At 42.2% G+C, this 238,478-nt stretch overlaps 3 protein-coding genes across 18 annotated transcripts; 1 reads left to right on the forward strand and 2 right to left on the reverse strand.

Moving 5' to 3' along the window:
- Positions 1–56,087: 56,087 nt before the first annotated feature.
- Positions 56,088–65,284, reverse strand: arl6ip6 (ADP ribosylation factor like GTPase 6 interacting protein 6). 2 transcript variants are annotated; one of them, XM_002936653.4, is made up of 5 exons: positions 65,103–65,284; positions 63,537–63,920; positions 60,883–60,936; positions 60,026–60,158; positions 56,088–56,750 (listed from the first exon to the last, which is right to left on the reverse strand). In XM_002936653.4, exons 2-5 carry the CDS (start codon positions 63,910–63,912, stop codon positions 56,657–56,659), a joined length of 657 nt encoding a protein of 218 aa, XP_002936699.1. In that variant the 5' UTR covers positions 63,913–63,920; positions 65,103–65,284; the 3' UTR covers positions 56,088–56,656. The 2 variants fall into 2 exon arrangements, with proteins under 2 accessions (XP_002936699.1, XP_002936700.1); XM_002936654.4 differs by having other exon boundaries at positions 64,931–65,273.
- A 103-nt stretch (positions 65,285–65,387) lies between these two features.
- prpf40a (pre-mRNA processing factor 40 homolog A) lies at positions 65,388–89,522 on the forward strand. 6 transcript variants are annotated; one of them, NM_001256940.1, is made up of 28 exons: positions 65,388–65,525; positions 70,085–70,162; positions 70,744–70,866; positions 70,962–71,057; positions 71,578–71,608; positions 72,418–72,437; positions 72,718–72,792; positions 72,880–72,990; positions 74,204–74,324; positions 75,014–75,038; positions 75,497–75,754; positions 77,036–77,144; positions 77,290–77,354; positions 77,509–77,673; positions 77,801–77,909; positions 78,223–78,373; positions 78,869–79,002; positions 79,444–79,558; positions 81,301–81,333; positions 83,200–83,291; positions 84,182–84,298; positions 84,648–84,785; positions 86,053–86,148; positions 86,461–86,547; positions 86,646–86,745; positions 86,826–86,887; positions 87,376–87,537; positions 88,613–89,522. In NM_001256940.1, the coding sequence occupies exons 1-28, from the start codon at positions 65,523–65,525 to the stop codon at positions 88,703–88,705; spliced, it is 2,769 nt and encodes a 922-aa protein (NP_001243869.1). In that variant the 5' UTR covers positions 65,388–65,522; the 3' UTR covers positions 88,706–89,522. The 6 variants fall into 6 exon arrangements, with proteins under 6 accessions (NP_001243869.1, NP_001243870.1, XP_017952537.1 ...); NM_001256941.1 differs by having other exon boundaries at positions 70,977–71,057; XM_018097048.1 differs by having other exon boundaries at positions 65,393–65,525; positions 75,500–75,754.
- Positions 89,523–95,594: 6,072 nt separating this feature from the next.
- fmnl2 (formin like 2) lies at positions 95,595–225,914 on the reverse strand. Of its 10 annotated transcripts, none has more exons than XR_001171863.3 (29): positions 225,383–225,913; positions 155,255–155,338; positions 145,260–145,340; positions 141,554–141,630; positions 138,316–138,399; positions 136,932–137,084; positions 133,553–133,661; positions 132,553–132,629; positions 131,255–131,348; positions 126,009–126,083; positions 124,496–124,606; positions 123,302–123,451; positions 122,035–122,136; positions 120,888–121,236; positions 120,519–120,713; positions 120,299–120,319; positions 119,423–119,547; positions 118,123–118,325; positions 113,518–113,752; positions 113,320–113,388; positions 113,055–113,135; positions 111,452–111,581; positions 108,971–109,134; positions 108,742–108,843; positions 107,757–107,855; positions 106,901–107,024; positions 102,509–102,638; positions 99,795–99,888; positions 95,595–97,445 (listed from the first exon to the last, which is right to left on the reverse strand). XR_001171863.3 is itself a non-coding variant. In XM_012970870.3 (28 exons), exons 1-27 carry the CDS (start codon positions 225,497–225,499, stop codon positions 102,547–102,549), a joined length of 3,303 nt encoding a protein of 1,100 aa, XP_012826324.1. In that variant the 5' UTR covers positions 225,500–225,913; the 3' UTR covers positions 95,595–97,445; positions 102,509–102,546. The 10 variants fall into 10 exon arrangements, 7 of the variants coding, with proteins under 7 accessions (XP_012826324.1, XP_012826322.1, XP_004917741.1 ...); XR_001171864.3 differs by having other exon boundaries at positions 97,403–97,445; positions 99,842–99,888; XR_208999.4 differs by lacking the exon at positions 120,299–120,319.
- Positions 225,915–238,478: the final 12,564 nt, after the last annotated feature.

Below are 238,478 nucleotides of genomic sequence, written 5' to 3' on the forward strand. Positions count from 1 at the left end.
TAGCTGTAAGGAACCAGGCTGGGCTGAGGGCCTAATGGTGTGTGCCGGGCCCTGCCATAGAATTTTGGTGGGGTGGAGGGGGAAAGGGCACTTGAGGTATTCCACAGGTATATTATTGGATTATTTGTATACAATTCCATACCTTCAACATCTGTTGTGACTGTTATGTTAATATAGTCCATTATGCACTGGGTATCTATTTATCTTCCTCGCAAGGGCCAAACATGAAGGAGCTTCAATTTCCCTGGTTTCCCTGTTTAGCTCAAAAAAGAAAAACACTATGGGGGAAATTTATCAACACTGGAGTTTGACTTTTTTACACAATTTGAGTTTTTCTTACACTAAAAAACTCCAGTTTTGGTTCAAAAACTGAAATGTCTGGTATTTGTGCAAAAAACTTGAAAACTCAAATGTAAAAACTCACCATCTAAGAGCTTGCGAGTATGTATAGAAATAAATGGGAGCTGTCCTAGGCAAAGTCAAGCCCTATCTTTAAATGAAATAACCGAGCATTCGATATGCGAGTTTATTCGATTTAGAAAAACAAACTCAAATTCAAAATATAATCCCATATCTGTAACTAAAACAACAGGCAGAAGGTATGTTCAGCACAAGCCCTATTCATTGCACTCACGTTGAAAAGAGTATGTTGCCCCTTTAAGATTCTCACTAGTTTCAGCCAGATCATTCCATGTATATAATAAGTGCAATTGTTCCTTTCTTTAGCTTTGGAAAACTGTACTTTTATCTTTTCTGCCTTTATTCAAACAAAGCAGCATCTTTCCGAATGAGTTACAGTGTGTGTCTCTGTGTCACTGTGTGAAACGCGTTTCATGCCGAGAAGCCACATTCCCTCCGAGTTCTATTTCATTGCCTGACAACTCGGAGCAGGTAGGGCGCAAAGAACTGGGAACACTCGGTGCAATAAATCCTCCTTGTTAGCCCAGTGTGTAATTAAGTGCGGGCTGGGTGCTGTGCAGCTATACAATTTATTGGCCAACGCTCTGCGGGTTTACATTACCTGCATTTGTTTTTAGACAAATATTAAATGTGTAAAGCTACAGCAGCCTCAAACAATACATTTACCTGTCTATAAATCCATCAAATCCCCCACCGGCACCGTTTTTTTCTTTTCTCTTTAATAAAATAGCGCACAATTTTGCCGTACTTTTCTATAATTGCCGAGAATGAAGGCACATTAATCAACTTAACTCCCCCAAGGTACAACTTCTTAACATGTTCCCTATTGAGTCTGATTATTTAAAGCAGGGATTTCAAGCCCAAAGCTCTCCCGCTGCTGAGAACTTCAATTCCCAGTATCCTTGGCCTGTAATGGTTATACGAATGGTTTCCGCTGGGATAGTCCGCCCCCACCATTCCCACTTTTAACATAACATGAATGAAATTTTTAAAAATGAACTGTTGCAATGGCATATTTAGAATGACTTTATTTTGTCAGCCATAACTCCATATGTAATAAAAGGCACTAAGTTTGCCTAGGCACAGTTGCCCATAGCAACCAATAAGATGCTTGCTTTTAAACAGGCGACTAGTAAATGCTACTGTACTGTAGCCATACACGGTAAGATATGCTTGCTTGGCAAGGTCACCAAGCGAGTGTATCTTTACCCAATATCCCCACCTATGGGTGGGCAATATCGGGCTAATTCGGTTGTTTGGCCCCAGGGGAATTAGAGCAGCGGGTATAGGCACCGTTAGTTCGGGGACCGCATCAACAAGCCGATGCAGTCCCCAATTACGACGGAAAAATCAAACCTGCCCAATTGAGATCTGGCCAATTCTGATTTTTTTGAGAAATTTTCACTTCTATCCAGAAGGAGGATTCTGAATTCCATATGTAGCCTACCTCTTCTTGTACTGTAAATACATTTCTACTTGGATTTTTACATGCCTGCAGGGATGAGCCAGATTTCATAGCGAAAAAACCACCATAGACTTCAATGGCCACAAATAAAAAGTTGGTATATGCTATAAAGTGCCACAAAAAATGCCCAATGTGTTTCTCAAAGTTTTGCTGTTTGGCAAATTTTTCAGCAAAGCAAAACAGGACAGAGTCACTGTTTGGAGGACTGCTCATAGGGGAAGGTTCAGGGTGGTGCACCTAAGCTGACCCTCTGGACCACTATTTTCCATTTGATGATAATTACATGTTACTAAACAAGAAATATTTTCTCATTTGGCCACCCAAGTCTTGGGCCCAAATCATACTGTTAGTCAACCCATCGGTTAATGATTGGATAACACTGGGGATGGAGCAGAGCCTTGTGCATGGACCATATATTTGCTTCTTTGATGGAATGTTCTCCAAATCTTTTGGTCACTGTGTTCTGTACTGTGTCCAGACAGTAAAGGACTGGGGGAGGTGGGGCCCACCACTCTAGCCCCACCCCCAGCAAAGGGCCCACCGCTCCCCCAGAGTACCGGTGCCAGCACAGATAACTATCGCACAATGAATTCCAGACTCCCAGGGCTCCATCACTGCACAATGTAGCCTGCCGGTGTGCTCGAGCCAGTGGGGCCCAACAGGACCGGTGCCCACAAGGTTTTTTCCCAGTACACCGACACCCTGAGTGTGGGACTTCTCCTGTTGCATTCTGGGATGACAGGTGCCTACTCCTATTCTGCCACAGCCTATTCTGGAGGGATTCCTATCATCTTGACACACTACATAGCAGAAAGCACATTCTGCATGGTGAAATCTCAGATCTGTGGGCTAAAAATATTAAATAAAAACACAAACAAACAGCACAACACTGCACCAATCCCAGACACCCAACTACCTCATCTAGTTTGCTTTTGTCAGCTTTACTCATACAAAGGATGGGTTGATTATATTTCTGCCCCTGACACGTTGGGATGAACCTGAAAGGCAGAGAAAAGCTCTGGTAATGGATTCTGAGTGCAATTTGTTTATTTACAAAAGAGGTGTGACTTGTATTTGCATAGGACTGGCTAAGAACCATGCTCAGCTGGCAGAAAATGAAATGATTCCATTATGAGCTGCAAGGAACAATTTCAGCAGAGATCAATTGTGCTGTGTTTTGTATACACATAATTATATCAAGGATTCACATTGATGGATCGAGATAACGGGGACGGAATATCTTGTGGCACAAACTAACTAGGAGTGATTGTGCAGCTTGTTCTGATGTTGTTTTTATCTGACACATTGATAGGAACATGAGAGAAATAAGGGCAATAATGTTATGCTATTTTTTTAATAATCGAGCAAAACAAACGGAAAAAGAAAAACTTAAAGGGGAACTCTGGCTTCTGAACCAAAACTTGTTAAAGAGCCCCACACAACACAGAAACCCCTAATATACCTATCACTGTAATCTGTTCCTTCCAAAAGTATAAATAAATACCATTTTTATATGCTGAAATCCAGCTGCAAAACAGTTCTTCTCTTTCTGCATCATTTGAAATCCTGGCAGGGGAGGAGGGACTAAAACACTGATGTTACAAATTGTAACAACTTTTCCACAGCTTACAGACAGCCTGCAGGAACTACATAACCCACAATGCATTGCACTGGGATGTTCCTGTCCCTGTCCTGTCTCACGTGACATCACGTGAGCAGGGAATTGTGGGATTGGGAGTATGCAGGCTGAAGGCAGGCTGACTACTGTTACATTTTTCAACTCTGATAATCCAACTGTTAGGAGCGACTAATGGTGCTCCTCTCTCCTCCAGTGCCGCATCCAAAATGTCAGCGCCCACAGGAGCCATTAGGGACACGGCACTGGCGCAGTGACGTTGGTGCACAGGCATGTGACATCATCACGCCGCACCCTGCCTGGCATAAAAATTAAAATACATAGACACTATAGACCCAGGTTCAATGCCTGAGTATATAATATTCTTTGTGAATTGCACCTAAATTGCTGTTCTGATTTGATCTTCTGGTTTCCTGACTTCCTGCTTTGATTTTGAATATGATTAATTTCTGCATACCCTGATTTTTGCCTGAATATGACCTTTAGATTTCTTAACCCATTTGGATACCGCGTGTCAGGGTCTTTGAACTCAGCTTCCTCCTTGGTCCAGCCTAAGCTGGTAAGGGCTGTTGGGACAGCAACATCTTGCCCTACTGCCTTTATCTTGGCCTACTGTTGTTATCTTGTCCAACTTTCTCTATCCCTATCTACTGTTGTCATCTTGTCCAACTTTCTCCATCTTGGCCTACTGTTGTCATCTTGCCCAGCTTTCTCCATCTTGGTCTACTGTTGTCATCTTGCCCAGCTTTCTCCATCTTGGTCTGCTGTTGTCATCTTGCCCAGCTTTCTTCATCTTGGTCTGCTGTTGTCATCTTGCCCAGCTTTCTCCATCTTGGTCTACTGTTGTCGTCTTGCTCAGCTTTCTCCATCTTGGCCTACCGTTGTCATCTTGTCCTACTTTCTCCATCTTGGTCTACTGTTGTCATCTTGCGCAGCTTTCTCCATCTTGGTCTACTGTTGTCATCTTCCCCAGCTTTCTCCATCTTGGTCTACTGTTGTCATCTTGTCCAGCTTTCTCCATCTTGCCCTACTGTTGTGATCTTGTCCACTTGTCTTCACCTTGTACTACTGATATGACCTTGTCCTACTGTCTACTATGTTCCACTTTTTCTATTTAGTCTGCAGGTCCCCACTACAAATTGGGCAGTTCTGATAAGAAGTTACTGACAACATCTTGTCCTACTGCCTCCATCTTCTCCTACTATCTCCATCTTGGCCTAGTGTTGCCATTTTGTCCTTTTGTCTACCTCCTTCACTACTGTTGTCATCTTGGTCTCCATCTTGCTCCATTATGTTCCACTTACCCCAGCTACTATTTTATTTGGTCTCCAGGGCCCTACTATGTTCAGGTCTTTTGAAAGTCTCCCTACTGTATTTGCCCCCCCCCCCCCCTTCGACTCTGAAGATTAGCAGGGAATTAAATACAAATCCCATGGCTTTGAATAAGTAAATGACTAAACCAGAAGCAAACAATGAAAATAAATCCTTATTTGTGAACTATTCACTAGAGAATGTCATTTGTCTGAAGACAGAGCTGTGCTGCCTGCAGAACAATGACATTATACATATTTTCATGTTTCCTTTTGTGTCCCAGAGCTTTTCCTTAGCACTGACATTCAGCCTCATATCTTGAGCCTCCAGCCTGTGTGCTCCGCATACTAATCTAGCGGCACGGAGAGTGAGCCCTTGGGCCGGATCCTGGGTGATGTTTCAGAGCACAAACAGGGAAATGGAAACGTAAGGGCAAGTTTTCAGGGCTGGATTTAAAGGGGACCTATCACCCTAAGAAATAATTCAACATGTTTTTCTCACGTTAGTTGAGCAAGATAAACTTTACTTACACTATATAATATATATATATTTTTTTTCCCTTCTGTCTTATAAATCTGAGCTGTCTAACATATATTGCCTGCCCCGCCTCTATGCCACAGGCGCCATTTTTTGGTGCATGTCAATTTCGGGTGAATGGCGAAACACGGAAATTCGCAGCTAATCCATGCCTGCCAAATTATTTTCCCTTTCCCTATAGGATGAATTCCTTCTGTGATTCCACTGGCTACAGTATATCTTTGGCTATATCATTATGTGATGCAGGAATGGTCACTTAGTGACGTGCTGAGAGTAGTGATGAGCGAATCTGCCCTATTTCACTTTGGCAGAAAATTCACGAAAGGGCAAAAAATCTGCAAAACGCATTTGTCACGCAACTTTTTTTGTCACCCTGTCTTATTTTTGTTGAATTTTTTGTCACCCAATTTAACGCGGCCACAACTTTTTTTGACGTGCAACGAATTTTTCATTGCCGAATTTTCACGGAAGTTTTGTGAAACAATTCACCAGTTGCGAAATGTGGAAATTCGCTGCGAATCCATGCCTGGCGAAAAAATTAGCTCATCACTAGGTGAGAGTACTAGGGGCTGCTGGTTTTTTAAGATCCATATATACATATACAGGTATGGGACCCGTTATCCAGAATGCTTGGGACATGGGGTTTTCCAGATAAGGGGTCCTTCCGTAATTCGGATCTCCTACCTTAAGTCTGCTAATAAAAGTATTTAAACAGTAATTAAACCCAATAGGACTGTTCTGCCCCCAATAAGGGGTAATTATATCTTAGTTGGGATCAAGTACAGGTACTGTTTTATTATTACAGAGAAAAGGGAATCATTTAACCATGAAATAAACCCAATAGCTGCCTCAATAAGGGGTAATTATATCTTAGTTGGGATCAAGTACAGGTACTGTTTTATTATTACAGAGAAAAGGGAATCATTTAACCATTAAATAAACCCAATAGGACTGTTCTGCCCCCAATAAGGGGTAATTATATCTTAGTTGGGATCAAGTACAGGTACTGTTTTATTATTACAGAGAAAAAGGGAATCATTTAACCATTAAATAAACCCAATAGGGCTGTTCTGCCCCCAATAAGGGGTAATTATATCTTAGTTGGGATCAAGTACAAGGTACTGTTTTATTATTACAGAGAAAAAGGGAATCATTTAACCATTAAATAAACCCAATAGGGCTGTTCTGCCCCCAATAAGGGGTAATTATATCTTAGTTGGGATCAAGTACAGGTACTGTTTTATTATTACAGAGAAAAGGGAATCATTTAACCATTAAATAAACCCAATAGGGCTGTTCTGCCCCCAATAAGGGGTAATTATATCTTAGTTGGGATCAAGTACAGGTACTGTTTTATTATTACAGAGAAAATTGAATCATTTAACCATTAAATAAACCCAATAGGGCTGTTCTGCCCCAATAAGGGGTAATTATATCTTAGTTGGGATCAAGTACAGGTACTGTTTTATTATTACAGAGAAAAAGGGAATCATTTAACCATTAAATAAACCCAATAGGGCTGTTCTGCCCCCAATAAGGGGTAATTATATCTTAGTTGGGATCAAGTACAGGTACTGTTTTATTATCACAAAGAAAAGGAAACCATTTTTAAAAATGTGAATTATTTTATTAAAATAAAGTCTATGGGAGATGGCCTTTCCATAATTCGGAACTTTCTGGATAATGGGTTTCTGGATAATGGGTCCCATACCTGTATATCCACCCTTTACTGCAGCCACATCTACTCACGCAATTCAAGTGCATGGACTTGCCAGCAGCGGCACAGCAATCAATTACACAATAAAGTAGAAAGCAATAAGATGTTGGCATCCCCGCAATGCCCAAGACAGTCCTGCATTACAATCTAGCAGCTGTAAAAGATCCTTCAGCACCGGAAAAAAATGCTTTAGTAACGTGTATTGGGTGATTTGCCGCATTTATTTATCTATCAGTTTGCTGCCTCGTGTCCCTCTGGGGCTGTTTGCTTCGTGCTCCTCTAAAAAAAAATTCAGAACAAGCAAGAAAACAGCTGCCAAATGTCTGCAAAGAAGCAGATTGAATCGCAACTTAAAGGGCAACAGTGACGCTTCAGTAAATGCCCTCGCTGTGTGATCTGTCCAGCCAGAAAGGTACAGGTAGCGTTTAAAGGGGTTGTTCACCTAAAACTTTTATTATGATGTGGAACTTTATATTCTAAGGCAATTTTCAACTGCTCTTGGCTTTTTATTTTCTGTGGCTTTTGAATGATTAAGCTTTTTGTTCAATAGCTTTCCAGTTTGGTATTTCAGCAGCTATATGGTTGCTAAGGTATTATTTACGCTAACAACCAGGCAGTGGTCTAAATGAGAAACTGGAATATGAAGAGGAGAGGGCCTGAATAGAAAGATAAGTAATAAAATGTAGCAGTAATCAGGGTTGGACTGGGCAACCGGGATAAAACCCGCTGAGCCACGCCCTGGTGGGCCCAGCGGCCCAGACCCGATCCCTCTTACCACACCCCCGGCCGACGCGTTTCACTTAAGCGCATTTAAGGGAGGATGTCGGGGGCCCCTGTGGGGGGTTAGGGGGCGGGGGCCCCTGCAGGATGTGCGGCCGATGGAGGCAACTTGGGGGGTGCTGCGCCCTGCACCCCCCAGTCCAACCCTGGCAGTAATAATAAAATTGTAGTCTCACAGAACAATAGTTTTTTGGCTGCCCGGCCCCCTGTTCCCATGCTAATCTGGCTTAGACTCGTATAAAATATAACAGTAGTCGCCTGCCCTCAGCCTGCCTTCAGCCTGCATCCTCCCAATCCCACAATCCCCTGCACACGTGATGTCAATAAGGAAAGGAACATCACAGTGCAATGCATTGTGGGTTATGTAGTTCCTGCATGCTGTCTATAGGCTGTGGAGAAGTTGTTACAATCTGTAGCATCAGGCTGTGGAGAAGTTGTTACAATCCCTGCCAGGATTTCAAATTATACAGAAAGGGAAGAACAGGTTTGCAGTTGGATTTCAGCATAAATAATGGTTTCTGTGTTGTGTGGGACTCTTTGACAAATTTTTGGGTTCGGGAGCTGGAGTTAAGTGAACTGCTGATTATGAAGAGCTGGGGAACATTTTTTGTGGATGAGTTTTGCTTTAAGAGCCCATCACTGAATAGTTAATGAAATGTTTGCTGGCAGCTGAAGTTCTGATATGTGTGAGTATCCTATGACTGAGGAACATTATAATATGTATTATTACTTACAGTTATGGACACTTTATGCCCTATGTAAGCCTGAAAACCTCACTATTTCAAACTGCAGTGATCTGTGGGGAAACTGATTCGTTTCAAAACAATTTAAGAGCATTGTGTCCAAAGGAGGCAACGTGTCGAGCAGAGGGCTTTAGATATTAATGAAGCTATAAAAATATTAGATCACAGGCTATAAAATGATTATTACTGTTTGGACAAAGGCCCTCACACTATAAAAACTGTCGGGTTTCAGCTGCTCTGTGAACTAAATCCTCCAATAAAGCTTTCCATTCTGCAACATCTTTGCTTTTATGGGCAGAGCTGTATCTAGAAGGCTGGCAATAAGGCAATTTTCCTGGGGGGTCCCACAAAGCAGCAGCTGTAGGAAGAAAGAATGGGAGGTAGTATCTGTTTGGGTTCAGTTGGGTAAACCCGAGCCTGCACTGGACCTGCTAATCCAAAACCTCTGACCTGCTAACTCGCTAGGCTCCTTCCAAGGCCCTGCTGCCCACCCTTACCTGCAAGCTGTAACCCGACCCAGGACCTGCCAAACCGGAAGTGAAGTCACTATCAGCAGGAAGTAACGTCACTCCAGCAGCCATTTTCTGGAAAAAAATACCAGCCTTCCTATATTTTTAGCTATTTTCCCTATTAATGACATCAGCATTAAGCATCAGTTTTACTGGCCAGGCTGGTAAAATACCGACCAGGTGGCAACCCTAGCAGCAGATCAACCAGGTTAGTGGGAGAAGACAATCTTTTAACAGGGGAAGGTGGTGGGATGAGAGCCTGCATTAGAGCCGGGTTAGGGTACCCACAGAGACATTGTCAGGGAACCAGTGCCTTTCCTCCCGAAACCCAACAAATTTGCGGATATTCTGCAGGTACCCACAGGTACTAGAGCCAATGCACTATAGGGGTTAGTGAGTAAAGCAAAGCAAGATGGCAACTGTAGGAAAGATGCAATGGAAGATGACAATAGGAAGGCAAAATGGTGACAGTAGAAAGGAGATGGTAGAAGAATGGCAAGATGAAAGAAAAAGGGCAAGATGGTGACAGTAGATAAAGATGGCACTTGGGCAAAATGGTGGCAGTAGAAATGAGATGGTAGAAGAAGGGCAAGATGAAAGAGAGAGGACAAGATGGTGACAGTAGATAAAGATGGTGGCACTTGGACAACATCATGACATTAGAAAGGAGATGGTAGAAGAAGGGCAAGATGGTGACAGTAGATAAAGATGGTGGCGCTTGGGCAAAATGGTGGCAGTAGAAAGGAGATGGTAGGAGAAGGGCAAGATGAAAGAAAGAGGGCAAGATGGTGACAGTAGATAAAGATGTTGGCACTTGGGCAAAATGGTGACAGTAGAAAGGAGATGGTAGAAGAAGGGCAAGATGAAAGAAAGAGGGCAAGATGGTGACAGTAGATAAAGATGGTGGTACTTGGGCAAAATGGTGGCAGTAGAAAGGAGATGGTAGAAGAAGGGCAAGATGAAAGATAGAGGGCAAGATGGTGACAGTAGATAAAGATGGTGGCACTTGGGCAAAATGGTGACAGTAGAAAGGAGATGGTAGAAGAAGGGCAAGATGAAAGATAGAGGGCAAGATGGTGACAGTAGATAAAGATGGTGGCACTTGGGCAAAATGGTGACAGTAGAAAGGAGATGGTAGAAGAAGGGCAAGATGAAAGAAAGAGGGCAAGATGGTGACAGTAGAGAAAGATAGCAGCATGTAGGACAAGGCCCTATAAGTGTATTTTTCCACCGGCCCCACCACAATGATAAATGGCCCCTTTTTACCACAAAAAAAGTCACAACAAACCCCCAACAGCATGTGTTTAATAGCCTTCCTGGGGAAATTAGGAAATGAATCAAACCTGCTGTAAATTATGCATTTCTACATGACACAAATATGCCTGACTGAGAGCCTGCAAATTAAATCATCAACCGGGTGCTAATTGCAATGTGGTAAACTAGGAAAGGTCTAAATAAATCTTGTGAAAAATGGAAAAAACCTGTGGTGATAATAGGGGCCTCATATAGTTTTGTTTTATGTTTTAGAAATATTATTTAGAGCACAAGGACGAGGAGCTAAGATTAGATATTCTCAGTTTGCCTGGTTAAACTGTCAGGACATAAATGTTGCCCAAAATTCTCCTATTTGCATTCCAAGTCCATTCCTGATGTCACTGGAATACAGTTCCCAGCTTTCTTTATAGGGAACATACAGTAAGTGCCGCTGCTCCTGGCTACCAGTCCTATGTCGGTCATTTTGCAGTTGCCAATTAAGGAGGTTACGTGCAGTGTTAGCCCTGTGTCTTCCCTTGTGGTGGCAACCGTATTGCAGACCCTGCGGCCAAGTGGGGGTGGAAGGAGAACAGGAGAGTAGGGTTGGCGCCTTTAGTGTACAGCCAATCCAGGCAGGGTGGAGAGTGTGATGTCATAGGAGTGGGGTGGTGACATCAGTGGGTGCAGTGGTGTTGTCAGGGGCAGAACTTGTGACATTGGGGGGCAGGCCTGCTGACAGGGGCAGGGATATGGTCAATCACAACGTCAATCAAGGAGAGTCCTGTTGGGATTCCTTATTTGGAAAACAGGGCAGTCAGTTTTGACCCAGAAAATTTTTCTGTCCAGGTCAAAACCAGACAGGTGGCAACCTTACAGGGGAGCATAAACCACGGGGTCTGCAATAACAATTATAATAATAAGATGAATGGTCACCAAACAATGCCCTTCCTAGTGTGGGGCTGAAATTGTTCTGATGGGGAGATGACACCAAACTGCAGGTCTACGGAGATCTATTGTGCATGGACTGCATTATAGCCCAATGTGGTCCTCATCTGACAAGATTTTTAAACATGCCTAATAGATACGTGGATTCTATTTGATCAGCTATCGATCAGACACATACAGGTGCAAATAAGCTGCCAACTTGGTCTGCAAGGGGCACCTTAACATCCACTTTTAACTTATATCAGCTCAGGGAATGATAACAATTATCAGCATGGACCCCCCGTAATGGAACCAGCCCCCCATATATCTTACCCAATGGGGTTTCCAGAGTGACAGTGACAGTGAAAAGGCCCCAAAAAGAATGAAACCATCTTCCGGTTCTTTGACCCATCTATACCTGAACTGTTTCCTATCGGAATTGTCTGTCTCTTTCCCTTTAGTTCCCCTTTAACTACCCTGACAAATTCCCTTGTCTTGTTTAATTGGGCCCTTGAATCTGTCAGACTGGCAGTCACCCTTGAGACACTGGGCGGAACTGCACAAACAGAGCCAGTAGCCAGATAGTAACACGTTGCATTGGGCCTCTCTCCGCACATCAGTCCTTTTCTCCTTGTATCCAAGCAGCGTCACCGGAGGTGGCATTAATATTCATTCCAAATAGACGTGTAAGCAAGCAGGCAGGACTCGCTGTACAATGTTCCCTTACAGCAGCCTGAAATAGACACTCGCTTGGGTTCTGTACTGGAATTAAACATTGTGTTCATGCTCTGTGTGGGGGAGACAATAGCTGGTAACACATTTGGACATTATGTTGCCCAAACAAATGTTGCTGGACTAAAATCCCCAAATATAGGCTAATATTATTTCAGGCTTGGGATGTTGGGATTTATAGTTGAGCAACATCAGAGATTAAAGTTAATGGATGTGCTATTGCATCTGCCCTGCCACTTCTGTTGAATGGTGTGCAAGTGCCCCATTGAAGCTGGGGACCCTGGAGCTACCACCTTCCTTAACATAGTGGTAATTCCAGGGTATTACCAGGCAGAAGAGGCACATACATAGGGTACAACATGGGGGGTGCTAGACTAGGCACATACCACTTCTATCACCTACCCCTAGTCCAGACTCTTGTTCCCCTCACAGCTTCCCTCCTACCATCAATGTGTGTGGGAAGGGTGCAGTTAAAAGCTGAGGGTGGCCAGATTGCCAAGGGTGTCTGTAGGGTTGCCACCTCTGCCAGCTTTTTTCGCCGGGCAGGGGGCGGGCGGTGACATCACAGGGGCAGGGAAGAGGCGGAACAGTGACACCACTGGACGGGGCTATGATGCAGCGATTGCCCGATCACTGCATCAATCTCAGTGAGTCCTGCCCGGTTTTCCTACTTGTTCCACTTGGCTCATTACTATTTGTACCACTTTGTACCACTTGGCTCAATAGTATTTGTACCACTTTGTACCACTTGGCTCATTAGTAATTGTACCACTTTGTACCACTTGGCTCATTTCTATTTGTACCACTTGGCTCATTACTATTTGTACCACTTGGCTCATTACTATTTGTTCCACTTGGCTCATTACTATTTGTACCACTTTGTACCACTTGGCTCAATAGTATTTGTACCACTTTGTACCACTTGGCTCAATAGTATTTGTACCACTTTGTACCACTTGGCTCATTTCTATTTGTACCACTTGGCTCATTACTATTTGTACCACTTGGCTCATTACTATTTGTACCACTTGGCTCATTACTATTTGTACCACTTGGCTCATTACTATTTGTACCACTTGGCTCATTACTATTTGTACCACTTGGCTCATTACTATTTGTACCACTTGGCTCATTACTATTTGTACCACTTGGCTCATTACTATTTGTACCACTTCGGTTTAGCTGCAAATGCACCTCTCTGGCTTTTTTCCTGGTTTTACAGCTGAGACACTTCTAGTTTATCTCACTTTCACTTTTTTTTTTAAACATCTCTTATTTTTAACTTCAGTTCCCCCCAACCCCCCCACCCCCGGGTGTGGGCCGAAATCTCAGTTCTGCGAATAGGGAGGGAATAGAACGCAAACATCCACTGGAAAGCCTTTCAGTAAAATCTGCCGCAGCTTGAAATCCATCTCAACATATGGCGCCTATTCCCCTGACTTTCTTGGAAGCCAAAGTATTTTAACACCCAGCGTAATTTGATTTTTTGATAACGATTCCATTAGGTTGCTGTGGATTCAATTCAACTTTTTTTTGTTCATCTTTGAGTTAACTTTTAGTTTGATGTAGAGAGTGATAGTCTGAGACAATTTGTAATTAGTCTTCATTTTTTTTTATTTGCATTTTTTTAGTTATTTCACTTTTTGTTCAGCAGCTTTTCAGTTTGGAGTTTCAGCAGCTATCTTGTTGCTAGGGTCCAAACTACCTTAGAAACCAGGGAGTGGTTTCCCTGGTTTGACCCGACCAATATGTAGGTGATAGTGATTTTTTGGCAGGTTTCGCCATGAAAAACGCTTGTAGACTCTAATGGCTGAAATGGTTATGGTTATGGAACTCTGCAGTAACGAATATGCTTATATTTTACAACAGGGGGTACTTTATTCACTATATAAGTGCTGCTTAGTGATCAATAGTTATAAGAGGTGCTTAATGATGCAATTTCTGTCATATAACTCACTGGAACTTGTGTATATCATGAGATTAGAAATCACCTCAGAAGTCACCTCAGAGTTCCACCTTCAGCCTTGTGCCTTTATATGGTCATGGAACTCCTCAGTGACTTCTAATATCCTTATCATTTACAGTAGGGGGTACATTATCCCTTATAATACATGGGTGATACTCAGAGTTCCCTGTATAACTCAGCCTGCAGCCTTGTGCCTTTATATGGTCACAGAACCCCTCAGTGACTGCTAATATCCTTATCATTTACAGTAGGGGGTACATTATCCCTTATAATACATGAGTGATACTCAGAGTTCCCTGTATAACTCAGCCTGTAGCCTTGTGCCTTTATATGGTCAAGGAATTCCTCAGTGACTTCTAATATCCTTATCATTTACAGTAGGGGGTACATTATCCCTTATAATACATGAGTGATACTCAGAGTTCCCTGTATAACTCAGCCTGCAGCCTTGTGCCTTTATATGGGCACAGAACCCCTCAGTGACTGCTAATATCCTTATCATTTACAGTAGGGGGTACATTATCCCTTATAATACATGAGTGATACTCAGAGTTCCCTGTATAACTCAGCCTTGTGCCTTGTGCCTTTATATTGGCACAGAACCCCTCAGTGACTGCTAATATCATTATCATTTACAATAGGGGGTACATTATTCACCATACTGTATATAGTTTCAAACGTTTATGCACAAGAACATCTCCTGTTTTACACTGGGGCCAGCAAAGGTTTTACAATTCGAGGACTTCTTGAAGGATAAACAGATACTGACAGCTCCTTCTATCCCCTCCATGGCAGTTGTTTGAGCCGAGCTACAATGAAATTTAGGTGCACTCGGGGGAGGGGGGTCAAATGGATGGGGGGGGAGTTGAAAGGTTGGGGCGGGGGCTGTTGGGAGGTGCAGGGGCCCCCGAGGCAGAAGCCCCGGTGGACCCTGCACCCCCAAGTCTGACCCTGGGTATCCTGCCTGGGTACTCGGCTCTAATGCAGGCTCTTATCCCCCACCTACCCCAGTTATATTTATTGGCCGGATGCAGCAAAGGTTAAAACAATCACCCATGAGTACCTAATAATGAAAAAATTAAAGTATCCACCAACAACAGCCTTAGCAACATTTATTTTTTGTCATTATAACGTAACCAGTACAAAATATGTGGCCAAGCAAAACCCTGCAGCCGTGCCCTAGCAACGCTATTGACGGCCCCTTAATAGTTTCCCTAAATAATGGCAGCCTGCTTTCGACTAATTAGATAATAATGGCTTGTAATTACCAGCGCATTTTCTTTTGTACGGGGTTTTGTTACTGATTAGTAAAGGAAGGAAAATTTAAAGCTGAGTTTTAAAGGGGAACTGGCCCACGTAATTAAATTGGCAGTAAAGGGGCCCCGGAATAGAACGAGGCAGGAGTTAGGGCACGGGGCCATGATAAGGTTAGGAATAGGCCCGGGAGTAAGAGTTTGAGGTTTGATGCATTATGGGAAATGTAGTCCGGAAGGAGTGGGGGAAGACGAAGAGCAAACAGAGGAAAAGGGGAGGAGCGCAGAAGGGAGAATCCATTTTGATAATAGCAGCTCCCACCCTCCCTCCCTTAGTAATGTAACGCTTTTCTGACCCAATTTATCAAACCCAGGCTAGTAGTGATAATGTGAGCATGGGTTACATTGCGACACTTAATACAAAGGGGTGAGCCTCCGCTATATGGGAGAATTAGATGGAGCTGAGGGTGTAGTTGAACTACAACTAGCTGAGGTGTGTAGTGCAAATAGAGAATAATGGACGCCAGAGGATTCTTGCTTAATAACTATAGTACAATTTATTGGACAAAGGCACAACTTTATAGTGCAGCAGGGTATACTCACAGACACAGCAGTGTATGATGTCACAGATAGTACAGCAGATGTGACACTTTAGGCACAGAATAACCCACTTGGAGGATGCACAGAGGATTAGTTGACACCTGAGATATAGACCTTTCAGAAGGGAGTGTTCCGGCCGACTGTGGTCCAGGGGAGAGCTCCTGACACTGGTACCTGGCGTCTAATAAAACCGGTCCCTAAAGAACGACTACAGAGCCGGGGTGGACTAAACCCTTTGTTACAACTCCTGGTTGGGGCTATAGACTGCCCTTGCTAAATAAGCTAACTACTCTCACCACTTCTAGAGGGTGCTATAAGTAATACTGTCTGTGCTGGCTAGTTCTCATTCACGGGGCCCTGTCCCCGACTTATAAACTGGCAGTTCTCTTTACTGAGACCGTGTGTCTCAGGCCCGATGACATGCAGCCTGAGAGAACAGCAGCCAAAGAGGAAGACACTTCCTGGTGCAAGACACTATATAGTCTGCACAAGGGGAGTGGTCAACCTGGGCTAAACCTATAGAGGGCAGCCTAATAACAGTAATCTGAGTGTAGAGGGCTCTGCCCTATTACAACACAGATAACATAAAGATAAGGGATATCACCATAGGGAGCTTAACCCTATGGGTCCCTACATTCACCCGGGGGAAAATTCCATTCCGACCCGGCAATGGCAAATAACATTAAGTACACATTTCAAGCAAAAACAGTAGTGCATTGATTTAGTGCAAAAATACAGTACCCATACATCCGTTTCTGATACCCTCTCCTGAGGAGTATCTGGTACACTGGATAGCTGTAAAGAAAAGATTAGGCACATACAGCAACTTGTATTGAATCATATACACTTTGAGCGTCCTGTAGGATCACTCCAGTGCACACATGGGAATTCTCCTGAAATACAGGTTCCCAGGCACCATCTTAGCTGTAACAGAATTTTGATTTAAACAAAATATTAACTGTTTCGTTGCTAGTTACGTTACTGTAAACCATATACAATCATGAGTGTCATAATAGATCACTCAGGCACTTTACTTATAGATCCATGACATACCATCTGACTCTGCAACAGAGGTATGACAGGCACAATACTTAGAATTCTTGAGTCACCTTCCTGCCCCTAAACAGTGGTGCTCAGGTACACACTTAGGTATCCTTGATATACCACCTGTAACCTGCAACAGGGATATAATAGATACACTTACACATGAGGACGATCCTGCCTTCACTCAGGGGTCCCCAGGCACAATGCTTGGCTGTAAAGAAATTGTTATTGGGCACAATTTAAACTGTAATACATCCCCACCCATCAACTTTATTAAGTCCAGGCCTTCCACCCAACCCCAGTGTTCATGGATGTCTCGACATGCACTTCGTGGTGTGGAGCAGGCAATGAAGTAGAAGTTGTAGTGGGATGGGGCGCAGCAGTCTTTTGATTGTTCACCCAACTATTAACAATTTTACAGTCTCTCCTTGAGAGCTTCAACTTAAGAACACAAATCCACCACTGTGGATAACTGAAAGAAGGGGTCACACCCTATGGCGGCAAAACACGGCAGTCTCTTTAGAGGTGTGCCCAAAATGGTGGGTGGTTTTCCCTTAACCTTAAGGAAGTATAAACCCACCTCCCACCCGGGGGAAAATCCCATCTGGGATGAAGATCCAGACCGGCATGGGATTCTCAGTGGAGATTGCGGTCATACTTATCCTTGGTCACCTTGAAAGCGACATAGTAGGCCGGATGAGGCTTGTCGATCTTGGCCCCTGATGGTAGGTTAGACAGCAAGGCAAAAGTGCGGTCCTTTTGGAATTTACCGCATGACCGGACTCCATGTTTCAGAATGGTTCGCCCGAACCACCATTCTCTTGCCAGGTTTGCCAGGTACTCGGCGTCCTGGTTCCTCTTTGTGGCATTTTGATGCAGGAGGCCTCCAGGTGTCAGGCCCTCCCGGCGGATGAGAACTCCGTAGAGCCACTCGTCTAGGAGCCGCTCCACTTCATCGAATACCCACTCAGGGGCATAGGGCATATAGAAACCCCACATCTGGTAGACTCTCTCATTTATAAGTCTTTGGACCCGCGAAACAGATCGAAACTTACTCGGGTCTGCTCTCCCTTGTGCTACCCAGCAGGAGGTGTCCTTGCTGAACACATGTGGGGGAGGTGGAATGGTGGGCCAACCTGGTGGATCTCTAGACGGTTTCTCGTTTGGTCGAGGTGGCTCAAATGGGCGTTGCTCCTCATCAGAAACGCTCTTTGGAAGGGGCCCAAAGTCCATGGCCATCCAGTTTGGGACTTGGCGTTGTCTGGCCAATGAACTGCTAATAAAAATATCACTCCCGGTGGATGGGGTGGATACAGCACTGGCTCCTTCTGGGGTAGGTGAGCGTGACCTGCCCCTACCCAGGTTTAGCTTCAGCAGTGCCATGTGGGGTTCCACGTCAGGCACATCTGTGGGTGTGTTAGGAGATAGCTGGGCATCTGTATAACGGTCACTGGGCCACACACTTTCGGAAGCTACTACCGAGATGGCATCAGCAACCTCCTCAGGACTCACCGATCTGGAGGATAACCCTCCCCCTCTCACTTTCAGCGTTGGAGAGGGATGTAAGGGGTATAAGGCCGTTAGCGACGGGGTTTCCGGCCTGGAAGTACCCGGGCAGTCTGGAGTAGATGCAGGTCCCTTCCTGGACTCCATAGGCCTCACCCAGCAGCGGGTTTTGCAAAAAGGACAACGGTCCTCTAGTTCCTTCCAGGCCTGCACAATCGGCTTTTGGCAGCGGGCACAATAGGGCTCGACCACTATGGAGCCATCTTCAGTCTCCCTCTCCCCAAATGTGCCTAGCCATACTAAACGGTCATTAAGGGGTATCTCCTTCCCCTCACTTTCGGGGTTAAGCTGGCGTGGCTCACTAGCATCGGCCATCACTGGTGGTAAAAATGTAGCCCTGCACCCGCAGCAGTATACTTCAGATCCTTGGTATAACTTGGCTAACACCGATAGGGCAGCCGTTAATCGTTCGTATGGATCAATAATTACTGACTGGGCAGTACGTCTCTAACTACCACCCGGTCGCAGCCGCGATTTCCGGACAGGTAGATATCAGTTAAATGCAGCGGTGTGGTTATGTAATCGGTCGCAGCCGCGATCCGATCAGCGATGCCGCTTATGGAGGTAGCCCACAGCCGTGGGGTACTCACTGTGTGGTAAGCGCTTCTTGCGTCGTCACCCGGGCCGCAGCCGCTGGTCCCTGAGTGATGCACCCAACAGTCCTTCTCGGCAGCCGCGGAGTAAGGTGGGCACTTGTGCGCTGGTAGCGTATGTGATGAGGCACAGAATAAGTGATGGCAGCCGCACAACACTGTTAGCTTCAGCAGGAGCTCAATCACACGCGTCTCTCTCCTATGCAAGTGAGAGGCATAAGATGGCCGCCGTGACGTCAGGGTCACGGAAAATGGCCGCCAAGTCTCACAAACAACCCGCCTCTCGCGGGATTTCGTAGCAAAAGAGCGCCAAAAATCTATATGGGCGGTGATAGACAGTTCCGCCGGCCAATGGGATTTCAAGGGGGGAATCCTCAAGCCCGAACCCACGGCCAATTAGTTATCAGGGATTACGATCAGGACTGCAGGCGCCTTTTGCCTAACGCGTCCGGCAGTGCCTGTCAGTAAAAATTTAAAGCAACAACACACTTTTACTCAGCCCCTCAGGTAATGGCTCCGATAATTTCAAAATAAATTTAACCCTTCGGGCCCCACGTTGGGCGCCATAAATGTAACGCTTTTCTGACCCAATTTATCAAACCCAGGCTAGTAGTGATAATGTGAGCATGGGTTACATTGCGACACTTAATACAAAGGGGTGAGCCTCCGCTATATGGGAGAATTAGATGGAGCTGAGGGTGTAGTTGAACTACAACTAGCTGAGGTGTGTAGTGCAAATAGAGAATAATGGACGCCAGAGGATTCTTGCTTAATAACTATAGTACAATTTATTGGACAAAGGCACAACTTTATAGTGCAGCAGGGTATACTCACAGACACAGCAGTGTATGATGTCACAGATAGTACAGCAGATGTAACACTTTAGGCACAGAATAACCCACTTGGAGGATGCACAGAGGATTAGTTGACACCTGAGATATAGACCTTTCAGAAGGGAGTGTTCCGGCCGACTGTGGTCCAGGGGAGAGCTCCTGACACTGGTACCTGGCGTCTAATAAAACCGGTCCCTAAAGAACGACTACAGAGCCGGGGTGGACTAAACCCTTTGTTACAACTCCTGGTTGGGGCTATAGACTGCCCTTGCTAAATAAGCTAACTACTCTCACCACTTCTAGAGGGTGCTATAAGTAAAACTGTCTGTGCTGGCTAGTTCTCATTCACGGGGCCCTGTCCCCGACTTATAAACTGGCAGTTCTCTTTACTGAGACCGTGTGTCTCAGGCCCGATGACATGCAGCCTGAGAGAACAGCAGCCAAAGAGGAAGACACTTCCTGGTGCAAGACACTATATAGTCTGCACAAGGGGAGTGGTCAACCTGGGCTAAACCTATAGAGGGCAGCCTAATAACAGTAATCTGAGTGTAGAGGGCTCTGCCCTATTACAACACAGATAACATAAAGATAAGGGATAACACCATAGGGAGCTTAACCCTATGGGTCCCTACAGTAACATAGTAGCAGCGGGTGTGCACAAAAATAAAGGTGATCCGGGCAGAAGGTTAGGCCTGAGGATAGGGATTACAGCCATAGGGAGGTGGTAAATGGGGCTGTGTTGGCTAGAGAAAGGGGGTCTCTAACCTCAGGGAACGGTTTACGGTGGGGGCAGATACAGCTCCCGCAAAGCAGCCTTCAGCGGCTTATTGTTAAGTTATTTGCTAAGTTATGTTATTTAATGACATTAATATGTTATTGTTAAATTAATTTGATACTGTTTTAAATAAACGGGCTGCGGCCTTTTCTATCCAAAAAGTTGTCGGGTGAGTGTTATTGGGAGGAGCGAAAGGAGGTAAGCAGAAGGGTGAGGGGTTGGAATGAGGGCACAGAATTGACGCTGCCCTTATCATGGCAGCAGACAGCATGAACCAATCTAGTTATATGGGACCCAGGGTGCTACTACCTTCATTACAGAAAAAATACTGTAATACCTGCAAGCCAAAATTCTACCGTGATCTCCCTATGTTAGATAACAGCAAGATGATTTAGTCCTGGTAGGTAGAAGCACGTTTTCCCAATTCATATTATATAATGGCAATGGTTTAAACCCAACCATAATGCTGTACCACTGCGCACCTGTTGACAAATAACGTAATTACAGATGCACGAGAATTAACCAATGAGATTTCTACAGACCAAAAATTTCATTATAGATGCAAGGGAATTCACCAATGAGAATACTGATTCCCAGCACTATGCCAGCCATCTTGCTCTTACCTTACATACAGAGATTATTGTTTCATTTTGACTTCATTATGTTACATAAAGGGACAGACTTGTTCAGTGCTGGGAAACTGTGCTTATTGCTCCCAACTATTGATGAGCGAATCTGTCCCACAAATTCACAAAACAACAGCTAAATTCACGAAACGGCAAAAAATTTGCAAAACGGGTTTGCCGCACAATTTTTTTGTGGCCCGCGTTTTTTTTGTGGCTCGTGGCCATTTGACGCAACCGCGCCTTTTGTTATGTCACATCAGCCAATGAATGGACAGAGTTCTGCCTTTTGCTCCAACACTACTTCCTGTTACAGTCATAGCTGCATTATTTCCTGTCAGCTGATCTCTGAGGGAGCACACAGCCCATCACTAAATGGCGGCTCAAGGGAAAGGATGTAAAAGGCCAATAGTTACTGATTTATATATTCCAGTTTGGGGAGATTCTTTAATAGGTCGCTTAATATGATAAACTATCTGTTGGTTAAGTATTAATTCTGGGGGTATAGTTTTCCTTTAAATTTTGTAAAAATCAAAAGTGTTCCATTTTTCCACTTTATTGGATTTATTTCAATTTGTTTGAAAGTCAAAGATGGGTGAATTAAAAAGGGCTTGTTTGTACTGTTTTACTAAGAAAAAATGGATTTGAAAATGGATTTCTTTATAACTGGAGCTGTTTATATGGAGGCAAAAGAGAAAACAGAGTGTGTGAGGCTGCAGCTGTCAGAGGCAGTTCTTTGATAAAGTGCAACTGTCACCTTGTCTCCCCTGCGCTCGGCATTGTGGGATGTCGGAGACAGATCCGCGCTTCCCTTCTGACAGCTTTTGATGAAAGTGATCTCAGACCCAATACAGAGTGATGAAAGTTCTATAAATAACCTCCCCCCCGATGCCTTCGGTAACGGAAATAAAGCCGAACACTTTGGTGCGTTAATCAGTTGATTGTTCACAATTGTGATAAAACTGCTTCTTTTTTCTCTTTGCCGCGCAATGTTCTTAGTATCAAGTCCCAGAGGTTGAACTGTTCATAGAAATAGGCCCAGTATAAATGTGGGATTAGTGGAGTTACGTGAATCTGTGGGCAAAGATATTTGCCCTCCCCCCATCATTTACCCATAATGACCTTGGCCCATCCCTATTGGCCAGTAGGTAGGGTGCAGGAAGAAGGGAAGGTGAGGAGCACAAGGGTAAAGACAAGATAAAGGGTATTGGGGTGAGGAACATGTATACTTACTGGCTCTGAGCCTGCCCTGCATCTATCATGGAGTCTGCTTGACCAAACAGGAATATATTTGGTCTTATTTATTAGACACACATTTGTGCAAAATTGCGTACAATAGAATCAGGGAGTGACTGGGGTGTGCAGGGCCCTCCAGAACTGCCATCTCAGGGGCCCCCACATACCCCCAGGGGTTCCCACTGCCAGCCCTACCCGCCCACCAAAGTGCGGAGGAGGGGGTGGTAGCTCTAGAGTTCCCCTGCATCAATAGGCGCAGCAGCACACGTTTCAAAACAAAAGGCAGGAACGGCTGGAAGGCACCCACCGCACCTATAGAGAAGCGCAAAGAGCAAGGATAGAACAGGTATGGGATCTGTTATATGGAAACCCGTTATCTAGAGAGTTCCGAATTATGGGAAGGCCATCTCCCATAGACTCCATTATAAGCAAATAATTCTAATTATTAAAAGTGATTCCCTTTTTCTCTGTAATAATAAAACAGTACCTGTACTTGATCCCAACTAAGATATAATTACCCCTTGTTGGGGCAGAACAGCCCTATTGGGTTTATTTAATGGTTAAATGATTCCCTTTTCTCTGTAATAATAAAACAGTACCTGTACTTGATCCCAACTAAGATATAATTACCCCTTATTGGGGGCAGAACAGCCCTATTGGGTTTATTTAATGGTTAAATGATTCCCTTTTCTCTGTAATAATAAAACAGTACCTGTACTTGATCCCAACTAAGATACAATTAATTCTTATTGGAAGCAAGACACTTCTATTGGGTTTATTTAATGTTTAAATAATTGTTTAGTAGACTTAAGATGTGGAGATACAAATTACGGAAAGAACCCTTATCCAGAAAACCCCAGATCCTGAGCATTCTGGTTAATGGGTCCCATACCTGTACCTTTAATGAAAGTGGTTTTATGTGCAACTGACTAAGCCATTGAGGCCCCAGATAACTACCACTTTGATCCAAATCTGATTAAAGGGGTGGTTCACCTACAAGTTAACTATAATCTAGAATGGATTATTCCTATCAATTTTGCTACTGGTCTTCATTATTTCTTGTTTGTAGTTTTTAACTTATCTGCCTTGTTCTTCTACCACCTCTTTCCAGCTTTCAAATGGGGGTCACTCACCCCAAAAAAACAAAGAATTACTGTTCTGTGAGGCTACAATTTTTTGTTATGTTTTATTACTTATCTATCTATTCAGTCCCACTACAATGCATATCCCAGTCTCTTATTCAAACCACTGCCTGGCTGCTAGGGAAAATAAGACCCAAACGATCACATACTCGCTGAAATACCATACTGAGAGCTGCTGAAAAAAGCTAAATAACTAAAGAACCATTAAAAAATGAAGGCCAATTGCAAATAGTCTCAGAATATCACTGTCTACATCATACTAAAAGTTAATTTAAAGGTAAACAACCCCTTTAAAGCTGCCACCTTTGGGTGCCTTTCTATAAACACAGCTCTGCCTAAACCTTGCAGCTCATACACCCTTCTCCTTTAGATTGCAAGCTCTGAAGATGTCAGTGTTTGTATTTCACGGTGATGCTTTTCAAAGGCTTTGATTTTACAGCCACTTAGTACAGACTTTAGTGAATATCAGAGGTTATTTGAAAGTCAAATGCCCTGTACAAACGACAGGAATAGGGAGGCTGCATTACGCTACTTTATAGATCCCATTTGTAGCCATAAACACATTTACAATTTATTTATAACACTAAAATCTCATCAGGACGGAGGCATCCTTACAATATTCCTCTGGATGTGCATTAGCAGTATTGATTGTGGCTGGTACTTATATACAGGGACAGTGCTTTCCAGCTGATAGTATCACCGAGCGCTTACTGCCACACTGCTCCTGCAGTTCTTTAGATTAGAATCATTTGTTCTTACCTCATTTACAAGGGCAACGAGAAGAAGTCAGAGATACTGAGGCAAAGAGCTCCTAAAGGCATATTCACCCATTAATTGGCTAAACCAGGCCTGAACTGGGATTCAAAATAGGCCCTGGCATTTCAAGTACACAGAGGCCCAAACAGTCCCCCCACTAGTTATTTTATAGCAGCCCCCTTGGCATTTGTCTGAATCCACAGACTGCCAGTTCAGGCTTGGACTAAACCATTGTTATAATGAAAGGGGAACTTTTTTAATCAAACCATTCTATAGGGCAGTGATCCCCAACCAGTGGCTCAGGGGCAACATGTTGCTCACCAAACCCTTCGATGTTGCTCTCAACAAACCCCCAGGTAGTTATTTTTGAATTCCTGACTTGGTGGCAAGTTTTGGCTGAATAAAAACAAGATTTACTCCCAAATAAATAAGCTGATAGTGTGCACAGAGGATCCCTTTTAGCCAATCTTAGCCCTTATTTGGCTCCTCCATGAACGTTTATGGTCCTTGTGTTGCTCTCCAAGTCTTTTTACATTTGAGCGTGGCTCACGAGTAAAAAGGGTTGGGGAGCCCTGCTATAGGGTAACAATGCAATGGAAGAAGGTTGCAGCTGCTAAAAGAAATAGGTTGAACTGCTCACAAATAAATCAAAACACCTGTTTTTTGTTCAAGCCAAGGCATGGTGAGGCTCTCCCAAGCATCTATTTGACAAATCTCACCCTAACTGGCCTACAGATGACACCCCCCTCCATTATATTGTATAACAACAGTAAGACCTGCCCCAAAATATGGCATCTGCTGACCTATGCCTGTGAAGGCATAAGCCTGCCATACACTGAAAGCTCTACTCATTTGGCAAGGTTGTCAAACAAAGGCTTCTTACCCAGATATACCCAATATCAGACTGATCACAATGACAGGGGTACAAGCCGTGGGAGAAAGGACCCCATCAATGAACCAATGGAGTTATTGCTCCAAAGAGATTTCTAAACCTGTCCAATCGATATCTGGGTGATTTTCAGGCAAATATTGGTGAGGCGGCCCTGCCAAAATGTGTCCCATACACAGGCAGATAAACTGCCAACAGGGACTGAAGAAGCTGAATCGGCAGCTAAGATCTGCCCATGTATGGCCACCTTAACATTCAGTTGGACAATGAAGACATGAGGGTTATTTATAGGCACCCTGGATGCAACCACAAAAGCACTAGCATCTAGGGTCTGGCTCTAGATCGGGCACAGGACCACTGCTGTCCTTACCATAGTAACAACAGGGGCACACACTGACACTGACGCAGGCACCACAGCCATAAGTTTAGCTTTTCAACTGTAGTCCAGACCACACTCAGCATGTGCAGTGCCACTGACACTCCAAAAAGGGCCTAACTAGACCCAAGATGGGGAGCTCCTGTGGACAACTTTAAAGGCCTGGATCATTACTGGGCTGCTGAACCTCAATGCTGGGACTGTAAGCTCAGAGTATTGAATACAACATTCGTAGACATTTTTGTTTTTAGACTTTATTTTTCCTTTAAAATAACAGCTCCTAAAACTCAGCAGTCAGACGCTCTGGCCTTGATTTTGCTCCTGGATTCTAGTAACACAGACCTAAAGATTTATGTTCTCAGCAATTTAAAAGTGACAGTTTTTATCTGAGACATTCATGTGCATTTTATGTGATTTGTGGCCTAAAGCAGCTACTGGAAACAATACTCATATCTTCCCCAGTTCCAGGAAAAAATGTACTTTGGTAGGAAAAAATGAACGTAGGAGAAGACATCTGAGTTGATATTTAGCAGCTGCCTCCCTTCTAAAAGTAACCTTTGTTATAAATTGAGGAGGATAATTGCCTTTTATAACAGCCTCCGAATATTCTTTTTTTTCATGAAAATTCATTTTCAATTCCGTGCTAATTAATTTACAGTGTTTCACTGAGAAGGAATAAATTGAGATTTATCGTGGTCTCAGATATGTTTTTGGTTTCTCAGCAGGCTTATTATCAGAATTAATCAGGAGGGGCCCCTATCAAGGCTTTATCCTCAGGCAGAAATGTTGAATGGAGAGTTCAGTTCAGATTAATCAAGTTCAATACCAAATCTATATGACCTTCTAATTATAGAGATTAAAAGAAGAATTTACCTGGACAGGACTGGTGTCATGGATCCACGCAAGCAGCATATAGTACAGGTATGGGATCCCTTATCCGGAAACCCATTATCCAGAAAGCTCCGAATTACGGAATGCCCGTCTCCCATAGACTCCATTATAAGCAAATAATTCAGAATTTTAAAACTGATTTCCCTTTTCTCTGTAATAATAAAACAGTATCTTGTAATTGATCCCAACTAAGATATAAATAATCCTTATTGGATTCAAAACAATCCTATTGGGTTTAATTAATGTTTTATTGATTTTTTAGTAGACTTAAGGTATGGAGATCCAAATTACGGAAAGACCCCTTTTCCGGAATACCCTTTGTCCCGATCATTCTGGATAATGGGTCCTATACCTGTATATCAATGTGGGTATATATCAGTATATACAGTGCAGTATGTGGTATTTGGGCTGTTATCTTTAGCTCAATTGCCAGTAAGGGCAGAAGATGGCATTATGAAATAGCATTCAGGTGTTATGTAAAAGTGTAAAGGTTTTTCCAACTTTTAATTCTTTTAGTCCCCAGGAGGGTTTTTGGCCAGCTAGGTTTGGCCTATATTAAAGTTGGGAGTGGGTTGATGTTTCCCTATCCAGGTTAAAGTATTTTCCTGGCAGTTTAGTAACTAGCCTGAGGGTGTCAGGGTTCCCTACTTATCAAATGTGCTTGGCCTCATTTAGTCCCCATTTGCTGGAGGAAGTGGTGCTGAAAGGCCTGGGACGGAGGTTAGTTCCAGTAGGGGCAGTAAGTGCTGGGATAGTTTTATAATAGCTCACTCTAGGAGTGAAAGGCAGGATCAGGGTAGTTAGTAGAGCATCCAAAGGCTCCAATGAGGAGCTGCCAGTGGTACTTGCCGATAATTTGTGATACCCTATAAATCCTCCCCCTTTCCTCATCTCTATGCTGATCAGCCTTTATATTAATAGGTCCAGCTCTACCCTGCCCATTTCTCTGCCCACTCTGCCCATTTCCCCACCCATTTACCAGTCACATTCACCCTTTTCCGTCTGGTCTACCCATTTTTCGCCCCTTACATCATAGTCCCCCCAATGACATCACAATCCGCCCCCGAACTAAAAGCCATTATCCTAGAAAAAAAAGGTGGCAACCCCAGCTGCCAGCTTAGAAACTCAAGCAGTAAGGCTTAGGAATAGGATATTCTTGGATGGAACCACTCTGATCTTCGCCCAGCACTGGGGATTGTTTCACCATTACCATCAAAATTGTCTCCACTAAGAGATTGTGTAAAGATTCCATCAATAAAGAGTTCATTTGTTTTTAAGAGCCACTGGTGACAATGTTATTTGTGAGATAAAGTTCTGTGGGTGAATGCAGCATGGGTAACCCTTCCTCTAACAGGAAAGTGAGGGCCAACCTGGGCACAACTGTCTGTAGCACATACTGGGATCCCAAAGTCCCAAAGCAGCAGGACAAGATGGCAAATGTTAAGTACAGGTATGGGATCCCTTATCCGGAAACCCATTATCCAGAAAGCTCTGAATTACGGAAAGCCTGTCTCCCATAGACTCCATTTTAATCAAATAATACAAAATTTTAAAACTAATTTACCTTTTCTCTGTAGTAATAAAACAGTACCTGTACTTGATCCCAACTAAGATATAATTACCCCTTATTGGGGGCAGAACAGCCCTATTGGGTTTATTTAATGGTTAAATGATTCCCTTTTCTCTGTAATAATAAAACAGTACCTGTACTTGATCCCAACTAAGATATAATTACCCCTTATTGGGGGCAGAACAGCCCTATTGGGTTTATTTAATGGTTAAATGATTCCCTTTTCTCTGTAATAATAAAACAGTACCTGTACTTGATCCCAACTAAGATATAATTACCCCTTATTGGAGGCAAAACAATCCTATTGGGTTTAATTAATGTTTTATTGATTTTACAGAAAGACCCCTTATCCGGAATACCCTTGGTCCCGAGCATTCTGGATTCCCAGCACCAACCAATAGCACCAAGCCACTGCCATGAAATGCTTCTAAAAAATAGCTGGGATTAGCTTTCGTACCCTTAAAATTACATCTTGTTTGATTTTCTTCTAGGCTTTTCTGTATTTCTCATATTTTACAAAGGTCACGAAGAAACAGTTTTTACAGCGCCGAAAACCAAATCACGCTGGCAATACACGTTTCTCTGCTTCTTTAGAAAGGAGCCACTGTGGGACAGAAGTGTTTCTCAAAGCGTTTAGTTCTTACCAGAGAGCTGTGAAACATTGTTGTGATGTGGATATAAGTGTGTCCTCAAGGGGCCACAGCACTGTGCCCAGCCAGCATGTAATGTTCCTTTATTCCTGAATCAGAAAATCATCGATCTACACCCCCACACACCAGACAAAACCAAACAAAAACAGATAATATATATCATAATAAATTACCTACCAGCAAATATTGCCCCATTGTATCTTTTCTCTTGAACCACCATTTTGTAATGTTCTGTGTATGACTCACTGATCACCTGACAGGATATAATGCAGCTCAACTGAACCAGGAAGTAGTGTGGGAGAAAAAAGCACCCAACTCTGTCCCCTCATTGGCTGATGTGTGTGTCCTTGGTACGCCACAGTGACAGATATTAGTATCAAAAATTACAATTTCAATATGGGATTGGTCAATGATACAATACTGTATGAAAAATATTATTGTTGAATATTGCATTTATTTGAAACCGCATTTTGAATATGAGCCATCTTGTGAGTTGTTTTTATATATAGAAAGCTGCACTATAATTTTCCCTTTAATTACAGGTTTCACTCCACAGGGAAGACATGTTGTTCACTGAAAGCAGACATCATGGTCAAATGTCCCAGGAAGCCATACGCTAGTGCTGGCCCTACATGCAGAGACTCTTTGTATAAGTGTTTTCTGTGTCCATCAGAGTTTCGGCTCTTCTGGTGCAGAGAGTGCAATTGCCCCTGATTGCAGGCAAATGGAGAGCAGTGAAGGGGAGAAAGCAGTAGGGTTATATAGTGGCCTCAACAAATTGGTTTGATTAATGCATACCTGTACCTCCCAACAGTCCCATTTTTTGAAGGGCAGTCTTGCCTTGTGGAACCAGAATGTCTAAATATAATTCAGTTCAGAGTTATTCAGCCGTGGATGGGGATTTGGGGGACCCTAAGTTCAGACTCAGTCTCCTTGTAAGCACATACAATCAGCCAGTATGTTCACGTTGTTTTGTTAATGGGTTAAGTGGCATAAATAAAGGTGGGCGTACACGAGGTCGCCAAGCGAGCTGATCTTCTCCCAATATCCCGATGCGGTCCCCGATCCGACTAAATTTTTTAACCTGTCCGATCGATATCGATCCACCTATGGAGTCTGAATAGACCTTACAGTGCCACTGCCACTGCTTATTGGCATATCTGGGGTTAAAGGAGTACAATAACCTCACTGTTATGAAATGCAGTGGCCACAGTGTGTCATGAAGTGCTTAGGGCCACAAAATGTCATGAAATGATGGTGGGCGGCTTTTTCTTATTATATTTCTCTTTCTGTTTTTTAAGAGTTGGGAGGCATGACTTAGGGGAGGGTATTATGAGTAATGTATCAGTGTTTGCAGATGACACAAAACTCTGCAGACCAGTCAATTCTATCCAGGATGTGACATCCCTGCAGCAGGATCTTGACCAACTGGCAATCTGGGCAGCTAAGTGGCAGATGAGATTTAATGTGGATAAATGTAAGGTCATGCACCTGGGATGTAAAAATATGCAAGCCCCGTATACCCTTAATGGGACTGCACTAGGCAAATCCATAATGGAGAAGGACCTTGGAGTCCTTGTAGATAATAAACTTGGCTGTAGCAAGCAATGCCAGGCAGCAGCTGCAAGGGCAAACAAGGTTTTGAGTTGTATTAAAAGGGGTATAGATTCACGGGAGGAGGGGGGCGTGGCTTGCTGTCTGCCTGCATGGTCGCACACTAGCAGAGCTCCGTGGCCAGATTCACCCTGACAACACAGTACACCCTGTTAACAAAATGAAAAAGCAAGGTAAGACACCTGCACAAACGGCTAAACTAAAACAAAGTAAAATCGCTAAAGATTTAGAAGAACCTACCGAGTATTTTGATAATAATACTGAGCTGCGTGTAAAATCCAAGATGGCGCCCGCTCGAAAACGCATGCTAGATAAAGACACAGAAAGTCAGCAAGAACTTTCAGAGTCAGAAAGCGATTGTGAGGAAGACATAAGATCTTACCTAAAATGCTTACCATCTAAAGCAGAAATTAAAAATATGTTGCAGGAACTTACCACAGCCATAAGAGATGAAATGAGAGATCTCAAAAAAGATGTAATAAGCCTAAGTGCTAGAACTGACACTATGGAAAAAAACCATGAAAAACTGATCAAACACAATACCTATTTACACAAAACTGTACATAATCAAGCTGAAAAAATAGATGAGCTTGAAAGACAAATGGAGGATTTTGAAAATAGAAGCAGAAGGATAAACATAAGAATAAGAGGAATCCCAGAAACAGTTACACAGGGAGAACTCAAAGGGTCACTACAGCAAATCTTTAATAACATCCTTAGTAAAGATCTAAACAACGAAATAAAAATGGACAGATACCACAGAGTGGCAAAAACAAAAAATGCCCCTCCAGATTCTCCAAGAGACGTTTTATGTGCATTACATGACTATACTACTAAGGAAACCATTCTGATGAAAGCAAGAGAAATGAAAAACATTACATTTGAAGATAGCAGAATTATACTTTTCCAGGATCTATCATGGAGAACACTAAACAAGAGAAGACAACTAAAACCACTCACGGATCTACTAAAAGAAAAAGGAATACAATTCAAATGGGGATTTCCATTCAGCCTTTCAGTAAGAAATAATGGCCAGCTTTTTATCCTAAGAAATCCAAAAGACACTGATGACTTCTGTAAAAGATTGGACATTGAGAGAATCGCACTACCTGGATGGGACATTATACCATCATCAGACGCTAATATTCCTAAAGCAACAGAATTTTGGAGCACACCTTTGAAACATCCAAGAAGATCTCCTCATACACCAAGATTAAAAGACAGAGAAATATCCTTTTTATCTGACAAAAGCGAAACTTGATAACAGCAGATAACTAAACTGGTAAAAAATAATGCTTTTTCTGCTCCTCAGAGTGTAGAAAGTTTAAACTAAACTCATGATAATTTGTTTAACTGATTTAATATCAGCTATATCTCATACTAATGGTCTGAAAAAAAAAAAAAAAAAAAAATGTTTTCACTATATGCCTTATTAATATAGTGTACTTAAATATGTGTTTGAAGTTACATTGTACAATTTAACTCTCATTTCATATTTTAGTTTAATACAGGGAATACTATCTGTATTATAAAGTTGATGTTATACTATCTATTAACAGGGTAGAATTTGATGTGCCACAACAAATGGTGTTTCTTTTCAAGGTACAGGTATACCTTCCACTTCCCCCCTCTACTATAAAGATAGTTTACAAAAAATCTATCTTATAGATAATTTGCTGCTATGAAACAATCTACAGTTAACCAGAAAAGTATGGGGATTAATGCAGCACTGACAGTTCTATGTCATAATTTGTATATAGTTCATTTTTCTCTTTCTTCATTGCAATTATCTCTGATACCAAGATCATTAGAAAATGCAATATCCCTTCAGAGACATATTATACAGTTTGTATGCATAAACCCAATATTTCAATATGGGGAAACTTAAGATTACATCTGTAAATGTAAATGGTTTAAATGAACCCATAAAAAGAGCACAGATGTTTAACCATTGTAATAACATGGGTGCTAAAATACTATTCTTTCAAGAAACCCACTTTAAGGAAAAAAATATGCCTAAAATTCATCATAGAAACTATGATAAGATATACCTGGGAAATAATGTTGATAAAAAAACAAATGGAGTACTAATAGCAATTCATAAAAATACTCCCTTTTCTGTTCTTGATATTTATACAAGAAAAGATGGTAGATGTATCATGGTTAAAGGTATGTTATATGACCAAAAAATTACATTATGTAATGTTTATTTACCAAATAAAGACCAATTAAAAACTATGAAAGGAATTCTCAATAAATTAAAAGGTTTTAAAGAAGGTATAGTAATTATGGGAGGAGATTTTAATACTCCATTAAATCCTTTTCTAGATACATCATCCAGAAAATCATACTTACCTTTCTCAATGATTAGAGGTTTAAACCAAACATTACAACTAAATCTCTTTGTAGATATATGGAGAACCTTTCACCCTCAAGATAGGGACTTCACCCATTATTCTTGTGTTCATAAAAACTATGCCAGAATTGATTATATATTTATAGAACATAAATGCCTAGATAGTGTCCAAAAAACAGAAATTGATAACTCTTTTCAGTCTGATCACTGCCCAGTGTCAGTGATAATTAGATTACCTACTGAGTTAAAACCAAATTATAATTGGAGATTGAATGAAAGTCTTATATATAATGAAACACACAGAGAGAAAATTTCAGATAAAATAAAACAATTTTTTATTGATAATTCTGAACATGAGACATCACAACATATCAGATGGGAAGCACATAAATGTACAATAAGAGGTAATTTAATTTCCTTGGGTTCACGCTGTAAAAAAGAAAGAAAAGAAAAAATAGACAAATTATTAAAAGAAATTGGTAAATTAGAAACACAACACAAAGCTACTCAATTAGAAAATACATACCAAGAGCTAACTCAAAAAAGAAAAAATTTAAAAATTTTGTTGGATACTGAATCAAACAAGGCTTTCTTAAGAGTAAAACGCAACATATACGAATTCAGTAATAAATGTGGAAAACACTTGGCAAATATGCTTAAGACACAATTTGCTAAGTCATATATATTAAAAATGAAAAATCATAAACAACAAATGGTCAATAAAACATCAGACATAGCCAACTGCTTCCATGGGTATTACTCTAGTCTCTATAACCTAAAGAAACAAAAAACCAACCTTAGAACCCAGGAAATAACAAAAGAAAAAATAAAAAATTTTTTGTCATCTCTGAATATCTCTAAACTAGATAGGACATCCTCCAAAAACCTAGACAGACCTTTTACCATTGAAGAACTTTCAAAAGTTATAAAAGAACTGCCAATAGGGAAAAGCCCAGGCCCGGATGGATTTACGGCATGCTATTATAAAACATTTTCTAATATCCTAAATCCTATATTATTATCCATGTTTAACTCACAAAATAGATTATCTAACATTCCTGAACAATCACAAGAAGCCCACATAACGTTAATTCATAAACAAGGTAAAGACCCACATGAATGCTCAAGTTACAGACCAATATCCCTTATTAATCTAGACCAAAAAATATTTGCTAAATTAATAGCAAATAGAATAAAAATATACTTACCATCATTGATCCAAGCTGATCAGTCAGGTTTCATACCTGGAAGAGAAGGAAAAAATAACACAATTAGAACATTAAACATAATAAAAGTCATGAAAAATAGAAAGAAAGAAGTGATAATTATTTCAATGGACGCTGAAAAAGCGTTCGATAGAATAGACTGGCTTTTTATGGAAAATACACTACATGCAATGGGTTTTGGAAATATCCTAATTGATAGAATAATGTCTTTATACAAAAATCCTAGCGCAAAAATCAGAGTAAATGGAACACTATCTGAAAGATTGATGATCAACAATGGAACAAGACAAGGGTGCCCATTATCACCACTTCTCTTTGTTCTAACTATCGAAACACTTTTAATTTCTATTAGACAAAACTCCAACATCAAAGGAATAACAATCTCTAACATGGAACACAAGGTATCGGCATTTGCTGATGACTTGTTATTCTATATAACACAACCTCATATCACATTGCCAAATTTGATGAAACAAATTAATACCTTTAGTCATCTTTCTAACTTTAAAATAAACTACAATAAATCTGAAATTCTTAATATTACGTTACCACACCAAAAAATACATAATTTAAAACAAAACTTTTCATTTAAATGGGCAAAAGAAGAAATAAAATACTTAGGAGTATATCTTACTCAAAACGAAAAACTCTTATACCAGAAAAATTATATACCAATTTTCAATATGATAGACAAAGATATACAGAAATGTTTTGATATTTGTATATCATGGGTAGGACGTATTAACATTGTTAAAATGTTAATCCTCCCCAAGATATTGTATATATTCCAAAACATGCCGATAGATATACCCAGAATTTTTTTCCATAAAATCAAAACAAAAATCTCTCAATTTATTTGGAAAAATAAAAAAACCAAGAATAGCATATGAAACATTGACAAGAACTAAAGATATAGGGGGGCTAGGATTACCTTGTATAGAAACATACTATAAAGCAATACAGCTAGCTAGAATAATATCCTGGAACAATGAAAATTATCTCTCTCCAACCAACAATGCAGAGAGAGGAGACAACATTAAGACACTATCTTCCTTAATCTGGACAAAAAAAATACAAACTACAAAAATTACACAAAAAGACATAACAGTCCATACAACTTTAAAGTGGTGGTATAAAGTAAATAAAGAATATGATCTCTCACCTTATCCGTCTTTATTAACTCCTATATGGAATAACCCAGAATTCCCACCAGGTATGGAAATCAAAGAAATTGAGCCAGAGAAAAAGAACAGAACCAAAATTATTAGAATAAAAGATTTTATAGAAAAAGATGCAATCTTATCTCTGGAAAAAATAAACCATAAATTAGGAGCAAATATCATTTCTAAAGAAATATACGACCAAATAATAAAATATATCAATACGCTACAAATATTGAAAATACAAAGAGAACCTACCTGGTTAGAAGATATAATCGTGAGAGGATCTCGAATTACTAGAGCATTATCCTTTACATACAAAAAGTTAATAAAACAAAATAGAGACAAAACACCTTTCGCAAACAAATGGGAAAACGAATTAAATATAAATCCTACGCCAGAATTATGGGAGAAAATATGCCAAAATAACAGTAAAATTTTTACTTCAACAAAATTCCAGGAATTTAACTATAAAATATTGGCCAGGTGGTATTACACTCCTATAAAACTTAATAACATGTATAATGTATCTGACTTGTGCTGGAGGTGCAATATGGAGAAAGGATCTTACGAACACATCTGGTTCAAATGCAAAAAACTTGAAAATTATTGGGAAAATATCCAAAAGATAATTGATTATGTATTCCCAAATGAAATAAAACTCACATCTCCAATAGTAATGTTACTATTTGACAATACCAAAAAAAAGACAGTAAAAATTCCATTGATTAAATATATGATAACAGCAGCCAAAGCAATAATTCCTAGAAAATGGAAAACTACAGAAATACCTACAATACAAGAATGGATACAATTACTAAATGAAACTAAAACAATGGAAGAAGCAATTGCCTACAAAATAGACAACGCATTCAATCATTTCAAAAATTGGAGAGCATGGTCTGATTATCTAAACCAAAAAAAATCCAATATGCAGTGAGATATCTCCAAATTGCACCTCTAAAAATGAAACTATAATATACAATAGTTAATATTGATCGACAACTAATTAAACATGTCTCTGAAATGTTTACCGTAATCTAATTTTCTCTTCTGTGAAACAAATATATACATATCTAGTTAACAACTGGTATCAGATAAAATGTAACAGTACAATGTATAAGTGACAATTTATGTTTTGCTTTGTAAATACTTACCTTTTTACCCCTACCCCTTTCCTTTCTGTATCCCTTTATTTTTTGAAAAACAAATAAAAAGATATTTGAAAAAAAAAAAGATTCACGGGAGGAGGGGGTTATTCTTCCCCTTTACAGAGCGCTGGTAAGGCCCCATCTAGAATATGCTGTTCAGTTTTGGTCTCCAGTGCTCAAACAGGACATTATTGAGTTAGAGAGGGTCCAAAGAAGGGCAACTAAGCTGGTAAAGGGTATGGAAAGTCTCAGTTATGAAGAAAGACTGGCCAAGTTGGGTCTGTTTACACTGGAGAAGAGGCGCTTAAGAGGTGACATGATAACTATGTATAAATATATAAAGGGATCATATAATAACCTTTCTAATGTTTTATTTACCAGTAGGTCCTTCCAACGGACACGAGGGCACCCACTCCTTTTAGAAGAAGGGAGGTTCCATTTAAATATTCGGAAAGGATTTTTTACAGTGAGAGCTGTGAAGTTGTGGAATTCCCTCCCCGAATCAGTCGTGCTGGCTGATACATTATATAGCTTTAAGAAGGGGCTGGATGGATTCTTAGCAAGTGAGGGAATACAGGGGTATGGGAGATAGCTCTCAGTACTAGTGAGGGAATACAGGGGTATGGGAGATAGCTCTCAGTACAAGTGAGGGAATACAGGGGTAGGGGAGATAGCTCTCAGTACAAGTGAGGGAATACAGGGGTAGGGGGGATAGCTCTCAGTACAAGTGAGGGAATACAGGGGTAGGGGAGATAGCTCTCAGTACAAGTGAGGGAATACAGGGGTATGGGAGATAGCTCTCAGTACAAGTGAGGGAATACAGGGGTAGGGGGGATAGCTCTCAGTACAAGTGAGGGAATACAGGGGTAGGGGGGATAGCTCTCAGTACAAGTGAGGGAATACAGGGGTAGGGGGGATAGCTCTCAGTACAAGTGAGGGAATACAGGGGTAGGGGGGATAGCTCTCAGTACAAGTGAGGGAATACAGGGGTATGGGAGATAGCTCTCAGTACAAGTGAGGGAATACAGGGGTAGGGGAGATAGATCTCAGTACAAGTGAGGGAATACAGGGGTAGGGGGGATAGCTCTCAGTACAAGTGAGGGAATACAGGGGTATGGGAGATAGCTCTCAGTACAAGTGAGGGAATACAGGGGTAGGGGAGATAGCTCTCAGTACAAGTGAGGGAATACAGGGGTAGGGGGGATAGCTCTCAGTACAAGTGAGGGAATACAGGGGTAGGGGAGATAGCTCTCAGTACAAGTGAGGGAATACAGGGGTATGGGAGATAGCTCTCAGTACAAGTGAGGGAATACAGGGGTAGGGGAGATAGCTCTCAGTACAAGTGAGGGAATACAGGGGTAGGGGAGATAGCTCTCAGTACAAGTGAGGGAATACAGGGGTATGGGAGATAGCTCTCAGTACAAGTGAGGGAATACAGGGGTAGGGGAGATAGCTCTCAGTACAAGTGAGGGAATACAGGGGTATGGGAGATAGCTCTCAGTACAAGTGAGGGAATACAGGGGTAGGGGAGATAGATCTCAGTACAAGTGAGGGAATACAGGGGTAGGGGGGATAGCTCTCAGTACAAGTGAGGGAATACAGGGGTAGGGGAGATAGCTCTCAGTACAAGTGAGGGAATACAGGGGTATGGGAGATAGCTCTCAGTACAAGTGAGGGAATACAGGGGTATGGGAGATAGCTCTCAGTACAAGTGAGGGAATACAGGGGTATGGGAGATAGCTCTCAGTACAAGTGAGGGAATACAGGGGTATGGGGGATAGCTCTCAGTACAAGTGAGGGAATACAGGGGTATGGGAGATAGCTCTCAGTACAAGTGAGGGAATACAGGGGTATGGGAGATAGCTCTCAGTACAAGTGAGGGAATACAGGGGTATGGGAGATAGCTCTCAGTACAAGTGAGGGAATACAGGGGTATGGGAGATAGCTCTCAGTACAAGTGAGGGAATACAGGGGTAGGGGAGATAGCTCTCAGTACAAGTGAGGGAATACAGGGTTATGGGAGATAGCTCTTAGTACAAGTTGATCCAGGGACTGGTCCGATTGCCATCTTGGAGTCAGGAAGGAATTTTTTCCCCTCTGCGGCAAATTAGAGAGGCTTCAGATGGGGTTTTTGCCTTCCTCTGGATCAACTAGCAGTTAGGCAGGTTATATATAGGCATTATGGTTGAACTTGATGGACATATGTCTTTTTTCAACCCAACTTACTATGTTACTATGTCACCCAGGATGTGCTTCATTAGACCCCCATGTTTGTCTGCAGGGGGGCCCCTAGGCTCTAGTTGTGCCATGTTGGCTGAGCTGTAGCCACTACAAGGATCCATTTGTACAGTAAGCAAGATGGCACTGCAACCCCTCTACTATTAGGACCAGCAGTGTTTATAAAGAAGGGGGTGGTTCTCTGGGGTTTACTTGTCCTTTTTGTTAATAACCAACCATTTTTTCCTGGTTATACAGCTCCAGCTGGGGGATATTTTGCTGTGATTTACTATTACAGTGCTTAGGCCAATGTCATTAGGACCATGGGGGATGAGGTTACAATAAATGATGCCATGGGAACCAAGCATAAGATGAAGGAAAAAACTCCATAAACCAGAACTTTCTGTACCCAAAATTTAAAATCTAGATACCTACAGATTTCCATATAGAAGAAACGTTCACATGAATAGCAACATCCCATTAAGCCAATGCAGCAGAATTGTCTCTCCATGGGAACATCACTTATCCCCACGCTGAACTCCAAGAGCAGCTCCAATCTTTTTATCTCTTCTACCAATATTTACATTTCCAAAAAAAAAAAAAATGCATTAGAATTCCATTTTAACGGCGCGCCACATAAAATACCCGCCAGAAAGCAAACTCATTTATTATGAATATAATAAAAAGACACGCTGCAAAGAGCCGATTTCCAGATTACTCATCGTAAACTGCATACTAATGGCGCATCATTAACGGCGGATGAAGATATATGTAGTGAGCCGTCGCTGGTTTGCACATGAAAGCGGATAATGTAACACGTCCTTATTAGCGGGAATAGAATGCACAAATGCAGATCCCTAAGTCCTACTGCTGTAAATTCACTTATTGTGGGACAATAACATTCATAGATAAAGAAACAGAAGAATAAACACTGTTTAATGCGTAAGTGACTGTTACTGCTCTGAGAATATTTTAGTGTCAGGAACTGATAAGTAATTTGCAAGAACTTACAGTGCTGATGAGTAAGCTTTTATCATTTTATTCATTTATTTAGTAATATTTATCTGCAAAGCTCAGATTGAAATCTAAGCCTAGAAATGCCAGAGCCAGGGAAGCCAAATCATAAAGCTGGCATAGGGAGCAATGAAAGGGTAAGGCTCTCATTTATATAGTGCTTTTCTCCCATGGGACTCAAAGTGCTTTATGGCAAGCAAGGCAGCCATTATAGGCATACTAAGGGCTGTGGCACACGGGGAGATTAGTTGTCTGCGTCAAATCTCCCTTGTCGTGGGCAACTAATCACCACGAAATGCCATCCCACGGGCAAGAATGTACATCGCCATTGGAATGGCATATGCGGTGCAGCCTTTTCCCCCGAAATCACGGAAGTTGCCTTGAGAGGAAACTTCCGTGATTTCTGGGAAATCGCGGCACCGCGTATGCCTAACTATGCTGGGACAACAGGAGATAAAGTGACTTGTCCAGAGTCACAAGGAGTTGCCACAGGAATCAAACCAGGGTCTCTAGTATGATATCCAACATCAACGGTTGGCCACTTAACCTCTAGGCCAGGGGTTCCATGAGCCACATTTTAATGTAAAAAGAGTTGGGGAGTGACACAAGCATTCAAAAAGTTCCTGGTGGTGCCAAATAAGGGCTGTTTGGTAGCCCCTATGTTGACTGACAATCTATAGAAGGCTCTGGGTGGCAGTACACCTGGTTTTATGCCACCAAAACTTGCCTCCAAGCCAGGAATAGAAATATAAGTACCTGAAGGCCACTGGGAGCAACATCCAAGGTTGGTGAGCAACATGTTGCTTACCACTGGTTGGGGATCACTGTTCTATGCCAACCCATAGTGGCTTGCAACCGTTGCTACAAGTGAAACACATGCCAATTTAGATATATACAGTATATATTAGTGCATCACTTACAACTTGCAGTTGATCATTAGTTGTCTTGTTGACCTTTATTAGGCAACAAATCCAGAAAAAATTGCCCTCCAGCCTTTAAAACTGTGGGGATTGGGAGGATCATGGAACAGTGGGGGGTAGGCTCACCCCAGAGTTGGACTGGGGTACCCAGGTCCCACCACTCAACCACTGCTGCTCCCTCCTCTGGCTCCACCCCAAGCCAGTGCCCTTTCACTCTGCTGCGCTACTGCCTTCTCTGTTAAAAATTAAAGATGAACATGCCTTCATCTGTGGAAATCATGGCCATCTTTCATTTTCAACAGCGAAGTAAGTAGCGCAGCAAGCAGAGAGTAGTAGTGGCAGCTGGCTTGCAGGCAGATGGCAGGGCTCAACAGTCAGGGCCCACCAGGATTTTTTCTGGTCTCCTAGTGAACCACTCTGACCCAGGCTCACCCTGAAGGTGATTTATGGTAATATTTGGGGATAATGCCTGTTTACTTTCCCAGATACACCAACTTGAAGTCAGTTAGAGTTACATTTGGGGTGAAAATGTGTTATTCTTGTGGCTAAATGACTGATGCACCAATGTTTACCTTTCATCTATAACCTTGTTATGAACTAAGTGGGACCTTGACCAAAGTTGAACCTCCAAGCGGGGGCTTGAACTTAAAAATCCAAACAAACTTTGCTCTAATATACAGTCTGCTTAATTGATGTGAGGAGATTAACTGACTTATTTAAGATGCCAAAGAGCATGAAACAAAGCAGGGCTCCCTGCCGGAGAGCTTGGTGTATCAGGTTAAAATTTAGGGTGAAGACATAATTTCTATCTTAGATATTTTTGGAATTGTGTCTGAATGATTGATGCACCAATGGTTTCCTTTATCTATAACCTTTTTATGAACTACATGGGACCTTGACCAAAATTGGACCTCCAAGGGGGGGGCTTGAACTTGAAAATCCAGACAACTCTGCTTTAATATACAGTCTGTTTAATTGATGTGAGGAGATTAACTGACTTATTTTAGATGCCAAAGAGCATAAAACAAAGCAGGGCTCCCTGCCGGAGAGCTTGGTGTATCAGGTCCCTGAAACCAGTAATTCATGTTTCAAAGAAACATCAGTTCATTTTTGTAAGAGTGCAAACTTGAAACTATAATAACCACAAACAAATAGAGTTATTTTCCAGCAGTTAATGGCAACGGCTGATCCGGCGCTCCGCTGTTCCTGGGGAGAACGATTACTGACACCGTCACTCATTTTCTACTGGAACATTTTACTTTTTTTCATTTATATTTCCATTTTCCGTTTCTCTGTAATAGAAAAAAAAAACACAGAGGCTTCAAGGGCTGTTTCTTTTAATAGAAAAAAAAGTTTTAGGATTTATTAAAAATAAAAATACACCGAGTCTGAGGAATTGCTCACCACCTCTTGGATTGCTTGGCTCAGCACTGAATGATCCGGAGATATTTCACCATGGAACGCTGACTATTGTGTTTCGGGTAAAAAATAACAGAGTTCAGCTTTTGTAAAGAACAAGATGGAGTGATAAACGTTGTGCCACGCTAACAATCAGACTCCAGCAACGGTTAGTAAGGGGTAAAAAATAGATGCTATTTGAGTTGTTAGTGGAAATATAGGATATATATAAGTCTGGACTTGTATCCAGCTCTTTCAGAAGATGATGAAAGTTGCACAGGTATCGGAAAGCCCATCTCCCATAGACTCCATTTTAATCAAATAATGCAGAATTTTAAAACTGATTCCCTTTTTCTCTGTAATAATAAAACAGTACCTTGTACTTGATCCCAACTAAGATATAAATACCCCTTATTGGGGGCAGAACAGCCCTATTGGGTTTATTTAATGGTTAAATGATTCCCTTTTCTCTGTAATAATAAAACAGTACCTGTACTTGATCCCAACTAAGATATAATTACCCCTTATTGGGGGCAGAACAGCCCTATTGGGTTTATTTAATGGTTAAATGATTCCCTTTTCTCTGTAATAATAAAACAGTACCTGTACTTGATCCCAACTAAGATATAATTACCCCTTATTGGGGGCAGAACAGCCCTATTGGGTTTATTTCATGGTTAAATGATTCCCTTTTCTCTGTAATAATAAAACAGTACCTGTACTTGATCCCAACTAAGATATAATTACCCCTTATTGGGGCAGAACAGCCCTATTTGGTTTATTTAATGGTTAAATGATTCCCTTTTCTCTGTAATAATAAAACAGTACCTGTACTTGATCCCAACTAAGATATAATTACCCCTTATTGGGGGCAGAACAGCCCTATTGGGTTTATTTAATGGTTAAATGATTCCCTTTTCTCTGTAGTAATAAAACAGTACCTGTACTTGATCCCAACTAAGATATAAATATTCCTTACTGGATGCAAAACAATCCTAATGGGTTTAATTAATGTTTTATTGATTTTTTAGTAGACTTACGGTATAGAGATCCAAATTATACCCTTGGTCCCGAACATTCTGGATAACGGGTCCTATACCTGTATTTGAAAGTAGAGGATCCTCTCTAAGGGTGGCCACTCAACTTTTTAATTTAAGCACACTTGTATTGAAGAACTGTCCTAATTGGACAACCATCACATGGCCAGTTTGGCTGACAGGTATGCGGAGCTGCTGCCTGACTTGGTGCTGACTTGGACCACTTGGGGTTTGGCTGTTAAATGAAGTTTATTAAAGAGGACATATTGAATTTTTATTTTTTTTATTTTTTTTTATTGGATATATCCACATATTTTTGTTCCAAATGAGAGATGGGGATGTCCTAATGGGCCTCTCCCAAGAGACACAGTAAGATGTGGGTAACCAATCACACATCTGTTTTCACTCAGGTAAGGATTAACTGCAGCTCCCCTTCAGGTCTGTCTAGCTACCAGTCAATGTATAGTGGTAACAGCTTTCCTGCTGAACCTGGAATCACAACCAGTAGGAAATGGAATGGCTGGCTGTTATTAGTAAGACTTTTGGGAAATTCCTAGTAAAGCAGCACAAAATAATTGTAGAGGCACATAATGGAAAGGCACTACAAAGAGACATAACATTTGTAGCCCATTGCAAAAAATCGCATATGTATTTATGTATATCTTTATTTATAAAGTGCTACTTATGTACGCAGCGCTGTACAGTAGAATAGATTAATACAAACAGGGGGTTATTAAGATAATAATAGATAAATACAAACTATAACAATAAATACAGATAGATACAAGGTACAGTTGCAATAAGTTAAGAGCCAAAGATACAAGAGGATGGAGGTCCCTGCCCCATAGAGCTTACAATCATATTTACTTTATATCTCCATTTTGCAGTAGTAAAGGATAAGTCCTTGAGCAGCTAGCTTTACCCAGAAAGAAAAAATTAAATGGAGATATATGTCTTAGTTTATTTATTCCTGAAGCCATACAATAAATTGTAGCCCTAAACAAAGGAGGATAATGGAAATCGTGTGCTTGCATGACATAGCTGACCACTAAGACTACTAACCAATGGCTGTTACCACTTAGTAGTTAAAGAGACTCTGATGTTATATTTATGGTGTAATTCTTATTACTTAATTACACTGTGTACGTTGCAAATAATTCACTCTACCATTTAAAATGTTGTTCTTAAACCAATAAATGTATTTTTATCTGTGATATTGGTGTGTAGGCACCATCTCAGGCTACTATGACTGATCCTGAGCTTTCAGAAGGAGCCAGCGCTACACAATGGAACTGCTTTCAGGTAACCTATTGTTTCTTCTAATAAATCTGGAGGAGTCATGGTCGGACCTGGGTGTTTTACAATTGTGAGTTATTCTCAGATCTACCATTAGGTGGGGTATGGGAGCATTTTTAGCAATACAGGAGTTAGGAAACAGCTATCAGCTTGCAGCACAGCAGTAAATAGAGACTGAAGTTTATCTGATCACAAGTCACATGGCTGAGGGCACCTGGGAAACTAAGAAGGGTCTAGTTCCATGTTAAATTTCAGAATTAAATGTAAAAAAAATTGGTTTGCTCTTTTTAAAAATGGATTTCAGTGCAGGATTCAGTTGGAGGAGCAGAATCATTTTTTCCCTAGACCATAATAATATAAGCATTCTGAGTCTGGGAGATTGTTTATTATTTAATTCAGGGATCTTCGTGTCCTTACCTTTAATCACCTTTATTTCCAGATAAAGCTCTGCGTAATGGATCTAAATTCATTTACTGGCACAAACAGTACATGTTTTCCCTGAAATACTAAAGTAAATGTCAGACCTTTCAGACCACATTATTTATACATTTCTAACCTGCCTTCAGTGCCTCCCAGGGTACTTATTAATATTTCCTCTTCCTCCATGCGTAGCACCTCTCACAATGGAACAGAACACTTTCAGTCTGCAAACGGCAAGAAAGTACATATGATATCAGGCAGGAATTGGGCTGGACATCAATTTTAATAAATTCCTTGGGTCCAATAACCAAGTGCATGAATCCCATGTAGAGGTGGGCTGTGAGGTTAAGTGTTTAAAAAAGTGGAAGTGCGCCCCCTAGAGAGAAACATACTTCTTTGGCTCTGCTGCGTGCTTGGAGTTTATCTTGATTCCAGAATAGTGATGAGTGAATCTGTCCCATTTCGTGTCGCCATTAAATTCGTGAAACAGCAAGAAAATTCGCGAAACGGCGAAAAATATGCGAAACACAATGGACGCACAATTTTTTTGTCACCCGCGTCTGTTTTTTTTGTGAAACAATTCGCCAATGACGAAATGCGGAAATTCCCTGCGAATCCATGCCTGGCGCAAAAATCACTCATCACTATTCGAAAAACCTGATATAAACGTAAAAAGGAACCAGTGGGAACCTGACAGATGCGTAGGGCTGACCTGTAGTAGGCAGAGTTAGTAAGTATGTGGACAATAGGTGTATAAGCCTAGGTAGGACTAATACTCTGGCTCTGTTTTCCTTGTAAAGGGGGTGGGAGGATGTGTGTATTGCCTGGGGTGCAATATGGCCCAGTAGATGGACAAGCCAAAATGGGTACTGAACAAGGTTAAGTAAGAGCAAAGGCTGTAAAGCAAAGGAGTGGCTAAATGAGCTGGGAATTATAGTGCAGTTAATTAGTTTGTGCTGCAATCAACTACTAGTAGGAGATACCTGAGAGTTAGGTGAGGGATGCAGAGAAAAGTCCCCTAACTGGTCCAGCTATCTTGAGGTCAATGTATGTTGGAAACTTGATGCATAAAAATGGGTCAGGTTGCACAGCACCTCGCACAGTGTCCTTCATGACCTACCCCTGCCTCGAGCCTTAGAGTGCTCCCATTATAGGAGCTTCAGGGGCCTTTTTTGTATAAGGCGGCACTTAACCAGTGTGGAACTATCCTTTGCACCTTGCCACCTGGGTTCCAGTGACACCAGTTACTGGCGAGTTAGATACTAGAAAGTATGGTGACCGTAGGTGTATATGCCTAGGTAGGGCTAAAACTCTGGCTCTGTTTTCCTTGTAAAGGGGTGGGAGGATGTGTGTATCATAAAAGCCTGGGGTGCAATATGGCCCAGTAGATGGACAAGCCAAAATGGGTACTGAACAAGGTTAAGTAAGAGCAAAGGCTGTAGAGCAAAGGAGTGGCTAAATGAGCTGGGAATTACAGTGCAGTTAATTAGTTTGTGCTGCAAACAACCACTAGTAGGAGATACCTGAGAGTTAGGTGAGGGCTGTAGGGAAAAGTCCCCTAACTGGTCCAGCTGGTATCTTGAGGTCAACTCAATAACTTGTTGGGTCTCTAGAGAATTTATGTTGGAAACTTGAAGCATTTAATAAAAATGGGTCAGGTTGCACAGCACCTTGTAGTGTCCTTCATGACCTACCCCTGCCTCGAGCCTTAGGGTGTAAGTGAACACTTAAAATGTGTTGCATCTAGCTTGTATATTCTTTCCCATTATAGGAGCTTCAGGGGCCTTTTTTGTACTTAACCAGTGTGGAACTATCCTTTGCACCTTGCCACCTGGGTTCCAGTGACACTAACACATAAAGTCGCCTTTGCTATAAAAAGCTGAATACGGATGCAGTCAGGTTTTGTATATTCGCTTACATTGTTTATATGTAAGTTGGTACCAGAGCCATAGCCCTGCTCACCAGTGCCCAAACTAAAAGGTTTCTAGTGTTTTTTGTAACCCAATGTCTGCATGACCAGTTTGCACTTTGATCATTGCACGTTCATTCCAGGTTATTTCATTGATTTGCTGGAGAACCGGCTGATCCTCGTTTCATATTCACCTTTCCCCCTCAGTAATTATAAGCAGGACAAATGTCTCCTGACAGGCATTTAGGCGTTTACATTATTTATGAATGAAAGGGCTTAGGGTACTCAGTCCATACAGAAGTAGTAATTTATAGCAGAATGTTTGTGAGGTAATGAGAAATGAAGGTTGTAAGTGAGGAAAAGGCACTGGTGGGACAAGACATTTGAGGGCTTCAATGCAACTCTTGCACAAGGATTATAGGTGAGGTTGCCATTCATTTACTTCCTAATACATGTCTTGTGATCTTGAATGTGCATCAGCCCTCTCAGTCAAATCTATCTCATCTCCCCAGCATCTGCCACTTCTTCACTTCCAGCCCCCTTAGGGATATTCGTTGTATGTCCTGTGTTGTGATGAAGGCATGGCTAAGGAAGGATGCAGAAAGGTGAAAAACTTACCTTATATAGCAGATCTGGTCAACTGGAGGTCTACAGGACAGATGTACAAGGTATCTTATTAGGCCTCAGCTTACCCCTGGCCTTCATAAACATCATTATATATCACTGAGGGGTCCAAAACAATAAGTCTGACCATAATGAAGGACAGCTGAGGAACAGATTTGGGGAGAATGCTTATTAGTACTTCTGGAAGTATAGCATATAGGTCAGTTAGCAGTGCGACTTTTATAGTTTGTAAAATGACTCTGACTAACCATTAGTCCATGAAGAGGTGGGTAAAGCCTATAATGTTGGAATAGAACTGTTAAAATAATGAAGTCTGGTCCAAAAGCATGTTGTATATCAGATGTCCAAAAACATAATTTTTTTGTTATCATATGGCTACTGCACATGTATGCAGTAACAGAACCAGTGACTTGGGAGAAACATGTTGCTCACCAACCCTTTGGATGTTGCTCCCAGTGACCTTTAAGAAGGTGCTTATTTTTAAATTTTTGGGTTGGAGGCAAGTTTTGGTTGAATAAAAAGCAGGTGTACTACCAACCACTACCTCCTGTAGGCTGCCGGTCCACATAGGGGCTTCCAAATAGCCAATAACAGCCCTTATTAGGTACACCCAGGTACTTGTGTTGTGTTGCTCCCTAATTCTTTCTACATTTGAATGTGGCTCAAGGGTAGAAAGTTGGGGACCCCTTCTGTAGGCCACAGCCAACTCTGCATTATTTTTCTTCTTTTCCCCACTCAGCTTCCCGATTGTCCTAGTGTCTTCTCCATCATACTTCTGTACACCAACATCTAGCCTTCTCTGTAATACTCCTCTTTGTTCACATACAGAAAAGAGGGATGACCAAGCAATAGGCATACAAATCTCTCACACCTAGGCCCACCTGGACTAGGGTTGCCATCTTCGGACTTAAGGAAACCTGGACAAGCGTTGACATCATGGGGGCATGGCTGGTGATGCCAGGGGTGTAGCTGATGACATTGGGGGCGTGGTTATGATGCAGGGACTGGTCCGATTGCCATCTTGGAGTCAGGAAGGAATTTTTTCCCCTCTGCGGCAAATTAGAGAGGCTTCAGATGGTTTTTTGCCTTCCTCTGGATCAACTAGTAGTTAGGCAGGTTATATATAGGCACTATTATTGAACGTGATGGACGTATGTCTTTTTTCAACCCAACTTACTATGTTACTATGAATGGCACTGTCATTCTAAGAGAGTCCTACCCAGTTTCCATAATTTGGAAAACTGGGCAAGGAGCTTTGACCTGGACAGCCCTCCCAAAAACAGGGCTGTCCAGGTCAAAACCGGACAGGTGGCAACCCCAACTGGGACTATTCCTGGTGGGCCAATCTGACACTGAGCTTTGTATATTGTAATGGACAATTTAGTCTAAGAGGTATGTAAATCTATGCATATATATACAGTATATCCATGCATTAGTTGCATATAGAAGTTTACGAATGGGAATTTCCAAGTTTATTGCCTTTTTATTCATTCCCACATACCCACAATCGGTATCTCAGCAACATCCAGAGGTGTGCAAGTGGAGCATCCCTTCCTTAGGGCCAGACACACAGAGACAGGGATCATAGTTGAGGTCTGTTGAGGTTACGGCGGGAGGGGGGGGGAGGAATATAGTTCTGTGTCTCTTTATTCCAGAAAGTGTTTTGACAGACAAGAAGATGACATTTAACATGTACACGGTGACTGTGCAGCACTTGGAATTGTCTCAGAAATCTGCTTCAGAGAACGATTAATCCTCTGTCCCCAGCGCTCGCTGCAGACCACTTTATCCTCTATAAAAAAAACTCTTATTAAAATGTTGGTTTTTTTTCATAATGATTTTCTCCTATAACAACACAAACCTTCATTCTTCTGAGCCCTCTTTCCAATCTGGTTTCCTTGACAACATCGTTGGAATCATAATTTATAACAGAGAAATTACAGACTCAACAAGGAACCAGAGTTGGGCTCAATACGAACGCTTGGCTGAAGGGCGAGGATGAATTCAAATGACTTACAGATCCGAGTTGGAAGCGGCTGGAGCAGGGAAAGGCTTTAATCACTGGTATTTAGATATGGACAACTGGCCATCTATTAGAGTTATTTTTCCCCTTAGAGGTAATGCCATGTATTGATATTTATGAATTACACGCATTAAACTATATTTGAGGAAAGTTTTATTTTTATTGGGATGGAGACACACATCTAAATCAATGGAACAGACATCAGCACAGGCGGCTCAGCTAGCAGTAGGGATATATTAGTTGGGATCAAAAATGTGGGTAGTACCACCACCCCTAATTAGTCCAACTGACCCTCAAAGGCCGGTCTCCCGTGCCCCCTGTAGTACATTGCCCATGTTGTACAATGTCCAGCCATCTAATTGTATATACAGGTATGGGATACGTTATCCAGAATGCTTCCCTGGGGTTTTCTGGATACATCATTTTTATCACCATACCTTAAATCTACTAATAAAAACCACCCTGCCCCAGGGGAAATCTTCAGGTACTATGGTTTTGCACAGATACTTTGGTCAGACCACCAGGTCCCCTAATGTCAGGCTTCCCATTACACCATAAAAGTTGCCCATGAAAAATATGGCCGACCTCTCTATTCTTATAGGAAACACACATTAAAGTACCTAAAGGACTTTCAATTGTTATATACAGTACATGTTGGTACGGTAGCCTCTATTATTTTATTTTTCTTGCTTCTAAGATAATCTGCACATTCCACACCCTTCGTGTTCTTGCACTATAATACAATGCCCCCAAGTACCCCTATAGTGCAGTACATAGTCTCCCAAGTGCCCCATGGTAAATTGCAAGGTTCTCATTGAGTTTGGTCTCATATCTATTCAGCGGCATAACAATAGAGGAAGCTGACCCCCTGGGAGGACTGGACCACAGGGTCTACTTCCTGTATTGCATGTAAATGGCCACTCCCATCCGGCTCTCAGGTATGAGGGTGGGCGGAGAATGGGGATTTATACGCAAGCAGAAGGCAGGTTTGCCACCAGTTTTTACGGCTTTTCGGGTCTTTAAGCCTTATGAAACCCAAATTATAACCTGCCAAATAAATGAAAAACTTTTTAATATTAAACTGTGATTTTTTTTCTATCAACATATGGGTTGGTTAGCATGAAGTACTGTTAATTACTTTTCGTTACAAAGAGAAAAAAGGGAATGAGCATAGCAGCATTTCAGGCCTTTTAGGATGACTGGTTTCTATATAATAGACCCCAAAGCTTTAACTGAAGGACCGGACTTACTCATCAGGCAGAATATAGATGGAGCTAAAACCCACCTGGTTTTGAACATGACATCCCAGTCTTTAAAAGTGCTGTCTGGTTCAAAACTTTCTATTGGGTTGAAAACATTAAGTAAACTGGACAGAAATCCAGCCAATTGTGTCCAAGTGATGCAATAACCCCACCCCAGCATCATAACTCCACCTGACATTATCATTCCTGCCCCTGCACCACTGCCCCACCCCCCCAATGCCATCAGCTGGGTAGAGTTTGCTACTCTGGCCACTCCAAAGATTTTTTTTGTGGGGGTCCCGGTGTAAAATAGTTACACCATTGTATCCATGGCAGCCTCCCTCTCTATAGGAAGGTCCATCATTGGAAAATGTGTAGATAATTTAGGGGGTCAGTATTGATCCCTGAGCCGCAATATCTGTTCCAGAAAACTATTTAATAGACAAATGTTAGGAGCCTATAAACAGAACATTTTATGTTCCAGTCCCAACTTTTGGACCAGAATAGATCAAAGGGCAAATTGTCCCATAACGTCATCTGAATTTTAGAGGCTCATCCCTGGGTGTAGAAAGGGGAATTCGCTCCCATAATTCCACACGGTTTTCCTTTAAGTCTTTGCTAGTTTTTTAGTCTATTCATTACCCAAGGGCTCCAATCCGAGAATAGACTTTGAAATTAAAAACTCAACGTTCCTGTGGTGGTCAACAACACATCTCCCCGCGCTTACATCAAGCCTGGCTTTTTCTCATTACGTCGCACCATTTGCTGTTATTAAGTGGATGCCCCCTACCTTGTGCAAATTACATCGAGCCCAAGCAGAGGCTTCACGGCAGCACGTCCATGATTGCTAGGGTTCGGCACCACTGATTCCCTTTCCGTCTTGTTCTCAAATGGCTCAGCCTGGACCTTCATTAGCTCTGGTTTTGAATTAAGCAGCTGGAGATGTTTTATGCAACTACGGGTTTTTTTTGATGTTGGGAGAGATTTCATCGCACAAAGTCTTGGCCAGGAGTAACCTTTTCCGTAGGCAAACAGTGGCGGTATTTGCATAGTCTTGTTCCGACACTTACAAAGACCAAGGGAAAGTACATTATTTACTAAAGAATTGCTTGATCAGATAAAGGACTTCAAGGCCTGAACATGTACAGAGAAAAGAGAGAGACATGAAAGGAATCCGCAGATCAAGTGAATGGCATATAGCTCTTTTCACTAAGGCCGATTCTAGCTGCCGATAAGTCCCTTAAGCTGGTCATACACGCACAGACAATATCGTATGAAACCTCGTTTCGTACGATATTCAGTGCGTGTATGGCAAGTCGGTGAGTCGCAGGATGCTGCTGATATCGGTCGACTCGCCGATCGGCCCGGTTTAAAGATTTTGATCGGGCGCCATAGAAGGCGCCTGAGCAAAATCTGTCTTCGGGGCTGAATTGGCAGAAGGAGGTAGAAATCCTATTGTTTCTACCTCCTTATCTGCTGTTTCAGCCCTGAACGTTAGTGCCAGATTGTACGACCGATGATCGCACGAAAGATCTAAAATCGCCACGTGTGACCACCTTTAGACCGATTCGGCAGCTAATCGGGCCGTGTATGGGGACTACCGACGGGCCTGCCCGACCGATATCTGGCCTGAAATCGCCCAGATATCAATTGGGCAGGTTAAAAAATCTAGTCGGATTGAGGACCGCATCAGCTCATTGATGTGGTCTCCGAACTGACTTTGCCTATACCAGTCGTTATAATTCGATTGTTTGGCCTGGATTCTCCCAATATATAATAGAAGATCCGCTTGCTTGGCGATGTCGCCCCAGGGCCAAACGATCGAATTAGCCTGGATTCTCCCAATATCGCCCTCCTGTAGGTGGGGGATATCGGGAGAAGATCCGCTCCCTTGGTGACATCACCAAGCGAGTGGATCTGAAGGTGTATGGGCACCTTAAGGGAGAATGATTAGATCTAGATTTCTGGGTGCACATTACACGTGTTGCAACTCATTAACGAACACAAGTGTATTGTGCAAACAGCCAAAACGGAAACAGATCATGGGTATTAGTGATTTTCCCAGAATTGCAGTGTATTGAGACCACATTGATAAATTATGCAAATGATGCATCTGGCTTGGCAAATCACAGTTGCATTTTCTTTAGGTTGAATGGTATCACTTCCTGCTCAGTGCCAACTAGTGTGATTTACTAGAAGCAAGTAAGGGGTTAATTTCAGAGCTCCATTGCATCTGGGTGCTCTGTACTTTGCACTTAATTGCAGTTTGCATGTAATTCCTCGGGGGCAGATGTAGTACATACACAAGCAACAAGCTGGTTCGGGTAGAAAGTGTAAGAGTAATGTTTTGAGACAATTGACCTGTATTTTTTATTATTTGTAGTTTTTTTAGTTATTTCACTTTTTGTTCAGCAACTCTCCAGTTTGGAATTTCAGCAGCAATCTGGTTGCTAGTGTCCAAATTAATCTAGCAACCAGGTTTAAATGAGAGACTGTTATATGAATAGGAAAGGAACCAAATAGAAAAATAAATCATAAAATGTAACAATAACAATAAAACTGTGGCCTCACAGAGCAAAACCGACCCACATTGGAAAGCTGCCAAGAGTCAAAAGAAGGCAAATAATTAAAATAAGACCAATTGAAAAGTTGCCTAGAAATGATCCTTCTATAAAATACTAAAAGTAAGGCTGATGCCACATGCGGCGTAGGGCTGATTTTTTCGGCAAGCGGAAAAACGCTTGCCGAAAATTCAGCCCTACGCCTGCTACTTGTGCCTGCACCCGAATGAATGGGATACGCTCGGGTGCAGGCACATATAGCCGATATACGCACGAAAACGCGAGAGAATGCAAAGTCTCGCGTTTTCATGCGTATATCGGCTACATGTGCCTGCACCCGAGCGTATCCCATTCATTCGGGTGCAGGCACAAGTAGCAGGCGTAGGGCTGAATTTTCGGCAAGCGTTTTTCCGCTTGCCGAAAAAATCAGCCCTACTCCGCATGTGGCATTAGCCTTAAATGGGTGGCTCATTTTCAAGTTAACAAAGTCCCTGGGGACATAACCAGCAGCAAGGCTGACTGGAATGTAATATCCCCTATAACAGAAGAGAAAGCCCCTTACCCTATGATATATTAGCAGGATTAATTCAGCTCGTTACAGCTGCATCAAGAACCCGAATGGAAATGATGGGCTTCAGTTGCACAGAATCATTGGGCCTGCCCCGACTTGTACTGAGAACAACTCCATAACAATAAATAGATTACAAACTAATGTGCCCATAAACCTTTATACATAATGCTAATGGTATTACAATGCCCTGCTATTATTATGCTTAGAATATTACAAAGGTGACATTATATAGGTTATATATTAATTGTGACGTCACTTATGTAGCATTAAGAATAATGTAGTAACAACTAATTGTCTTTAACCCCAGCAGCCTTGGTTGGATGTTTAACAGCTTGGACCCAAACCTCTAGGGGTGTGTTTAGTCCCATTCACCACATTTGTGTTAAGTGTCAACTAAGCCAAATGATTGTGTTTCTGCAAGTCGGGTTCAAGCTACACAGAGTGGGAACAACGTCACGGCCAGCGCTGGCATTAAGAACCACTGTTACCCATTATAAATGCTCTTATTTAAAGCACTTTTACATGTATAATGTACACATGAATAAAAGCCCTGCTCCAATAAGATTACACACAGGACACCAATTACAAAATAGAAGCCACTGTATTTTCATAGGAAGCTGAACATTATGACATTGCTGCATACAGGCAGAATACACAAGTGGTTGCTAGTACATTGGCTTGGTAAATAAGAGAGAGTTCTAGTTCAGCAAAATGGGCTTGGTGCAGGGGAGAGTGGGGCTAAGTTTGGGGGTGGGGGGGCGCGGATAGGCATTTACCCCCATATGAAATAAAAGGCTCTAAGTTTGCCCAGGAACATTAACCCCTAGCAACAAATAAGATGTTTGCTTTTAAACAGGTGACAATTAAATTTTACCTGCTGATTGGTTGCTATGGGTTACTGTTACTGGGCAAATTTATTGCCTTTAATTACATAACCCCATAAGTCTCCTAGATACTCCCCATGCACAAATGTGTTGCTGTCTCTATACTCATTTCAACAACTATGAGGGGCCCTGGTTGGACCATCAAAAATATGATGATAAACATTCAATAATCTAGGAAGAGACACCGGGGGTATCTGCAAGACCAAACTTTTCTACTGGCCAGAATCTCTGAAGACCATATATATATATCTCAAAAAAAGCTGCAGGGAGCTGTACCATTATACACTAACAATGTTGCACTGGTTATGGCGTTCTGTGGAGGCAAAATTTGGGCAATTAAGACATAAAAAATAGCAGCAGCTGGAATGTGTGGGGAAGTATTGTACTTGGGTCTCAGCACCTTTAGGGCTGTGATAGACAGGGCAACTTCTGTGACTTGTGCAAATCGTGACGCCGCGTATGCCATCCCACCGGTGATTTACATTCTAGCCGGTGGGATGGCATTTTGGGGAAATTAGTCGCCCGCGACAAGGGAGATTTGTTGCGCGGTGACTAATCTCCCCGTCTGTCCCAGCCCTTACTGATAGAGGTATGGAACTGGGGCCAGTCTCACCATTTAAAAGGTGAAGACACACAGAGCTACTAGTAGCAGCTACTTGTCATGGCTACTAAATAGACAATGCTACGTGCGTTTTAGCAGAGGCAATTCTCAGTATTGTCTACGGAAGGGAATTTTCTGGAGTTTAGTAGCCGTGACAAGTAGCTGCTACTAGTAGCTCAGCGTGTCTTCACCCTTAAGAGACATTCCCATAGACAGTAACAGTAATTTAGTCACGTTGGGAAGAAACAATTGCAACTTTACAGGAGCCATGATTCCTATCAACCTGACGGCCTGATTCTTATCATGTGTGCCTGCTATGGACTATAGAACATAAGTGGCTCAAATCACTGGTTTATACTAACATACTGCCTGCTTGCCACTGCAGTTCATTGGAAGCCCTGCATTTTGCTCCGTGCCAGATCTTAGAACCCCCAGGCACCCAGTCCATTATACTGCAGCCATAGAGGAACCCTGCCTGGCACACTATAAGCACAATTGGCTGGATTTGGCACAGGCATCTATGTTAAGACAATACCAATGCCCCATTACATTTACATCTTCTTAATACCTTAGTGGTTCACCTTTACGTTAACTTTTAGTATGCTATAGAATGTCCTATTCCTAGCAACTTTGCAACTGGTCTTCATTATTTATTTTAAATAGTTTTCAAATAATTTGTCTTCAACTTCTACATCTTTCCAGTTTTCAAATTGGGGGTCACTGACCCCGGCAGCCAAAAAACTACTGCTCTGTGTTACTCTTTATTACTTATCTTTCTATTCGGTCCCTTTCCTATTCATATTCCAGTCTTTAATTGAAACCACTACCTAGTTGCTAAGGTAAACAAGACCCTAGCAACCAGATAACAGCTGCAATTCCAAACAGAAGCTAAACAACCGAAAAGCCACACAAAATAAAAAATGAAAACCAATTGCAAATTGTCTTGGAATATCGGTGTCTACATCATACTAGAGGTTAATTTAAAGGTGAACAACCCCATTAAGACAATACGAATGCCCCGTTACATTTACATATTTTAGTGCTTCTGTGAAAAAAAGTACTGATTTGTGGAGTAATTAAAAACTCAATTATTTTAAAATATTTGCCTGCAAAAAATTACGTTTCATATACAAACATTTATAAAATATTTCTTAATATTGATCCCTCACCTAAATTCTTCTATAAAACAAATGGTACTTCCAAAAACCAATACAGATGATGTAGTATAACCTGTATATGTGGCATTATTATTATTACAAACAGGCTCGGCCAAGGGATCTGCTGCTTGGGAAAGCAGGAAGCAGAGAAAGTGCAGGTTCCTGATGATGGCCCAATGGGGAATCCCACAACCAGGCTGTGCTTAGGTGCTAAAATTACCTTTGAAGTGTTAAAATGTGTATTTCTCACCATACAAAATGGATATGCACAAAAAAAGGTAAGAGTAAAAATTTCTTAAAAATTCCTCCTTGAAAAAATAAAACAGACTAAATTTTTTTTACAATTGTCCATGTAACAAAAGAGCTTGTTTTCACTTGGCTAAAAATATTCCTCTCTATATTTACGCATATAGATCCTTGCTGTTATACAATATTCCGGGTCCCGTTATAAAAAATGGCAATGCTTGGAACGAAACGCTATACCATTATAGCAAACACCAGAGAACGGTCAGAGCTGCCACGATGCCATTGAGTATTGCCATAGTATAGCCTATGTGGAAGGAATGGCCAGTCATTTTCCTAGGGAAAAAAAAGAAAAAAAATTCTGTTATTACATATCAGATAGATATACAGGTATGGGACCTCTTACCCATAATGCTCGGGACCTGGGGTTTTCCAGATAAGGGATCCGTAATTTGGATCTCCATAACTTAAGTCTGATAAAATCATTTAAATATTGAATAAACCCAATAGGATTGTTCTGCCCCCAATAAGGGGTAATTATATGTTAGTTGGGATCAAGTACAGGTACTGTTTTATTATTACAGAGAAAAGGGAATCATTTAACCATTAAATAAACCCAATAGGGCTGTTCTGCCCCAATAAGGGGTAATTATATCTTAGTTGGGATCAAGTACAGGTACTGTTTTATTATTACAGAGAAAAGGGAATCATTTAACCATGAAATAAACCCAATAGGGCTGTTCTGTCCCCAATAAGGGGTAATTATATCTTAGTTGGGATCAAGTACAGGTACTGTTTTATTATTACAGAGAAAAGGGAATCATTTAACCATTAAATAAACCCAATAGGGCTGTTCTGCCCCAATAAGGGGTAATTATATCTTAGTTGGGATCAAGTACAGGTACTGTTTTATTATTACAGAGAAAAGGGAATCATTTAACCATGAAATAAACCCAATAGGGCTGTTCTGCCCCCAATAAGGGGTAATTATATCTTAGTTGGGATCAAGTACAGGTACTGTTTTATTATTACAGAGAAAAGGGAATCATTTAACCATGAAATAAACCCAATAGGGCTGTTCTGCCCCCAATAAGGGGTAATTATATCTTAGTTGGGATCAAGTACAGGTACTATTTTATTATTATAGAAAAGGGAATCATTTCACCATTAAATAAACCCAATAGGGCTGTTCTGCCCCCAATAAGGGGTAATTATATCTTAGTTAGGATTAAGTACAGGTACGGTTTTATTATTACAGAGACAGGAAATCATTTTTAAAAATTAGAATTATTTGCTTATAATGAAGTCTATGGGAGATGGCCTTTCCGTAATTCGGAACGTTCTGGATAATGGGTTTCTGGATAAGGGATCCCATACCTATATAAGAATTCAGAGTTGGGCATCACAAATCTGTGGAGCAGGGGAGGAGCAAAGTCAAAACACATACAAAGATCAGTTAATGTACCTAAGCCCTTTAGCTGAAGCTAATGGATACCGTCAGACAATAGAAGTAAAAGCCGGGACTACTAGGAAATTCAGTCCCCCTCTAAATAAACCCAAAAAGGGACTATAACTTTTTAGCAAGTGACAATTTCTCATGTTACACACTAGTAAACACTTTGTATTCTGACGACACTTACAATCCCAGCGACACGTCTAATTGTAGGTACGATTTAACCCTACAGTGTGCCACGTCTTTACTTGCGTAACTTAACCTAATTGGGCCTCTTGAATATTAACAGGCTTGTGCGTTAGTGTTGTTTTAGTGCCGTGCTTAATTACAATCCTCGCTGCTATTTCTTCTCAGCTCTAAATTTAGCAGCATATGGATCATTAGCATAACTCGCTATTTCTATGTGTGTTTGCTTAGCATTTGAACCCGGGGTTAGTATCGCCATTATGCTCTGTTTGGGGTTGATGTTACAAATAACATGAGTACAAGGGAATATCAAATGCTGACATGGTGTCCCAGTGTCTATGGATGATGCCACACTGGGCTGATTCTAGGCCTGGAAGAAAATGGCTACCTGTCTGGCACCCGGAAGCATGGTCTCTGCCTGGGTGTGACAGTGGATATCGGCTCAAATTGCGAAGCGATACCCGCTGCGTCTGCCTGCACCTGAGCGGACACAATGTTTTTGGGTGCAGGAAAGGTATGAGTGATGCCAGCTCAAGGGCTTATTCTTGAGCTGTGTTTTTCTGCTCCATGTGGCATCAGCCAAAGCCAGTGATCCCCAACCAGTGACTTAAGAGCAACACGTTGCTCACATACCGCTTGTAAGTTGCTCCCACTGCCCCCAAAGCAGGTGCTTATTTTTGAATTTGTGGCTTGGAGGCAAGTTTTAATTGCATAAAAACACAGTTTAATGCCAAAAAGAGCCTTCAGTAGGCTGCCAGTCCATATAGGGGCTACCAAATAACCAATCATAGCTCTTACTTGCACCCCTGGAACCTTTTTATGCTTGTGTTGCTCCCCAACACTTTTTCTATTTGAATGAGGCTCATGGTTTTAAAAGGTAGGAGATCCCCGGCCTAAGCAAACCAAAAATGCACCGAATTGTTGCTGCTGTAAAAACCTTCATAGACACGCTGCTATTCACAATACCAAACAGAAGTGCTATACATGGTCCTCCAGTGAATACAAATCCAATTAAATAGTTAATTGCTTGCAGCTCCCTTCTTTTTCCAGCCCTCTGACAGGCTAATGAATAGCAGGTATTCGAGAGTCCAGTTTGACCACCCTCGCCCCCCACCCCCCCATGATGAAAGACCAAACCCTCTGGGAAGTAATAAGGAAGAGTGTGGGCAGTCAGCCTATATGGTGTTTTTTCCACTGGTGGAAATTCTAACCTTTTTAGTTTCCCTACATTTTCTATTATTTTTAATATAGCAATTTTGGGTTTAGGTAATTATGGTTTTTGCAACTTCCAAGCCAGTTAACACATTTTGGTGAAGAATCTTTTTCTAAGGAGGGATTGGATGGGTTTTTAGCAAGTGACGTAATACAGGGTTAGTACAAGTTGATCCAGGGACTGGTCCGATTGCCATCTTGGAGTCAGGAAGGAATTTTTTCCCCCTCTGAGGCAAATTAGAGAGGCTTCAGATGGGGATTTTTGTCTTCCTCTGATCAACTAGCAGTTAGGCAGGTTATATATAGGCATTATGGTTGAACTTGATGGACGTGTGTCTTTTTTCAACCTAACTTATATAAAATAAGGTGAAAACATACATTGTAGAAAAAAAAAAAACTTTAAAAATAAGCCCCAGTTGGAGAAAAATAATTTACCTTTGATCTCAAAACGGAGCTTTGCACTCACTCTCATTTGAACACACAGAGTAACTCTATCCAATGGCGCCCCCTGCTGACCAATCAGTGCCGCAAGTTTTGTAGGTGCTTGTTATGTGCAAATTTAAATGACAATGTAAAATCCTCTCCTTTGACTAGTTGCATTCGCCCTGCTATAAGGGAAGGGTCTATCCAGGGAGACAGCCGATGCAGCACTTAGATTTCTTTTGGTTAAAATGTAATTGATCATTAGAAAATGAAATGTATACAGATATATACCCTCAGAGTAAATAGAGTGAACATGTAATGCAAGCACTCCACTTACCTGAAGCGTGCCGGCGAAAGTGGCGTTGGGGGAAACATTCCTGGTTCATAAGAATCAAAGTAGGTGACGGTCCATGAGAAGCTGCAGCAGGACAGACCCGCTAGGAGGGACAAGGCAAGGAGACTCCAGAACCCTGCATTAGAACAATAATACGAAGTGAATAGAGACACATACAAAACCAATAGGGCCTGTAGGTGGGCAATACACATTCATTACATGTCTGCAATGGTTTTTTGTCATTGCCATTGAAAGAAGTGTTTGTCTTTGTTTTTCTCTATTCCTGGGTCTGACTCCTCTTGTTGCCAAAGGAAGCTCTCTTCCGGCAAAACCTGGCCTAACAGGACTGAACAATCAGGGCAAAGATTGCAACTTTCAGGTTCTACGTAGTCAGGAGTAGAAAGTTGTTAGGCAAATTACCAGTCCACAAATTAGCTCACTTGTATAATGAGCTGCTCCTTGCCTCAAAGGCTGCAGCTTGGTTTAGAATACTGTGTGAGGTGGTAAAAGCACAAGGGAAAATTCTAATTACTTCTGAAAAATGCAAAGTTACTATTTGTGGCTGCATGCGACATACATTTCCTTTATACTCAGGTATCTTTTTCCTCTCTAGCATTAGGCGTGTCCTGAAATATAGCATACACTGTTTCCTCTCAAGGCAACTTCCGCGATTTCAGGGAAATCGCGGCGCCCCATATGAATGCCACCGGCCATTTACATACTCACCGGCGGGATGGTATTTCGGGGAGATTAGTTGCCCGCGACAAGGGAGATTTGTTGCGGGCAAAAGGCCAGGGGACTAATTGGTTTAACAATATACATGATGTAATAAACGTTGGCAAAACAACTGTTGTTCATACCTAAAAGGCTAATCTTATCTCCTTCGTCATTGATTTCTCTTCCAGATCTCATGTCTATGAATTAAAAAGAGGGAAAGTGATTATTAGAGAGACACATGCATTTGAGTGGAACAAAGCAATCCAAGACAATATCCATAACAGAATTTCAAAAGATAAGCCTTTTATTTCAAAATCCCTTACAATTACTCTAAAAAGTCCCCAGAAAAACACACCTTTCCCCTTGCATGCAGATTTATTGTGTTTCTCTATTACAAACAGCTGAACTGCAGTTCTTTTACTGACTTATTTGTCTATCAGAAATTTTCTGCCCCCTTTGGCTTTCTGAGCACTCCTTCCCCTTCCGACTATAAAGACCCTACTGAGCATGCTCACTGCCTCTGCTCCAATTAAAATCAATTAGGCATGAGCAATAGGCACCTCTTTGAGGTCTTCATAGTCGGAGAGAGGAGTGTTTAGAAAGCAAAGGGGGCGGAGGTTCATGCTAGACAAGGAAATCAGTAATAGAGCTGCAGTTTAGCTGCTTGTAATGGAGAAACAAATAATTCTGGATGCAGGGAGAAAGGTGTGTTATTCTGAGGGCGGTACAGAATAATTTTAGAGAAAAAAATTACTTATTCTTTAAAATGTATTAAAAACTATATATTAAACTTATTTTATACTATGTATTAATTCCAAGCTATATTAAGTTGCCACACCAGATATACTCGTTTGTTTCTAGGATTGCAAACCACGCCCCCAACAAACAATACTGTCTGTGCCCAGGCATAGGCCAATCTGCCTGTCTGTCTGTGGACTAAAGCTTGCCATACATGTACCAATAAAATCATAGTTCATAGTAATCAATGTTAGTTTTAGATCGTTGCATTGAAACGTACAGCCGATATCCGAATGTTTGTAGGAAGAAGACTAAAATCTGAATGTGTATGGCCAGCTTAATCGTAAGCACTGGGACTTTGGAATTAGGCTGCTGCTGAAAAGGTCAAAACACAAACCGATGACTCTGCTGCTGTACGGGAAGGGAATACATAAATTTTTTTACCCACACGGGGTTCCCAGAGATGAGTAACAATAACAAAGAGATGGCCCAAATCAACAGCAGATTGTCAGTGGGTACTGGCACAATACTGAATCAGCTTTTTCCTTTCTGTGCCACAGCGAAGTACACCAGCAGCCTACGGATAGACACAAAGAGAGCCTTGGCCTTAGCAATCAGGCAGGGTTCACTAATCAGTAGCAAGGAATTCCAGTTTTGAGACTATATCTTGAAGAGCAGACAAATAAAAGTTCAGGTATTTTTAATGTAGTTTAATATAGTTTTATCCGGATCGTTTTATTCTTCATTTATATAGGGCCAACTTATAAGGCCATGTCTGTAAGGGGTTACTTATGTTTTTAATGGATTGAAATAAAATGGTTATACTTTTTAGTGGCTTTTTGAGACTTTCTCAGTTGTTATATCCCTCAGTGATCACTAGAGGGTGCTCTCTATGCCACATATATAGGGTTTACTTTTCAGAGCACTGTATCTAGTAGAATTAAGTCTAAAACAACTGGACTTTTCTGAGTTTTTCTTCAAAACGTTTCACCACTCATCCGAGTGGTTTCTTCAGTTCAAATGACAGGTAGGGAATTCCCAGGTATTTAAACTTTTGATGGTAGTACAGTCACAGACATCCAATCACAATGGTTCCATTGAACTTGTTCAGTTAGGTGTTAGCTGAAACTGACAGGTGTAAGATCCAATCACAATGGTACCAAGATTCTCATTGATGAAGGTGTTAATCCTTCAAAGTACATGACTGGAAGTGTGAACTGTTTTGAAACCGCCGGGGTAAGGATGTCAACGCGCCATTGTATGTAGGTGACAAGCGGTGTCTCAGGCCCCCTCCTCTGTTCAGGGATGGTTTTTCCAGGCTGGCATAAATGGCCTCTTTCACACCTGAAGAAGCCACTCAGATGAGTGGTGAAACGTTTTCAAGAAAAACTCAGAAAAGTCCAGTTGTTTTAGACACAATTCTACTAGATACTGTATATCATGACCTGGATGAATGAGAATCTTCATAGACATATTTTTCAGAGTACTGTTGCTTCATCAAATACCTTTTTTGAAGTTTCAACTTATTACTTATACATTGTTCACACCCGTTCTTGCCTCATTAGAACTTACATTCCAAGTCCCTATAGTCAGTTTTATTAGGAGCCAATTAACCTGCCTGTACATTTTTAAAGTACGGGAAGAAACACATGCAAACAAAATGATTACATACAAACCCCTTACAGAAAGAGTCCTTGCTGAAATTAAACTTAGGACCCCATCACTGCAAGGCTGTAATGCTAACCACATGACCACTGTGGGAGGAGGCACAAGATTATGACAGCAGCCATACTGTTGATCAACTAATTGCATCAATGCAGTACGGTCACTCATGATTGCAGACTGCTAGCCAACAATAGATTTAATAGACTATCCCCCATATGTAATAAAAGGCACTAAGTTTGCCCAAAAGCAGTAGCTCATAGCAACCTATAAGATGTTTGCCTTTAAACAGGTGACCAGGATATGCTACCTGCTGATTGGTTGCTATGGGTTACTGCTCCTGGGCAAACTTAGTGCCATTTATTACATAACCCCATATTAAATAACTGCCACGTACCTTGCACAACTAGATAGAGGACAGCGAGCAAAACAGATAGAATGCAAACGACCACAAGGCAGCAAAACATTGACAAAACTCGGGCGGGCCATCTTTTGTGCCGTTTGGCAGTCACCACTTGTGACACGACAGTCCCATTATGTCCAAACTCCTCCAGGGCTGGATTAGACAGCGAGTCTTCACTCGCACTCTTGGGTGATGAACTGAGAGGAGTCATAGCCTCATATAAGTCAGTGTCCAAGTTTCTCACAAGTGAGTTTTCTTCAGTGTCAGCATTTGAGGGCCATCTTTGGCTTTGGGATGTGACTGTGACAGACACTAAATTGCGACTGCCGCTTCTCAACCGCCTGCTGCTTCCACCGTAGGAAATATCCATTCAGGAACCTGGAAATACAAACAATTATACAGTCAGTGTCACAAGCAGCCATAACTGTGTAACTTACAGTTAGATACTGGGAGTGCCTGTACAACAACACACTGCTGTACAGTGTAAATCCCTGGAATTATAACTGATACACTTTTGCTATTCAAGACAGACTATGCCACAGTTAGAGAGCCTTCTAGCAATGAGATATATGCAGCATACAATTGGCTTTTCACTGCCTACAGCTGTTGCCTTTTGGGGTACAGGTTGGCTGCCAGGGCTCAATGGCACTCTGCAGCTCCAACCCGGCCCAAGGAAAGTCTCCCATAGGGCTCAATGGCACTCTGCAGCTCCAACCCGGCCCAAGGAAAGCCTCCCATAGGGCTCAATGGCACTCTGCAGCTCCAACCCGGCCCAAGGAAAGTCTCCCATAGGGCTCAATGGCACTCTGCAGCTCCAACCTGGCCCAAGGAAAGTCTCCCATAGGGCTCAATGGCACTCTGCAGCTCCAACCCGGCCCAAGGAAAGTCTCCCATAGGGCTCAATGGCACTCTGCAGCTCCAACCTGGCCCAAGGAAAGTCTCCCATAGGGCTCAATGGCACTCTGCAGCTCCAACCCGGCCCAAGGAAAGTCTCCCATAGGGCTCAATGGCACTCTGCAGCTCCAACCCGGCCCAAGGAAAGTCTCCCATAGGGCTCAATGGCACTCTGCAGCTCCAACCCGGCCAAAAGGCAGTCATGATACCAAAGCTTGAATGAATTACGAAATGGTTGTAGTCTTTGCGAAAAATACGACTTTTCCGTGGAAAACCACCAAAAAGTTGTGGAATTTTAACGCTATTATCGTGGTCATTACAAAATGTTCTATAACTTAGAAAAAATACAATTTTTTCTCCAAAAAATAAAAAAATAGTGGTTTATTGAATGGGCCCCAGAGTCTCTGAAGCAGCTTTAAGGGCCCCAATGATGATGCTGATGGCTGTGCGAGGGAGGGGGGGGGGGTCAAGTTGGGGGATAGAGTAAGTCCTACCCTAACAATAGGGTGAAAAGATCACTTCAAAATTCAGGGACACTAGAGAATCCATTGACTGCCCCTGTCCCGCTTATAAAGCCGCTCCCGTTAGAGATGATGTTGCCCTGAGACAGCACCTGGGCGCAGCTTGATGGCGGCAGGTTTGAAACAAACCCAGACAGACAGGTACCTGTTCTTCGCTTCCCTCAGTAGCTGGGTTGGTACTTGCCCCGGTCCGGAATGTGCTAGTAACTTAGTCCGAAGCTGCGCAGCCTATCCCGGCGCCCAGTGACAACTCTTCCCTCCCCGTTTATTCACAGCCCCCCAAACATCCTAACTTCCGCCCACCCACAACCTAGCTATGGCGCCCAGTTTGGGCTCCGGATGAAGTAACCAATAGCGAGGCGGCTCTTAAGCTGCATGAGTAAGCCCAGCTGCCATTCGCCAGCTCCCTGACCTGCCCCTTTACCCTTCCCACATTCACTGTCTGTGTATTGCGTCATCAAGAGAGCGACGCCCACCTTCTTTCTCTTGGAACCAATGAGTGCCGCGGTTACTGGGAGGTGGTGCTAGAGCAAGAGAAGGCCGGGGGCCGGAGCGAAGAGGCATCATGGTAAGGAAAGTGGGACTTTGTAACTGGGCTTCCCTCTGGGGTTCCGGGGTCTGGCTTGGGATGGGGTTAAGGGACGCCTGGGGGTCTTCATACGGGAAAGTGCAGCTGTTCAGGCTAAGGTTTGGCCTCTTGTAGAAACCATGAGCCTTTCCAGGCCCGGGCTCCATTCAGCAAGCTTGTCGCTTGGACCGCAGCGCTTATAAGCTATTCATCCTGTGTGGTGCCATTGCTTATTCCTTTTGCACTACAACTCCCAGAGTCTTTCCATAATAACTGCGCTGCCAGAGAATGATGGGATCTGTAGTACAAAAGCACCAATAGGCCTGCCGGCTGCTAGATTCCTTTTCTAACGCCAAGGGGCGGGGTTAGAGATAAGGGACAGTGCAGGAAAACAGAGACCCCCGTTTGAACAAAAATACTCCACAAACTGGGGGTGTCCAGCCTTTAGCCTCCTCCTCCTGCTAAACTACAACTCCCAGTGACTGCTTCAACTATAGCTATCTGCAGCTGTGGCTTGTCAACACTGTATCACTGATTTATACTCTGAACTAGCCATGGGGACAATATATAGGTAATATGTTCTATTATATATGCCCCTTACAGGCAGAGAGGTTTAGGGTACTGTACTGTACATGCCAGCTTTAAGGGTGAAGACACACAGAGCTACTAGTAGCAGCTACTTGTTACGGCTGCTAAACACCAGAAAATCCCCTGCCATAGATAATACTGAGAATTGCCTCTGCTAAAACACACGTCCAGACAGTTATCAGTAAATGATCAGCATTGTCTGTTTTAGTAGCCACTACAAGTAGCTTCTACTATTAGCTCCGTGTGTCTACACAAAAGACATTTATTAGGGTGAAGAAACACAGAGCTACTTAGTAGCAGCTGCTTGTCGCGGCTACTAAACACCAGAAAATCCCCTGCCACAGACACTACTGAGAATTGCCTCTGCTAATACACACGTACAGACAATTATCCGTAAATGATCAGCATTGTCTGTTTTAGACAAGTAGCTGCTACTAGTAGCTCTGTGTGTCTTCACCATAAGGGCTCTGGCACACGGGGGAGATTAGTCGCCCGCGATTAACTCCCTGTTCAGACGCGGCGGCAGCGCGATTTCGCGCAAATCGCCGAAAAAGACTCGTGAGGCTTTTTCGGCGATTTCCGGAAATCGCCCCGCCGCGTCTGCCATCCCGCCGGCGACTTACATGTTCGCCGGTGGGATGGCAGGGGTAGGCAACTCGGGGAGATTAGTCGCCCGCGAACAGGGAGTTTTGTCGCGGGCGACTAATCTCCCCCGTGTGCCAGAGCCCTAAAGTGTACACAAAAGATTTTTTTTAGGGTGAAGACACACAGAGCTACTTAGTAGCAGCTACTTGTCACTGCTACTAAACACCAGAAAATACCCTGCCATAGACAATACTGAGAATTGCCTCTGCTAAAACACACGTAGATACAATTATCAGTAAATGATCAGCATTGTCTATTTTAGTAGTCATGACCAGTAGCTGCTACTAGTAGCTCCATGTGTCTTCACCCTTTGAGGGAACGTTGTTTAAGTGTAAATTCCCTTTTTGCTTTTCCCTGTTCACAACTCATTAGAGAGAGGAATTCTGCTCTCTGAAAGCCATAAGTGATTACTCTGACTAACTACGTCAAGGGGATCCCATACTTGCCCCTGTCAGATGTTGTAGGGGTTATATATCATTATAACCTAGAAAAGGCTTTGATTGATACAGCAGTAAGAGAGTGCCTTAAGGGCTCTGGCACACGGGGAGATTAGTCGCCCACGACAAAACTCCCTGTTCGCGGGCGACTAATCTCCCCGAGTTGCCTTCACCTGCCATCCCACCGGCGAAAATGTAAGTCGCCGGTGGGATGGCACACGCGGCGGGGCGATTTCGCGCAAATCGACGAAAAAGCCTCGCGAGGCAACTTCGGCAATTTACGCGAAATCGCGCCGTCACGTGTGCCATCCCACCGGCGACTTACAGCGGATCTTCACCCGATATCCCCACCTACGGGTGGGCGATATCGGGTAGGAAGGAACTTGAAAAAAAAAATAATCCGATCGTTTGGCTTGAGCTTATGGGGCAGTCGGTTCGGGGACCGCATCAACGAGCCGATGCGGTCCCCGATCCGACCGGATTTTCTAACCTGGCTGGCCAGGCAGCTCTGTTCTGCCCATACACGGGCCGATTAGCTGCCGAATCGGTCCAAGGGACCGATATCGGCAGCTATAGTTGGCCCGTGTATGGGCACCTTTAGTTAAGTGAACTGCTCCCTAAGGGTGAAGACACCCAGAGCTACTAGTAGCAGCTATTTGTCATGGCTACTAAAATAGACAATGCTGATCATTTTCTGATAATTGTTTCTACATGTGTTTTAGCAGAAGCACTTTTCAATATTGTCTATGGCAAGGTATTTTCTGGAGTTTAGTAGCCTTGAAATAGTAGCTGCTACTAGTAGCCTAGTGTCTTCACCCTAAAGTGAAGTTTCCTTTTGTGACTCAAGCTCTCCTCCCATAGGCAGCACTTTGCTGTTATTGTGGAAACTTTGTTACTTTGTAATTTCCCTAAATGTAACTCTTATTTGTACATTTATACAGTTGCCATTTGACTTTGTACAGAAATCATCCCTGATTATTTTCCCCATACATCTGCTACAATTTTTTGACCACTGTGGGGGCTTTTTTCAGAGGCTAGTAGCTAATATTAAGCTTTTTGGATCAAGCAAGCACTTACTGAGTTTATCGTCATGCTCTAATTCTGAGCTAATGGGTGTCTGTGTCAAGGAGAATAAAAGAAATGGGGGCAATGGCAGAAGTTGCCACTTCCAGACAACACTGAAGCCAGCCCTCTCAGCTCCCACTTAAATAACAATACTATCCCCTCTGCATTCATTGGAATTGATGACCCACTTTACATGCAGCATTTACAGGTAATCACACACAAATGATCTGCCATGTAAAAAGTTTTATATGCAGTGATTCCAATGAATCCAGAGGGACAGGGTTTTATGTGCATTTTGTTGCCCGCGGGGCAGGAGATTTCCCATAGATGACAGTGTCCCATCTCTCAGGGCCCTAAAGGAATAGTTCACTTTTAAATTTACTTTGTAGTAGGATGCAGAGAGTGATATGCTTTGTGACTAGGCTTAATTTTATTTAGCTATCTGTTTAGCAGCTCGCCAGCTTAAAATTTCAGCAGCTGTCTTGTTGCTAGTGTCCAATTTACCCTAGCAACCAGGCAGTGGTATGTATTAGAGCAGTGGTTCCCAACCTTTATTACTCGTGAGCCACAGTAAAATGTAAAAAGGCTTGGAGAGCAACACAAGCACCATAAAAGTTAATGGAGGTGCCAAATAAGGGCTAAGATTGGCTATTAGGCAGCCTCTATGCACACTATCAGCTTACAGGGGGCTTTATTTGGTAGGAAATTTTGTTTTTATTCAACCAAATCTTGCCCCCAAGTCAGGAATTCACAAATAACTACCTGGTTTGGGGGCACTGGGAGCAACATCCAAGGGGTTGGGGAGCAACATGTTGCCCCCGAGCCACTGGTTGGGGATCACTGTATTAGATGCTCAAAAATGAATAGGAGATGGCCTGAATAGAAAGATAAATAACAAAAAGTAGCATCAACCATAACATTTTAAGCTCACAGAGCAATAGCTCAATGGCTGCCAGTGTCAGTGACCCATTTGAAAGCTGGAAAGATGTAGAAGAGGAAGGGAAAGCATTAAAAAATGAAGTGAAATAAATATAAAAAAAAATTTTTCTAAACATAAGTTAACTTAAAGGTGACTGTTTCTAGGTTTCAGTGTGACCTAAAGGAGCTTGTATGTGTATTTTTTTTTATATTTCACTACTTGTGTACACAGCACTGTACAGCAAACCAAAAATTAATAGAACATACAGGGGGCATTACAATAATAGATACAAATAAACATACAAGGTATGATAATAAATACAAACTACGATTGCATTAAAGATTACCTAGAGCTAAGTGTCCAAGTGAAGAGGATTGAGATCCCCGTCCTGCAGAGCTTACAATATAAATGTAGCAGGAGAATGCAAATAATAGAGACATAACGGCTGTTTTTATGGGCAGTATAGATTTTGATACTTCCCTGACACTGGCACTTCCATTGTGTTTTACTGTTTTATGTAGTGTAACTGATATCAAAGTAGTCTGTTGAGCCTTTGGCAACCTTGACCTATACAAATCCTTAGGAGATTCACAATTCTATTTCTGGCCTTTAGTTTGACATTTCTTTTCAGAGGGATATGTGAAGGACATGGTTTTCATGTCTGTTCCATGATGTATAGCAATGTTCTCAGTGACAGACACTTTCCTTTGTCACTAGGTGATATTAGAATATCATATAATGCAGGGAACACTTATATAGGGCCAAGAAGTATTGCAGTTTTTTATTCTATCCTTAAATACAAGTATGCTGAAAGCTATAGCACATGGCATCTGATATGTATATTTAATTTTGGTTATAGCTATCTGTTTCTGTAAAACAAATGTATGCTCTCTTTTATATTTCAGTCAACTAGTGATGGTACAAATGGACCAAGTCAGCCAGCATTATTCCCTAACGGGTCACGCATGATGAGAGGCCAGTTTGTAAGTACTCCATTTTACCAGAGACTCATACACACAAGTTTCAGTGTTTGAAAAGTTACATGAAGCCGCACTCACAAGCATTTACTCAAGTGGTTTCAGTTTTGTTTTTAAAGGGGTTGTTCACCTTTAAGTTAACCTTTAGTATGTCATAGAAGGTCTAATTCTTAGCAACTTTTCACTAGATCTGATAGTTATAGTTTTTTAATTATTTCCCTGCCTCTTTCCAAACTAACTCTTGACTACATAAAAGCACAAATTATTTTAAATGACTAGTATATTTTGAACACATTGAATGGACACACACGCTCCATGTATAGGATGCCTAAGTATTACAAGTGAGTAGATCACTTTCTAGAGCAGAAAAATACATGAATAGTTGGGCTGATTCGACTCTGTAAATGCTACTTATTATGTTTATTGCGTAATGTAGGATAAGAAGGTAACTTAGAATACCTTTATGATAAGTGTGAGATATGTGAAGCTAGTAAGCAATCTATAATGTATCCTCTTAACTGCCAGTAGGGTAAAACCAGTCAGTATGTTACCTTGTTTGTTCATGTCTGTCTCTTGTTTCCTCCTAGATGAATCCAGTCGCCCACTACTCTGCTGTGGGGCTTGGGGGCTTAGGTCCAAGGGGGCCTGTAGGACCACATGGAATGATTCCCCCTTTGCTAGGACCCATGGGAGGCCCTCAGATGGGACAGGTAAGGTTTTAGCTATAGGGGAGCACCTTTAAGTTTATATTTGATTTGCTTGTCTGCCATGTATCTGCCCTGTTTTGTATAATAGTTATCTTAAGGCCTGTCTGTTCCAGATGCCTTCAATGATCCCCCCTCTCATGTCTGGAATGATGATGGCTACTCATGTCGCTCAAGGATTACCTCCATCCATGCAGGTCACTATTTAACTTTCCTTTTCTCAGTTATGCATTGTTCTATCTCTTTTTTTATCCAGAATGATTGGGACCTCAGTAATATAGAGCACTGTACCTTAAGGCTACAAATAACATTTATTTTGGTGACTACATTGAGGTTAATCAGCTAAGTAAGCTAAGAAAAGTGCTCTTAATTAACTGCTGCTGTAGAGTACTTGAGTGCTTGACACTTTTGAATGGTGACTGTTTCATTCAGAGGGCTATTTACTTTTCCAAATAAGAAAATATTACAGCACCGATATCTAAGGCACTGATATCTAAGGCTATTTAAAGCAATTTACATCTCTGACATAGTAAAAAAGAGTAGTCTTTAAAAAACAAAAATTAGATACTATGAGTAACTATAGTGTGCGTTAAAAGTAGCTAAGTATAACTCATAACATACTGTTTGAATAATGCTATATTTTCATTACCTTTGTACAAAAAGCTGAATAAACCTATATCTTTTTTTTTTTTTTTTTCTTTTTTAAATATATTCTAGGCTGGCATAAACAGCATGGAACCCCCACTTGGTATGTATAGTGTTGTATTGGTTGGTTAGATATTAGGTACAGGTTGGCTGTTGGCTAAAGGCCATTAGTAATTAGTGAATTAATTGACCGGCTTTTTTTCCTTTTTAGAAATGTTAGAGCTTTTTGTGATTTAGTTTAGCAGGCATGCAGGTTTGGTAGAACATTGTTTCCTCCTTCTCTTTACCACAGTATTGGCACACACCGGTCCCAAGATTAGAACCACGTGCTACAGACACAGGAAGTTGAGGGCAACCTAAAACTGAAGTGTCTTAAAGTGTAACAGTACCTGCCCTGCCACTTTATACCTAGCACTGAGGTTGAAAAAGCAAACCTATTCTATAAAAAGGTAGTTCACAATTAACTTTTAGTTTGATGTAGACCGTGATATTGGAGACATGCAATTAGGCATCAGCTAGTTGCTAGGGCTCAGTATACGTTAGCAACCATGCAGTGGTATGAATGACAAACTGGAAAATGAATAGGAGAGGCATGAACAGAAAAAAAAGATAATAAAGTATAACAATTCCAATAAAATTGTAGGTTCGCAGAGTAAGTTTTTTTTTTTTTTTTTTCCTTTCTGCTATGGTCAGTGACCCTCATCTGAAAGCTGGATAGAGGCAGAAGAGGAAGATATTAAGACCAACTGAAAAGTTGCTAAGAATATGACATTCTCGAACATACTAAAAGTTAATTTGACAGGGAAAATAGTATTAATATTTTTAAAGAAGTTATTGGTTCTTGGAGGATTTTGTCAAACCATTAAGTTTCTATTAATGCTTTTTTTTTTCTTTTCCCTCTTCCTCTCTTAGTGCCACCACCTGTTGCTCAGGTAAGATGCAAATGAATGCCTTGAAATTCCTAAAATGTTAGGAACCCCTCTGTGATTGTAATTGCTTACCTTATACTCGGGTTGGTGCACCTGTTAGGAGAAAACCTCACCAGCCCAGGTAGCTGCAAGACAGCGATCCTCTTCCTTCCTCAGAATCCCTGGGCCGGCATATGCGCAGTAGAGCGAAAAGCCATTTTTTTTTTGTTAAAGTTCGGCATTTCACTATACTCAAACGTTTAGAAATCACCCCCTTGATGTTTCATTCCTATCTTCACTTTAGGCAGTGCATCCCATAGTTGCAGCACAACAGGCTGTTTCATCAAACAGCACAGGAAGCGAAGAACAAACAAAGCTGGTAAGTGTTATTTAATATGTGTGTTTTAATGAACTTTTATTCTACATGCTTTCATGCTTATTCTCATTGCCTACCTTGATTTTGCAGAAATTACAGTGGACTGAGCATAAATCTCCGGACGGAAGGACGTATTATTATAATGCTGAAACAAAGCAGTCAACGTGGGAAAAACCAGATGACATGAAGACACCTGCAGAGGTAAATCATAGTTTTATTGCTGCCAGTGTAATAGCGCAGCTTGTCAAAGTGAAGCCAAACAGGCGTTAATGTGCTGCCCGTATAAGGAGCAGGTCCCTGCAAAGCTGTAAAACTTTAATGGTTCTGTCTTCCTGAATGTTTACCTATGACAGTAGGCTATATATAATTTGTTGCATAGTTTGTTGCACTGAGCAGTAGTTAGAGTATCTTTTAAAGTGCTACTATATTTAATCATGTTTTTTCCCTGTATCTGTTGGTGCATGGCCTGTACTCGAAAGTCCGAGTTCAGGACTGAAACGTTGGAAAGAATAAACATCACCATTTGCATTTAAAAGCTGTTTATTATTTTCTTTTGTCCCTATGTGGAAATCCTGTGAGTGCCGACATTTTTTATATATATATATATATATATATATATATATATTATAATATAGCAAGACAGTGAGGCCACACACACAGGGACTTAGTTAGAAGACAAAAAAATTTTTATTAATGAAAAAACACATGGTTTGTCCCTGAGGAAGAGCACAGTTGGTTCTCGAAACGTTGGGTTTTTTTCATTAATAAAATTTTTTTTGTCTTCTAACTAAGTCCCTGTGTGTGCGGTTGATCTGTGCACTCTTCTATGCACTTTTTCTAATTTTGATGATATTAGCAGTTGTTAAACTATATAAAGCATTTGAAACAGCTGCACCACCTGCTGGCCGTTTTGGTTGGCTGGAAAAAAATAATTTCCTGACAAAAGGATCATCTTGTTGGTAATGTTAAGGTGGCCATGCACTATAAGATCCACTCATTTGGTGAGCTCGCCAAGCTTTGTATATTATTCACATCAGCCCTCGTCACACCAGAGCTTAGAATCTTAATGTTTAGATTTTTTTTATCCACAGCACTCTAGATACATAAAAAGTAACGATACAAATGAAATTCTCATCCTTTGAAAGCAACCGTATGTCCAATACAGGGCTAGATCAGGGGCTACTTGCAGAGATTTCTGGTATACGGTGCTGGAGACAAACTGCCCCGTGTGCCTTTGCTCTAAGTCTGAGGGAAATGTTCAGCAGAATGTATTATCCTTGCAAATAAACCACTTTATGTGTAAATGGAACACTTTGTAGGTGCATTTTTACCGCTTTTGCACATGCCATTTTTAAGTATATGTTTTGCTAAAGTATATCAATGACGATTGACAGTTTTTCTCTTTTGCCTTCAGCAATTATTATCCAAATGCCCCTGGAAGGAGTTCAAATCGGACTCTGGCAAGCCGTATTACTACAACTCCCAGACCAAGGAGTCACGATGGGCCAAACCTAAAGAGCTGGAAGAGGTTGAAGGTGAATATCTAAGTGGGGGGTGTGGTTGTTACCAACCCAGTGTCCTGGTACTATGGGGTGCAATGCTTATACTATGAATGTGGTGTGTGTGTGCGTGCAACACAATTATTGCCTGTCAGTTGATAGTTGTCTAAAAAATCATATTGAGACTTGTTCCGGGGGCTCTCACCTTCAGGTGCCTTACAATGTTTCACCTATGGTTTATGGATGGGGGGTTATTTTTGGCTCTTTAACTCTGTTTTTGGCTACAAAAAAGTAGTGTTAAAACTCTCCAAATACAGTGGATATAAAAAGTCTACACACCCCTGAATGTGACCTATAAACTTTACCACTCAATTGAAAAACAAACTGAAATCTTTTAGGTGGAGGGAAGAAAACCAAAAAAACTAAAATAGACTTTTTATATCCACTGTAGCTTTGTGACATTGCCTTAAAATGTTAAGAAAAGGCATCATTAAATATATTATAATATAATAAAAAAAAAATATATATATAATAAAAATATTGTTTCCTTCAGTCTTCAAACTGCACAATCGCAGCAAGCAGGCAGCTGTCATTTTGTGGGCAATGTTAAGGCAATCTTTGTAGCACCCCAAAATCTTGTTTATGTGCCGGAATGGGGTACCTGATGCCCATTGACAATGCTTTTTATGCTGATGGATTTTTTTTTCTCATTTTTTCCTCTTTAGTAATGATTAAAGCTGAAGAGAACAGGTATGTATAACAAGCAAAGTCTGTTATTTCAAGCTCTGAAGCTGCAGCTCCCAGTAGCAGTTTAACAACTACTGAAGGGCTACAGTCTGGGCACCCCTGTGATTCTGGGGCACAGGGAAAATGCCCTTTTTGTTGTACCCTAAAAAAATATTTCTTTACAGTGGGGGATTATTTACTTTTGTTAGAGATTATTTTGGGAGGAAAAAAAAAATCACTATCCTAATTGTGCAAGTATGTTGCTGCACTGTTTTATTCTGCAGCACAGAAATTATACATCACTTACATAATTTCCTCCTGTTAAGCTTTCAAAGCTGGGGCCATGTTTTGTTTCACTCGTGTATAATAAGTCTTGCAGCTTGCTCATTATGCACATGTGTGTATTGTAAGATCAGGAGATTTCTCTTGTGTTTTGTGTGCAATTGTGTTGGTATAATAAAATGATTCCTTTACTGATCTAGTAGTGCCAGCGAAGAGCCAATGCCAGTTGCGGTGCCTGCCGCACCAACCATAGAGGTGAATTCCATGCCAACTCCTCAGGCAATTGAATCAGAAATAGCACATTCAGATCCAACAACGCCAGCCATAGATACAGAAACTGCTGTTGCAGAGACAGAAGAACAGCCAGCACCCATCGCCTCTTCATTACAAGAGAAGGAGGTAGAGGCTATCGGCAATGCTGTAACAGAACAACCCCCTAAAGCAGAAACCCCTGTTGAGTAAGTGCATTTCTGATGTCTGATATGTGTTTCTAAAACGGGGCTGTACAGTGTGTTTCTAAAACAGGGAAGTAGTGAATGCTGAAATAGGGATAAAGGTGGCCGTACGTTGCAATCCACATCCGCACCTAAGGTGGGCGATATCGGGATAATTTGATTGTTTGGCCCTAGGTGCTGTCTGCCTGAGGACCGCCTCAGTGAGCCAATGCGTTCCCTGATCCGACGGGAAAATTAAACCCGACTGATCAAGATCTGGCCAATTTTAGGCCACATGTTGGGTGTGCCCATACACTGTCAGATACGCTGCCAAAATGTTCTGATGGACCCGAATCAGCAGCTGAAATCTGCCCAAGTATGGCCATCTTTAGGGAGGACATACAAACCCCCTAGCCTAGTGTTGTACAGCAGTACTACTAACTAATAGTATCAATAATTATTGCAGGATATTCTTTGTGTGAGTCTTGGTATTAGTGGTTTCTCTGTGTATTAGATCAGCCCTAGGATATGCATGTTGTATCTGTAAAAGGACTTCATAGAAACATAATAAATGTTCTGCCACTGAATACAAGAGAACCTATTGATGACCTTATAAAAGGGTTAGTAGAACTTGAGTTTGGCAGAGTAATGGGCAAGTGATATTTCTTAGACAATTCGGGATGTGTCTTTTTACTTGTAGTGGCTTTTGGTTAAATTAGCGGTTTGTTTAGCAGATCTCCAGTTTGGAATTTCAGCATCTAGTTGCTGGGGTCCAGTTTACTCCAGCAACCAGGCAGCTGATTAATGACAGACTGGTAGGAGAGAGTGTGAATAGGGAGGTAAGAAATAAATGACTAAATAAAATTGTTGCAGCACAAAAGTCAGTTACCCCCATTTGAAAGCTGGAAAAAAATAATTAACAAAAAAATGAAGGCACTGAAAATTTGCTAACATTATAGAACATTCTATACTGTAAACTAACAGATGTTGTTGGCACCAGTTTCTAAAAGGTATTAAGTAATGGGGAGGTTCCAAGATGATTTTAAAGTGATACTGGAAAACCTGGAACTTGTCAGTATCCCTGCCATCTATTGGCTGCCACACTAACAATAACTTTCAGCTCTTTTCTGACCTCCATATTGGACTTCTGCCATTGTCATACTGTCAAGTGTTTGTGTCTCTGTTATTCAGTATAACATTGTCCGTAATTATATTTTTTTATGCTTATATATACTTATATTTGTTAAAACTGTAGGTTTCAAAGATTTTTTCTATTAATTGTGTTCACATTTGGATCCATTTTAGATCAACTCCTGTAGAGGAAAAAGAAGAGGAGAAAGCTCCTAAAAAAGTTTATACTTGGAACACTAAGGAAGAAGCTAAACAAGCATTTAAGGAACTTCTTAAAGAAAAGGTATTTAAACATGAAATGTGTACTGTATACAAAAGAAGAAAAGGTCCTTATGGGGATGTAGAATGGAGACAGGCTGCTGTGCTATATATCAGAAAAGGACTGTATAACCCTCCAGCTAAAGTTAATTTCACATTTTATCTTACAGCGTGTTCCATCCAATGCAACTTGGGAACAAGCCATGAAAATGATCATTAATGATCCCAGATACAGGTAGGTGTCCATTACAGACCTACAATATTTCATTAGCTGGCTGCTTGGCTGGAGAAGGCCAGGTGCATAAACATTACTATTAAGCATGCACGGTAGTATGGTGTTTATATGTTGTTAGAAGCTCTGGCTTTAAACTTTCCCCTCGTATGTGCAGTGCTTTGGCAAAGCTGAGTGAGAAGAAACAAGCGTATAATGCATACAAAGTGCAGACTGAGAAAGAAGAAAAAGAGGAGGCCAGACTGAAATACAAAGAAGCCAAGGAGTCCTTCCAAAAGTTTTTAGAGAACCATGAAAAAATGACCTCTACAACCCGATACAAGTAAGGATTGGTGACTTGTTACCGACACAATGTACCAGTCGGGCTATCTTGGTTTTGGTAACTTGATGTTGCACTCAGGTCTCGTACAGAATCTATAAGTGATTTGTTTTCTTTTTGGTTAAAATAGGAAAGCAGAGCAGATGTTTGGAGATCATGAAGTATGGAATGCAATTACTGAGAGGGACCGGCTTGAGATCTATGAAGATGTTCTGTTCTTCCTTGCAAAGAAAGAAAAGGTAACCTTGTGGGCGGAGTCAAGTCTATTAGCCTTTAGGCCACTCGACATACAAGAGAACTTGGGTTATAACCAACATAAACTCCTGGGCAAATGTTGTTGCCAATGGGCCTATGAAGTCTGATCCATTTTACACAGTTACTGGCCAAAGCTGTGCTAATAACAGAAATAGTCTACTCCTTTGTTCGCCTTAACTTAAGCTTTTGATTGACCTAAATCACCCTAAAAAGAAACATGATCCAACAACAACTAAGTATACGATTTCTGTGTCAATTGAATTAGTGCACAGGGGTGTAATCATTTTTTTCTGACAGGAACAAGCAAAGCAGCTACGGAAGAGAAACTGGGAAGCCTTGAAAAATATACTCGACAACATGACAAACGTGACCTACAGCACCACTTGGTCGGAAGCCCAGCAGTACCTCATGGACAACCCAACGTTTGCAGAGGACGAGGAGCTGCAGAGTAAGCACATGTTCTGATTTTCTTTTCCGAATTGTAACCCTATAAGCTGTGGAGCTGCGTTTACCGGCCATCCCCACTTACCTTCCAGTGGCCTCAAACCTTATTTTTGAATTCCTGGCTTGGAGGCAAGTTTTGGTTGCATAAAAACCAGGTGACTGGCAAACAGAGCCTCCTGTAGGCTGCCAGTCCATATAGGGGCTACCAAATAGCCAATAGCAGCCCTTATTTGGCACCCAGGAACTTTTTTTTTTAATGCTTGTGTTGCTCCCCAACTCTTTTTACATTTGAATGTGGCTTATGGGTAGGCGGACCCCTGCCTAAACCTTTTCCTTTGAGAAAGGCTAGGAGAAAACAGGTTACTTATAAATGGGATGTATATATCCATTAACAACCAATCCTTATCTGCCCTTTATTAATCATTGCAAGGGCACTGGCATGGAAGTTTGCCGGAACAAATTAGGTTATTGTTAAATGTAACTTTGTTTTTATTTAAAGATATGGACAAGGAGGATGCCCTAATATGCTTTGAGGAACATATTCGTACTTTGGAAAAAGAAGAGGAAGATGAGAAGCAGAAGGCTTTGCTTAGAGAAAGACGGCGGCAGAGGAAAAACAGGGAATCTTTTCAGGTTTGTGACCGTGGATATACTTTTATACCTGGCTGCTGGGGTTGCCCTGTGTCATATGGAGCAGTAGCAATAACACCTACTAATGGCTGCAGGTTGCTTCCTGTTGCATCATTGGAAGGTTATGAATAGTGCATAATTATTAGCGAGTGAGTAGTGAGAAATGTGAGCTTCACACCAAGTAGTGTTAAGCTAGCAATACACAGCAAGATCCACTTTTTTTGGTGAGATCACAGCAGGCTGAGATGATAATTTTGCCCCCAGGCCCGTGGTCTTTGCAGACCTGCCGGGAAAGGACCGTAGTCAAACCTTTATTTTATGTTTACATTCCCCTGAGGTTTGACTGTATTAGGGCAGCAGTGGTCAGGGGCATGTAATAGAGGGAAAATAATTTTAGATATCTAGATATTTCATGTATTTTTTATTTTTTTTTTTTCATCTTAGATCTTTTTAGATGAATTGCACGATCACGGTCAATTGCATTCCATGTCGTCTTGGATGGAATTATATCCAACCGTTAGTTCTGACATAAGGTTTGCCAACATGCTGGGTCAACCAGGTAAGGGTGCATGCATGAAAATATTTGTGCCAATAGTACATTTCATTGCGGTGCTGCTTGTTTACCTTGGGAAGAGGTCAAAGTAGGCCTGACTACATGCTTGGCTGTTGCTAAAGCCGTATGGGTATGCTTCAGATTGCAAAAGTCGACCAACTACCAACTGACTTGTTAGTCTGATGGCCAGTGGCTTTTTTTTTTTTTTTAATTATAAGACTATCCTCCCAATTGTGTAATTTCCAAGCTTCTCACTATGCCAGCTAGTAATCATTAGTTTCTGCTGTTCTACAGAGAATACTTGGCAATGTTGCATAGTTAGATGGGGTTGAGAAAAAGATCCATCAAGAGTCCATCAAGTTCAACCAAGTAAACCCAGCACACAAACCCATACTGACCTATCTATCCACTCACATACAGACCCACACTGACCTATCTATACACTCACATACAGACCCATACTGACCTATCTATCCACTCACATACAGACCCACACTGACCTATCTATACACTCACATACAGACCCATACTGACCTATCCACTCACATACAGACCCACACTGACCTATCTATCCACTCACATACAGACCCATACTGACCTATCCACTCACATACAGACCCATACTGACCTATCCACTCACATACAGACCCATACTGACCTATCTATCCACTCGCATACAGACCCATACTGACCTATCCACTCACATACAGACCCACACTGACCTATCTATCCACTCACATACAGACCCATACTGACCTATCCACTCACATACAGACCCATACTGACCTATCTATCCACTCGCATACAGACCCATACTGACCTATCTATACACTCGCATACATGAACCATATATACCAACATCAATACTAACTGTAGATATTAGTATCACAATAGCCTTGGATATTCTGCTAATTCAAGAACTCATCCAGGCCCCCCTTATAGGCATTAACAGAATCTGCCATTACAACATCACTAGGAAGGGCATTCCCCAAACTCACTGCCCTCACCATGAGGAACCCCTTACGCTGCTTCAAATGGAAGCTCCGTTCCTCTAATCTAAAGGGGGGGCCTCTGGTGCGTTGGTCATTTTTATGGGAAAAAAAGAACCCCACCATCTGCCTATAATCCCCTCTAATGTACTTGTACAGAGTAATCATGTCCCCTCACAAGTGCCTTTTTCCCCTGAGAAAACAACCCCAACCCTGACAGTCTAACCTCATAGTTTAACCCTTCCATCCCCTTTACAAATTTATTTGCAGTCTCTGCACTCTCTCCAGCTCATTAATATCCTTCTTAAAGGAGAAGGAAATAATGTTGGCATTTTACTGCCAAAATATTTGCCACATTAGTGCCACCTAGAACGCTATATTTGTTCTGCAGAAAGCTTTGCCATAGAGCCCTAGAAGCTCCCTCCGTTTGTTGAAGATAGCAGCTGCCATTTTAGCTTGGTCTTCGCAGCTTCCTGCTGCAGCTCTGGCCGTTGGTAGCTCAGATTATACATTCCCAAGGGAGAGGGGGGGGCAGGTGAAGGGAGAGAGCTGCGTAGACTCCAGGTCCCAGGAATGAAGCATTTTTCTGAGAGGAAGTCTGATACCGAAGAACATGTTTTCAAAAAAAAGGAGGCAATAAATCCTGTGTTTCTTTTGATAGAGGACTCAGTGCAGCGTTTTTGTGAGTGCTTATGGCTGTATTTACATAGACCTTTCTGATAAAGCTTACTTAGTTTTTACCTTTCCTTCTCCTTTAAGGACCGGGGCCCAAAACTGCACTGCATACTCAAGGTGAGGCCTTACCAGGGACCTATCAAGAGGCAAATTTATTGCCCATGCCCTTTTTATACAAGACAGCACTTTATTTGCTTTAGTAGCCACTGAATGACACTGCCTGGAATTAGACAACTTGGTAATTACAAAAATCCGTAGATCCTTCTCAATTAAGGATCTCTCCAACACACTCCAGGTTATTAAAGGAAAAATAAAGTCAAAGTCACTTGGGGGTGCCAAAATGTTAGGCACCCCCAAGTGACTTTGACCGCCTACCTTTTACCCCGGGCTGGTGCCCCTGTGAGGAAGGAACAGCACCAGCCCGGGGTAGCTGCCGGCGCTTCCTTTTCCTGATTCGCTGTGCGCGCATGCGCAGTAGAGTGAAAAGCCGAACTTAAATGTTAAAGTCGGCTTTTCACTCTACTGCGCATGCGCCCACCGCTGGCACTCAGGAAAAGGAAGCCAGGAAGACGGAAGCGCTGCGCTCCAGGTGCCCCGGGCTGGTGCTGTTTTCTCCTAACAGGGGCACCAGCCCGGGGTACGAGGTAAGCGGTTAAAGTCACTTGGGGGTGCCTAACATTTTGGCACCCCCAAGTGACTTTGACTTTCGTTTCCCTTTAATAAACAAGTAAAAAAAAGCAAAGGACCAAGGACTGACCCCTGCGGTACTCCACTAACCACACTGGTCCAATTAGAAAATGTTCCATTTACCACCACTCTTTGTACTCTATCCTTCAGCCAGTTCTCTATCCAATTACAAATATTATGTTCTAGGCCAATATTCCTTAATTTGATCATTAACCTTCTGTGAGGTACTGTATCAAACGCTTTAGCAAAGTCCAAGTAGATGACATCCACTGCCATTCCAGCATCAAGGTTCCTGCTCACCTCCTCATAAAAGGCGACTAAATTAGTCTGGCAAGATCTGTTACGCATAAAACCATGCTGGCACAAACTAATAGTATTGTGAACTGCAATGTATTCATCTATCCTATCCCTTATTACCCCTTCCAAAAGCTTTTCTACTACTGATGTCAGACTAACAGGCCTATAGTTTTCAGGCTGAGAACGGGATCCCTTTTTAAATAACGGCACCACATTAGCAATCCGCCAGTCTCTCGTCAGTAGCTAAATTACTAGAATTGGGTCTATTGAAAGGGAAGCCTTCATTAGCTGGCTCCTCAGATAAGAGTAATAAGAGTTCAGAATTTCTGCTTTTTCCCTGTTCTCAACCAACTTACCCCCCCATTATAATAAGGGTCCCACCCCTTCTTGCTTCGTTTTTTTACTATTTACATATCTAAAAAATAATTTTGGATTCCTTTTACTCCTAGCTGCAATATCCCTTTCCATCTCTATTTTAGCTTGCTTGATAGCTTTTTTGCTGCTTTATTTGCTTCCTTGTACCTGATGAAAGTTTCTGCTGTCCCAGCTAACCTGAATGCTTTAACTGCACTTTTTTCTTACCAACCTTGACACTAACACTTTTATTCAGCCATAAAGGTTTTGCTTTGCGATGCCTCTCCTTGCTTACAAGGGGAATATACTGACCTGTATACTTGCTAAGCAACATTTTAAAGATATTCCATTTTCCTTCTGTGTTTTAACCCTATGAAAAGCCTTTCCCAGTTGACACATTGCAGAGATGCCCTTAAACTGGCAAAGTCCGCATGTCTAAAATTGAGTGTTTTAGTTACTCCCTTATAGCGCTGTCTCTGCAGCATTATCTCAAAGGAGACCATGTTGTGATCACTGTTCCCCAAATGACCCCCCACACAAATGTATGTCACATTGTAGGCTATTCTTCTTCAGGTGGGACTTGCACACAGTAGTTTCACTGAATGCCTTTGCCATACAAGTAAATGTCTGTATGTTGTGTTACAGGATCCACTGCGTTAGACCTCTTTAAATTTTATGTAGAGGGACTGAAAGCAAGATACCATGATGAGAAGAAGATCATAAAAGATATTCTAAGGGTAGGTTCTTGTGCATACTGTTAATTTTTCAATGTTCAGAATTGTAATTTCCCAAGTGCCACAGCCATGTGACTCGTGCTTTAATAAAACTTCAGTCACACTTTACTGCTGTGTTGCAAGTTGGAGTGATATCCCACACCCCCCCTTCCCCAGCAGCCGATCAGTAGAACAATGGGAAGGGAGCAAGATAGCAGCTCCCAGTAGGTATCAGAATAGCACTCAATAGTAAGAAACCCAAGTCCAGCTTGGGACTCCTCCAGTTACATGGGAGTAGGAGAAACTATAGGTTAGCTGAAAGCAGTTCTAATGTGTAGCGCTGGGTCCTTCTGAAAGCTCAGACTCAGGCACAATGCACTGAGATGGCGCCTACACACCAATATTACAGCTACAAATACGTTTGTTGGTTCATGAATACAATTTTAAATGGTAGAGTGAATTATTTGCTATGTAAACAGTGTTTTTTTTAGAAATAAAAAGTATCATGAGCTTGATAAAGAGGATATAGCTGTCACTGTGCAAATCCTGTAATGTAGGCATTGATGTCCCTTGGGGGTTTTGAGAAGGAAACTTGACTCTTACACCAGGAACAAAATGCATTGGCCCAAGGTACATTGACCTGCAAAGGGGTCAGCTTGTCTCCGTGCTGTATAGAAATCTGCTGGAAATGGCAAGACTGAACTTTCTCATAGGGAATACCTGGGACAATATGGTGGTGGCTACTCTGCAGGAAATTGCTGGCTTAGAATAGAAGGTAATCTCTGGGGTGTACTAACTTGTCCCGCCTCCCCCAGTAATTTGACAATTCTTGTTGCTTTTTAGTAATTTGTATGTACTTCCATATTAAATTGGGGTTAATTGAATTACAAGTTGCTTATTTTTCCTTCCTTCAGGATAAAAGCTTTGTGGTGGAGCTCAGTACCACTTTTGATGATTTCGTCACTGTTATCAGCTCTACCAAAAGGGCAACTACATTAGATGCCGGAAATATCAAACTGGCCTTTAACAGCGTAAGTTTTGTTACAATAATAACCATGAGGTTTTCTAATGAAATTAAGATAATGCTAATATATTTATACATGAGAGAGAAAAGTGCAATATTGACAAGTAGAAACATTGTCATCAGTTATCACTGGCAATATTTCAACCACCTTCTGAGGCGTAAATGGCCGTTCCCACACAAATGTTCCGCAAAAACATTTATATGCAGAGAAGGTATGTGCTATGTATGGAGTGGGATCAAGTTAAAAACAAACAAGTACGTTTGTGTCATCTTTGGTAAGAGAGGACGTAATTGGTTATCCTTCGCCACATTCATAACGGCTGCACTAACACGTAATTCTGTTTTTATGTTTGCAGCTACTAGAGAAAGCAGAGGCCCGGGAACGAGAGCGAGAAAAGGAAGAGGCGAGGAAAATGAAGAGAAAGGAATCTGCTTTCAAGAGCATGTTAAAGCAAGCAGCTCCTCCCATTGAAGGAGACTCTGTATGGGAAGAGGTACGGAATAACTGGCTCACCCATAAGCTATCTGCTATCTGTGTGCCAATTAGCTAAATGGATATATGATCGTTAGTATCAAATAAATGAATATATGCTCCTTAGTAGCCTTATATAGACCTAATCTATGGGGTAACTTGTTTTTAAGGGATTCAAATAAATTCATATTTAACTAATCTTGAATGGTATACCAGTATATATATTTTGTAGCTGTACTACCCTCTGTTGATCACTAGGGGGTGTCTCTCTATACTACTCAGTTTAGTTTATGCCCAGACTTATTAAGTACTCTGGTTTCCATATTCTAAATCAAAGTACCAGGATCTTATGTGTCTTTAATACTTTGATTTACAATTCAATATACACATTGTGCACCCTGCATTAAGTCTGCAGTGCGAGTTTTTTCTCTATTATATATACTTTTGGTTTCCATATTCTATGATCGTTAGAATACCCTTATTCATACAACCTGTTGGTGAGAAGGTAATTGCTAGTAAAGCTCAGTGCCCTAAGTTGTGGACCAAATGTGTTTTAGTACCCATTCCTTGTTGCTAAAGCTTTTAGAGCTTCTAGAAAGACAGGTGACTGCCTGATTGTCAGTAAGTTTACTTATTTTCATTTGTGGCAGATCTGCACATTTTGGTCCTGTAGCTTTGCTTGAAAGTAGTAGTGCCAGCAGCATGGGAATAGGGTTCAACTGCGCATTCTCCAGGCGGCAGAGTGGGCAAACGAGCAAGTATGGGAAAATGTGAGTGGTGTGGTTCAAAAGGGGGTCCTATGCATGGCTTCCCTTGTCTTTTAAGATACAGAGGCTACCTTCTAGGCTGCAGTGAATGATCTGTAAAAGGTTTGCCATATAAATTGCCTGATTTTCTTCCCACTCCTAAAGAGTCTTGTGATTTCTTGCCAATCTGCCCTTTCCTTGTTCTCCCTTTATTTTGCTGTGACTAAGGGATGGCTCAGGGCAGCATGAAACCCTGTTAGATAAATAAAGATAAAGGGAACATAATGATACAGGTTCCAAAATGGAAACATTGATTTGTAGACTAAAATAAGAGATGTAGTTTCCGTTAAAAATGTTCCTGTTAGTTAGCAATCATGTTTCGATTCAATTCAGTTGTTCCGACTCCAATGATTTGAGAGTAGTTCAGCAGTGGGACCACTCTATTGTGGATCAAAATTAAATGTATCATTGCTTCCACACAGAAAATATAATTGAATAGTTATAATTTCAAAGCCTCATTTATTTTGCATCTGTGCCCTAAAGGTTCGGGAACGGTTCACCAAGGAGCCAGCCTTTGAAGATATCACACTGGAGTCCGAGAGGAAGAGGATATTTAAAGATTTTGTCCTTGCCATTGAGGTAGTAGCCATTGCTTGTTAATTTCCACTAAAAGCTTCTATACGCCGTGCCTCTTGTGTACTGCCCCCCACTGACTTCCCATGGCTCCTATTGACAAATGAAAATGCTCTGAGTAGTTCCAGGTAGAAAAGCTCGCAGACCAACACTTTTCCATTTTAGTCAATTGCAATTTGGACAAAGCTGCAGCTCAATGCTTCATATAATCTATGAAAAACAACACAAGCAGAAAATAATCTTGACATTGAGGCCAAAGTATTGCAATAATAATAATATAACTTTTTTTTTTTTCTCCTTTTGTATTTGTAATTTTAGCACGAGTGTCAGCACCATCACTCGAAAAACAGAAAGCACTCCAAGAAGTCTAAAAAGCATCACCGGAAAAGATCTCGCTCCCGCTCTGTACGTTTGCCTCCTATTTACACAGTGGCCCCCATTCTCTTTTACATCTGCTCTCCATATATGTATATAATAACAGTTGCCATTTTTCTCTGTCTAAGGGTTCTGAATCTGAGGAGGAGGACGAGAACCACACCAAAAAGAAAAGGCAGAAATCAGACTCCAGGTCGGGGTCAGAACATTCCTCAAGCGGCGAATCAGGTAGACCTTGTGCCCATTCTTTGTTTCGTTGCTATGAAAATCTTTGGATTACTTTTAATTCTGAATTTTTTTGTTAATAGAAAAAAGCTACAAGAAAACAAAGAAGCACAAAAAGAAGAGCAAGAAGAGGAGACACAAGTCGGTGAGTATCGTTAGTCTTTGTCAGGGTGTCATGCAGCAGCCTGGGCAGATGTCTGGGTCCAGCTCTCCATAGCAGCCAAATAGATGTCAGACTGCACTACACCAATAAATAACTGCTGACTAGTTGTTATGGATTACTAGACTGTAGGGATGCACCAAATCCAGGTTCGGAATTCAGACAAGATTCAACTTTTTCAGCAAGATACCTAAGCTACTGTGTAGTCATGGGGGCTGCTTTGGGGTTCTGTTAGGGCTGTTGGGCCCATATTCACATAGCAGGTAATAAGCTGTTTACATGCAGGGCTCTGCTGCTTTGGGTGTAGGGTGCACAGAACACACCCTAGTGCCCTTCAGCTTTCAATTGCACCGCTTGCATACCCAATTCTTTGGAAGGTATGAAGACAAAGGTGCATTAGGAAGTGGCACAGTGTCCCTTCTCTTCATTCTTTTTGCTCAGTTTGTACCAACACCTTATTTATTTGTTTCCAGAATTCCCCAGAAACTGATGGAGAAAAAGAGAGGGATCGGGAGAGAGAGAAGAAAGAGAGAGACCGGGACAGAGAAAAAGAAAAAGAGAGTGAAAAAGATCGATCCAAGCGAAGATCCGAATCCAAATTGAAATCTCCCAAACGGAAAGGGAGAAAAAATTCAGTAAGTTGAATCTTGCAGCCTTTTAATCTCCTTCATAGGATAGTCATACAGGCCGGAATGGCTACCATACTTACATAAATCTGCCATTCCTAACCTTTTATTCTATAGTTGGTGCCCCCCTTCCCCTCAGTTACTTACATGTTGTTTGCTGAATGGATTTGGAATGCAGTTGGTTGTAGGGTTCCGTTGTCCCTTTTTAGTAACACATCTATCAGAAATAATGAGTTGCTGCAATGGGGACCAATCCCTTAACCCTTGTTCTTAGGCAGATGTCACATGTCCCATCATGCCCTATGCCAGGGGCATACCATCAGTAATATGATGGCCATAAAGGGGTGGACCCATATTAACTGATCAGCCTGCATTCAGTTAATGGACCATATGAACAGCTCTACTTGTGTATACTTTCATTTTGTTTGAGGCAATCGGCCAAACCATCATAGCAGCAGTATAGCTGAAATCTTCCAAACTTCCCAACCACATCTGGCCTTTTATGGGCAATCTCTGTCCATATTTCCTACCAACATGCTTAAGGTTGCAAGAACAGGTACTGGTGGTGGGTTGTGGTGGTCAGATCCTATGAAGAACACATTGGCTGTTTAAAAATGAGATGCAAACTTGCTACAAAGAAGCCATGCCTCATTCTGTTAGGCAGAAGAGCTGATCTCAAAGGAGACGTAGCATAAATGAAAAACCTCTTATGAGTAATAAATGGTGCTGGTTTCACTTTGGGCTAAAAATTAATCCTATCTGTAAAAATGCCTCCTTTATTGGAGCTCTCTATAGATCCCCTCAGGTCCCCTGTCTGTGTTTCAAATGATGGGTGGGTGTGTCCTAACAGTCCCTGCCAGAAGCACAGCAGGAGGGGGAGAGCCAATCACAGCCCTGCACTCACTTAAGCAAAGACAGGCTTCAGTTCCCTATCAGGCCAGCCTAGCTGCTGAATAGAAAAATCAATGGAGGGTCAATTCCAAGCTATTTGCCGCCAAGCTAGAAATGGACCCGTGTACCAGTTCTCTTTGAAACTAGACTTTTAAGTTACTTTAACATCTTTATGTCTGACTTTTCCCTGTAGGGTACTTGGGACACATCTGGAAGCGAGCTGAGCGAAGGAGAACTGGAAAAACGCAGACGGACTCTATTAGAACAACTTGATGATGACCAATAAAATTCATTTTACCCTGACATCAGTTGCCTAATTTGAGTCGATGGCCGTTGGGCCGTTGTAGAAATAAAACATTTCGGTTTAAAATAGCCCCTTTTTGTACAAAAGAGAAGTCTCCGCCGGAGAGAATGTAGGCCTCTACTTCTTTCCTGTTGTAAATGTTAGTTTGAAAGCGTTGCCTTACGGAGCCACGAGAGGAGAGGATGGGCCACCGGGAATCTAAGGGGCAAACCATTATCTGCATTTTGGCTTCGGAAAGCGGAAACTGTAATTGTAACTTTTTTTTTTTTTGATCAAAGCGAAAAAAAAAACTATTTTTTTATTTGTTCTGTTTTATTCTCTGCGTTTTCCTCCTTTTGCTTCTGATTCCCTTCCATGTTATTACGTTCTGATCGGGGATATTTTTGTATATTTTTTACAAAGTATTAAAACCTTTGTCTTTTAGCTTTTGCGCTAGTATTTATTGGAGACTGGCCCGGAGTAACCGACTAAACAGCAGGAGTCCAAACGTTCCGTATTTTATATGTTCCTTTATAAAATCCTGAAATGATGTAATTTCCATATTTTTATATGACTCTTCCTCCGCTCAGTGAGGGGATATATAAATAATGCATTCAATTGCTGATTAATGTATTAAAAATGAAGTTTCGCTGAAATACTGTATTTAATGTACCTTGATTTTGTACTGGGGGAAAAAAACATTCTTTAAGCTTCCTATGCCTTCAATGTAAATGTAAGTACAACGCAGATTCGTTTGCTACTTTCAGTTCTAAATTCTTTTTGTTGCCACCATTAAAAATTCCAAACTCTTTGCAACAGATTTTGCGAAACGTTTCATGGAGTTTTACTATTCGCATGACTGTAGCGCTTCAGTGGCGGAAGGATAGGCAGTAATAAATCAGGGATGCACCCCATCCACTATGTTAGGATATGGCTGAATTCTTTGAAAAAGATTTGGTTGAATATTAAACCGAATCATAATTATACCACGCGCTTCACATGAAAAATGTTCAACTTCCCTGCTGATGTGCCAAAGTCACGTGATTGTAAGGATTCAGCTCAGCCAGAAGCATGAATTTGGGCAAATCCAAATCCTGCTGAAAAAGGCCAAATCCCGAACAGAGTCCTGGATTGGGTCCATCGTAGTGATGTGCGGGTTGAGATCTTCTCGACCCGCACACAACCCTAACCTGCCCGCTCCCAACCCGAACTGGCTTCCTACCTCTATTTATAGACCCGCCCGGCCCTGCAATGACTGCACAATAGGGGTCGGGCTTCGAGTTCGCGCCTATAAAGAAACCGGAAGAGAGCTGCCGGCAGTGTAAGACTGCAGGCAGAGAGGGCGAGTGGAAGAGCTCTGCCCGAACCCGCCCACAACCCGCAGGTGATGTGCCGAGGTCGGCCCGACCCGCAGGTATCGGGCTGGTCCACACATCACTAGTGCATACCTAACAAAAGTTAGGTAGTCTTCTGGCAGATTGTTGTGCTTACAAGAGGCAAAACCACCAGAGAAAACAAATAAAATTCAACTACATTCCTTCTGAACCCCCATACACCTTCAGAGTGGATCTTCTCCCAGTATCCCCACCTACGGGTGGGCGAAATCAGGAGAATCCAGGCTAATTCGATCATTTGGCCCTGGAGCAGGCCCGTCGGTAGTGCCCATACACGGGCCGATTAGTTGACGAATCAGTCTAAGGGACCGATATCGGCAGCTAGAATCAGCCCGTGTATGGGGACCTTAAGAGGAAGATTTGAAGATCAGAATTTGAGTTTATACAGCCTCAAGTTTTTGGGGCAAATATTGTTGAAACTTGAATTTTTGAGATCCATAAAAACTGCCAAGCGCCACTGATCTTCCCAAAGCTGGCGAGAATATGCAGAAGTCAATGGGAGTCATATTTTCAAATTCTAAGGTGATACTTGAATTTTTTAGATTAATTTGAAAATTGGTAGAATGTGGTTTTTACGCTGAGTTGCTTTTCATGTTTCTAAGCAATCGAGTTCATTTTCGAATGGATAGATAAGACTTCAGTGATGTTTTATAAAACCAATTATTCTTGAGGTCCCTTCCTTTAGAATGGATTAGATCAGCTCTGTTGTTATTTGTGTCCTGCATCACTGCAAATTATCATTGTCCTTTGACCGCAAAGTATGTGTGAGCAAAAAGAGAGTTTATTACATTTTTTACACAGTCCAATGAAGAACATTTCTCTGGCATCTGTAGAGGACACAGGAGACCTATGGGGTAAGCCCACTTGACTGAAGCAACAATGTGGAGTATTCTTGGCTTTACCCCTTAGCACTGGTGTCTGCTATTAAGACTGTGTCCTGTGCTCAGAACCATGAATTTTGTAGGCCGCCAACGTACACAAGGACCCCTATGTTCATTGATATGCGCTGATGATACCTGAGCGTGGATTTCCTGTTCTCCCATAGAATTGGTGCAGAGAAGCCCAACAGTGTTCAAGGACTGACCAATCCTTAGAGCTACAGGAACACCAAGATGGAACTCCGCCTTTAGAACTCTACATCCTCTGTATGGTGTGCAGCTATACTTCATGGCCAAAGGGGCTTCATGAGTACAGAAATGAGGTCTGGAACACTTTCTCCCAGCAAATTGGAGACATTTTCAGGATCAACTAAAAGTTGGGTGGAGTTTTGCTTGAGAAAAGGTTAAGCTTTATAAATATTTTTTTTTTCCTCCCAGCCTCATACTATGAAATGCGGACCATTTTTGCTTATTATATTAGTATTAGTATAGTTAGCTGAAATTAAAGTTGAAGGAATGCGAAATCCAGCCATAAAGGAGTCTCGCTGCACCACCTAGTTCTCTACAGAAAAAAGGACATACTTGTTCAGTACTAGGAAAACATTGCTTAAAGCTTCCAACTCCATTTGAAGGGTAATACTGAACTCATGATTAGACATGGGCAGGTTAGTGGGTTACATAGTCATTTGGGATAAAACGAAACCATCAAGTTCAACATCTCCACATGAACCCCAGTGTCCATATATACCCACATATAAACAATATATACCGATATCTATACTGAAACTAAAGGTGGCCATACACAGGCCGATTGTAGCTGCCGATATGGGTCCCTTAGACCTATTCGGCAGCTTATCGGTCCGTGTAGGGCAGGAACGAGAGGCCTGCCCGACCCGATATCTGACCTGAAATTGGCCAGATATTGATTGGGCAGGTTTAAAAATTAAGGTGGCCTTAAATGCACCGATAATATCGTACAAAACCTCGTTCCGTACGATATTCGGTGCGTGTATGGTATGTCGGCGAGTTGACCGATATCGCAGGAAGCTGCTGATATCGGCCGACTCGCCGATCGGACCAGTTTGAAAATTTTGATCGGGCGCCATAGAAGGCGCCTGACCAAAATCTCCCTTCAGCGCTGAATCGGCAGAAGGAGGTAGAAATCCTATTGTTTCTACCTCCTTACCTGCCGATTCAGCCCTGAATGGTGTGTGGCGGATCTGACGATGTTTCGTCAGATCGCCACGTGTATGGCCAGCTTTAGTCGGATTGGGGACCGCATCGGCTTGTTGATGCGGTCCCCAAACCGACTGCCCCATTGCCGCCAATATAATAAGCCTACATTTTCCACGATATTGCCCACCCGTAGGTGGGGATATTGGGAGAAGATCTGCTCGCTTGGCGACATCGCCAAGCGAGCAGATCTTCACGTGTATGGGCACCTTTACTGTAGGTCTTAGATCACAATAGCCTTGAGCTGGGACAGTGCGTTGACTATAGAGTACGGCCCCTTCTGAAACTGTCTGATGTCATTAAAGTGGTTGGTCTTGGTCAGTCAAGTCCTTCCTCAGCCTCAACCTGGGTATAAAGTTCTGGGTTAAGGTGGGGGGGCAAATCAGGAAATTCTCACCTTTTTCATCTACACATTTGGGGAGTCCATGATTGAGCAACGCTGTTCCATAACAGAAACTAAACAGCTAATTACAGTTTCCTTTTCCCCACTCAAACCAATCGACGAAAGAAACGCCCAAGCGATTCGCTTATTAATGTGTAGTGGTGTAAATATTTTATTTGATCATAAGCAATGACAGCAGTAAAGTAACATGGACTGGTTTTAGAAGACGTTTCTAGTATCACTCGGAAGGGGGAGGAAGACACGAAAGAAAACATGTCGATATTCGAGATCATCGTATCGTTTCCCTCGGTTTTCCAAGACTTTTTGGAATTTTTTTTTTTGTCAATTGCGACATGTTTTTCAATTGCTGCCCTTCTCTCCCTCTAAATACATGTGACGAGATACCGTAGGCCGGACAGAACATTCTCTGTACGTTAAACACCAACGTGATAAAGTCTGATCCCCAAATTGTTCCTTTAGTTAAATAGAAAATAAAACAAAATCATAAAAACTATAAGTTAAAATAACATTCCAATGGAATAGCACAGGCCGATGCGCTCGAAACAATATTTACAGTAATTACCCAGGGAATGGACTGGAAATAAAAAGTTTATATATAAAAAAAAAAAAAATCTGCATCAACCCCTCCCCCCGCCCCGCCCCCCCGTAGCAAAATATCTGTACATTTAAAAACAGAGTATTATAAAACTACACATTATTTCAGGAAATTGAAATTCCGACCACAATTGAGACAGAAAAAAAACACAGTGGAATCACCAAATTCAGCCGTAGTGCAAAACAACAAAAAAAATTCAAAAATTTTTGCACATGCATTTTAAATTGGAAAAAAAAAATCCGGACTAGATTCCTGGTTACTTTATTATCTAGTATAAAACAATCTTCTCCAAAGCGGTTAAATACTATACAACGATTTGTACAATAGACACCATCGGGTTAATATCAAGAGGACGGCGTTAATTCCGGAAAATATAAAACCAAACTGCTCGAGGCTACAAGGAGAAATGTTCATTATTTTCATTTTTGTGCATTTAAAGGGGAACTGTCACCCTAAAGAATAATTCCAGATCCTTTTGTTTCGTGTTAGTAGAGCCAAATAAACGTTATTAAACTATATAAAATGTTGAATTTCTTTTTTTCTTCAGTCTTGAAATGACACAATCACAGCAAGCAGGCAGCCGCCATTTTGTGTACACTGTTATTAAGGAAGTTTTGTTTTACCCCAATATTTTGTACATTTGCTATCTAGGAAGTGCTGAATGGAAAATGAAAGCAATTGTAATTGAAAAATCTGAGCTGTCAATCAAATGATTGACAGCTCAGATTTTTAAATACATTCATAACAGGCATAGATGATTCAATTGAAAAAAGAATTTGGGTTTCATGTTTACTTTCCAAAGGACTTTTATTTTACAGCTTTTAATGTGTGGGTGGCAGGTCCCCTTTAAACTGAAACAAAAAATAACAGGGGGAGATTTATCAACGTTCAAGTTTGATTTTTTTCCGCAATTCGTGTTTTTTTGCACTAAAAAACACGAATTCGAGTTATGGTTACAAAACTCGAATGTCTGGTATTTATTAAGTACAAAAATCTCGAAAACTCGAATGTAAAAAATTCGCCATCCAAAAAGTTGCCCTAGGCAAAGTCAGGCCCTATTTTCAAACTCGAATTTTCAAGTTTTTAAACTTGAACAATTCGAGCTATTCAAGTTTTTTAACAAAACGAGTCTTCCTTATTAATAAATAAGCGAGAATTCGATATGCTAATTGTTATTCGATTTAGAAAAAAAAAAAACCTCGAATTCACAAACTCAAAAATTGATAAATAAGCCCAGAAATTTCTATCACAACAAAATTGGGCCAATAAAGGGAAAGTAGTTTAATTTTTTTTTCTGCAATGACTTACTTGGTCCTACTTAAATCCATCTGTAGAATTTAAATAATAAAACCTATATATATATATGGGAGACACCCCGATTTTTTAAACAATAAAAAATAGAAGTTTTAAGGTTACGTTAAGCTTGGGCTCCAAAAATGAAAAAAAAGTGGAATCAACCCCCTCAGGTGCATCTTTCTGTATAAGTTATAAAAGGGGGCCTATTTACTTTCCCAGGAACTCCTCCTAGCCCAGAATTCTGTTTAGATCAGGGGTCCCCAACCTTTCTAACTCGTGAGCCAAAGTCAAATGTAAAAAGACTTGGAGAGCAACACAAGCACCATAAAAGTTCATGGAGGAGCCAAATAAGGACTATTAGGTAGCCTCTATGCCAGGGGTGAGCAAACTACAGCCCTTTTTAATCCGGCCCGCCGACTCCGGCCCCCCTTAATCAATTACGGGCCCTGATTGCGCCCCGTGCGTGCTCGTGACGTCAGCACGCATGGGGCGCAACCATATAAAAGGATGCAGTGGGGAGCTGGGGTCAAAGCAGCCTGAGGGAGCCGCAGTTTGCTGGAGGGAGTTGGAGGATGCTGGTGGGAGGATGCTGGGAAGGAAGCTGGGGAATGGAGCTGGAGGATGCTGGGAGTGGAGCTGGAGGATGCTGGGAGAGAGCTAAAGGATGCTGGGGAATGGAGCTGGAGGATGTGGGGGGTGAAGCTGGAGGATGTTGGGGGGAGCTGCAAGATGCTGGGGAGTGAAGCTGGAGGATGCTGGGGGGAAGCTGGCGGATGCTGGGTGGGATGCTGAGGGGGGTGCTGGAGGATGCTGGGGGGAAGCTGGCGGATGTTGGGGAGGATGCTGGGATGTGGAGCTGCAGGACACTGGGGAAGTGGCGCTAGAGGATGCTGGGGGGAGCTGAGAGGCCCGTGATTTCTGATGGCAGCCCTGGGCGTAACGCTGGCCGGCCCGTCTGTAAGTCAATGTGGCCCCTAAGCCAAAAAGTTTGCCCACCCCTGCTCTATGCACACTATCAGCTTACAGGGGGCTTTATTTTGTAGTAAATCTTATTTTTATTCAACCAAAACTTGCCCCCAAGTCAGGAATTCAAAAATAACTCCCTGGTTTGGGGGCACTGAGAGCAACATCCAAGGGGTTGGGGAGCAACATGTTGCCCCTGAGCCACAGGTTGGAGATCAGTGGTTTAGATAATATGAGATATTGGGTGAATATTAAATATTCCAGGTTCAGACAGATTTGGTTGAATCATAGGTGGCCGATTTGTGAGCTTTCGAATTTGTGTATTTACTGCAATTTGAGTTAAAAAAAAAATATTCTAATAATCTTGACCATCTTTTCCCAAATTGTAGACCTCTAGGAGATCTTGAACCAGAAAAAAAATGATCTTAGTTGCCCTTACTACAAAAATTGTAGGGAATCCTACAGCTGTGCATATACTTTAATATTCATTTGGTGAGCTCGCCCCATGAGTGGATCTGATTTAACCACTGATGCTGTGGGCCAAATTTGAATGTGATCGTTTGGCCCCAGACTAAGGATTGGATCATAATAAAGGCTTAGGGAGAAGGTCAGGAGGAGACCTTATCAACACAGATGCAGTCCTTGCCTGAAGGAATTCTGCCGTTGGCCAGATATCAGGTGAGAAGGCCCCATGCATAGGTCAATAAGCTGCCGACTTAGTCTGGAGGCCACAAGGCTATTTTTTCTTTAGCCCAAGCTTAAAATCACAAAAAAAAAACAGGAAAACAAACATTTTTGACCTTTAGTACATGTAGGTTTTTATCAGCCTTAATACTGTTACACTGATGAGGTGTTAATCGTCTACTGCTAAACTGGTTCTATTAAACCAGCTGAATGTATAAGGTCCATCTGTTGTTGAGATGCCACCACCAGAGCTCCGGGCCGACTTGTTGGCTTCTCACTCCCTTGGTCCTACTTGTTCATGATATTAGAATCCGTCATATTGGTCATGTCACAGATTCCTTGATAGGCAAGACTTTTCCTGAAATATGATGCAGTTGACCATACGTCGGGATGTGCATAAAAATATTTAAGAAAGGAAGTTGTTACCCCACCCTTCCATAGATGGATTGGTGATCATTGACAATCGCTTCCTTCACGTGTCTTAAGCCCTTATTATATTGAAGACCATATGCAGCTTTGGGGGCAGGTTGGCCACCAAAACATGGTGTTGTAGACCTCTCTGACACAGAAAGGGATTAAGTGCAACATAGGAACAAGACCATCAATTCCTGACAAACACAAAGACGTCAACTAACTCCAAGTCAACTGGATCCAGTCCTGGTTTCTTTAGACCCAACAAGAACGTTGAATAAGGTCTTGGAAATACCAGCAGTGGATCGTTATGAAGACCCGAGTTAGGTGATTTCTCTACAGACGACACACTTTTTTTCTTGTTTTTGTTTATAAAGGCCTCTTCTAAAATTCCACAGCAGATCATACTCCAGTATTAGCTATTTACAAACATTTACGTCTTTAAGAACCACCTAACCAAAAACAAAAAGAGTCAATTTACATTTTGGTTAAAAATACTGAGTAACGTATTGGTGTAAAAAGATACCCGGTCAAATAAAAGTCCTATTGCTTTGTTCCATTTGAGCAGGTATATCTGTTAGGCACTTGTTAGCTACAGAGGGAAAGGTTTTCGCTGAGCGGAGATCCTATTTGCAGTTTCTACGTCTTTGAGCTTTTTTGGGGGGGTGCAAAGGCAAAATGGGTTCCATACAGAGCCTCGGTTGGTAACAGATATGGCTCATTGGGAAGTAATGGGTGTCCAAGAACCCCTAGGCTACTGCGGCCAGGACTCCAGCTTAAATGGTTATCTCGGCACCATTCGCAGAGCGCATGTTCTGGTCATCGAAACGCTTTCGCACACTTCTCCGCATGGCGTCAGCTCTTATGTACGGCTGGTTTCTAAGATCTGAAAAGAAGAGGAAGAAGTTAATGGACGGTTCTAGGTTCCTCCAGAGAGAAGAAAGGCAAGAAAAGGGCTATCTGGCAGCCATCAAAGCAGCTTGTGCAGAGAGACCAATGGAAAGCTCTCAGAATTTGTTTTTGGGAGGTACCAGTAAACAGGACTGGTAATTGGTGAATGAGTAGGGAGTATGTGCCACAGCATCCAACCAGATGTTTGCCCCCATACGGTAGCCCAGTATACCGTACATGTTGGTTGGGTTACTTCAGTATAATTTGCATCTGTCCTTACGTCAAACCTATCGAGCAGTGTTCTTATGGGGCCCAGGCTCCTATTTTGAATTCATTCAAACCCCTGTAAGATATCTTTTCTCTTTTTTTAAGGGAAGGGGAGACAGAAGCATTGGATGTGGATCCACAGAGGGATACTGTTAGTGATACTGGGAGTAATAACAGGGTACTAAAAGGACTAAACAAAAGGTTAGAAATTAATATATATTTGCTGTAAAGCGGTGGGTGGGGAGGACAATGTGTTTAGAGATCATATAATATATATAACAATGTAGAGGCTGTTAAATAGAGATACCTTCCAGTTATTTTTAGACAATAAATAAAATGCTTATTATAAGCAAGGAATATTTCTTCTTTTGTGTATGTCGTGTATATCATTCCATTTTGATTGCCTTAGCACTAACCCACAGCCCCAGTCCCTTCCCAGAGGCTATTATCCCCTCACTGCTACTATAGGCACCATCTCTCCCTACTATACCTGCTATCCCACAGCCACAGTCCCTTCCCAGAGGCTATTATCCCACTGCTACTATAGGCACCATCTCTCCCTACTATACCTGCTATCCCACAGCCCCAGTCCCTTCCCAGAGGCTATTATCCCCCCACTGCTACTATAGGCACCATCTCCCCCTACTATACCTGCTATCCCACAGCCCCAGTCCCTTCCCAGAGGCTATTATCCCCCCACTGCTACTATAGGCACCATCTCCCCCTACTATACCTGCTATCCCACAGCCCCAGTCCCTTCCCAGAGGCTATTATCCCCCCACTGCTACTATAGGCACCATCTCTCCCTACTATACCTGCAATCCCACAGCCCCAGTCCCTTCCCAGAGGCTATTATCCCCCCACTGCTACTATAGGCACCATCTCTCCCTATTATACCTGCTATCCCACAGCCCCAGTCCCTTCCCAGAGGCTATTATCCCCCCACTGCTACTATAGGCACCATCTCTCCCTACTATACCTGCAATCCCACAGCCCCAGTCCCTTCCCAGAGGCTATTATCCCCCCACTGCTACTATAGGCACCATCTCTCCCTACTATACCTGCTATCCCACAGCCCCAGTCCCTTCCCAGAGGCTATTATCCCCCCACTGCTACTATAGGCACCATCTCTCCCTACTATACCTGCTATCCCACAGCCCCAGTCCCTTCCCAGAGGCTATTATTCCCCCACTGCTACTATAGGCACCATCTCTCCCTACTATACCTGCTATCCCACAGCCCCAGTCCCTTCCCAGAGGCTATTATCCCCCCACTGCTACTATAGGCACCATCTCTCCCTACTATACCTGCTATCCCACAGCCCCAGTCCCTTCCCAGAGGCTATTATCCCCCCACTGCTACTATAGGCACCATCTCTCCCTACTATACCTGCTATCCCACAGCCCCAGTCCCTTCCCAGAGGCTATTATCCCACTGCTACTATAGGCACCATCTCTCCCTACTATACCTGCTATCCCACAGCCCCAGTCCCTTCCCAGAGGCTATTATCCCCCACTGCTACTATAGGCACCATCTCTCCCTACTATACCTGCTATCCCACAGCCCCAGTCCCTTCCCAGAGGCTATTATCCCCCCACTGCTACTATAGGCACCATCTCTCACTACTATACCTGCTATCCCACAGCCCCAGTCCCTTCCCAGAGGCTATTATCCCCCCACTGCTACTATAGGCACCATCTCTCCCTACTATACCTGCTATCCCACAGCCCCAGTCCCTTCCCAGAGGCTATTATCCCCCCACTGCTACTATGCAAAGAACATTCCTTCACAATTTAGGACTGTGCTGCCAATGACCACTAGAGCGTGATATTTTTTCTTTTCAAACACCTGACCATAAAATGCTATCTGCTGATTGGTTGATATGGGTTACTACTAAGTTTTCCACCCTTTTCTATGCACAGGAGGGTTCCCCTTCAACGGAAATACGCAGAGAGCAAGTCCTACTTATAAGAAAGGTTTCTTTTTGTATTTAGTCAACTGAAGCAGTAAAGTGGGTGAGTAGTGACGTATCTGGCATACAGAGAGAGGAGGAAACCAAGTAAAAAGTGATGCTTGCCAGCTTTGTGTATCCTCCACCACCGGTGTGCTAGAAGAATTCCTTACCCTCGAGTGAACATTTGGAAATTTAGTGATATTATTCTTCTTTAGGGCTAAACGGGAGAAAACACAAAATGATGGTTAAATAAAAATAGGGGTTTGGGGAGTAAAGAGATTCTCCATATTCCTGAAGGTGGGTTAGGTGCTAGAGCAGGAAGAGGGGGCAGGGGTAAGGGCAGAAGGGCGTAAAGCAGAGCAAAGCTGCGGGGAAGAAAGTTGTCCTGGTTTCCTGGTGGTTGGAATCGAGACAGATGGAAGGGCAAGCTGCTTTGAGGATTGGCTCCAGGAAGATCATTAATACAGCAGTGAACACAAGAAGAAAGAAGGTTTATACAGTTTTACAGAAAGGCTTGCAATAGAATCTCACAAAACACAAGGGAAGGGATTCTAAGCACGCTAGAACGTTTCTCAATGTGTGGAAACCATGAAGCTCCACCTAACAAGGTTCAGCGATGCTCAGGATTCAGGTTTTTAGAGAACGGGGCAATCCAGAATGTCCAACCAGTAGCAGACACCTAGATGCATAGACCCCAGCTAGACCTCAACCCATAGGGGAATAATGATGCACTTTATGTAGAGCTGTGGAAAGGTAATTAGCTTTAAAAAATCCAGACAAAGGGCTGACTGATATCTCTGGAGGTGGAGTCTGCTTGGGTTGGTGTAAATGCCTAGGGCGTGGAACACATGGCAATTAACCATTGGTATAGAGTTTTTTGGTGCCAATGTGTGCTTGTTGCTGATTGGTCTGCTCATGTTTCAGGGCCCAAGCCAGTATCTGGTTGTTTACCTTTAATTGAAGCAACTAGGTAACAAAACAACCAATTGAAGTCTCTGGTCAATGATGGCCTCACCTATGTTAAAGGAAGTCATCATTCGTGGGCCACCTAAGCTGTTGAAGCTCAATGGCCAAAGTCAACAAGTTTAGTCAAAAATGGGCAAAACAGGCCAACCCAGGAAGAGGAATACAGTGTTGGACTGGGTCTACTAGGGCCAACCAGAGAACCTGGTATCCAGGGGCCACTTTTAGAACAAGTAGATGGTATAGAGGTTATATAGGCTGTTGTAGACATTAGAAAGGGTTTAGGGGAATTTAAAATTCCCATCATTAATCCTCTGTGTTTAGTGAGATTCAGTTTCATTTATACTTTTATACCTGAACAATAACAGAGGCTTTTTTTTCCAGTTCCAATGCAGTAACAAGATTAATTAGTCCCTGATGAGTAAGCATTAAATACAGCTAAGGTTAAAAAAAGACTCCATCTGTTCTTTCCTAGTATATATCTGCCCATTTTTATTTCCTTTTCATTATAAAATGTATTGGAGAAGCAAAGAAAAATAGTGGCACCCACAACGGCTAATCAGCAAGGGTTCCATGTGTATTAAATTCATTAGAATTAAGGGGGGGAGGTGTTTATGCAGTTATGGAATAAATCATTTGCCCTAGTCAAGTAGTAACCCCCGGCAACCAATCAGCAGTTACCTTAACCTGGGCTAGAGTGGCTGGGACAATGAAAACTGCATCTGATTGGCTACTATGGGTTAGAGAACAACTACATAATGATACAGGGAGGACCCTCTGTTTGTAACTGAAGATTTTGGTAATATTGCCTTGGAACTGAAAAAATGAAGCAAAACAAAATCTTAATGGAAGAGAATCCAGTGCTTGGATATTTCATGCAGACGTGAGCATGCAGATGTGGGGCAGATAGGGGCAGGCTGCGGGCACAATTACTATACGGACAGCCACCAGTCCGCTAATGACATTCTAGGTACTTTGGGGGGAGAAGTGTGTGACTGTCCAATAATTTGCCTGGTTTTCAAGGTCAAGTTAAAGTCCCATTCAATGCAGAAGGGAGGAACCCAGAACTTTTTTCATCAAATGATAAATATCTAAGAGATTGGCCTTGATAATAAACCAGAATTTTGAGCCTGAAACTGTGCCCAATTTTTTCTATAGTAGGCCATTTATTTATTATATAAATGATTTGAGAGATCAATGAAGCTGCTTGTCCAGTGTTAAGCCCATAAAAATCCTCTTTGATGGCCACATCCAGCCTTTAATTGGAAGGCCCTGGTCTTGGAGGTCAGGAACCCAATGCTGGATGTTGTATGTAATTGTGCAATAGTAGCAAAAGGCTATACAGCGGCAGCCAAAAACCGTTTTGCCTTCAGCCTGCCCCATTTGCCAGAGAAATAAAGGCAGATCCTTCCAGTGTTAGAAGATAATTACAATAATAACAAGAAGAAACCAATCGGGAATGGAGAATGAAATAAACCAGCATTGACATAGAGGACCGATATAGTTCCATAAGTATTTAATTACCCTCTGGCATATCCATTATACAATAACACTGACAAGTAAAGCGACAGGCCCTCAGAAAGGAAGGTACCAAACGCCAATGTCCTAGCTACAGCCCTGCAACTGATGTTAGAACCGCAACTCATCGGGGAGTTGTTGCTAAGCAACAGCTGGAGGACTGCAGTTTGGTCAATCCTGCTTTAAACACAACTTGAAACACGGGTGGTCATGTGTCTGATGCAGAAAGAGATGGGCATAAACATACAGTGACATGCTATATATAACACATAAGGGTGCACAGGGACAGCAGGCAAGGTAATCCCTTCAGGTGTTAAGCGGTGATTCCTTTTAAACACGGCAAGAAATGCAGAAACCTTTTAAGAGCATCAGGTGTGAAACAGAGTAATTTTGTTTAGTAATGGAATTCCTCAGTGAGAACGGGGTCGCAGAAAAACCGGGAGCCGCGCTTGGCTGTTCGAGCAGTAAAGGGCACAGTCTTCAGCACTGCATGGAAAATGACAGCCAAACAAGACAGAAACCATTAGGAAGCGAGGATCTACGGCATTAGTTCATGGTTAGTGCTCTGCGGCTGATTACATTTCGGCTGGCTTTAAACACACGGAGATTCCAATGGTACACAGGAGAGTATTGCTGAATAAAAGAAGGACCACTAAACCTAAAATACAGGTTGTTCCAACATGAAAATGCATTTTGTACCCCCTACTCATGTATATTCTAAAGCAGGGATCCCCAACCTTTAGTGAGCCACACAAGCAAGAAAAAAGTTCTTTGGGGATGACAAACAAGGGCTGTGATTGGCAATTTGGTAGCCCCATGTAGACTAATGGCCTGCAAGGGATTCTGCTTGGGGTAAAACTGTGTCTCTGGGCTTCCAAAACTTGTCTCCAAGCCAGAAATTTAAAAATGGCACCTACTCTGGGGCAACTGGGAGCAACAGCAAAGGGAGTGGTGAGCAACATGTTGCCCCCGAGCCACTGGTTGGGGATCACTGTTCTAAAGGGACAGGGCAATTATTAGTTATGGTTGGTCTGATCCAATGGGGTCCATAGATCAGACCAATGATGGGGCCATAATGCAGATCCATAAGGGGAGGGCCACATCAACAGGGCCAATGTGTTCTTTGCCCAGTCAAAAATTTCTGCCCTACCCAATAGATCGTTGGGACAGGCTGTCAGATAGACCTTATATATACTCTAGAGCAGCATAAGGCTGATTTCATACATTGTACATAGATCTTGGTTTCTATCAGGGCTCGTGAATCACACAAAATACACTTTCATGTATCAATATGCATTTTCGGTTTAGTGTTCTTCTTAAGAGCCCTGTGATACAGATCAATTTTTAATATGCTGAAGGAAATGGTGTTTATTGCCCTTTATTATGTATTTTTTGTTTATCTTAAAAGAACTGAAGAACTGTAACACTGTAACCAAATCCCAATACGTCTCCAAAGGCAACATGATTATCCTTTTCCTGATTGGGTAATAGAATGGCCAGAGCTAAAGGTATAAGTAGAATCCAAAGTAGAATCCAAAAGCACAGTCTGGCCCAAGGAAAGGGTTAGTGGCCCTAAAATGTCTCATAGTATTCTAGCAGCAGCAGTTCAGCAGGTGCCCATTATTTCCACCATATAAAAATCCAAAAAGTAGGAGAAAAAAAGCTTCAGCAGATTTACTGCAAACAATTTATTGTGGGTAGTGGTAACACAACATGTTTCGGGTCAATACCCTTTATCAAGTGTCCACCATATACCCTTAACTGTGGGGTTGGCTCACTTAGGGACCCAAAGTTGCAAATGGTAGGGTGGGGTAAGGCCAGGCTAAAGGCACATTAGATTGAGACATTGACTGAATGCTTATTTATTATCTAATATACTCTTGAAGGCCAACTATGATGCTATTTGGGAGGAACACTTATGTTCTTGTTATAAAGTGACTGGGGGCTCCGATTAAATGTGGTGCCATAAATAGTGTCTTAAAAGTGAAAAAGTCTGGAAACTACTTAACTACTAACCTCATTGAGAAATACTGCAATCTGCCTTGGAACATCTCTACATCATTCTAAAAGTTCTAGACTTATCTCCAAGCACCTAGACCTCAGGACTGAAGCCAAGAACTATACTGAGATAGGCCGATATACCATTCCCCACAGCATATTAAAATGTAACCCTTAGGGCAATGTCTCCTCAATACAAAGAAGGGGATGAAGTTACACAGAAAGCACAACAAGGCCATCGGACTATTCATTCTTGAATTGAATAATTTCAGTTGTGAAAAATCACAATCAGTTCAGTGAATTATTATATATATATATATATATATATATATATACAGTCAGCTCATTGGCTCCTACAAATGACAGTCCTAACATAACGACACGGGTATTTGATATTTAAAGCCACCACTGTGAATCATTTGAATCGATGCCAACGGCAGAAGATATTTTGATTACTGCCAAGAAGAAAGCATTAGGGTGTCGGTTCTCTTCAGCAGGACATTCAAGAACAGATTAGAGATACAGGTATTGGACCCGTTATCCAGAATGCTCGGAACCTGGGGTTTTTCAGATAAGGGATCTTTTCATAATATGGATCTCCAGAATCATTTAAACATGAAATAAACCCAATAGGATTGTTCTGTCCCCAATAAGGGGTAATTATATCTTAGTTGGGATCAAGTACAGGTACTGTTTTATTATTACAGAGAAAAGGGAATCATTTAACCATTAAATAAACCCAATAGGGCTGTTCTGCCCCAATAAGGGGTAATTATATCTTAGTTGGGATCAAGTACAGGTACTGTTTTATTATTACAGAGAAAAGGGAATCATTTAACCATTAAATAAACCCAATAGGGCTGTTCTGCCCCAATAAGGGGTAATTATATCTTAGTTGGGATCAAGTACAGGTACTGTTTTATTATTACAGAGAAAAGGTAATCATTTAACCATTAAATAAACCCAATAGGGCTGTTCTGCCCCCAATAAGGGGTAATTATATCTTAGTTGGGATCAAGTACAGGTACTGTTTTATTATTACAGAGAAAAGGGAATCATTTAACCATTAAATAAACCCAATAGGATTGTTCTGTCCCCAATAAGGGGTAATTATATCTTAGTTGGGATCAAGTACAGGTACTGTTTTATTATTACAGAGAAAAGGGAATCATTTAACCATTAAATAAACCCAATAGGGCTGTTCTGCCCCAATAAGGGGTAATTATATCTTAGTTGGGATCAAGTACAGGTACTGTTTTATTATTACAGAGAAAAGGGAATCATTTAACCATTAAATAAACCCAATAGGGCTGTTCTGCCCCCAATAAGGGGTAATTATATCTTAGTTGGGATCAAGTACAGGTACTGTTTTATTATTACAGAGAAAAGGGAATCATTTAACCATTAAATAAACCCAATAGGGCTGTTCTGCCCCCAATAAGGGGTAATTATATCTTAGTTGGGATCAAGTACAGGTACTGTTTTATTATTACAGAGAAAAGGGAATCATTTAACCATTAAATAAACCCAATAGGATTGTTCTGTCCCCAATAAGGGGTAATTATATCTTAGTTGGGATCAAGTACAGGTACTGTTTTATTATTACAGAGAAAAGGGAATCATTTAACCATTAAATAAACCCAATAGGGCTGTTCTGCCCCAATAAGGGGTAATTATATCTTAGTTGGGATCAAGTACAGGTACTGTTTTATTATTACAGAGAAAAGGGAATCATTTAACCATTAAATAAACCCAATAGGGCTGTTCTGCCCCCAATAAGGGGTAATTATATCTTAGTTGGGATCAAGTACAGGTACTGTTTTATTATTACAGAGAAAAGGGAATCATTTAACCATTAAATAAACCCAATAGGGCTGTTCTGCCCCCAATAAGGGGTAATTATATCTTAGTTGGGATCAAGTACAGGTACTGTTTTATTATTACAGAGAAAAGGGAATCATTCTTACAATTTTAAATTATTTGATTATAATGGAGTCTACGGGAGATGGCCTTCCCGTAATTCTGTGCTTTCTGGATAACGGGTTTCCAGATAACGGATCCTATAACTGACTACTGTTCAGTTACCTTTATTTTTTTCCCTTAATAAAAGGTGCTCTTTTACTTTGTTTCCATAAAACACCCCAGATATATATCTATATAGATAAATACAGCATGCTCATTAGAGATCTATTGGTGAATGTCCATTGTGGAAATGCTAGCATGTTAGTATACCTTTAAGAAACATAAACTTGCAATAATTATATAGAGCTTATATATGCAGTTATTTATATGCCGCTTGTAAAGCCAGGAAGGTAAATGTACAATACCGGGGGGCAGATTTGCACGGCATGCACTGGCATCTAAACTGGTAGGGGGTGCCGAGACTGAGACGACAGTTTGGCAGCAGGCAGTTAACCCCCAAGCACATTTCCTACCATTTCTTGGAAGCAAAGAAGCCAAAAGGCTTTTGGCTTTGTTTTTCTATTGTTTCTTGTGATATTTGCTCAGGGACAGCCAACATTACTAATTCCCATGAATTTCCCTATTCCAGACCCTGGTCTGGAAACTGATAGCAACCAATCAGCATTTAGCTCTTACTGATCAGTGAGAATAATGGTAGCAAATATCTGACTGGTTGCTATGAGTTAGACTCTTGCCATATTACCCCCAAGTACATTACACCGGATAGTAAAAAAGCTAGTAACTGTATTTGCAGTTTAATTCCCAGTGAAATAGAAGTTTCTGCCTACCTGTGATGATATCTTCTATAGCACCGTCCTTCCCCTCATAGACATGTCTGTTATCTTTCACCTGCCGCCGCCTCAGCTCCGCAATTAACTCTTGCTGCTGCCTCTTCGATTTATGTGACGGAGACTGGAATTTAAACAAAAATGTGATGTAAATCATTTTTCAACTGTGGTTTCAACAGAAATGTTCCATTTCAAACACATTTCCAAGGATATCTACTATGGGTCTAGTAACCCAAAGCAACCAATCAGTTGTTTGCTTTCACACAGGTGACCAGTTAATGCTATATTTGTTATAGGTGAATAGGCCAAAAGAAATAAGTCAACCCCATATTTTAGCGAAGGTTTTGAAAACATTTGTTGGCCTTTTTAGACCTGGTCAAATGTCTTTGTCCCCTAAGGGTTTCACAGCTAGTAGTCAGCAGGTTCTCCAATGGCCACTTGTCACTGATACAAGCTTGATAACGGGCCACATAAGGCCTGAAATGTTGCTATAATGCCCTGAATAAATGCAATAAAGGCATTTTATTTTAAAAGAAAAGTAGGGTTGCTGTTCCAGCTCGTATCCAGTTTATTCCCTAAGGGAGAATGAAGAACTCCCCTTGAGTAAAATGACAGGAGAACTCATTGAGATTTTACTATCTGTCAATATTTCGGCAAATAGGCCCCAGAACTAATGGGATTTCAAAAACATTTTTCAACTTCTACAAACTTCATGAATCTTTGCTGCATTGGATTCTTATTATTATTACGGTCAAACCACAGAGATCATTTCACCAATGATAAAAAATTCTGTCTTTAGGCTTTCGAAAATGAGGTCAGACTAATGCTAGAACAGAGTTTCATGAACTGAGCAAACCTTTTGGTCCTGTTGTTCCATCATGGCTTCCTGTTCCAGAAGCTTCTCCATAAGCGCTTGCTCTTGTTTCTTCCTCATCTCGTTCTCCTCATCAGCATTCTGAAAAGATTACTACGGGTGAATTCATTTAGGATGTTGTAACTTAGTTATTGTCAGACTTTTTGAGTTTAGGCTCCACCTTAATGTCTGACAATGGACAAGGCCCGTTTGAAGGGAGCTTCCTTAGCTCATTAAACAAGGAAAGTAGAGTAAAATACTGGTGTATCAATCATTGTTTTTAAGAATATATGTAAAGAACCCATTATCCAGAATGCTCGGGACCAAGGGTTTTCTAAATAAGAGATCTTTCCGTAATTTGGATCTCCATACCTTAAGTCTACTAAAAAATCAATAAAACATTAAATAAACCCACTAGGATTGTTTTGCATCCAATAAGGATGAATTATATCTTAGTACCTTGTACTTGATCCCAACTGTTTTATTTTTATAGAGAAAAAGGAAATCAATTTTAAAACTCTGAATTATTTGATTAACATGGAGTCTATGGGAGACGGCGTTTCCGTAATTTCTGGATAATGGGTTTCCGGATAACGGATCCCATACCTGTATCTAGGAAAGTAAATCTATAAACACCCCAAATCTCACCCTAATTGACCTTCAAGCTGGGCTTTTATGTTTAGGTAGGAGAGTGAATGGCCATTCCCACCCTACTGGCCTTCAAGCTGAGCCTTTCACCACTGCCCTAAGCCCAACCGGAACCTGACCCACTTTTGGAACCAATGTTGTAGTTTGTTGATTCATTAATGAAGGTGAAAGGACCTTATAACAAACACAGTGTATCTATTATTTCACATGGAAAAGAAGTAAGAAACATTCTAGGAAATATCTTTAGAAGTAGACAGATGCTTTAGGATAGAACACCAGGGACAGCTTGGCTTTCAAGCATTTCCATCTCATTAAAAAGACACTTGGTGCTGCTCCCAACCTTGTAGGCCTTCACAAATCTGACGAAGACTGGAAAGAACACAGACGGGGGAGTCGTTTTGGGATTTTCTCCAAAATACTTCACAACGTCATCAAAGGCATCCTGAAAAGTACAAACCCGGACTGTTTAAGTCCCCTCATTAAAATCCACCAAAGCACACACAGTAACCCATAGAAGCAGCCAATGAAAATGTCTCGTGGCAGCCAATAAAAACGCCTGGTGACTTTACCTGGGAAATTTTTGCATCATCTTGCAGTTTTTTCAGCCTCACTTCACTATTCTGGATGAATTCTTTCAGCATAACATTATGGTCATGCATTGTATACTCTCTTTTCGTTAGATCCATCCCTCGTTGAAGTTCTTTCACATCCAAAAGAACATTTTCGAGAGAAACTGCAAAACAGTAACGGTACCAAGCAAAATGAATAGGTGTCTCATTAATGGGGGTCTAAGATGTCTCTGCAAATAGAAACATTCATTGATAACCTAAAAGTGGCTGATGGATTTACTATAGGCTGAATTATCCAGGGAAACTCTATGGGGTTTATAATGGCCCCTAAACCTGTATGCTTACAATGCCTGCCAGCAGAACTGGTCATTGGCTTAGGCAAACAGACCCTCTGCCTGGGGGGTATTAAGATCATAGGTGCTTCCTGGGGATACAATATAAATATAAGGGCAAAACATATTATATATACTGGAATTTTTCAGTAGATCAATATACCATGGGCTGCAGTATGCAGGGAACCCTATGGGCGTTCATTGCACTCCCTCGACTTTGCCCTTAATGTAAAGCAGTGGTTCTCAACCTTTCTAATGCCGTGACCCTTTAATACAGTTCCTCATGTTGTGGTGACCCCCAACCATAAAATTATTCCTAAGACCATCGGAAATATGTGTTTCCCGATGGTCTTAGGCGACCCCTGTGAAAGGGTTCCCGAACCAAAGGTTGAAAACCACTGATGTGAAGCTTACTCCGTATACCCTTTGCATAATTACAAATGGCCAGCAAGGGGCGCTGGAGTCCCATGAATGAAAAACATGCATTTTATTGAGAAAGAGAGTTGCGTGGTTGAAATCTAGATCTTAAAGGTGAAAGCTGTCGTACATGCAGTTATTGCAGTAAACGTTTCCTATGAAACCTATAAACAAAAGGAATTCTGGGAATGAATTCCAAACTCCTAAGAAAAAAAAAAAATCCCATTTACATGGGTTTATCCTATAGGCTAAAGCTCACCCACTGGGTTTTAAAACAGAAGCCGGGATAATAGCTGATCAGATTCCCAACTACAGACCTATAAAACACAAAGTGATCTGTTAATTCCTTTATGAACATTGCACAATCACATCTAGGTGACTTAAATAAAGCAATGCACTTGTACTGATTCAGTGAATAGAGCTGCTGTATATCAATCTACGTACAGCGGCTCCATGCAGTGGCGTAGCGAGGGGGGTGCCGAGGGGGCCATGGCCCCGGGCGGCGTATCAGAAGGGGCGGCGGCGGCTCCTTCTCTCTTACAGGCAACAGGCGCTTTTATAAGGTTGCGCCCGTGCGTATGACGTCACACGTCAGCGACGAGGCGCAACCTTATAGAAGCGCCTGTTGCCTGTAAGAGAGAAGGAGCCGCCACCGCCGATGGTCTGTTGGGGGTATGTACTATGGGGGAAATTGGGGGCACTGTGTGGGGGCTACTGTCTATGGGGAAATTGGGGCACTTTCCATGGGGGGGCCAGGTCTTTGTGGGGTATTGTGTATGGGGGCACTTCCTATTGGGGGCACTGTGTATGGGGCAATTGGGGCTCTGTGTATGAGGGCACTTTCTATTGGGGGGCAAGGTCTTTGGGGGGTATTGTCTATGGGGACACTGTGTATGGGGCAATTGGGGCACTGTGTATGGGGGAACTTCCTATTGGGGGCACTTTGTATGGGGCAATTGGGGGCACTGTTTATGGGGGCACTGTGTATGGGGGCACTTTCTATTGGGGGAACTGTGTATGGGGCAATTGGGGCACTGTGTATGGGGGAACTTTCTGTGGGGGGGGGCAAGGTCTTTGGGGGGTACTGTGTATGGGGGAACTGTGTATGGGGAAATTGGGGCACTGTGTATGGGGGCACTTCCTATTGGGGGCACTGTCTAAGGGCAATTGGGGGCACTGTGTGGAGGGGGCTGTCTATGGGGACACTGTGTATGGGGCAATTGGAGGCACTGTCTATGGGGAAATTGGGGCACTTTCTATGGGCAATTGGAGGCAATGTGTGTGGGGGGCACTGTGTATGGGGCAATTGGGGGCACTGTGTATGGGGGTACTGTCTATGGGGCAGTTGTATGGGGGGACCGTGGGCAGAATAGCGTTAGGGGGGCCTGGCCAGCATAGTGTTAGGGGGCACTGTGGTAGGGTGACCCTAATACTTTTTATGTCTGTGTGTCCTGTACTGATGGGAGGGGCCCCGTGATTTCTGATGGCGGCCCTGCCACCATGGGCAGCCACGGACGCACAGCTGAATCCACTTTTGACAATTATGACATGCGCACCGCATTTCAAATTCAATCAAAAAAAAAAAAAATTTAATGCTGCTTTTTTTATTTTGTCTATTTTTTTTAAGAATAACTAAATAGAGGGGCGGCAAATTTCCGGTCGGCCCCAGGCGACGAAAGCCCACACTACGCCACTGGCTCCATGGAATTAGACTCCACACAAAATCCTTTACCTGCTGCCGCTTTCTCCACATAATGGATTTCATTATAGAAGAGAGCAACTTGTAGATACTTGTCGCGTACCACGTTGGAGATATAGTGCAACAATGTCTGTTTTCTGTCTGTCGACTTCGTATCTAAAAGCTGACAGTGGAATTTCACAATCAGAGGATGGAACATACCAACAGAATGTATCTTTTGCAATTAATTTATTGCCCATATCTCATGGGAGCTACCAAATCACTTTCAAAGGGGGGAACATATATCTTTGATATTTCCCAATTAAAAATTGACCACACATGAACAGATACAAGTGGGATTTTTGCCCATTTCTGACATGCAATTTATTTAAACTCTGTACATGGTAAAATGCTATCTTTAAAGCAAGCCTGAACTGCAGTGAGTTGGACATAAGTTCTTCTGAGCCTCAGTGAAGACTTAGGGGCAGATTTATCATAATGTGAGTTTAGAGCTTAATACATACAAACTCACCCACGTTCTATTCATTCCTATAGGATTTTTAGAAGTGTATTTATCAAATAGTGAGTTCTAACTTTCCCCATTTGATAAATAAGCTTCTAAAATTCCCATAGGAATGAATAGGATGTTGGTGAGTTTTTATGTATTAAGCTCTAAACTCACATTTTAATAAATCTGCCCCTAAGCTGGACATACAAGGTGAGATTGGCTTGTTTGGTTGCCAAATGAGTGGAATGGCCACCCAACCAGGGCTGGAACTAAGGGGGTGCTAGGGGTGGGGTGCTGGACATAGAAGGTGAGATTGGCTTGTTTGGTTGCCAAATGAGTGGAATGGCCACCCAACCAGGGCTGGAACTAAGGGGGTGCTAGGGGTGGGGTGCTGGACATGTACCTCTTCTACTCCCCTGCTCTAAGCCCTTCTCCCCTACTGCCAGCACATTACTAGTTTGGGCACATCAATGCATCACACTCCGCGAGGAAGGGAGCACAATGGGGGAGGGGCAGTAGATGGGCGAAGTGGCCAGCAGGGTTGCCTGGGGTGCCCAGCCGGCTAGGCCTGGCATTGCACCCAACAATTTGACCTGTAAGCCACTGAGGCTTGCAGGTAAATAGATATCTTTCTAATATCAAACAGACAGGTTGCTGGGCCCTATAAACAGGCCAATAAGGTGCTGATTTGTCTAGAGGGACCTAGTTGGCCCATGTAGAGCCAGTTTGTGGTACAAACCACAAGCTTCTCAGGTACAGGGTCTTTTGAGCCAAAAACTTGGAAGCTAACAAATATAGTTGACCTGCCCTCAAAAGTCCAAGTAAGGTTAACTGTATATGTAAACTCAGTCATTTTCATTTCTGGGTGTTATTGTCCCTTTAAGGGCAATGCTACATGGTGCTGCAGATAAATGCAGGCTAAGAATCTGCCCCTACACTAAAAAAAGGTTTTTGCTGTGGCTGCATCTGTTTATCCAAAAATCCTCCCCCACGTGGCACTGGACTAAGAGGTGAAGGTTTATTCATATGCATTTGCCCTATTACCTCTAAACTTCTATGGCACTTTAATCATAAATAAACTCATAAGTTCTCTAGCCTGGTGCCATCTATAGTAGTATGGTAAACTATTTTGTGCAATTAAGAACTTACCAGGTCCAAGCTCTGAAGCTTAAAGCCATAAACTGCTCCTCTTTTACTGCTGTTCATATAGTTCCCGAGGGCTAGAATGATCTGTGTAAAAAAAGGAGTCAAAAAAATGAAATTATACATTCTGTATAATGACTTAACTGCAGCTCTAAAACTACAACTCCCAGAAACTCCTAACAAATGAAGCATGCTGGGAGTTTTAGTTGAACACCAGCTGAGCGCTGGAGGTTATTTACCCCTGTAACAAACAGATACGTTTAGCACTTACCTCCAATATTTTCTTGAGCTTTTGGGATGACTTAATGGAAACTGATGCGGCAATTATGGCATGAAGTTGCTGCAATGAAAGAAGCAGAAATCAGTAGGAATGCGCTGCAGTTATTGTCACATAGAGGCAATAATAATAAGAAAAGCCCCATCAGTTGCTGCTGGCAATGGCTGGACATCAGCACTAGACTAGACTTACCGGTGTGAGCATCTGAATGCTCTCGGAAAAATTCCCAATGAAAGCCATGATGGTCATCTTCTGCATTAGCCGCTCGATCTTACTGAACTGCATCATAAATCGGTCTTCGTCGGACAAGTTCTCCAATGGCTTCTTCTCTCGCTCGTACTGCCGGAACACTTTCACCTCTCCCTCTGTCGGCATGAACCTCATCAAGCATTCAACAAAGTCCACTGGCAGTGTCTTCAGGTCAAACCTGTAGGGAAGAAAAAGGTGCAAAAGGCCTACTTAATCCAAGATGACCTCAAATAAGATTCCTACCAGTCTTACCCAACGTCTATAAACATTGCTAGTTATTAAGACTAGGAAGCTGAAGAATCACAGTAGAGATGAGCGAATCAATATTTAGGGTCTCAAATTTGCTGTATCATTCCATTAGCCACCAGTATTGAGACGTGAGAGAACTGAACTAAAGTTTAGGGTTGTATTGTAGCCAATCTGTGCATTTCAAGTTGGCTGTAAAAGGATTCCAGGATTCCGGTGTGTGGATGCCAGCTGTTCATTCATGGTGCATCAAGTGGTAGAGTTCTATCAGATGCCAACTCCTGCTGCCATTTCTGCCCTGTGCGTCTGGTCACCACTAGTTCTCAGGTTACAACACCTCTAAGGTGTCTTCTGTTTAAAAGACAGACTTATTTATAAAAAAGCTAGAGCTATATCTTTCAGAAAATAGTGAATCAGTGAATATCCGTTATTGTCGTTATCGTTAATTATCAACCCCTGGGATGATCCTTCAGCTTCTTAACAAAGTATCAGGCCAATCCTCTTTCAGGCAGCTCAGAAACCCCTTATGGCACCTACTGAGGGTCTCTTGCCAATTAGCTATTCTGTGTGGAGTGGTCAACACTAGAATGTCTGCTTCATAGTACAGGTATGGGATCCGTTATTCGGAAACCCATTATCAAGAAAGTTCTGAATTACAGGAAGGCCATCTCCCATAGACTCCATTATAAGCAAATAATTCTAATTTTTGAAAATTATTTCCTTTTTCTCTGTAATAATAAAACAGTACCTGTACTTGATCCCAACTAAGATATAATTACCCCTTATTGGGGGCAGAACAGCCCTATTGGGTTTATTTAATGGTTAAATGATTCCCTTTTCTCTGTAATAATAAAACAGTACCTGTACTTGATCCCAACTAAGATATAATTACCCCTTATTGGGGGCAGAACAATCCTATTGGGTTTATTTAATGGTTAAATGGTTCCCGTTTCTCTGTAATAATAAAACAGTACCGGTACTTGATCCCAACTAAGATATAATTACCCCTTATTGGGGGCAGAACAGCCCTATTGGGTTTATTTAATGGTTAAATGATTCCCTTTTCTCTGTAATAATAAAACAGTACCTGTACTTGATCCCAACTAAGATATAATTACCCCTTATTGGGGGCAGAACAGCCCTATTGGGTTTATTTCATGTTTAAGTGAACACTATCGGGTTTATTCAATATTTAAATTATTTTTTAGTAGACCTAAGGTATGGAGATCCAAATTACGGAAAGATTCCTTATCCCAGGTCTCGAGCATTCTGGATAATAGATCCTGTACACCCATTCCACAAGTCAGATCACATAAAGCATCTGCAAGTTACTGATCTTGGAGTCCTGGTTGATAAGTATGGGTGGCCAACAGGGTCAAGCACTAGAAGAATCCCTTGAAGGCCAAGTAAAAGCTCAACCACCACACAAGGACAACCCCCCTGCTGGAATCTTGTAGAAATAATAATACATTTGGAGGGCTATGGGCAGAAGCTGGGCAGGGAGGGAGCAACATGGAACATTATTATACACTGATCTCATATTTCATTTCTCATTTCCAGTAGACAAAAACAAACAGAAAATAAAAACTGACACATTAGTTACCCTTTAACGCAAATAAACGAACTATGGAAAAAAAAAGATGGCATTGCTTGTAACAGAGCAGAATCCATGTGGGATTTGGCAGAGAGAGTAAATAACACAATTAGCAGAAGGGATTTTAATAATGCAGATAAATCTGCTCGAGTTGGCAAGCTTATGAATACCATCGGATCTCAAGACAAGAATCCAATTGTATCCATTGGCACTCCATGCGCTGAATAGCGAGAAGCACAAACAGCCATAAAGTGCTGAGTGTTCTATAAAGCCTGATTCATTATTCTGTAGGAAACCTCTGGCTTATACATCGCCCCCCCCCCCCCCCTGCACAAAGAGAATGGGGGCCTCTGTTTGTAGACCAGGGATTTGTTTTATATCATACTAGCCATTTATACAAGTAACAACGATTAACTCGCGTTTACTAACTCGGGACGGCAAAATTTAGAAAATTTAAACTCTGCCACCGGGTAGGGGAGGAGCCTCCTGACAGCCTGCGCCGCCATATATGTTATAGCCAAGTTATAAAAGCAAAGAATTGTACAAAAGGAACCATTTGATTTAAAGATAACCTCGATACTTAGGACTTACAGCTCCCAGCATCCCTAGCTAGAGCGCAGTAACAGAGATGCATTAAAAATGACATATGTGGAACACCAGGAATTCTGCCAAAACAGAGAAGGGCAGGGGGGCAACCAGAGCCATTTCTACCAAGAGGCAAATTGAGAACTGGACTCACAATACAGGTATATGACCCGTTATCCAGAATGCTCGGGAACAAGGGTATTCCGGATGAGGGATCGCCATACCTTAAGTCTACTAAAAAATTAATAAAACAGTAATTAAACCCAATAGGATTGGTCTGCCCCCAATAAGGGGTAATTATATCTTAGTTGGGATCAATTACAGGTAGTGTTTTATTATTACAGAGAAAAGGGAATCATTTAACCATTAAATAAACCCAATAGGGCTGTTCTGCCCCCAATAAGGGGTAATTATATCTTAGTTGGGATCAAGTACAGGTACTGTTTTATTATTACAGAGAAAAGGGAATCATTTATACATTAAATAAACCCAATAGGGCTGTTCTGCCCCCAATAAGGGGTAATTATATCTTAGTTGGGATCAATTACAAGGTACTGTTTTATTATTACAGGGAAAAAGGAAATTAGTTTTAAAATTCTGAATTATTTCATTAAAATGGAGTATATGGAAGACGGGCTTTCCGTAATTCGGAGCTATCTAGATAATGGGTTTCCAGATAAGGGATCCCATACCTGTACTAGCAAATTGTCTCCTTTCCTCCCCTCGCCCCAAGTCCCTCAGGGGGTCATAGGCCTTGGGTATAGAAGACAGGGCTGTAGCAATGCAGGGAGGATACAACCCCCTTTTTACTGAAATGTCATATTTTTGGCAACAATTTTTCCCATGAAAGTTGAAGTATAATGGCTTACACTAACAAACACTTTGATTTGCAGGAACATGGGGAAAAAATTGTTGCCTGCATAATAAAAGACATTTTACTCCAAATTCAACACTTCATAAAAACAAATACAAAAAAATATTCCCACTTGGGAAAAAACAACACGTTACTGAAATTTCCACAGGAAAAAAAATTCATATATTAGTAAATCAGTTAGGACAGGGCCCATTTATTACATTTCAAGAACACATTTTTTTCCTCAATTCTATGACACTGCAGCCAAAACCATTAAAGAGAAGAAAAGGTAAAAACTATGTAAGCTTTATCAGAAAGGTCAATACATGTAATAAATGTAAATACAACCAATAGCACTTAAGGTGGCCATACACGTGAAGATTCTCTCGCTTGGCAAGGTCGCCAAGCGAGCGGATCTTCATCCTATATCCCCACCTACGGGTGGGCGATATTGGGGAACATGTAGGCTAATTCAATCGTTGCGGTCCCCGATCCAACTGAATCTTTTAACCGGCCCGATCGATATCTGGCCAATTTCAGGCCAGATATCGGTCGGGCAGGCCCCTCGTTCCTGCCCCTACACGGACCGATAAGCTGCCGAATTGGTCCAAGGGACTGATATCGGCAGCTACAATCGCCCCGTGTATGGACACCTTTACAGTAATGCTGAGTCCTCTATCAAAAGAAACACAGGATTTCTTGTCTCTTTTTTTGTAAACATGATGTTACAGTGTCTGACTTCCTCTCTCAAAAACATCCTTAATTCCCGTGGCCAGAGTCTGCCCAGCAGGAAGCTACTTAAAATGGCAGCTGCTATCTTAAGCAAACAGAGAAAGCTTCTAAAGCTGTTTACTCAGGTATAGTAATGATTTCTGCAGAATAAATATATTGTTCTAGGTGGCACTAATGTGGCAAATCTATTGGCAGGAAAATGCCAAAATGACTTTCCTTCTCCTTTAAAATGGGTTTTAATACAAAGGAAATATCGGAAGTCAATAGAAGAGCTGCCTGAATCCATATTGGTACCAGAACAATCCTATCGGGTTTATTTTATTTTATGTTTAAGCAGATCCAAAATGCAGAAAAGATCCCGATTCTATACCTATATAAGCATGGAAGAATGGAACAATAAGACTTTGACGGTGACCTAATGCAATCGAGTCCTTCCAATTCCAAGACCGAGAAAACGAGTCCCAGGCAACTGTAGCCGTGTCTTTCTTTATATAATACAATTTCTAAAATAAATATCTGATCAAAAATATTTACTTACAATTGGATAGCCTTGCATATTTCCTCTGCGGTCTTCCCTGCTTTCCGTAAGGTGATGGCGAGGTTCTTGGCCCTGTTTGCCTCCAGTAGCGTCACTTTGCTCGTTACCTTGGGTGCCGCCTTTTGCTTAGTAGAAGAGATGTCGATAGCCGGCCCCTGGGCTTTTGTCTTGAATATTTCTTCAAATTCGTCAACATTTATATCCTAAAGAATGAAATATAATAAAGGAAAAACACATTGTTTAATAAGATCCACAACTCTCATAATCTAATAAAAGGTACAAAAGCAGCCCACCAGGTCCTGTTACCCATAGTAACCAATTAGAAGGTTGCTTTTACTGATCAAATGTTCAAAAGCAAACATCTGATTAGCTGCTACTGGTTACTGCTACTGGACAAAACGCTCGGGAATGGGCACTCTGGTTCTCCATGGAAGTGGGGAAATCGCTATGAACTTAGGGGCTATAATATAAAAAAATATTATTATTTTTAATAAATATATGTCTTTTAGCTACAGGCCAAGGTAGGTGATATGTATACATTCAAAACATTCACACCAATCTATTGCTACAAATCCTTGGGGTTGGGCCCCCCACAAGTAAAAGGGTTCAGGCACTACTAGAAGGGGCAGCTCTACAGTTTGGGAACCTTGGTTTAAGTTTGCCATGGTTTAAGCCAAGTCTCCATGTCTAGCCTCTAGTCATAGAGATGTTGCTAAAGTACGACCGAGCGATGGCTCAATCACACTGAGGCCTGCAGGCTGCCCAAATATACCTTAGGGCAGGGATCCCCAACCTTTTTTTACTTGTGAGCCACACTCAGATGTAAAAAGTTTTTGTGAGCTACACAAGCATGAAAAAAGTTCTTTGGGGATGCCAAATAAGGGCTGTGATTGGCTATTGGGTAGCCCCATGGGAACTGCTGGCCTGCAGGAGGCTCTGCTTGGAGTAAAACTGTGTCTCTGGGCTTCCAAAACTTGCCTCCAAGCCAAAAATGTAAAAATGGCACCTACTTTGAGGCCACTGGGAGCAACATCAAGGGTGAAGACACACAGAGCTACTAGTAGCAGCTACTTGCTGTGCCTACTAAAATAGACAATGCTGATCATTTACTGATAACAGTCTCTACATGTGTTTTAGCAGGCAATTCTCAGTATTGTCTATAGCAGGGTATTTTCTGGTGTTTAGTAGCTGTGAAAAAGTAGCTGCTACTAGTAACTCTGTGTGTTTTCACCCCAAAGGAGCTGGTGAGCAACATGTTCCTCATGAGCCTCTGGTTGGGGGTCACTGCCTTAGTATTTACCTCCAGTATCCTTTCATCATCGATCTCATTGAACACGGTGCCGTTGATCTGATGGGGTTTAAGGGCGACCCAATTAAACACGGGCATCCGGAACTTCGTCTTGATTGGCTTCTTAATTTTCACAGCTTCACCATTACAGAAACGGGAAACAAATGGATACATGTATTAAGATTTTACTATGCAATATTACATCTCTGTGACATTACTGACGTGCATTAGAGCAATGATTATGCCTCATAGGCAATTATTAGCCACCTGGCCAGTGTTTTACAAGCCCAACTTAATGCCAATGTTATGCAATGACCTGCCACACCTGGTGTTGGTGGAGGTGGACTTGTGCCAACAGGATATTTCATTCTAAGAAATGAAAGGTTGATGAATGACTGAGAAGAGGGCAACCAGTCTGGTCAAAAAACAATTAGTAACCCATAGTATCCAATCTTAATTAAAGACTGAATCTTAGTTAAAGTTATCAATATATTCTAATTGCTGATTGGCTAATTGCTGATTGAAATGCAAATTGTAATTAAAAGGAGGGGGGGGGGCAGTTTATTTGCCGATCCAATACATTTCTTAAGCATATGTGTAACCCATATACTATAAACCTCCAACTAATGTATGTTGCTCTTGTTATTCCAGTGTGAAATTCTGCACCATGTAGCTAAAAGTAACATATCAGTAGGAAACAATTGCTTCTGAAGACAAGATGGCATCGTGCCACAGAGAGGACTTTCCTACAATGATCCAGCTCCGCACAGTCAACTTAAAGAGACATTGCCTATATTCCAGACTCCAAAGACCCCATCCCTACTCGTAAAGACGAATGAAGTGAACAAAAATGTAAAATTTCACAGAACGATAACATGGCAAACCTACAGAATAGCTTGATGGGTCCATCTTGAGGCAGCACAAAAATAAAGAAATAAGTTAAATTATTATTATATCAGCAGCAGCAAAATGCATTGTAACAGAAATGTGCTTCAGGTCTTATCATCTAGAACATATGATAACATAGAAGCATGCACACACATACACACACACGTGTTGACACACAGATACACACAGGTGTGCACATACAGACACAGTAGTGGCGTACCTGCTAGTCCTGAGTTGAAGATGACAGTGGGAGAGGCCGATCCTGGTAGGGGAGGAGCTCCTGGTGGTGGAGGTGGTGGTGGAGGAACAGGAGGTTCTGCTGATGGAAGAGGTGGTGGTGGTGGAGGAGGAGGAGGGGGTGGAGGAGGAGGTGGAGGTGGTGGTGGTGAGGGAGCTGAAACTGGACCATTTTCCACTAGAAAAAAAAAATATTTAAAAACAGTTCTTAACATTTTTGGTTTATTATTAATCTTTTTCATGGAAACTCTACTTATCCATGTCCACTAACTTTTCCATATTAGTTTATAGTTTATAAGATACAGTATATTCAACGAATAGTCTCTGACTAAGGTTTTGTAATGATTCTTACCTGAACTTGACCCCAATAAAGGAGAAGAGGGCGGGACCAATGTTGTTGAAGACAGAGCTCCAGCAACACCAGGTACGCTAGTAGTTCCACATGGAATGGAAGGGCCAGAAATAGAAGCTCCAGGTGCTCCTCCGGGGGTTCCCTCTGAGCCTGACGGCACAGACCCTGAAGCAACCATTGGCGTAATGGAAATATCTCCATCTCCTTTCTTTTGAATCTTGATAGACCCTTGCTTTTCCAGCTCATGGATTTTCCTCTCAAGCGTTGATTGCCGCTGAATCGCTTCTTCTTTTTCCTTCACCATTTTCCGTAACGTATGTACTTGGGTGTTGGCATCTTTGCAAACCTCCTGTATAGTTGATAAAATACAGCAATGAGTCAAAACAAGGTGGTTTAAACTGCATGAGTATTAAGCACATACATGAGGGGCATTAATAGAGTGATATGTATATAGCTTTCTACATGTAAAGGTGGCATGTATGGCCAGACGGGCGGTTTGTATTGACCAATAATCCTGCGATGCTGCAAAATTTCTATTGGTCAGCCTAAAGGAAATCAAATGAGCCACATCTGCTGTCCCTTTTACTTCCGGCTTTTCCAATCATTCAGTTCTAATAAACAGGTCAATAGAAGGATGGTCATACTGTACATGTGCATGGACCACTGTTTGGCATCCATCCATTCAACTTATAAGTGAGAGTACCATGAAGGAAGCCATCTAAAAAGTGGATAGAAACACCCTTTATAAAAGCAATGGAATCCCTGCCACAGGAATAACATTGCACATAGTTCCACTTAATAGCTCCACCCCTTGGGAAATGACTGTGTACATTATATATGGCCTACTGTACCTACATACCACTTAGCCTGGACCTTCTCCAGTAATAAAAGTGAGCATAGCCAGGTAGCTGTGTATATGTATTACAGTATAAATGCTTACTTAGCCGTAGTAAAATGCTGTATATTCAATAACCAGTTGGGAAATACCAGTAATAAAAGAAGAATGATGTCTTTGGTTTCAATCATTTGTAGTTCAGAATAGAGAAATGCAAATACTCATCCAATAGAGGTCTTTGTTTCGTTGCTGGAAACATTTCAAAGGGCCAACACTCTATATATGTAAGGAACAGCTTAGCGTGACGCTTACCCTTGCAATATCCAGCTCTTTGTTCCTCTGCATGAGCTGTTTTTCCAGTTCTACAATTTTCGCCATCGCTTCGTTCTCAGTGTCTTGCAGCTTCTCTGATAACTGTTAATCAGGAAGGAAGGGTTACCCATTATTTTAAAATAAACAGCATTTAAAAAGGGAAAAATAACGTATGAAGGGGTGACTACGCTAATGTGCACACAGAGGTGAAGGGATGTGTGATATTGAGAAAATTTAAATAATTAAACACATTGGGGTTTGAAGGCCACACAGAGGGTAATTATAGGCCCAGTTCTATGTGGTCAGCTAGCCACACTTGTTAGATATGCTGTTATATATATAATGAAGCACTGGTCATTTATTTTATCTCCATGCAAGAAAATCCCAAAAAAACACCAATTTTGATGCTGAGACTCAAATTTAACTCAATCCTGATGGTCTCCCAAATTCAACTCAATCCTGATGGTATTCCTAATATAACTCAATCCTGATCTTCTCTTGAATTCAACTCAATCCTGATGGTCTCCTAAATTCAACTCATTGCTGGTCTCCCAAAATCAACTCAGTCCTGACAGTCTCCAAATTTTTCTGAATCCTGATGGTCTCCCAAATCAAACTCATTCCTGATAGTCTCCAAAATTCAGCTCAGTACTGATGGCCTTTCTAGTTCAACTCAATCCTGATGGTCTCCAAAATACAACTCAATCCTAATGTTCTTTTGAATTCAACTCAATCCTGATGGTCTCCTAAATTCAACTCATTGATGGTCTCCCAAAATCAACTCAATCCTGACAGTCTCCAAATTTCTCTGAATCCTGATGGTCTCCCAAATCAAACTCATTCCTGATGGTATTCCTAATTCAATTTAATCCTTATGGTCTGCCAAATTCAATTCCGTCCTGATGGTCTCCAAAATTCAACTCAGTCCTGATGGTCTTCATAATTGAACCTAATCCTGATGTTCTTCCAAATTCAACTTCATCCTGAAGAGTCTCCTAAATTCGACCCCCATCCTGAGAGTCTCCCAAATTCAACACAATCCTGAAGGTTTCCCAAATTCAATCCCTCATGTCCAACTCAACCCAGAGACTCTCTCACATTCTACTCAATCCACATAGTCGAAGTGCAAATCAATGCTAAGAGTCTCACAAAGAGAATATTACTTTCCCCTAAAGAGAAATATGTGAAATTATAACCTGTTTATGCAACCCCATTTTCAAAACACCCCCAGAACCATTTGGTACCTACCTATTTGTATCTTACTTACATGAGAAATATTTTCTTCCAGTTCTTCAACTCTTTCCAATGCTGCATTCTTTGTTTCAGCATCTTCCAAAAGAGCTCCCACATCGAACACGTTATCCAGATATGCCTGGATCTGAACCTGTAACTTGTCACTTTCTGTGTGCTTTAATTTCTGTGAATTAAGTAATTTCAGTGAATAATAAAGATCACGGCACCAACACACTCCCCTTACCTAAGGAACATGTATATACTGTATTATATATATATATATATATATATATATATATCATATATATCCAGAACCTGTTATCCAGGAAGCTCCACATTACAGGAAGGCTCCCTACCTGTACTTGATCCCAACTAAGATATAATTACCCCTTATTGGGGGCAGAACAGTCCTATTGGGTTTATTTAATGGCTAAATGATTCCCTTTTCTCTGTAATAATAAAACAGTACCTGTACTTGATCCCAACTAAGATATAATTACCCCTTATTGGGGGCAGAACAGCCCTATTGGGTTTATTTAATGGTTAAATGATTCCCTTTTCTCTGTAATAATAAAACAGTACCTGTACTTGATCCAAACTAAGATATAATTACCCCTTATTGGGGGCAGAACAGCCCTATTGGGTTTATTTGTTTTTTAAAAGATTTATTAGTAGACAAAGTTCAGAGATCCAAATTACGGAAAGATCCCTTATCTGGAGAACTCCAGGTCCCGAACATTTTGGATAACAGGTCCCTTATCTGCACTGTATTAACTAAACAGGATACTTTTAACTTTTTTTTTTATTAGATTATTCAACTGTGACTGATTCAGTTTGTGGTTGGGTTTTGGCTGACCACAAATACACATTATACACGAGCACAATCAGCAGGCTGGGAAAAGCTTACTGTATTTTCTATATTAGTACATACACTTATACCTGCCCTTAGCGGCTAGGGATCAGCACAAAAAATCAGGTTCAAAATGTGTCACAGTTTCTAGGGCAGGACATAGCATGCTTGTTTTGGGCAGTCTTGGGCAGTCAGCTCTAGGGGCCCCATGAGATTAAAAAAGTGCTAATCATACGTTCCAGACCCTAGTTACAGAGTGAACACGGTGCTAGGTGCAAATCAGGGCCCCTGTTCTCTAAATCCCCAAAACCTTTGAAACATATCTAACCCCCCCCCCCCCCACTGGTTCAGCTCAGAATATGTGAATAAAATACTTACATCCAAATACTCATCCAGAGCTAATTTGGTGAATTCAAACTGAAGGTGAACGCGGAAATTCATGTCTTCTACGGAATGGACGACGATGTTAATGAACTGCATGCACGCCACCTGTAAGCGCACACAAACAGCCTGAGCTCCCTAATTAGAAATTCCGTGTGCAGTGCAGAAATACTAGGGAGTGTATGCAGTACTCCCCTTGGCATCCCAGCCCCCAACACCCATCTTTGCCGTCCCTGTGCCGTCAGCTTGGAATCTCTAAGCTTTTCCCATATCTACTATTTCTTTACTTTTAGAGCCACACAGCACCCTCAAGCTTTTCCCAAGAATTGTGCCTAATGCAAGGGAATTACCCAAACTGGCATAAAGTTTAACCATAGCAGGATGTTCCAGTAGAATTGTGCTTGATATGGTATCTCTCTGTACAGGCTATGAGCAGACTCACTGGGCTGTTCCTGCACAATTGGTATAGAGCAGTGATCCCCAACCAGTGGCTCAGGGGCAACATGTTGCTCATCACCCCCTTGGATGTTGCTCCCAGTGGCCTCAAAGTAGGTGCCATTTTTGCATTTCTGGCTTGGAGGCACGTTTTGGAAGCCTAGAGACACAGTTTTACTCCAAGCAGTCACATGGGGCTACCAAATAGCCAATCACAGTCCTTATTTGGCACCCCAAAGAACTTTTTTCATGCTTGTGTAGCTCACCAACATCAACATCTGAGTGTGGCTCACAAGTAATAAAGTTTGGGGATCCCTGGTATAGAGTCATGGCTTCTCTTGTGCAGGATTAGGCATCTGTTCCTGCTATAGAGAGTGCCTTTTATATCCCTTGGCTGGCCGTGCCATTTCCATGGCCTGCTAGGCCTAACCCTTTCTTAGGTTCATATAAGGGAATTATAACTTAATACAAGGCCTGTGGCTAGCCTGCCAGAGAGACAATGGCAAATATGTATGGAACTATAAACTAAGCCAGTAGCACCTTCCTAGAGAAACAAAACACATGTATAATATACATTCAATTCAAGACTAAACCACCTTGTAACAAATCATGGTGCTCGAGTGAGCGCTTCTACAATTTTTGGACATAAGGGTTCATGTAAGTCTATAATTGTGCTCGACCTACACCAACTGCATCTAATTTTGCCCAAAATGGGCACAACTGGACATACAGGCACCAAATATTTCAAAGTCTGCCCGGTATTATTTCCAGAATTTCATAATGTAATTTCTGGCATTCAGCATACGAGTTACTTGTGTAACGAGATCCCAGCACAATGCCAATGTGGGGGCCACAGTGCACTTCTGTTTTTGTTTTACCTGCCTTGGTTTTCCTTTCAACTTTCCATCTAGAGTGACTTAGCCAATAGTATTCAGATTTTATAAAACCGCCTGTGTATTTTTTGGGCAGAAGGGAGATGGTTATTTCATGGCTTTCTGGGCCTCACCTGCACACATTGCTCCCCCCATAGTGAATCGGAAAGGGGAACCCCCAATGCACAGTGACTGATACCCACCATAAAATCTATATTATTGTCTTCATTTCGGAAATGTTCCATCAGCTTCTCAAAGCGCTGCTTCTCCCCACAGACCTAGAGACACAGCAAGAAAGTGACCAATCAGTGTCAGAGAAAATAATCTAGGAATGTTATACAGTGCTAAAATATTAAACAGGAATCTTAGCAGGGTTTCCCATCCAATCACAGAACAACTGATTGTTTACGTGGTTATTCCTCACAGTTAAAAAGATCCAAAGCCAAAGGAATGGAAGTGATTCAAAATTACTCCAAGTGCTCCAGTGACCACATTTGCAATCAACATTTTTTCATTTTATTTTAGTGGTTTCTGAGAGGTTTTATACTACTTATACCACTGGCATAATTACTATGAAGATAGGGGGCGCGCCTGCACCGGGGCCCCGCCACCCACGGGGGCTGCAGGGACAAATTTTGCACCCAGGTCTGATAGTCTCTAGTTAAGCCTAATACCAAGCTCAACAGCTCTGTTTCGTAGCCAGTGTTAGTGACTCTATAGTCAACTGACTATACAGCCAGGATATAGTCAGTTAGGGTCGCTGACCCCTGAGCCAAGAGCCTGGTATTAGCAGTATAAAAGTGTGAATATCCCAGAAACAAAAAAAAGAAAACGTAAAATGCAATCAGTGGAGCACTCTCAAGTAAGTTTACATAAATTAATTTTTTGGGATTAGGTCCCCTTTAAAAACATTATAAATGAAATATTGTACCCCTGGCTATTACTAAAAGTTTACATTTTTATATATATATATATACACGGCCTCTGGTTCAAATTTATGTGCATGGGTGACAAACTGTAACTGAAGGCAGGATGGGGGGGGGGGGTATTGTTTTATGAAGCAGAATATCTCACGTAGGTGTAAAGCTGGCCATACACACACAGATATAATAATTTTATTGACACGAAAATGTTTGTACCATTGTAATCGGCCATTTAGTCGGACAGGTCAGATAAAGATAAAATCTGTGCATGTATTGTGTATCGGATGATATCCTTGGGGGACCTACAATGTATTTCCGGGACGTCACTCTGGTACAATTTTATTTCATGTTCAGAATATGCTCCGATTTGTTCAACTTTAGTCTGAATTTTAGTTTTAGATCTAAACGTACAGTCAATATCCGGACGTGTGTCGGAGGAAAACTAAAATCTGAACATGTATGGTCAGCTTAAGGCGGGTCAGACAGTAATGGTGGACGCACACAGGGCGATAAAAACTGCCGACAGATGGAGTGAGCAGCTTATCGGCCCATGTATCTAGGCGAGTACTGGGCAGATGTCAATCAGTTGATTAAATACATGGTAATAACTGCTAGGGTGAAGACACACTGGGCTACTAGTAGCAGCTACTTGTCATGGCTAATAAACTCCAGAAAATACCCTGCCATAGACAATTCTGAGATAATTGTTTTACTGACAATTATCAGTAAATGATCAGCATTGTCTGTTTTAGTAGTCACGACAAGTAGCTGCTACTAGTAGCTCAGTGTGTCTCACCCTTAGGCATAGTGACAAGCGACCAGTTGTATTCAGTAAAAAGGAGCGACACGTGGGAGCCATTCAAAACTCCCAAATAGTTGTGCTTTCACTTCTTGAAATTTCCCTTCAGATAAAACAAATGCAACAATAACACATGGGAGGGGGGGCGAGTGTTCACATGACGCAATTTCCTATGGCAATGAGCATTATTTGTGCCTGTGTGAGATCATAATATACAATACCCCCACTGTCCCGCTGGCAGAGTAATCTCGTAATTCGCTTCCAAATGGGCGGCAGCTCCGGGGTGGGGGGGGAGTAAAAGCTATAGGAACTAGCAATAACAAGCTCTCCCTATGTTGATTTAGAGAAGGGTAAATAAAACCCGGCACTGATATGTGGCCCTGCTCTCCTCTTGCATGTTTGCTTAACCCCAGTTCGCTACACGTCTCACAGGGACTCTATAAAGCAGCCATTCACTAATCTGCAGCAGCGCCGTGACGTCATCCCCAGCCCCATTGTGATATCCACAGCCTCCTTCCCCAAGTCACACCAATTATATACAGACGGCTTTTATTCCTGCAATTACTGAAAGTGCAAATGATTCCTCCGCTTATCATTTTATAGCAAAACCAGTTGTTTTTGTTGACCCGTGAAATATGCATCTGCTGGGTGCCAAGAGTGGATAGTGTGCCGGTAAAACTTTTACAGCTGAGGTGATGCCGGGGTTTAATGGTAGGGTTAATGTTTTTATAGTTTCCAATAAACATATAGTTATAAATAAGGGAATGTGCAAAATATCTGAATCATTTTTAAAAGAGGGGACTGACGTGTATAAAAATCTTCGGCAGAAGTTATTATATAACCACCACCATTCGGGGGGGGCAGATCTCCTAATTCACCTATATCCTGGCCTGTAAGGCCCAGTCACACCCTGACCCACCTACATCCATACACAGCGTTCATAAGACTTTCTATAGCATTTTATAATATAATTTTATGGCGAGGTCGCCAAGCGAGCGGATCTTCTCCCGGTATCACACCTACGGGTGGGCGATATCGGGATAATTTGGTCAATTGGCCTTGGGGCCAAATGATCGAATTAGAAGGATGGGTATAGGCATCCGTCGCTTCGGTGACCGCATCAACAAGCCGATGCGGTCCCCGATCCGACTAATTATCAAACCTGCCCGAACAAGATCTGCCCGATTTCAGGCTGGATTTCTGTCGGGCAGGCCCATCATTAGTGCCAATACACGGGCTGATAAGATGCCGAATCTGTCTAAGGGATCGATATCGGCCGTTTATGGGCACCTTAACTTGCTCTGTGGGACATTAGCCTAACAGTAGACAACTAGGTCTCATTAACCAACACTGGACAAATTTGTACTGGACAGTAACTCATAGCAACCAATATCTGAGCTTTGTTTAGCCAGCTGCAGGTAGAATAATGAAATCTTACATTTGGTTGGTTGTCATGGGTTACTGCCCCGGGGGCAAGTTGCCCAGTGCTGAAAAAATGAGCCCCAAATGAAAAGGGAGACAGTGTAACTAAAGGGGCTCGATGGGTAATAAAATGCAACTGGAGTGGCGTGGGATGGCGAGGGGGGCATGGAGAGCATAGGGCATTAAATTGGCTTGGGTAGCAACTAAGGGATAAGGGCCAAGTGGACAAAGGGAAGGCTACTTTAAAAGATAAAAACCTCTTCTTTTCCCATGATTCTTACAGAAATATCAGCAGCAGAATCAAATGAGAAAATGGGAAAAAAAAGGACGATAATTTAAATTTCCCAACGTAAAAAGCCCTGTATCCTTAGAGAGGATCTGCCTCTGATCTGTAACAGGATGACAACTGTTAGCAGCAAATCCCAAAAATCCCCAATGTATTTTAAGTGCGGTTACTATGGAGATAGCAGTTGTTTCAAGCAAACGGCTTAATTAAGATATAAAGGGAAGCAGCCAATGGCAGGTAAGCGTTTCTTTGCCTTTAGCCGACGACGGCTAATAAAAAATAGACGGGGTATTAGATTGAAATCAGCGCTGCCCAGAAGCATTTGACTTATTTCTTTATAAAATCATAAATCTACCGCCTGAGTTATATCACATTTTTTACCCACAGATATAGATTTGTTTTAATAATATTTAAATACTGATATATCTATAGGCATGGGATCTGTTATCTGGAAATCCATTATCCAGGCATGGAAGCCCATTGTCCTGAAACGGATTCTGGTGTACTTGTATTTCTAAATGACACTGTTACACAGCAAATAATTCCCTCTGCCATTTAAAATGTTATTCTTGAACCAACAAATGTATTTGTAGCTGTAATATTGGTGTGTAGGCGCCATCTCAGTGCATTGTGCCTGAGTCTGAGCTTTCAGCCAGCGCTACACATTAGAACTGCTTTCAGCTAACCTATTGTTTCTCCTACTCCCATGTAACTGGAGGAGTCCCAAGCCGGACTTGGATTTCTTACTATTGAGTGCTATTCTGATACCTACTGGGAGCTGCTATCTTGCTCCCTTCCCATTGCTCTGCTGATCGGCTGCTGGGGGTGAGGGGGGGGGGTGATATCACTCCAACTTGCAGCAGTAAAGTGTGACTGAAGTTTATCAGAGCACAAGTCACATGACTGTGGCACCCTGGGAAATGAAGAATATGGCTAGTCCCATGTGAAATTTCAAAATCAAATATAAAATAATCTGTTTGTGTTTTTGAAAAACAGATTACAATGCAGGATTCTGCTGGAGAAGCTCTATTAACTGATGGGTTTTGAAAAATCATGTTTTGCCATGACCATTTTCATAAAAATATACTTTTTCAGTATTATGTGCCACTGAGTATTCCTAAATAGAAAATTGCCATTTGAAGAACCGGGTCTAGTAACCAATAGCAACAAGTAACATTTACTGATTATATGTTTGAAGCAAACATCTGATTGGTTGCAATGAGCACTATGCATGATGGGTGGTTCCGAATAACCTTTCCTTTATATTTGCGTATGCACAATTTTCAGATCCAGCCTTGTAATAATGTTTGTGCTTAAAGCTTAGAAAGAAAATTCCCTCTTGCTACTGCTGACTTTAACAAGAATTTTAAACGGCAACTGATGAAATCAGAACCTGGGATAAGGAGCCAACTGGGAGCTGGATCAGGAATCAGGCAGCTGTCAAAATGGCTTACTTCTGGGCTTCATGTCCCAGCTTGGCTGCCTTATACTGCCTGCCTTTAGCCTTGTCAGGCAGAAACATCACTTATATATTTAATTAAATGTATTTTGGTTAAAAATAAATTCTAAATTTAGTATCTGTGTGTATTTAGTTTATGTATGGAAACGTTCTTGTCAAAAGCTGGGCAGGCTCTAGGTGTCAAGTCTCAATGATGATGAAAAAATGAGAATATAAATCCCAGCTAGCATGTTATAGATCCCCTTTAAATGTACCCCCATTTGTATTGGCCAAGAATTAAGTGCCCAGTAGTTGCATTGTAGTAAGTATTTTCTGTTTATTTCCCAGAGTTCCGCATTGTGGTGAGGAAGAACGCGCACATCAAAGCAAGCTTTGAAGACAACTTCAAAACACGAGTCCCAGCCTCCAAGGCTAAAGAATAATTATCAGTTGCTTCCATCGCCAAGCTTTCTCTGCAATCTGCGTCTATAGCGGAAGAAATGGATCTGGACCAGAGCCAGGGGGAGTTACAGTCACGATGCAGTCATAATTGATAAGATGAAATGAAACAACAGCCCTACCTCCTTGAAGTTATCAAATGCTGATAAGATGATTTCGTGTCCTCCGCGGACAAGGCAAACTGCTGCTAACAGTTCTAGTACAAGTGCTTTTGTTCTGTCGGAAAAGGGAAAGTCAACAATCAGTCGCAGAAAGACAACACCCTTGATCACTCTTTCCTTAATATCACTGCCAAAATGTGCATTTGTTTTCTATAATTCCCAAACAGGCATGTGTATGGGGGCAGCTTGGGGTGCAAAATGGAGGAGGAGGTGCTAACAGACTTGATCTGTCTACCATAGGAAGGAAGGAAGGAAGGAAAAAGGGAAGGCAGGAAGGGACAAATTACAAAAAGTGGGACAGAAGGGCAATTTAAACTGGAAGACACAAAAGGGATGGACTACAATTGTCTAGGAGTGATGGGAGGTGGGAAGAAAAGAAGGAAGTGCAAATTAAAATAAGGAAAATATGAAAAAAAATATAAAGGAAGTGAGGTGGCCATACACGGGCCGATTCTAGCTACCTTAGACCGATTCGGCAGCTTATCGGCCCGTGTATTGGCACTAATGGCAGGCTTGTCTGACCGACATCTGGCCTGAAATTGGCCAGATCTCGATCGGGCAGGTTTGATTTTTAGTAGGATCGGGGATTGCTTTGGCTCGTTGATGCGGTCCCCGAACCAATGGACACCTATACACATCGTTCTAATTCAATCGTTTGGCCCCAGGGCCAAACCACCGAATTAGCCCGATATCGTCCACCTGTAGGAAGGGATATCGGGAGAAGCTCCACTCATTGGCGACCTCGCCAAGCAAGCAGATCTTAGCATGTATGGCCACCTTAAGGGAATGGGAAGGCAATAAGGAAAATAAGTAAAAATGGAAAAGATGGAAAAAGTACAAAAACAAAATAATGCAGTAAAACATGGAAATTAAAATAGTAAAAAAGAAAGGGAAGAGTAAAGCAACAAGTAGTAAAGTAGAAAGGAAGTTATACCTGAGCAAGATGGAAGAAAAGAAGTCCAAATGGCAAGGAATGAAGGGAGTGAAGTACATACAGAAAGCAGGAAGAAAGGAATGTGGGGCATACAAAGAAAAGAAAAATATTCTGCCGTACCCCAACTGCCATACCCTAACTGCCATACCACTGTCCCTTTTCTCTCTCTCCAATATCTGCCACTGCCTCCAAGTTCCTGCCTGCACACCCCCATATGCCCCCCACTTTAGTTATGCTTTCCATCCATGGCTGATAATATAAACTCTATATCCCAGGCAACAGCACCCCCAATCCCCATTCTCAGACCCCCGACCACCATTCTTACCTGGGATTCTTATTATTTAAACTTAGTGCAATTTCATTGACGGCATGCAGGTGAGACATGACCATGTTGAATCCGTACTACAGAGAGAGAGGGGAGAAAATCATAATCCACAGTCACTTCTGTATTTCATAAACTCATTTGTTATTGGAGCTTTATTAAAGTGATGTCACAGTGAAGGGAGATAGGAGGCTGGATTCTGATTGGAGGGTACTCTTGCACTGGGCAGTCAGCCCTGGAGAACTAGGGAAAGATTTTATTGAATAGTGTTGCTTTAAGAATCCGCCCTGGAGTAAAGTTGCCAGCATGCTTTAACCCTTCATGATATAATTATTTAGCATGTTGGGAACTGTAGTCCAGAAACAATTGCACAGAAAAGTGCTGTAGGTTCTGTAAAATCACAGTAACTCGTGCATCGGCGCTGCAATGTCTGGGTGCACTGGGGACACTGGGAGAATAAATACATTTGTGCAGTAAGGGGACACGGATTTCTAATGAGCATTGTTGCTCCTCCTCCAGGTTCACAGAAGGCATGGGAAATCGTAAGAGCAAATGTTATGGCACATAATGCATATATTGTTACATGTTGTACCAATCCCATGGCTGCACTGCCGCTCATAAATGTGCCATTGTTATTGTGAAAATGTCATACGGACCCTTCCCTTTCCCTAGTTCTACATTGTGACATCAATATGGGCACATTCTGCGGCAAATGAATGGAGCGGCACAGCAGACAAACTCTCTCTTAGCATAAACCTTATATTGTCCTTCCTCTGTGTTAGCCAAGGCCCCCAAAAATAAACAGAAAGGGCAAGTTATCCTAAGGGAAAAGTATCTATTCTATAAGACTATGCACCAAAAGTGAATATCCATCCAGCCACCCTAAATAATCACCAAGCTGGGCTTTCAGGTGTATCTAGGCATTCCACCCAAGCTTCACCCGAAAGGGCCCTGCCTCCCAGGGGGCCCAAACGTTAGGAACCATTGCTGCTACATGACTAACCTGGTAGTTCATGATGGCCCGCAAACACATGATGCAAACGTGAACGTCATCTTTTTTACTCACTAATCTTGAGTTTTTAAGCGTCCGCCTGCTTGGCAGAGTATTATACCTGAAACAGAAGAGGAGCAGCATCTGAGAGTTACTATAATTATATATATTAAAAGGTCAGGAATGGTGCACACAGAAAACTCCAGGTACTGCCTAGGTGCATGGTTAACATAACATAATTAGTAAGCACAAATAAACCGCACTCACAGGACTTGTATGAAGCAAAAAAAATGGTATTTAGTTCAACGTTTCGGCTTAGAAACGTTGAATTAAACGTCCTGAAGATGGCTTGAGCCTAAGTCGAAATGTTGAATTAAACACCATTTTTTTGCTTCATACAAGTCCTGTGAGTGCGGGTTTTATACAGTATATATATATATATAGTAGGTGAAAATGGATCGCATCACACAGGACTTATAGAAAAAATATAGATTTTATTTGGGTGAAAAGCAAAAAACTGACGTTTCGGCTACAACAGTAGCCTTTCTCAAAGTTACACGTAAGCAAACCAAACAGAACTTAAATACACTGTATCGTATACGTCATGGTTGCACGTCACTATGTAGTTTCCCGCCACTTTGTGTATTTAAGTTCTGTTTGGTTTGCTTACGTGTAACTTTGAGAAAGGCTACTGTTGTAGCCGAAACGTCAGTTTTTTGCTTTTCACCCAAATAAAATCTATATTTTTTCTATAAGTCCTGTGTGATGCGATCCATTTTCACCTACTGTCTACGCTAATGAGGACTGCACCCAGGCAATCGGTAACCATCTATTTCGTGAGTGCTGTGAGTGAGTGCTGTACATTTTGAACTGTTCAAAATGTTCATATGGACCAGCACTTCTTCCCTTGTGAATCAATATCTTTTATTTAGTATACCTGTGTATCCAACGTTTCGCCTTTATCAAGGAAAAATCAGTTTAGCGAATATTTTTTCTGCCACCAAAGGCGTAACATGGACACAGAGTCCCGGCACCAGAGATTATGTAAGACCATATTGAGTGCGGCCATTGTTAACTTTTAAAGGCAAACTAAACATTTTACATACAAACACACACACATATTATACAGCGACAGCATCCAGTTCTGATACCAAGTAAACAGGTATTAAAGATTAGTTACAAGATCTCTTTAAACCAACCTGGAGTATTTTGCAGACAAATTACAGAGAATTAGGGTCTTCCTCAGACTAATATCATCCACCCACTTGTCACTCAGTCAAACCCATTGGCCTTAAGTTCCCAGGGAGATTTATTGGCCGTGAATAGACTCCGGCAATCAATTGGGGCTGTCAGTGCAGCGCCTCTATAGATCACACAGCACTTAGACACAGCTATTGATTATTCACTTATACAACGAGGAGAAATGGGCTTATTTGCACAAGCCGCCGTCCTTTTATATAGCGCATATATATCACTGGGTTTGCTGTAAGTCATTAATCAGCCTTATATTCAGGTAAAACGGAATCAGGACAATTTAGCAACATTGCGCCAACCGCCCAGGCTGAGATCCAGGCCACAAATCCATTGTGGACATAATCAGCATGAAGGGCTTATAAAAGAGGCAGCCAAGGGGTTTGCATACAAGCCCAGCTCCCAAACGGAGGGGGGACATTATGTAATTCAAGGATATCCAACTTAAATAGAAGAATCTTCTAGCTTTTCAACCTATACATATAAGTGGGAGGTGCCATATCACATGATTCACAAGGGATAATGTCACAGCCAATGAGAGAGGTTGGCATGTAGGTGTTCTTTTTTTAAGATGGACCCCCACAACAGACTAGAGGGATTAATTTACTATGAACCAAGTTAGGGGACAGATAGTGGGCAAGTTGGGGGGGGGGGGGGCAACTAAATGCTGGCCCCCAACTACCCCTCATGAATACAGTTTTGCCAAAGGAAGGCAGAGCTATATTCATGGGGCGTGCTGGTTACCCACAAAGAAGCAGGAATTGTGGGTTGTGAGTAAGACTTGCAGATACGTTCATGGGTCACTGGGTCTACCGGTTGCAAGTTGGGTCACAAGTCTAGATATAAGCTAATTTTATTTATTTATTTTATTATTTATTTTATGTATTTATTTATTTTCCAACCTCTGGTTTTGTCACTTACGGCTTGTGGTAATGTCACTTTTGGTTTCTTGGTGGCTAGTGGGTCAGGTTGCGGATAAGGCAGTTGGGTCCAATCGGGAAGCAGGACCAAGCTGATAAAAATGGCAGATTGTGGGACTGCGATGCAGGTTTCAGAAACTGGACTATTGTCTCAGATACATGCCACAATATATAAGAAAAAAAGTGCAGGGGCAAGATGCAAGGGTTTGCCACTGTAAATATTCCCTTAGGTTTGCAGTATCCCGTTATCTACATTAGAGCTAGCTGCTTCCACTGCGGTGGGCAGAAGACGTTAGCCCCACCATGATATTATTGTTAACAATGTAGGAACAGTAACTAGCTACCAACAGGTACTGCAATATAGACATCTATATACAGTATTTATTATACAGGTACAGGACCCAATGCTCAGGACCAAGGGCATTCCAGATAAGGGGTCTTTCTGTAATTTGGATCTTCATACCTTACACTTATACCGTACACTAAAAAATTAATAAACCATTAAATAAACCCAATAGGGTTGTTTTGCCTTCAATAAGGGGTAATTATATCTTAGTTGGGATCAAGTACAGTTACTGTTTTATTATTACAGAGAAAAGGGAATCATTTAACCATTAAATAAACCCAATAGGGCTGTTCTGCCCCCAATAAGGGGTAATTATATCTTAGTTGGGATCAAGTACAGGTACTGTTTTATTATTACAGAGAAAAGGGAATCATTTAACCATGAAATAAACCCAATAGGGCTGTTCTGCCCCCAATAAGGGGTAATTATATCTTAGTTGGGATCAAGTACAGGTACTGTTTTATTATTACAGAGAAAAGGGAATCATTTAACCATTAAATAAACCCAATAGGGCTGTTCTGCCCCCAATAAGGGGTAATTATATCTTAGTTGGGATCAAGTACAGGTACTGTTTTATTATTACAGAGAAAAGGGAATCATTTAACCATGAAATAAACCCAATAGGGCTGTTCTGCCCCCAATAAGGGGTAATTATATCTTAGTTGGGATCAAGTACAGGTACTGTTTTATTATTACAGAGAAAAAAAAAATCTAAATTATTTGATTAAAATGGAGTGTATGTGAGACAGGCTTTCCGTATTTCTGAGCTTTTTTGGATAACGGGTTTTTCGGATATTGAATCCCACACCTGTATATACACAGTACATAGATATTTTGAATAGGAAATGTCACTGTTGCCCCTCAGTGTTCATACCTTAATGTAGAATGCCGGCCGGAGCGGGTGATACTATTGCCTACGGGGGACGGTAAGTTGCTTCCCCTGTGTAAATCCTCGATGGATCGGCTCCAAGGCTTGGATTTATCAACGCTGTTTTCCACATTGTTCTCCAAACATTCAAAGTCAAATCTGAAAGGAAATAGAAAAGGCCCAGAAAGGTTTTAAACAAACCTGACCTGAACTTGCTTCCTTCCTACCGTCCAATCGCTGGGGGATTCCAGATATGAAATGATTTATGGGTATCTAGGGGTTTTAGGTTCTGGGAACAATATGTGGTGTATAAATCATCACTGTGTGTTTAGTGTATGCATCTTTATTATATATCTGGGCTTCCTCAATGGGTCATTTATAATATGGGTGCCCTTCCCACACAGGGACGCCCATTGGCTCTGAATGATGGCACTCTTAGGTGGTCATACACGTAAAGACCTGCTCGTCTGGCGAGGTCGCAGAGGTAGCGGATCTTCTCCCGATATCCCCACCTACAGTTGGGCGATATCGGGCTATTTCAGGCTAATTTGGACGTATGGCGGGTATAGGCGCAGTCGGTTCGGGGGCTGCATCAACGAGCCGATGCAGTCCTCGATCCAATTAAATTTTTAAACCTGCCCAATCAATATCTGCCCAATTTCAGGCCAGATATCGGTTGGGCAGGCCCGTCGTTAAGGTCCCCATACACGGTAAGATCCGCTCGCTTGGCGAGATCACCAAGCGAGCGGATCTTCCCCCGATATCCCCACCTACGGGTGGGCGATATCGGGGAGCTTGAAGTTAAAAAACGACCGGATTATGTAGGCGGCAATGGGGCAGTCGGTTCGGGGACCGCATCAACGAGCCGATGCAGCCCCCGATCCGACTGAATCTTTTAACCTGGCCGATCGATATCTGGCCAATTTCAGGCCAGATATCGGTCGGCCAGCCCGCTCGTTTCTGCCCCTACACGGGCAGATAAGCTGCCGAGTTGGTCTAAGGGACAGATATCGGCAGCTAGAATTGGCCTGTGTATAGGGACCTTACTCCTTACTTAACACTAGAGGTGCCACTGAGCCTACAAGGGCAATAAAAAAGAAGAAGCACTAACAAGTTAGTACCGACTCACACAACCTGCCCTGCTCCTTCAACAATTCAAATATAATATTTGCCATGGTAGGCAAGTGTATATTGAGTTAGAATGCAAGTGCAGTCCCCAGCAGGAATTCCCGATTTCATTTCTCACATTTTTTTTCCCGCTAAACCATCACACATTTTTTACAAGCCTGACGAAGCCCAAAAAACTCCCCATTTCCCATAGAGAATGCCAGCCAAACTTTGTTTCCAGGTTTTCTTCCCCTTTAATATACCTGAGATACTTTCAACTTACGTGACAGCATACTGGGCAAATGAAAGATATTCTACTAAGACATCCAGGCCTTTGTTTTCTTCATTCAGGAATTCTCTCACCCACCTGCCAAACAGGAGAAGGACACTTACTGCCATTGCACGAATATAACATTTAGAAATCATGGGGCACAGTTTGCTTACAGTGGTATGAGTCTTGACTTGATCCAGGGATGGAGATTCAGTGGGGTGGGGTTTGGCTTAAGTGGGGTTAAAAAAAATTTGAGTTTGAAAATATGACTTTGCCTAGGACAACTCCTATCAACTTCTCTATCAATTCGCAAAATCGTAAATACCCTTTCTATTACTACCTGTAGGGGCACATTCATTAACGTACGATTGGGTCCGATTACAAAATATTTGTAGTTTTTCTAACTTTTAGAACTGTTCGTACTGTTTACAATATTAACGTTAAAAAATAAGTTTTTTTCGGGATACGTTCATCATTGCACGAAAAAATCGTACTTTGCGCAATGTTAACGAAAGTTTCGGAATTCATTCAAGCTTCGGTATCGTGACTATCTTTTGGCCAGGTTGGAGCTGCAGAGTGCCATTGAGCCCTATGGGAGACTTTCCTTGGGCCGGGTTGGAGCTGCAGAGTGCCATTGAGCCCTATGGGAGACTTTCCTTGGGCCGGGTTGGAGCTGCAGAGTGCCATTGAGCCCTATGGGAGACTTTCCTTGGGCCGGGTTGGAGCTGCAGAGTGCCATTGAGTCCTATGGGAGACTTTCCTTGGGCCGGGTTGGAGCTGCAGAGTGCCATTGAGCCCTATGGGAGACTTTCCTTGGGCCGGGTTGGAGCTGCAGAGTGCCATTGAGCCCTATGGGAGACTTTCCTTGGGCCGGGTTGGAGCTGCAGAGTGCCAGTGAGCCCTATGGGAGACTTTCCTTGGGCCGGGTTGGAGCTGCAGAGTGCCATTGAGCCCTATGGGAGACTTTCCTTGCTCCGGGTTGGAGCTGCAGAGTGCCATTGAGCCCTATGGGAGGCTTCCCTTGGGCCAGGTTGGAGCTGCAGAGTGCCATTGAGCCCTATGGGAGGCTTCCCTTGGGCCAGGTTGGGGCTGCAGAGTGCCATTGAGCCCTATGGGAGACTTTCCTTGGGCCAGGTTGGGGCTGCAGAGTGCCATTGAGCCCTATGGGAGACTTTCCTTGGGCCGGGTTGGGGGTGCAGAGTGCCAATGAGTCCTATGGGAAGCTTCCAAAATCATCCATTGAAGTTTCAAAGTCAGAAAGTGTTTTGCGCTGTTTACGATCGATGGGATACTATAATTTTGTGATTTTCGGATCGCTATCGTAAACGATCGTTTCAATACGGAAATTTCGAAACTCCGTAATTATGAAATCTTCGCATTCAAACGAACGGGATTTTCGTAACATTTGTGATCATCAGAAATGATCGGATTTCGTGATTCGGATTCGTACATTAGTGAATCGGCCCCTTAGAGTAATACCTTATGTGAAGAAAAAATCTGAATTCAGATCCATAATGCATAGCACCACGTTAGGTAAAAAAAAACTTTTAACTGACGAAAGGTCCAAAATAAAAAGCCCAGACTAAATGATGTGGTTGTATTAAAAATAGAGCCTTACAAGAAGACGTGGTTTTTCCGTTCTCCACTCAATTCCCAGTGTTTAGGTTTATTGGACGGCAGTGACCCGTGGGCAGAATGAGGCTGTAGTAGGTATTTGAGGAAAAGAGCATAAAAAAAGGCTGATCTCACCGATCTGGCTACATAAAAGGGGTGTTTATATGCCCAATAAAAACCTAATAGGTATAATTATTACATATATTTCCAATGAAAAATAGAGCTTTGAGAAAATGCTTGTGGTTACATGTAATAGGCTGGTTCAAAGTACATTGAACTGCAAATAATCTCAGCCTTAACTCCTTTTATATATATTTAAGCTGTCCATATACGTACTGCTAAAATCGGTTTTGTATAATTTTTGGACCACATGTGGACTCCGAATTATCGGTCCAATAATTTTCATACCATGGCGATCAGTTGTTTAGTTGATCAGACATGTTCGAAAATTTCAGTTTGCTAATGACCTTATGCTTAGGTGATCCCAGCCGCATTGCACTCAACAATCAATAGCCCCGGGGCAAGCAACTTATTTCTGCTGGGGTTTTACCAACATCATCCAAAAAGCTCCCACAGATGGTCAGAAAGTTCTGTCTTGGTGGGCTCACCCAGTCTAAACTTGTTCCTCCAGTTACAATTCCATTGAGATATCATACAGATTATCAGATTTGAGTAAGCAATGTTTAAAACGTATTTTCTAGCTAAGGAATAACTAATTGGAGACTCCAAACCCATCTCATATTTGTTTTTTATTACAGGGTGAATAAAAATAAACTCTAGGCTGTGTGCACGGTCAAAAGGCTCAAGTCATCCATAACGAGCTAAAATACAAACTTGGTTTTGGTTGACCAGAGATAAAAAGTTCTAAGATATGTGTTGATGGTTTAAACAGAGACAAGGTAACATGGAAAGCATACAGACAGTTTCTTCTTAACTAGGATTTTTCTACTGCAGACCTCGGATAGACCTTAGAAAACTGTATCTACTAGAAAATGGATGTTTCTATGTTCCTTAGGCCATTCTAAAAGGTTTATGGTAGCACTATGCAAAGGACAGTACATCTAAAAAGTGTAGGGCATACCCAAAACCTTTGGGGCAGATCAGGTATGTATAGGGGTAATGGACATGACTAGGGTAGATTAGATGGGTTGTCATAACACACATTGCCTTAAAATGGTTGTTTATAGGATTGTGCAAAGCCACAATGTCCAGCAAACTGATTGCACCCATGCATTTGACAAGTGGACTCCTGTTCACAAACTGTAAGGCTGCCCCACTATGCTAACATTAGTGGCTGGGAGGGCCCAGAGAGCAGACCAGCTTGGGTGAGATTTGGGGAGAATATTTACTGTCCTAGATACTCTTGAGAGTTCAACTTTTAGGTCATTAGGGTGAGATTTGGTCTTTTGCTGTCCTAGATATTCTTGGAGCCAAGGCTGAATAGCCAATACAGTATTGATTGCAGCTATCTGTAACCTTGTTGTGAGCTAAAGGGGGACTGACCAAATTTTGGACCTCAAAGGTAGGGGCTTCAACAGAATTGCATTAAACATCCCTGCAATAAAAGCTTAGGAACTCTGTTCCTCTGGTGGACGCAGAGATTTCCAACCTAAAGTACTCCGTCAGCAATCCTTACCCTATGTGGTTTGTTCTTAGAGAGATTTCCAGTTCTCGTAAAACTTGTGTGGATTCTTGTACCCGTCTCCTAAATTTCTGAGGAGAAAAAAGAAGGAAATAACAAAGTTATAAAATCCTATACCAAAGGCAGACTCATAATGAGGAGCTACCATGTCTTACACATTATCTCCAAAGGTTTCAAATAAACCAATGCACCATGGCATACTAAGAACCTCAGAGAGTTAGCCAGAAGGTAACATGGAGAAACATGAACCCCAAAAAGTACATTTACTCATATAAATACAGCAATGAATGAGTTTCTATAGTGAGAATTTATTTACCAAGGCCTCCTTTGGAACCCTTGCATCTTACTAACCATTTAATGGCTTCTATTCTACTGCCCCCATTCCTAACAATATAATGTACCCCCTATTAGGGGAATGTAAGACTTCCATAAAACCCCACGCATGTGCTCCCCAGCTTTCCAGAGAAAGGCCCAAATTTTATTACAGATATAAGACAACTCTCCAATAAGGACCTTGCCTGCCAGTGGCACCTACAAATTTAGGCACGGGGTTGGACTGGGGTGTTCAAGTCCCACTGGGGCTGTTACCCAAGGGGCCCCCCGCCACAACTAGGCAGTGGCTTGAATGCAAAACTGGAATATGAATAGGTGGATGACTGCATGGAAAGAAAAATAGTAAAAAGTAACAAAAACAATAAAACTCTAGCCCCAATAGTTTTTCGGTTGCTGGGGTCACTGCCCCTTATTCGAAAGCAGAAAAGAGTCAAAAGTGGAAGGCAAAAAATGCTGTACATTTAGAATCTGTCCTGGATATTGAGGCTGTGTGACTGAACTGGTGTCTACAACTCCCACCATTATTGATGTAATGCTTAAGAATATCTTGTAGTATGGAGAGATTTGTAGTCCATTGATATTAAGTGAACCCATGTGTGTGTGGCTTATGGAAGGCTTATGTCCCCTTTAAGACTATTAATAAGCTCAATAAGGATCTTGGAAAAATGGAAAAAAAGAGCTGACCAAATTCCTTCAATATACAACGATACTGTTCCACACGGATTTTAAAATCTATGCGTTTCTGAAGCAAAAGAGAACAAATAATTGATGGGGGGGTTGTCATGCAGCCAACTTTCCCTTTTTAGGCATAGAAGCAGCGCAAATGAGATGGAACGTATGAGAGTTCCAGCCCAACGTTACACGCTTGCGGTACAGCTTGGGAACAGGAACTTTCTATTATTGGGGAAAATTATATGGTCACGGAGTTTTGTCACGTTATGATCCAAAAATGGCTTTCTCCTCTCCAAGAAACAAGTTTGTTGAATATTTGGGAAAACAGTTTGTATAAAAGGGGGGCAAGTTTGCTCAGGCAACTTTTATTACAGTAATAAGGGCAAACAGCTGTTTGTTTGCTATGGGTAACTGGACCCGGGACTATGGTATTTACTCCATGTGTAACAATCTACTACGGACAAGCAAAACTGAGAAGTTAAACCTGCATTTGGGAGGCTTTTTGCCTTCCTCCGGATCAGACAAGGACAGGGACTGGGTGACCAAAGAGTTGAACTTGAAGTGTTTTCGATAATACAAGTATGGGACCCATTATCCAGAATGCTCAGGACCTGGGGTTTTCCGGATAAGGGATCTTTCCATAATTCGGATCCCCTACCTTAAGTCTGCTAATAAAATTATTTAAACAGTAATTAAACTCAATAGGATTGTTTTGGCTCCAATAAGGATTAATTATATCTTAGTTGGGATCAAGTACAGGTACTGTTTTATTATTACAGAGAAAAGGGAATCATTTAACCATTAAATAAACCCAATAGGGCTGTTCTGCCCCAATAAGGGGTAATTATATCTTAGTTGGGATCAAGTACAGGTACTGTTTTATTATTACAGAGAAAAGGGAATCATTTAACCATTAAATAAACCCAATAGGGCTGTTCTGCCCCCAATAAGGGGTAATTATATCTTAGTTGGGATCAAGTACAGGTACTGTTTTATTATTACAGAGAAAAGGGAATCATTTAACCATTAAATAAACCCAATAGGATTGTTCTGCCCCCAATAATGGGTAATTATATCTTAGTTGGGATCAAGTACAGGTACTGTTTTATTATTACAGAGAAAAGGGAATCATTTAACCATTAAATAAACCCAATAGGGCTGTTTTGCCCCCAATAAGGGGTACTTATATCTTAGTTGGGATCAAGTACAAGGAACGGTTTAATTATAACAGAGAAAAAGAAATTCCGTAATTCGGAACTTTCTGGATAATGGGTTTCCGGATAAGGGGTCCGATACCTGTAATAAATAAGTTCTCTTTCATCAGCTTATGAAAACTATTTTGTGCCACTGACTTTACATTGACAACCTGGACCTCATCTTCTCAAACTTCTGCTGGGGATTGTAGTTTGGACATCCCAAGGGTAAAAAAAAAGTCAAAAAACCTGAATAAAGTGGCGGAGAGACAGTAACATAAGCCAAACGTATAGCACAAGAAGGCATGGATTGTTGGAACAGACAGAATGACAGAAGCGCTCAGGAATATGATCCATCTTGGGTTCTTTCCTTTGTCCAAAAAAGGCTGCAAAAGCCATCAGCGCAGGATATGAGTCCATCTGGGCTGCCGAGTGCTAATAATTATCCATGTTACTCGCAATAAAACAGTATTCCAAGACGTTACTCCTGCCAAGACTTGTCTCCTTCTGCTACAGACTTCAGGTCGGCCGTTGGGGCACTCCAAATAGTTTTTGTTATAAATCACGTTTCCTATTTCTCGGATGCTTTTGTACATTTCTTGGATTTTAGACAGTGCCAACTTTTCCTTCCAATAAATTCCATCCGCTGCTCTGTCTGCCTGTGTCTCTCATACTCTCACTTTCTCATCCTTGTCTTTTCCTCTCTCATATATCTCTTGTATCATCGCTCTCTCATTATCTCTCTATCACTCTTTCTCACATCCTTTTCTCAGTGTTGCCCTCTTTCATTATCAGGGCAGAAGGGTGATATCAATATCAGAAGTATAATTGTTACTGAATATACAGCAGTTGGTTTCTTTTTATGGAATCTACGCCTTCCTAAATCTTCATTATTCTCTGCCTATGCTCATTGTCCCTCAACCTCTACTAGGGTTGCCACCTGTCCGATATTTCACCGGTGGCCGGGGCTGGTATTACATATTTACCAGCAATGTACTTCCCTGTAAATCTGTATGAACTAGGTAATCCCCCCCTCGGCCCCCCTCCAATACTCCCCATTTTTCCCATGATGGCTCCTATACTCACCAAATCACCTGCCAATTCCTTGCTTGATGACATGCTCTGGCCCCTTTAACAACACAATACACCCCCTCAATGTCACAACGCCTCCCTTCAGCGCAATGGTCTGCCCCCTTGTGGACATGCCTCCAGCCAGGCTGATATATTTATGCTAAAAAGGTGGCAACCCTAACCTCTACCCTCTCTTTGCCTCTCATCCTCTCATTCTCACTCAATATCTTCCTCCATTATCCCCTCTGTCTCCCACATTCTTCCTCTACTCCCATTCTTTTTTCTTCCCCTGTTTTTATATTTAACAGAAATTCATTTTCTATCTATTCTGGGCAATATTCTAGAATACTTTCTAAGAGGCACCAAAAGCCTCTCCACTACTGGGTTAGGAAGTAATGAAAAGCCCCGAGGGGCAGGAAAGAAATTCTTACCTTTCTTGGTACTGCCGGATCAAGATAACCTTTAAGCTTCTGAATATATGTGTGGGGGGGATTTTTCACTTGAAATCTTTCCTAAAGATAACAAATAAAAAAAAAGCATTTTTATAAACATGTTTCAATGAATGCTTTTATACAACTCCGCGGTGACTTCATACTTTACAATATTATATACATCTAAAATGAGTCAAGGCTCTTGTGCACTATACTTTTACAATAAACACAAGCCATGAATATGTGTGATGTGCTTCCACCATTAATGTGGATAATGTTTGTGTTAATATGGGTGTGGTTTAAAGTGGGTGTGGTTTAAAAAAGAAATTGCCCAAAACTGACTTTCCTTATTGGCCCTTAACCACATAGGCTAGAAAAATTCCGGCCCTTGGTACCACATAAGTTTGACAGCACTGTCTTATAGTATCCTTATATTTTACAACAGGGGGTACATAATTCACTATATATTTCTGTGCATAATATGAAAGTTACATTATGGCAGTGTTTTATGAGAAATCAGTGTGACAAATCCTTTATTCCTCCCTATGGCGGGGGGCAGGGTTGAACAGATAGAGAATACATTCTGCATTCAGACTATACATGGTACAATATAGTGACTCTATAGACTCCAGCTGTTTATTTAAAGCCACATGAGCGTGTCAGACAGTCTCTGTTTGCGCAATGTTTATTCGGATCCCACGTTCTGGCAATTAGCACGATGATATAAAGTACGGCGGCTACATGCAAAGGCCAACCTGTCACTCTAGACGAGAGCATTTTCCATTCAGGTCTGTGCTGTGATTTTAACTATAATCTCATCTTGGGAAAAAAAGAAAGTATAATAAATTTGTCCAAAGGTTATGAACGTCACACGGTTGGATTGCCTCATTCGTGCCGGCGCTGTCAGCCATAACGCAGGCTCTGCAACGCCAGCAGGGAGATGGCTATTGAGACTGACAAGAGCGGCGGGTCTGTTTTATTGTTGTAACCTTTATTTTAGAGTGGCCCCAAGGCAGGAGGGACACACAAATACAGTTCTGATGAAATGAAAGAAAATGTTATTTTGAGCCGTGCCTCCTCACCTTGCATACCCCCACCCCAGCTTGTTGGTTTGTGCCACAAGGGCTCGGATTAGGGGTGGGTGACATAAGAGGTATGTGCTTAGCGCCCCTATCACCACCATACCCTAAGCACCCTACATTTTAAGAAGGGCTGTCTGGGTCAAAACTGGCTTCCCGCTTTTCCAAATTAGCAAATCCAGACAGGACTATCCTTGATGGACACAATTATCGGCCAGTCGGTGGTTGCCATGTTATCGCCTCAGTCCTGCCCCCAATGTTACCTGCCCCGTGACATCACTGTCCGCCCCCCCATGCCCATAGTGCCAGAAGACGAAAGGTGGCAACCCCATATGTGATTAACCTAGGCCAGTGAACCCCAACCAGTGGCTCAGGGGCAACATGTTGCTCCCCCAACACCTTGGATGTTGCTCTCAGTGCCCCCAAACCTGATAGTTATTTTTGAATTCCTGACTTGGGGGCAAGTTTTGGTTGAATAAAAACAAGATTTACTCCCAAATAAAGCCCCCTGTAAGCTGATAGGGTGCATAGAGGCCCCTAATAGCCAATCTTAGCCCTTATTTGGCTCCTCCATGAACTTTTATGGTGCTTGTGTTGCTCCCCAAGTCTTTTTACATTTGATTGTGGCTCACGAGTAAGAAAGGTTGGGGATCACTAACCTAGAGTAAAGGGAGAAGAGGAGGAAAAGAACTGGGGAAGATTACTGATTCCAACAAAACAAGCAAATATTTGATCCTTTGAGATGATAGAGGGAGGGATAGAATTCTTAATCCCCTAGCAACAACGCCAGAATAACGCATTTTCGGCGCTGGCATTGCCTACAGACTATGCCTAAAATGCGTCAGGAGAAGCCTATCCAATGGTTTCCTGCATGAAAGGAGAAGTGAGGACACGGGAAGCCGAGTAACAGGGGAAGTGGGAGAACAAACACTGTGAGATAAATATATCAATACCGGGAAGTGTTTGATTTCAGTCTCCAGTAAGCTGATCAGGGAAGGTGAAGCCAAAGGGAACACCCAGGGGATTGTGGTTTCTCTGAGAATGAACTCAGTTAAAGGGCATCTAAACCCACAGAAATAAATCAAGGTAAATATTTTGAGCACTTCTGCTGTTTATATTCATTTTCTGTTTTTAGTGGATTCTGAGATAATACCAGGCTTTTAGCTCAGTAGCTCTGGACATGCAATCGTCCCATGAATGCAGATCTGCCTGTGATCAGCAGTGCTTTATTTATAAGGGACAGTTGGGGAAAGTGCCCCACCCCTTACCTGTTCCCTAGCACCATCATTCAGACATACAGGCTGGGGAGCAGCAGGGGATGCTGGTCTCAATAAGTACTTGCTAAGGGCGCTTCTGCTTGGTGCTCCTGCACTGTTGGGACAGGGGCAATGAGGCCTCTGAAAGAGCCTGAGCCTGGTATTAGCAGTCTAAAACTGCTCATATCTCAAAATCTACTAAAAAAAATTAGAAAATAAATATAAATTGCAAAACTGACACGTGGAGACAGATTTACTAGAAGGAAGAAACTGCGGAAAACCAAATTTTTCGACTTGTTCCACTATAACCATAACTTTTTCATATAGTCGCTCAAAAGCCAGCGTCAGAAAAACCCTAAAATTTAAAGCAAAGAACGATCTTCCAGTTGTACAAGGGACCTCTGCCATTGACTTTTACATGATCTTAACACATTTAGGCTTGAGTATTTTTTCGACAAAAGTCCACAAAAAATTGTGGCAGGAACTTTGGGCGCTCCACTCCCACTCCTGACTGCAGCCACAAGGGAAAGTAGGGGGTACGTGATGCACGTGGGAAAGGGGTGAAGGTTGGTTGTGAAGTTCTCAACTGAGGTGGAGGTAGGGTTGACACCTATCCAGTTCCCAATTCCCAATTTAGAAAACTGGGAAGGATTCTCGAAGGCTGACGCGACGATTAGACAATTGCTGATTGCTGCGTCATAGCCCCGCCCCCTTAATGTGCGATGTCACTGCCCCACACAGTGATGTAACGCTCCACCCCCATGTAGGAGAGGTGGCAACCCTAGGGTGGCTGCCCCGGTGGGTCCTGGACACCCTAATCTGACACTGGTAGAGTTTACAATCTAATGTCCCTACCAGATTCACACGCACTAGGGTCAGTTTTATAAGGAGCCAATCAACCTGCCTGTATGTTTTTGGAGTGGGGGGATCAGGGGTCAGAAGTAGCCTCACAAACACAAGGAGAACAGTACCCACTGCACCCCAGAGCACCCTTACTGGTTAGGAACAGTTTGCTAGCTAAGCCATATGGCAGCTCTAATCCATAATTTCTGGGACAGTAAATGCCCTATGCACACAGTAAGCTTTGGCCAGACATTCTCATGTTTATTCAAGGGGAAAATAAACTGCAAAACCCTCATTTATACAAAGGAAATATTCCCTTTTTACCAGAATCCCAGTTATTCTCAGACTAAACAAAAGCTTTATATGTTGATGGTGCAAAAGGGAATATAATGCAAGTTGCCTGTAATTGATTTATACAGCGCTTTGTTATACGGCAATATTAATATTATCCTTAATTTATACAGCGCTCTGTTATACGGCAATATTAATAGTATCCTTTGTTTATAAAGAGCTCTGTTATATAGCAATATTAATACAGGTATGGGATCCCTTATCCGGAAACCTGTTATCCAGAAAGTTCCAAATTACAGAATACCCATTTCCCATAGACTCCATTAAAAGCAAATAATTCTAATTTTTAAAAATGATTCCCTTTTCTCTGTAATAATAAAACCGTACCTGTACTTGATCCCAACTAAGATATAATGACCCCTTATTGGGGGCAGAACAGCCCTATTGGGTTTATTTAATGGTTAAATGATTCCCTTTTCTCTGTAATAATAAAACAGTACCTGTACTTGATCCCAACTAAGATATAATTACCCCTTATTGGGGGCAGAACAGCCCTATTGGGTTTATTTCATGGTTAAATGATTCCCTTTTCTCTGTAATAATAAAACAGTACCTGTACTTGATCCCAACTAAGATATAATTACCCCTTATTGGGGGCAGAACAGCCCTATTGGGTTTATTTCATGGTTAAATGATTCCCTTTTCTCTGTAATAATAAAACAGTACCTGTACTTGATCCCAACTAAGATATAATTACCCCTTATTGGGGCAGAACAGCCCTATTGGGTTTATTTAATGGTTAAATGATTCCCTTTTCTCTGTAATAATAAAACAGTACCTGTACTTGATCCCAACTAAGATATAATTACCCCTTATTGGAGGCAAAACAGTCCTATTGGGTTTATTTAATATTTAAATGATTTTTAGCAGACTTATGGTAGGGAGATCCAAATTATGGAAAGATCCCTTATGCGGAAAACCCCAGGTCCCGAGCATTCTGGATAACGAGTCCCATACCTATATTATCCTTTGTTTATACAGTGCTCTGTTATACAGCAATATTAATATTATCTTTTGTTTATACAGAGCTCTATTATACGGCAATATTAATATTATGCTTTGTTTATACAGGGCTCTGTTAAATGGCAATATTAATATTATCCTTTGTTTATACAGAGCTCTATTATACGGCAATATTAATATTATCCTTTGTTTATACAGAGCTCTATTATACGGCAATATTAATATTATGCTTTGTTTATACAGAGCTCTGTTATACGGCAATAGATTTATTCTACTGTTTCCTTCCATGAATTTCATTTGTATTGAGATATAACAGCAGTTTACTAGGATTCCTAAAGAAACAAAAGGACAAATGTAGGGATATCCCCTTACAGGCCTTGCAGGCCTAGCAAGGAATGGTGCTTTATTTCTACCCCTCGGACCACCACCGAGTATCTCCAGCAATAATATATTATAAATTAAAAAATGTCTTTTTCATTTATTTTGCTTTATCTTGGCAGCTCCGCGCGGCTGTGAACTTGGGTTTCAGGATCTATCCGCCTGTCTTAGAACTGATAAACGAGCTTTCATGTCCGGAACCCAAAAAAATATTCAATTTGCTCCTGCCAAATTGGATTTGTAATTGTGCCAGGCCCGGCTTTCCAGGGAGGCCGATCCTAGAATAAACAGGATATTACTGCCGCTGCGCATTTTCATATCGGAGTATGCAGGTCGGCCATAGAGCGCACAGACAGGGGATAAAAATAAATTGTGGCCTTTTTGGCTGAGGTTTCAATCTGCCCACGCTTACCCCCATTAAAAAAAAACTGAAAAAGTGCGTCTGGACCTCAAATTACATTAAATCGAGGGAGAATCAACTGCCTTTCAAAATGACTGAACTGCTCGTTAAGCTCTGACAGCTGCAATTGCAATCAGGGGGAGCGCTGGGGTCTTTAGCTCAGGGCCAAAGTGAAAGGGGACACTGATCAGCAAATTCATCCTAATAAAGGCACTTTTCTACCCAAAACTTACTTACTACTGAATGCTGAATGATGGGTAAGTATATATAGCCTAGAACAAATGTTTTAAAGGGAAAATAAATCACCGCTCTATCACTTTTTAACCAGTAGGGCTGTCTACTACTCTGGTCCTGGCTGGAAGCGGGGGCACTGCTGCCATGAATTCGGAAGCTCGCCTCAGATGAAAGCGCCATTTAAGTTACCAGGAGCGGCAAAAAGCCGCTCCTGGTAACATTAAGAGCCAAATTTCTGTTTTTAACCATGGTCAAGTTAAAAGGATTGAGGAGATCGCCTCATACGTAAGTCAAAGGGATTCTGGGAACAAATTCCTTAAGGCTCTTAGAAAATTCCCATTTACATGGGTTTATCCTATAGGCTAAAGCTGACCCACTGGGTTTTTAAAGCAAAAGCCAGGATAATAGCTGATTAGATTCCTAACTACATTGGGAATGAATCCCAAACTTCTAAAAAAAAATCCCATGTACATGGGTTTATCCTATAGGCTAAAGCTTACCCACTGGGTTTAAAGCAGAAGCCATGACAATGGCAGCGTCAATGCTGTGCCCTCTCTTTACTACCTCCCAACCATCCCCAAATTAGAAAATGCACACTTTGATGGGTGAAAAAGGCCGCAGCCAGTTTATTAACAAACCAATAATGAATACTTCATTCACCATAACATAACATACCATAACATTTCAACATCATCAAATAACTTAATAACATAATAACCCTAAGCCACTGAAGGCTGCAATTAAGTGGGGGCTATCCTCGCCCCCAGCCACCCTCGGGTCCCTGAGGTTAGCCATCCCCTTTAATCTGGCCACCACACCCCCCGCTGGCCATCGGCCAATGGCCCAAACTCCCTAGCCTCAGGCCCAACCTTCCGCCTCTAACCTAGCTGCGACTAACTCTTCGCTTAACCTTCCTCAAGCCCAATCTCACTGCTCCCTCTTTATTTAGGGAGGGAGGGCGGGAGCTTTCCAGGTAAAATGGTGCCTTCCCTCCTGTGCCATCCCCCATTCAAGGCTGACCCACGCTCCCTTGGCCAATCAGCTTACACCTGCCTTTTTCTCTGCCCTGCAACAGCAAATCTTTTCCCGGGCTTTTCCTCACCCTGTCATGGCCCCCTCCCCTCGACCCGTTCCTTGCTCAGTACTGGGGCCCCTGGATAATAGCTGATCAGATTCCCAACTACAGACCCATTTCACCTCTTGGGGCTCATCAGTGTAGTTCTCTCCTATTCATATTCTTATCTCTCATTCAAAACAACTGCCTGGTTGCTAAGGTAAACAAAACCCTAGCAACCAGATAGCTGCTGAAGTTCCAAACTGGAGAGCTGCTGAAGAGAAAACTAAATAACGGAAAAACTCAAAAACTCAAAAACTAAAACCAAATGCAAATTGGTATATCAATGGCTATGCCATATTGAAGTTTATTTTTAAAGTTAACCCTTTAACTGCTCAATGGCAGCCATCTGCCCAGATTCTATAATACGGGTATGGGACCCGTTATCCAGAATGTTCGGGACCTGGGGTTTTCCGGATAAGGGATCTTTCCATAATTTGAATCTCCATAACTTAAGTCTGCTAAACATCATTTAAATCTTGAATAAACCCAGTAGGCTTGTTTTGCCTCCAATAAGTGGTAATTATATCTTAGTTGGGATCAAGTTCAGGTACTGTTTTATTATTACAGAGAAAAGGGGATAATTTAACCATTAAATAAACCCAATAGGGCTGTTCTGCCCCCAATAAGGGGTAATTATATCTTAGCTGGGATCAAGTACGGGTACTGTTTTATTATTACAGAGAAAAGGGAATCATTTAACCATGAAATAAACCCAATAGGGCTGTTCTGCCCCCAATAAGGGGTAATTATATCTTAGTTGGGATCAAGTACAGGTACTGTTTTATTATTACAGAGAAAAGGGGATAATTTAACCATTAAATAAACCCAATAGGGCTGTTCTGCCCCCAATAAGGGGTAATTATATCTTAGCTGGGATCAAGTACGGGTACTGTTTTATTATTACAGAGAAAAGGGAATCATTTAACCATGAAATAAACCCAATAGGGCTGTTCTGCCCCCAATAAGGGGTAATTATATCTTAGCTGGGATCAAGTACGGGTACTGTTTTATTATTACAGAGAAAAGGGAATCATTTAACCATGAAATAAACCCAATAGGGCTGTATAACTAATTATATCTTAGTTGGGATCAAGTACAGGTACTGTTTTATTATTACAAAGAAAAAGGAAATCCTTTATAAAAATTATAATTATTTGCTTATAATGGAGTCTATGGGCCATGGCCTTTCCGTAATTCAGAACTTAATAACGGGTTTCTGGATAAGGGATCCCATACCTGTACTCAGCTTAGTTGCCCTTTAATGTTATACTTTATTTTTCTTCTAAAACAATTTAAATACTAGATACTATTTTATAAATGAAATAAATTAGAAGCATCCCCCCATTTAGATTCACAGACCACGCCGGCCCAGTGCCCCTCGCGCACAATGGCAGTTCACACACGTACTGTACATTGGCTCTGCTATTGCCAAGAGGCTATTTGGGGACACAAAGAAGAAAATGGAAATTGTTGCGGATAAATGTCAGGCTGAGGGGAAGAGCGGTTGATCTGATTTGGTTATTTTGGAACACACAGCAGAGCAGATACCCTGTGGGTCAGATAGAAGCACAGAAGCAATGAAGGGATAGTGCCAATATCTCAGCACAAAAAGTCACTTTTCCCCACAGTTACATCAGGCCCAAGGCATGTGTGTCCATCAGGGGGGTGATAACAAGGGGCAGCTGCTACAATGGACATTGGGCTGTTTAAATTCATACTCTTAAAGGGGCAGTTCACCTTTAAAATTAGCTTTTAATATGATGTAGACATTGATATTCTGAGACAATTTGCAATTGGTCTTCATTGTTTTACTTTTAAATGGTTATTGAGTTTATTAGCTTCTGGTCCAGCAGTTCTCCATTTGTTATTTTAGCAGCTATCTGGTTGCTAGGGTCTTACTTACCCTAGAAACCAGGCAGTGGTTTAAACGAGAGATGGGGATATGAATAGCAGAGGGCCTGCATAGAAAGATAAGTAATAAGTAACAATAATAATACATTTGTAGCCTTACAAAGCAATGGTTTGTGGCTGCCGGGGTCAGTGACCCCCATTTGAAAGCTGGAAAGTGTCAGAAGAGAAAGGCAAATAATTCAAAAACTATAAAAAATGAAAATCGATTGCACAGTAGCTAGGAATAGGTAATTCTATGACAAAAGTTAACTTAAAGGTGAACCACCCCTTTAAAAATGTCATTTCCTACTGCTATTTGTGTGGGATAGGGGTAACCTGTCATGGGGTCTGTTATCCATGGCATCTCGTCTCTCTGAGCAAAACTTTTCTTGCCTTCTGGGGGGGACCCACAGCCCCCTGAGCCCCCTGTTCCAACATGCAGGCCCAATGCTAACTGACCTAATGAAGGCCAGAAGAGGAATATTATAAAATAAAGGAAAACTATACCCCCAGAATGAATACTTAACCAACAGATAGTTTTTATATCATATTAAGCGGCCTATTAAAGAATCAGTATGACTTTTTGTCACATGAACACGGAAGTCCAACATTTTTGCCGCTTCCTTATCCTAATTTACACATGCAAATTCGGATTCAGCCGAATCTTTCAGGGTTCGGCCGAATCATAAAATAGTGGATTCGGTGCATCCCGACATGTTATCAAGGGAGCATCAGGCACGGATTCTTAAAGTAACACTCGGTAGTAGCCCTTTCTTTGTATGTCATCTAGTTTGGAGGAATTCCTAGCAACAAACATCTAAACTGCACTTTATCAACCCTTCTACACTCTACACTCTAGTAGTGATAACAATTGCTATCAAAAGTAGTATTTGCCTGTCCTCTTCTGCACTGCTGGTTCTGACTTTGTAAACAATATAGCAGATATCAGCCATCGGCCAGCCAAGACTCCTTTTCCCACAAAGCCTTGCACATGACATGACTGTCCCCTTCTGCACTGCTGGTTCTGACTCTGTAAACAATATAGCAGAAATCAGCCATCGGCCAGCCAAGACTCCTTTTCCCACAATGCCGTGCACATGACATGACTGTCCCCTTCTGCACTGCTGGTTCTGACTCTGTTAACAATATAGCAGAAATCAGCCATGGGCCAGCCAAGACTCCTTTTCCCACAATGCCTTGCACATGACATGACTGTCCCCTTCTGCACTGCTGGTTCTGACTCTATAAACAATATAGCAGAAATCAGCCATGGGCCAGCCAAGACTCCTTTTCCCACAATGCCTTGCACATGACATGACTGTCCCCTTCTGCACTGCTGGTTCTGACTCTATAAACAATATAGCAGAAATCAGCCATCGGCCAGCCAAAACTCCTTTTCCCACAATGCCTTGCACATGACTCTGAACGTTTCAACCATTTACAAAAACAATCAGGCAGGTTAAGTGTCCGTGTAGCACTTTTACCTGGTCACAGATGAGTTCCCACTTCTTCTCATTGTCGTACTGGCGGAGTAACCTGGCTTTGTCAGGGGGCAGGTTCATTGCATTCTGTTGGAAGAAAAAAAACATTTGTGTTATGCCCTGGAAGTATCAATATTGCTGCCATTTATTATAGGAAATGTGCCAGTATAAAGGCTATAGTGACAGGATATATTTCTAAGGCACCAATATTCCCTTAGTAAGGGGACGTGAGTGACAAGCTGTGAATAGAGGAGGCAGCGACGGCCCTGCAGTCTGCCCTATGAAATAATAAGGGATAAGATATAATTCTGTTTGAGGACCAGTCAAAAGGGATTAGCCTCAGGGGGCAAATTGCTGGAAATAATTGGATTACACAGCAGATTTTCACCATCAGAGTGTCCTGGTTATCATACTCAGAAAGGCCTGTTGGTTGGGTTGATCTGCTCGCTGTCGCCAGTCCCTGCCGTCACTGTGTTTTAAAGCTGAAAACCAGGATATTTGGGCCACTGGTCATAGAATATTTAGCGCCAATCTCCATAGACTCCACTATCAATGGAACCTAAATAATTCAAATGAAAGATGCACCCACCTTTATCATGACATGGCAGCTGTACCCTCCATTCGCCCTATCCTAGGTCTATTTTACTATACAAAATAGCCCCAGGCTTACAGAAGTAGCTCTTAAGCTGGCCTACACTTTAACATCTGCCCAAATCAGCCACCCATGCACTACTGGATTATAATGAGGGCCTACTGAGACAAATAGGTGTCAATATACCAATGGAATTTTTATGGGGACCCCATAGAGAGGCCAATAAGATGCCAACTCAATATGGAGCGGCCAAGGCAACAGCTTATATCAGCCCATGTATAACCACAACCATTAGTTTGAGTAGAAACATGACAGTGCTGGGGTGGTTAACAACATATATACAAATGGATATCCCTCCTAAAACATATTCCATTCCTTAATGGTTAGGTGTAGGACAAGGCAAGGTTTTAATTATAGAGCACCATAAAAGCACCATAAAATCTCCCAGTGGGCCCCTGCATAGGACAATTCCTCATAAGTTCTTTCTTTTTTTACTCGTAGGCCTATAACTTATGGCACCTATAACATTTAGCCCATCAAACTCCTGTGTGGGCCACTGACACATGATATTAATACCCCTTTGGATTAAACCAAGGACTTTGTGAAAGACTATAAACCCATGATGGATCCATGGGTGTCCATTTTATATATAATACATCAATGTACAAGGGGTGCCCCCCTTTTTATTCCATTGACTTGAGCGGTTCTGTCCAATGTGAAGAGTTGATCTATACTTTCTGCTTTGTGAACTGTCAGTTGAGGTTATGAGAGGAGCCACATGTGATCAATATGGCCACCAACCCAAGACTGCCATTAGAATTCTGGCTATGCCGATATATGCCCTGTTGTTTAGCATCGGTCTGTTTATCCCACTGGCAAGTTGGCCAGACAGCATGACATTTGGCCATTGTATAACTGTACTGCGCACTTATGAGGTTTTCTCATGAAACCAAGCATTATTCGGTAAGAGCATTAGAGCAGGAGGAAACAGATAGAATCTCTAAGATAATGTATAATGCTGGTAGCACGTAATCAAATAAAGACATAATAACTGTCAGGCTGCAGCGTGTGGTACAGATAAATAAATGGGAAATGCAGAAGCTGGGCTTTATTGATGAGGTACAGACAGTGGAATAGCGAACACATTGTATTATCAGATTATTGTACATTAATCAATGCAACATTCGGCATATGGACTAAAAGTATTGCATTATAGCATGGAACAATTACACCATTGATGTTTGGTCCTGATTTTCCAGTGCAAATGATAAGGAAGATGGATAGACAGGAAAATGAATAGGAGAGGGGAAGGCGCTTCCCACTTGCTATCCTGCCATGGTTATTGAACCCCTCCTTCACCTTGTTCCATGTTAAACACTGGATTCTGGGACTTGATGTGCCACTGCTTTCTATGGTGGGCAGGGTGACAAATTCTCTGGAAAAGCAGAGGGATTTCAAGTCTCGAAAATCCATTCAATGAAAAGAGGCTGACTCTGCCAGCCTAAGGGGGTGGGGAAATGGTCCATGTGAAAATATATACATTTATTTTGCACCTTTATTACATAAGCTCATGTCATAAATGGGGTATTTTTTCCCCTTAAATGTTTGTCTGTATTAGTAGTTTTGGAAAGAATACAGTAACGTTTATGACTGAATATGGAATGCTGTAACGTTTACATTCTTGGAAGAAGAAAGGCTATGAACCTTCTTGGTTCAGGTAAAGTCAAGGGTAAATAAAATCCTTTATTTGGATGTTAGGCCCTTTATAACCTACATTTAGTGCCAATTTCAGGCTGAAATAGAGTTGCAACTTCAAAATGTTCTATTGTATTGGAAAGATTCCTGCGGCTGGCCGGTTGCACAGAAACATCTGGCCCTATGTACGCATGAATAAGCCAAACTGGAGCCCAGGGACCGTGCCAGCTGAATCTCCTATCCCCCGACTAGCGGAGTAACATTTAATATAGTGCCTGATACTATCAGGGGATGGATATATTCATAATGTGATGCTAATTTTAACTTAACAATGGCTCGGATAACGCAGGACCAGGCACATTAACACGCATGCGAGTCATTGGAACACCTGCCTCCTGCTTTATAGCCGGCGTTCTGGAAATGAGCACGGGCCCAGCACCTCTCCGTATTTACATTTTTCCAAACATGTTTCATTCCCTGGCTTAAGATTTGCTTTTGGAAGTCAATGGATTTTCTTTCTGGCTACATCTGCATCGACATCTACAGCTGCGTCGTGCAAGACACCTTCAAATTGAAAGAGTCTGTTGGTTTGCAGGAATACGAAAATAAATGAAATTCAACCTATTTAGTGTTCCAAGTCATCCATGTTCCAAATGTTACTAAAAAACCCTAAGAAGAACTCAGAGTCTGGATCACTGTCCAAGGTAGTGCTGTCCAACTTATTACATGTAGTGGAGCAATTGTTTTTCATATCAAGACTCCATTAAAATAATTATGTAATACAATTAAACAATGGAGCTATAAAGTCGACTGATAAAATTATTTGGAGGTCCACATCCGGCCCACGGGCCTCCAGTTGGACAGCCCTGGCCTAAGGAAAAGCCATGGTGATTGTAAAGCCTAGAACTCCCGCAGTATATGGAATCACTATAGCAATGGAACAAGGCAGCAAGTACCAAAAGCAATTTTGTGCCACAGGCATCTCAAATCCCATAGAGTAAAGGTGGCCATACACGGGCCGATTATAGCTGCTGATATAGGTCCCTTAGATCGATTTGGCAGCTTATCGGCCCGTGTAGAGGCTCAAACGACGGGCCTCCCCGACCGAAGTATGGCCTGAAATCGGCTCGTTCATGCGGTCCCCGATACGACTGCACCTATTACCGGTGTTCAAATTCAATCGTTTGGCCCGACGGCCTATCGACTGAATTAGCCTAAATTCACCCGATATCACCCACCTGTAGGCGGGGATATCGGGAGAAGATCCGCTCGATTGGTGACCTCGCTAAGCAAGCGGATCTTAACGTGTATGGCCACCTTTAGATTGGAAGTGGCTTCCCAATAGCTGTTTTGATCTCTGTGGTTATCTCTAAGAATTCAAACCTCAAACATTTAAGCAGGATCTTAATTTTCACGGATGTTATCAACTAGTGGTCATGTCTAGGGTTCTATACAATCTATACAGCCCTGACGGATTGCACCTCAATGGAAGGGGGTCTACTGTGCTAGGGGAGAGAATGGTTAAGAGGCTGGAGGAGTGTTTAAACTAGACAAGGGGGGGGTTGGTAAGCTAGATTCTTATGGGAGAGCTAGTGTAGATGGGGCAGTGGGACCAGTAAAGGGTTGTGGGGGAGGAGTGAGGGGGGCATATAGTTTATCAGATAAGGAGCTTCCATTGTTACAAGGGAAACAGACTAATTTTCACCTTAGCTCTAACTGTCCTTTAGCTAATGTAAGCTGTAGAGGAAGAAGTAGTAATCTCCGCTGCATGCTGGCTAATGCGCGTAGCTTGTCGGGAAAAATAGGGGAGCTGCAGGCTATTGCATGTATTGAAAATTATGACTTAATTGGTATCACTGAGACCTGGTGGGATGAAAAATGCGACTGGGCAGTGAATTTAAATGGGTATACACTTTTTAGGAGGGACAGAGGGATTAAAAAGGGTGGAGGGGTTTGTCTTTATGTAAAGTCAGATTTAAAGCCATGTAATAAAGACATTACCAATGAAAACGTTGAATCTCTTTGGGTAGAAATTTCAGTAGGGCTGAAGGTCACAAAGAAAATGATCATTGGTGTATGCTATAAACCACCCCGTATAGATGAGGGGGATGAGGCCCAGCTACTTTTGCAAATGGAGGAGGCTTCAAAATTGGGTCAAGTTGTTATTATGGGGGACTTTAATTATCCGGACATTGACTGGAGTAATGGGGTGGCTAAGTCAGAAAAAGCTAGTAGGTTTGTAAATATGCTAAATGACAACTTTTTATTTCAGGTGGTTCAAGAACCTACTCGGAATGAGTCTATTTTGGACCTGGTAATATCTAATAATACTGAACTTATCTCTAACATTTGTGTGGGTGAGCATTTGGGGAACAGTGATCACAACATGGTCTCCTTTGAGATAATGCTACAGAGACAGCTCTATAAGGGAGTAACTAAAACGCTCAATTTTAGACGTGCAGACTTTGCCAGTTTAAGGGCATCTCTGCAATGTGTCAACTGGGAAAGGCTTTTCATGGGGTTAGACACAGAAGGAAAATGGAACATCTTTAAAACATTGCTTTGCAGGTATACACAACAGTATATTCCCCTTGTAAGCAAGGAGAGGCATCGCAAAGCAAAACCCTTATGGCTGAATAAAAGAGTTAAGGTCGAGGTTGGTAATAAAAAACGTGCTTTTAAAGCATTCAAGTTAGCTGGGACAGCGGAAACTTTCATCAGGTACAAGGAAGCAAATAAAGCATGCAAAAAAGCTATCAGGCAAGCTAAAATAGAGATGGAAAGGGATATTGCAGCTAGGAGTAAAAAGAATCCAAAATTATTTTTTAATTATGTGAATAGTAAAAAAATGAAGCAAGAAGGGGTGGGAACTTTATTATCACGGGGAGGTACGTTGGTTGATGAGAACGGGGAAAAAGCTGAAATTTTGAACTCTTATTTTTCATCTGTCTATACATCTGAGGAGCCAGATAATGAAGGCTTCCCTTTTAATATACCCAGTGCTAGTAATTTAGCTACTGGCGCATGGGTCACTCAGGAGGAAATTCAAAAGAGACTTGAACATGTAAAGGTAAACAAAGGTCCAGGACCGGATGGGATTCATCCCAGGGTATTAAATGAGCTGAGCGCTGTGATTGCCAAGCCTCTTCACATAATTTTTCAGGATTCGTTGAGGTTTGGCATGGTGCCGAGAGACTGGCGGATTGCTAATGTGGTGCCGTTATTTAAAAAGGGATCTCGTTCTCAGCCTGAAAACTATAGGCCTGTTAGTCTGACATCAGTAGTAGGAAAGCTTCTGGAAGGGGTAATAAGGGATAGGATAGTTGAATACATTGCAGTTCACAATACTATTAGTTTGTGCCAGCATGGTTTTATGCGTAACAGATCTTGCCAGACTAATTTAGTTGCCTTTTATGAGGAGGTGAGCAGGAACCTTGATGCTGGAATGGCAGTTGATGTCATCTACTTAGATTTTGCTAAAGCGTTTGATACAGTACCTCACAGAAGGTTAATGATCAAATTGAGGAATATTGGCCTAGAACATAATATTTGTAATTGGATAGAAAACTGGCTGAAGGATAGAGTACAAAGAGTGGTGGTAAATGGAACATTTTCTAATTGGGCCAGTGTGGTTAGTGGAGTACCGCAGGGGTCAGTCCTTGGTCCTTTGCTTTTTAACTTGTTTATTAATGACCTGGAGGTGGGCATAGAGAGTACTGTTTCTATTTTTGCTGATGACACTAAATTGTGCAAAACTATAAGTTCCATGCAGGATGCTGCCGCTTTGCAGAGCGATTTGACAAAATTGGAAAACTGGGCAGCAAACTGGAAAATGAGGTTCAATGTTGACAAGTGCAAAGTTATGCACTTTGGTAGGAATAATATAAACGCAAACTATCTACTGAATGGTAGTGTGTTGGGGGCATCCTTAATGGAGAAGGATCTAGGGGTTTTTGTAGATCACAAGTTGTCTAATTCCAGGCAGTGTCATTCTGTGGCTACTACAGCAAATAAAGTGCTGTCTTGTATAAAAAAGGGCATTGACTCAAGGGATGAGAACATATTTTTGCCGCTTTATAGGTCCCTGGTAAGGCCTCACCTTGAGTATGCAGTGCAGTTTTGGGCTCCAGTCCTTAAGAAGGATATTAATGAGCTGGAGAGAGTGCAGAGACGTGCAACTAAACTGGTAAAGGGGATGGAAGATTTAAGCTATGAGGTTAGACTGTCGAGGTTGGGGTTGTTTTCTCTGGAAAAGAGGCGCTTGCGAGGGGACATGATTACTCTGTACAAGTACATTAGAGGGGATTATAGGCAGTTGGGGGATGTTCTTTTTTCCCATAAAAACAATCAGCGCACCAGAGGTCACCCCTATAGATTAGAGGAACAGAGCTTCCATTTGAAGCAGCGTAGGTGGTTTTTCACGGTGAGGGCAGTGAGGCTGTGGAATGCCCTTCCTAGTGATGGGGTAATGGCAGACTCTGTTAATGCCTTTAAGAGGGGCCTGGATGAGTTTTTGAACAAGCAGAATATCCAAGGCTATTGTGATACTAATATCTACAGTTAGTATTACTGGTTGTATATATATAGTTTATGTATGTGAGTGTATAGATTGGTTAGTATAGGTTGTGTGCTGGGTTTACTCGGATGGGTTGAACTTGATGGACAATGGTCTTTTTTCAACCCTATGTAACTATGTAACTATGTAACTATGTCTTTCATGTTCCCGAACACAACACAATTTTCCTCCAAATATATTTTATGTAGGGTAACCCTGGTGCTAAAGTAAGACAGCTGTGCATGTATATACAGACTGTAAATAATGCTTTTATGACTCTTTCTGCACCCGTGGGCTATTAAAGGTTATATAACTGCCAGCCTGTCATGTGATGCGCGGGTGATATCTGCAGAATAAAAATAACTCCAGACAAGAAGTAGGCACTTCCCCCAAGAAGTCTGCATTAAAGAAAATAAGTCGCTCGATCAAATTCCCCATTTATAAATGAAGCTGAATAAACAGCAGCCGTTCGTCATGTTCCATGTTCTTCGTCCTATTCAGCAGACGACATATTGTAAAAGTAATACAGGTATGGGATCCATTATCCGGAAACACGTTACGGAAAGGCCATCGCCCATAGACTCCACTGTAAGCAAATATTTCTACTTTTTAAAAATGATTCCCTTTTCTCTGTAATAATAAAACAGTACCTGTACTTGATCCCAACTAAGATATAATTACCCCTTATTGGGGGCAGAACAGCCCTATTGGGTTTATTTAATGGTTAAATGATTCCCTTTTCTCTGTAATAATAAAACAGTACCTGTACTTGATCCCAACTAAGATATAATTACCCCTTATTGGGGGCAGAACAGCCCTATTGGGTTTATTTAATGGTTAAATGATTCCCTTTTCTCTGTAATAATAAAACAGTACCTGTACTTGATCCCAACTAAGATATAATTACCCCTTATTGGGGGCAGAACAGTCCTATTGCTTTTATTTCATGTTAAAATGATTTTTTAGTAGACTTAAGGTATGGAAATCAAGATTACAGAAAGACCCCTTACCTGGAAAACCCCAGGTCCCAAGAATTCTGGATTATAACCCCCAGTCGTTCTGTTTCATATGGGACAGGTCCTGAATCGTGCACCCTACAAACAATGCTGTTCCTCCTTAACCCTACAAATGTCTCAGTTTTCCATGGTGTTAAATTCCAAGCAAGTGAGGGTAGGATGGATTTTGGTGGAGTTAGGACCAGGGAAATTGCTCAAGCAGATCTGTTTTGTGACCAGAAAATGTCCTAAATTGAGGAACCACAAAAAAACCCTAATATACTAAATCAAATACCCAATTATCCTGGCTTAAAACTCATATGAATAAAGTAATTAGTAATATTTATTCCACTCCAGTTGCTTACCAAGGATCATGCAGGTCTTTTGACTACTTTATATTATTCATAAAACATGAAATCCTTCTACTCTGAATTTAATAATTAGTCCTCAAGGGAGAAGTGAGAGTAAGTTGCTAAGACACAAAACTAAGACCTAAGAGATCTGGTTTTGTTTCACGAGACCAAAATTTGTTGCTTTATCAACAGCCCCAGGGATGTTCACCCAAGGGACACATGATGGCACCCAGGTGAGAATGAAGAGTAGCATAAAGTTGGGTAACTTGGGAAAATAACCATTAATAAATAGGAAAAGGGTGAAGAAGCAGTTGATGAATCAAAAAGTTTCCTATTAAATCAGTCTTGAACAAACATAAAAGAACCCTAGGATGAATTCTACCAATGTTCCCTCTAGTTTCTTGCAGGCCAAACTGCTGCTGGTACAAAACAGACCACAAAATCAGTCTCTATATAGAAACCTCTACTGGTACATGAGATAGTGTCCTGCATCGGGTACCCATGGGTTACCTGAAAAAAGCAGGTACTTTGTAGGTTGCAGATGCAGGTCCAGCTGTGGGTCCACAAGTCCTGTTTTAGTCTGGGTTTCAGAAACAGGACTAATGGCCCCCAGCCTTTCTTACTTGTGAGTCACTGTCAGTTGTAAAAAGGCTTGGAGAGCAACACAAGCACCATAAAAGTTCATGGAGGAGCCAAATAAGGGCTGTGATTGGCTATTAGGGGCCTATATGCACAATATCAGCTTACAGGGGGCTTTATTTGGGAGTAAATCTTGTTTTTATTCAACCAAAACTTGCCCCCAAGTCAGGAATTCAAAAATAACTCCCTGGTTTGGGGGCACTGAGAGCAATATCCAAGGGGTTGGGGAGCAACATGTTGCCCCTGAGCCACTGGTTGGGGATCACTGCTCTAGACTGACCATCTTACCCTACTAGAGCCATTGCCCTACAACTACTTTTGCTTCAACCAACTGAAAGCGCCCCTGCTTGGCAAGCTCAGAAACCCTGAAATCCCTAAATACATTGCATAAGCAGCTTGATTGCAAATACATCCATCACCACTAACAGCTGTGAAAGCCATTGGTTTTGTGAAACCCAAAGCTTCTACATCCACAAGTCTGGTTCATTTAGTCTGTCATAGCAGGTAATGGTATATCCAATCCTAATAAAATAGCCAAGGATATTAAATAAACAGTGGAATGAAAAGCTCCCATTCTAGAACTCTGTATGTATGGCAGGTGTGTGGGATTAAACCCAACGCTCTATGCCAGTATTCACAGCCTTATAACTCACATGTTTCTACTAGAAGAAATGGTGCTTAGATAAACTCGCTGAAACACAACTTCCCCCCATAAGGCCAGACTCATTTATACTGATTAAAATGACCATAATTAGAAAATATTCTCAGATTATTAGTAGTTTATCTTTTATTAAATCCCATTAAACAGACAGATTATATTTATATATACCCTTCCCTTACCTCCCTGTTTTGGTGGAAAAGTTCCTGCTTGAACAAAAAAAAGGGTGTGGTCTAGTTGGATAAAAGGTGTAACTGGGTGTGGCCTAAATATCATGGTGTTGGCCCTTATTGCTACATACCCCACCTTCAGTGCCCCTCCTTTAAAAGCACTGGGCAATGTTTATTGATACACGAGCCAAACTTTACTCTGGTCTTAAAAACCATAGCCACCTACTATATATATGGGTGGCTTGATCTAAACTAGGTTGGTGCAAGCTAACTGCTGTCCCTGCTATAATGATGCTGGGAGCTGTAGTTTATGATCAGTTGGTAAATAAAGATAATCCCATAAATAAACACCTCTGGTAACCTTGCCATGCTGTGGGTATGATGCCCAGGCTGCCTTAGCTTCTCCAATAAGCCAGTTTTAACCACTATGCAGACTGGTTTATTATTATAACATGTCGGACCCCCCCCCCCCCCCCTTCTTGCTAGCAGCTCAGACAGAAAATCCAAATGGTGCAGACAGAGAGATTTATTCTTTTTTTCATCATTTTATTGGTCTATCTCGAATTTTAATTATACAACCAGAAATTGATCAAATAAACGACATACTACCCCGCCCCCCTTTCCCCCGTAATTGTATTGTGGTTGCTGTTCGGATCCCCCAAGCTCTCCGCTATAAATCTCCCTGGAAATTATCATACAACAATGTTGTTAAACAGTTGCTGCCGCTAATGGCTATATCCCGCTCCCAACTGAGCTGCTTGTATTCAATTGTGGAGCAGCAAACATGGGTGTTATAAACACATGGGTGAAAATAAAGGGGTTGTTACCTTTGGGTTAACTTTTAGTATGATGCAGAGAGTAACATTCTGTGAAAATTTGCAATTGGTCTTCATTTTTACTAGTAGTACAGTTTTTTTCACTTTTTGTTCAGCAGCACTCCAGTTTAGAGTTTCAGCAGCTATCTGGTTGCTAGGGTCCAAATTACCTTAACAACCAGGGAGTGGTTTGAATGGGAGATTGAAAAATGAATAGGAGAGGATCTCAATAGAAATAATAACTTATAAAAAGTAACAATAACAGTAAAACTGTAGCTTCACAGAGCAACAGTTTTTCGGCTGCCGGGGTCAGTGATCCCCATTTCAAAGCTGCGAAGAGTTAGAAGAAGGCAAATAATAAAAAAACTATAAATTATAAAGACCAATTGAAAGGTTGCTAAGAACTGCCCATTCAATAACATACAAAGAGTTAACTTAAAGGTGAACCACCACCCGTTTAAGGGCCACGGAAGTTCATTCATAAACTGACTAACATCTCCCTATACAGGGACACATTTGGATGAGTCTTGCCCATCACATCAACAACCCCTCAACTGGTGATAAATGCTACCGTGGGCAAAAGTCATGTGGGTAGATGGGGACTTTTCTACCGGGGCATTATATGGGCTTATGTAATTACGTTTGCCCAGGAGCAGTAACCCATAGCAAAAGCCCATATATATCAGCGAATATTGCCTTTTTACATCATTTCACAATTCTGTCATGGACAGAATTCTGCCCATTCATTGGCTGATGGGGCCTAGCATGTATGTGTGCCTTGGCTTGTTTGTGTGCACTGTGAATCCTATGATCCCAGGGGACGGCCCTTAGTACTTAAAATGGCAGTTTTCTATTTAGGATTACCCAATAGCACATACTACTAAAAAAGTGTATTTTAATGGCAGGGTTGAACTTGATGGACTCTTTATTAAACCCTATGTAACTATGAAAATGATTTATTTAGATGAAGCAGGGTTTTATATATGAGCTTGTTTATGCAGTATATTTTTATATGTTTGGGGGTGTAGTTTTCCTTCAAAGGCATATTTTTCAAAGGGCGAATATATAGTCTCAGCCTTTGATAACTATACCCCTAAAAATCCTACAGAATGCAACAGAGATCCATTTGAAGCATCAGCCCTCTTTAAATCAAGTCTCCTAATAAAGGAGGATTATAGGAAAACGTGAATGCATTTGTGAAACCCGAACCCCCAACCCAAACGGGTTAAGCGTAATTCCATAAAGATGGAGGGGAAATAATGATGTCAGGGCTCCTCGGCCCTGTTAAATAAAGCTACGGCTTCCACAGTGAGGAGCTGAATAAATCCTTCTGATGGTAATTAGGTTAAACAGTTCATCAGGTCTGTTTGAAAGCCGAGCGTGGTGCAGAATGAGAATGAGCGCGCGGAGTAGAAAGGATTCTCCGGCAGCCTATTACTGAGATAACATGGTGAATTAATTCTGCTTCAGTACCAACAATGCCTTTCTGCCTCCTGGCTCCCCAGTGGCTGAACAATGGCGCTCGCATGACTACGCCGCCTTAACTTCAGGCCGCCTTAAAGAAACACCGGGACTAACGTGAGAAACTTCCTAGCACTTTATACGTTTCAATTACAGGTGCTGCTTTACCCGGAACAGGGAAAAGTACTTTCCCAGCAGCATTTTCCCCCTAAGGTTTGTGTCCAGGCCGCGTTGATTAATTGCCGTGGGAAAGTTGATGTGTGACAACTTGTTACCTTTGAATTAGTATGATGTAGAGAGTAACATTCTGTAATTTCCTATGACAAAATTCCAGTGCCAGAGGGCAGTTCATACAGCAAAGTAGGTGTATCAGGCTCAAAGGAGACCTTGGTCTGAATTAGTCAAATAAAAGCAAAGTACTCTGTACTTTACGTTATATGAATATATAATGTACCCCCTACTGTAAATGATAAGGATATTAGCAGTCACTGAGGGGTTCTGTGACCATATAAAGACACAAGGCTGCAGGCTGTTATACAGGGAACTCTGAGTATCACTCATGTATTATAAGGGATAATGTACCCCCTACTGTAAATGATAAGGATATTAGCAGTCACTGAGGGGTTCTGTGCCCATATAAAGGCACAAGGCTGCAGGCTGAGTTATACAGGGAACTCTGAGTATCACTCATGTATTATAAGGGATAATGTACCCCCTACTGTAAATGATAAGGATATTAGCAGTCACTGAGGGGTTCTGTGCCCATATAAAGGCACAAGGCTGCAGGCTGAGTTATACAGGGAACTCTGAGTATCACTCATGTATTATAAGGGATAATGTACCCCCTACTGTAAATGATAAGGATATTAGCAGTCACTGAGGGGTTCTGTGACCATATAAAGGCACAAGGCTGCAGGTCAGTTTCAGTCATTGCAGTTGCTGGTAAGTCACAGAAAGCTTATTCTGCTTTGTTGGCTTCATCTGTTTAAATAGGAAAAAGGAGACAACACAGATGCATATGAACTCAGGACTGGGGAGAGAAAAGGGGGCCCCAGGCTATGCATTAAAGCAGGGCTTCATTCTGAATGGAAAGAAATGATGTAAGTAGGGGTTATCAAACCCGTGGCCCTCCAGCTATGATGGTGTGCTGAGAACCACCAATTAAACATACTGTGCCACTAATTGCTTTTTTTTGCACTTGCCCATCTAAGTTTTAAAGCAAAGGAATGTCAGTTTTATGGTCTAGCACCCTATAATTGCCTGGGAAATCCAAGCCCATTTTTAGAGCCGACCACATCAATATCGTTCAAATATCGTTCAAATTAAGTTCTGAGGATCCTTCCCTGGTCGTAAAAACCAAACTTTCTGTCCCATTCGTGCAGCGCCGCCCCCGACACCACCGCAATCTCCTGTATACAACATAATTACAGGCTTAATAAAGATGGCACAACACCACGGTATTTACAGCAATGGAGTAATTGGAACTTGTGAGTAATTAATTGCAGATGGCGGGGCCCATATAAATAGCAGCACCGTGAGATGGAGAAGTTGTTTCCAAGAATGCTGCATTATCTGTAAGGAAAACCCCAAGGTGCTATCCAAGCAGAAGCCAATATAAGGCTTTAAGGGAGTAGAGCAAGGAAAATAGCAATGTTTACACCAGGTCTAGTAACCCCTAGCAACCAATAATCAGGGAACATTACTGATTACACTTTTGGAAAGTATTTTAGCTATTGAGAAGTTTATGTTTTGGTACCTGACAAAAATCTTATATGGCACTGGATAATGGCATAGAGTTAGTTATAGGATATCTCACATGAACAGTAGGTTGGCACTACCCTCATTTCTACCCTTTTTTTCTATTAACTGCTGAGCCCAATATGGACCATTTTGGTGGACTCCCCAGACTTTAGTTGCTTGTTCCATTAGCCCCCAGTACAGTCTGGCCCCCAAGTATTTCATGACACATTGAGGCTCTCAAGCATTTCATAAGACTGTGGCCCTAAGCATATCATGGCAAACACGGTTACAATTACCAACCCAAGCCCTGGAAGACTTTATCATCCTTTATTCCCCAGGCCTCTCGTATCTTAGGTGGTTGTGATTTATTTAACTGGAGGAGCGACATCACAGTCTCTCTTTAGAGTCGGACTGGGCCAGCGGATCACTGGGAAAAAACCCAGGAGGCCCTTGCCCTTGTAGGCCCAGGGCCCGATCCTGCCAGCAACTTAGCCCTCCACCCTCATCCCCTAAGAATGAGCCGCAATTTAAACAACACAACGCATGTGACGCAAAGTGCGCATGGGGGAGTGGAGCAGGCTGCCATCCTTTACCAAGCACACCATGATGGAAGACACTATAGAACTGTCTGACAGTCATCAGAGAATCAATATACAGGATACACTTGCACAGATGCCGCAGAAAGTTAAACAATGTACCTTTCTACGGCACCTAAGTTGTTTTTTCTTGTGGCGAAGTCAGCCGATGTGTTGCTGTTTTTTACACAGCATTATAAATAGGCCCCCTTATTGTCACGGAGCAAAACAAATGAATAGGGGGGTATGTGTTATGGAGTTCTCCAGGAAACAATTTGGAAACAATCGCTGCAGCCCTACCAACGCACATCTTTGCTTCCTTAAAGGTGGCCATACACGCACCGATATTATCGTACGAAACCTCGTTTCGTACGATAATCGGTGCGTGTATGGCATGTCAGCGAGCCGACCGATATCGCAGGAAGCTGCTGAAATCGGTCGGCTCGCCGATCGGCCAAGTTAGAAAATTTTGATCGGGCGCCATAGAAGGCGCCTGACCAAAATTCTCCCTTCAGAGCTGAATCGGCAGAAGGAGGTAGAAATCCTATTGTTTCTACCTCCTTACCTGCCGATTCAGCCCTGAATGGTGTGTGGCGGATCTGACGATGTTTCGTGCGACCGACGGTCGTACGAAACATCGTGAGATCGCCACGTGTATGGCCAGCTTAAGCCTAATAATGGCAGATGTGGCAGATCCTCTTACTGTTTTCTGAATGCCAATGATCGCCCAATAATATCCTACCATTTGCTTTAATTGCATCTGCCTGTCATTCTGCACACAGGGCAGATTCTGACCTGGAAATGCACAGACATTGGATAACCTAAAGCCAAAGGGAGGGCCAAATATCCAATATACCTAATAATCGGGGGGCATAACAACATTTAAAGCAGTTATCCCCAACCAGTGCTTCGTGAGCAACATGTTGCAACCCCTTGGATGTTGCTCCCTGTGGCCTCAAACCAGGTGCTTATTTTGGAATTCTTGGCCTGGAGACAAGTTTTGGTTGAATACAAACCATGTGTATTGCCAAACAGAGCATCTTTTGGGCTGGCACTCCACATAGGAGCTACCGAATAGCCAATCACAGCCCTTATTTGACACCCTCAAGAATTATTTTCATGCTTGTGTTGCTCCCCAACTCTTTTTACATTTGATTGTGGCTCATGGGTAAAAAAGGCTGGGGATCCCTGATTTAAAGTATATCTTATACAAGGGAAATCTGCAGGTCCCTCTGTAAGTCTTTGGCTCTTGAAGGGTGACATTTGGCCTTTGAAGGGTCACATTGTAGGCTAAAAGCAATTTGTAGGGATTAAAGGAAACAACCCACCGATATCTCCAATTAGCCAGTACTGACTAAACTCCTCACCCTGAGCTGTGCCATGGGAATGCCAATATGTATTTCTCTATTTTCTATCTATTATTTCTCTATCGCGTGAGGCCACCGTGTGTTTTTTGGAATCACGTTTCTTTAAAGCACCACGTTATATTGTTCCCAAACTATCAGTTTCCAGCTCATGTCTCATTCACTCATGTTCTTTCTTTCTTTTCCCCAAACAATACGGTTAAAACATATCTCTCCCATCACAAAAAAAGCTGAAAACATAAAGTCACGTGCTCAGCGCCAAACATCCGCCCCCTTGGTGGGGCTTTTTTTAAAAAAAAAATTTGCAAATTCTTCCATCCTACATGGCTGCTGAATTCTCCGGAGGCTTGTTTGTGCATTCTCCCGCTCCCACTGAGCGCTGGCGAGAGCGAGCCTAAATAATGGCACATTTCTCCCTCCCTTCCCGCCCGTGACTCACCCTTACTGCAAGACTATGAGGAGGGGGGCACAGACTGGCTTCTGTTAAGCTCAAATTTAGGACTAAAATGGCAATTGGTCTAGATGGTGGGGATACTGGTAAATCTGATCTGTGAGCTTTTATACAAGGTGGGGGGTGCCAAAAATATGGCCCCTTGGTGTTGTCCAACTACTACCCCCATCACTTAGACTGTAAGCTCTACAGGGCAGGGACCTCCTTCCTACTGTGTCTCATACCACATAGCACTTGTTTTATACTTATTTATTGTATTTATTACAACACTTGTCTTTCCTGTGTGTAATTGTGTATAGTTTAAGATTTTACAGGTATCTAACCCCTTATCCGGAAACCCATTATCCAGAAAGTTCCGAATTACAGAAAGGCCATCTCCCATAGACTCCATTATAAGCAAATAATTCAAATTTTTCAACATGATTTCCTTTTTCTCTGTAATAATAAAACTGTACCTTGTACTTGATCCTAATTGAGATATAATTAATCCTTATTGAAGCCAAAACAATCCTATTGGGTTTAATTACAGAAAGACCCCTTATCCGGAAAACCCCAGGTCCCGAGCATTCTGAATAACGGGTCTCATACCTGTACAGAGCTGCGTATCCTTGTAATGCTTTATAAATAAAGTTATACATACATACATCTATAACAGCTATAGACAGCAAAATATGTTGACATAAGACTAGTCATTGGAGGTTTTAATAGTCATATGGGTTTTCTATTCTTTAAAAACATTCATTTTCATTGGAGCACCAATACCATACAGACTTTGCCCCTACTATATTCCTGAAAGGATAGTTCTATAGCACCGGTAGACAGGATTCTCATCAAGCCCATATCAGGCAAACTGACAAACCATGTTGCTCTCCTCTGGGAGATAGCACTAGAAAATAACACTGGGGAAGTGGGGTGGGGGGGGGGGTTAGATATCCCATATTTATATAAATCTTACCTGACTTGGAAGAGACAACAAATAATTGTTTGTATTGCTTTTGCCTTTTGCAGTCAAATCCAAGCACTTCTCATGCACTAAAATCTTCCCTTGAACCCTTGAATTCCTGCTTAAAGAAACCCTATATACTTACTTGCTTGGAATGATAGAGCATTCCACTAAACACCAGTCAACGTCCTCAGTGACTTTAGATCCATCCCTGAATTATTCCCCCCTTCTGCCTTTGTGTTGGGAGATTGTAACACAATAGGATAGCTACGGTACAGGAGCCCTTCATCCCCAAAAGCATTAGCGGCACTACTGATGTTACTGGTGATTTAAATTTAAAAAATACAAACTGAAAATCGCCCTGTGTGTCATCAGATTAAAAGTTTCAAATCTCCGCAGAGTATTTAAGTGCAAGCTCATTAAGTTCCATGCTCTATTTAACCGTCACCGAAGCGTTAACATCAGTAATTCAATTAAGATATCAAGTCAAGAGCAAGGTCATCTCAGTTATCAGATTCCTCCCCAAGCCGTCAGGTCGCATTAGTTTTGGGGAAGGAATAACGGTCATGGACGCGGGAGCCTATGAGATAAACTGGGAAGATGTCGCCGGGGGGTCAGTAGGAGACAGAAGAGACAGAGATAAGAGGGCTCACTTACAACATGGAAGACAGGGTGCAAGAAACAGGTGCAATCTGACATTTTTGCACTTGGCCGCCCTGCCTTATAGCCGTAAAGAACTGCCGCAGGTCTCTGCTCTCGATTTGGAGTCACAGAGCATTTGCAAACCAAGGAGACTGGTCCTGCTATGGAGACGTCCATTTATACTCCACTTGGCTGCTCCCACCAGTGGGAAATAGACAATAAAACTGCAGAGGGGCCCCCCATCCCACTGCCTCTGGCATCTCAGCTGAGGGAAGCAACATAGAACCTTCCACCCATATGCACCAGTATATATACACCTTATATTTTAAGTAATAAACTTCTTAAGGGGGATATACAATAAAGTCCTGCATAGGGACAGATACCCACAAAATCCCAGCAAAGTCTCAGGTTTCAGGCAGAATTGGCTGTCTGTGGGTACCATGCCTAGGTACCCGCACCGATTTCATGCTTTCCCCCAACTACAGAAGTTTTTTTTTTACCCCTGACCTGGTTCATCCGCCTCCAGAGTGATGTCACTTCCGCCCACCGGTGACATCACGTCTGGTTTCCGCAGGTCCTGGGTCAGGTTGAAGGTTTGAATAGTGCAGGTAGGGTCAGGTAGTGGGGACAGGGGGTTGGATAGCAGGTCAGCAGGTCCGGGTTGGGATGGGCCCAATATAAACTAACTCATAGCACTCCTCTGACCACCAACTAATACATTCATTTTCTTTTTAGTGGTTTCTGAGATACTAGCAGTTTTAGAATGCTAATACCAGGCTTTTGATTCAACAATTCAAAGTCAGAATGTCAACCACCCTATAGTTAACTGACAGATTCTGGGAGTAGTAGTCCAACAACATCTAGCTGGCCACAACTGGGCCCTTCTCGCTGTAGCAGCATATAATTTTCCCTTTGCTTTGAATGCCAGATGAAGATGATAAAGTGCAATACATTGTTCCATTGGTGCAGTTTCCCACTCCATACTCTTACCCCCCACCGCTCAGCTCATTCCTGCGCCCCATCCAACACAAGGGCTTGTTGAGCAGCAAGTAAACAACACAGAATGCCATTATTCTAGAGAATCCTAATGAGGAATGATGCTGCATTCTGGTATTAATAGAAACAAACAGGCATTGTGTGTTGGCGGCCATGCTACGCAGCTTTGTGGGGGGGGGGGTTGGAATACAAACAATTTAAAGTGGAAATAGCTGTTACTACAGGAAAACTGTATATAAGCTACACACTAATCATGTCCCCTTGGAGGTCCAGACCCCCAAACTGGGAGTTGCTATTGGTCTGTCCCTTCAGAAACAATTAGGGTAAATATTTCAGAAGGTCAGCTTGAAGCCTCTGTATGACCACCTTAAGGCTAATGGTACGCGGGTTGTTGTCTCTGCTGGCGTATGCAGGCTGTGCCATTAGCCTAAACTCTCAGGACTGAATTCAGTAGTAAAGGGGGAACCGGGGCAAAACAGACTTGTAGGAGACTATTATTTATATGAATGCTCCTCTGGGACAGAAACTGGGCAGACTTAAGGGGGCCAATTACAATCTCTAATGTAGAGAATCGTTACAAATTTAGGTAGAAACAAAAAATAATTCCACCTCCATCTGACGATTCAGCATTACCGTTTTGCCAATGTTGCCTTCAAAGGCGCCTGATACAAATTTTCCATCTTGCCTGATCAGCTAGACGCCCGATATCCAAGATTTTTGCTAATATCAGTCGCCTAATCTCCCACCATACACGCACCGAATATAATTCCCCCCGTGTGTGGCCCCACCAGTGCTAGTAGTCACAGCAGCAGCAGGGAACTCATATCATGTCTTGCTATGTCAAGGTCACCACCTGTCTGCTTTTCACCCACTGTGTCATAATTCCACCCCCTGACATCATAGACCTGCCCCCAAACATCACTTGCTCCACCCCTGCCATCAGCTACCCCTCCCCTGATGTCATCCACCCCCTGACCCAGACTTGCCCATCACAAAAAGTTGCCCATCTAAAAAGATGATAGAGGAAGTAGAAGGCTCCACATTACAACCTTGCCTTGGACCTCAATTGGGTTTAATCCATCAGAAAGGGTCAGGCAGAACAGTCTGTGTGAAGCACTGAATATTCTAAAGGTGCAATACAAAAAAAGCAATATCCAACACATAATACAACTTCCTGTGGTGCGTCTGGAAGAGAATGGGAAGCATTACACATATCTAAACAACATGGACTCCTGTCTGGCCAACCATAAATGGAAGCTACATATTGGGATATAGTTTCAGGTATCCCAGAGTGCTATTAACCGTTGAGCTAAGATCACTAAGATAAAGCTACAGCCTTCAGCAAGCTGCTAATTTATAGGCCACATCCCCTCCTAGACTATTCAAAGATGAATGCCTTCAACCAGATGTGAGTCCTTGGACCAATCTCTCTCTGTATCACAGTACAGCCCCACAGTCTGATGAACACTGTCATAAACAAATGCTCTTTCATAGTGAAAATGCCACCAACCCCAAAGAGTTTTCTGGCACTGGGCCGGCACGTCCCATTCTCTAATGTGTCTTGGGCCAATGAGCAAAACAAACAAACCAACAGTGTTCAGCTGCATGCTCTGTTTACTCAGATAGTGAATATCCAATGGGGGGGGGGGGGCTAGTAGAGTGGAAAACAAGCCATAAGGCACATTCCTTCCATCCTCAAGGACACAGTTTCCTATTATGGAGGACAAAATGGTTATGTGCCGGAGGGGTCTGACCCATGGGCCAGATGTGGATCCCCTCAAGGCCTTCAGCAACCTTGGGAAATGCAACTGGTCTGGTAATAAACTCAATATGCTGCAGGATTAAAGCCGTAAGTCTAAAACAAACCCTCATTGCCCCTTATATTTACAATTATATACAATTTTATCTAGTCTATGTTTTAATAGGACAGTTCAGGTTACAAGTGTACATCCACTGAGGTCGGAGGGAAGGAAAATTTGCCCTCATTAGAACGATATGCAATAAGGGGTCACTGACCCCAACAACAAGAAAGCATTTTTATTTGAATGTTGTTCTATATTATCTATATATCTATTCAGACCTTCTCCTAATCAAATGCCAGTTTCCCAATCAAAACATTCTGGTTTCTATGGCAAATTATGACGACAGCAACTAGACAGAGCTGCAGAATACAGACAGTTACATAGGAAAACTACTAAATACTTATAAGGGACACACATTATATTTCATGTTGATGAGCATCTTTTTTTTTAATCTGTTGTGTTGTTACAATCACACAAACCTGGACACCTTTGGCTTATAACGTCTGCATTTGGCATTAATGGGGATGTATGTGGGCCCCCCCAGACTACATCATGAGCATAAATGGATTAAATTCTTGAGACTTTTAGAAGGGAACTGAGATAAACACAATGATCTGATATGAAAAGTACCATCTCCTATCCTGAGAACGAATGCGATGGCTCTTTAGAAGCTAAGGTTTCAACCCTGGCCCATTAGGGGCCGCAGATTCAGCAACAGTTAAACACTTCATTGTACTTATAACTTGGACCTTCTACATACAATAATTGCTTTCCTGCATACACACATGCTTTACTTGCCAATATCAGATCGTCTCCTAATGGAGATCCTGGAAAGGAGATTTTATCATCAGCAAGGTCAGGGGTTCCTTAAAATCAGTAAATCCAGACTGTAGTGGAATACAATGAGAAAGAATGAGGTAATAGCACACAGATAGGTTGTAGAATGTGTTGGTTATACAGACAAACTGTTCTTCAATCAACTGCACAACTGTCTATTGAATATTTCAATTCTGATGAGATTAAAGGGGCATACATGGGGTGATAAAAGCTGCCGTCGGTCTGAGTTGGCAGATAATCAGCCCCATGTATGTGGCCCTCAGAAGGGCCTACCCAACCCATATATGTGGCTGAAAATTGCCCAGATGTGGATCAGGCAGTTTAAAAATCCCATCGGGATGAAGAGTACATTAGCACATTGATGCAGTCCTCACCCTCAGCCTGTATTCCATTAACACGATTGGCTCTTTGGCCCTAGGGCCAACTGATCTGATGTATGTGATATCGCCCAACCTTGCCAAATGGGTTGATCTTCACATACATGGCCACCTCAACATACCAATAACATGAAGAGCAAATGCTATAATTTAAAACCCATAAACGTGGCTATTGTTTTTTAATTGCAAAGTCCCATCTTCTTTGGTGATTGGCAACCTACAGCCCTCCAAATAATGGGAGTTGTAGGTAACCGGTGTCTTATGGGCCACCATTTGACCATGCTTGGTTTAGTTTTTAAAACTGTTCCAACATCCATGTTCCACAAAAATCAACCATCCCAGGAACCACCCCCACCACCCTTAAGTCACTTAAGTCCAGCATGGACCTTCCCCTAGTGACAACTACAGTGAGCCTTTTTGTAACATACTCTCCACAGGAGAGGGTACTTTTTTTAAATGTAGACCTTCAAAATGTCCCTATTTTAGGGCATGGACACATTGAGGAGGCAAACCAAAACTGTAATGTAATCTCTCTATATTAGATAACAGCAAGATAGCTGACATAGTTCTAGTGGAGAGGATACCCCATTGGATCATCCTCTTCCATCTGTTATTATGGTTTTGGACAGTTGTCGAGCTCAACAGAAGAGGTTTAATCAAACGTCTGGTCTTAGCTGGCAGGCAATAGGATAAGTGGTATGAACAATCATGTTAACAAATGTTTTCAATCAAACATGTCATCAAGGCATTTTAATGATTTCATAAACCTCATGGCGGCTTCCTATGTAGCAGAATAACTGTAAATTATTTAATGACCTCTTTCCCCACACAGGGGCCAGAGAGCATCCATTACTACATGCTCCAACAGCTGTCACGAGCAGCACGTGGGGGTGACGGGGAGGCCATGGACACACTAATGTCATTTACAGCCTACAAGATGCTGTGCCCTCTATGCATGATGGGCCGGCAAGCATTCAGCGGGTTATTAACTTCCGAGTATCTGCTCCGTGGTGAGCAATTCATTGTGCTGAGACAGGGGCTGTGTGTTACATGTAGACACAGATGGGAGAGAATCATGGCCATTCCAGATGCTCTGCCTAAGCCAAAGTGCACACAAGAGGCAACAAGAGATTTGGGAGAATTGGTATTTAAAAGAGATTTTATGCTTTTCAGGTGTTCTCCCCTGAGCTAGCATCTCCAGATACTTCTAGGGGCCCAGCCTGTATTCCCAATCTGTGGGACTGATCCTTCAGCAGAAGCCTAAGAACAGGATGGGGGGCTTTTGCCTGAAGGCCAAAAGGGGTGAAAACTGAGGAGAGTAATTGTTTGGTCTACTTCATAGTAAAATCGAATCTGAAGGCCAAGGTTAAGGTGGCCATAAACAGGCCCAAAGGACCCAAATCGGCAGCTTATCTGCCTTTGTATGGACAACAGCCCCCCCCCCCCCAATCCGACAAGTTTGATTTTTGACCACGTCGGCTTGTAGATGCAGCCCTCAGTCCAACAGCACCTTAGGGCCAAACGATTTAATTATCCCGATATCATATCAGGAGAAGATCTGCTTCTTTTGTGAGATCGCAACATGTATAACCAACTTTAGGCACAGGCATAGGAGCTCCTCCAGATGCTCTGCCTAAGCCAAAGTGCACACAAGAGGCAAAGAGAGATATGGGAGAATTGGTATTTAAAAGAGATTTTATGCTTTTCAGGTGTTCTTCCCTGAGCTAGCATCTCTAGATACTTCTAGGGGCCCAGCCTGTATTCCCAATCTGTGGGACTGATCCTTCAGAAGAAGGCTAAGAACAGGATGGGGGGCTTTTGCCTGAAGGCCAATAGGGGGTGAAAACTGAGGAGAGTAATTGTTTGGTCTACTTTATAGTAAAATCCAATCTGAAGGCCAACGTTAAGGTGGCCATAAACGGGCCCAAAGGACCCAAATCGGCAGCTTATCTGCCTGTGTATGGACAACCCCCCCCCTCCCAATCGGACAAGTTAGATTTTTGACCACGTTGATGCAGCCCTCAGTCCAACAGCACCTTAGGGCCAAACAAATTAATTATCCCGATATCATATCAGAAGAAGATCTGCTTCTTTTGCGAGACCGCAACGTGTATAACCAACTTTAGGCACAGGCATAGGAGCTGCGTCACAGGTATCTTAGTTAAAGCAGGTGCATGTTTGCTGCTCAAGTATGTGCGCTGCAGCCCCAAAGGGCTTTTAAATAGGGACTCTGTTTTAAGCAATTTCTGCTATGGATACATTACTTGGTTTGTGTTTTCACTCTGAACCTTTGCTGTTTTCCCTTACCCTTGGCCTGGACCTTGATTTGCCTCATCCTAAGTAAGGATGGATTATCCCTAATAATGCAGAATGATATTCAGAGTTCCCTGTATAACTCAGCCTGCAGCCTTGTGCCTTTATATGGGCACAGAACCCCTCAGTGACTGCTAATATCCTTATCATTTACAGTAGGGGGTACATTATCCCTTATAATACATGAGTGATACTCAGAGTTCCCTGTATAACTCAGCCTGCAGCCTTGTGCCTTTATATGGGCACAGAACCCCTCAGTGACTGCTAATATCCTTATCATTTACAGTAGGGGGTACATTATCCCTTATAATACATGAGTGATACTCAGAGTTCCCTGTATAACTCAGCCTGCAGCCTTGTGCCTTTATATGGGCACAGAACCCCTCAGTGACTGCTAATATCCTTATCATTTACAGTAGGGGGTACATTATCCCTTATAATACATGAGTGATACTCAGAGTTCCCTGTATAACTCAGCCTGCAGCCTTGTGCCTTTATATGGTCACAGAACCCCTCAGTTACTTTTAATATAATAAGGGTTATTTTTGCCCCATCAGTGTTCGTCTCATTGTAGTATTAATATTCAGATTGTGAGTCTAGTAAATGTAGAAAGTTATTCTGGTTAATTTATAACTAGGTGGGGACACCATGCATGCCATTAGCCTATGGGCAGCCCTGCTACCTGTTCCCACATATATTTAAACTTAGTTTTTAATTATTAAGAATAGCTGAGCTCATATTTACACATATAGATCTGACAGTAACGAAACTGCTTTGTGATCATGTTAACATTTCCTGACAACAATCTTGCAGCAAATTTGTGGGCATCTGCCAAAATTAGCAACGGAAACAGGAAAACAAATTGGTCATCACTTCTGCAAATCTCAGTTCCTTTAATGAAGAGCTAAATGGGAACTACTACCAAAATAAAAATGAAAATCTCTTAATGCATATAATTACAATCAAAGTAACTCTGTCTTTCCCTACTATACCTGCTATCCCACAGCCCCAGTCCCTTCCCAGAGGCTATTATCCCCCCACTGCTACTATAGGCACCATCTCTCCCTACTATACCTGCTATCCCACAGCCCCAGTCCCTTCCCAGAGGCTATTATCCCCCCACTGTTACTATAGGCACCATCTCTCCCTACTATACCTGCTATCCCACAGCCCCAGTCCCTTCCCAGAGGCTATTATCCCCCCACTGCTACTATAGGCACCATCTCTCCCTACTATACCTGCTATCCCACAGCCCCAGTCCCTTCCCAGAGGCTATTATCCCCCAACTGCTACTATAGGCACCATCTCTCCCTACTATACCTGCTATCCCACAGCCCCAGTCCCTTCCCAGAGGCTATTATCCCACTGCTACTATAGGCACCATCTCTCCCTACTATACCTGCTATCCCACAGCCCCAGTCCCTTCCCAGAGGCTATTATCCCCCCACTGCTACTATAGGCACCATCTCTCCCTACTATACCTGCTATCCCACAGCCCCAGTCCCTTCCCAGAGGCTATTATCCCCCCCTGCTACTATAGGCACCATCTCTCCCTACTATACCTGCTATCCCACAGCCCCAGTCCCTTCCCAGAGGCTATTATCCCCCCACTGCTACTATAGGCACCATCTCTCCCTACTATACCTGCTATCCCACAACCACAGTCCCTTCCTAGAGGCTATTATCCCCAAACTGCTACTATAGGCACCATATCTCCCTACTATACCTGCTATCCCACAGCCCCAGTCCCTTCCCAGAGGCTATTATCCCCCCACTGCTACTATAGGCACCATCTCTCCCTACTATACCTGCTATCCCACAGCCACAGTCCCTTCCCAGAGGCTATTATCCCCAAACTGCTACTATAGGCACATTTCTGATTTATATTATTTATATTACAATATGCCTTTAAAACAATCAATCTCCTGGCTGAGCCATATGATTCATTGATGACAGTATATGATACACAAGACTCTTTTCAATGGAAATCATACTACCAAGAGGAATTTGACTTCAACATTTCTGAGCAACAGACTTTACCATCTGGATTACAAAAGAAGGACAGGAAAGCTTGGAAACAGCCAAATAGATCTACTTTACTGTCCACTCCCCCCCCCCCAAACAATGAAGTAAGCTGCGCTGGGCGTAACACTCTCTTTTCCCCCTCTAGAAATTGGCCGTCTGCCCTTCCGACACATTAACTCTGCTATACATTATTGCAAAATCCGGAGAGTGATTGGATCATGATGTCAAGTATTAACATGCCCTACTTGAGAAATAATTACCTTAAGGGACATGCTGAGGAAGGGATGAGCAGTAAATCAGGGCGGGGGGGCTTCCTGGTCAGAAAATGAACTCAAATATTTTTAACAGCTGACTAAGCACAACACGGAGGGCTAAACTCTTGGTTTCCAAGAAATGAGAATGAAGAACTGCATTTGTAAACAATTCATTGGACTGCTCCAAACAAACTGTGTTGCCCCCCGCGGTGGGAGAAAAATACATCAGTTTTTATCTAAGTGTTGTAATTAAGGTGAATTCTCACTTTTGCATCTCTACGTTATATTGCGCATACATAATAAAATAACCTTTTACTTGTTTGGGCTGACTGGGTTGGGGGCATGTTAACAAGCACAGCCAAAGATCAATGTCATTATTTATCTGCCCCAGGGTCAAATTTCCTTTCTACCCTATGCTAAAATCAGCTCTGATTATGCTTGAGGAATGTATATATATATACTTAGATTGTAAGCTCTAAGGGGCAGGGATCTCCTTCCTACTGTGTCTCATACCACATGGCACTTACTCCCTGTGTATTTATACTTATTTATTGTATTTATTATAACACTTGTCCTCCCTGTGTGTAATTTTTGTATATTGTAAGTTTGTACAGCGCTGCGTACCCTTGTGGCGCTTTACAAATAAAGTTATATATATATATATATATATATATATATATACAGGTATGGGATCCCTTATCTGGAAACCCATTATCCAGAAAGCTCCCGTAGAAGATCCCCTGTCTCCCCTAGACTCCATTTTAATCAAATAATTCAGATTTTTAAAATTGATTTTTCTCTTTTTTCTTCTCTTTTTTCTCTGTAATAATAAAACAGTACCTTGTATTTGATCCCAACGAAGATATAATTAATCCTTATTGGGGGCAGAATAATCCTATTGGGTTTGATTAATGGTTTATTATTTTTTTTTTTATTGACTTAAGGTATGGGGATCAAAATTAAGGAAAGACCCCTTATCCGGAATACCCTTGATCCCGAGCATTCTGGATAATGGGTCCTATACCTATATATATATATATATATATATATATATATATATATATACATATATATATATATATATATATTTATTTATAACTCTAACTATAATTTGACCCTTTTATAGAGCGACTATAACAGCCCCATCAGCTGCACACACTGAGCTCCCCAATATGGTTTCACTTCTTTTCAACAAAACCAGCCAAAAAGCGTTTTCCTCATTTATAGTTGGACCAAAAATAACCCCCAACAAGCCTTAACTTATAGACTATTTGTTTTTATGGTGCAAGGAAAACAGTAAGAATAGATAAAGGGAAAATACAGCACAGATTGTCATTTTTTTGGGCTGTAGGTGGTCAACAAGGCAGTTTGCCCTATGAAGATATCCGTCTGTGAGCAGCCAGCTCTGACTAACCTGCAGAGAAGTCAACAGTTGTTTCCACCTGGGATGTCTGCCTGCTGGCTATCCCTGCCTGTCTCTGACTCGTCTTTACCTGCCATGTGTGACCATCAGAATGACAAGTTGACAAGGTGATTGGCTCTGGTAGGACAAGCAACACAATTCTTAATGGCATCTGGAAAGATATGTGCTGAGATAGGAACACAAAGCAGTCTACTAGCGATTATTAAAGGGGAAGCAAATTGTTTCAAGGACGCTCCCCCCACCCCCCAAAGGCATGCATGTCACCTGTAAGACCATCAAAGTGCTACTACATCCTATTTTATCACTCTGGACAAATTACCAGCTAATTAAGCAATGTGCAACTTTGGGTGTTGGCTTATATAAACCTATAAGTGCCCTCCCTTTAATTTTATGGCTGATAGATGGGCAATTTATAAATCACCACTAAAATTACATCTAAATTTAGATGAATAGTTTCCCAATAAACAGGTTACACAAGCTAGGGTGAACCAAGATAATACTCATTAGGGCAATGTCAGAAGGAAAGCCCCAAGAAGCAACTATTGCTGGTATTAGCCCTCAGAGGCAAACTAAGCAAATAGAAATATTTAAGTTATACCAAGTAAAAGGGGTTATTTACTTTTGAGTATGATATAGACAGTAATATTCCGAAACATTTTGCAATTGGTCTTCATTTTTATTATTTGTAGTTTGTTAATTGTTTTCATTTTTGTGTAGCAGCTCTCCAGTTTGGCGTTTCTGCAGCTATCTGGTTGCTAGGGTCCAAATTAACTTAGCAACCAGGGAGTGGTTTGAATGAGAGACTGGAATATGAATATGAGAGGAACTGAATACAAAATTAAGTTATGAAAAGTAACAATAACAATAAAATTGTAGCCTCACAGAGCAACAGTGACTCCCATTTAAAAGCTACAAAGAGTTAGAAGAAGGCAAATAATTAAAAAACTATAACAAATAAATAATACAGACCAGTTGAAAAGTTGCTTAGAATGGGTCATTCTATAACATACTAAAAGTTAACTTAAAAGTTGAACTACCCCTTAAACTTACAAAGGAGTGAATGCTCTGGGATGCCGACTTTATTTTATGAGCTTTGTGGTCAACCCTTTTTAACAGCATAACCCATGATATATAGTAGGTCAACATCTATTAAAGACATATCTTTTCACTGAGACTGATATAAAATATAGTACAGGTATCGGACCCCTTATCCCATATAATGTAAAAAGACTTGGAGAGCAACACAAGCCTCATAAAAGTTCATGGAGGAGCCAAATAAGGGCTGTGATTGGCTATTAGGGGCCTCTATGCACCCTATCAGCTTACAGGGGGCTTTATTTGGGAGTAAATCTTGTTTTTATTCAACCAAAACTTGCCCCCAAGTCAGGAATTCAAAAATAACTCCCTGGTTTGGGGGCACTGAGAGCAACATCCAAGGGGTTGGGGAGCAACATGTTGCCCCTGAGCCACTGGTTGGGGTTCACTGGCCTATCACTGAAATATAGCCTAAAACCTACTAAAATAATCAAGTTTCCCATCTATAGACAAGACAGAGCTTTAATATGCATCTCATAAAGTTGTACTGTACTGTGTTAACTTATGAAAAAGTAAAAGCTCTGGGATGCTGAGCCTTGGGGGTCAACCCTTTTACACAACATAACCCATGACATGTAGTATGGCAACATCTACTAGAGACACGCCTTTACACAACCACAGCTGACCTTTTTCCTCCCTTGAATCAAGGCTGTTTCATAACTAAACAATTTTGCTAAATGTCAGTGCCCATTGCCGTTCATAAAAAATAGAGCCTAAAAGTCTTCTTGAGAAAAGCTTACTCAAATAATGAAGTTTCCCATCTAACGACAAGACAGAGCGTTCCCTTTATATACATCTCTGTTCATAAATAAACTTCCTTCCTTTGAATGCATGGCGAAAAAAACGAGACCCTCTTAATTACATGGCGTGTTCAACAGCAGATCTATAAACAGAAAAAGCACCGAGGTGTCTGGTTTGGGGGGAAATGAAGTTAAGAAAAGGAAAACAGTCTGTTATAGTATTTGTCAGTAAAACTTATGGAGCAGATGTTTGGGAATTAGTTCATTGTTACTCAATATTGTCGAACCCCACCCATGTTCTAAAAATAATTCGAATCCATTGCGCTGAAGAGAAAAATTCCAGAAAGCAAACAGGTCAACACCAGAATTCTACAATTAATCATATGTTATGCTTGGAAGATGGACATTAAAGATAATTCCTTGGGACACTTTGGCCATGTCATATGGGGCATGCTAATAACTATTACATTCTGTAGGTCCATATAAGAGAATTATTTGCCCTAGAGGCCAAGGGTTTCATAGATAACATCATAATGCTCTTATGCCTGATGGGGGGGGGGGGGGGTTCTGTGAGTTGTAGTTTATCAACATCTGAAGGGTCTCCAGTAGCCCATTGTTACACTAGATTTACCACTGAAACCAACACAGCTGTCTACATCGGATTGAAACCTCTTGCTTTGTAGATACGGCCATTCCATCACAAGTGATTGGGTGATAAAGAAAGCTGTTATGTGACACATTGAGGTCAATGAGATGCCTATAAACTGTTAGGGTCCCACAGAGACCAGTCTCTTTTGCAGAGCTCTGGATGTATTGTTACTTGATTTGACGTGGAGGGGGGGCACTCACATTCCACAACTACAGAGTAATCAGCGAGCATAAAAATACAAAGGTTTATAAACACAATAAAGTCCTGTTTAGACTATGAAGTATGTCATTTAGCCTACACTTAAGGTGGCCATACACCGATTCGGCAGCTTATCGGCCCGTGTAGGAGAAGCAACGAAATCGGCCAGATATCGATCGGGCAGGTTAAAAAATTCAGTCGGATCGGGGACCACATTGGCTCGTTGATGCGGTCCCCAAACAGACTACGCCTACTCCAGACGTTATAATTCGATTGTTTGGCCCCAGGGCCAAACGACCGAATTAGCCTAAATTCCCCCAATATCGCCCACCCATAGTTGGGGATATCGGGAGAAGATCTGCTTGCTTGGCAACCTTGCCAGGCGAGCGGATCTTTACATGTATGGCCACCTTAAGGGTAGATCAGCCGATGGTACATCCCACCACCACAACATCATCTCCACTGCACCTCTAAATCCTATGTTTTTCATCCACTTACTACTTATCAGTCAACCATATCAGTCCTGCTCAAGTAGCCAATAGGATTTGGAGGGGAACTGTGGGTAAATCCTTGGTGACCAAACCCAAAAGGAATTATTTTGCAATTATTTGCACAGTGCAGTAAGCAATATGAACCAAGTACCTTACACTTGCAAGGGGGTCTCCCAGAGGTTCTGCAGTAGAAGCAATAACATGGATTCTGCCATACACAAATAACCCTCCCTGGGTGGTCACATCAGTCACCGAGCTTTGGCCACCCAGGTCCATCCACCTCCCAGTATTACAGAAATCAGTATAATCACATAATAAATGAACAAAGCCCTCCAAATAATGGGTGCAGTGACATCTCAGAAGAGCATATGCTGGCTGAGTGGACTTTTCCCTCTGCCTTTGAAAGCTCTTGGGTTTGCGCTGATGGCTTTAATGAAGCGCGGCTCGTTTGAGACAGGTCAGTAACTTCGTACAATGGCACGCCAAAAGTTCAACCAGTGTTTTTTAACCCAGCTGAGTTTCTATTGGAGATTCTCAGCTCATCTTGCTAGAAACCTTTTTAATAAAAGGAATTTTTAAGAAACAAACTCAAATTCTTAGCATTTATCAAGATATTAGTAACCTTAAACCTGTTCATTCACTGGACCCAGGACATACCTTATTGTTCTACTGTGCTTCCTTCTACTGACTAATCTGAGATACCAAACCTTCAGTTGATAAACTACAAACCTCCCATTGATCAGCTGACAGGTGCTCACACCTAATAACAAGTCTACTCTTGATTTTGGTGGTCCTAGGTTCCATGCATCGCTCTAGGCCACATCTGTCCACCTGGAGGTCCAGGGGCCATATGTGGCCCTCCAAAAGATTTTTAGAGCCCCCACTCTGCTCAAAGGCTTAACAGACTTTCTATATGAGAATTAATTGGCACACTACATGTAATAAGTAAGACAGAACTGCTCTAGACCATCATTTTCTGCAAAGGTGGCCATACACGGGCCAATTGTAGCTGCCGATATCGGTCCCTTAGACCGATTCGGCAGCTTATCGGCCCGTGTAGGGGCACAAACGACAGGCCTGCCTGACCGACATCTGGCCTAAAAATCGGGCAGATATCGATCGGGCAGGTTAAAAAACTTAGTTGGATCAGGAACCGCATTGGCTCATTGATGCGGTCCCCGAACCGATTGTGCCTATTACCGGCATTTTAATTCGCGTAGATGGGGGATATCGGCAGAAGATCCGATTGCTTGGCGACCTTGCCAGACGAGCGGATCTTAACGTGTACGGCCTTAACTCTGATGATGAGTTCTGGGGTTGAAGAAGGAAGCCTGCTGCTGACTGGGAGACTCTCATGTTTGTTATAAACCTAGATGAAGTGGTTTAAAAACAAACACAGATGGGATCTCAAAGGTCTTGTTCCTAATGCTACTTTATGTGACTTTTTATTGGAAACCAAACCACAACCCGAATGTGCCTCCTGAAAGTGTCAACCTCCAGTCCCTGTCCTTCCTGTGACTACAGCCTAGCAGTGTTCTTAGGACTTTTTGGTTCCACTGTTCCCACATATAGGCAGGGCCCCCCTTTTCCTAGTTACAGGGTATGACATACATGAAAAGCTGTTGTATCATTGATCCTGCTATGGTTCCAAATAAAGGCTGCTGGCCCATAGTGCTTCAGGCAGATAGTTGTTCCAGGCAAGTACTGAGCGTCTTTGTCCCAGCAAGTCATAAGTCTCTCTTGTAAAACCCGGCTTCCAGGGACTGTCTGCTGTGATTTAACCGCTGTGGAAAGGTTTTAGTGTGTGTCAACTCATGTTTTCAAAAGATAATGTTGTGGTAAACACAAAGTTTTACAGCAATGTTTATAGAAACAATCTTGTATTGAGGGCTATGAATCTGAAACAGTCCTGATTGTGGCATGGTTAGTCACCAGAACAACAGTACAACCCCCGTTCCCCTGTTGATCTGGCTGACTACTTTGAGACCCAAATAAAATTTAACTGTAGTCGACTGCCCTCAGCCTGCCTTCAGCCTGCATCCTCCCAATCCCACAATTCCCTGCACACGTGGTGTCAATAAGGAAAGGAACATCATAGTGCAATGCATTGTGGGTTATGTAGTTCCTGCATGCTGTCTGTAAGCTGTGGAGAAGTTGTTACAATTTGTAACATCAATGTTTTAGTCCCTCCTCCCCTGCCAGGATTTCAAATGATGCAGAAAGAGAAGAACTGTTTTGCAGCTGGATTTCAGCATATAAAAATGGTACTGATTCATACTTATTGAAGAAACAGATTACAGCAATAGGTATATTAGGGGTTTCTGTGTTGTGTGGGGCTCTTTAACAAATTTTGATTCATCTTTAACAATTTGTCTTCCTCTTGAAACCAGACAGACTAGTAATGCTCACTTGAGATTTTACTAAAGGACTGCTGTAGCCCAGTAAGGTACACCAGCCTCAAGACATCATCATCTGGATTTCTTCTGCGGATTTAGTTACAAGGTCCAGGTCCAACAGTCAATTATGTAACTCCGGAAACATAGCAGAGGCCATTTATATAGCAAAGGCTCCTTTATTCTTATAGAAAGGTTGAGAAATATTGAAAGAGACGGACAAGGACACAGTGATTCAGCACATCCAGCTGTTTCTGAACTACAAGTCCCAGTGGGAACGCTGGGAGTTAAAGTTCAGCAGGAAGGTAATGGGCTGGGCATCTCTGATAAATGTGTTAGAGGGGAGAAGACAACAATAAGCAATGGGAGAGGCAGGTGGGGAACGACACGGGAGAAGAAAGGGCCACATCTGGATTGAATGTGTTGAGAGGAAAACAGTGGAAAAATACATAAAACGAGATAGGAATCAGAGAGAGGAAACCAAGTCAATATTATGAGAGCGTTCTGGTCATACTGTGAAACCGTGTATCAGCAGGCGTCAAATTAGGAACATGTGCCCAACGCATCTTCATGTGCCGCGACACCTACGGATAACCAAACCCCTGCCTCTGCTGTAGCACAAATCCCAGCATGCTCTGCCAGCCATGGGATCCAGAGATTTAACCCCTTACCTGCTGTAGATCAAAGAATCAAGCCCCTGCCTACCAGATCCATAGATTCAACAAGTTATGGTTTTTCTTCTAAGTATGTCTGGCAGCATATGTAATGGCTGGATCACAGCATTCAAAAAGCTAAAGGACATCTACTAACTAAATTCCAATACCTGCTCCCATGGCATGATGGGTGGGGGATTTACTTAGGGGTATATTTATTATGCTGTGTAAAAAGTGGAGTAAAACTTTACCAGTGATGTTGCTCATAGCAGCCAATCAGATGCTTTGCTTCGGTTTTCTAACTTTTGAAATCTAATTGCTGATTGGTTGCCCTGAACAACATCACCAGTAATTCTTCACTCCACTTTTTACACAGCATGATAAATATACCCCTTAGTGTAGTATTTATAAAGGGGGGCATGTGGTCATTATCATCTTCCACAGCCTACCCATCCTCTAAATAGCACATCATTCAGACACCCATATTAAGGGATTGCTGGTGGGCCCACAGAGACATGGAGGGCTGCCTTTCATCCGCCATAGTCGCACTCTGCACATTGCACCGGCTTTCCAGCAGAGGGTCGCCAGAGCCCGGACTCGATGGGGTTTTAATATGACATCCTGGTCAAAGTAACTAACCCTTAGTATCGTTATAAATAAGCTATTATGGGAAAACTCTGGGGGGGGTTCTTCTTTCCAGTACTGTGGCTGCCATCATTGATACTGGCCAATTTCAACTGGCCACAAGCCCAGTGTCATCTGGCCACATCCAAAGGGTATTATAACACCACAGGGGGGCTATGAGAACATCCTGAGAACAACGGAGACTTAGCCAATACTGAAACTGCACGCTGAGTCAGTTAGTGTAAGATATAAAGGGGACACAACAAGAGGAATATTACAATAATGCACTTTCCATTAGTCTCAGGATCAGTGAAATTCCCCATGTGTTTCATATTGCTTTATACATTGCGGCAAGAATGTTTTGCTCCAGCTGTTACGGCAGCACAGAGGGCACGGCTGGTTTTAGGACAAAGTGACCCTTTTCCAACTCGCAACAGCTTTCACCCATGCTTGATCAATGGGATGCTGGGAGTTGCAACTAAGTTTATATGTTTTAATCCCTATAAAGAAAAATAACCTTCCTCTGTCTGAATCACATACCCCCCTCCCCAGCAGAAGGAATAAAGCGGCCCCTTTCTAGAAGCTGAGGATGCTGGGAGCTGTCGATCAAAACCATCCCGGAAATTGCAGGTTGGATTTCACTTATAGAAATAGCTGTGAGGCCTTGGATGGAGGAATCAAAGGCTCCGAGTGCCTGGCAGATGTTGCTCCCGGCTAAACAACAGCACAAAATCTGCCCTTTTAGTTCCACAATCAGAACGAACTGTGCATTAGTGGAAGTCTGGGGATAAATATTTCAGCATGGTTTCAATTAGGGCAGGTGGAAAGTGTTTATGGGCACAGTGCACCTTTAGCCGGAACCTGCAGCGCAGCATTACGGATGCACAGACCATCGGACCAGTGCTCTTTTGGGTCAATAAGCTGCTTTGCAATGAAAGAATTACTTTGAGCAAAGTGCATGTTGGGTGCTGAGTAGCTCCCAGCATGCTGGACTGCACCCCACATAACAAGCACAGGGTGCCGTACGTTAGTGGGTGCGAGGTGGAAGACATCAGTGAGGTGTCTGAGTGCCTGAGTAGCTCAGTTTAGTTTTTCTGCTTGAGAAATAATAGTAGCCCAGATCCAGTACCCTAGAAAACTTTTTTAGATTCAGCCGAACCCCAAAATCTGAATACCAAACCGAATCTGGATTCTAATTAGCATATGCTAATTAGGTTTTGGAAGGGTTAAATGTTGCACGCAGCAAAACATTTTCAACTTTCGTGTTTCCATAACAAAAAGTCATGTGATTTATAGGATTCGGATTCAGTTCGGCCAGGACCATGGATTCAGCTGAATCCTGCCGAAAAAGGCAGAATTTTGGCCGAATCCCGAACCGAATCCTGGATACATGGAATGCGCAATACAATCAATGGCCATATGCCAGTCTGATAGGAGCAGGGTACCATGCCTTCCCTCTCAACTCCCTTGCTATATTTTGCATGAGTGATGGGCTAGGGCAGATGGGCTAGTCCCAAACTGGCGGCCCGCGGGCCAAATCCGGCCCAGCATGTAATTATATCCGGCCCGCTGTGACACATGCGCGTAGGGTTGGCGCACGCATTCGCCGTCATTCAAACAGACAGAGAGAGAGACAGAGAGAGCTGGCGGGAGAAACCGGTGCGGCGTGGAGTTCTGGCGCTTGCTTGATTTTTTGGCTGACACAGGTAGACGGGGCAATATGGCTGCTGGCACAGGTACACGGGGCAATAATATAGCTGCTGTCACAGGTACACAGGGCAATAATATAGCTGCTGGCACAGGTACATGGGGCAATAATATGGCTGCTGGCACAGGTACACGGGGCAATAATATGGCTGCTGGCACAGGTACACAGGGCAATAATATGGCTGCTGGCACAGGTACACGGGGTAATATGGCTGCTGGCACAGGTACATGGGGCAAATGTTTATCCTGTTCGGCCCGCGACCTAAAGTGTGTTTTGAATTTTGGCCCCCTGAGCAATTCAGCTTGACACACCTGGGCTAGGGGCTAGAAAATAAGGGAAAACATTTTATTTCTACATACTGTAGGTGCCCGTGCACTGCCCTTGGGTAATGGGTATCTATACAGAAATATAGCCCTATCCAGTGCCTCCATTAGGAACATCCCAAAGCCTGTAACCACCTGTGCCAATCAGATGCATAACTCCCAACATTATTAAAAACCCACTGAGTTTACACCCCATTACACCAGCCACTCCCTGATTTGTCCAAATCCCACCAACTTTCTTAAAGCCCTGCCACTTAATGTTATGCTAATAGGACAGTGCTTTATAAGTTGGGACAAAAGGGCGGATATGCAACTGTCAAATACGCAACATCAAATGGCGCTTATTGCAAAATGTGCTGCTTCCCTCCCTGTTATTTACTCTGCCCAAATCCCCAGACTCCTCCAGCTTCCCAGTAACTCCTGGCACCCTTTTCACCCTGTGATTCTGGACTGTGCAGTCAACAGAATAAGGCCCTTGTTTTTATAGGCCAAGGACTGGAACTTGTAGTCCCCAACAGAAGTTTCTGAACTACAGCTCCCAGCAACCCACCCAAACCCAAAGGCTATGGGAGAGTTGTAATTCAGTAACATCTGGAGCGCTTCACAATGCCAATCCTTGCTTTACTCCCTCAGCAGGAAAGTTATACTGGATATTATAAAGGCAGCCAAGGACTGAAGATTAGAAACACATGACATAAAAGCCCTTCCCTGCACTAAAGCAGAAATACACAATGTGCCTTTACACTACACTGGGGCTACCAATGCTGTTTGGGGGGGAAAGACCAGAGCTGCTGCCACCGCACCACGGAACTTTAGCCACGTCTTCATTGAAAAACCCACCATATTGGCTTCCAAAGCAAGCAATGGTACGGCAGGAGCAAAGCCACAGAGCCAATGGTTATTTACACATCTGTGCAGGGGAAGCACCATAAATCTTCCCCTAAGCATTTCTACCCAGTAAAGGGGAAATGACCCAAATTATTATTAGGTTTTACTTTTATCAGCTGGAGTGCCTATACTTAACCTTTAATTTTACTGATAGTGCCCTTTTAACCCGGAGACACAAATTAACTCATTTTTGACATCCTTGCATTAAAGGGGATCCAAAACCAAAAATAAAAACCAGTTATCCAGAAAGTTCCGAATTACGGAAAGGCCATCTCCCATAGACTCCATTGTAATAAAATAATTTACATTTTTCAAAATGATTTCCCTTTTCTCTGTAATAATAAAACAGTACCTTGTACTTGATCCCAACTAAGATATAATTAATCCTTATTGGGGGCAGAACAGCCCTATTGGGTTTATTTAATGGTTAAATGATTCCCTTTTCTCTGTAATAATAAAACAGTACCTTGTACTTGATCCCAACTAAGATATAATTACCCCTTATTGGGGGCAGAACAGCCCTATTGGGTTTATTTAATGGTTAAATGATTCCCTTTTCTCTGTAATAATAAAACAGTACCTTGTACTTGATCCCAACTAAGATATAATTACCCCTTATTGGGGGCAGAACAGCCCTATTGGGTTTATTTAATGGTTAAATGATTCCCTTTTCTCTGTAATAATAAAACAGTACCTGTACTTGATCCCAACTAAGATATAATTACCCCTTATTGGGGGCAGAACAGCCCTATTGGGTTTATTTAATGGTTAAATGATTCCCTTTTCTCTGTAATAATAAAACAGTACCTGTACTTGATCCCAACTAAGATATAATTACCCCTTATTGGGGGCAGAACAGCCCTATTGGGTTTATTTAATGGTTAAATGATTCCCTTTTCTCTGTAATAATAAAACAGTACCTGTACTTGATCCCAACTAAGATATAATTACCCCTTATTGGGGGCAGAACAGTCCTATTGGGTTTATTTAATGGTTAAATGATTCCCTTTTCTCTGTAATAATAAAACAGTACCTGTACTTGATCCCAACTAAGATATAATTAATCCTTATTGGGGGCAGAAAAATCCTATTGGGTTTAATTACTGTTTAAATACTTTTTTTAGTAGACTTAAGGTAGAAGATCCAAATTACAGAAAGACCCCTTATCCAGAAAACCCCAGGTCCCGAGCATTCTGGATAACGGGTCCCATACCTGTAATATGGTTTGGAACAGTTCCCTAAGCCCCACCCCCTGTTCCTCTGCTGATCTGGCTGACTAATTTTAGACTCAAATAAAATGTAACAGTAGTCGCCTGTCCTCAGCCTGTATCCTCCCAATCCCACAATTCCCTGTTGCACACGTGATGTCAATAAGGAAAGGAACATCACAGCGCAATGTATTGTGGGTTATGTAGTTCCTGCATGCTGTCTGTATGCTTTGAAGAAGTTGTTACAATTTATGATCAATGTTTTAGTCCCTCCTCCCCTTCCAGAATTTCAAATAATGCAGAAAGAGTAGAACTGTTTTGCAGCTGGATTTCAGAATATAAAAATGGAATTTATTGATACAGATTACAGTTATAAGAACATTAGGGGTTTCTGTGTATTGTGGGGCTCTGTAACAAATTTCGGTTTGGAAGCTGGAGTTCCCCTTTAAAGTGATCATGAAACTCACTTACTGAAAAAGTGCCAATGTCATTATAAAAGGGAGTAGAAAGTCCAAATAAACAGCTTTTTCCCCTTAGATAACATGCTGCGAAGTAACGTTACTCTCCCACTGTCTGACATCACATAAAGACTGAGCGCGGTGGGAGTTCCAGGCAATAAGTGTTACAGTTCCGAGGATACGTTTCCTATAGACAAAACAACTGTCTGAAATGAAAGCTAACAGAGAGCTGGGGGGGCTGTATGTCAAGGAAATTAAACAGAAGCCTGGCCAGAAACTCAAACCAAATGCTCGTTACGCTGAAGGCTGAAAACCCTGCCCCTTTGCTGGAGAGGGGGTGAGCGGGGAAAGGGAACATAACAACAAAGAGATATATTCAGTCCCAGCAGTCTCAGGAGAATATCTCTGTTGCCACAAGCAATATGGCAGCTCCCAGGACACCATTAGGAAGCTGCACCTGTGACTTACAGAACATGGCTAAATACCTCCTAGTCACCTTTATTTAGGTAGGACTGTCCTGATTTGTAAAAGGGACAGGGTTTAGCTAAATCTAGGCTGGGCTTAGGGCTAACAGGTGAAATTACCTGTGTTTGGGCTGATATGTGAGATAAAGGTTTCATTGCTGGACATTTCTCCCATACTATAACCCTTAGGCTCAAAGCCACCATCAGGAATCACAGGGCCCCATACTACTAAGTTAGCAGGGCCATTCCCCCCATGGGGGCCACGATTATTAACCCACTGCTCACCTGTACCCTTGGGTAGAGGGAAGGGTCGCCACCTCGCCCCTTTAAAACTGGCCCCATATTGAATCCACATCCTGCATGGCTAGTTAATTTAGATGTGGATTTTATATGCAGCTAGTATTAATGGGGAGAGCAGGCAACCCTAGTAGAGTGTAGGGTTGCCACCTTTTGTGTTGTTAAATATTGGCTAGGGTGGGGTCATGTCTGTGAGGAGGCGGGTCAATGATGTTGGGGCACAAATGGGGACAGAGTTGTGATGTCGATGGCCACATCAAGCAAACATAGTGAGTAGTGTGGGGTAGAGGGGTGACCTGAGGAAGGGAGTCAGAGGCAGGAGGGGGTGGATAAGAGGCAAATCTGGGTTGGGCCAGAAGACTAGTTACTACAAATTTACCAGCAACAAAGTAAATTGTTGGTAAATGTGTTATACCGGCCCCAGCGTTAGCTAAACAATTAGAATGGGCCCCAATGGGAAATATGACCCACAGTTGCACAGCCATTCCCATGATCCTCCCCACTTACACCCATTACACTACCGCCCAAATCTGCCTAAACCTGCTCAGTGAGACCATATCAGCTGCACGTATGCCCAACCTGGCCCATGTAGGTGCCAACGTTATGAATTTACTTGCCCTAGGCTATCTGTAGGTGGTCGGCCATAGAGGGGGAATTTGGAAAGGGCACAGGGGCACAATGGGGATCTGTCATATTCTCAAATACATACTGTTGCTGCTTCAGGGAACTAGCACACAAGCCATGTGCTATAAAACTAACACATTAATACTATTTATAAGCCCTGATGGCCGAGGGCATCAACTGCCCATAATACTGCTGAAAGAACCCATTGTGCAGATCAGTAGCCTAGGGACCCGGACCTACCAGTGACCCCCCCCAACGACCTGCTGTGTGATGGCTGGCGAGTTTAATGGGAAGAACATGCTTCTTGTCATGTAGAATTATGTCATTTCCAATAAGTCAGAATGATGTTTCTATTGAGGCGGCGAGACAAAAAAAAGCCTGAAGTGACTCATCTGATTCTGCAGTGATTCTTTCACTTTCTTTTTTACAGACTGACACATAATAGCAATAAATAATATATAAACAGCAGAAAGCAACCCCTATGTGCATCCAGTTTACTAAACATTTCTAAAAATATCAAAGTACAGGTATGGGACCTGAATGCTCGGGAGCTGGGGTTTTCCGGATAAGGGACCTTTCCGTAATTTGGATCTCCATAATTTAAGTCTGCTAAATCATTTAAATATTGAATAAGCCCTATAGGCTTATTTTGCCTCCAATAGGGATTAATTATATCTTAGTTGGGATCAAGTACAGGTACTGTTTTATTATTACAGAGAAAAGGGAATCATTTAACCATTAAATAAACCCAATAGGGCTGTTCTGCCCCCAATAAGGGGTAATTATATCTTAGTTGGGATCAAGTACAGGTACTGTTTTATTATTACAGAGAAAAGGGAATCATTTAACCATTAAATAAACCCAATAGGGCTGTTCTGCCCCAATAAGGGGTAATTATATCTTAGTTGGGATCAAGTACAGGTACTGTTTTATTATTACAGAGAAAAGGGAATCATTTAACCATGAAATAAACCCAATAGGGCTGTTCTGCCCCAATAAGGGGTAATTATATCTTAGTTGGGATCAAGTACAGGTACTGTTTTATTATTACAGAGAAAAGGGAATCATTTAACCATTAAATAAACCCAATAGGGCTGTTCTGCCCCAATAAGGGGTAATTATATCTTAGTTGGGATCAAGTACAGGTACTGTTTTATTATTACAGAGAAAAAGGAATCATTTAACCATTAAATAAGCCCAATAGGGCTGTTCTGCCCCCAATAAGGGGTAATTATATCTTAGTTGGGATCAAGTACAGGTACTGTTTTATTATTACAGATAAAAAGGGAATTATTTTTAAAAATTAGAATTATTTGCTTATAATGGAGTCTATGGGAGATGGCCTTTCCGTAATTTGGAACTTTCTGGATAATGGGTTTCCAGATAACAAATAAAACAAATACACAGGGTAACAAACGTCTTTGGGGAAAGACCTGGATCCGTTTCACACAGCTAATTTCTTTGGGGTAATATTATTACCAGGGCAATTCTGTTGTCAAGGCATCTAAAAAAATGTTTTATAGTTTTTAATTACTTGCTTTCTCTTCCTCCTCTTTCCAGCTTGCAGTTTGAAATTCTATACGGTTCTGGGAGTCACTGAGCTCAACAGCCAAAAAAAAAGACTCCTCTGTGAAAGTAAAACCTTACTGTTATTATTCATTTCTGTTCCTTAGCTTTCTATTAGACCCTTTCAGTGGCATAACCAGTGTGCGCAGAGATCCATACCCGTTCCACAACCCGCCCATGTCCCGCCCCCTGCTGATGCCTTCTGCCCGCCCCGACTGATGTCTTCTGCCTGCCCGAGTTACTAGTATTAGAGCTGCTGGGGAGGGAAGACTATACAGCTACAGAGGAAGCAGACAACATGGTCCAGACTCCCCTTCTTCCCCTGCTTACTATATAGTTACACCACTGGGCTCTTTTCTATTCAACTTCCAGTCTCTCATTCAGACCACTGCTTGGCTGCTAGGGTAAACTGGATCTTAGCAACCAGATAAATGCTGAAATTCCAAACTGGAGAGTTAACAAACCATTAAAAAAAAACTACAAAAAAAAAAAGAGCAAAATGAAGAATTGTTTTCACTGCCTACATCTTAAAAGTCAATTTAAAGATGAACTTCCCCTTAACTATTTGATTATAATTCCCTAGACTTTATGTTTTCCATTGTATTCATTTGCAAAACTTTAAAGGAGAAGGAAAGGTAAAAACTAAGTAAGCTTTATCAGAAAGGTCTATGTAAATACAGCCATAAGCACTCACAGAAACGCTGCACTGAGTCCTCTATCAAAAGAAACACAGGATTTCTTGTCTTCTTTTTTGTAAACATGTTCTTAGGGTATCTAATCCTTCATTCTGGGGGCCAGAGTCTGCGCAGTTCGCTCCTCTCTCCTGCTTCCCCATCCCATAAGAATTCATAAAACTAACTCCCCCCACCCTTAGTTATAACGCTAGACTGCAAGCAGGAAGCTACGAAGACCAAGCTAAAATGGCAGCTGCAATCTTAAACAAACAGAAAAAACTTCTAGGGCTGTTTACTCAGGTATGATAGAGTGTTCTGTAGAATAAATATAGCGTTCTAGGCGGCACTTATGTGGCGAATCTATTGCCAGTAAAATGCCAAAATGACTTTCCTTCTCTTTTAATAATCTATCACCCTCTCCAGATTTTTAGGGGGCGAGATATTGAGCCCCCAGTGTTTATGTCTCTCGTTACAATGGTATCCAGGCACCCCACGCCTCACCACCCCCCCACAGCAAGGCAAGTCAGCATTTGGCTGCAATTTGCTGCAACAAGATTGGACTGAATCCATATGAAAAGATCCATTCATTTTAAGGTTTCAGTTTGTCAAGGAAAAAAGCGCTGATGCCCGAGCTGGCACCGAAGTGCTCACTTATTGGCAGAAAGATCAGCTTTGCCAGCTATTTATACACAGATCTGATTTCCCCGCATTCTCCGGGCACGGCTAGATTTCAACAAAGCCCTTACAGCAGCCTGACCTGCGGGATTTGACCCAAAGGCACGTCTTGTCCATACGCAATGCAGGGGGTTCAGCACAGTGCTGAAAGCACAGTGACAAGCTGGGCTCATATATACCCGGCTGCAGTGGGCACATTTTAAAGCTGCAGATGTAAAGAGAATATCATATATAGTAGTAACACCACTACTGTGCCCACTGTAACAGTCTCATAGACTGCAGCAGGTACGCGCTTACTCTGTAAAGCACTTTACTACATATAAGTATAGCAATTAAGTAAGGCAGCCTATTTAATAAATCACTTACTGCATCCATCCCATTTCATAACTGGCTGCCCTTAATGTACAAACCCCTTCCTAAAATGACAGTGAAACCACCTTTTTCCCACTGTATTTGTATATCCTCTTGTAGGGCCACCTTCTAAAATCACTGGACTCCGTATTACTTAATAGGCTCTTTGCCTATTGGGTGACGAGTCCAGCCAACTAAGTACTATGGAAACTCTTTTAATTAAAACAAAATGTTTGGCCACACATCCAATCACCCTGGCCATACCCTATTCTATTCAAACACTCCCACCCAAATACTACACCCACCCAAATATGAGCAATTCTCATTTACTCCCAGTCCCTTTAGTGGCCTTTTTAAGTTGCATGTTTCTGGGTCCCATAATGACAGGGTCGCTGACACGATGGTCCCAGGCATGATGGCCTTGTCCTCTTTTATTGGTCTATAGTAACAATAGTGTGTGACATTAAAGAGCATCCCAGCACATAATGGTTGGCATTGCTTGCAGCATTGGGCTCTTAAAGTGGCCATACACAATAAGATCTGCTTGTTTGGCTAGGTCGCCAAATGAACAGATCTTTCTCCCAATATGCCCACCTAAGGTGGGCAATATTGGGCTGATTGGATCAAATTATAACAATTGATATAGCAGTGGTCGGAGCCCAGATATCGCTCAGGTAGGCCCATCGAGGGCCCCCATACACAGGCAGATAAGCTAATGAATCAGCCTGAAGGACTCGAATCAGCAGCTTAAAATTGCCTGTGTATGGCCACTTTCGAAGTTCAATGGGATGGCACTATCTGCAATGATTCGGTATACTCTCCCCATGTTTGTATGGGTTCCCTCTGGGTAATCGGTTTCCTCCCATTCTCCAAAACATACAGGCAGGCTAATTGGCTTCGACAAACCCGACTCTGTGTGTGAATAGATTGTAAGCTTCGCTGGGCTAAGGACTCATGTCTGTAAAGTGCTGTAGAATAAGTCAGCACAACACACACATAAATATAAGAAAATAATAATAATCCCAGCGAGATACCTTTTACTTGCTTGTGTCCCCCTGTGTGCATTGCGCAGCTATAGTATAAGTAGGGATGCCAGACCTGCAGCCCCCCCACCCCAGCTGTTGTATATCACAACTACTACCCCAGCTCAGTGTCCCCTGACTCCTCTCCAGCCTGTGTGCACAGTGCTAGGTACCCGCCAGCCTGCTAATAGCCTAATCACAGCTATTTACCCCGCCGGCTGGCTCTGGAATGGGATCAATGTGAGCTAAGTGGCAGGCAGCATCAGCAGAGACATAGAACAGCTACTGTTCAGCTGACTGCAAAGTGTTCCGCAACCATCAATGGCCCATTTTATGGAAGGGAACTATTGTGCGGCCAGAGCTGCTTCCGTAACATCAATCACCGCATAAGAAAAGCCAAGGGAGCAGATTTCCCAAGAATGCCAGCCATGTACCACCAACCTGCGGCACTTTAAATCTCCTATAGAGATATACCAACCTCACCAGGCCTGTGTTGTATTGTTTATATCCAGGGCACCCATCATTAAAGGGGTTGTTCACCTTTAAATTAACTTTTAGTGTGATGCAGACAGTGGTATTCTGAGACAATTTGCAATTGGTCTTTATTTTTAATGCTTTTCCAGATATTTAGCTTTTTTTCAGAAGCTCCCCAATTTTGTATTTCAACAGCCATCTTGTTTTTATTGCGGCTTATTTTCCCTAGTAACCAGGCAGTGGTTTGAATGAGAGACTTGAATAAGTAAAGATGGGGGTTTAAATAGAAAGATAAGAAATAAACAGGAACAATAATAATATAATAATTTACAAAAAGTTGTAATCTCACACAGCAATAGTTTTTTGGCAGTGACCCCCATTTGAAAGCTGGAAGGAGGTAGAAAAGGAAAGCTAATAAACCAAAAACTATAAAGGATAAGTAATGAAGACCAATTGCAAATTACCAGTAGTGATTTGGAAACAGGGTTGGGGTGACTACTGATACCATAATTTCTATTTTCACCATCTTGCTCTATATGTACCCACCACAACAATTCATACCGGTTTAACGCCAGTAATTGCTGCTCTTGTTGGGGCCTAAATATACAGGCCCTTGTCTGTCCTCCCTAAATCCTTTATGTCCAGGTACAAAGGCACAGGAGGGGCAGCATCCATAACTTGAGGAGGAAGCCCTAACAAAGGGCAAACACCTACCCCTCCATCATTGGGATTACCAAGTTGGCTGCTGTAAAACCCTCTTGAAAGCCAACACAAGATGACTTTTGTGCATTCAACAGGAAAATAATGGCATTCAGAGTCCCCCTGCCACCGTCCCAATGCCCCCCTAGGGGGGATAGCCCACAGTTTGGTAGATTTCCTTCCATAGGAACCTATTATAATTGACTGAAATCCTATCCGCATGTAGCTCCCAGGTGGTTCAAGCATATCCAATGTCTAAACCTGTATCTGTCCATTACGCTTGGCACTGGGCACAGCTATTATCTGACAACCCAAGATATTTCCAGTCCAAAGAGGAAACCTACCCAAATGGCTTCTTGCCAAAGGAGAGTCCAATTATATCTGTCAAACACTATTTAACAGGCAATGAATTTAGCCTTTTTTCAAACACTACTAAACAATGTCAAGTGGAAACTAAGCCTTATATAAACAGTTATGGGCTCTGCAGAGGTGCTTGGCTTCCGTCGCTTTGAGGCTTCCATAACATGGTTGGCATACCCGTCTCTGTTCATTTAGATGGATAGTGCATGGCTGCACAGAAGCCATTGCAGTCCGCAGATTGCTGCTAAATTCACTGGCAACTCATCCTGCAGACGTCTGGGTGTATATCAGATATGGGTGGCTCATCCATTCCGCAAATGCACATCTTTCCACACAGTTCTGATTTAAACCAAGATATAAAAATGTGATCATTTGTGGATTTTTCAGCGAGCTCGGTCATGTCCTCGGATGTATTTTTTAGCCAAAATAACTCCCTATCAGCCTCTATGTCCTAATCATATACATTACACAATCATTTCACTATTTCAGCTCTCATGTGACAACATGCACTCACATTGCTACATATGTTGCACTCTAAAGGTGGCCATTTCTTAATTATACTGTATCTTATAGGGTTATCTTTGTCTAGAACTAATATTGTACTCTGATACCCCTATAAGTCTCTATAACCCTGGTACCTAAAATCCTATTTCCTATTTTAAAGGAAGACTCTACCCCCAGAACAAATACTTAACCAACTGACAGTTTACATCATATTATGTGGCCTATTAAATAATTTTACTAATATAATATATAATTAATTGGAATATATATTTCAGTAAATATTGCCCTTTTACATCTTTTCTCTTGAGCCACCATTTTGTGATGGTCTGTGTGCTCGGTCAGGCATCACCTGACAGGAAATAATAACAGGAAGTGTGGGAGTAAAAGACAGAACTCTGCCCATTAATTGGCTGACATGTATGTGTGCCCTTGGTTTGTTTGTGTGCACCATGAATCGTATGATCCCAAGGGGCGGCCCTTAGCACTAAAAATTGCAATTTTCAATTTAGAATTAGAACTTGCTGACAGCATTCAAATATATAAAATATATAAATAAAACATATGAAGCAATGTGTTTGGTAATATGTTCAGAATCAATTTGGCACCTGGTTGTAGGGATTTTCCAAAACAGGTGTAACCTACAGCAACCAATTAGAATTTTGCTGTCAGAAGTCTTAGGGCAGTTGATTGATCAGAGCTAATTACTGACTGGTTGTTACACAGGGTCATATTTTCTGTATTGGTACCCTTAGGCCCAAACCTGGGATGGCAGCTGCAGATGGTATGACCAACAGGTGCCTATATAGGAGCTAGCCAGACCCCAGCTGCAGAGCTGAGAGAGTGGTGGGAGAACCAGTATATGTGTAAGAACCAATCAGGCTGGGGACGGTGTAGTGGAGGGGCCATACCTAGGGAAGATATTGATCTAACAATTATGTGACTATTAAAATGCAAATACAAATGCCCCACTAGGTTTCTGCAGCATCTTCAATTTCATAAGCAGACATGTATGACAACTAATCAGATAATTCTATTTAATATTATAACTTAAGTAAGCAGATGAAAGCTGACTGGCGATTGGTTGCCACAGGCTAAGAAGACACTACACTAAGCCCTTATGGATTTGGCCTAAACGTACACACTTTGAATGGCTTTTTAAAAATGAAAAGACATTTCTGTAATGGGAGAGTAATAACCATAGTCCCTGGAATAACTGAGCTCTGTGGCCCTTCCATGCACAAGCCAAGGGTCCCAAGGGCCCAATGGTTCGTCACTCCAGGCACAGGGAGGACAGGACGCTAATCAGGAACTAGGACGAGCCCTGTGACTGGCTGCCTGCTCCAGCAGGAAAAGAGATTAGCGCCGTGTCAAGAAGATGATCGGGCTAATATCAAACAGTTATGTCTGGCCACGAGCCAGGCTACAATCGCCAGTCAATGAAATGTATGTGTATTCAGTGCTGTGCCGCTGTACGGAAATAAATCAGCCTCTCAAATTGCTTTCACTCAGGGCCCGAACTTTTGTTTAGTTTCAATTAAAGGGAAATCATCTTTTTTTTTAACTTCTTAATAAGGTCTCTTTCGTTTATTTTTTAAAGGACAAGTAAAGGCCCCTACAAGCAAAGGAATGTTTATTCAATGGGACCTAATATTAGCGCTTCTATTCAACTCCTACTTAGCTTGCAGGAGGGAACGGAACCATCATGAGCCCAAGGTAAAGCAGAGGGGGCCAGGGCTGTATGTGTCCTTTTCAGGTTATTTTTTATCCTGTGCAATCCTGCCATAGAAAGGGTTAAAACTTCCAGGGCAGTTATGCTATGTAGAAATAAGATTTATTATAAGATTTATTATTTTATTAAAATATTTATTATTATAATCATCTTATTATAAGATTTATTTAGCCAAGGTCCGAGCGGTGCCTTAGCCCTGCAGGACCTATTTAATAGGAGAAGGGTCTCCATGAGAGCATCCAGTCTCCGGGAGGCACCGTTTCCTCGCTATGCCAAGTGGGACGTTGGATCCTAATATGTTGTTGGCATGTTGGAGTAAGTAATAAATGAAAGGCAGATGTTGGACATGTCTTATATGGTTGAGCAGATAAATCTGGGCATGGGAAGAAGGTGATGACAGATTCCAAAAATGTACAGGGAAAGAAAAAGTAAATATTCCTAAGTTGAGTTTGCATTTCCTTCCTTTTTATGACTTTATATTCCCTTATATGGGCATAATAATATATAACATCCATGCAAATAATGAGCGGCACTGCCATGGTGTGTGTGTGGCTATAGTAGTAAAAAAAAAAGCAAAATTTCCCAGCAGCCTCTCCTTCAAAACATTAGGCTTAAAGATGACCATTACCATTTACAAGACAATTTTTCTCTTTATTACCTCCTGTACATCAAATAGTGGCAACATACTCTGCTAGGGTTGCCACCTCACCCCTTTAATACCAGCCATACATTGATTCCCTATCCTGCATGGCTTATTAATTTGGAAACATGCTGCAGACTGAACTGATTGATGTGCAGCCATGCAGCATACATTCATTCATGTGGCATATGTGGCTGGTATTAAAGGGGTAAGGGGTCAACCCTATACACTGAACTTTATAGAGCTTGTTCACTTATCACTCCCCACCCCCCAGAGCTTGCACTCTAATGTCCCTGGAACAAGGAAGGCCAGGGGGAGAATATACAAAAGCCAAGAAGATACTAACTTGGCTGGATTCAAATCCAAGACCCCACAAAACAACTTATGCAGCCACCAAGTAGGCTTGGGTGGGGGTTGCAAACACCTGAGGCTGGAAATGGTTTAAAAGGGTGATTCAAACTTTTGGTTCTTTGCTCCACTCCAGGTGCCCCCCTAAACCCAGAGTGACTGTTGCATATACATTGTGATATCCCAGTGTTTCATGAACCCAGTGTCATAGCCATAGGCCAACAAGGCATTTTGATGGTAGCAAACAGTGGAGCTCAAATATCCCTTTACCACTCATAATGACGCCCACTCTTAAGCGGCAGGCAGGCTTTCCATTCAATAACAAACAGCCATAAGCAGACACAAGCATTTTCACTGCCTCTAGATGGCAGCAGCGGTCACAACACCTCATGAACCAATAGCCTTAAACTGTCCATACACAGAAATATTGGTCACCACAGCCATACAAGGGTAGCTTTATCTGAAGGCTATTGGAGGTCCAGAAACAGCCAGAGAGTTTAAAGGCACCACATCCCTTAATTACAAAGTTATCATCCAGAGACCCCCCCACCCCATCTCGTACACTGCCCCAATTGGTTTTACCATGCACACAAGAGGTTAATGCAATGAGCACACAAAGACTCATCTGCAGGTAATCTATCTGATTCTAATGGCAGCTGCTCTTGCACTTGACTCTTCATGTGGTGGGAACATGTGGGGGGAATTATACAGAGACCACACCATAGGCGCAGAGGTCTCGGCTTTGCATGCCTGGGAGAGGAGTCAGGCTCTTCCCACCGCACAAAAGTGAAGTATAAAGGCAACCACTTGGATATTGGCTTTTACATACGGTCTTACATAATGTCTCAGCCTTTCTATCCATGACCGGGTCAAGAACTTATCCTTTATTTACATAGAGTCAATATATTAGACAGCACTTTCATTGATTACACATCAGTCCCTGCCCCAGTGGAGCTTAGAATCTAAGGTCCCTATCACTGTCACACAGACTAGGGACAGTTTTATCAGGGGCCAATTACCCTACATGTATGTTTTTGGAATGTGGGAGAAACCAAAGTACTTGAAGGAAACCCACACAGACATGGGGAGAACATATAAGCAGGGGCACTGCTGCAATGAGGTGAGCTGAGAAACCTCAGGTGGCAGTGCCCCTTAAGTTACCAGGGGTAGCAAAATCTTTGTTGTTGCGGGCGACTAACCTCCCCGCAATGCCATCCCACTGGCTAGAATGTAAATCGCCGGTGGGATGGCATACACAGCACCGCGATTTGCCTTGAGAAGAAACTTCGGGAAATCTGGCAAATCGTGGCGCTGTGTATGCCATCCCACACAGAGATTTGTTGCGGCGCGACTAATCTGTTCATGTGTCACAGCCCTAAGGAGTTGAAATTCCCTAGGCTGCCTCAGGGAGGCACTAGGGGCCAAAACACACCTGCATATACAGTAAGTGGTCATTTATGACCGCAAGTACAGTGAGCAAAGTGCATTTTCAAGGGCAAATTACACTTTTTTTCCCCTAAGGCCATGTATTTTCCCAGAATTCCAGCCTCATTGTGCGGCCAGGGGGCATTGCACCTGGCACAACTGATGCGTCAAAATGAACACCACTGAGCTTGCACTTTGTCACAAATCGGACACAACTGTGCCAGATGGGAGGCAGGAAGGATTGAGGGGCTCCAAGCACAATTATACAGAGGTGTAAGGGCTGCATTTTGACACAGATACCTATAATGAATGTGGTTTTACGTGCAACTGACTCTGGGGAAATGTGTGGGACTGCAATTGTGCTTACAGTGGTAAATGACCCCTAGCCAGTGCCCTGGAAGGGGGCAGTGCCAGGCCAAGAGCTGCAGATGCCCAAGGCAATGCCCATTTGTCCACCGCAACCGTGCCACCAAACACTACCAGTCCTCACAGTCCATGATGTTAATTGCCAGACAGAAGGCAGCAGAGATATGTTTCTAGGGCCCTAGCAGGCCTGGGCTGCTGTAAGATGCCATAGACAGTCACTATTTATTGGGCCGCTGGGAGGCTGTTTGGGCCTCTGTGTACTTGAAACGCCAGGGTCTATTTTGACTCCTAGTCCAGACCTTCTTCTCTATAGTGACTTAAGTGAAACATTACTAGATTTACTCCCCAACATTTTTATTTTAATAACCAACACTTGAATTTACCTTAAAAAAATAACCACAATTATAGACAAGCATTTCGTCATGCAGTGGCTCTTTCGGGCCTATCCCAGATATCTCATAAATACATCATTACAAAATTGAGCCGAAGCCATTCAATCAATGCTTTACAGGTCACTACAAAGAGAAGGGGCCCCTGCTCACATCCCCGAAAAACAATTCTTAGAAGCAATGTGGCGTGTAGCCGTAGTCTCCCCTTTAACCCCGAAAGCAATGGTCTGAGAGCCCCGCGGTGCAGAACAGATTGCACTGGAGGGATCCTCTCACTCTGCACTTTGTGCTGTTGGGCGGTAAGGGTTGAAGGGGCCCAATGTTTTCATGATACTTTCCCTTTCATTGAGAGAGTGGTGACCCGGCGAGTAACCCTGCTAGTGAATGGTATCCCTTCCAGCCCAGGGCTGCTGAAATGCTGTGAAAGTGCAAAGCACAGGGAACAATACATGAAAGCACTAGCACGGCCCTATAACAAAACACTAGGCCCATCCCTGACTCGTACAGTGCTGTTCAATGTGCCCGGATATCACAGGGAGTGAAAAGATAAACAGAAAATAAGAAACATGCCGCTCCCATGTGCTAGAATATTTAGCAGAATTTATAAATATTATTTTGACTCTTGAAACAATGTAGTGGAATCAATGTTATTCCGCTCCAGATGGCTTCAGGAGTCGGAACCAGCAGTGTAGAGAATATAAACAGGTGCTTTCAGTAGCAATTACTACTGAATGAATATTGGAAAGTTGATTAAATTTCTGTTTTCTTTCATTTTGGATCCATGCTTCCGCCCTTCCTATCTTTGTTGTTTTTATTTCTTTATTCATGGCCTTTCCTAAAAGTCACACTTTCTGGCTATTACTTCCTGCACCTGCTGAAGCAAAAACACATAAAAAGCGAATATTTCCTTCCTGCTCTCACGCCCGTGTCTCTGGAGACTGCTGGGTCGACGCACTCACGCGGAAAATATTCCATCATTTTACATGGAAACAACACAGCGTCTCCCTGACCCGATCAAAGGAAAAGAAAAAAAAGGCCGGATAAACACGGCATCATCATGTCATCATCATCTTATCACCTTCAAGGATCATTATACTGAATAACAGATCTGTTCAGCTCTGCCTTCTTTCTACTTCTTTTTTACTAGCAGCATAGTAAGCTTAGATTGTAAGCTCTACGGAGCAGGGACCTCCTTCCTACCGTATCTCATACCACATGGCACTTACTCCCTGTGTATTTATATATACTTATTGTATTTATTATAACACTTGTCCTCCCTGTGTGTAATTCTGTATATTGTAACATTGTACAGCGCTGCGTACCCTTGTGGCGCTTTATAAATAAAGTTATACATACATACATAGTAAATTGGGCAAAAGAAAGACAAAAATCAATCAAGTTCAACCTTTCCAAAATATGAAATGGGATCTTCAACCTAGAATGCTTGGGATCTAGGGTTTTTCATAAACTGGATCTCCATACCACACAAAAGTCAGTCACCTGTGATTCTGACTACTCAGTTTGAGCCAAAACTAAATGAAATAATCACCGTCGTCAAGGCAACACGGGCAGTCTAAATATATTTGTGTTTTTTGTTGTTTTTTTTTTTTTTTAATGCCATGTCGAGAACTGAGACCTGTTTCCCACGTTGAGGCCCTAAACTCCCTCCTCGCCTCTCACAGCCAATGTGTTTCCTACAGATGAACTCTCATTCCGATCTGCCATTCCCTCCTAAGTCTGATCTCAGCGCCATGGCAACGGGGCCGGCACATACAGACATGCTCCTGCCTGAAAGGGTGCCTTAATCGCAAACACCCACTGCCCACCCCATTCTGGATTTAAATCAAGTTCCTTCTTTCCCCCCAAAACAGGGGGGAAAAAGGGAAAAGAGATTCTGACAAATGACCAAATGGTTACTGGGAGGGAAGAATAAGCCGAGACACTGCCTTTGAGGAAACAAGCGCCCTTTATAAGGTGCCTGTCACAGGCAGCCATGATACATGGGGGATGGGTGTGAAGTGGAATACTATGAAACAAGCAGAGTTTGCCATTCTCATTTAAAATGGCTGCCCTGGGGGTTTGGGCCCACAAATCCAGGCCTGGATGCCAGTGGAAGAAAACATCAATAATGGCTGCTCGTGTGGGCTTGCCACTTGGTCGCTAAAAGTGACGCTTGATGCCAATGTTATTAATAGGGGCGGAAAGATAAAACTATAGGAAGGCTGGGCAAACAAGCTGTGGGAACCTCCATGTTTTTGTTCCACTTAAGCTGGCCATACATGTGGTGCCACACACCATTCAGGGCTGAATCAGCAGGTAAGGAGGTAGAAACAATAGGATTTCTACCTCCTTCTGCCGATTCAGCGCTGAAGGGAGATTTTGATCAGGCGCCTTCTATGACGCCTGATCAAAATTTTCTAACCTGGGCGATCAGCGAGTCGTCCGATATCAGCAGCTTCCTGCGATATCGGTCGACTCGCCGACATGCCATACACGCACCGAATATCGTACGAAACGAGGTTTCGTACGTTAGTATCGGTGCGTGTATGGCCAGCTTTAGCCCGTTATTGATTGGGCCTGTGTTAAATACAGGTGTATATTTCCCCTATGAGATATGGGCTCTGATAATTCCCACTTACACGTAAAATCAATAGAGAAGATAATATTAGGTAGCTGCCGGGGGAGGGGGTCTAATTCCTCATTGGCTGGATATTGTTTGGCTCCTACCGGACTGCGCAGGAATCACTAAGCTAACGGGCCTTCACAAAGAAAGAGATAGGCGCTATCTCCCTATATAAACAATGCTTTACTGCCACTTTTATCATTGGACACTTAAAAGTGATTTATTACCCGGAATGTCCGAATGCCTAGGCAAAGCTCATCTCCTGGTATTAGACATCAAAGAGAAGCTCCCTAAACGCACTCAGCAGCCAATGGGGTTTAAAGTCTCATTCACAGCTGCTGCCCATGAACCAAAACTGAATGGACACTTTCTCCAGTCAGAACCAGGCTGGTCTGCCTTGCAGGATATCGACTATGAAACAAATTCTTTTGCTCCCTCAAGGGAACCACAGGTTGTTTTACTATCACCATGTGCCCAATACATTGGGAAAGTGTTGAAAATGTGTTGTGTTAGACCACAAAAAAGTCATGCAAAATCCTTCTGCTAACATTCAAAGCCCTTCACTCCTCTGCTCCTCACTACATTTCTTCACTGGTCTCCCTGCACGTTCCTGGTCGTCTCCCCGGCTCCTCTCAGAGCCTCCGTCTTTTTACACCATCCACACCCACTGCGCTCTCTCATCTCTCTCTCTCCGATGGTCGCACGAAAGATCGTACAATCAGCCACAAACCGTTGAGGGCTGAAACGGCAGATAAGGAGGTGGAAACAATAGGATTTCTACCTCCTTCTGCCGATTCAGCCCTGACGGCAGATTTTGCTCAGGCGCCTTCCATGGCACCCTATCAAAATCTTTTAACCTGGGCGATCGGCGAGTCGACCGATATCAGCATCCTCCTGCAAGACTTGCAATACACGCACCGAATATCGTACAAAACGAGGTTTCGTACGATATTACCGGTGCGTGTATGGCCAGCTTAAAGGTGGCCATACACTTTGCAATCCGCTCGTTTGGCGAGGTTGCACCTTAAGTGGATTGAATTAAAATGGTGGGCATAGGCGTCGTACCGAGAACTGTATCAACGAGCTGATGCGGTCCCTGAGCAGATGGAAAATCAAACCTGGCAGATCGAGGTCTGGCCAATTTTAGTTTAGCCAGATGTCAGACGGGTAGGCCCCTCGATGGTGCCCATAATTTGCCAGATAAACTGCCGAATCAGTCTAAAGGAATCGAATCAGCATCTAAAATCTGCCCGTGCCTGTGGTGGCTACCATAGGGGTCTGCTCCAGCAACCCGTAGACAAGTTCTATGGGTAACCTTCCACTAATAGGTAACGTTTGCAACATTCCAGCCCCCCAAACCAACCAACCAGAAGGTAGCTTGCACTGACCTTGTGCAGTCAGGAGAAAGGCAAGATTTGGTTGATGGGTTGTTAAGGTGGGCTAGGTGTAAATGTCGCTCCCTTTAACAGTTGCAAAGCGTCTATGCACACTGTTACGGACACATTTAGCTCTATAAATAATTCCGGGTCAGGAGGGATATTCCAGAGGCAGCACCAGTACACAAAACTCCAATTTTATGGTTGTAGGCCCTAAAAGGGTTGGCGTGTGTAACACATGGAATCCCTCGAATTTTCCTTTCTATTTAGGCAATTCACCACTTAATCATCCTACAAAGTATCCACTGTACAAATAGGAGACTTCAAGGCAGCGCATATGGTTTCACTTTGCCTAATTACTGCCATATACGCAGAGCAGAGGAAGGGAAAAGAGATTTTATTCTATATTCCAAACCCAAAATCCTCTTCGAAAAAAGGAAGAAAAAAAATCTTCAAAGAGAAAAGAGGATTGAGGTAATAAATCACATTTTCTGTCTCAGCCAAAACAGCCATGTCCAGAGATTGGGTGTCCGGCCAATCTGCTGCACACTCAGATCCGGCAGATAAGAATCCATCGGGTATGTATCGGGCTGGCAGCCTTCACTGCTGTGCTTGCTACTGGCAAATGGATTTGCAAAGATGCAATTTAACCCATGCACTTACGCCTAATTAGCCTCAGACTCAATGTAATATGTATAGGGGGTGTATATAATCCTTCTAAGCAAACCTTACTCTTATTCTTACGATGTGGCTCATCGGTGCTAAGTGACACCCACAGCAGTTGTTGGTCCACAAGGAGAGGCTGGCAAGGCAATTTGGCACTAGAAATACTAATGGTTTTTAATGGGGCAGCCCACTGAGCTACTAACTTTTAGGCTAATGGCTTATGGTATTTCCAAGCGTTTTGTTGGTATATGATAAATAGCTCAGTGAGAGGGCAATAAAATGTTCAGCACACTCCCCATAGATCTGAATTAGAATCTCCTGGATTCATGATGACAGTTCCCTGATGTGGTTGCACCCCAAATTAATGGCAGTGGAATGTAATCATCTTAAAGTACTAAATATTATGCAATATGATTAGGGTGTAAACAGTCTCAGGGTTAATGGGCAACTTAACCCAATAACTCAACACCCCTAAACCATTGCAACCTCACCCTAGAAAAAAGCATTGTGCCCCTGGTTCTGTCCTCCTTGGGCACAGCTGCACAGTGAGCTTGGCAAATGTTTTATTCCTGCTCCCTGGCTTTATGGATTGAAAGGGGAACCAGGGGAATGCACAATGGAAACCAAACAGGATGCCAACCCATGTTGAGCAGGTCTGCCTTAGCAGGACAGGTACAGGGAGTGAAACTGTAGCAGTTCAGGAGGGGGGCCTTTGGTCAGTTACTGGATTCACTTTCCCTTTAATCTGCCAGTATTAGCTGCTAGAGCGCTTAGATATAAACGCAGTGTTATGTATGTGACAGTAACTAGCTCAACATTACAATGGCCCAAAAGGAGGAGGAGAACTCGAGAGGATTTTCTGGCTGATGCTCCCTGCACAGATGTTCCCATCCCTCTGACACTGCGTTACCCGCTGCCTTTGTTATTTTAGCTGAGAAATAAGAACGCAAATATTAAACAGTACAGAGACCTCTGATTGGACGAGGCGAGACCTTTACACAAAGGGGCATTTGGTACTTGTCCTGGTTTTTATTTAGTGCTTTACTTATTAAAGGGAAAGTATAACATCCTCTTTGAAATGCTTTAGGCTAATGGCACCTGGGGCATCTTGACCACTGCTGCCCTTCGGTGGAGAACAGTGGTCATCTGAACAACTAGGGATGCACCATAACTACTTAATGCCAGAAAATACCCTGCCATAGACAATACTGAGAAATGCCTCTGCTAAAACACACACAGAGACAATAATCAGTAAATGATCAGCATTGTCTATTTTAGTACAAGTAGCTGCTACTAGTAGCTCCGTGTGTCTTCACCCTTAAGAGGGGCTTGGATGAGTTTTTGAACAAGCATAATATCCAAGGCTATTGTCATACTTAAATATACAATTAGTATTGATGTTGGTATATATAGTTTATATAGACAAGTTGCTATGGGTCTAAGTGTGTGTGCTGGGGTTAACAGCAACGGTTGAACTTGGTGGTATTGGGTATTCAACCCAACTTAACTATGTAGCTATGTAGAGATAATGAGCTCTGTTTAATCAGCCCCCTCCCTTCCCCCATTGTGCGGATTACAGATAAGCAGAAGTCTATTATGTAGGGGGATTACCAGAGTATAATCTATATAGCAAGAACCAGGAAGTATGAAACACAAAGTAGTTTCAGTTTTTCTTTGGTGTACAAAGTGACACCCCGCTAGGAAGATAAATGAGCCCCACTGATAACTGCTGGCGCAGTGTGTGATGCCCCCCTCCCTGCTGATCAATGATCACTCAGGATCCCAAAGTGCTGAGTCTGAACATTTCATCTAACACATCATCATCCCCATGCGAGCCAAGGGAAATGAGGGACTGCGTGCGTTCCAAATGTACGCGAAGCACAAATACAGCTGCTGATGAGCATTCGGTGTACCTGCCAAGCTGCTTTCTACAATATGTTATAGTAACCCTGCACACACAGCAAAGGGAAAATAAACAAAGTCTCCATAGCAACCACATGTGCAAAATAACTCCTTCCATTCATGTATCAGGACATATGTATTATGTGCAGTAATACCCTGGGCGTGTCACTGAATGCACTTCCATAAAGGGGTAAAGGGGTTTCCATGCTGACATTATGAGTGGTGGTATGTAACATGAGTGGCAATGCAGCATTTGCTAAACTGCAGTTCCCATCATCCCCTGTGAGTCTCTGTTTGACATGAAAGGGTATTGGGAAATTCCACCAACTTAACCAAGTAACACTATATATGTGCAGTTCAACCAACATAACCAAGCAGCGCTCCATTTGTAAAGTTCAGCCAATCTAACCAAGTCATACTCCATATGTGCTGTTCAACCAACTTAGCCAAGTCACATTCCATATGTGCAGTTCAATCAACATAACCAGGTAACACTCAATTTGTGAAGTTTAACTAACTTAACCAAGTCATACATTTCAGCAGTTCATCCAACTTAACCAAGTAACAAGTTCAACCAACTTAAACAAGTCACACATACGTGCAGTTCAACCAAGGTAACCAAGCAGCACTTTATAAGTGCAGTTCAATCATTTTAACCAAGTAACACTCGATGTGTGCAGTTCTACCCAAGTTCGATCAACCTAACCAAATCATACTCCATGTTTGCAATTCAACCAACCTAGCCAAAAGGAGCCAGCGCTACATATTAGAACTGCTTTCAGCTAACCTATTGTTTCTCCTACTCCCATGTAACTGGAGGAGTCCCAAGCTGGACTTGGATTTCTTACTATTGAGTGCTATTCTGATACCTACTGGGAGCTGCTATCTTGCTCCCTTCCCATTGTTCTGCTGATTGGATGCTGGGAAGGGGAGGGGGAAATTGCTCAAACTTGCAGCGCAGCAGTAAAGCGTGACTGAAGTTTATCAGAGCACAGGTCACATGGTGTGGCACCCTGGGAAATGAAGAATATGGCTAGTCCCATGTGAAATTTCCAAATTAAATATAAAAAAATCTGTTTGTGTTTTTGAGAAACAGATTACAATGCAGGATTCTGCTTGGGAAGCTCTATTAACTGATGGGTTTTGAAAACATGACAGTATCCCTTTAAGACATGTTATTATTTCCCCCACCGTGTGGCGCTGTGCATAAATACATACAATAATCCCTTTGATTGGAGCATGTAAGATTAAGCTTGTGACTTTCTTTCAGGCTATTCTGGGAATGCTGATGCCCAAGAGCCAATGACACAAGCACTTTGACAGAATGGGTTCAAACTTCCATCAGCGCAGCCCAATCAGTAGGAATAAGCAATGCAAATTGCATTTCCGCATTATTCTGTAACATTTCAGCATGTTGCCATTAATATGACCGGGGACATATGTTGTGCCAAGGCACACTTATTCTGAAGGGAGAGTTTGAGTGTACGGGGTCTCTGGCAGCTGCCTCCCCTATAGTCCTGTAATACTGTGGGGGGGGGTTTATTTGATAATGACTTTGTCATGATCGCTCTGGAGAGGAAATGAGGGTGCATTAAAAACATTCTAGGAAGGGTTTACCCTCCATTTAGTTTCTTATAAACAGAAAAGGAAGGGGACAAGACATTTTGTATATACAGGCAGCAGATTTGTCAGCAAGCATAAAGAGTGTGAGCTGCCATATTGTTTTCGCCAAAGGCAAAGATGTCTTTTTACAGAGGAAATTAGGAGGATAAACCCTTTGAATGCTTTTTAACCCCCCAGTGGGCCCCTGCAAGTCTCTTACATATGGACGGCCAACATACATGGGATTCTTCCTGAAAATGCAATGCCTGCCCAGAAGGGGCACGTGGTCCCAAGGCAATAAGGCCAAACAGAGCCCAACTGTTCCTTCTGCACGTGGCACATTACTGAGAGTAATGGGCCATGGGAGGAAGGTGGTCCTGCCCGAGGCACTAGTTCATTGCTACATAAATAACAGGGGGTGGAAACAGGTTTTGGGAAAGGGTTGCATGAAAGAAAAAAAGAAAGGGAAAGATAAACAGGAAGATAGTTCATGGGGCATTTAGAAACCCTGCAAACTGTATATATATATATAACTTGGGAGCTGGGGTTTTCCAGATCAGGGATCTTTCTGTAATTTGGATCTCCATAACTTGAGTCTGCTAAAAATCATTTCAATACTGAATAAACCCAATAGGCTTGTTTTGCCTCCAATAAGGATTAATTATCCCTTAGCTGGGATCAGGGCCCACCGGGTTTTTTCTCTGTGTCCCGCTGGCCCAGTCCAACCCTGGATCTAGAATGCTCAGGACCTTGGGGTTTTCCGGATAAGGGATCTTCCTGTAATTTGGATCTCCATACCATAAGTATTATTTAAACATTAATTAAAACCAAAAGAATTGTTTTGCCTTCAATAAGAATTAAAAGACTAGTTACCATCAAGTACAAGGTACTGTTTTATTATTACAGAGAAATAGGAAATGATTTTTAAAAATTAGAATTATTTGCTTAATATGAAGTCTATGGGAGATGGCCTTTCCGTAATTCGGAACTTTCTGGATAAGAGGTTTTTCGGATAAGGGATCCCATACCTATATAGGTATGGGATTCTTTATTCGGAAACCTGTTATCCAGAAACCTCCAAATTACAGAAAGGCCATCTCCCATAGACCCTATTATAAGCAAATCTAATTTTTAAAATTAATTTTCTTTTTCTCTGTAATGATAAAACGGTGCGTTGTATTTGATCCCAACTAAGATATAATTACCCCTTATTGGGGGCAGAACAGCCCTATTGGGTTTATTTCATGTTTAAATGATTCCCTTTTCTCTGTAATAATAAAACAGTACCTGTACTTGATCCCAACTAAGATATAATTACCCCTTATTGGGGGCAGAACAGTCCTATTGGGTTTATTTAATGGTTAAATGATTCCCTTTTCTCTGTAATAATAAAACAGTACCTGTACTTGATCCCAACTAAGATATAATTACCCCTTATTGGGGGCAGAACAGTCCTATTGGGTTTATTTAATGGTTAAATGATTCCCTTTTCTCTGTAATAATAAAACAGTACCTGTACTTGATCCCAACTAAGATATAATTACCCCTTATTGGGGGCAGAACAATCCTATTGGGTTTATTTAATGGTTAAATGATTCCCTTTTCTCTGTAATAATAAAACAGTACCTGTACTTGATCCCAACTAAGATATAATTACCCCTTATTGGGGGCAGAACAGCCCTATTGGGTTTATTTAATGGTTAAATGATTCCCTTTTCTCTGTAATAATAAAACAGTACCTGTACTTGATCCCAACTAAGATATAATTACTCCTTATTGGGGGCAGAACAGCCCTATTGGGTTTATTTAATGGTTAAATGATTCCCTTTTCTCTATAAAAATAAAACAGTACCTGTACTTGATCCCAACTAAGGTATAATTAATCCTTATTGGAGGCAAAACGTACCAACAGATACGTTGCCTTTGTACCGGGCCCTAGACGGGCCCCATCATATAAGCTGCTTGGCTTGGATGATATCACTGTAATACTGAGCTCTTGTTTGGAGTTCATGTAACGCAACTCGTACAATAGAGTCCCAGACACGCTATTCTTTATTTGCCTTGTGCGTTCTGCTATAAAACAAGTTTGGCGACTTTGGCAACTGTGATGTCACAATTAAGGACAGGAAGTACCAGTAAATATCTCCCCCCCGACAAAGAAAAAAAACACTACACAAAACAATCAATAGGAAAGAATAGCAACATGAAAATCCCTAAATGTCTTCAATGCGAGGCGACGAGTGAATAAGTTGCGTTCCCACGAAGGCAAAACTTCTTTCGACATTAAACATCCATTTTTACTGAAAAGTAAAAGAGTTCCCCAGTGTTAAAGGGGTGGTTTATAGCATAAGTTCTATATTATAGAATAGTCAATTTGTAGCAACTTTTCAATTAGTCTTCATTTTTTTTATCATTTGCCTTCTCTTGCCCTGTGAGGCTACAATTGTATTGTTATTATTGCTTTTTATTCTCTCTGTCTATGCTGGCCCTCTCCTGTTCATTTTCCAGTCTTCCATTCAAAGTGCTGCCTGGTTGCTACGTTAATTTGGACCCTAGCAACCAGCTGGCTGCTGACATTCCAAACCTGAAAGCTGCTGAACAAAAAGCTAAATTGTTCAAAAACCCACAAAGGAACAAAAACAAAAATGAAGACCAACTGCAAATTGTTTCAGAATATCACTCTTTACTTTATACTAAAGCCAGACATGGGGGCGGGCAGTGAAGTCATGGTGTGCAACATTGACATCATTGGGCTGAGTGTTGACATCACAGGGGTAGGGTTATGATGTGGCAATCAGTGATTGGCTGATCGTCACATCAATCTAGCAGAGTCCTGCCTGGTTTTCCTAATTTGGAAACAGTCCAAAACTGGATGGATGGGCGGTAACCCTACACTTTGCACATGTGTTCATGGGGGGCCATAAAACCAATAGTGGCCCTTACTATATAGGAGGTGGGTTGAAACAGACACTCACATCTACTGCGAAGATGAATCTGCCTATGTGCAGTCTTGAAACATAGTATAATCTTAAAGGCAGGGAGTTGCAGTTCAGCGCAATAAACATTTCTTTACTCTCTTTTTTTTACCTTTGCTTCTTCATCGTTTATTTTGCTTTATTCTGTAGAGATTTTTTTATGTTTTCTTTCACACTTATTGAACTTATGTATACACTGTTGGTGATGCCGTACTGACGCTCATACTATTACTGTCGGAGACAGCCGAAATGTTTATATAATATACTATATATTAATATATAAGAGCTCCTAGGTAGAACAGCAGTGACCCAGTAGCAACTCCCTGTATCCCTCTATACATAAGAACAGACAATACACCTGCAGATTTCAGGTGGCCCAACAGGATCATTTAATGTCACCTGAAACCGCACTCGTGCGTATCTCTCTGAAAATCTCCAGCGAAAGCATAACAGAAGCGTCGCCTACGGATATAGCTTTTGATACACTGCATAACTATGTGCGAGTCCCATTATCCAGCAGCCACTCCCCGTACTGTGCAGGTAGGAGCCGGAATCGCTGGCTAAGCACCATGATTCACTGACTCCGTTCTGATGTTCTTCTCTTGCCCTGCACCCTGATCTGAAGGCCTTAGAGAACCTTGTATCCATTGTACCTTGTATCCATTGTATCTACTGGTTCAATATCAAAGGGATTGTTCACCCTTATATTACATTTTTTTTATGTTGTAGATAGTGCTATTTTGAAACAATTTGCATTTGGTCTGTTTTTTGTATTATTTGTGGTTGTTGAATTATTAAGCAACTCTCTGGTTTGTAATTTTAAGCCGCTGTATGGTTGCTAGGGTCCAAATTACCCTAGCATCCAGGCAGTGGTTTGTAAAGGGTGACCAGATTACTTGAAAATTCAGCGACACGTCTAATTAATGCATGTTGCAGGGCTACAATTGCATCTGAATTAAATTGCAATCAGTGCAGCCCTTCTAGATGGATTTTCTTGTTGTGTCCCTGAATTGATCTGGTAAATAACTAAATGTAAAGGTGGCCATACACACTAAGATCCGCTCGCTTAGCGAGGTCGCCAAGCAAGTGGATCTTCTCCCGATATCCCACCTATGGATGGGTGATATCGGGCTAATTCGGTTGTTTGGCCCTGGGGCCAAATTATTAGAACAACGGGTATAGGCGTCCGACGGTTTGGGGACTGCATCAACGAACCAATGTGGTCCCCGATCCGGCTGATTTTCAAACCTGCCCGATCGAGATCTGCCCGATTTCAGGCCAGATGTTGGTCGGGCAGGCCCGTCGTTAGTGCCCATACACAGGCAGATAATCTGCCGAATCAGTCTAAGGGACCGATATCGGCAGCTAGAACCTTAACAAATTTTTGGCAGCCGGGATCAGTGACTACTTTTTGAAAGCTGGAAAGAGTCAGAAGAGGAAAGAAAATAATGTATAAATGAAAACAGATAAAAAAGAAGACCAATTGAAAGGTTGCCAAGAACTGGCCATTCTATATATATATAAAAAAAGCTAATTTTAAGATGAACCACCTCTTTAAATAAAACAAGCTGGCACAGGTAACTCTTCGCAGGTTCTAACACCGCCTTGTGGGTATATGCCCTTAAAGAGATAGAATGAATTCTTTATATGTAGTATAGACCTGCTGTGGGCGCTACTCCAAACTGCACTATGTAATAAAAGTTTGCACCTGGTCTAGTAACCCATAGCAACCAATCGCATGCTGGAAACACACATATCTGTTTAGTGCTACAAATTATCCATGTTACGCAAGCAACTCACTGCATTAAAGTCCTTAGCATCCCATGCTCCGCCTCCCCCCCGAATAAACACGCCTCCCCCCCCACCACCACCAGACATTCCACTCTGAAAGGGGAGATTAGCGTTTAGAGGATGATTTTGGACAGCCACATTGAGACAATCATCAAAATTAGCTTACAAGTGACTTGTCAGCAGCGGTTAAAGATTAGCGCATCAATGGCAGCGCAGCCGCGAGAGGCACTCACAAATGTGCATCTCAATTAAAGGGGAACTGAGGCAGCACTTTTTACAATATATTTCATGTAAAAAAATTTAAAAAAAAACACTCTCAAACGGGAATCTGGTCCCTCTAGTTAATTCATAGGGTAGGTCTCTGTTCTCCTTTACATTTCTATAATGTTTTATTCTACTTAGTCTGCTGGAAGTCAGTTCACTGTATTAACTACATGCCTTGTAATGATAGTCATAAAAGGGGAAGGGAAGTTAAAATCACTGGGGGGGTACCAAATGTTAGGCACCCCCCAGTTATCAGGGTTGCATAACTGATACCCCGGGAAGGTGCTCCTATAAGCAGAAGGAAGAAGATGGGATACAATCACGGGGGTAACATATTGGCACCCCCAGTGATTCCACCTTGCCTTCTTCTTTAAAAGTTTTACTTTTGGTACAGGTATGGCACCTGTTTTTCAGATAAGGGATCCTTCTGTAATTTGGATCTGCTAAAATAATTTAACCATGAAATAAACCCAATAGGGCTGTTCTGCCCCAATAAGGGGTAATTATATCTTAGTTGGGATCAAGTACAGGTACTGTTTTATTATTACAGAGAAAAGGGAATCATTTAACCATTAAATAAACCCAATAGGATTGTTCTGCCCCCAATAAGGGGTAATTATATCTTAGTTGGGATCAAGTACAGGTACTGTTTTATTATTACAGAGAAAAGGGAATCATTTAACCATTAAATAAACCCAATAGGGCTGTTCTGCCCCCAATAAGGGGTAATTATATCTTAGTTGGGATCAAGTACAGGTACTGTTTTATTATTACAGAGAAAAGGGAATCATTTAACCATGAAATAAACCCAATAAGGCTGTTCTGCCCCCAATAAGGGGTAATTATATCTTAGTTGGGATCAAGTACAGGTACTGTTTTATTATTACAGAGAAAAGGGAATCATTTAACCATTAAATAAACCCAATAGGGCTGTTCTGCCCCCAATAAGGGGTAATTATATCTTAGTTGGGATCAAGTACAGGTACTGTTTTATTATTACAGAGAAAAGGGAATCATTTAACCATTAAATAAACCCAATAGGGCTGTTCTGCCCCCAATAAGGGGTAATTATATCTTAGTTGGGATCAAGTACAGGTACTGTTTTATTATTACAGAGAAAAGGGAATCATTTAACCATTAAATAAACCCAATAGGGCTGTTCTGCCCCCAATAAGGGGTAATTATATCTTAGTTGGGATCAAGTACAGGTACTGTTTTATTATTACAGAGAAAAGGGAATCATTTAACCATTAAATAAACCCAATAGGGTTGTTCTGCCCCCAATAAGGGGTAATTATATCTTAGTTGGGATCAAGTACAGGTACTGTTTTATTATTACAGAGAAAAGGGAATCATTTAACCATTAAATAAACCCAATAGGGCTGTTCTGCCCCCAATAAGGGGTAATTCTATCTTAGTTGGGATCAAGTACAAGGTACTGTTTTATTATTACAAAGAAAAAGGAAATTATTTAAATTGTTATTTTAAAATGACGTGTATGGGAGATTTATTTGCTGTAATTCTGAGCTTCCTGGATAACGGGTTTCAGGATAACAGATCCCATACCTGTATAATGTAAACAATGGCTTCCAAGACAACCTTCCTTTTCTTCCTCAGTGTGTGTAGATGTTATAATTATTCTGCCGTTTAGCTTTCTAGTCTAGTTGCTAAGGTCACTGACTCTAGCAACCAGTAGGTCTAAGTTAAAGGTATGCTCAGGAGGCACACATGTGCACAATACAGTCAGGGTTTATTAATGCTGAGGCAATGAGGCGTTTGGCTGTTCGCAAGGTAATGAGCAACTAGAGGAATGAATGGTTCCATGGCTTTGAAGGGGCCACTGTTGTTTACAAGGACAAACTCATAGGGACCCTAAGTGGAAACTACAGCTATGTAAATGGAGACCTCCCATTATCATGGACTCTAAACACTGTCTAAACACTGTACTGTGTTAGTGCAACAACAAACAGTTTCCCCCACTGTTATTTATGTTTAGGGGTAACAACGTAGTATGTTGGTGCGGATATCCTTTGAACAGGGGGGATTTAACATATCAAAGCGAGGAGTGAATTTTGGCCCTTGAACTCTAACCTGCTCATTTTCTCACCTCGGGGCCCAGTAACACAAGTACCTTATCTCTCTCCCATTCATCTGTCACTCAGGCTCAAACAAATCTCCCCCCCTCTCAGGAAAGGAAATTGCTGTTAAAGGAGACATGCCCCCTAAATCCCATGCAAATGGGGCAGCCACACTTCCTTCAGCTGTCGCTGAGCGGTGGGATGGGGCCCATCTGTAGCTCCACATGAACAGCTATAGGCTTAGCATCACTAAGCAACAGGGTCAGACTGGAGTGTGCGGGGCCCAACAAGGCTGACACCCTAGCCAGGTAAATATTAGGGTATGCACTTAAGGTGGGGGGCCCTTAAGTGCATACCCTAATATTTACCTGGCGGGATCGGTTCTGGGTCAGCAGGACCCACCAGGTTTTTCCCAATGTCCTGTCGGCCCAGTCCGACCGTGATAAGAAATATATCTGTTTTTGCCATTGTTCATTTGTCACCCACAGGTACCGCAGATTTCCCACAGGCCCTTGTGTGCCATCGCACCTTAGTAGACTGTAAGCCCCAATAACTCAATGGGTCTCATTTACTGTAAGCAGAGGTCGATGCACCCCCCTTGAGCCTATTACTGGGACGAAGGCGCGAGGCACAGCAGTGCATTTAAATGTTTGCATTTTGCACCTTGCCCGTAAGTAATTAGTGAGTATGAACTCATGATGCAAGGCTAATTAGCAAATACAGTAGAACCCCTAATTTATATTTCCCAGGGGGCGGTGTCCAAATGGCATCAATTACGGGAAAACAGAAAACCCGGGTACCTAAAATGGGGGTTCCACTTCTTTCTGCATGACCCCTAAGCTTAGCTTCTCAACAGCAGCCCAGAGCACACTGAGCATGTGCAGAGCCACTGGAACTCCAAAGACGGCCTAACAAGATCCAAGATGGGGAGCTGCTGTGGGCAACTTCATTAATGATCATTACTGTTATAAGGCTGTTGTATCACTAGGCTGGTACAGTACATTCAGCATGTAAAATAACCGCTTCCAGCCATATTCGTTTTTTGGGCTTCAGTTCTCCTTTAATGGTGCCCTATTTACTGGGCAGTGATCCAATAAATGATTACCCTTAATACAATTTACATTTTCATGCCCAAGTTTGCAAAGGGAAAACCATCCCAGGTGACCACTCGTCCTTAACTATTTGTTCCGAATCAGAAAGTTCCCCTGCTGTTAATAAATGTATCACTCCCAACCACGTTGCACGGGCATCAGTTTTTTCCTTGCTTTCCTTCCCACTTCTCTCCCTCCCCCCCCATGAAGAAAATTACTATGCCCTTCTATTCGCCATCGCACGCTGAACTATGGTTTCTAATTAACATGACTTTCACCCAGCGAATCAAATTAGCAGAGATGTTAATATCCTAAATGTTAATGCAATTTCTCAAAATGTCAACACAGCGGATTGCCAACACAATCACTCATTTACTCGGTGCCATGCAGAGCGACAGCACCCAAAGGATTCCGCCCTGATCACCGCGGAATATACGGTATTTAGTCTCACTTTCAATATGTGGAACCAATGGCCATGCATATATAAACGCTGTATGTGAATGGGAACCCCGTGTGTTATTAGTTAATGTTTGATCCAACCTCAATAGACCTGGGACGCCACACCTTTCATGCTGGAAGTTGTACTGAGTTATTCACATCCTGCTCACTATGAGTAACTGATACATCACACAGGAAGCCTGAGCCGAGTTCTGGGAAGTCCAACTTCCATACAGAACTAGGTGACCTATCAGAGGCTCAGGCAAATCCCCTGAATCCACATTCTCGCCTATATACATTTGGATATTCCACCCTGCACTGAACTAGAACTCTCTGCATTCTTGCAGAATAAAAGAGACTTAGTCTCCCCAGTTATTAGTGGGCAAATTTAATCTGTGCTTTCATTTACAACTTGTGATAGACTGAAAAAAAAACAACAAATTGCTGATTGGTTCACTAGGGTTAACTGTAAACGGGATTATGCTAGTAAATAAGCCCCACTAGAAAATCAATATCTATCTATCTTGTATCTTGAATACATGAGATAGGGATGAGGAAAAGCAACAGTGTTGGTGCCATACGCAGGACACTGCATGGTCTCTTAAAAGGCCCAAATCAACCCAATGTTTATGGTACTTTTATACATATGAATTTTGGGAAAAAAAACGCTTTCTTAAACGGGCCAATGGATAGTTTAAATTTGTCTCCCTTTATTATAGAATAATACAGTTTATGTTCATCATACAAATACTTGTAGCCATATCATCACATGGGATTGAGATGTGTCCCTAAAGCACCTTATTCAGTTATATCATCACCAGTCCCTTGCTGCCCCCATTTAATGGCAGTGGCACTTCCAGAGTATTTCCTAGTGTTGTGTATACACAGGCAACTACGTACCCCCTATTGTAAAACATAAGGATAATGGAAGTCACATACACACTGAACCTGCAAAATATGTATTAATGGTACCTGATGACATCTGTGACATCTGACAAAGATGTCAGAGCTTTGTGATGTCACTTGTGTCACGTGGCAACCTGAAACTTTACCATCTGTCTATCTATCTATCTATCTATCTATCTATCTATCTATCTCTATCTGTCTGTCTGTCTATCTATCTATCATCTATCTATCTATCTATCTATCTATCATCTATCTATCTATCTATCTATCATCTATCTATCTATCTATCTATCTATCAATTTGTAGCAATGATTACAAAAGTCCTCTACTCTATAGCAATTCTTGTAGGTACAACCCCCTTTCAAAAACAGAAAGGGTAACTGTGGCTGACAATAGTGTGTAAGTCATTATGCAGAGTCAGGGCATTGTGCCACTCTAGGAAACACTGTGCCAAGCTCACCCCCAAGCTCTCAGTTCCCCAAGAGCCATTCCTGCTTCTGAATGGAGCCAGAGAAACGTGTAGCAGAGCCACCCCCTTGCTAACAACCAGCCCCATAGCCAGACAATGGAAGTGCTTCCCCTGCACACAAACCTTTCCCCTCCATCCCTCTCTCACACACACGGTAGGAGGCTGGCATACATAGGGCGCACTCAGTGCCAGGCAGCAGTACATGGCGCAAAGCCCCGGCGCACAGATAAACGAACTCACCAAGACGATGGCGAATCTCTCCTCCAGTTCACCTGGCTCAGGCATGGGCAGTTTGAGAGGCAGGTTGTGCCCCCTGAAATCAGTCTGGTTGGAATCCATACTGCCAGCATTCCCCATGATGATGATGATGATGGGCAAAGGAAGGCCAAGGCAATCACAGATATCCACAAGCAAAGAGCGGTGTGTCCTTCCTCCCCTGCGCCCCAATCCGATCCCCCCTCCGGCTGAACAAAAAACGCTCAGTTGCAGCCAAGCGATGGATCCAAAGCGCCAAGCTTTCCCTTCTAGCACAATCCCAGCAACTGCAGCAGCACCCTGTCCATGGGTACCCTCCGGGAAATGCCCGACTTCTTTCCTACGGAGAGGGTAGGGGGCACGGATGCCATCTGCATGTTGCACAATTTGCACACTCACTCACACTCACCGCCGCTCCCCCCGCCTGCTCCGCTACTGCTGCTGCCGCTGCTGCTGCCCAAGCGAATGTGAGAGGTGCACACAGGCAGCCAGCGTGATCCAGCCATGGAAACTCCCTTTATTGTCCGAGGGGAAGGGAAACGCGACCTCTAGCGGCCTGTAGGCTGCAATTGCACCTTCTCTCCGGGATTTATATACAGTGCCACTGGCCCCGACTGCTACTCAGCTAGCCAAAAGCCAAGTGTCATTGTCATAATGCCTAAACTGCAAATGATAAGGATATTAGAAGTCACTGAGGGGTTCTGTGACCATATAAAGGCACAAGGCTGCAGGCTGAGTTATACAGGGAACTCTGAGTATCACTCATGTATTATAAGGGACAATGTACCCCCTACTGTAAATGATAAGGATATTAGCAGTCACTGAGGGGTTCTGTGCCCATATAAAGGCACAAGGCTGCAGGCTGAGTTATACAGGGAACTCTGAGTATCACTCATGTATTATAAGGGATAATGTACCCCCTACTGTAAATGGTAAGGATATTAGCAGTCACTGAGGGGTTCTGTGGCCATATAAAGGCACAAGGCTGCAGGCTGAGTTATACAGGGAACTCTGAGTATCACTCATGTATTATAAGGAATAATGTACCCCCTACTGTAAATGATAAGGATATTAGCAGTCACTGAGGGGTTCTGTGCCCATATAAAGGCACAAGGCTGCAGGCTGAGTTATACAGGGAACTCTGAGTATCACTCATGTATTATAAGGGATAATGTACCCCCTACTGTAAATGATAAGGATATTAGCAGTCACTGAGGGGTTCTGTGACCATATAAAGGCACAAGGCTGCAGGCTGAGTTATACAGGGAACTCTGAGTATCACTCATGTATTATAAGGGACAATGTACCCCCTACTGTAAATGATAAGGATATTAGAAGTCACTGAGGGGTTCTGTGCCCATATAAAGGCACAAGGCTGCAGGCTGAGTTATACAGGGAACTCTGAGTATCACTTGTGTATTATAAGGAATAATGTACCCCCTACTGTAAATTATAAGGATATTAGCAGTCACTGAGGGGTTCTGTGCCCATATAAAGGCACAAGGCTGCAGGCTGAGTTATACAGGGAACTCTGAGTATCACTCATGTATTATAAGGGATAATGTACCCCCTACTGTAAATGATAAGGATATGAGAAGTCACTGAGGGGTTCTGTGTATTTTTTAGTTTGCTGTGGAGCAGTGGTTGTCAAACTTCTAGCCCTACTTCTGCCTAATCCTCACCCTATCTGGCCTTCAGGATGAGCTCCTGCTTTCTGCCACTATTCCCAGTCCCTCCCAAGGGGTGAGGGGACAGCCCCACATCTGCACAGCAAAAAGCTGTGATTGACTAGTTGCAGCGATGAGTGATGAGCGAAATTTCCGTGTTGCGCCATTGGCGGATTGTTTTGCAAAACAGGTGTGAAAATTAGCCATGGAAAAATTTAGCACTCAACAAAAAAAAGTTGCAACAATTTTTTTGATGCGTGTGATTTTCATGTTGTGTGAATTTTTCTCCATTTCACTCATCTGTAGCAGCGGCTGATACAGTACCCTATGGTGGGAAAGTGTTTTTTTTTAAAAGTCACAGCAACTTATTACCCCATGTGTCTTTGCCCTTAGGCTACTGGAGTCAGTGGCCCTAGCAACAGCATAGCTGTCTAAATGCCAGGTTAGACAGGGGCAGTAAGGAACCCGCCAGATATATAAATGTAGCAGCTCACTATGGGAAGCGACTGGCAGCTATTTATTAATAAATACAAAGTGTAGTTTTCTGCTTGTTTTGCTCCGCTCAAACCATTCATTAATATTCTCCATTCATTTGACTAATCCCTGACATGTAATCACTGTTTTTAAAAAGTGAAACTTGTTTTTAAAGCTGATTCATCTGTGCCCTTGAGACACAAAGCGCAATTTCAGTGGCTGTGGCCTTGTGCAGCGTGAGTCTCAGAGGTGGCTGCAATTGTGGCGATAAATCCAGTATCAGATCATGGGATCCACTCAGGGAGGGACTGGGGTGTGGGAGGTCCACTGGGGCTGCTACCCTAGGGGCCGCCACCCACCAGCTCACCCATTGCCAGCCCCTCCCTCTGCGCATCTTACACTTACTTTTCCATAATTGGGGGAGGGAGGGCAGGCAGAGATCAGGTGTGGGTCAGCGGGGCCCATGAGGGTCAGGGCCCACCGGGTTTTTTCTCAGTGTCCCGATGGCCCAGTCTGACCCTGGATCTAGACTGCTCAGGACCTGGGGTTTTCCGGATAAGGGATCTTCCTGTAATTTGGATCTCCATACCATAAGTCTACTTACAAATAGGACTGTTTTGCCTTCAGTAAGAATTAAATAATTAGTTACCATCAAGTACAAGACACTGTTTTATTAATACAGAGAATAGGATTTAGATTTAGTGATAAGTGAATCTGACCCGTTTCACCAAAAAACTGTAAAAAAAATAGCAAAATGACAAAAAAATTGCAAAATGTGGGTCATGCGTGACTCTTTTGCTGCAATCATATTTTATTTTTAAGTGCCCGCGTCCTTTTTTGCGTGCCCGCAAAACAATTTTCCAAAAGCAAAATGCAGAATTTCACTGTGAATCCATGCCTGGCAAATAATGCGCTAATCACTATTCAGATTCAGTTCGGTATTTGATAGAATTTTTCACAAAGGATTTGGGGTTTGGCCGGATCCTAAAATAGTGGATTTGGTGCATCCCTGAAGGGGACACTTAGTAACTGGAGAATATATCCCCTTTGATACTATAGACACATCTGTTCCGGTGCATAGTGCCCAGCAGCTCTGCCAAGAGTAGTCCCCCCTGTTTAACCAATGCAACAAACCCCATCTCTGTCTCACCCTGGAATAACCAGACAGTCGGTGTTGCATAAAACTGCAATAGGGGGGTCACAAAACCACCACAACTATTTCTCAGTTTAAAGAAACCATCTGACCTGTTTACTCTGCAGAGTTACCCATTTAACACTAAAATGCAAAGACTTTGTTAGCTATTTGGGCTTTTCCATCTGGGCTCCTAGACATGCTCTGAAAATAATGGCTGTACGGCTACTTCACCCACGAAAACACGCACCCATGTTGATAGCTGGCACCATTGGTAGTGGCTTGTTGCTTGCACACCCATGTTAGCACCCATAGCTGATCTGACTCATATGGGCTTCTATGGTCATCGAACTCCTTGGTATATTCCAATATCCTTATAGTTTAAGACAGGGGTATAGTATTCCTTTTGCGCCGTATACTCACACACACAGATGTACATAGATAAATTATGGGGTGAGATCTCAGAATTCTAGGTGATAATTAGAAAAAGCTCAGCAGCGCTAAAGCTGCATTCAGTAGGCCACGCGTTTTCAAGCCCCTCTCCTATGGATTATTCTGTTAATCTTTTAGCCTGAAAGCAAATTGTGAAGCGACAGAAAGAGATTCACACTCACTATAAATAAACAGTCGTGCCAAGGTGCCAGTGTATTTTAGCACGGCCGGGAGAATTGCTTTAGCAAACATCACTTGACGATGCTAAGCAGTCACTTTGTTTAATGTTTATTTAACTGAACTTCATGCAGGAGGTAATGAGTTAACAAGGATCTCTGCCTCATGCATTTTATGTAGAGAATAATATTCTGAGACAATATGCAATCAATCCATTGGTTTTTAGTTCAGCAGCACTCCAGTTTGGCAGTTCAGCAGCTTTTTGGTTGCTAGGGTCCAAGTTACCCTTGTAACCAGGCAGCGGTTTAAATTAGAGACTAAAATACCAATAGGAGAGGGTTTGAATAAAAAAAAGATAAGTATAAAAAAATGACAATAACAATAATATTGTAGCTTCACTGGGCTGTAGTTTATGGGCTGCCAGGGTCAGTGACCCCCATCTGAAAGCTTAAAAGAGTCAGAAGAGGAGAGCAAATAAATTGAAAACTATAAAAAAAAATGAAGACCAATGAAAAGTAGGAATTGGCCATTCTATAACATACTAAAAGTTAACTTCAAGGTCCCTTCAAAACAATAGGCAAAAAGCATGTTTAGCACAAGCCCCATTTATTGTGCTCATATAGATTAAAAAGGGGATACTGTCTCTTTAAGGTGAATTTCCCTTTGAAGTGGGTGCTGTAGGTGCTGTAGGTGCTGTAGGTGCAGTATAAGTCATGGGTTATGCCTGAATTCCCTGCAGGTTATGTTCCTCTACTGGAAATCCCCATACTAAACTTGCCAAGGCAATTTGCCAGTTTTCAAATTTTATCACAAATCTGCATAAATTAGTGTGTGAAATGCATTAACGTAACGATGAGCGCAGAATGGGATTTCCCAGTAGCTGCTATTCGCTGCTTTCACTGCGGTTATTATTGTCCTGACACTTCTCTCTATGCACCTAATGTATATTACAGTAATGCATCACTAAAGGCCATAAAATCCTGCCTGAATAAGAGACTCTGGTTCACTCAACTCAAATTATTTGTTCCTTGCAACATCACAGATTGGATTTTATTCCAGACTTTAGAATCAAACAATTCTGCCCGGGATAACAGTCTTTGGGTTCTGGCAAATGCCAGAGGGGCTGCTGTAAGACGCCATAGACAGTCACTATTTATTGGGGCTGTTTGGGCCTCTGTGTACCAGGGCCTATTTTGAAGCCCAATCCAGACCTGTCCGTAGGTCCCAATTCATAAGGGAAGGGGCTTATTCATCACATTCACATGCATCACATTCAGGCATCACCCAACTATCTACCCTTTCATGTAAGAATTGGCTCAGTTCATGGGCAACTTGTAGTAGTCACCCAAATCCACCATTGTGAGATCTCCCCTCAAATCAGAAATTATTTAGATGAAGCCTCACAGCCCTACTAAATCTGATTTAGGTGGGTTGGCCTCCCCATTAGCCTGCAAGCTGAAATGAACAGTGTATAACAAATGCAAAGCATTCCTGAGGCAGTCCTGGTGAATGGTCTGTGGAGGGGTGGATTTTACTTGAAAATGAGCAAGCTTCTAGATGGATTTGGGAAGTAACTGGAGTTATTGGGACATGAGTGGGATGAAATAGAGCAGGGATCCCCAACCTTTTATACCCGTGAGCCACATTCAAATGGAAAAAGTGTTGGGGAGCAACACAGGCATGGAAAACATTCCCGGGGTTGCAAATAAGAGCTATAATTGGCTATTTGGTACCCCTAAGTGGGCTGGAAGCCTATATAAGGCTCTGTTAGGCTTTACACTGGGTTTTATGCAACCAAAACTTGCCCCCAAGTCAGAAATTCAAAAATAACCACCTGCTTTGAGGCCCCTGGGAGCAACATCCAAGGGGTTGGGAGCAACATGTTGCTCACGAACCACTGGTTGGGGATCACTGAAAGAGTTTGGGCACAAAGAATACCTCAGGATGTGGGCAGGTATATTTGAGATTATCAGACTGGAGCCATATCCATCATCTGGGCATATCAGCTGGGCATATCGCAAGGAAATGTATCCTTAGACTGGCACTAAAAAGGCAACTCTGTGCCTTTGACCTGTATACTCGAGTGCAAATGATCCCCACTGACCTTAAAAGCCTCCCCAAACCTCTCACTGTCTCTTCCCATAACTAACAGGGTCCAACAGCATCGGACTGGGCCGCCGGGGTACTGGGAAAAAACACAGTGGGCCCCAGCGGACCAGATCCGATCCCTCCCCAGGGCGCTCCCACGATCCACCATCTCCCTCCCCCGACACACCGCAGGTAAGTTTCTTTTAGGAGAGCTTGGGGGAGGGGGTCGGAGGGTGTTGGGGGCCTCTGCGTGGGGGGGTGAAGGCAGTGGGGGCCCCTGAGGCAGAAGCCCCAGTGGGTCCTGCACCCCCAGTCTGACCCTGGGGTCCAACATTGGGTTAGGGCTCCCCCTTATATACATGTAGTACTAGATATATGAAATAAAGACACTCTTCCAAGAATATCTAGAAAAGCAAGTGCTTAGCCTAACTTTTAGCCTAACTGGGCTTCCATGAGTATCTTGGGACGATAAATGGACTTCACCCCAAATTTTAACCTAACTGAACTTCAGGCTGAGGCCAACCATTGTCAGGACCCCATAGCAGGGTTAGACCCACAGTGTCATAACCACTGCTCTACAGTCTCTAAAAATATATAAAGAAAGGTTCTTGATCAGATTCACTAATAAATGCCTCACCTGCTTTTGCTTATCTGGCTTGTTCCATAGGGCACTATTGATTTAATTATCAGCACATATAATAAATGGTTTTTGGCTCTCAGAAACAAGTCAGCAATGATAGCAAGGAAAAAACATAGCATTCCATAAGCCCCCAAACTTGACTGTATTGCCCCCTTGGCCACAAAATGTCATAAAGTGCAATTGTGCAATAATTCTCGGATTTTATTTTGTATTCCTGCCAGGATTGTCCAACCTGCGACTTTGCTGGGAGATTTAGTTCAGCAACAGCTGCAAAGGTTGGCCAGTCCTGGTCTACATACTTTTCATTTTTGTGCAGCATTTCAAATTCCACTGAATAATAAAGGAATTCATTCACAAACTACAAAAAAAGCCCAGCTGCTTTCATTCTGTTCATCTATAACTCACTAAATTCAGAGGTTAATTTCCCCTTTCACAAGTATTAACAGGCTGCCTGCTTTTTTTTTCTTGTAATTCTGTTTTACGACATGCTCCATTTTCCCTTTATACCAGAGGAGGAAAACTGAAACATTTGCTTGGGAATCAATATCCCCAACGCTGCTTTGAAGTTTCCAACTATAAATAGGATCTGGGAAATACCTGAATGTACAGGCGGCTGTGCAAACACCTGAAGCTTTTCCTACCGGAACGGCTGTGATCTAGATTTCATGCACCAAAGCAGATGCTGTTTATGGGCTCAAAAAAACTGCTGATTTGCTTCTTGAACACTTCCATGGCTGAAGGCAATTCAACCCATTCTTTCAGGCAGCCATGTGTATACATTGCAGCTGGTTTTAGGGGGCTCAAAGCTGGGGTGACTGCTTTGGGACCCCAGAAGGCATTGGGAATAACCTGTGGCTGTGTGATAGCAGGTATAGTAGGGAGAGATGGTGCCTATAGTAGCAGTGGGATAATAGCCTCTGGGAAGGGACTGGGGCTATGGGATAGCAGGTATAGTAGGGAGAGATGGTGCCTATAGTAGCAGTGGGATAATAGCCTCTGGGAAGGGACTGGGGCTATGGGATAGCAGGTATAGTAGGGAGAGATGGTGCCTATAGTAGCAGTGGGATAATAGCCTCTGGGAAGGGACTGGGGCTATGGGATAGCAGGTATAGTAGGAAGAGATGGTGCCTATAGTAGCAGTGGGGGGATAATAGCCTCTGGGAAGGGACTGGGGCTGTGGGATAGCAGGTATAGTAGGAAGAGATGGTGCCTATAGTAGCAGTGGGGGGATAATAGCCTCTGGGAAGGGACTGGGGCTGTGGGATAGCAGGTATAGTAGGGAGAGATGGTGCCTATAGTAGCAGTGGGGGATAATAGCCTCTGGGAAGGGACTGTGGCTGTGGGATAGCAGGTATAGTAGGGAGAGATGGTGCCTATAGTAGCAGTGGGGGATAATAGCCTCTGGGAAGGGACTGGGGCTGTGGGATAGCAGGTATAGTAGGGAGAGATGGTGCCTATAGTAGCAGTGGGATAATAGCCTCTGGGAAGGGACTGGGGCTGTGGGATAGCAGGTATAGTAGGGAGAGATGGTGCCTATAGTAGCAGTGGGGGGATAATAGCCTCTGGGAAGGGACTGGGGCTGTGGGATAGCAGGTATAGTAGGGAGAGATGGTGCCTATAGTAGCAGTGGGATAATAGCCTCTGGGAAGGGACTGGGGCTGTGGGATAGCAGGTATAGTAGAGAGAGATGGTGCCTATAGTAGCAGTGGGATAATAGCCTCTGGGAAGGGACTGGGGCTGTGGGATAGCAGGTATAGTAGGGAGAGATGGTGCCTATAGTAGCAGCCTCTGGGAAGTGCCTATGCCCAAAAAGTGGTTTAGTAACAGTGTGAATATAATTATATTTTCTTCCACTAGGTAAAGTGTTATTTTTGGGCTTTCGCCCCCTTTAATCTGCATGTAAATGACCCCCTTAAGTGCACAGCAGAGCTGACGGAGCAGTGAACTGTTGCTGTGTTAAAGTAAATGCCACTACTATCTGCCATCTTGTGCAGATTCAGAGTTTTAAGGGAAACACTCCCTGTTATGAATATGTGCATTTAACCCAGGCTCTTGCCTAACAAGCCCCCCTGCAGCTGTAGTTGAACTATACTCCCCACCAGATGCTGCGCGCTGTATCTCAGTTACAGATGTGAGCTTGCTGTTTGCACTTCCCCATAGTAAATGGATGATGTGTGTTTTTGCAGTTGTGCGAGGCTTTTGAATAAGTCATTTTCCCAGAGCAGCTTGCCTATGAATGGAGGCATCTCACACCACGAGTGCCTATGTAATGATAGAGAGCCCTTGGCTCGGCTCTTGTTGACCTCTCATATGGGCTCCGGATCCGGCTGGGCTACATAATGGCACAGCATACAGGGCAGCTGGGAGTTGTGCCAGGGGCTTGGAAATGAGCAACGCTTAGAAGCAGTGCTTTCAGGGAATCCATAGGGCGTAATTACATACACAGAGAAAGCACTTTCCCTCTCACCACTGAATGGGGGACAAGGTTTGGATCCGCAAGTCTCAGTCCCACTGCTTTAGACTCAGGAAGTGTATTTGTTATTTACTGATAGCATTTTGTGAGTGAATAACGTATCTTTTGATTGGCTCTTAATCTTTCAGAACTATCTGTATCACACTACAGGCAATTTTAAGGTGATCTTTTCCTTTAAAATTTAAATCTCTCTTTACTTCCAGCTCTTGAACTCCCAGTGTAAAGCTGTATAAAGCAGGTCGGTCCATTACTCAGAGAGATCACAGAGCTGCCAAGGCCAAGGAACCTTGTTCTTAACTTGGAAATTAACAACAGCAAATGGTCATAGAACTGTCAATGCATCATACAGCCTGCAGCCTTGTGCCTTTATATGGTCACAGAACCCCTCAGTGACTGCTAATATCCTTATCATTTACAGTAGGGGGTACATTATCCCTTATAATACATGAGTGATACTCAGAGTTCCCTGTATAACTCAGCCTGCAGCCTTGTGCCTTTATATGGGCACAGAACCCCTCAGTGACTGCTAATATCCTTATCATTTACAGTAGGGGGTACATTATCCCTTATAATACATGAGTGATACTCAGAGTTCCCTGTATAACTCAGCCTGCAGCCTTGTGCCTTTATATGGTCACAGAACCCCTCAGTGACTTCTAATATCCTTATCATTTACAGTAGGGGGTACATTATCCCTTATAATACATGAGTGATACTCAGAGTTCCCTGTATAACTCAGCCTGCAGCCTTGTGCATTTATATGGTCACAGAACCCCTCAGTGACTTCTAATATCCTTATCATTTACAGTAGGGGGTATATTATCCCTTATAATACATGAGTGATACTCAGAGTTCCCTGTATAACTCAGCCTGCAGCCTTGTGCCTTTATATGGTCACAGAACCCCTCAGTGACTGCTAATATCCTTATCATTTACAGTAGGGGGTACATTATCCCTTATAATACATGAGTGATACTCAGAGTTCCCTGTATAACTCAGTCTGCAGCCTTGTGCCTTTATATGGGCACAGAACCCCTCAGTGACTGCTAATATCCTTATCATTTACAGTAGGGGGTACATTATCCCTTATAATACACGAGTGATACTCAGAGTTCCCTGTATAACTCAGCCTGAAAAAAGTGTCACAGTACATTCCCATGACTTCTAATATTATGAAAATTTAGAAAAGGGGGTATATTTTCCCTAAACTAAAGTTATTCACTGAATTTGTGTTTTATGTTTTTAAATACTTTATCCTTCGCATTTTTATAGTAGAAAAAAAAATACATTTCAGAGCTAGGTCTTGTTCCTTAGTTTTTCTGTTTGTGCCACAATTATCTTTTTGAGCCAATATGATCATGACTATCTTGGTGTCTGGGAGAAGCGAATCCATTTTATCTGAGAGTCCAATTCTGGATAAACAGGAATTCCTGTTTGGATTTTATAGGAAGCCAAAACTAGAAGCGCAGATAAGGGATTCTCCTGCCCCAACACTAAAGGAAAAGAAAAGTAAGAAAAGTAAATTATTTTAGCTATGAGATCCCTTTTTTAGAAAGCCATTATCCAGAAAGCTCCGAATTACAGGAAGGCCATCTCCAACAGACTCCATTATATAGTGAATAAAGTACCCCTTATAGTAAAATATAGGAATATTATAAGTCACCTTGGCGTTCCATGACTTTATAAAAGTACGAGGCCAAAGGCCGAATGCTTTTATACAGGTCATGGAACTCCGAGGTGACTTCTAATATCCTCATATTTTACAACAGGGGGTACTTTATTTATTATAATACATATGTTTAAGTGAGTCATGTGACAGAAATGACATCACTAAGCTCCGATTATAACTGATTACATCGCTAAGCACTGTTTATAAGGATATCATTTACAGTTTGGGCCCATAAGGAAATGACCAAACTGTATAAGTAAATAATTTTCATTGTATTTCATTGCATTTAATGGTTTCCTTTTCTCTCTGTAATAAAAAAAAATGTTATTTGTACTTCATGGTAATTTAGCTGCATGTTTACATTTTTTTCGAAGTTAAGGAGTTATCATCATTAGACACGGATACATTGATAATGAGCAGATTAAATAAAAGTGAAGCCAACACAAGTCTGTAGCCCCCATCTCCCAAGGTGAATTCTTGTCCCATTAGAGAATGCAGTTTTCTATCCATAAACAAACAACACTTGCCTTTCAATTAGTGTAAGACTGGGGTACCTGGGGCCCATCGGGTACCCAAGTCAAGGGCCCACCACCCAGCAATGTTGGACTGCGTGAATCGTTGCATAGTCAGCTGGCTTGAGGGCAGGAGAAAGGGGCACAACAGGAATGGGGCCCACTAGGTTTTTCCAAGTATCCCGATGGGCCAGTCCTATCCTGCTTACAATACGGAATCCCAGTTATAGCCCCATCGCTTGACAATCTTACTACACACTGTATCCCATAGCAAAATCTCCCAACAAGGCTTACAACACTCACAATTCCACAGTTGCAGCCTCTTCCCCCAACACCACCTTGCCTTACTACAGCCACTACCCTTGACACCACTTTGCCTTACTATACCCACTGCCCTACAGTTACTTGCACTAACACTGCCTTCCCTTGCCAAAGCCCCTGACACCAATGGTCTCCATCAAGTTGTGACAGGCAGAAAACTTGTCAGGTTGCCCAGGCTGCAGAAAATGGGGCATCTCGGCACATCAGGGCAGGACTGGGGGGGGGGCATTTTGGGACCCCCAGCATTAAAGGACAATGAAAGGTTAATATAAATTAAAAGTAAGTCTAAAGGCATTCTTTTTAAGTACTTACTGCATATCTAAATTCCCAGATCCCTGCTTGCTTCTCTGAGATATGGTGCTGACAGCCTACAGCAGTGTAAAGCCTACAGTGACATCACTGAAATCTCTCTCCCCTTCCTGTAGGTGCCAGCGGCAGCCTTCCTATTCTCTGAGCATGTGTGTAACTTGATCCTGTCTCCTGTTCTGAGCTACACATGCCCACCAGCCAATCAGAAGCGGATCTGGCAGAGGGGAGGGGGGGGAGGGAATGAAACACATGTGCAGTATGAAGCAAGGAGGGAAAGGGAGGGAGAATACCTTTTTAGAGATGGCTGCCTGTTCTAGAAAATGTGAGTAAGTGTGAGTGAGTAAATATTTGATTAGGTGAGCCAAAAGTGTGGCGTTTTTACTAAACAATAGGAGGACTATTGGGCAGTAAGAAAAAAGTAAGAAACAGATGCAGAACAGAAACAAGACCATTAAACATTTGCCCATTTCTGTTACCGCCGCCTCTTATTCTCCGCTAATGCTGATTATTACCCCCCCACACAGGCCTGCATATGCTGGGAGCCATGTGTCTATGTACTCGGCCCTCACATTGCTGAACTGGCTGTCTCCCCAGACAAAGATGATGTTTTGGAATCCTGCAATAACAGCCGCGAGGGGGCCGATATCTCCCAAGGCCAGTGAGGCACAGTTGCTTGGGATGGGAATGATGTTTGTAGCTGAGAGCGGCTGGAATGATACATTGTTTGGATTGGGAAGGGATCTTTCTTAGGTCACGGCGTCTATAGAGAAATGCAACTTGTTTTCAGGCTTATGTGTCCCCCGGCTGAGAGGAAACAGGAAAGGGGCTGCAGTTCATGGAGAGGATGATTTGTGCACCTACTAATGTTTACATGCGCAAGGTTCAGCCAGCGTTCCCTGGGGAAGGGGGGGACAGAAGAGATCCTATATGCTGGGACATGCCCACCACGGCACATATTTTTCTAACGTTTTCAAGATACTGGCAGTTTTTACACTGCCAATACAATGAATCTGCATTGTATTTATTTAATTAGTACCGCAAATGTATGCAGTGCTTAAATGGTTGTTCATTTTTAAATTAACTTTTAGTATGATGTAGAGAGCGCTATTCTGAGACAATTTGAATTGGTTTTAATTTTTATTATGGGTTTTTAAATTATTTTACTTTTTGTTCCGCAGTTCTCCAGT

Source organism: Xenopus tropicalis, chromosome 9, assembly GCF_000004195.4.
Source record: "Xenopus tropicalis strain Nigerian chromosome 9, UCB_Xtro_10.0, whole genome shotgun sequence".
NCBI lineage: Eukaryota > Metazoa > Chordata > Amphibia > Anura > Pipidae > Xenopus > Xenopus tropicalis.

Bases quoted from the DNA above. Each gene is read 5' to 3' on its own strand.
- arl6ip6 (XM_002936653.4), bottom strand. From the start codon at position 63,912: ATGGATATTTCCTACGGTGGAAGCAGCAGGCGGTTGAGAAGCGGCAGT. The intron at 60,937-63,536 runs GTACGTGGCAGT...TTTAATTCATAG, and splicing joins CCTCTATCTAGTTGTGCAAG to ACATGAGATCTGGAAGAGAA. The intron at 56,751-60,025 runs GTAAGTGGAGTG...TTTTTTCCCTAG, and splicing joins CTTTCGCCGGCACGCTTCAG to GAAAATGACTGGCCATTCCT.
- prpf40a (NM_001256940.1), top strand. The intron at 71,609-72,417 runs GTATGTATAGTG...TTCCTCTCTTAG, and splicing joins CAGCATGGAACCCCCACTTG to TGCCACCACCTGTTGCTCAG. The intron at 81,334-83,199 runs GTGAGGCCTTAC...GTTGTGTTACAG, and splicing joins AACTGCACTGCATACTCAAG to GATCCACTGCGTTAGACCTC.
- fmnl2 (XM_012970868.3), bottom strand. From the start codon at position 225,499: ATGGGGAATGCTGGCAGTATGGATTCCAACCAGACTGATTTCAGGGGG. The intron at 131,349-132,552 runs GTAAGAATGGTG...CTTTTCCGACAG, and splicing joins TTAAATAATAAGAATCCCAG to AACAAAAGCACTTGTACTAG. The intron at 120,714-120,887 runs GTAAGAATCATT...TTTTTTTTCTAG, and splicing joins TTTATTGGGGTCAAGTTCAG to TGGAAAATGGTCCAGTTTCA.